This window comes from Neolamprologus brichardi, chromosome 3 (assembly GCF_056152115.1).
Source record: "Neolamprologus brichardi isolate AB-2024 chromosome 3, ASM5615211v1, whole genome shotgun sequence".
In the NCBI taxonomy this organism is placed as follows: Eukaryota; Metazoa; Chordata; class Actinopteri; order Cichliformes; family Cichlidae; genus Neolamprologus; species Neolamprologus brichardi.
Genome location: NC_142106.1, coordinates 50,196,770 through 50,480,893, shown reverse-complemented (window position 1 = coordinate 50,480,893; position 284,124 = coordinate 50,196,770). Strand labels below are relative to the sequence as shown.

The 284,124-nt window shown below is 42.1% G+C and overlaps 21 protein-coding genes, 2 long non-coding RNA genes and 1 other non-coding gene across 31 annotated transcripts in view; 14 read left to right on the top strand and 10 right to left on the bottom strand.

Annotated features, from left to right (window-relative positions):
• LOC148105752 (zonadhesin-like) overlaps positions 1-6,035 on the top strand; it is a 6,589-nt gene extending 554 nt beyond the window's left edge. The window contains exons 2-12 of the mRNA XM_087838390.1: positions 202-346; positions 613-806; positions 896-1,037; positions 1,199-1,443; positions 3,318-3,466; positions 3,751-3,879; positions 3,966-4,104; positions 4,294-4,435; positions 4,836-5,032; positions 5,221-5,359; positions 5,887-6,035. Of these exons, the coding sequence (XP_087694516.1) occupies positions 202-346; positions 613-806; positions 896-1,037; positions 1,199-1,443; positions 3,318-3,466; positions 3,751-3,879; positions 3,966-4,104; positions 4,294-4,435; positions 4,836-5,032; positions 5,221-5,359; positions 5,887-6,035 (1,770 nt within the window). The remainder of the gene's footprint in view (positions 1-201; positions 347-612; positions 807-895; positions 1,038-1,198; positions 1,444-3,317; positions 3,467-3,750; positions 3,880-3,965; positions 4,105-4,293; positions 4,436-4,835; positions 5,033-5,220; positions 5,360-5,886) is intronic.
• An 8,380-nt stretch (positions 6,036-14,415) lies between these two features.
• LOC148105751 (von Willebrand factor-like) lies at positions 14,416-15,951 on the top strand (the record flags this gene model as incomplete). The annotated part of the gene is made up of 5 exons (XM_087838389.1): positions 14,416-14,480; positions 14,765-14,893; positions 14,980-15,118; positions 15,318-15,459; positions 15,848-15,951. Coding segments are annotated over exons 1-5 (579 nt in total), but the record flags the coding sequence as incomplete, so codon positions are not given.
• A 500-nt stretch (positions 15,952-16,451) lies between these two features.
• On the top strand, positions 16,452-22,837 carry LOC148105750 (zonadhesin-like). The gene is made up of 10 exons (XM_087838388.1): positions 16,452-16,455; positions 16,899-17,015; positions 17,291-17,415; positions 17,852-17,997; positions 18,437-18,580; positions 18,710-18,817; positions 20,738-20,907; positions 21,479-21,681; positions 22,215-22,359; positions 22,626-22,837. Exons 1-10 carry the CDS (start codon positions 16,452-16,454, stop codon positions 22,835-22,837), a joined length of 1,374 nt encoding a protein of 457 aa, XP_087694514.1.
• Positions 22,838-23,418: 581 nt separating this feature from the next.
• LOC148105749 (zonadhesin-like) lies at positions 23,419-33,436 on the top strand. Its single transcript, XM_087838387.1, has 15 exons — positions 23,419-23,457; positions 25,359-25,507; positions 25,792-25,920; positions 26,007-26,145; positions 26,335-26,476; positions 26,877-27,073; positions 27,262-27,400; positions 27,931-28,047; positions 28,332-28,456; positions 28,893-29,038; positions 29,478-29,621; positions 29,751-29,858; positions 31,772-31,941; positions 32,513-32,715; positions 33,251-33,436. The coding sequence occupies exons 1-15, from the start codon at positions 23,419-23,421 to the stop codon at positions 33,434-33,436; spliced, it is 2,133 nt and encodes a 710-aa protein (XP_087694513.1).
• A 3,120-nt stretch (positions 33,437-36,556) lies between these two features.
• Positions 36,557-38,092, top strand: LOC148105748 (von Willebrand factor-like; the record flags this gene model as incomplete). Its single annotated transcript, XM_087838386.1, has 5 exons — positions 36,557-36,621; positions 36,906-37,034; positions 37,121-37,259; positions 37,459-37,600; positions 37,989-38,092. Coding segments are annotated over exons 1-5 (579 nt in total), but the record flags the coding sequence as incomplete, so codon positions are not given.
• A 496-nt stretch (positions 38,093-38,588) lies between these two features.
• On the top strand, positions 38,589-45,555 carry LOC148105747 (zonadhesin-like). Its single transcript, XM_087838385.1, has 13 exons — positions 38,589-38,592; positions 39,036-39,152; positions 39,428-39,552; positions 39,989-40,134; positions 40,574-40,717; positions 40,847-40,954; positions 42,875-43,044; positions 43,613-43,815; positions 44,348-44,492; positions 44,759-44,952; positions 45,042-45,183; positions 45,346-45,499; positions 45,552-45,555. The coding sequence occupies exons 1-13, from the start codon at positions 38,589-38,591 to the stop codon at positions 45,553-45,555; spliced, it is 1,656 nt and encodes a 551-aa protein (XP_087694511.1).
• Positions 45,556-47,653: 2,098 nt separating this feature from the next.
• LOC148105746 (von Willebrand factor-like) lies at positions 47,654-49,189 on the top strand (the record flags this gene model as incomplete). The annotated part of the gene is made up of 5 exons (XM_087838384.1): positions 47,654-47,718; positions 48,003-48,131; positions 48,218-48,356; positions 48,556-48,697; positions 49,086-49,189. Coding segments are annotated over exons 1-5 (579 nt in total), but the record flags the coding sequence as incomplete, so codon positions are not given.
• A 412-nt stretch (positions 49,190-49,601) lies between these two features.
• Positions 49,602-61,043, top strand: zanl (zonadhesin, like). The gene is made up of 20 exons (XM_087838383.1): positions 49,602-49,605; positions 50,133-50,249; positions 50,525-50,649; positions 51,081-51,226; positions 51,666-51,809; positions 51,939-52,046; positions 53,971-54,140; positions 54,710-54,912; positions 55,448-55,592; positions 55,859-56,052; positions 56,142-56,283; positions 56,445-56,689; positions 58,138-58,299; positions 58,691-58,839; positions 59,115-59,243; positions 59,330-59,468; positions 59,658-59,799; positions 60,200-60,396; positions 60,585-60,723; positions 61,033-61,043. The coding sequence occupies exons 1-20, from the start codon at positions 49,602-49,604 to the stop codon at positions 61,041-61,043; spliced, it is 2,811 nt and encodes a 936-aa protein (XP_087694509.1).
• A 1,268-nt stretch (positions 61,044-62,311) lies between these two features.
• LOC148105744 (uncharacterized) lies at positions 62,312-63,083 on the top strand. Its single transcript, XR_015718660.1, has 3 exons — positions 62,312-62,357; positions 62,795-62,938; positions 63,068-63,083. It is a non-coding gene; the product is annotated as an uncharacterized LOC148105744 (long non-coding RNA).
• A 2,070-nt stretch (positions 63,084-65,153) lies between these two features.
• On the top strand, positions 65,154-68,943 carry LOC148105743 (zonadhesin-like). Its single transcript, XM_087838382.1, has 8 exons — positions 65,154-65,268; positions 65,837-66,039; positions 66,576-66,720; positions 66,883-67,130; positions 67,637-67,814; positions 67,920-68,028; positions 68,309-68,403; positions 68,936-68,943. The coding sequence occupies exons 1-8, from the start codon at positions 65,154-65,156 to the stop codon at positions 68,941-68,943; spliced, it is 1,101 nt and encodes a 366-aa protein (XP_087694508.1).
• A 4,264-nt stretch (positions 68,944-73,207) lies between these two features.
• On the top strand, positions 73,208-75,176 carry LOC148105742 (zonadhesin-like). Its single transcript, XM_087838381.1, has 7 exons — positions 73,208-73,344; positions 73,400-73,671; positions 73,750-73,958; positions 74,142-74,286; positions 74,384-74,631; positions 74,722-74,851; positions 74,938-75,176. The coding sequence occupies exons 1-7, from the start codon at positions 73,208-73,210 to the stop codon at positions 75,174-75,176; spliced, it is 1,380 nt and encodes a 459-aa protein (XP_087694507.1).
• A 1,230-nt stretch (positions 75,177-76,406) lies between these two features.
• Positions 76,407-77,275, top strand: LOC148105741 (uncharacterized). The gene is made up of 3 exons (XR_015718661.1): positions 76,407-76,540; positions 76,623-76,758; positions 77,155-77,275. It is a non-coding gene; the product is annotated as an uncharacterized LOC148105741 (long non-coding RNA).
• Positions 77,276-81,824: 4,549 nt separating this feature from the next.
• Positions 81,825-102,548, bottom strand: trappc14 (trafficking protein particle complex subunit 14). Its single transcript, XM_006808477.3, has 12 exons — positions 102,037-102,548; positions 99,625-99,708; positions 95,967-96,096; positions 95,690-95,776; positions 94,708-94,828; positions 94,443-94,590; positions 91,303-91,364; positions 88,291-88,463; positions 86,511-86,644; positions 86,128-86,273; positions 85,013-85,180; positions 81,825-84,185 (listed from the first exon to the last, which is right to left on the bottom strand). Exons 1-11 carry the CDS (start codon positions 102,469-102,471, stop codon positions 85,033-85,035), a joined length of 1,668 nt encoding a protein of 555 aa, XP_006808540.2. The 5' UTR covers positions 102,472-102,548; the 3' UTR covers positions 81,825-84,185; positions 85,013-85,032.
• A 6,402-nt stretch (positions 102,549-108,950) lies between these two features.
• gal3st4 (galactose-3-O-sulfotransferase 4) lies at positions 108,951-133,288 on the bottom strand. 2 transcript variants are annotated; one of them, XM_006808476.3, is made up of 5 exons: positions 133,197-133,288; positions 130,286-130,529; positions 114,721-114,837; positions 111,104-111,404; positions 108,951-110,403 (listed from the first exon to the last, which is right to left on the bottom strand). In XM_006808476.3, exons 2-5 carry the CDS (start codon positions 130,300-130,302, stop codon positions 109,321-109,323), a joined length of 1,518 nt encoding a protein of 505 aa, XP_006808539.1. In that variant the 5' UTR covers positions 130,303-130,529; positions 133,197-133,288; the 3' UTR covers positions 108,951-109,320. The 2 variants fall into 2 exon arrangements, with proteins under 2 accessions (XP_006808539.1, XP_006808538.1); XM_006808475.3 differs by lacking the exons at positions 130,286-130,529; positions 133,197-133,288 and adding an exon at positions 118,066-118,349.
• A 7,336-nt stretch (positions 133,289-140,624) lies between these two features.
• si:dkey-3k24.8 (lysophosphatidic acid receptor 6) lies at positions 140,625-143,561 on the bottom strand. The gene is made up of 2 exons (XM_035915686.2): positions 143,460-143,561; positions 140,625-141,587 (listed from the first exon to the last, which is right to left on the bottom strand). The coding sequence occupies exons 1-2, from the start codon at positions 143,559-143,561 to the stop codon at positions 140,625-140,627; spliced, it is 1,065 nt and encodes a 354-aa protein (XP_035771579.2).
• A 4,106-nt stretch (positions 143,562-147,667) lies between these two features.
• Positions 147,668-150,112, bottom strand: mblac1 (metallo-beta-lactamase domain containing 1). The gene is made up of 2 exons (XM_006808474.3): positions 149,664-150,112; positions 147,668-148,270 (listed from the first exon to the last, which is right to left on the bottom strand). Exons 1-2 carry the CDS (start codon positions 150,081-150,083, stop codon positions 148,028-148,030), a joined length of 663 nt encoding a protein of 220 aa, XP_006808537.2. The 5' UTR covers positions 150,084-150,112; the 3' UTR covers positions 147,668-148,027.
• A 5,418-nt stretch (positions 150,113-155,530) lies between these two features.
• On the top strand, positions 155,531-161,526 carry mpdu1b (mannose-P-dolichol utilization defect 1b). Its single transcript, XM_006808473.3, has 7 exons — positions 155,531-155,672; positions 157,622-157,687; positions 159,207-159,339; positions 159,462-159,547; positions 160,251-160,369; positions 160,622-160,732; positions 160,914-161,526. The coding sequence occupies exons 1-7, from the start codon at positions 155,546-155,548 to the stop codon at positions 161,031-161,033; spliced, it is 762 nt and encodes a 253-aa protein (XP_006808536.2). The 5' UTR covers positions 155,531-155,545; the 3' UTR covers positions 161,034-161,526.
• Positions 161,527-164,948: 3,422 nt separating this feature from the next.
• On the bottom strand, positions 164,949-169,268 carry sox19b (SRY-box transcription factor 19b). Its single transcript, XM_006808472.3, has 2 exons — positions 168,168-169,268; positions 164,949-166,610 (listed from the first exon to the last, which is right to left on the bottom strand). Exons 1-2 carry the CDS (start codon positions 168,827-168,829, stop codon positions 166,349-166,351), a joined length of 924 nt encoding a protein of 307 aa, XP_006808535.1. The 5' UTR covers positions 168,830-169,268; the 3' UTR covers positions 164,949-166,348.
• Positions 169,269-173,477: 4,209 nt separating this feature from the next.
• eif4a1a (eukaryotic translation initiation factor 4A1A) lies at positions 173,478-178,386 on the bottom strand. The gene is made up of 11 exons (XM_087837828.1): positions 178,268-178,386; positions 177,051-177,093; positions 176,812-176,944; positions 176,570-176,709; positions 176,288-176,456; positions 175,754-175,863; positions 175,511-175,654; positions 175,288-175,425; positions 175,100-175,189; positions 174,402-174,481; positions 173,478-174,164 (listed from the first exon to the last, which is right to left on the bottom strand). Exons 1-11 carry the CDS (start codon positions 178,288-178,290, stop codon positions 174,020-174,022), a joined length of 1,215 nt encoding a protein of 404 aa, XP_087693954.1. The 5' UTR covers positions 178,291-178,386; the 3' UTR covers positions 173,478-174,019.
• LOC118455799 (small nucleolar RNA SNORD10) lies at positions 176,017-176,157 on the bottom strand. Its single transcript, XR_004844261.2, has one exon. It is a non-coding gene; the product is annotated as a small nucleolar RNA SNORD10 (small nucleolar RNA).
• Positions 178,387-180,653: 2,267 nt separating the features above from the next.
• Positions 180,654-200,891, bottom strand: senp3b (SUMO specific peptidase 3b). Of its 3 annotated transcripts, none has more exons than XM_087837825.1 (12): positions 200,704-200,891; positions 199,180-199,322; positions 196,974-197,657; positions 196,477-196,590; positions 194,311-194,422; positions 192,137-192,284; positions 190,996-191,043; positions 186,892-186,969; positions 183,542-183,679; positions 183,057-183,140; positions 182,885-182,935; positions 180,654-181,924 (listed from the first exon to the last, which is right to left on the bottom strand). In XM_087837825.1, exons 2-12 carry the CDS (start codon positions 199,265-199,267, stop codon positions 181,814-181,816), a joined length of 1,656 nt encoding a protein of 551 aa, XP_087693951.1. In that variant the 5' UTR covers positions 199,268-199,322; positions 200,704-200,891; the 3' UTR covers positions 180,654-181,813. The 3 variants fall into 3 exon arrangements, with proteins under 3 accessions (XP_087693951.1, XP_087693952.1, XP_087693953.1); XM_087837826.1 differs by lacking the exon at positions 200,704-200,891 and adding an exon at positions 199,606-199,856; XM_087837827.1 differs by lacking the exons at positions 199,180-199,322; positions 200,704-200,891 and adding an exon at positions 197,987-198,088.
• A 1,421-nt stretch (positions 200,892-202,312) lies between these two features.
• Positions 202,313-230,562, bottom strand: lrch4 (leucine-rich repeats and calponin homology (CH) domain containing 4). 2 transcript variants are annotated; one of them, XM_087837824.1, is made up of 18 exons: positions 230,189-230,562; positions 214,954-215,098; positions 214,021-214,150; positions 213,717-213,822; positions 213,238-213,484; positions 212,278-212,374; positions 212,044-212,137; positions 211,877-211,968; positions 211,732-211,784; positions 208,938-209,093; positions 208,689-208,757; positions 208,500-208,563; positions 208,354-208,417; positions 207,986-208,087; positions 207,812-207,909; positions 207,512-207,649; positions 207,041-207,118; positions 202,313-202,604 (listed from the first exon to the last, which is right to left on the bottom strand). In XM_087837824.1, exons 1-18 carry the CDS (start codon positions 230,358-230,360, stop codon positions 202,494-202,496), a joined length of 2,016 nt encoding a protein of 671 aa, XP_087693950.1. In that variant the 5' UTR covers positions 230,361-230,562; the 3' UTR covers positions 202,313-202,493. The 2 variants fall into 2 exon arrangements, with proteins under 2 accessions (XP_087693950.1, XP_006808533.2); XM_006808470.3 differs by lacking the exon at positions 202,313-202,604 and adding an exon at positions 203,263-206,846.
• An 11,019-nt stretch (positions 230,563-241,581) lies between these two features.
• On the top strand, positions 241,582-243,328 carry LOC102776849 (histone H2A.Z). Its single transcript, XM_087837823.1, has 5 exons — positions 241,582-241,692; positions 241,992-242,069; positions 242,213-242,326; positions 242,404-242,533; positions 242,766-243,328. The coding sequence occupies exons 1-5, from the start codon at positions 241,582-241,584 to the stop codon at positions 242,825-242,827; spliced, it is 495 nt and encodes a 164-aa protein (XP_087693949.1). The 3' UTR covers positions 242,828-243,328.
• Positions 243,329-248,800: 5,472 nt separating this feature from the next.
• On the bottom strand, positions 248,801-273,762 carry LOC148105740 (protein NLRC3-like). 4 transcript variants are annotated; one of them, XM_087837815.1, is made up of 9 exons: positions 273,587-273,762; positions 262,276-262,411; positions 260,207-260,283; positions 258,239-260,090; positions 256,551-256,727; positions 254,676-254,852; positions 252,346-252,522; positions 250,032-250,205; positions 248,801-249,346 (listed from the first exon to the last, which is right to left on the bottom strand). In XM_087837815.1, the coding sequence occupies exons 2-9, from the start codon at positions 262,383-262,385 to the stop codon at positions 249,337-249,339; spliced, it is 2,754 nt and encodes a 917-aa protein (XP_087693941.1). In that variant the 5' UTR covers positions 262,386-262,411; positions 273,587-273,762; the 3' UTR covers positions 248,801-249,336. The 4 variants fall into 4 exon arrangements, with proteins under 4 accessions (XP_087693941.1, XP_087693939.1, XP_087693942.1 ...); XM_087837813.1 differs by lacking the exon at positions 273,587-273,762 and having other exon boundaries at positions 262,276-267,982; XM_087837816.1 differs by lacking the exon at positions 273,587-273,762 and having other exon boundaries at positions 258,239-260,087; positions 262,276-267,982.
• Between the last annotated feature and the right edge of the window lie 10,362 nt (positions 273,763-284,124).

Here is a 284,124-nt window from a genome sequence, read left to right as displayed (position 1 = left end):
ACTGGTGCCACCACAATTAGCAAGCCCAAAATCAATAAATAAATGAGTATAGGTTGGCCTAATTTGTTAGTGGCATACAGAATCCCTGGTTTGCATCCAAATGTATATTTATCATTTAGATCTTTATATTCGTGTGATGTACGAGAGAGAATTACATGACAAAATTTTGATTGTTTTTTGCATTGTGTGTACATTTGTCAGGTGGGCGATGACTGGTACTTGGAGGGTTGTGAACAAAAGTGTATGTGTCAAAGTGGAGGTCTGCTACAGTGTCATAACACCAGCTGTAACCCAACTACTGAGAGCTGCCAACTACAAGATGGAGAATATGAATGCCACCCTCTGGGTATGTTAATCACACAGCTTCACATAGAAATAGCTGCATGAATGCATGGATGTGGATTATAGTGTCAAGTGCTTTATCCGACTGGTCCTAGAAATGCAGTAAATAAATGCAGTCGTTTTAGCAACAGGCGCTCCAAACCTCCACTGTCTCAACTGATGTTGTTAGTTTGGACTGAGTTTGTTAAGACTGCATAATAACTTCCTACCTTTTTTGTTCTTGAAAGAGTATCTGCTCATTTTCCAGTAATCCTTTTTCTTTCTATCCAGACCTGTGTCCTCCTAACGCAGAGTATATAGAGTGCGGTCCAGCTTGCATTCCTACATGTATGGAACCCTCTACCAACTGTTCTGGCTCCTGCATCACTGGGTGTTTCTGCAAACCAGGCTTTGTCTTCAAAGGACGGCACTGCGTGCCACTGGACAAGTGTGGCTGTTTAGATGACAACAATAACTATTATGAGGTCAGATGTCCTAGTTAGTACTGTGTACAGTGTACATTTAAAGACATACAGTATACTTTCTCAGTACTAATTGTTTTCATTTTATCCAGCCTGGTGAGATAGTATTTGGAGATGGCTGCACAAAGCTGTGTCGCTGTGTAGGGAACTACACTTTGGAATGTGTTGATAACTCCTGTGACCCCACTGAAGAGTGTCGAGAGGTTAATGGTGTTGCGGGCTGTTATCCTAAAGGTAATAATGTTTGTTGACTTTATTGTTGTTGACTTGATTTAATGCAGTGTAATAAATTACATCTGCACAAGGAGCACCTTGTGTTGTGCTTTACAGTCAGTCGGTATAACTTGATAGTTGACAGTGTGGAAATTACAATTTCTCATATATTATTCTTTTAGGTACATCCACATGCATAGCATCTGGCGATCCACACTACACCAGCTTTGACAAACGCAAATATGACTTCATGGGCAACTGCAGCTATCTGATGTCTAGTCCATGCAATGACACAACTGTGCCCTACTTTGAGGTCCATACTGACAATGAAAACCGGTATAACAGGCCGACCATCTCCTATGTGAATGCCGTACATGTATACGCACAGATGATAAAGATCTCCATTCTCAAAGGTGGCACTGTGCAGGTAAGACATGAGAGGAAGACACAGGATGTTTTGCATGTGAAAACCAATCACGCTTTCACGTTATCAGGCACTACTGCATTACAAACAAACATCATTCTGTGGTACAAATCACTGCACATGCTCAGGAACATTTCTGAAAACCACTGCAATTGACCATGGAAAGAAACTTGCACTTGCACTTACACTTAGCACTTAGTTCCTCCTACGCCGAGCGATGCATCGGGCAGCTAACAATCTCCATCGATGTCGGTCAGGGGCAAATGTTTCAGCTTCGTCCCAGGCGATGTCGACTGTTTTCAGATCATCCATAAACGTTCGACGCCATGTGATATTTGGTCGGCCTTGCTTTCGCTGGTTCTGCTGAAGGCTTCTTCCTGTTATAAGACGCCTCTGTCACCAAAGGGCTTGGTCAATGGGGTCATATGATTGTTGTTTTTTTTCTCTGTAGGTATTATTGTAGGGTCTACCTTAAAATATAAAGCACTTTGAGGTTACTGTTTTTGTGATTTGGGGCTATATAAAAAACATTGAATTTAAACGAATTGAATTGGAGACGTCGGAGGACACCGGCAGCCTTCCCTACTCTGAAGTTGACATCTTGATCAGAGATCCCGTCATTCGAGATGATGCTGCCCAGACATGTGAAATTTTCAAACTTTTCAGCACGTTATTTGTTGATTATGACGGGAATATGGGCAGTTGTGTAGCCAACTCGGAGTACCTTGGTTTTCTTGGCGCTGATTCGTGATCCGACTTTCCTCACCTCCCTCTACAAAGCTGCAGTCCACTCTTGGAGGTCTTCCGTAGTCGAGCCCAGTAGGGCCATGTCGTCCAGGAAGTCCAAGTTGATGAGATTGCTCGTGCCAGGGGACACCGATGCCAGCTTGGTCATCTGATTGTTGCATGGTTAAGTCAATTACCAACAGGAAGAGAAAAGGCAAACGCAGGTATTGATCTTGAAGAAATCCGTTGAGAAATCATCTGTCCGGACGCAGAAGCGGGAGTTGGAGCAGAGAAAAAAGCGCTATACAAATACAGGCCATTTACCATTTATCAGAGACCACAAAAGGCGTCTACAAACTGCTGGGGGACTCCATATTGATGTGGGATAGCCCATAGAGTCGGCCGGTGGACGTTGTCAAAAGCTTTCTTGAAGTCGTTGAAATTAATAGAAATCTTCCTTTGCTATTCCAATGTTCGTTCAATGAACATGCGGAGGGTGAAGATATGCTCGATGCATGACTAGCCACTCCGAAAGCCAGCAATCTCTTCTCACAATCGTTCGTCTACTGCGCGTCGTATCCAATTCAAAAGAATGAGGCACCCAAATCGCATTTCGGGAAGTTTGGTGATAACGCCTTTTGCCCATTCATAGGGTACAAGCAATGTTGACCAGCAGGCTTTTTCGTGCTTTGTAGACAGGAAGAAGATCCATGGAGGGTGCAAGTTCTTCGGCCTCGAACAAGTGGAGTGGCTCGGGCTGGTTTAAAGTATCGCAGAACTGTTTGGCTCAACGTTGGTCTTGCTCAGCTTCAGTGAGGAGGACTCGTCCATTTTGTCTCGGATTGGGACCAAGCGGCCACCGCGAGCCCCTGTTAGATCTCGAACAATGCGATTTAAGATTCGGGTATCGTTCTGGTCTACTGTTTTCTTGGGCAGCCATGCCTTTGGCTTCAATCCACTCTCGCTTGTCATGCCGGCAGCTGCGTTTGACATGTCGGGCAAGAGCTGAGTTGTTCAGACATCATTGGCATGATAAAGGAATGTTTCTTTTCAGTTACAGATAGTAATGTTGTGACATGGGTAATTCAAAAATGAAAATGTTGGCTAATAATTGACCAGATTTGATGTACTGTGCCTATTTTCCCATACAGGTTAATGGGACCAATGTCAATCTGCCACTGTCCACAGCCCCTGGTATTTCTGTGTTCAAGTCAGGAAAACACTACACTGTCTCCATGAACTTTGGTGTGACGGTTCGATATGATGGAAACGCCTTCATGGACATCAAAGTAATCAAAGAGTGAGTGAAGACCAAATGCATGGTTTCCTTATAAAATGGTGTTTTAATCAAAAATTCACCAGTTCAGAAATGTACACCCATACTGATACAACTAAAAATACTGTAAACAGTAATAAGGTGATAAAGGCAGAAATTAATGGCACAGCTAGGATACTTTATTTAAGCAATTTAGCAGGGGCAACACAAACAGCTCACTCAAAATTTCAAGATGAGATGTAGTTCTGACTAAGTTGCTTGTCTTTCTTGCATAAGACTCTAACACAATCATTTTCTGCAATCTGCAGCTATCAGAACAAGCTTTGTGGCCTGTGTGGCAACTATGATGGAGATACTAAAGATGACTTCCGCAAACCAGATGGAAGCTTAGCTGAAAATGCCAATGACTTTGGACACAGTTGGAACATGGATCCAGAGTGAGTATTGCAGAGATGCAAGTGTAAAGAAACATTTACCATTGACAAAAGACAAATGTTTTTAAGATAATGGTCTGTCTTGACAGATGTAATGGGAAACCCAACACTACCATCCCTGGGTGCAATGAAGAAGAACAGGAACTGTATGAAAGCTCTGGATATTGTGGCATTCTGCTGGACAAAAATGGACCTTTTGCTGTGTGCCATCCCAAAGTCAACCCCAATGTATGTTCATGTAGAGGATAGTGCACATATAATAAACAAATGTGGAACAGGTCCTTATTCTGAGCTTGTTGTATTTGTGTATGTGTGTGTGAATTCAGGGTGAAAATGTGATATTAGTAATAGTGGAATAATTTCAATATGTGGTCACACAATATAAAGCATTGTAACAAAGTGATTGTTTGTTCTCAGAACTACTTCAGGGACTGTGTCTTTGACTTGTGTGAGCTGGATGGTGCCAAGCCCATTTTGTGTGAAGCCATTGAAGCCTATGTCAATGAATGCCAAGATCGTGGGGTCAACCTTGGACCATGGAGGAATGAAACCTTCTGCCGTGAGTATTGGAAGGACAAATGATTTAATTTAGTAGTAAAATATCTTTAGGTACATCATTAGGTGAAAATCAGCTTGGCTGAGTAGTTGGGAGAAAATAACACAAAGAAGTTTATGTCAGTTTTGACTTGTGGAAGAGTACTTCATACGGGCTTCCTACTCACTAAAGTTAACTGAGGGAGTGCTGCTTTAGCATACCTAGTTGGGCAGACAACATATGCCAAGAGGCTGCAGGAGACTGGGTTACCACCAAACTCAAACAATCTACTTACACGGAAGACAACACAGCTGGAAGTGCCAAAGACGTATCTCTTTTCTTGTGAAAAGCTGTCATTTTATATTTTCACCAGCACATACTTTTGTTTCCTATCACTAACTTCAACCTCTTGTGGTCTGCTTAGCACTGAGCTGTCCCCCAAACAGCCACTACGAACCTTGTGCAGATCCTTGTCAGGAAACATGCTTTGGAAAACCCCCCTCCTGCTCTGGTCCCTGCTCTGAGTCCTGTGTGTGTGATCCCAGCTATGTCCTGAGTGCTGGCAAGTGCATTAAGGAGAACATGTGTGGCTGCAACCACACGAATGGCCAGTATTATGAGGTATGGTGAAGTGGGTCTGATAGGCCGGCAGTGAATCATTTGGTCCTTTGTATTTCAAGTCAGGTCACTTGCAGTCTCTTTATGTCCTCTCTAAAACAACATTTTCATACATACATGCATAAAATGATCTACAAAGAATCATATGTGCCTGCTATGCTTAATTGACAATTTTGTTGTCTGTTTGTCAGCCTGGAGAGGAGTTTTTTGAGGAAGACTGCAAGCGAAAATGTTGGTGTGGTGCAGCTGGAATTACCTGTGAAGCCTCTGAATGCCCCCCAATGCATGAATGTAAACTTCAGGATGGAGAGCTGGGCTGCTATCCTATGAGTATGTTTGTAATGTTCACACCTGAAAAAAAAACACAGCAAAGCTGTAGCCATTATATTCTAAGTAGGTTTCCAGATCTCATGGGTTGGACTGCCAACCTGAAAAGTTTTGCAACTGTGTTTGACGTGATGCTGTAGACTTTGTCAAAGTCCTCAAACTAGCATTTTCTATCCCTGCTCTAATATACATAATTAGACTGAGTAATGGAAGATAGAGAAGCACAACCCAGAGGTGTCTTTTACTTTCAATAACAGTGAAATATTTATGTGTGTGTTGCTGTTATGTTTCTTTTGCTCTCTTCTGTACAGTTTGTCTATATCAACACTTGTTACATGCATTTCTTTATAATACAAAATCACAGTTGCAGAAAATTTTTGTCTAGTCAGGAAATGATATATTCTTTGCATCTATTTTAATGCCAGTATAAGTCCAAAGCAACAGTGAACTGCACTGTTATTAGGTAATTGTTCTACAGTGGCTTCATCTGTGTTTCAGTCTGATGTTCCTGATGTTTTCCCCTCTCTCAGGCTTTCAGGATTGTGTAGTTTCTGGGGATCCACACTATAACACTTTTGACAAGAAGTTCTACAGCTTCATGGGAACCTGTACTTACACACTGGCCAGAACCTGTAGGAACAGCACAGGTACACACTATTTTGAGACATTTATTCATTAAGATGTTTGGGTTTCATTGCACCTGTTCTAGTCTTGCCACACCACACGCACAAATTAAAGTTTAAATTTACTCATTTATTATTTCAATCGCAAAGCATGACAGATGTTGTTTTCATTCACGTTTGCTGCAAAAAGAAGACACTGAATGTCAGTGGTGGTTTGTATGTTAATGCCAATATCTGCCAATATTCACCTTTAATATAAACACACAATATTCCTGATTGTCGTGGTCTTCCCTGTGCAGGCCCTTGGTTCTCTGTGGAGGCAAAGAATGAAGAGAGAGGAGTTGCAGGAGTGTCATACCTGAGGAAGCTATATGTGACAGTGGATGGAATTACTGTGACCCTGATGAAGAGCAGTAGAACACTGGTCAGTATATGAATGAATTACTATCTCTTGTATTTCCCATCTTTAAGTAAAATGTGTGCCAATAGACATCCCACACACTAGTTGTATCATCACCATGGATGTCTTATGTCTACACATAACTGACATTTTAGCAAAGAACTTTGCTAAAATGTCAAAAGTAACTCCTAAAGTAACTAAATTATATCTTTAGTTACTTTGTTGCTAACAGCATGTAAAAAAAACAAAACAGATTTTTCCCATTTTGTCAGTTGAATCTATGCCAAAGATAACACAGTGTGATAGGCATAAAGCAATATCTTTCTTGCTTGTTAAAACTATACAAAGTCTGTTTTTGCCTGATACACTGCACATTCCACATTCTTTGTAATTTTATACTCCCTGACCTGTCCACCAATTAGACGTTTACACAGTCTGTTTAACATCTTTATATTCTTATATTCTTAACATCTTTTTCTTCATCACTGAATCAGGTGAACGGAGTACGGGTGGCTCTGCCCCACTCCCCCTCTCCTCTCATGTCTATTAGTCTTGCTGGTCAGTTCATCACGCTTCAAACATCCTTTGGCCTGAGGGTGCGTTGGGATGGAAACCATTATGCCCAGATCTCAGTTCCCAGGTTAGTATAAATATTGGTTTGAACTATTTTGATATTGTAGGACTTCTTTTTATTTGCTTCACACATTCATACACTACACCTGACCACTGTCTCCAATGCTCCATCATTCTGTTTTTGATGACCACTTTCCTCCAATGCAACCATAACCTAACGATCTGAAGAAACTCTGATAGATAACGATCTAAACTGCTGAACGTCACCGGTTGTTTTATCTATGTTGAGAAAACGTTAAAAAAAACATAGCAGTCCATTTGTGTGTATATTGTGGATGTATGCAACTTTTAATATATACTATATACTTTATAATTACAATAAAAGGCCAAGCAACACCTTATTAAACATTGCAAATATTCTTAAGCTTGTCTTATTTTTATCCTACATATCCTGCCTTGACTTTGTCCTACCAGCTCCTACTATGACCAAATGTGTGGCCTTTGTGGTGACTATGATGGGAACCCAGACAATGACTTCACTAAACCAGATGGCACTGTGGCAGGAAATAGTAATGACTTTGGGAACAGCTGGCAGACCAAAGACGATGAAGATGACTCGTGAGTTCAAACATATCTATCTTTCTGTCTTTTGGATTTCTTCTGGTTGTCTTTTGTTACCTTACTGTTGGACTCTTTCTGACAAACTGAAGAGGATGTAACTGTGTTTTGTATTTGCATTGACCAGATGTACCCCAGGAACAAAGCCTGATCCAGACTGTGACCCCAACTTGGAAGCTGAAGTTGTAAAACCAGAGAAATGTGGTAAAATTACAGACCCTACTGGACCCTTCCGGTAAGAATTCACAACCCCTCCACTTTTGGTTATCTACTTGGTTAAACTGATGGGATTCCTGGGATTTTACAATTTTTTTTTTCTGACCTTATAAAATCATGAAATAGATGGCAGCATGCCTGGTAATCACCCAACTGACCTGTAAAATATGAATAAATCTTTTCAATACTATTACTGTAATGCTGTAATGAACCCTTCTGGCACTGGGATGCCAGTTTTGTTCTTTGTCCATCATTCTCAAACGCAGCAGCAAGTTTTTACCAATGACTTGACAGTTTATCTCCATCTATTGTTACAAAAAACCTGGGATACCAGGTTCTTTCTTCCAGTTCTCCCAGTTTCCCTTCCCCTCTTTAACTCCCTCGCACAATGCAGCAGCATGCTTCTTGGCACTAGGATGTCAGGCCTTCTTTCTATATCCCTCCTTCACAAATGCAGGAGCAAACTTTTAGCACCGGATTGCCAGTTCCTCTTCCGTCCCTCCCTTTTTCACAAAAATGCAGCAGCATGTTTTTTGGCACTGGAATGCCAGGTTCTCTTTCTCTGTCCCTCCTTTTCAAATGTACCAGCAAGCTTTTTGGCCCGGGATTCTGGGTTTCTTTCTCTGTTCCTCCTGTACAAATGCAGCAGCAGGCTTTTAGCACTGGGATGCCATGTTCTCTTTCTCTTTTCCTCCTTTACAAATCCAGCAGAATGCTTTTTGCAATGGTATTCCAGGTTCTATTTCTCTGTCCGTCATTTTAAAATTCGCCAGCATACATCTGGCACCGGGATGCCAGGTTCTTTTCCTTCATTTGCAGTAGCAAGCTTTTCTTCCCTCTATCTCTCCTGAGCAAAATGCAGCAGTGTTCTTTTTGGCACCTGGAAGCCAGTTTCTCTTCCCTCTTTCCCCAATAACTTGGATGCCAGGGTCCATGCATCTATCTATCTTTCACAAAATGTAACAATGCACATTCCTGACACCGTATTGCCAGTCTTTGTCTCCATATCGATCATTTTCAAACACAGCAGTAAAAGCTTTTACGCGCCGTCAAGCCATTGCCTGATGTCTCAAAATACAGACATGCATCCATCCAGCCTCCACACCAGTCAAGCCACGTTGCCACTCGATCAGGGGTTCTCCTCATTCATCTATTAAGATCTTTCGTTGTCTGAAATTTGCTTTGATGTCTTCTCCCACCATTCCTTTGTAATTTTCTGAACTCAACCACTCCACTCTCTGGAATCCTTGACCACCTTCTCTCTGCGCTTCTCTTTTGTCCTGCTTTCCTTCTTCCACCTCAACCGGTAGCGGCAGATGGCTGTCCTTCCATGGGAATGGTTTTGCCACAGGTTTCTTCCCGTTAAAAGGAGTTTTCCCTTCCCACTGTCGCCAAAGTGCTTGCTCATAGGGAGTCATATGATTGTTGTGTTTTCTCTGTAGGTATTATTGCAGGGTCTACCTTACATATAAAGCGCCTTGAGGCGATTGTTGTTGTGATTTGGGGCTGTATAAATAAATTGAATTGAAAAATTGAATTATTTCACCTTTCACCTTCACAATGCACAGTTATTGCTGCTTCTAGGGGATGCCTTCTTTGGGGATCTGCCAGGCCCGGGAGGCGCCAGTCCCCTCTGCGGCCTTCCCTAAAGCTCAGTTCAATTCATGTTTAAGCCATTCACCTTTATTCACTGGCCCCAGCTAGTGAATTGTTGCTAAACTTATGCAATAGTTGTTGACTGTTTCACCACCAAATGTAGCTTGTTTCTTTGTTCGAACTCGGATTTTCAGAATATATGAGCCTCTGCCTTTTCCTACCTAAGCTAAGTGAGTGTTTTTCTCTATTACAGGGAGTGCATCAGTGTAGTTAATCCCACTCCATTCTTCCAAAGCTGTGTGTATGACATGTGTCAGTTCAACGGCCAGCAGCACGTGCTGTGTGACCAGCTCCAGGCCTACACTGACGCATGTCATAGTGCTGGAGCCAAAGTCTACCAATGGAGAACTCCAGACTTCTGCCGTAAGTTTGAATCTGAGATATACCAAATATATCTAAATGATATATGATAGTTTAATAATAATATCAGCTGTTCTTTGTGAACATCATAAAGTATATATAAAACATAGTCACAGTGACATCACCCATTGGCTTGATAAGCCCCATTCTGAAGTATAAATGAATAAAGCCTTGAATAATACCTTTTCATGTTGGAAACATGAGCCTTCAGCATTTTCCCTTTTAAATGGGGTGCATGCCATAGCTTCTCCATTTGGAAGTTGTCTCCACCTGTAAATATAACTAAGATATATTACATCCTGCTCACCAACATTATAATTGAACTTATAATCATATTTATAATTGTATAGGGAGGAGAGTTTAAGATACAGTGCACAATGCTGAAACCAATGTAAAATATTCAATGCAGTTAATATTGTCCTTGCTTTCATTTATGGCACTGAGTTAAATCAATATGAGATACGTAGATGCCCTGTCTTTGAATCATCCTACTCCCCCCTCCCTTCTCTGTTGCCATTTGTCCACCATTGTTCCCTCTCATTATTGTTCATCCCTGTGTTTGTCCACACAGCTCTGACCTGTCCTCCCAATAGCTCCTACTCCCTTTGTGTGAGTTCATGTCCTGAGACATGTCTTGGTGTGGTGGGACCACCTGGCTGTGAGGAAGTGTGTGTGGAGGGTTGTGAGTGTAACCCTGGCTTCATTCTCAGTGATGACAAATGTGTGGAACTGAGAGACTGTGGTTGTGTGGACCCCAGTGGAACCTATCACCCTGTAAGTGGAAACACCCTCCAAACAATTAAAACCATATTCCATTTACCTTTAAAATGTGCTAAACTCGTGTTAACATCATTTTCAGTTCTCTTTATAACTTCAACAGGAGAGACACCAAAAGACACAAAGACCCTACAGTACAAAAGAAATTAAAACTCAACTAAATTAAGGGTGCATAGACTGCAGTGAACTGGCACACAAATATTGGTTTTACAACAAAGATTTTTACTTTCAACTCATCAAGCACAGATTATATTTATTATACTGTATTTTACCTGACTTTAAAAGATACTGGTGTTATAGCATTTGTATTTATGTCAGAGCATTTACATACTGGTGCCACCACAATTAGCAAGCCCAAAATCAATAAATAAATGAGTATAGGTTGGCCTAATTAGTTAGTGGCATACAGAATCCCTGGTTTGCATCCAAATGTATATTTATCATTAAGATCTTTATATTCGTGTGATGTACAAGAGAGAATTACATGACAAAATTTTGATTGTTTTTTGCATTGTGTGTACATTTGTCAGGTGGGCGATGACTGGTACTTGGAGGGTTGTGAACAAAAGTGTATGTGTCACAGTGGAGGTCTGCTACAGTGTCATAACACCAACTGTAACCCAACTACTGAGAGCTGCCAACTACAAGATGGAGAATATGAATGCCACCCTCTGGGTATGTTAATCACACAGCTTCACATAGAAATAGCTGCATGAATGCATGGATGTGGATTATAGTGTCAAGTGCTTTATCCGACTGGTCCTAGAAATGCAGTAAATAAATGCAGTCATTTTAGCAACAGGCGCTCCAAACCTCCACTCTCTCAACTGATGTTGTTAGTTTGGACTGAGTTTGTTAAGACTGCATAATAACTTCCTACCTTTTTTGTTCCTGAAAGAGTATCTGCTCATTTTCCAGTAATCCTTTTTCTTTCTATCCAGACCTGTGTCCTCCTAACGCAGAGTATATAGAGTGCGGTCCAGCTTGCATTCCTACATGTATGGAACCCTCTACCAACTGTTCTGGCTCCTGCATCACTGGGTGTTTCTGCAAACCAGGCTTTGTCTTCAAAGGACGGCACTGCGTGCCACTGGACAAGTGTGGTTGTTTAGATGACAACAATAACTATTATGAGGTCAGATGTCCTAGTTAGTACTGTGTACACTGTACATTTAAAGACATACAGTATACTTTCTCAGTACTAATTGTTTTCATTTTATCCAGCCTGGTGAGATAGTATTTGGAGATGGATGCACAAAGCTGTGTCACTGTGTAGGGAACTACACTTTGGAATGTGTTGATAACTCCTGTGACCCCACTGAAGAGTGTCGAGAGGTTAATGGTGTTGCGGGCTGTTATCCTAAAGGTAATAATGTTTGTTGACTTTATTGTTGTTGACTTGATTTAATGCAGTGTAATAAATTACATCTGCACAAGGAGCACCTTGTGTTGTGCTTTACAGTCAGTCGGTATAACTTGATAGTTGACAGTGTGGAAATTACAATTTTCTCATATATTATTCCTTTAGGTACATCCACATGCATAGCATCTGGCGATCCACACTACACCAGCTTTGACAAACGCAAATATGACTTCATGGGCAACTGCAGCTATCTGATGTCTAGTCCATGCAATGACACAACTGTGCCCTACTTTGAGGTCCATACTGACAATGAAAACCGGTATAACAGGCCGACCATCTCCTATGTGAATGCCGTACATGTATACGCACAGATGATAAAGATCTCCATTCTCAAAGGTGGCACTGTGCAGGTAAGACATGAGAGGAAGACACAGGATGTTTTGCATGTGAAAACCAATCACGCTTTCACGTTATCAGGCACTACTGCATTACAAACAAACATCATTCTGTGGTACAAATCACTGCACATGCTCAGGAACACTTCTGAAAACCACTGCAATTGACCATGGAAAGAAACTTGCACTTACACTCAGCACTTAGTTCCTCCTACGCCGAGCGACGCATCGGGCAGCTAACAATCTCCATCGATGTCGGTCAGGGGCAAATGTTTCAGCTTCGTCCCAGGCGATGTTGACTGTTTTCAGATCATCCATAAACGTTCGACGCCATGTGATATTTGGTCGGCCCTGCTTTCGCTGGTTCTGCCGAAGGCTTCTTCCTGTTATAAGACGCCTCTGTCACCAAAGGGCTTGGTCAATGGGGTCATATGATTGTTGTTTTTTTTCCTCTGTATGTATTATTGTAGGGTCTACCTTACAATATAAAGCACTTTGAGGTTACTGTTTTTGTGATTTGGGGCTTTATAAAAAAACATTGAATTTAAATTAATTGAATTGGAGACGTCGGAGGACACCGGCAGCCTTCCCTACTCTGAAGTTGACATCTTGATCAGAGAACCCGTCATTCGAGATGATGCTGCCCAGACATGTGAAATTTTCCAACTTTTCAGCACGTTATTTGTTGATTATGACGGGAATATGGGCAGTTGTGTAGCCAACTCGGAGTACCTTGGTTTTCTTGGTGCTGATTCGTAATCCGACTTACCTCACCTCCCTCTACAAAGCTGCAGTCCACTCTTGGAGGTCTTCCGTAGTCGAGCCCAGTAGGGCGATGTCGTCCAGGAAGTCCAAGTCAATGAATTTGCTCATGCCAGGGGACACCGATGCCAGCTTGGTCATCTGATTGTTGCATGGTTAAGTCAATTACCAACAGGAAGAGAAAAGGCAAACGCAGGTATTGATCTTGAAGAAATCCGTTGAGAAATCATCTGTCCGGACGCAGAAGCGGGAGTTGGAGCAGAGAAAAAAGTGCTATACAAATACAGGCCATTTACAATTTACCAGAGACCACAAAAGGCGTCTACAAACTGCTGGGGGACTCCATATTGACGTGGGATAGCCCATAGAGTCGGCCGGTGGACGTTGTCAAAAGCTTTCTTGAAGTCGTTGAAATTAATCTAAAAAATGTTCGTTCAATGATCATGCGGAGGGTGAAGATGTGCTCGATGCATGACTAGCCACTCCGAAAGCCAGCAAGCTCTTCTCACAATCGTTCGTCTACTGCGCGTCGTAGCCAATTCAAAGGAATGAGGCACCCAAATCGCCTTTCAGGAAGTTTGGTGATAACGCCTTTTGCCCATTCATAGGGTACACGCAATGTTGACCAGCAGGCGTTTAGGGCCTGGACGGCATCCAACTGGGTTTCGTCGTGCTTCAGCATTGTGGAGAGGAACTCGTCCAGGCCAGCAGCCTTTCCAGTCTTGAGGAGTCAGATCGCTGTCTTGACTTCGGTGTCGCTGATTTTTCCGATATCAACAGGAAGATGATCCATGGAGGGTGCAAGTTCTTCGGCCTCGAACAAGTGGAGTGGCTCGGGCTGGTTTAAAGTATCACAGAACTGTTTGGCTCAACGTTGGTCTTGCTCAGCTTCAGTGAGGAGGACTCGTCCATTTTGTCTCGGATTGGGACCAAGCGGCCACCGCGAGCCCCTGTTAGATCTCGAACAATGCGATTTAAGATTTGGGTATCGTTCTGGTCTACTGTTTTCTTGGGCATCCATGCCTTTGGCTTCAATCCACTCTCGCTTGTCATGCCGGCAGCTGCGTTTGACATGTCGGGCAAGAGCTGAGTTGTTCAGACATCATTGGCATGATAAAGGAACGTTTCTTTTCAGTTACAGATAGTAATGTTGTGACATGGGTAATTCAAAAATGAAAATGTTGGCTAATAATTGACCAGATTTGATGTACTGTGCCTATTTTCCCATACAGGTTAATGGGACCAATGTCAATCTGCCACTGTCTCCATCCCCTGGTATTTCTGTGTTCAAGTCAGGAAAACACTACACTGTCTCCATGAACTTTGGTGTGACGGTTCGATATGATGGAAACGCCTTCATGGACATCAAAGTAATCAAAGAGTGAGTGAAGACCAAATGCATGGTTTCCTTATAAAATGGTGTTTTAATCAAAAATTCACCAGTTCAGAAATGTACACCCATACTGATACAACTAAAAATACTGTAAACAGTAATAAGGTGATAAAGGCAGAAATTAATGGCACAGCTAGGATACTTTATTTAAGCAATTTAGCAGGGGCAACACAAACAGCTCACTCAAAATTTCAAGATGAGATGTAGTTCTGACTAAGTTGCTTGTCTTTCTTGCATAAGACTCTAACACAATCATTTTCTGCAATCTGCAGCTATCAGAACAAGCTTTGTGGCCTGTGTGGCAACTATGATGGAGATACTAAAGATGACTTCCGCAAACCAGATGGAAGCTTAGCTGAAAATGCCAATGACTTTGGACACAGTTGGAACATGGATCCAGAGTGAGTATTGCAGAGATGCAAGTGTAAAGAAACATTTACCATTGACAAAAGACAAATGTTCTTAAGGTGATGGTCTATCTTGACAGATGTAATGGGAAACCCAACACTACCATCCCTGGGTGCAATGAAGAAGAACAGGAACTGTATGAAAGCTCTGGATATTGTGGCATTCTGCTGGACAAAAATGGACCTTTTGCTGTGTGCCATCCCAAAGTCAACCCCAATGTATGTTCATGTAGAGGATAGTGCACATATAATAAACAAATGTGGAACAGGTCCTTATTCTGAGCTTGTTGTATTTGTGTATGTGTGTGTGCATTCAGGGTGAAAATGTGATATTAGTAATAGTGGAATAATTTGAATATGTGGTTTTAGATGGTCACACAATATAAAGCATTGTAACAAAGTGATTGTTTGTTCTCAGAACTACTTCAGGGACTGTGTCTTTGACTTGTGTGAGCTGGATGGTGCCAAGCCCATTTTGTGTGAAGCCATTGAAGCCTATGTCAATGAATGCCAAGATCGTGGGGTCAACCTTGGACCATGGAGGAATGAAACCTTCTGCCGTGAGTATTGGAAGGACAAATGATTTAATTTAGTAGTAAAATATCTTTAGATACATCATTAGGTGAAAATCAGCTTGGCTGAGTAGTTGGGAGAAAATAACACAAAGAAGTTTATGTCAGTTTTGACTTGTGGAAGAGTACTTCATACGGGCTTCCTACTCACTAAAGTTAACTGAGGGAGTGCTGCTTTAGCATACCTAATTAGGCAGACAACATATGCCAAGAGGCTGCAGGAGACCGGGTTACCACCAAACTCAAACAATCTCAAACACAGCTGGAAGTGCCAAAGACGTATCTCTTTTCTTGTGAAAAGCTGTCATTTTATATTTTCACCAGCACATACTTTTGTTTCCTATCACTAACTTCAACCCTTTTGTGGTCTGCTTAGCACTGAGCTGTCCCCCAAACAGCCACTACGAACCTTGTGCAGATCCTTGTCAGGAAACATGCTTTGGAAAACCCCCCTCCTGCTCTGGTCCCTGCTCTGAGTCCTGTGTGTGTGATCCCAGCTATGTCCTGAGTGCTGGCAAGTGCATTAAGGAGAACATGTGTGGCTGCAACCACACGAACGGCCAGTATTATGAGGTATGGTGAAGTGGGTCTGATAGGCCGGCAGTGAATCATTTGGTCTTTTGTATTTCAAGTCAGGTCACTTGCAGTCTCTTTATGTCCTCTCTAAAACAACATTTTCATACATACATGCATAAAATGATCTACAAAGAATCATATGTGCCTGCTATGCTTAATTGACAATTTTGTTGTCTGTTTGTCAGCCTGGAGAGGAGTTTTTTGAGGAAGACTGCAAGCGAAAATGTTGGTGTGGTGCAGCTGGAATTACCTGTGAAGCCTCTGAATGCCCCCCAATGCATGAATGTAAACTTCAGGATGGAGAGCTGGGCTGCTATCCTATGAGTATGTTTGTAATGTTCACACCTGAAAAAAAAACACAGCAAAGCTGTAGCCATTATATTCTAAGTAGGTTTCCAGATCTCATGGGTTGGACTGCCAACCTGAAAAGTTTTGCAACTGTGTTTGACGTGATGCTGTAGACTTTGTCAAAGTCCTCAAACTAGCATTTTCTATCCCTGCTCTAATATACATAATTAGACTGAGTAATGGAAGATAGAGAAGCACAACCCAGAGGTGTCTTTTACTTTCAATAACAGTGAAATATTTATGTGTGTGTTGCTGTTATGTTTCTTTTGCTCTCTTCTGTACAGTTTGTCTATATCAACACTTGTTACATGCATTTCTTTATAATACAAAATCACAGTTGCAGAAAATTTTTTTCTAGTCAGGAAATGATATATTCTTTGCATCTATTTTAATGCCAGTATAAGTCCAAAGCAACAGTGAACTGCACTGTTATTAGGTAATTGTTCTACAGTGGCTTCATCTGTGTTTCAGTCTGATGTTCCTGATGTTTTTCCCTCTCTCAGGCTTTCAGGATTGTGTAGTTTCTGGGGATCCACACTATAACACTTTTGACAAGAAGTTCTACAGCTTCATGGGAACCTGTACTTACACACTGGCCAGAACCTGTAGGAACAGCACAGGTACACACTATTTTGAGACATTTATTCATTAAGATGTTTGGGTTTCATTGCACCTGTTCTAGTCTTGCCACACCACACGCACAAATTAAAGTTTAAATTTACTCATTTATTATTTCAATCGCAAAGCATGACAGATGTTGTTTTCATTCACGTTTGCTGCAAAAAGAAGACACTGAATGTCAGTGGTGGTTTGTATGTTAATGCCAATATCTGCCAATATTCACCTTTAATATAAACACACAATATTCCTGATTGTCGTGGTCTTCCCTGTGCAGGCCCTTGGTTCTCTGTGGAGGCAAAGAATGAAGAGAGAGGAGTTGCAGGAGTGTCATACCTGAGGAAGCTATATGTGACAGTGGATGGAATTACTGTGACCCTGATGAAGAGCAGTAGAACACTGGTCAGTATATGAATGAATTACTATCTCTTGTATTTCCCATCTTTAAGTAAAATGTGTGCCAATAGACATCCCACACACTAGTTGTATCATCACCATGGATGTCTTATGTCTACACATAACTGACATTTTAGCAAAGAACTCAAATGATATCTTTAGTTACTTTGTTGCTAACAGCATGTAAAAAAAACAAAACAGATTTTTCCCTTTTTGTCAGTTGAATCTATGCCGAAGATAACACAGTGTTATAGGCATAAAGCAATATCTTTCTTGCTTGTTAAAACTATAAAAAGTCTGTTTTTGCCTGATATACTGCACATTCCACATTCTTTGTACTCTTATACTCCCTGACCTGTCCACCAATTAGACGTTTACACAGTCTGTTTAACATCTTTATATTCTTATATTCTTAACATCTTTTTCTTCATCACTGAATCAGGTGAACGGAGTACGGGTGGCTCTGCCCCACTCCCCCTCTCCTCTCATGTCTATTAGTCTTGCTGGTCAGTTCATCACGCTACAAACATCCTTTGGCCTGAGGGTGCGTTGGGATGGAAACCATTATGCCCAGATCTCAGTTCCCAGGTTAGTATAAATATTGGTTTGAACTATTTTGATATTGTAGAACTTCTTTTTATTTGCTTCACACATTCATACAATACACCTGACCACTGTCTCCAATGCTCCATCATTCTTTTTTTGATGACCACTTTCCTCCGATGCAACCATAACCTAACGATCTGAAGAAACTCTGATAGATAACGATCTAAACTGCTGAACGTCACCAGTTGTTTTATGTATGTTGTGAAAACAGCAGTCCATTTGTGTGCATATTGTGGACATATGCAACTTTTAATATATACTAATGATGCCCTGGTTTATTGTATCAGGGACTTTTGCATTCTCTTCATTTGTTTCTAGAATTACAACAAAATACCAAGCAACACCTTATTAAACATTGCAAATATTCTTAAGCTTGTCTTATTTTAATCCTACATATCCTGCCTTGACTTTGTCCTACCAGCTCCTACTATGACCAAATGTGTGGCCTTTGTGGTGACTATGATGGGAACCCAGACAATGACTTCACTAAACCAGATGGCACTGTGGCAGGAAATAGTAATGACTTTGGGAACAGCTGGCAGACCAAAGACGATGAAGATGACTCGTGAGTTCAAACATATCTGTCTTTCTGTCTTTTGGATTTCTTCTGGTTAAGTCTTTTGTTACCTTACTGTCGGACTCTTTCTGACAAACTGAAGAGGATGTAACTGTGTTTTGTATTTGTATTGACCAGATGTACCCCAGGAACAAAGCCTGATCCAGACTGTGACCCCAACTTGGAAGCTGAAGTTGTAAAACCAGAGAAATGTGGTAAAATTACAGACCCTACTGGACCCTTCCGGTAAGAATTCACAACCCCTCCACTTTTGGTTATCGACTTGGTTAAACTGATGGGATTCCTGGGATTTTACAACGTTTTTTCCTGACCTTATAAAATCATGAAATAGATGGCAGCATGCCTGGTAATCACCCAACTCACCTGTAAAATATGAATAAATCTTTTCAATACTATTACTGTAATGCTGTAATGAACCCTTCTGGAAATGAGATGCCAGTTTTGTTCTTTGTCCCTCATTCTCAAACGCAGCAGCAAGTTTTTACCAATGACTTGCCAGTTTATCTCCATCTATCGTTGCAAAAAACCTGAGGTTCTTTCTATATCCCTCCTTTGCAAATGCAACAGTGAGCTTTTGGCACCAGGATGCCAAGTTATTATTCCTCATTTGCAAATGCATCAACAAGGTTTTCTACCAAGGAGATTCCAGTTTCCCTTCCCCTCTGTCCCTCCCTCGCACAATGCAGCAGCATGCTTCTTGGCACTAGGATGTCAGGCCTTCTTTCTCTATCCCTCCTTCACAAATGCAGGAGCTAGCTTTTAGCACCGGGTTGCCAGTTCCTCTTCCCTCCCTCCCTTTTTCACAAAAATGCAGCAGCATGTTTTTTGGCACTGGAATGCCAGGTTCTCTTTCTCTGTCCCTCCTTTTCAAATGTACCAGCAAGCTCTTGGGCCCGGGATTCTGGGTTTCTTTCTCTGTTCCTCTTGTACAAATGCAGCAGCAGGCTTTTAGCACTGGGATGCCATGTTCTCTTTCTCTTTTCCTCCTTTACAAATCCAGTAGAATGCTTTTTGCAATGGTATTCCAGGTTCTATTTCTCTGTCCGTCTTTTTAAAATTCGCCAGCATACATCTGGCACCGGGATGCCAGGTTCTTTTCCTTCATTTGCAGTAGCAAGCTTTTCTTCCCTCTATCTCTCCTGATCAAAATGCAGCAGCGTGCTTTTTAGCACCCGGAAGCCAGTTTGTCTTCCCTCTTTCCCCAATAACTTGGATGCCAGGGTCCATGCATCTATCTATCTTTCACAAAATGTAACAATGCACATTCCTGACACCGTATTGCCAGTCTTTGTCTCCATACCGATCATTTTCAAACACAACATTAAAAGTTTTTACGCGCCGTCAAGCCATTGCCTGATGTCTCAAAATACAGACATGCATCCATCCAGCCTCCACACCAGTCAAGCCACGTTGCCACTCGATCAGGGGTTCTCCTCATTCATCTATTAAGGTCTTTCATTGTCTGAAATTTGCTTTGATGTCTTCTCCCACCATTCCTTCGTCATTTTCCGAACTCAACCACTCCACTCTCTGGAATCCTTGACCACCTTCTCTCTGCGCTTCTCTTTTGTCCTGCTTTCCTTCTTCCACCTCAACTGGTAGCGGCAGATGGCTGTCCTTCCATGGGAATGGTTTTGCCAGAGGTTTCTTCCCGTTAAAAGGAGTTTTTCCTTCCCACCGCCAAAGTGCTTGCTCATACGGAGTCATATGATTGTTGGGTTTTCTCTGTAGGTATTATTGCAGGGTCTACCTTACATATAAAGCGCCTTGAGGCGATTGTTGTTGTGATTTGGCGCTGTATAAATAAATTGAATTGAAAAATTGAATTATTACTGCAGAGGTCTTTCACCTTCACAATGCACAGTTATTGCTGCTTCTAGGGGATGCCTTCTTTGGGGATCTGCCAGGCCCAGAAGGCGCCAGTCCCCTCTGCGGCCTTCCCTAGAGCTCAGTTCAATTCATGTTTAAGCCATTCACCTTTATTCACTGGCCCCAGCTAGTGAATTGTTGCTAAACTTATGCAACAGTTTTTGACTGTTTCACCACCAAATGTAGCTTGTTTGTTTGTTCGAACTCGGATTTTCAGAATATATGAGCCTCTGCCTTTTCCTACCTATGCTAAGTGAGTGTTTTTCTCTGTTACAGGGAGTGCATCAGTGTAGTTAATCCCACTCCATTCTTCCAAAGCTGTGTGTATGACATGTGTCAGTTCAACGGCCAGCAGCACGTGCTGTGTGACCAGCTCCAGGCCTACACTGACGCATGTCATAGTGCTGGAGCCAAAGTCTACCAATGGAGAACTCCAGACTTCTGCCGTAAGTTTGAATCTGAGATATACCAAATATATCTAAATGATATATGATAGTTTAATAATAATAATGTCAGCTGTTCTTTGTGAACATCATAAGGTATATATAAAACATAGTCACAGTGACATCACCCATTGGCTTGATAAGCCCCATTCTGAAGTATAAATGAATAAAGCCTTGAATAATACCTTTTCATGTTGGAAACATGAGCCTTCAGCATTTTCCCTTTTAAATGGGTTGCATGCCATAGCTTCTCCATTTGGAAGTTGTCTCCACCTGTAAATATAACTAAGATATATTACATCCTGCTCACCAACATTATAATTGAACTTATAATCATATTTATAATTGTATAGGGAGGAGAGTTTAAGATACAGTGCACAATGCTGAAACCAATGTAAAATATTCAATGCAGTTAATATTGTCCTTGCTTTCATTTATGACACTGAGTTAAATCAATATGAGATACGTAGATGCCCTGTCTTTGAATCATCCTACTTCCCACTCCCTTCTCTGTTGCCATTTGTCCACCATTGTTCCCTCTCATTATTGTTCATCCCTGTGTTTGTCCACACAGCTCTGACCTGTCCTCCCAATAGCTCCTACTCCCTTTGTGTGAGTTCATGTCCTGAGACATGTCTTGGTGTGGTGGGACCACCTGGCTGTGAGGAAGTGTGTGTGGAGGGTTGTGAGTGTAACCCTGGCTTCATTCTCAGTGATGACAAATGTGTGGAACTGAGAGACTGTGGTTGTGTGGACCCCAGTGGAACCTATCACCCTGTAAGTGGAAACAGCCTGCAAACAATTAAAACCATATTCCATTTACCTTTAAAATGTGCTAAACTCGTGTTAACATCATTTTCAGTTCTCTTTATAACTTCAACAGGAGAGACACCAAAAGACACAAAGACCCTACAGTACAAAAGAAATTAAAACTCAACTAAATTAAGGGTGCATAGACTGCAGTGAACTGGCACACAAATATTGGTTTTACAACAAAGATTTTTACTTTCAACTCATCAAGCACAGATTATATTTATTATACAGTATTTTACCTGACTTTAAAAGACACTGGTGTTATAGCATTTGTATTTATGTCAGAGCATTTATATACTGGTGCCACCACAATTAGCAAGCCCAAAATCAATAAATAAATGAGTATAGGTTGGCCTAATTTGTTAGTGGCATACAGAATCCCTGGTTTGCATCCAAATGTATATTTATCATTTAGATCTTTATATTCGTGTGATGTACAAGAGAGAATTACATGACAAAATTTTGATTGTTTTTTGCATTGTGTGTACATTTGTCAGGTGGGCGATGACTGGTACTTGGAGGGTTGTGAACAAAAGTGTATGTGTCACAGTGGAGGTCTGCTACAGTGTCATAACACCAGCTGTAACCCAACTACTGAGAGCTGCCAACTACAAGATGGAGAATATGAATGCCACCCTCTGGGTATGTTAATCACACAGCTTCACATAGAAATAGCTGCATGAATGCATGGATGTGGATTATAGTGTCAAGTGCTATATCCGACTGGTCCTAGAAATGCAGTAAATAAATGCAGTCGTTTTAGCAACAGGCGCTCCAAACCTCCACTGTCTCAACTGATGTTGTTAGTTTGGACTGAGTTTGTTAAGACTGCATAATAAATTCCTACCTTTTTTGTTCCTGAAAGAGTATCTGCTCATTTTCCAGTAATCCTTTTTCTTTCTATCCAGACCTGTGTCCTCCTAACGCAGAGTATATAGAGTGCGGTCCAGCTTGCATTCCTACATGTATGGAACCCTCTACCAACTGTTCTGGCTCCTGCATCACTGGGTGTTTCTGCAAACCAGGCTTTGTCTTCAAAGGACGGCACTGCGTGCCACTGGACAAGTGTGGTTGTTTAGATGACAACAATAACTATTATGAGGTCAGATGTCCTAGTTAGTACTGTGTACAGTGTACATTTAAAGACATACAGTATACTTTCTCAGTACTGATTGTTTTCATTTTATCCAGCCTGGTGAGATAGTATTTGGAGATGGCTGCACAAAGCTGTGTCGCTGTGTAGGGAACTACACTTTGGAATGTGTTGATAACTCCTGTGACCCCACTGAAGAGTGTCGAGAGGTTAATGGTGTTGCGGGCTGTTATCCTAAAGGTAATAATGTTTGTTGACTTTATTGTTGTTGACTTGATTTAATGCAGTGTAATAAATTACATCTGCACAAGGAGCACCTTGTGTTGTGCTTTACAGTCAGTCGGTATAACTTGATAGTTGACAGTGTGGAAATTACAATTTTCTCATATATTATTCCTTTAGGTACATCCACATGCATAGCATCTGGCGATCCACACTACACCAGCTTTGACAAACGCAAATATGACTTCATGGGCAACTGCAGCTATCTGATGTCTAGTCCATGCAATGACACAACTGTGCCCTACTTTGAGGTCCATACTGACAATGAAAACCGGTATAACAGGCCGACCATCTCCTATGTGAATGCCGTACATGTATACGCACAGATGATAAAGATCTCCATTCTCAAAGGTGGCACTGTGCAGGTAAGACATGAGAGGAAGAAACGGGATGTTTTGCATGTGAAAACCAATCACTCTTTCACGTTATCAGGCACTACTGCATTACAAACAAACATCATTCTGTGGTACAAATCACTGCACATGCTCAGGAACACTTCTGAAAACCACTGCAATTGACCATGGAAAGAAACTTGCACTTACACTTAGCACTTAGTTCCTCGTACGCCGAGCGACGTATCGGGCAGCTAACAATCTCCATCGATGTCGGTCAGGGGCGAATGTTTCAGCTTCGTCCCAGGCGATGTCGACTGTTTTCAGATCATCCATAAACGTTCGACGCCATGTGATATTTGGTCGGCCTTGCTTTCGCTGGTTCTGCCGAAGGCTTCTTCCTGTTATAAGACGCCTCTGTCACCAAAGGGCTTGGTCAATGGGGTCATATGATTGTTGTTTTTCTTCCTCTGTATGTATTATTGTAGGGTCTACCTTACAATATAAAGCACTTTGACGTTACTGTTTTTGTGATTTGAGGCTATATAAAAAACATTGAATTTAAATGAATTGAATTGGAGACGTCGGCGGACACCGGCAGCCTTCCCTACTCTGAAGTTGACATCTTGATCAGAGAACCCGTCATTCGAGATGATGCTGCCCAGACATGTGAAATTTTCCAACTTTTCAGCACGTTATTTGTTGATTATGACAGGAATATGGGCAGTTGTGTAGCCAACTCGGAGTACCTTGGTTTTCTTGGCGCTGATTCGTAATCTGACTTTCCTCACCTCCCACAAAGCTGCAGTCCACTCTTGGAGGTCTTCCGTAGTCGAGCCCAGTAGGGCCATGTCGTCCAGGAAGTCCAAGTCGATGAGATTGCTCGTACCAGGGGACACCGATGCCAGCTTGGTCATCTGATTGTTGCATGGTTAAGTCAATTACCAACAGGAAGAGAAAAGGCAAATGCAGGTATTGATCTTGAAGAAATCTGTTGAGAAATCATCTGTCCGGATGCAGAAGCGGGAGTTGGTGCAGAGAAAAAAGTGCTATACAAATACAGGCCATTATCATTTACCAGAGACCACAAAAGGCATCTACAAACTGCTGGGGGACTCCATATTGACGTGGGATAGCCCATAGAGTCGGCCGGTGGACGTTGTCAAAAGCTTTCTTGAAGTCGTTAAAATGAATAGAAATCTTCCTTTGCTATTCCAATGTTCGTTCAATGATCATGCGGAGGGTGAAGATATGCTCGATGCATGACTAGCCACTCCGAAAGCCAGCAAGCTCTTCTCACAATCGTTCGTCTACTGCGCGTCGTAGCCAATTCAAAAGAATGAGGCACCAAAATCGCCTTTCGGGAAGTCTGGTGATAACGCCTTTTGCCCATTCATAGGGTACACGCAATGTTAACCAGCAGGCGTTTAGGGGTCTTCTAAGGGCGGCATCCAACTGGGCTTTTTCGTGCTTTGTAGACAGGAAGAAGATCCATGGAGGGTGCAAGTTCTTCGGCCTCGAACAAGTGGAGTGGCTCGGGCTGGTTTAAAGTATCGCAGAACTGTTTGGCTCAACGTTGGTCTTGCTCAGCTTCAGTGAGGAGGACTCGTCCATTTTGTCTCGGATTGGGACCAAGCGGCCACCGCGAGCCCCTGTTAGATCTCGAACAATGCGATTTAAGATTCGGGTATCGTTCTGGTCTACTGTTTTCTTGGGCAGCCATGCCTTTGGCTTCAATCCACTCTCGCTTGTCATGCCGGCAGCTGCGTTTGACATGTCGGGCAAGAGCTGAGTTGTTCAGACATCATTGGCATGATAAAGGAATGTTTCTTTTCAGTTACAGATAGTAATGTTGTGACATGGGTAATTCAAAAATTAAAATGTTGGCTAATAATTGACCAGATTTCATGTACTGTGCCTATTTTCCCATACAGGTTAATGGGACCAATGTCAATCTGCCACTGTCCCCAGCCCCTGGTATTTCTGTGTTCAAGTCAGGAAAACACTACACTGTCTCCATGAACTTTGGTGTGACGGTTCGATATGATGGAAACGCCTTCATGGACATCAAAGTAATCAAAGAGTGAGTGAAGACCAAATGCATGGTTTCCTTATAAAATGGTGTTTTAATCAAAAATTCACCAGTTCAGAAATGTACACCCATACTGATACAACTAAAAATACTGTAAACAGTAATAAGGTGATAAAGGCAGAAATTAATGGCACAGCTAGGATACTTTATTTAAGCAATTTAGCAGGGGCAACACAAACAGCTCACTCAAAATTTCACGATGAGATGTAGTTCTGACTAAGTTGCTTGTCTTTCTTGCATAAGACTCTAACACAATCATTTTCTGCAATCTGCAGCTATCAGAATAAGCTTTGTGGCCTGTGTGGCAACTATGATGGAGATATTAAAGATGACTTCCGCAAACCAGATGGAAGCTTAGCTGAAAATGCCAATGACTTTGGACACAGTTGGAACATGGATCCAGAGTGAGTATTGCAGAGATGCAAGTGTAAAGAAACATTTACCATTGACAAAAGACAAATGTTCTTAAGATGATGGTCTGTCTTGACAGATGTAATGGGAAACCCAACACTACCATCCCTGGGTGCAATGAAGAAGAACAGGAACTGTATGAAAGCTCTGGATATTGTGGCATTCTGCTGGACAAAAATGGACCTTTTGCTGTGTGCCATCCCAAAGTCAACCCCAATGTATGTTCATGTAGAGGATAGTGCACATATAATAAACAAATGTGGAACAGGTCCTTATTCTGAGCTTGTTGTATTTGTGTATGTGTGTGTGCATTCAGGGTGAAAATGTGATATTAGTAATAGTGGAATAATTTCAATATGTGGTCACACAATATAAAGCATTGTAACAAAGTGATTGTTTGTTCTCAGAACTACTTCAGGGACTGTGTCTTTGACTTGTGTGAGCTGGATGGTGCCAAGCCCATTTTGTGTGAAGCCATTGAAGCCTATGTCAATGAATGCCAAGATCGTGGGGTCAACCTTGGACCATGGAGGAATGAAACCTTCTGCCGTGAGTATTGGAAGGACAAATGATTTAATTTAGTAGTAAAATATCTTTAGGTACATCATTAGGTGAAAATCAGCTTGGCTGAGTAGTTGGGAGAAAATAACACAAAGAAGTTTATGTCAGTTTTGACTTGTGGAAGAGTACTTCATACGGGCTTCCTACTCACTAAAGTTAACTGAGGGAGTGCTGCTTTAGCATACCTAGTTGGGCAGACAACATATGCCAAGAGGCTGCAGGAGACTGGGTTACCACCAAACTCAAACAATCTAGTTACACGAAAGACAACACAGCTGGAAGTGCCAAAGACGTATCTCTTTTCTTTTGAAAAGCTGTCATTTTATATTTTAACCAGCACATACTTTTGTTTCCTATCACTAACTTCAACCTCTTGTGGTCTGCTTAGCACTGAGCTGTCCCCCAAACAGCCACTACGAACCTTGTGCAGATCCTTGTCAGGAAACATGCTTTGGAAAACCCCCCTCCTGCTCTGGTCCCTGCTCTGAGTCCTGTGTGTGTGATCCCAGCTATGTCCTGAGTGCTGGCAAGTGCATTAAGGAGAACATGTGTGGCTGCAACCACACGAACGGCCAGTATTATGAGGTATGGTGAAGTGGGTCTGATAGGCTGGCAGTGAATCATTTGGTCCTTTGTATTTCAAGTCAGGTCACTTGCAGTCTCTTTATGCCCTCACTAAAAGAACATTTTCATACATACATGCATAAAATGATCTACAAAGAATCATATGTGCCTGCTATGCTTAATTGTCAACTTTGTTGTCTGTTTGTCAGCCTGGAGAGGAGTTTTTTGAGGAAGACTGCAAGCGAAAATGTTGGTGTGGTGCAGCTGGAATTACCTGCGAAGCCTCTGAATGCCCCCCAATGCATGAATGTAAACTTCAGGATGGAGAGCTGGGCTGCTATCCTACGAGTATGTTTGTAATGTTCACACCTAAAAAAAAAAACACAGGAAAGCTGTAGCCATTATATTCTAAGTAGGTTTCCAGATCTCATGGGTTGGACTGCTAACCTGAAAAGTTTTGCAACTGAGTTTGACGCGATGGTGTAGACTTTGTCAAAGTTCTCAAACTAGCATTTTCTATCCCTGCTCTAATATACATAATTAGACTGAGTAATGGAAGATAGAGAAGCACAACCCAGAAGTGTCTTTTACTTTCAATAACAGTGAAATATTTATGTGTGTTTTGCTGTTATGTTTCTTTTGCTCTCTTCTGTACAGTTTGTCTATAACAACACTTGTTACATGCATTTCTTTATAATACAAAATCACAAAGTTGCAGAGAATTTTCGTCTAGTCAGGAAATGCTATATTCTTTGCATCTATTTTAATGCCAGTATAAGTCCAAAGCAACAGTGAACTGCACTGTTATTAGGTAATTGTTCTACAGTGGCTTCATCTGTGTTTCAGTCTGATGTTCCTGATGTTTTTCCCTCTCTCAGGCTTTCAGGATTGTGTAGTTTCTGGGGATCCACACTATAACACCTTTGACAAGAAGTACTACAGCTTCATGGGAACCTGTACTTACACACTGGCCAGAACCTGTAGTAACAGCACAGGTACACACTATTTTGAGACATTTATTCATTAAGATGTTTGGGTTTCATTGCACCTGTTCTAGTCTTGCCACACCACACGCACAAATTAAAGTTTAAATGAGCTAAATTTACTAATTTATTATTTTCATCGCAAAGCATGACAGATATTGTTTTCATTCATGTTTGCTGCAAAAAGAAGACACTGAATGTCAGTGGTGGTTTGTATGTTAATGCCAATATCTGCCAATATTCACCTTTAATATAAACACACAATATTCCTGATTGTCGTGGTCTTCCCTGTGCAGGCCCTTGGTTCTCTGTGGAGGCAAAGAATGAAGAGAGAGGAGTTGCAGGAGTGTCATACCTGAGGAAGCTATATGTGACAGTGGATGGAATTACTGTGACCCTGATGAAGAGCAGTAGAACACTGGTCAGTATATGAATGAATTACTATCTCTTGTATTTCCCATCTTTAAGTAAAATGTGTGCCAATAGACATCCCACACACTAGTTGTATCATCACCATGGATGTCTTATGTCTACACATAACTGACATTTTAGCAAAGAACTCAAATTATATCTTTAGTTACTTTGTTGCTAACAGCATGTAAAAAAAACAAAACAGATTTTTCCCATTTTGTCAGTTGAATCTATGCCGAAGATAACACAGTGTTATAGGCATAAAGCAATATCTTTCTTGCTTGTTAAAACTATAAAAAGTCTGTTTTTGCCTGATATACTGCACATTCCACATTCTTTGTACTCTTATACTCCCTGACCTGTCCACCAATTAGACGTTTACACAGTCTGTTTAACATCTTTATATTCTTATATTCTTAACATCTTTTTCTTCATCACTGAATCAGGTGAACGGAGTACGGGTGGCTCTGCCCCACTCCCCCTCTCCTCTCATGTCTATTAGTCTTGCTGGTCAGTTCATCACGCTACAAACATCCTTTGGCCTGAGGGTGCGTTGGGATGGAAACCATTATGCCCAGATCTCAGTTCCCAGGTTAGTATAAATATTGGTTTGAACTATTTTGATATTGTAGAACTTCTTTTTATTTGCTTCACACATTCATACAATACACCTGACCACTGTCTCCAATGCTCCATCATTCTTTTTTTGATGACCACTTTCCTCCGATGCAACCATAACCTAACGATCTGAAGAAACTCTGATAGATAACGATCTAAACTGCTGAACGTCACCAGTTGTTTTATGTATGTTGTGAAAACAGCAGTCCATTTGTGTGCATATTGTGGACATATGCAACTTTTAATATATACTAATGATGCCCTGGTTTATTGTATCAGGGACTTTTGCATTCTCTTCATTTGTTTCTAGAATTACAACAAAATACCAAGCAACACCTTATTAAACATTGCAAATATTCTTAAGCTTGTCTTATTTTAATCCTACATATCCTGCCTTGACTTTGTCCTACCAGCTCCTACTATGACCAAATGTGTGGCCTTTGTGGTGACTATGATGGGAACCCAGACAATGACTTCACTAAACCAGATGGCACTGTGGCAGGAAATAGTAATGACTTTGGGAACAGCTGGCAGACCAAAGACGATGAAGATGACTCGTGAGTTCAAACATATCTATCTTTCTGTCTTTTGGATTTCTTCTGGTTAAGTCTTTTGTTACCTTACTGTCGGACTCTTTCTGACAAACTGAAGAGGATGTAACTGTGTTTTGTATTTGTATTGACCAGATGTACCCCAGGAACAAAGCCTGATCCTGACTGTGACCCCAACTTGGAAGCTGAAGTTGTAAAACCAGAGAAATGTGGTAAAATTACAGACCCTACTGGACCCTTCCGGTAAGAATTCACAACCCCTCCACTTTTGGTTATCGACTTGGTTAAACTGATGGGATTCCTGGGATTTTACAACGTTTTTTCCTGACCTTATAAAATCATGAAATAGATGGCAGCATGCCTGGTAATCACCCAACTCACCTGTAAAATATGAATAAATCTTTTCAATACTATTACTGTAATGCTGTAATGAACCCTTCTGGAAATGAGATGCCAGTTTTGTTCTTTGTCCCTCATTCTCAAACGCAGCAGCAAGTTTTTACCAATGACTTGCCAGTTTATCTCCATCTATCGTTGCAAAAAACCTGAGGTTCTTTCTATATCCCTCCTTTGCAAATGCAACAGTGAGCTTTTGGCACCAGGATGCCAAGTTATTATTCCTCATTTGCAAATGCATCAACAAGGTTTTCTACCAAGGAGATTCCAGTTTCCCTTCCCCTCTGTCCCTCCCTCGCACAATGCAGCAGCATGCTTCTTGGCACTAGGATGTCAGGCCTTCTTTCTCTATCCCTCCTTCACAAATGCAGGAGCTAGCTTTTAGCACCGGGTTGCCAGTTCCTCTTCCCTCCCTCCCTTTTTCACAAAAATGCAGCAGCATGTTTTTTGGCACTGGAATGCCAGGTTCTCTTTCTCTGTCCCTCCTTTTCAAATGTACCAGCAAGCTCTTGGGCCCGGGATTCTGGGTTTCTTTCTCTGTTCCACTTGTACAAATGCAGCAGCAGGCTTTTAGCACTGGGATGCCATGTTCTCTTTCTCTTTTCCTCCTTTACAAATCCAGCAGAATGCTTTTTGCAATGGTATTCCAGGTTCTATTTCTCTGTCCGTCTTTTTAAAATTCGCCAGCATACATCTGGCACCGGGATGCCAGGTTCTTTTCCTTCATTTGCAGTAGCAAGCTTTTCTTCCCTCTATCTCTCCTGATCAAAATGCAGCAGCGTGCTTTTTGGCACCTGGAAGCCAGTTTGTCTTCCCTCTTTCCCCAATAACTTGGATGCCAGGGTCCATGCATCTATCTATCTTTCACAAAATGTAACAATGCACATTCCTGACACCGTATTGCCAGTCTTTGTCTCCATACCGATCATTTTCAAACACAACATTAAAAGTTTTTACGCGCCCTCAAGCCATTGCCTGATGTCTCAAAATACAGACATGCATCCATCCAGCCTCCACACCAGTCAAGCCACGTTTCCACTCGATCAGGGGTTCTCCTCATTCATCTATTAAGGTCTTTCATTGTCTGAAATTTGCTTTGATGTCTTCTCCCACCATTCCTTCGTCATTTTCCGAACTCAACCACTCCACTCTCTGGAATCCTTGACCACCTTCTCTCTGCGCTTCTCTTTTGTCCTGCTTTCCTTCTTCCACCTCAACCGGTAGCGGCAGATGGCTGTCCTTCCATGGGAATGGTTTTGCCAGAGGTTTCTTCCCGTTAAAAGGAGTTTTTCCTTCCCACCGCCAAAGTGCTTGCTCATACGGAGTCATATGATTGTTGGGTTTTCTCTGTAGGTATTATTGCAGGGTCTACCTTACATATAAAGCGCCTTGAGGCGATTGTTTTTGTGATTTGGGGCTGTATAAATAAATTGAATTGAAAAATTGAATTATTACTGCAGAGGTCTTTCACCTTCACAATGCACAGTTATTGCTGCTTCTTCCTTCTTTGGGGATCTGCCAGGCCCGGGAGGCGCCAGTCCCCTCTGCGGCCTTCCCTAGAGCTCAGTTCAATTCATGTTTAAGCCATTCACCTTTATTCACTGGCCCCAGCTAGTGAATTGTTGCTAAACTTATGCAACAGTTTTTGACTGTTTCACCACCAAATGTAGCTTGTTTGTTTGTTCGAACTCGGATTTTCAGAATATATGAGCCTCTGCCTTTTCCTACCTAAGCTAAGTGAGTGTTTTTCTCTGTTACAGGGAGTGCATCAGTGTAGTTAATCCCACTCCATTCTTCCAAAGCTGTGTGTATGACATGTGTCAGTTCAACGGCCAGCAGCACGTGCTGTGTGACCAGCTCCAGGCCTACACTGACGCATGTCATAGTGCTGGAGCCAAAGTCTACCAATGGAGAACTCCAGACTTCTGCCGTAAGTTTGAATCTGAGATATACCAAATATATCTAAATGATATATGATAGTTTAATAATAATAATGTCAGCTGTTCTTTGTGAACATGATAAAGTATATATAAAACATAGTCACAGTGACATCACCCATTGGCTTGATAAGCCCCATTCTGAAGCATAAATGAATAAAGCCTTGAATAATACCTTTTCATGTTGGAAACATGAGCCTTCAGCATTTTCCCTTTTAAATGGGGTGCATGCCATAGCTTCTCCATTTGGAAGTTGTCTCCACCTGTAAATATAACTAAGATATATTACATCCTGCTCACCAACATTATAATTGAACTTATAATCATATTTATAATTGTATAGGGAGGAGAGTTTAAGATACAGTGCACAATGCTGAAACCAATGTAAAATATTCAATGCAGTTAATATTGTCCTTGCTTTCATTTATGACACTGAGTTAAATCAATATGAGATACGTAGATGCCCTGTCTTTGAATCATCCTACTTCCCACTCCCTTCTCTGTTGCCATTTGTCCACCATTGTTCCCTCTCATTATTGTTCATCCCTGTGTTTGTCCACACAGCTCTGACCTGTCCTCCCAATAGCTCCTACTCCCTTTGTGTGAGTTCATGTCCTGAGACATGTCTTGGTGTGGTGGGACCACCTGGCTGTGAGGAAGTGTGTGTGGAGGGTTGTGAGTGTAACCCTGGCTTCATTCTCAGTGATGACAAATGTGTGGAACTGAGAGACTGTGGTTGTGTGGACCCCAGTGGAACCTATCACCCTGTAAGTGGAAACAGCCTGCAAACAATTAAAACCATATTCCATTTACCTTTAAAATGTGCTAAGCTCATGTTAACATCATTTTCAGTTCTCTTTATAACTTCAACAGGAGAGACACCAAAAGACACAAAGACCCTACAGTACAAAAGAAATTAAAACTCAACTAAATTAAGGGTGCATAGACTGCAGTGAACTGTTGGCACACAAATATTGGTTTTACAACAAAGATTTTTACTTTCAACTCATCAAGCACAGATTATATTTATTATACAGTATTTTACCTGACTTTAAAAGACACTGGTGTTATAGCATTTGTATTTATGTCAGAGCATTTATATACTGGTGCCACCACAATTAGCAAGCCCAAAATCAATAAATAAATGAGTATAGGTTGGCCTAATTATTTAGTGGCATACAGAATCCCTGGTTTGCATCCAAATGTATATTTATCATTTAGATCTTTATATTCGTGTGATGTACGAGAGAAAATTACATTACAAAATTTTGATTGTTTTTGCATTGTGTGTACATTTGTCAGGTGGGCGATGACTGGTACTTGGAGGGTTGTGAACAAAAGTGTATGTGTCACAGTGGAGGTCTGCTACAGTGTCATAACACCAGCTGTAACCCAACTACTGAGAGCTGCCAACTACAAGATGGAGAATATGAATGCCACCCTCTGGGTATGTTAATCACACAGCTTCACATAGAAATAGCTGCATGAATGCATGGATGTGGATTATAGTGTCAAGTGCTTTATCCGACTGGTCCTAGAAATGCAGTAAATAAATGCAGTCATTTTAGCAACAGGCGCTCCAAACCTCCACTCTCTCAACTGATGTTGTTAGTTTGGACTGAGTTTGTTAAGACTGCATAATAACTTCCTACCTTTTTTGTTCCTGAAAGAGTATCTGCTCATTTTCCAGTAATCCTTTTTCTTTCTATCCAGACCTGTGTCCTCCTAACGCAGAGTATATAGAGTGCGGTCCAGCTTGCATTCCTACATGTATGGAACCCTCTACCAACTGTTCTGGCTCCTGCATCACTGGGTGTTTCTGCAAACCAGGCTTTGTCTTCAAAGGACGGCACTGCGTGCCACTGGACAAGTGTGGTTGTTTAGATGACAACAATAACTATTATGAGGTCAGATGTCCTAGTTAGTACTGTGTACACTGTACATTTAAAGACATACAGTATACTTTCTCAGTACTAATTGTTTTCATTTTATCCAGCCTGGTGAGATAGTATTTGGAGATGGATGCACAAAGCTGTGTCACTGTGTAGGGAACTACACTTTGGAATGTGTTGATAACTCCTGTGACCCCACTGAAGAGTGTCGAGAGGTTAATGGTGTTGCGGGCTGTTATCCTAAAGGTAATAATGTTTGTTGACTTTATTGTTGTTGACTTGATTTAATGCAGTGTAATAAATTACATCTGCACAAGGAGCACCTTGTGTTGTGCTTTACAGTCAGTCGGTATAACTTGATAGTTGACAGTGTGGAAATTACAATTTTCTCATATATTATTCCTTTAGGTACATCCACATGCATAGCATCTGGCGATCCACACTACACCAGCTTTGACAAACGCAAATATGACTTCATGGGCAACTGCAGCTATCTGATGTCTAGTCCATGCAATGACACAACTGTGCCCTACTTTGAGGTCCATACTGACAATGAAAACCGGTATAACAGGCCGACCATCTCCTATGTGAATGCCGTACATGTATACGCACAGATGATAAAGATCTCCATTCTCAAAGGTGGCACTGTGCAGGTAAGACATGAGAGGAAGACACAGGATGTTTTGCATGTGAAAACCAATCACGCTTTCACGTTATCAGGCACTACTGCATTACAAACAAACATCATTCTGTGGTACAAATCACTGCACATGCTCAGGAACACTTCTGAAAACCACTGCAATTGACCATGGAAAGAAACTTGCACTTACACTCAGCACTTAGTTCCTCCTACGCCGAGCGACGCATCGGGCAGCTAACAATCTCCATCGATGTCGGTCAGGGGCAAATGTTTCAGCTTCGTCCCAGGCGATGTTGACTGTTTTCAGATCATCCATAAACGTTCGACGCCATGTGATATTTGGTCGGCCCTGCTTTCGCTGGTTCTGCCGAAGGCTTCTTCCTGTTATAAGACGCCTCTGTCACCAAAGGGCTTGGTCAATGGGGTCATATGATTGTTGTTTTTTTTCCTCTGTATGTATTATTGTAGGGTCTACCTTACAATATAAAGCACTTTGAGGTTACTGTTTTTGTGATTTGGGGCTTTATAAAAAAACATTGAATTTAAATTAATTGAATTGGAGACGTCGGAGGACACCGGCAGCCTTCCCTACTCTGAAGTTGACATCTTGATCAGAGAACCCGTCATTCGAGATGATGCTGCCCAGACATGTGAAATTTTCCAACTTTTCAGCACGTTATTTGTTGATTATGACGGGAATATGGGCAGTTGTGTAGCCAACTCGGAGTACCTTGGTTTTCTTGGTGCTGATTCGTAATCCGACTTACCTCACCTCCCTCTACAAAGCTGCAGTCCACTCTTGGAGGTCTTCCGTAGTCGAGCCCAGTAGGGCGATGTCGTCCAGGAAGTCCAAGTCAATGAATTTGCTCATGCCAGGGGACACCGATGCCAGCTTGGTCATCTGATTGTTGCATGGTTAAGTCAATTACCAACAGGAAGAGAAAAGGCAAACGCAGGTATTGATCTTGAAGAAATCCGTTGAGAAATCATCTGTCCGGACGCAGAAGCGGGAGTTGGAGCAGAGAAAAAAGTGCTATACAAATACAGGCCATTTACAATTTACCAGAGACCACAAAAGGCGTCTACAAACTGCTGGGGGACTCCATATTGACGTGGGATAGCCCATAGAGTCGGCCGGTGGACGTTGTCAAAAGCTTTCTTGAAGTCGTTGAAATTAATCTAAAAAATGTTCGTTCAATGATCATGCGGAGGGTGAAGATGTGCTCGATGCATGACTAGCCACTCCGAAAGCCAGCAAGCTCTTCTCACAATCGTTCGTCTACTGCGCGTCGTAGCCAATTCAAAGGAATGAGGCACCCAAATCGCCTTTCAGGAAGTTTGGTGATAACGCCTTTTGCCCATTCATAGGGTACACGCAATGTTGACCAGCAGGCGTTTAGGGCCTGGACGGCATCCAACTGGGTTTCGTCGTGCTTCAGCATTGTGGAGAGGAACTCGTCCAGGCCAGCAGCCTTTCCAGTCTTGAGGAGTCAGATCGCTGTCTTGACTTCGGTGTCGCTGATTTTTCCGATATCAACAGGAAGATGATCCATGGAGGGTGCAAGTTCTTCGGCCTCGAACAAGTGGAGTGGCTCGGGCTGGTTTAAAGTATCACAGAACTGTTTGGCTCAACGTTGGTCTTGCTCAGCTTCAGTGAGGAGGACTCGTCCATTTTGTCTCGGATTGGGACCAAGCGGCCACCGCGAGCCCCTGTTAGATCTCGAACAATGCGATTTAAGATTTGGGTATCGTTCTGGTCTACTGTTTTCTTGGGCATCCATGCCTTTGGCTTCAATCCACTCTCGCTTGTCATGCCGGCAGCTGCGTTTGACATGTCGGGCAAGAGCTGAGTTGTTCAGACATCATTGGCATGATAAAGGAACGTTTCTTTTCAGTTACAGATAGTAATGTTGTGACATGGGTAATTCAAAAATGAAAATGTTGGCTAATAATTGACCAGATTTGATGTACTGTGCCTATTTTCCCATACAGGTTAATGGGACCAATGTCAATCTGCCACTGTCTCCATCCCCTGGTATTTCTGTGTTCAAGTCAGGAAAACACTACACTGTCTCCATGAACTTTGGTGTGACGGTTCGATATGATGGAAACGCCTTCATGGACATCAAAGTAATCAAAGAGTGAGTGAAGACCAAATGCATGGTTTCCTTATAAAATGGTGTTTTAATCAAAAATTCACCAGTTCAGAAATGTACACCCATACTGATACAACTAAAAATACTGTAAACAGTAATAAGGTGATAAAGGCAGAAATTAATGGCACAGCTAGGATACTTTATTTAAGCAATTTAGCAGGGGCAACACAAACAGCTCACTCAAAATTTCAAGATGAGATGTAGTTCTGACTAAGTTGCTTGTCTTTCTTGCATAAGACTCTAACACAATCATTTTCTGCAATCTGCAGCTATCAGAACAAGCTTTGTGGCCTGTGTGGCAACTATGATGGAGATACTAAAGATGACTTCCGCAAACCAGATGGAAGCTTAGCTGAAAATGCCAATGACTTTGGACACAGTTGGAACATGGATCCAGAGTGAGTATTGCAGAGATGCAAGTGTAAAGAAACATTTACCATTGACAAAAGACAAATGTTCTTAAGGTGATGGTCTATCTTGACAGATGTAATGGGAAACCCAACACTACCATCCCTGGGTGCAATGAAGAAGAACAGGAACTGTATGAAAGCTCTGGATATTGTGGCATTCTGCTGGACAAAAATGGACCTTTTGCTGTGTGCCATCCCAAAGTCAACCCCAATGTATGTTCATGTAGAGGATAGTGCACATATAATAAACAAATGTGGAACAGGTCCTTATTCTGAGCTTGTTGTATTTGTGTATGTGTGTGTGCATTCAGGGTGAAAATGTGATATTAGTAATAGTGGAATAATTTGAATATGTGGTTTTAGATGGTCACACAATATAAAGCATTGTAACAAAGTGATTGTTTGTTCTCAGAACTACTTCAGGGACTGTGTCTTTGACTTGTGTGAGCTGGATGGTGCCAAGCCCATTTTGTGTGAAGCCATTGAAGCCTATGTCAATGAATGCCAAGATCGTGGGGTCAACCTTGGACCATGGAGGAATGAAACCTTCTGCCGTGAGTATTGGAAGGACAAATGATTTAATTTAGTAGTAAAATATCTTTAGATACATCATTAGGTGAAAATCAGCTTGGCTGAGTAGTTGGGAGAAAATAACACAAAGAAGTTTATGTCAGTTTTGACTTGTGGAAGAGTACTTCATACGGGCTTCCTACTCACTAAAGTTAACTGAGGGAGTGCTGCTTTAGCATACCTAATTAGGCAGACAACATATGCCAAGAGGCTGCAGGAGACCGGGTTACCACCAAACTCAAACAATCTCAAACACAGCTGGAAGTGCCAAAGACGTATCTCTTTTCTTGTGAAAAGCTGTCATTTTATATTTTCACCAGCACATACTTTTGTTTCCTATCACTAACTTCAACCCTTTTGTGGTCTGCTTAGCACTGAGCTGTCCCCCAAACAGCCACTACGAACCTTGTGCAGATCCTTGTCAGGAAACATGCTTTGGAAAACCCCCCTCCTGCTCTGGTCCCTGCTCTGAGTCCTGTGTGTGTGATCCCAGCTATGTCCTGAGTGCTGGCAAGTGCATTAAGGAGAACATGTGTGGCTGCAACCACACGAACGGCCAGTATTATGAGGTATGGTGAAGTGGGTCTGATAGGCAGTGAATCATTTGGTCTTTTGTATTTCAAGTCAGGTCACTTGCAGTCTCTTTATGTCCTCTCTAAAACAACATTTTCATACATACATGCATAAAATGATCTACAAAGAATCATATGTGCCTGCTATGCTTAATTGACAATTTTGTTGTCTGTTTGTCAGCCTGGAGAGGAGTTTTTTGAGGAAGACTGCAAGCGAAAATGTTGGTGTGGTGCAGCTGGAATTACCTGTGAAGCCTCTGAATGCCCCCCAATGCATGAATGTAAACTTCAGGATGGAGAGCTGGGCTGCTATCCTATGAGTATGTTTGTAATGTTCACACCTGAAAAAAAAACACAGCAAAGCTGTAGCCATTATATTCTAAGTAGGTTTCCAGATCTCATGGGTTGGACTGCCAACCTGAAAAGTTTTGCAACTGTGTTTGACGTGATGCTGTAGACTTTGTCAAAGTCCTCAAACTAGCATTTTCTATCCCTGCTCTAATATACATAATTAGACTGAGTAATGGAAGATAGAGAAGCACAACCCAGAGGTGTCTTTTACTTTCAATAACAGTGAAATATTTATGTGTGTGTTGATGTTATGTTTCTTTTGCTCTCTTCTGTACAGTTTGTCTATATCAACACTTGTTACATGCATTTCTTTATAATACAAAATCACAGTTGCAGAAAATTTTTTTCTAGTCAGGAAATGATATATTCTTTGCATCTATTTTAATGCCAGTATAAGTCCAAAGCAACAGTGAACTGCACTGTTATTAGGTAATTGTTCTACAGTGGCTTCATCTGTGTTTCAGTCTGATGTTCCTGATGTTTTCCCCTCTCTCAGGCTTTCAGGATTGTGTAGTTTCTGGGGATCCACACTATAACACTTTTGACAAGAAGTTCTACAGCTTCATGGGAACCTGTACTTACACACTGGCCAGAACCTGTAGGAACAGCACAGGTACACACTATTTTGAGACATTTATTCATTAAGATGTTTGGGTTTCATTGCACCTGTTCTAGTCTTGCCACACCACACGCACAAATTAAAGTTTAAATTTACTCATTTATTATTTCAATCGCAAAGCATGACAGATGTTGTTTTCATTCACGTTTGCTGCAAAAAGAAGACACTGAATGTCAGTGGTGGTTTGTATGTTAATGCCAATATCTGCCAATATTCACCTTTAATATAAACACACAATATTCCTGATTGTCGTGGTCTTCCCTGTGCAGGCCCTTGGTTCTCTGTGGAGGCAAAGAATGAAGAGAGAGGAGTTGCAGGAGTGTCATACCTGAGGAAGCTATATGTGACAGTGGATGGAATTACTGTGACCCTGATGAAGAGCAGTAGAACACTGGTCAGTATATGAATGAATTACTATCTCTTGTATTTCCCATCTTTAAGTAAAATGTGTGCCAATAGACATCCCACACACTAGTTGTATCATCACCATGGATGTCTTATGTCTACACATAACTGACATTTTAGCAAAGAACTCAAATGATATCTTTAGTTACTTTGTTGCTAACAGCATGTAAAAAAAACAAAACAGATTTTTCCCTTTTTGTCAGTTGAATCTATGCCGAAGATAACACAGTGTTATAGGCATAAAGCAATATCTTTCTTGCTTGTTAAAACTATAAAAAGTCTGTTTTTGCCTGATATACTGCACATTCCACATTCTTTGTACTCTTATACTCCCTGACCTGTCCACCAATTAGACGTTTACACAGTCTGTTTAACATCTTTATATTCTTATATTCTTAACATCTTTTTCTTCATCACTGAATCAGGTGAACGGAGTACGGGTGGCTCTGCCCCACTCCCCCTCTCCTCTCATGTCTATTAGTCTTGCTGGTCAGTTCATCACGCTACAAACATCCTTTGGCCTGAGGGTGCGTTGGGATGGAAACCATTATGCCCAGATCTCAGTTCCCAGGTTAGTATAAATATTGGTTTGAACTATTTTGATATTGTAGAACTTCTTTTTATTTGCTTCACACATTCATACAATACACCTGACCACTGTCTCCAATGCTCCATCATTCTTTTTTTGATGACCACTTTCCTCCGATGCAACCATAACCTAACGATCTGAAGAAACTCTGATAGATAACGATCTAAACTGCTGAACGTCACCAGTTGTTTTATGTATGTTGTGAAAACAGCAGTCCATTTGTGTGCATATTGTGGACATATGCAACTTTTAATATATACTAATGATGCCCTGGTTTATTGTATCAGGGACTTTTGCATTCTCTTCATTTGTTTCTAGAATTACAACAAAATACCAAGCAACACCTTATTAAACATTGCAAATATTCTTAAGCTTGTCTTATTTTAATCCTACATATCCTGCCTTGACTTTGTCCTACCAGCTCCTACTATGACCAAATGTGTGGCCTTTGTGGTGACTATGATGGGAACCCAGACAATGACTTCACTAAACCAGATGGCACTGTGGCAGGAAATAGTAATGACTTTGGGAACAGCTGGCAGACCAAAGACGATGAAGATGACTCGTGAGTTCAAACATATCTGTCTTTCTGTCTTTTGGATTTCTTCTGGTTAAGTCTTTTGTTACCTTACTGTCGGACTCTTTCTGACAAACTGAAGAGGATGTAACTGTGTTTTGTATTTGTATTGACCAGATGTACCCCAGGAACAAAGCCTGATCCTGACTGTGACCCCAACTTGGAAGCTGAAGTTGTAAAACCAGAGAAATGTGGTAAAATTACAGACCCTACTGGACCCTTCCGGTAAGAATTCACAACCCCTCCACTTTTGGTTATCGACTTGGTTAAACTGATGGGATTCCTGGGATTTTACAACGTTTTTTCCTGACCTTATAAAATCATGAAATAGATGGCAGCATGCCTGGTAATCACCCAACTCACCTGTAAAATATGAATAAATCTTTTCAATACTATTACTGTAATGCTGTAATGAACCCTTCTGGAAATGAGATGCCAGTTTTGTTCTTTGTCCCTCATTCTCAAACGCAGCAGCAAGTTTTTACCAATGACTTGCCAGTTTATCTCCATCTATCGTTGCAAAAAACCTGAGGTTCTTTCTATATCCCTCCTTTGCAAATGCAACAGTGAGCTTTTGGCACCAGGATGCCAAGTTATTATTCCTCATTTGCAAATGCATCAACAAGGTTTTCTACCAAGGAGATTCCAGTTTCCCTTCCCCTCTGTCCCTCCCTCGCACAATGCAGCAGCATGCTTCTTGGCACTAGGATGTCAGGCCTTCTTTCTCTATCCCTCCTTCACAAATGCAGGAGCTAGCTTTTAGCACCGGGTTGCCAGTTCCTCTTCCCTCCCTCCCTTTTTCACAAAAATGCAGCAGCATGTTTTTTGGCACTGGAATGCCAGGTTCTCTTTCTCTGTCCCTCCTTTTCAAATGTACCAGCAAGCTCTTGGGCCCGGGATTCTGGGTTTCTTTCTCTGTTCCTCTTGTACAAATGCAGCAGCAGGCTTTTAGCACTGGGATGCCATGTTCTCTTTCTCTTTTCCTCCTTTACAAATCCAGTAGAATGCTTTTTGCAATGGTATTCCAGGTTCTATTTCTCTGTCCGTCTTTTTAAAATTCGCCAGCATACATCTGGCACCGGGATGCCAGGTTCTTTTCCTTCATTTGCAGTAGCAAGCTTTTCTTCCCTCTATCTCTCCTGATCAAAATGCAGCAGCGTGCTTTTTAGCACCCGGAAGCCAGTTTGTCTTCCCTCTTTCCCCAATAACTTGGATGCCAGGGTCCATGCATCTATCTATCTTTCACAAAATGTAACAATGCACATTCCTGACACCGTATTGCCAGTCTTTGTCTCCATACCGATCATTTTCAAACACAACATTAAAAGTTTTTACGCGCCGTCAAGCCATTGCCTGATGTCTCAAAATACAGACATGCATCCATCCAGCCTCCACACCAGTCAAGCCACGTTGCCACTCGATCAGGGGTTCTCCTCATTCATCTATTAAGGTCTTTCATTGTCTGAAATTTGCTTTGATGTCTTCTCCCACCATTCCTTCGTCATTTTCCGAACTCAACCACTCCACTCTCTGGAATCCTTGACCACCTTCTCTCTGCGCTTCTCTTTTGTCCTGCTTTCCTTCTTCCACCTCAACCGGTAGCGGCAGATGGCTGTCCTTCCATGGGAATGGTTTTGCCAGAGGTTTCTTCCCGTTAAAAGGAGTTTTTCCTTCCCACCGCCAAAGTGCTTGCTCATACGGAGTCATATGATTGTTGGGTTTTCTCTGTAGGTATTATTGCAGGGTCTACCTTACATATAAAGCGCCTTGAGGCGATTGTTGTTGTGATTTGGCGCTGTATAAATAAATTGAATTGAAAAATTGAATTATTACTGCAGAGGTCTTTCACCTTCACAATGCACAGTTATTGCTGCTTCTAGGGGATGCCTTCTTTGGGGATCTGCCAGGCCCAGAAGGCGCCAGTCCCCTCTGCGGCCTTCCCTAGAGCTCAGTTCAATTCATGTTTAAGCCATTCACCTTTATTCACTGGCCCCAGCTAGTGAATTGTTGCTAAACTTATGCAACAGTTTTTGACTGTTTCACCACCAAATGTAGCTTGTTTGTTTGTTCGAACTCGGATTTTCAGAATATATGAGCCTCTGCCTTTTCCTACCTATGCTAAGTGAGTGTTTTTCTCTGTTACAGGGAGTGCATCAGTGTAGTTAATCCCACTCCATTCTTCCAAAGCTGTGTGTATGACATGTGTCAGTTCAACGGCCAGCAGCACGTGCTGTGTGACCAGCTCCAGGCCTACACTGACGCATGTCATAGTGCTGGAGCCAAAGTCTACCAATGGAGAACTCCAGACTTCTGCCGTAAGTTTGAATCTGAGATATACCAAATATATCTAAATGATATATGATAGTTTAATAATAATATCAGATGTTCTTTGTGAACATCATAAAGTATATATAAAACATAGTCACAGTGACATCACCCATTGGCTTGATAAGCCCCATTCTGAAGTATAAATGAATAAAGCCTTGAATAATACCTTTTCATGTTGGAAACATGAGCCTTCAGCATTTTCCCTTTTAAATGGGTTGCATGCCATAGCTTCTCCATTTGGAAGTTGTCTCCACCTGTAAATATAACTAAGATATATTACATCCTGCTCACCAACATTATAATTGAACTTATAATCATATTTATAATTGTATAGGGAGGAGAGTTTAAGATACAGTGCACAATGCTGAAACCAATGTAAAATATTCAATGCAGTTAATATTGTCCTTGCTTTCATTTATGACACTGAGTTAAATCAATATGAGATACGTAGATGCCCTGTCTTTGAATCATCCTACTTCCCACTCCCTTCTCTGTTGCCATTTGTCCACCATTGTTCCCTCTCATTATTGTTCATCCCTGTGTTTGTCCACACAGCTCTGACCTGTCCTCCCAATAGCTCCTACTCCCTTTGTGTGAGTTCATGTCCTGAGACATGTCTTGGTGTGGTGGGACCACCTGGCTGTGAGGAAGTGTGTGTGGAGGGTTGTGAGTGTAACCCTGGCTTCATTCTCAGTGATGACAAATGTGTGGAACTGAGAGACTGTGGTTGTGTGGACCCCAGTGGAACCTATCACCCTGTAAGTGGAAACAGCCTGCAAACAATTAAAACCATATTCCATTTACCTTTAAAATGTGCTAAACTCGTGTTAACATCATTTTCAGTTCTCTTTATAACTTCAACAGGAGAGACACCAAAAGACACAAAGACCCTACAGTACAAAAGAAATTAAAACTCAACTAAATTAAGGGTGCATAGACTGCAGTGAACTGGCACACAAATATTGGTTTTACAACAAAGATTTTTACTTTCAACTCATCAAGCACAGATTATATTTATTATACAGTATTTTACCTGACTTTAAAAGACACTGGTGTTATAGCATTTGTATTTATGTCAGAGCATTTATATACTGGTGCCACCACAATTAGCAAGCCCAAAATCAATAAATAAATGAGTATAGGTTGGCCTAATTTGTTAGTGGCATACAGAATCCCTGGTTTGCATCCAAATGTATATTTATCATTTAGATCTTTATATTCGTGTGATGTACGAGAGAGAATTACATTACAAAATTTTGATTGTTTTTGCATTGTGTGTACATTTGTCAGGTGGGCGATGACTGGTACTTGGAGGGTTGTGAACAAAAGTGTATGTGTCACAGTGGAGGTCTGCTACAGTGTCATAACACCAGCTGTAACCCAACTACTGAGAGCTGCCAACTACAAGATGGAGAATATGAATGCCACCCTCTGGGTATGTTAATCACACAGCTTCACATAGAAATAGCTGCATGAATGCATGGATGTGGATTATAGTGTCAAGTGCTTTATCCGACTGGTCCTAGAAATGCTGTAAATAAATGCAGTCGTTTTAGCAACAGGCGCTCCAAACCTCCACTGTCTCAACTGATGTTGTTAGTTTGGACTGAGTTTGTTAAGACTGCATAATAACTTCCTACCTTTTTTGTTCCTGAAAGAGTATCTGCTCATTTTCCAGTAATCCTTTTTCTTTCTATCCAGACCTGTGTCCTCCTAACGCAGAGTATATAGAGTGCGGTCCAGCTTGCATTCCTACATGTATGGAACCCTCTACCAACTGTTCTGGCTCCTGCATCACTGGGTGTTTCTGCAAACCAGGCTTTGTCTTCAAAGGACGGCACTGCGTGCCACTGGACAAGTGTGGTTGTTTAGATGACAACAATAACTATTATGAGGTCAGATGTCCTAGTTAGTACTGTGTACAGTGTACATTTAAAGACATACAGTATACTTTCTCAGTACTGATTGTTTTCATTTTATCCAGCCTGGTGAGATAGTATTTGGAGATGGCTGCACAAAGCTGTGTCGCTGTGTAGGGAACTACACTTTGGAATGTGTTGATAACTCCTGTGACCCCACTGAAGAGTGTCGAGAGGTTAATGGTGTTGCGGGCTGTTATCCTAAAGGTAATAATGTTTGTTGACTTTATTGTTGTTGACTTGATTTAATGCAGTGTAATAAATTACATCTGCACAAGGAGCACCTTGTGTTGTGCTTTACAGTCAGTCGGTATAACTTGATAGTTGACAGTGTGGAAATTACAATTTTCTCATATATTATTCCTTTAGGTACATCCACATGCATAGCATCTGGCGATCCACACTACACCAGCTTTGACAAACGCAAATATGACTTCATGGGCAACTGCAGCTATCTGATGTCTAGTCCATGCAATGACACAACTGTGCCCTACTTTGAGGTCCATACTGACAATGAAAACCGGTATAACAGGCCGACCATCTCCTATGTGAATGCCGTACATGTATACGCACAGATGATAAAGATCTCCATTCTCAAAGGTGGCACTGTGCAGGTAAGACATGAGAGGAAGACACAGGATGTTTTGCATGTGAAAACCAATCACGCTTTCACGTTATCAGGCACTACTGCATTACAAACAAACATCATTCTGTGGTACAAATCACTGCACATGCTCAGGAACACTTCTGAAAACCACTGCAATTGACCATGGAAAGAAACTTGCACTTACACTCAGCACTTAGTTCCTCCTACGCCGAGCGACGCATCGGGCAGCTAACAATCTCCATCGATGTCGGTCAGGGGCAAATGTTTCAGCTTCATCCCAGGCGATGTTGACTGTTTTCAGATCATCCATAAACGTTCGACGCCATGTGATATTTGGTCGGCCTTGCTTTCACTGGTTCTGCCGAAGGCTTCTTCCTGTTATAAGACGCCTCTGTCACCAAAGGGCTAGGTCAATGGGGTCATATGATTGTTGTTTTTTTTCCTCTGTATGTATTATTGTAGGGTCTACCTTACAATATAAAGCACTTTGAGGTTACTGTTTTTGTGATTTGGGGCTATATAAAAAAACATTGAATTTAAATTAATTGAATTGGAGACGTCGGAGGACACCGGCAGCCTTCCCTACTCTGAAGTTGACATCTTGATCAGAGAACCCGTCATTCGAGATGATGCTGCCCAGACATGTGAAATTTTCCAACTTTTCAGCACGTTATTTGTTGATTATGACGGGAATATGGGCAGTTGTGTAGCCAACTCGGAGTACCTTGGTTTTCTTGGTGCTGATTCGTAATCTGACTTTCCTCACCTCCCTCTACAAAGCTGCAGTCCACTCTTGGAGGTCTTCCGTAGTCGAGCCCAGTAGGGCGATGTCATCCAGGAAGTCCAAGTCAATGAATTTGCTCGTGCCAGGGGACACCGATGCCAGCTTGGTCATCTGATTGTTGCATGGTTAAGTCAATTACCAACAAGAAGAGAAAAGGCAAACGCAGGTATTGATCTTGAAGAAATCCGTTGAGAAATCATCTGTCCGGACGCAGAAGCGGGAGTTGGAGCAGAGAAAAAAGTGTTCTACAAATACAGGCCATTTACAATTTACCAGAGACCACAAAAGGCGTCTACAAACTGCTGGGGGACTCCATATTGACGTGGGATAGCCCATAGAGTCGGCCGGTGGACGCTGTCAAAAGCTTTCTTGAAGTCGTTGAAATTAATCTAAAAAATGTTCGTTCAATGATCATGCGGAGGGTGAAGATGTGCTCGATGCATGACTAGCCACTCCGAAAGCCAGCAAGCTCTTCTCACAATCGTTCGTCTACTGCGCGTCGTAGCCAATTCAAAGGAATGAGGCACCCAAATCGCCTTTCGGGAAGTTTGGTGATAACGCCTTTTTCCCATTCATAGGGTACACGCAATGTTGACCAGCAGGCGTTAAGGGCCTGGGCGGAATCCAACTGGGTTTCGTCGTGCTTCAGCATTGTGGAGAGGAACTCGTCCAGGCCAGCAGCCTTTCCAGTCTTGAGGAGTCAGATCGCTGTCTTGACTTCGGCGTCGCTGATTTTTCCGATATCAACAGGAAGATGATCCATGGAGGGTGCAAGTTCTTCAGCCTCGAACAAGTGGAGTGGCTCGGGCTGGTTTAAAGTATCGCAGAACTGTTTGGCTCAACGTTGGTCTTGCTCAGCTTCAGTGAGGAGGACTCGTCCATTTTGTCTCGGATTGGGACCAAGCGGCCACAGCGAGCCCCTGTTAGATCTCGAACAATGCGATTTAAGATTTGGGTATCGTTCTGGTCTACTGTTTTCTTGGGCATCCATGCCTTTGGCTTCAATCCACTCTCGCTTGTCATGCCGGCAGATGCGTTTGACATGTCGGGCAAGAGCTGAGTTGTTCAGACATCATTGGCATGATAAAGGAACGTTTCTTTTCAGTTACAGATAGTAATGTTGTGACATGGGTAATTCAAAAATGAAAATGTTGGCTAATAATTGACCAGATTTGATGTACTGTGCCTATTTTCCCATACAGGTTAATGGGACCAATGTCAATCTGCCACTGTCTCCATCCCCTGGTATTTCTGTGTTCAAGTCAGGAAAACACTACACTGTCTCCATGAACTTTGGTGTGACGGTTCGATATGATGGAAACGCCTTCATGGACATCAAAGTAATCAAAGAGTGAGTGAAGACCAAATGCATGGTTTCCTTATAAAATGGTGTTTTAATCAAAAATTCACCAGTTCAGAAATGTACACCCATACTGATACAACTAAAAATACTGTAAACAGTAATAAGGTGATAAAGGCAGAAATTAATGGCACAGCTAGGATACTTTATTTAAGCAATTTAGCAGGGGCAACACAAACAGCTCACTCAAAATTTCAAGATGAGATGTAGTTCTGACTAAGTTGCTTGTCTTTCTTGCATAAGACTCTAACACAATCATTTTCTGCAATCTGCAGCTATCAGAACAAGCTTTGTGGCCTGTGTGGCAACTATGATGGAGATACTAAAGATGACTTCCGCAAACCAGATGGAAGCTTAGCTGAAAATGCCAATGACTTTGGACACAGTTGGAACATGGATCCAGAGTGAGTATTGCAGAGATGCAAGTGTAAAGAAACATTTACCATTGACAAAAGACAAATGTTTTTAAGATAATGGTCTGTCTTGACAGATGTAATGGGAAACCCAACACTACCATCCCTGGGTGCAATGAAGAAGAACAGGAACTGTATGAAAGCTCTGGATATTGTGGCATTCTGCTGGACAAAAATGGACCTTTTGCTGTGTGCCATCCCAAAGTCAACCCCAATGTATGTTCATGTAGAGGATAGTGCACATATAATAAACAAATGTGGAACAGGTCCTTATTCTGAGCTTGTTGTATTTGTGTATGTGTATGTGCATTCAGGGTGAAAATGTGATATTAGTAATAGTGGAATAATTTGAATATGTGGTTTTAGATGGTCACACAATATAAAGCATTGTAACAAAGTGATTGTTTGTTCTCAGAACTACTTCAGGGACTGTGTCTTTGACTTGTGTGAGCTGGATGGTGCCAAGCCCATTTTGTGTGAAGCCATTGAAGCCTATGTCAATGAATGCCAAGATCGTGGGGTCAACCTTGGACCATGGAGGAATGAAACCTTCTGCCGTGAGTATTGGAAGGACAAATGATTTAATTTAGTAGTAAAATATCTTTAGATACATCATTAGGTGAAAATCAGCTTGGCTGAGTAGTTGGGAGAAAATAACACAAAGAAGTTTATGTCAGTTTTGACTTGTGGAAGAGTACTTCATACGGGCTTCCTACTCACTAAAGTTAACTGAGGGAGTGCTGCTTTAGCATACCTAGTTAGGCAGACAACATATGCCAAGAGGCTGCAGGAGACCGGGTTACCACCAAACTCAAACAATCTCAAACACAGCTGGAAGTGCCAAAGACGTATCTCTTTTCTTGTGAAAAGCTGTCATTTTATATTTTAACCAGCACATACTTTTGTTTCCTATCACTAACTTCAACCCTTTTGTGGTCTGCTTAGCACTGAGCTGTCCCCCAAACAGCCACTACGAACCTTGTGCAGATCCTTGTCAGGAAACATGCTTTGGAAAACCCCCCTCCTGCTCTGGTCCCTGCTCTGAGTCCTGTGTGTGTGATCCCAGCTATGTCCTGAGTGCTGGCAAGTGCATTAAGGAGAACATGTGTGGCTGCAACCACACGAACGGCCAGTATTATGAGGTATGGTGAAGTGGGTCTGATAGGCAGTGAATCATTTGGTCTTTTGTATTTCAAGTCAGGTCACTTGCAGTCTCTTTATGTCCTCTCTAAAACAACATTTTCATACATACATGCATAAAATGATCTACAAAGAATCATATGTGCCTGCTATGCTTAATTGACAATTTTGTTGTCTGTTTGTCAGCCTGGAGAGGAGTTTTTTGAGGAAGACTGCAAGCGAAAATGTTGGTGTGGTGCAGCTGGAATTACCTGTGAAGCCTCTGAATGCCCCCCAATGCATGAATGTAAACTTCAGGATGGAGAGCTGGGCTGCTATCCTATGAGTATGTTTGTAATGTTCACACCTGAAAAAAAAACACAGCAAAGCTGTAGCCATTATATTCTAAGTAGGTTTCCAGATCTCATGGGCTGGACTGCCAACCTGAAAAGTTTTGCAACTGTGTTTGACGTGATGCTGTAGACTTTGTCAAAGTCCTCAAACTAGCATTTTCTATCCCTGCTCTAATATACATAATTAGACTAAGTAATGGAAGATAGAGAAGCACAACCCAGAGGTGTCTTCTACTTTCAATAACAGTGAAATATTTATGTGTGTGTTGCTGTTATGTTTCTTTTGCTCTCTTCTGTACAGTTTGTCTATATCAACACTTGTTACATGCATTTCTTTATAATACAAAATCACAGTTGCAGAAAATTTTTTTCTAGTCAGGAAATGATATATTCTTTGCATCTATTTTAATGCCAGTATAAGTCCAAAGCAACAGTGAACTGCACTGTTATTAGGTAATTGTTCTACAGTGGCTTCATCTGTGTTTCAGTCTGATGTTCCTGATGTTTTCCCCTCTCTCAGGCTTTCAGGATTGTGTAGTTTCTGGGGATCCACACTATAACACTTTTGACAAGAAGTTCTACAGCTTCATGGGAACCTGTACTTACACACTGGCCAGAACCTGTAGGAACAGCACAGGTACACACTATTTTGAGACATTTATTCATTAAGATGTTTGGGTTTCATTGCACCTGTTCTAGTCTTGCCACACCACACGCACAAATTAAAGTTTAAATTTACTAATTTATTATTTCAATCGCAAAGCATGACAGATGTTGTTTTCATTCACGTTTGCTGCAAAAAGAAGACACTGAATGTCAGTGGTGGTTTGTATGTTAATGCCAATATCTGCCAATATTCACCTTTAATATAAACACACAATATTCCTGATTGTCGTGGTCTTCCCTGTGCAGGCCCTTGGTTCTCTGTGGAGGCAAAGAATGAAGAGAGAGGAGTTGCAGGAGTGTCATACCTGAGGAAGCTATATGTGACAGTGGATGGAATTACTGTGACCCTGATGAAGAGCAGTAGAACACTGGTCAGTATATGAATGAATTACTATCTCTTGTATTTCCCATCTTTAAGTAAAATGTGTGCCAATAGACATCCCACACACTAGTTGTATCATCACCATGGATGTCTTATGTCTACACATAACTGACATTTTAGCAAAGAACTCAAATTATATCTTTAGTTACTTTGTTGCTAACAGCATGTAAAAAAAACAGATTTTTCCCATTTTGTCAGTTGAATCTATGCCGAAGATAACACAGTGTTATAGGCATAAAGCAATATCTTTCTTGCTTGTTAAAATTATAAAAAGTCTGTTTTTGCCTGATATACTGCACATTCCACATTCTTTGTACTTTTATACTCCCTGACCTGTCCACCAATTAGACGTTTACACAGTCTGTTTAACATCTTTATATTCTTATATTCTTAACATCTTTTTCTTCATCACTGAATCAGGTGAACGGAGTACGGGTGGCTCTGCCCCACTCCCCCTCTCCTCTCATGTCTATTAGTCTTGCTGGTCAGTTCATCACGCTACAAACATCCTTTGGCCTGAGGGTGCGTTGGGATGGAAACCATTATGCCCAGATCTCAGTTCCCAGGTTAGTATAAATATTGGTTTGAACTATTTTGATATTGTAGAACTTCTTTTTATTTGCTTCACACATTCATACAATACACCTGACCACTGTCTCCAATGCTCCATCATTCTTTTTTTGATGACCACTTTCCTCCGATGCAACCATAACCTAACGATCTGAAGAAACTCTGATAGATAACGATCTAAACTGCTGAACGTCACCAGTTGTTTTATGTATGTTGTGAAAACAGCAGTCCATTTGTGTGCATATTGTGGACATATGCAACTTTTAATATATACTAATGATGCCCTGGTTTATTGTATCAGGGACTTTTGCATTCTCTTCATTTGTTTCTAGAATTACAACAAAATACCAAGCAACACCTTATTAAACATTGCAAATATTCTTAAGCTTGTCTTATTTTAATCCTACATATCCTGCCTTGACTTTGTCCTACCAGCTCCTACTATGACCAAATGTGTGGCCTTTGTGGTGACTATGATGGGAACCCAGACAATGACTTCACTAAACCAGATGGCACTGTGGCAGGAAATAGTAATGACTTTGGGAACAGCTGGCAGACCAAAGACGATGAAGATGACTCGTGAGTTCAAACATATCTATCTTTCTGTCTTTTGGATTTCTTCTGGTTATGTCTTTTGTTACCTTACTGTCGGACTCTTTCTGACAAACTGAAGAGGATGTAACTGTGTTTTGTATTTGTATTGACCAGATGTACCCCAGGAACAAAGCCTGATCCTGACTGTGACCCCAACTTGGAAGCTGAAGTTGTAAAACCAGAGAAATGTGGTAAAATTACAGACCCTACTGGACCCTTCCGGTAAGAATTCACAACCCCTCCACTTTTGGTTATCGACTTGGTTAAACTGATGGGATTCCTGGGATTTTACAACGTTTTTTCCTGACCTTATAAAATCATGAAATAGATGGCAGCATGCCTGGTAATCACCCAACTCACCTGTAAAATATGAATAAATCTTTTCAATACTATTACTGTAATGCTGTAATGAACCCTTCTGGAAATGAGATGCCAGTTTTGTTCTTTGTCCCTCATTCTCAAACGCAGCAGCAAGTTTTTACCAATGACTTGCCAGTTTATCTCCATCTATCGTTGCAAAAAACCTGAGGTTCTTTCTATATCCCTCCTTTGCAAATGCAACAGTGAGCTTTTGGCACCAGGATGCCAAGTTATTATTCCTCATTTGCAAATGCATCAACAAGGTTTTCTACCAAGGAGATTCCAGTTTCCCTTCCCCTCTGTCCCTCCCTCGCACAATGCAGCAGCATGCTTCTTGGCACTAGGATGTCAGGCCTTCTTTCTCTATCCCTCCTTCACAAATGCAGGAGCTAGCTTTTAGCACCGGGTTGCCAGTTCCTCTTCCCTCCCTCCCTTTTTCACAAAAATGCAGCAGCATGTTTTTTGGCACTGGAATGCCAGGTTCTCTTTCTCTGTCCCTCCTTTTCAAATGTACCAGCAAGCTCTTGGGCCCGGGATTCTGGGTTTCTTTCTCTGTTCCTCCTGTACAAATGCAGCAGCAGGCTTTTAGCAGTGGGATTCCATGTTCTCTTTCTCTTTTCCTCCTTTACAAATCCAGCAGAATGCTTTTTGCAATGGTATTCCAGGTTCTATTTCTCTGTCCGTCTTTTTAAAATTCGCCAGCATACATCTGGCACCGGGATGCCAGGTTCTTTTCCTTCATTTGCAGTAGCAAGCTTTTCTTCCCTCTATCTCTCCTGATCAAAATGCAGGAGCGTGCTTTTTAGCACCCGGAAGCCAGTTTGTCTTCCCTCTTTCCCCAATAACTTGGATGCCAGGGTCCATGCATCTATCTATCTTTCACAAAATGTAACAATGCACATTCCTGACACCGTATTGCCAGTCTTTGTCTCCATACCGATCATTTTCAAACACAGCATTAAAAGTTTTTACGAGCCGTCAAGCCATTGCCTGATGTCTCAAAATACAGACATGCATCCATCCAGCCTCCACACCAGTCAAGCCACGTTGCCACTCGATCAGGGATTCTCCTCATTCATCTATTAAGGTCTTTCGTTGTCTGAAATTTGCTTTGATGTCTTCTCCCACCATTCCTTCATAATTTTCCGAACTCAACCACTCCACTCTCTGGAATCCTTGACCACCTTCTCTCTGCGCTTCTCTTTTGTCCTGCTTTCCTTCTTCCACCTCAACCAGTAGCGGCAGATGGCTGTCCTTCCATGGGAATGGTTTTGCCAGAGGTTTCTTCCCGTTAAAAGGAGTTTTTCCTTCCCACTGTCGCCAAAGTGCTTGCTCATACGGAGTCATATGATTGTTGGGTTTTCTCTGTAGGTATTATTGCAGGGTCTACCTTACATATAAAGCGCCTTGAGGCGATTGTTTTTGTGATTTGGGGTTGTATAAATAAATTGAATTGAAAAATTGAATTATTACTGCAGAGGTCTTTCACCTTCACAATGCACAGTTGTTGCTGCTTCTAGGGGATGCCTTCTTTGGGGATCTGCCAGGCCCAGAAGGCGCCAGTCCCCTCTGCGGCCTTCCCCTTGAGCTCAGTTCAATTCATGTTTAAGCCATTCACCTTTATTCACTGGCCCCAGCTAGTGAATTGTTGCTAAACTTATGCAACAGTTTTTGACTGTTTCACCACCAAATGTAGCTTGTTTGTTTGTTCGAACTCGGATTTTCAGAATATATGAGCCTCTGCCTTTTCCTACCTAAGCTAAGTGAGTGTTTTTCTCTGTTACAGGGAGTGCATCAGTGTAGTTAATCCCACTCCATTCTTCCAAAGCTGTGTGTATGACATGTGTCAGTTCAACGGCCAGCAGCACGTGCTGTGTGACCAGCTCCAGGCCTACACTGACGCATGTCATAGTGCTGGAGCCAAAGTCTACCAATGGAGAACTCCAGACTTCTGCCGTAAGTTTGAATCTGAGATATACCAAATATATCTAAATGATATATGATAGTTTAATAATAATATCAGCTTTTCTTTGTGAACATCATAAAGTATATATAAAACATAGTCACAGTGACATCACCCATTGGCTTGATAAGCCCCATTCTGAAGCATAAATGAATAAAGCCTTGAATAATACCTTTTCATGTTGGAAACATGAGCCTTCAGCATTTTCCCTTTTAAATGGGTTGCATGCCATAGCTTCTCCATTTGGAAGTTGTCTCCACCTGTAAATATAACTAAGATATATTACATCCTGGTCACCAACATTATAATTGAACTTATAATCATATTTATAATTGTATAGGGAGGAGAGTTTAAGATACAGTGCACAATGCTGAAACCAATGTAAAATATGCAATGCAGTTACATTTGTCCTTGCTTTCATTTATGACACTGAGTTAAATCAATATGAGATACGTAGATGCCCTGTCTTTGAATCATCCTACTCCCCCCTTCCCTTCTCTGTTGCTATTTGTCCACCATTGTTCCCTCTCATTATTGTTCATCCCTGTGTTTGTCCACACAGCTCTGACCTGTCCTCCCAATAGCTCCTACTCCCTTTGTGTGAGTTCATGTCCTGAGACATGTCTTGGTGTGGTGGGACCACCTGGCTGTGAGGAAGTGTGTGTGGAGGGTTGTGAGTGTAACCCTGGCTTCATTCTCAGTGATGACAAATGTGTGGAACTGAGAGACTGTGGTTGTGTGGACCCCAGTGGAACCTATCACCCTGTAAGTGGAAACAGCCTCCAAACAATTAAAACCATATTCCATTTACCTTTAAAATGTGCTAAGCTCATGCTAACATCATTTTCAGTTCTCTTTATAACTTCAACAGGAAAGATGCCAAAAGACACAAAGACCCTACAGTACAAAATAAATTAAAACTCAACTAAATTAAGGGTGCATAGACTGCAGTGAACTGTTGGCACACAAATATTGGCTTTACAACAAAGATTGTTACTTTCAACTCATCAAGCACAGATTATATTTATTATACTGTATTTTACCTGACTTTAAAAGACACTGGTGTTGTCGCATTTGTATTTATGTCAGAGCATTTATATACTGGTGCCACCACAATTAGCAAGCCCAAAATCAATAAATAAATGAGTATAGGTTGGCCTAATTAGTTAGTGGCATACAGAATCCCTGGTTTGCATCCAAATGTATATTTATCATTTAGATCTTTTATTCGTGTGATGTACGAGAGAGAATTACATGACAAAATTTTGATTGTTTTTTGCATTGTGTGTACATTTGTCAGGTGGGCGATGACTGGTACTTGGAGGGTTGTGAACAAAAGTGTATGTGTCACAGTGGAGGTCTGCTACAGTGTCATAACACCAGCTGTAACCCAACTACTGAGAGCTGCCAACTACAAGATGGAGAATATGAATGCCACCCTCTGGGTATGTTAATCACACAGCTTCACATAGAAATAGCTGCATGAATGCATGGATGTGGATTATAGTGTCAAGTGCTTTATCCGACTGGTCCTAGAAATGCAGTAAATAAATGCAGTCGTTTTAGCAACAGGCGCTCCAAACCTCCACTGTCTCAACTGATGTTGTTAGTTTGGACTGAGTTTGTTAAGACTGCATAATAACTTCCTACCTTTTTTGTTCCTGAAAGAGTATCTGCTCATTTTCCAGTAATCCTTTTTCTTTCTATCCAGACCTGTGTCCTCCTAACGCAGAGTATATAGAGTGTGGTCCAGCTTGCATTCCTACATGTATGGAACCCTCTACCAACTGTTCTGGCTCCTGCATCACTGGGTGTTTCTGCAAACCAGGCTTTGTCTTCAAAGGACGGCACTGCGTACCACTGGACAAGTGTGGTTGTTTAGATGACAACAATAACTATTATGAGGTCAGATGTCCTAGTTAGTACTGTGTACAGTGTACATTTAAAGACATACAGTATACTTTCTCAGTACTAATTGTTTTCATTTTATCCAGCCTGGTGAGATAGTATTTGGAGATGGCTGCACAAAGCTGTGTCGCTGTGTAGGGAACTACACTTTGGAATGTGTTGATAACTCCTGTGACCCCACTGAAGAGTGTCGAGAGGTTAATGGTGTTGCGGGCTGTTATCCTAAAGGTAATAATGTTTGTTGACTTTATTGTTGTTGACTTGATTTAATGCAGTGTAATAAATTACATCTGCACAAGGAGCACCTTGTGTTGTGCTTTACAGTCAGTCGGTATAACTTGATAGTTGACAGTGTGGAAATTACAATTTCTCATATATTATTCTTTTAGGTACATCCACATGCATAGCATCTGGCGATCCACACTACACCAGCTTTGACAAACGCAAATATGATTTCATGGGCAACTGCAGCTATCTGATGTCTAGTCCATGCAATGACACAACTGTGCCCTACTTTGAGGTCCATACTGACAATGAAAACCGGTATAACAGGCCGACCATCTCCTATGTGAATGCCGTACATGTATACGCACAGATGATAAAGATCTCCATTCTCAAAGGTGGCACTGTGCAGGTAAGACATGAGAGGAAGACACAGGATGTTTTTGCATGTGAAAACCAATCACGCTTTCACGTTATCAGGCACTACTGCATTACAAACAAACATCATTCTGTGGTACAAATCACTGCACATGCTCAGGAACATTTTTGAAAACCACTGCAATTGACCATGGAAAGAAACTTGCACTTACACTCAGCACTTAGTTCCTCCTACGCCGAGCGACGTATCGGGCAGCTAACAATCTCCATCGATGTCGGTCAGGGGCGAATGTTTCAGCTCCGTCCCAGGCGATGTCGACTGTTTTCAGATCATCCATAAACGTACAACGCCATGTGATATTTGGTCGGCCCTGCTTTCGCTGGTTCTGCCGAAGGCTTCTTCCTGTTATAAGACGCCTCTGTCACCAAAGGGCTTGTTCAATGTGGTCATATGATTGTTGTTTTTCTTCCTCTGTATGTATTATTGTAGGGTCTACCTTACAATATAAAGCACTTTGAGGTTACTGTTTTTGTGATTTGGGTTAATATAAAAAACACTGAATTTAAATGAATTGAATTGGAGACGTCGGCGGACACCGGCAGCCTTCCCTACTCTGAAGTTGACATCTTGATCAGAGAACCCGTCATTCGAGATGATGCTGCCCAGACATGTGAAATTTTCCAACTTTTCAGCACGTTATTTGTTGATTATGACGGGAATATGGGCAGTTATGTAGCCAACTTGGAGTCCCTTGGTTTTCTTGGCGCTTATTCGTATTCCGACTTTCCTCACCTCCCTCTACAAAGCTGCAGTCCACTCTTGGAGGTCTTCCGTAGTCGAGCCCAGTAGGGCGATGTCGTCCAGGAAGTCCAAGTTGATGAGATTGCTCGTGCCAGGGGACACCGATGCCAGCTTGGTCATCTGATTGTTGCATGGTTAAGTCAATTACCAACAGGAAGAGAAAAGGCAAACGCAGGTATTGATCTTGAAGAATTCGGTCAAGAAATCATCTGTCCGGACGCAGAAGCGGGAGTTGGAGCAGAGAAAAAAGCCCTATACAAATACAGGCCATTTACCATTTACCAGAGACCACAAAAGGCATCTACAAACTACTGGGGGAGTCCATATTGATGTGGGATAGCCCATAGAGTCGGCCGGTGGACGTTGTCAAAAGCTTTCTTGAAGTCGTTGAAATTAATAGAAATCTTCCTTTGCTATTCCGATGTTCGTTCAATGATCATGCGGAGGGTGAAGATGTGCTCGATGCATGACTAGCCACTCCGAAAGCCAGCAAGTTCTTCTCACAATCGTTCGTCTACTGCATATCGTAGCCAATTCAAAAGAATGAGGCACCCAAATTGCCTTTCGGGAAGTTTGGTAATAACGCCTTTTGCCCATTCATAGGGTACATGCAATGTTGACCAGCAGGCGTTTAGTGGTCTTCTAAGGGCGGCATCCAACTGGGCTTCCTCGTGCTTCAGCATTGTGGGGAGGAACTCGTCCAGGCCAGCAGCCTTTCCAGTCTTGAGGAGTCAGATCGCTGTCCTGACTTCGGCGTCGCTGATTTTTCCGATATCGACAGGAAGAAGATCCATGGAGGGTGCAAGTTCTTCGGCCTCGAACAAGTGGAGTGGCTCGGGCTGGTTTAAAGTATCGCAGAACTGTTTGGCTCAACGTTGGTCTTAATCAGCTTAAGTGAGGAGGACTTGTCCATTTTGTCTCGGATTGGGACCAAGCGGCCACCGCGAGCCCCTGTTAGATCTCGAACAATGCAATTTGACATTCAGGTATCGTTCTGGTCTACTGTTCTCTTGGGCATCCATGCCTTTGGCTTCAATCCACTCTTGCTTGTCATGCCGGCAGATGCGTTTGACATGTCGGGCAAGAGCTGAGTTGTTCAGACATCATTGGCATGATAAAGGAACGTTTCTTTTCAGTTACAGATAGTAATGTTGTAACATGGGTAATTCAAAAATGAAAATGTTGGCTAATAATTGACCAGATTTGACGTACTGTGCCTATTTTCCCATACAGGTTAATGGGACCAATGTCAATCTGCCACTGTCCCCGGCCCCTAGTATTTCTGTGTTCAAGTCAGGAAAACACTACACTGTCTCCATGAACTTTGGTGTGACGGTTCGATATGATGGAAACGCCTTCATGGACATCAAAGTAATCAAAGAGTGAGTGAAGAACAAATTCATGGTTTCCTTATAAAATGGTGTTTTAATCAAAAATTCACCAGTTTAGAAATGTACACCCATACTGATACAACTAAAAATACTGTAAACAGTAATAAGGCAGAAATTAATGGCACAGCTAGGATACTTTATTTAAGCAATTTAGCAGGGGCAACACAAACAGCTCACTCAAAATTTCAAGATGAGATGTAGTTCTGACTAAGTTGCTTGTCTTTCTTGCATAAGACTCTAACACAATCATTTTCTGCAATCTGCAGCTATCAGAACAAGCTTTGTGGCCTGTGTGGCAACTATGATGGAGATACGAAAGATGACTTCCGCAAACCAGATGGAAGCTTAGCTGAAAATGCCAATGACTTTGGACACAGTTGGAACATGGATCCAGAGTGAGTATTGCAGAGATGCAAGTGTAAAGAAACATTTACCATTGACAAAAGACAAATGTTCTTAAGATGATGGTCTGTCTTGACAGATGTAATAAGAAACCCAACACTACCATCCCTGGGTGCAATGAAGAAGAACAGGAACTGTATGAAAGCTCTGGATATTGTGGCATTCTGCTGGACAAAAATGGACCTTTTGCTGTGTGCCATCCCAAAGTCAACCCCAATGTATGTTCATGTAGAGGATAGTGCACATATAATAAACAAATGTGGAACAGGTCCTTATTCTGAGCTTGTTGTATTTGTGTATGTGTGTGTGAATTCAGGGTGAAAATGTGATATTAGTAATAGTGGAATAATTTCAATATGTGGTCACACAATATAAAGCATTGTAACAAAGTGATTGTTTGTTCTCAGAACTACTTCAGGGACTGTGTCTTTGACTTGTGTGAGCTGGATGGTGCCAAGCCCATTTTGTGTGAAGCCATTGAAGCCTATGTCAATGAATGCCAAGATCGTGGGGTCAACCTTGGACCATGGAGGAATGAAACCTTCTGCCGTGAGTATTGGAAGGACAAATGATTTAATTTAGTAGTAAAATATCTTTAGGTACATCATTAGGTGAAAATCAGCTTGGCTGAGTAGTTGGGAGAAAATAACACAAAGAAGTTTATGTCAGTTTTGACTTGTGGAAGAGTACTTCATATGGGCTTCCTACTCACTAAAGTTAACTGAGGGAGTGCTGCTTTAGCATACCTAGTTGGGCAGACAACATATGCCAAGAGGCTGCAGGAGACTGGGTTACCACCAAACTCAAACAATCTAGTTACACGGAAGACAACACAGCTGGAAGTGCCAAAGACGTATCTCTTTTCTTGTGAAAAACTGTCATTTTATATTTTAACCAGCACATACTTTTGTTTCCTATCACTAACTTCAACCTCTTGTGGTCTGCTTAGCACTGAGCTGTCCCCCAAACAGCCACTACGAACCTTGTGCAGATCCTTGTCAGGAAACATGCTTTGGAAAACCCCCCTCCTGCTCTGGTCCCTGCTCTGAGTCCTGTGTGTGTGATCCCAGCTATGTCCTGAGTGCTGGCAAGTGCGTTAAGGAGAACATGTGTGGCTGCAACCACACGAACGGCCAGTATTATGAGGTATGGTGAAGTGGGTCTGATAGGCCGGCAGTGAATCATTTGGTCCTTTGTATTTCAAGTCAGGTCACTTGCATTCTCTTTATGTCCTCTCTAAAACAACATTTTCTTACATACATGCATAAAATGATCTACAAAGAATCATATGTGCCTGCTATGCTTAATTGTCAATTTTGTTGTCTGTTTGTCAGCCTGGAGAGGAGTTTTTTGAGGAAGACTGCAAGCGAAAATGTTGGTGTGGTGCAGCTGGAATTACCTGCGAAGCCTCTGAATGCCCCCCAATGCATGAATGTAAACTTCAGGATGGAGAGCTGGGCTGCTATCCTACGAGTATGTTTGTAATGTTCACACCTAAAAAAAAAAACACAGGAAAGCTGTAGCCATTATATTCTAAGTAGGTTTCCAGATCTCATGGGTTGGACTGCTAACCTGAAAAGTTTTGCAACTGAGTTTGACGCGATGGTGTAGACTTTGTCAAAGTTCTCAAACTAGCATTTTCTATCCCTGCTCTAACATACATAATTAGACTGAGTAATGGAAGATAGAGAAGCACAACCCAGAGGTGTCTTTTACTTTCAATAACAGTGAAATATTTATGTGTGTTTTGCTGTTATGTTTCTTTTGCTCTCTTCTGTACAGTTTGTCTATAACAACACTTGTTACATGCATTTCTTTATAATACAAAATCACAAAGTTGCAGAGAATTTTCGTCTAGTCAGGAAATGCTATATTCTTTGCATCTATTTTAATGCCAGTATAAGTCCAAAGCAACAGTGAACTGCACTGTTATTAGGTAATTGTTCTACAGTGGCTTCATCTGTGTTTCAGTCTGATGTTCCTGATGTTTTCCCCTCTCTCAGGCTTTCAGGATTGTGTAGTTTCTGGGGATCCACACTATAACACCTTTGACAAGAAGTACTACAGCTTCATGGGAACCTGTACTTACACACTGGCCAGAACCTGTAGTAACAGCACAGGTACACACTATTTTGAGACATTTATTCATTAAGATGTTTGGGTTTCATTGCACCTGTTCTAGTCTTGCCACACCACACGCACAAATTAAAGTTTAAATGAGCTAAATTTACTAATTTATTATTTTCATCGCAAAGCATGACAGATGTTGTTTTCATTCATGTTTGCTGCAAAAAGAAGACACTGAATGTCAGTGGTGGTTTGTATGTTAATGCCAATATCTGCCAATATTCACCTTTAATATAAACACACAATATTCCTGATTGTCGTGGTCTTCCCTGTGCAGGCCCTTGGTTCTCTGTGGAGGCAAAGAATGAAGAGAGAGGAGTTGCAGGAGTGTCATACCTGAGGAAGCTATATGTGACAGTGGATGGAATTACTGTGACCCTGATGAAGAGCAGTAGAACACTGGTCAGTATATGAATGAATTACTATCTCTTGTATTTCCCATCTTTAAGTAAAATGTGTGCCAATAGACATCCCACACACTAGTTGTATCATCACCATGGATGTCTTATGTCTACACATAACTGACATTTTAGCAAAGAACTCAAATTATATCTTTAGTTACTTTGTTGCTAACAGCATGTAAAAAAAAATAGATTTTTCCCATTTTGTCAGTTGAATCTATGCCAAAGATAACACAGTGTGATAGGCATAAAGCAATATCTGTCTTGCTTGTTAAAACTATACAAAGTCTGTTTTTGCCTGATATACTGCACATTCCACACTCTTTGTACTTTTATACTCCCTGACCTGTCCACCAATTAGACGTTTACACAGTCTGTTTAACATCTTTATATTCTTATATTCTTAACATCTTTTTCTTCATCACTGAATAAGGTGAACGGAGTACGGGTGGCTCTGCCCCACTCCCCCTCTCCTCTCATGTCTATTAGTCTTGCTGGTCAGTTCATCACGCTTCAAACATCCTTTGGCCTGAGGGTGCGTTGGGATGGAAACCATTATGCCCAGATCTCAGTTCCCAGGTTAGTATAAATATTGGTTTGAACAATTTTGATATTGTAGAACTTCTTTTTATTTGTTTCACACATTCATACAATACACCTGACCACTGTCTCCATTGCTCCATCATTCTTTTTTTGATGACCACTTTCCTCCGATGCAACCATAACCGATCTGAAGAAACTCTGATAGATAATGATCTAAACTGCTGAACGTCACCAGTTGTTTTATCTATATTGTGAAAACATAGCAGTCCATTTGTGTGCATATTGTGGGCATATGCAACTTTTAATATATACTAACGATGCCCTGGTTTATTGTAATAAGGTCTTTTGCATTCTCTTCATTTCTTTCTAGAATTACAACAAAAGGCCAAGCAACACCTTATTAAACATTGCAAATATTCTTAAGCTTGTCTTATTTTAATCCTACATATCCTGCCTTGACTTTGTCCTATCAGCTCCTACTATGACCAAATGTGTGGCCTTTGTGGTGACTATGATGGGAACCCAGACAATGACTTCACTAAACCAGATGGCACTGTGGCAGGAAATAGTAATGACTTTGGGAACAGCTGGCAGACCAAAGACGATGAAGATGACTCGTGAGTTCGAACATATCTATCTTTCTGTCTTTTGGATTTCTTCTGGTTATGTCTTTTGTTACCTTACTGTCGGACTCTTTCTGACAAACTGAAGAGGATGTAACTGTGTTTTGTATTTGTATTGACCAGATGTACCCCAGGAACAAAGCCTGATCCAGACTGTGACCCTAACTTGGAAGCTGAAGTTGTAAAACCAGAGAAATGTGGTAAAATTACAGACCCTACTGGACCCTTCCGGTAAGAATTCACAACCCCTCCACTTTTGGTTATCTACTTGGTTAAACTGATGGGATTCCTGGGATTTTACAACGTTTTTTCCTGACCTTATAAAATCATGAAATAGATGGCAGCATGCCTGGTAATCACCCAACTCACCTGTAAAATATGAATAAATCTTTTCAATACTATTACTGTAATGCTGTAATGAACCCTTCTGGCACTGCGATGCCAGTTTTGTTCTTTGTCCCTCATTCTCAAACGCAGCAGCAAGTTTTTACCAATGACTTGCCAGTTTATCTCCATCTATCGTTGCAAAAAACCTGAGGTTCTTTCTATATCCCTCCTTTGCAAATGCAACAGTGAGCTTTTGGCACCAGGATGCCAAGTTATTATTCCTCATTTGCAAATGCATCAACAAGGTTTTCTACCAAGGAGATTCCAGTTTCCCTTCCCCTCTGTCCCTCCCTCGCACAATGCAGCACCATGCTTCTTGGCACTAGGATGTCAGGCCTTCTTTCTCTATCCCTCCTTCACAAATGCAGGAGCAAGCTTTTAGCACCGGGTTGCCAGTTCCTCTTCCCTCCCTCCCTTTTTCACAAAAATGCAGCAGCATGTTTTGTGGCACTGGAATGCCAGGTTCTCTTTCTCTGTCCCTCCTTTTCAAATGTACCAGCAAGGTTTTGGGCCTGGGATTCTGGGTTTCTTTCTCTATTCCTCTTGTACAAATGCAGCAGCAGGCTTTTAGCACTGGGATGCCATGTTCTCTTTCTCTTTTCCTCCTTTACAAATCCAGCAGAATGCTTTTTGCAATGGTATTCCAGGTTCTATTTCTCTGTCCGTCATTTTCAAGTTCGCCAGCATACATCTGGCACCGGGATGCCAGGTTCTTTTCCTTCATTTGCAGTAGCAAGCTTTTCTTCCCTCTATCTCTCCTGAGCAAAATGCAGCAGCCTGCTTTTTGGCACCTGGAAGCCAGTTTGTCTTCCCTCTTTCCCCAATAACTTGGATGCCAGGGTCCATTCATCCATCTATCTTTCACAAAATGTAACAATGCACATTCCTGACACCGTATTGCCAGTCTTTGTCTCCATATCAATCATTTTCAAACACAGCATTAAAAGTTTTTACGCGCCGTCAAGCCATTGCCTGATGTCTCAAAATACAGACATGCATCCATCCAGCCTCCACACCAGTCAAGCCACGTTTCCACTCGATCAGGGGTTCTCCTCATTCATCTATTAATATCTTTCGTTGTCTGAAATTTGCTTTGATGTCTTCTCCCACCATTCCTTCATAATTTTCCGAACTCAACCACTCCACTCTCTGGAATCCTTGACCACCTTCTCTCTGCGCTTCTCTTTTGTCCTGCTTTCCTTCTTCCACCTCAACCAGTAGCGGCAGATGGCTGTCCTTCCATGGGAATGGTTTTGCCAGAGGTTTCTTCCCGTTAAAAGGAGTTTTTCCTTCCCACTGTCGCCAAAGTGCTTGCTCATACGGAGTCATATGATTGTTGGGTTTTCTCTGTAGGTATTATTGCAGGGTCTACCTTACATATAAAGCGCCTTGAGGCGATTGTTTTTGTGATTTGGGGTTGTATAAATAAATTGAATTGAAAAATTGAATTATTACTGCAGAGGTCTTTCACCTTCACAATGCAGAGTTATTGCTGCTTCTAGGGGATGCCTTCTTTGGGGATCTGCCAGGCCCGGGAGGCGCCAGTCCCCTCTGCGGCCTTCCCTAATGCTCAGTTCAATTCATGTTTAAGCCATTCACCTTTATTCACTGGCCCCAGCTAGTGAATTGTTGCTAAACTTATGCAACAGTTGTTGACTGTTTCACCACCAAATGTAGCTTGTTTGTTTGTTCGAACTCGGATTTTCAGAATATATGAGCCTCTGCCTTTTCCTACCTAAGCTAAGTGAGTGTTTTTCTCTGTTACAGGGAGTGCATCAGTGTAGTTAATCCCACTCCATTCTTCCAAAGCTGTGTGTATGACATGTGTCAGTTCAACGGCCAGCAGCACGTGCTGTGTGACCAGCTCCAGGCCTACACTGACGCATGTCATAGTGCTGGAGCCAAAGTCTACCAATGGAGAACTCCAGACTTCTGCCGTAAGTTTGAATCTGAGATATACCAAATATATCTAAATGATATATGATAGTTTAATAATAATATCAGATGTTATTTGTGAACATCATAAAGTATATATAAAACATAGTCACAGTGACATCACCCATTGGCTTGATAAGCCCCATTCTGAAGCATAAATGAATAAAGCCTTGAATAATACCTTTTCATGTTGGAAACATGAGCCTTCAGCATTTTCCCTTTTAAATGGGGTGCATGCCATAGCTTCTCCATTTGGAAGTTGTCTCCACCTGTAAATATAACTAAGATATATTACATCCTGCTCACCAACATTATAATTGAACTTATAATCATATTTATAATTGTATAGGGAGGAGAGTTTAAGATACAGTGCACAATGCTGAAACCAATGTAAAATATGCAATGCAGTTAATATTGTCCTTGCTTTCATTTATGACACTGAGTTAAATCAATATGAGATACGTAGATGCCCTGTCTTTGAATCATCCTACTTCCCACTCCCTTCTCTGTTGCTATTTGTCCACCATTGTTCCCTCTCATTATTGTTCATCCCTGTGTTTGTCCACACAGCTCTGACCTGTCCTCCCAATAGCTCCTACTCCCTTTGTGTGAGTTCATGTCCTGAGACATGTCTTGGTGTGGTGGGACCACCTGGCTGTGAGGAAGTGTGTGTGGAGGGTTGTGAGTGTAACCCTGGCTTCATTCTCAGTGATGACAAATGTGTGGAACTGAGAGACTGTGGTTGTGTGGACCCCAGTGGAACCTATCACCCTGTAAGTGGAAACAGCCTCCAAACAATTAAAACCATATTCCATTTACCTTTAAAATGTGCTAAGCTCATGTTAACATCATTTTCAGTTCTCTTTATAACTTCAACAGGAGAGACACCAAAAGACACAAAGACCCTACAGTACAAAAGAAATTAAAACTCAACTAAATTAAGGGTGCATAGACTGCAGTGAACTGTTGACACACAAATATTGGCTTTACAACAAAGATTTTTACTTTCAACTTATCAAGCACAGATTATATTTATTATGCTGTATTTTACCTGACTTTAAAAGACACTGGTGTTATAGCATTTGTATTTATGTCAGAGCATTTATATACTGGTGCCACCACAATTAGCAAGCCCAAAATCAATAAATAAATGAGTATAGGTTGGCCTAATTAGTTAGTGGCATAAAGAATCCCTGGTTTACATCCAAATGTATATTTATCATTTAGATCTTTATATTCGTGTGATGTACGAGAGAGAATTACATGACAAAATTTTGATTGTTTTTTGCATTGTGTGTACATTTGTCAGGTGGGCGATGACTGGTACTTGGAGGGTTGTGAACAAAAGTGTATGTGTCAAAGTGGAGGTCTGCTACAGTGTCATAACACCAGCTGTAACCCAACTACTGAGAGCTGCCAACTACAAGATGGAGAATATGAATGCCACCCTATTGGTATATTAATCACACAGCTTCACATACATCTAAAGATTATTATTTCATTTAACACATCTGACATCTCAGCGCATTTTCCATCTTATATAGTTCCACTGAAATCTGCATTTGTTTTGCTCATCATGGTAAATGATAAAGTAACTCCCTGCCTTCTTTGTTCAGGAAATGGTATCTGCTCAGTTTCTGGTGATCCTCACTACATAACCTTTGACAAACGTACTCACCATTACATGGGTTCATGCTCCTACACCTTGACCAAACCCTGCAATGTCTCCTCTGACTTGTCACATTTCACGGTCCATACCCAGAATGAGCACAGAGGAAGTAATAAGAAGGTTTCCTATGTGAGGGCTGTGGTGATCAATGTGAATGGTATCACTGTCATCCTTGGCAAGGGACGCACGGTCCAGGTAGGCAGAGGGTTCTTCCAGTCACTCATACAATAAACAGTATCTCTGTTTGCTATCTTAGTGATTTTACCCATTTTATTTACTACCAACTGAATAATTTTAAGGCCAATATGTACAGCCTAGGCCTATTGAAACAAGAACCACTTGTAAGATTTTCTTTAAATCTCTTCATAATCAGATTTGAGATTTTTATAATCTGCAGCAGTCAAAATAAAACACAATTTTTAAAAAATTAAACTAGTTCTCCACCAAATTTAATGCAACAGAAGGCAAGTATAACAAAGCTATATTTATAGGAGCCTCTTTACTGAATGTGTTTTCCTAACATGTGTTTTAATAACAGATTCAGCCTCGTCTCAGTAGAAGGTGGAAACTGTCCCCTGCTGCATTTGTATATAAAGATGGTTGATTTAAAGGAAAAGTCTTCTGTAGAGGAACAAAGAACAAGTACACATAATAAGCTGTGTTTTTCTGGCAATAATATTGTGATCTCTGGCTGTTGTCAGGTCAATGGCACTGCGGTTGTTCTACCTGTTACCTCCATCAGGGGAGTTAAGATCTACTTGAGTGGAAAGTTTGTTGTCTTAGAAACATCTTTTAATCTGAGGGTGCGTTTTGATGGAAACCATCATGCTGATGTCACTTTGCCAACTTCCTACAATGGCCTACTCTGTGGGATGTGTGGTAAGAGCCAGTGCAATTATTTGCTGTTGTTCCTTACTAAATGAATAAAACACAGGATTTGACTAATTAAAATAGAGTGATTTTGAATATCTGTTGTCCCCACAGGAAATTTCAATGGGAACCCTAACGATGACAACTTGAAACCAGATAACACACCAGCTGCTAACACCAATGAGCTAGGAGACAGCTGGCAGGTTGCTGACTCAGATCCCGAGTGAGTCACATTACAGAAAACAGAATATAAGACCTTTAATTTGATCTATTTGTAGATTTTCATTTCTTCATCATTATGTTAATACAAGAATTGTTGATCCCACTTTATTCCCAAGTTCCTTTTATTTCATTGTCATTCAGCTTTGACTGCTACGTCTGCATTAAATATCGCTATTAAACTTTTCAAGTTCTTCTCAAAAATTGTCCTATACATGTCACCAGTCTCCTGCTAATCTTAGCATGTTGACTCCATTGCAATGAATTCTCCCATTTCCTTTCAGCTGTACTGATGGTACAGAAGAAGAAGATTGTGATGCAAAGGTGGAGGAAGAGGCCACGAAGCCTACCAGCTGTGGAATGATCACTGATCCCAACGGTATGAAAAACACTCTCTCTCGCTCTCTCACTAAGATACACACATACACACATAAAAGAATGTTATCATGACAACTAATAGTCTAATATCATCTATCTATCTATCTATCTATCTATCTATCTATCTATCTATCTATCTATCTATCTATCTATCTATCTATCTATCTATCTATCTATCTATCTATCTATCTATCTATCTTCCTTCCTGAGGGCAGTAGTTTAAGGAGACAATCCCAGACTTTCCTCATCCTAGTCAGCTCTTCTGACATTAATAAGTTATATTTCCAGCGATCTCTCACTCCAACAAGTCCTGGAACTGACCCGCCTCCTTCAATCACAGAATACCTTAACTCAAATGTGTCCAGATGGCATCCTAGTCAATGCCCGAACCACCTAATTGGCTCCTTTGAATGTGGAGGAGCTGCCACTCTACTCCGAGCTCTTCACCCTATCTGGGAGCCCAGCCACCCTTCGAAGGAAGCTCATTTCCGCCGCTTATGTACATGACCTCATTTTTTTTGGTTGCTACCCAGAGCTCTGAACCGTAGGTCAGGGAAGGATCATAGATTACCAAGATGCTATCCCAATCCGTCTGTCAAATCTGACATGCCACTCTTCCCTTACTCAATTCAATTAAATTTTATTTGTACAGCCACAAATCACAATAACAGTTGCCTCACGGCACTTTATATTGAAAGGTAGACCCTACAATAATACATATGCACAAGATCCCAAGACCCCTGAACTCATCCCTGACCTGGAGTGAGTGCTCCACCTTTGGTCTTGGACTTGGAGTTTCTCGCTTCACACTCAGCTGCGAAACGTTCCAGTGGAAGCTGGAGCTCACCATGTGATGAACAACAAAATCTGCAAAAGGCAAAGATGGAATCCTGATGCCACCAAATGGACAGCCTTCACTACTTGGCTGTGCCGAGATATTCTTTACATAAAAACTATGAACAGAATCAGTGAGAAAGGGCGCCCCTGGCAGCCTACCACTGATTTTCCCAGGGAGGGTGAGAAATGTGATCCCTTATAGTTTGTGCACAGACTCTGCTTCCATTACAAAGGACCTGACTGTAGGATTGAGGATTGTTTGCCATTTTAATGGACTCACCAAACTCCTCCTTTTTTATCTACTGCTTTTCACTCCATTTGGCCCGCAGGTACCTGTTGGATGCCTGTAAATATTAAATAGACTGATTCTTATATGATGCTTCGTATTGTCACAAGCACGTGACTAGAACACACAAACTCCACTGAAACAATATGCTGGTTTACAGAGTGTGCTTAATCTTATTAAGCACTGACATTTGATGACTTCAGCACCCTTGTAGACAAAACATGGCGCTCAGCACAAGCCAGGAACTGTGGAAGTGATGCTTGGGAAATTGATATGACGTATATATGCAGTAAAACAACCAATTGGTTTGGTGATGTGAAATATAGATATGTGCTGTTAGCTGAAGTAAGCCCTTCATGCCTTTTTCCCACTGTGTATATGTGTCACATATATTAAACAATCTTTACATTTACCTTAAACTTTTTGGCTGGCCTCTCTGATATATATCACTGTTAGGTTAGACAATGTGGTGAAAATCATCCCCAAGCAGTCGCTTCAACTACACTTTGTTCTATCTTTGATCTTAACCTCAGGAATCTTTAAGCCCTGCCACTCTGTTGTATCCCCTGAGCCATACTTTGAGAGTTGTGTATTCGACATGTGTGCCACTGGAGGTGAGACCGTGGCTCTGTGCCAGGCCATAGAGACCTACGCCGACATGTGTGCTGCTGCAGGAGTCCCCATCGAATGGAGGACGAACACCTTCTGTCGTGAGTCCAGTTTTTCTTTGTGTGTGTAGAGAAAAAAAGGATCTTAAGTAATACTTTTTCCATTGCTACCAAACGTATTACTAAAGTAATAATAACTGTATTAGATGTTTCCCTGAGAAATCAGTGCCTTCATTTTGAGCGTGACAAAATGATCCCTTTAAATATAAAAAGTTAAAGTAAGAAAAATCCCCATGATTTGTCCAATACACCCAGGTCATCTTCCACTTTCTTTACTACTAGTGACATTATAGTACGTAGTTTATATTTCCATTTAAAACTGCAGTGTCTGCTGTCTGACAAAGGTTACAAGTGCTAAGGAATAATGCTTATATGCTGCTTTATGGGGAACACAAAGGTTTATTGGTCCACAGAAACATATAGTGAACATTCCAGACCCTCCCAGATTTCAAGAAAATTTACCAATATTTGTTTGTTTTTCTAGAAAAATATCCCAGTTTAAACTATATACTCTCATTCGTTTCACTTTCACTAGGTTACATCTCTCACAACGTTTAGATAATTCCACTGCGAGCACCAAAACTGTCCCTCTTCTGAGTTAGGGGCCAACAAGGGTTCAAAAAGAAATGACGTACACAAACTTTATATGAGTTTTGCTGTAACATGTTTCCTGTAGACAAATACAACCTTCTTTTTGTTTATAGATATGTAACAAGTGTTGTGCATTTTTACAAACAACCCTAAAAATTGCTTGACTCCCTCCAGCTCTGAAGTGCCCCCCAGGCAGTCATTACACCTCATGCGGCCCTGCATGTCCTCAGCCGAGCTGTCAGAACCCTGCAGGACACGGCGGCTCTTGCGATCTTCCCTGTGTGGAGGGCTGCATCTGTGACACTGGCCTCATCCTCAGCGGAGACAAATGTGTCCCAATCAGCCAGTGTGGATGCACTGATGGTGATGGGAAATACAGGCCGGTGGGTGTGCAGTGGGAGATTTTCCTTTTGGCAAGAAAATGTGTTTTATGTAAGGGTGCATTAAACTTTTTTGGTATATGTTTAGGCTGGAGACACTTGGTTCACAAAGGCTGACTGCTCAGAGCAATGCAAGTGTGCTGGAAACAACAACATCAGCTGTGAGTCTTGGCAGTGCAGCCCTGCACAGGAGTGCAAAGTGGTGGAAGGAGTACTAGGCTGTCATTCTACAGGTAAACTGAACGAAGGGCTGGATAATTACATGTTCACTTCACCTAAAGCTGTGTCAGTGTATGTTTTTGCCCTTTTACCGAGTCTCATATCCAACCTCAGGTAAAGGAGTGTGTCATGTAGCTGGAGATCCGCACTACTACACTTTTGATGGTGTGATGCATACGTTCATGGGAACTTGCACATATACTCTGGTGGAGGTATGGGAAGAGTTTAACTTACTTTGTACACAACAGATATTCCTGTGGTGCTGTTTTGTCTTTGAAAACGAAATATACACTATTTTAAAGGTGTGCAACGCCACCCAAGTCATTCCCTTCAACATAGTGGCTAAGAATGAGGAACGTGGTCAACCAGAGGCATCATATGTTCGCTCTGTGAAAGTCACCCTGTACCCTGGCACTGTTATTGAACTGCAAAAGAGCCGCAGAGTTCTGGTATGTGACATAGTTTATGATTTTACAGACATTCAATTATAGAGGAACTACGGCATACTGAAACAATCAGCAGCTGACATGATTTCACTTTTCTGTGCTCAGGTGAACGGACAGCGGGTGAAAAGCCCAGTTTCCATTGACTTGGCTGGAGCTAAAGTGATAACCAGTGGAGCCTATAGTCTGCTGGACACAAACTTTGGTCTACAGGTGAAATTTGACGGAGTCCATCACGTTGAGATCACTGTTCCAGGAGAATATTTTGATAAGGTATCAGAAATTAAGACCATGTTTTCTAGTGTCTGCATCACAACTCTTTCAATGTCAAGTCACATGAGGAAATTAAAAATGACAAATTGTGTATGCTAGTTATGGCTGCTTGTAGTAGCTGCTCTGCTGTATATTACAGAAACATTGCAATAACCTTGTTCCACTGGCCTCTTCTCCAGGTGTGTGGCATGTGTGGAAACTACAACCAGAACCCCTCTGATGACAACCTAATGCCCAACAAGAAACCAGCCAAGGATGACATTGAACTGGGAAACAGCTGGAAATCAAATGGAGACAGTGATCCTGGGTCAGTGGGTAACAACCAATGAACAACTTTTAGTGTTGTTATGTGGATATTAGTTGTGACTCTATCCGGTCTTTAAGTGATGACATGTTGAATCCTGCTTCCAGGTCCAAACTACTCTGCGTTTAATAAGGCTGTTGTGTTTTTAACATGTTTTAATGCTTTGGATCCTGTTCTATTTAATCTGAACAAGCCCCTAAAAACAGTCGGCGATCACTGTCGGCTTCTCTCATTTTTTTTTTTTTTCGTTTTTTTTAACCACTGTTCATTTTAAAGCTCAGTTTTTAAAACCTTACATGTAACTACAGCCCAGCCCATGCAGCAGTACATTAATGAAAAACCTCGTATTATGGATGGATTTTCTCAGTTGTTCTCCTGACTGAAGTTTGGTCCGCTTACAGCATCCTGCCATGTGATTGCATTTTTCTCTAACCATCAGGAACCCTCCCGTTAACTTTTATCGAGTGGAAAAAGCGATATATAAACATGTAGCACATGATTATATACCAGCTAGCCTACAAACGTCACTGCTGTTTTGTTTTCTGTTTTCATTTATGCTGGAAATGATAGCAGAGCTGTACGTTTTGGAAATCCCCCATTCAAACATGCTATATTACATATAGATGGAAACTAGCGAGCTAACTTCTAGCTCCATTAAATTTCATAAATTCGGTTTCCATGGATTCCTGGACATTAAACTTAATTGTTCCACCTGGTAAAGCAGCAACGCTGATCATTTTATTAGAGATGAAAGAATTTAGACAGTTTTTAACTCTCAGTGACGCTGCAGTGATCGTGTGACTTATGGACCTGCAGCGGAGTTTGGACCCGGGCATGGCTAATGACAACGGACTTAAAGATCAGATAGTAGTGGTCTACAGATTCACCAAACACGCAAAACACCCCTGGTTCCAGATAGTGGTTACTCTAATGAATCAAATGTATGCTGTCCATGTTGGGGAAATTACACCCTGATCCAAATGTTCTTCTGTTCAGTTGTCAGCCAGACACCCGTCCAGACATCCACCCAAAGTGTAGCAAAGAAGAAGAGATGCTGTATGAGGCTCAGTGTGGTGGGGTCATTCAAGCCAGTAACTTCAAGCCGTGCCACGCTCTAGTGCCCCCTGAGGCTTTCCTGGCTAACTGCGTCTATGACATGTGCGAGTATGACGGCATGCAGACGACGCTCTGTGACAACGTGGAGGCATATGCTCAGGCCTGTCAGAGTGCCGGTGTCACCATCAGCTGGAGAAACAGCAGCTTTTGCCGTGAGTTACAGTAACAAATATTCACATAAAGATTTGAATCTATTGTTTGTCTTACCTCATTCTCGTCCCTCTCTGCAGCCCTGCCCTGTCCTCCTAACAGCCACTACTCAGACTGCACAGCCCCCTGCCCTCCCACGTGCTCTGACCTCTTCCCTATCTTCTGCCATCTTCCTCCAACTACTTGTCTCGAGGGCTGCCAGTGCAATGCTGGTTACGTCCTCAGTGACAGCAAGTGTGTTACTCTGGACCAGTGTGGCTGTCTGGACTCAAACAGAGAGTACCATGATGTGAGTACAGTACTGCCCGTACTGTTGCTAGATGATGGACTCAGTGGGATGTTCCATAATAGAAAATCCTGAGCTCAAAAGCACATGGAGGCTATGAGGATTTAATATTAGCATATTGAAAACCCTTTATTGTAAGTCCAGGTATAATCAGTCCCATGCATGTCTGTGTGTGTGCACCCACAGGTAGGAGATTCGTGGCTAACAGACAAATGCACTGAGTCGTGTACCTGTAACCCTGGTGGTGAAGTCAGATGTGAGGACCACAGCTGTAATTCGAATTCACTGTGTGACCTGGACAAGAATGGAAACCGCTACTGCAGACCCACCGGTGAGTTTGAGAGACTTCAAACCTTAATAAACAAGCAGAGTAACAAAAATGACAGTGGTTTTTGACCACGAATCCTCCCATTTTCCACCATCGTTAGAGTTCAATCAGTGCAGCATCTGTGGGGATCCTCACTACCTAACATTCGATGGCTTCAAGCATCACTTCCAAGGTGTCGACACCTATGAACTTGCTCTGGGTCACAACCTGTCGAGCTCCCTGACGCCCCTGGTGGTGAGAGGAAAGAACGTTAGACGTGGAGTGAACAAGAGGGTGTCGTTCCTGGAGGAGATGTACATCAATGTTTACGGTGTCAATGTTAAATTCCTGCAGAAGAAGACTGTCCTGGTCAGTTGACACTTTTTTAAAAAAGAGCAGGTTTTCAGTCATTTCTAATGGTAAAAATGATGTAACGCAATCCTACCTGATCTCCTGTAGGTCAACGGGGAGTATGTAACACCTCCTCTCACACCAGTTGATGGTTTGACCATCACAAGGAACTCCAGGCAGATCCAGCTCACCACTGACTTTGGACTCACTGTACGCTTTGATGGCAACAGTCGAGGAGGTAAAAGAAGAAGACAGTTCTGTCTGAGAACGTCTTAGGCTTACAAATCTGTTCACGTTCCTCTTATGTCTCTGTTTGTGTATCAGAAATCACACTTCCTGGTACCTATAAGAATTCTGTTAGAGGACTGTGTGGGAACTATGATGGCATCACCAGAAATGAATACATGAAGCCAGATGGGACAGTAGTCAGGAATCTTACGGAATTTGGAGATAGTTGGAAGGTCAATGACCGACCAGCCAACAGGCTTAGGATCTTGGACCGTCCTATCCGTGCACTGAGGTACGATTACAACCAGGATCACTGCTTCTACAGATTTCTGTGACTATTTAACAGAGAATATTGTTGTTAAAGAAAACTGCCTTATGTTATAAAATAAAGATAATTATTGCTGCCCGACAATAATTAACAGAGCTTGGCCCAAGTCCGTCTGCCTGTTAAGTGCTTGATAAAAGAAATTCTTCAAACAGAATAGACTCGTTTCATGTTACGGTTTTTGTGGAAACTAAACTTCATGTTACACACGGCTGTTACACAACAGTTTCTCTGTCTCCAGACAAGAAGCCGAGACTGATCCAGACTCAGGGTTCGAGGTGTCAGACTGCTCTCAGTCACAGCTCAGCGACTACAACAGCCCGACGAAGTGTGGGGCGCTGTCTGATTCCAGTGGGCCATTTGCTGCCTGCCACGCCACCGTGTCACCCCAAATCTACCAGGAGTAAGTAGTCTGCACGTCAGTGGGGATATGTATGAAGCTGTCTTCTGGAAACATTAGAGTACAATGTTGACTTGAGCATAATCGTTATAATTCATCTAAAAAACGCAACGTCTAGATGAACAGAATCAGCCTTTTGGGATTTACGTACCTGGATGATTGAGCGTGCATCAAGACATATTCAATATAACACATGACAGCAGCTGTATGAACCAACGTGCATGTGTGAGCTTTTTGCTTGTGCTCATGTTTGTCCTTTCAGAGACTGTCTGTTTGACCTGTGTGCTGAGGGAGGCAGTGAAGCTATGCGCTGTGCCAGTTATGAAGCATATGCAGCAGCTTGTCAACAGGCTGGAGTTACATTAGGATTGTGGAGGCAGCAGCTGGACTGCGGTAAGAAATGCTGCACTTCATTCACATGATATGGGAAGACAAACAGTTCAGAGTCCATCTCCTCACACCACCTGTTGTGTGTTTTTGTTTGTATTCATAATTTGAAGTAAATAAAAAACAAACTGCATTTCAAAACTGTCAGAAAACGCAGATTGTAACGTGCTGTCCTCACTGAGACAGATATGTGGTAATGCAGGTTGTATTCATCTTATATAGTTTACAGTTTCTTATATTCTTCTTTATAGTTTCTTATATAGATACACATTATCAAATCTCCTGTAAACGTGAGGCATTGAACTAAGACACATTTGTAAAACAAAGAGTTACATTCTGTCGAACGGTTTGCTGTAAATGACACATCACGTTTCTCTTTCCCAGTCCTCTCCTGCACCGCCAACAGCACTTACTCCCCCTGCATGTCATCTTGCCCCGCCTCCTGCGCCAACCTGGCAGCACCCGCGGAGTGTGACGTCACTTCGTGTGTCGAAGGCTGCCAGTGTGCCGCCGGCTTTGTTATGAGTGAGGGGATTTGTGTGCCATATGCGCAGTGTGGCTGCACCTTCCTAAACAGATACTACCCTGTAAGTGGCCTTCAGTTACACGAGTGACTGTGTATCTATGTGACCACGTGACGATGTGCGCTCATATCTCTCCATCCTGCAGCTCAAAGAGAAGTTTGTGACCGAGGACTGCTCTCAGTCTTGTGAGTGTAGCAGTACCGGTGCTGTGTGTGAGCCGAAGACCTGCCAGGACTCTTACGTGTGCACCATCTACAACTTCAAACGTGACTGCTACAAAGGTACGCGTTCATTCAAGTGTTTGAGCACCGTGTATTTTGAATTATACAATCATACAGCAGGGCTGTGTGGGAGAGTCTGGGTGCTGAACTGGTCTGTGTGCAGTCCAGACCGATAACATAAAAGCAAAAATACAACAAAGAAAATCCAGGACCATGGAGCATCTCTAATCCCACATTAAACAGGAATGGGACAACATTCACTCCACTAACTGGTCCCAGCTGTTAAAAAACTGATGTTTTTTCATAATTACCTCGTTTTTTCCTAAAACTTTATAGATTCTCAGTTTAATGATGTGATTATGTGTTTCCTGTTGTGAATAAAATATCTTACAAATTAACTGAGAAATGAACTAAATGAAACTGTCAACAACAACACCTATTTTTGTCTTCTTGCAGCAAGTCCCTGCCTCGATTACCCCTGTTTGAATGAAGGCACATGTCAGGACTCAGGCAACAACACGTACACCTGTCTGTGTGCAGAAGGCTTTGAAGGCACAAACTGTGAGATAAAAGTGACACCACCCACCGATGGAGGACTTGGTACGTCTCAAACATGACTTCATTCTTTAAAGCTGTCACATTTCCTTGAACCTTCCTGTTTCTATACTACTCTTTGTGTCTGCGATGTCTTTGTGTGTCTTTGTGGATACAAGACTAAACATAGAAACATTTTAGTATCTAACACTGAAAAACTAACGTTCAGCTAGATATCCCATACTTCACTGTTTATCATGATAAGATCTATTTGCACTAGGATCAACTGATATCAGAGGTATTAGCCAACACGGCATTCTGGACTAAAGTAGAATTATAATGTCCGTGGTTGATATAACCCAGAAAAGTGACAATATAATGTCGAGATAAGAGGTATCATATAAGTCGAGATAAGGACTTCAAATCTCCTCCAAGCTCAGTTTCAAATTCATGTAAGGACACTGCACTCAGTGGAGGACATGTGGTTAAGAGTTAAAGACTTTGTTTCTCATTTTTGTGTGTTTCAGAAACCAAGTGGATTATCCTGATTGCGGTTCTGGTCCCAGTTGCTGTCATTATCATCACCGTGACTACCGTTGTTCTTGTTTGCAAAAAGAAAACCATGTGAGTGATCATCTTAACAGAAATATGTATTTGAATAAGTATGTCTGTGTGCACTGTATGAAATTTAAACACAAATACAAGTTTTAAAAATATATCTGGGCCAATATTTTTTGTTTTTTCCAAATACCATTATAAAACTTGAAATAAATAAATAAATAACTGTATGCATGCACACATTAAAGTCTCTAACCTCATGTTTTCTCTTTTTAGGAAAAAGAAGAAGAAGGAGACAAATATCAGCATTAAATCAACAAGTAAGGATCAGGAAAAAGATTAAATGAGCTTAAAAAAAATCCCCAAAAACGTAATAAAGCTGCTCTGCCACAATAAACATTTAGTTAGTGTAACACTTACTACTGTTAGTAGTTGTTGTTTCCATAATGTCACTATAAGCATCAAATTGAAAGGGTGTGTAGCAGTCAAGCTCCTGCTCATCAAATCCACATGACCGTCAGAGTGACCAGTTTGCTGGGCTGGAACATTCAGGTGTATATTAACACTACACCACCAGACGAGGATGTCCCAGCAAATTCACTCAAAGGTCTGACAGTAAAAAGCACAACGAAAGAGCAAAATATAAAAATCTCAGACTCTGTGTGCCTCGCTTAACATGTTATGTGTAAAAATTCCCGACAGTGTCCTTCGAATAAGAATAAGTGTCGATTGTTCAGAAGCTTTTTCTCTCTTAAAAAAAGAGCATGGCAGCCCACCTTAGGTCTGCAAAGACTCCTCTTACTGTCAAACTGTCAACAATAGTAAAGGAGGGATGTGGTGGTCGCAAGTGTGAGTAAAGGTCTACGCCAGCTGTTAAACAGAGAAGCTCAGCAAAACAGAAGGAAAGGCAAAGCTCCCCTAGGGTGTTCGCTGTTAGCGCATGCAGGTTGGGACCAACCCCAACGGACAGACAGCAGGAAAAAGCCCAGAGGACTTTCCCAGATCCCCTTTTACAGGAACCCACCTCCCTGCTGTGGAGTAACTTTCCCACGCGACCATAAACAGCAGGTGCAGGGTCAAGTACGGGCCAGGACTCTGGCTGAGGGCCCAGCACAAAGTGGCACCCTAAAATTAACCCTTTGCTTTACCTTCTGACAATAGGTCACAACATGGTCAAAGGTCACACATTACTACAGCAAACAGCATACTTTTTGTGATAATCTTATGATATACATGTGAATAATACTTGACCTAACTACATTAAATCTATGGGTTAAATACTTTACATAATAATAAACACTCCATTGTAGGTTAATAGTGTGTTTCAGTATCTCTGTTACCATGTTACTATTTTCTAAGAGAGCTGCATGAAAAATGTTTATTGTGTGTGTGTGTGCGTGTGTGTGTGTACGTGCGTGTGCATAAGGGCAAAATACCTCGTGCCTAATATTCTATGTGAAAGTTACCTCGTACATATGTTCAGTGCAGATAGATATATGGTGTATAGAGTTATATACAGTGTTGGGAAGGTTACTTTTAAAATGTATTCCATTACAGATTACAGAATACATGCCCCAAAATGTATTCTGTAACGTATTCCGTTACGTTACTCAATGAGAGTAACGTATTCTGAATACTTTGGATTACTTAATATATTATCATGCTGTTTACAACTATGTGAATGTACTATTGCTGTGATTTGGGACCTCTGGCTAATACGGTGGGTTCTGCGTCGGGCTCATAGCCGAAAACTAGCTTTACTTTGTTGTCTGGGTCACTTTGCTAGCGAGAGACAGAGAGAGGCGTTGAAAGGCTGCTCCAACAGAACTTATTGTTTCAGAGGAAAACACGAACACGGTGTACAGTCGAGTCTTAATAGCTTACTTACAACTGGGCTCGTCAGGCTCTCTTCTTGGCTGCAGTGGTTATTATTATATTTACATGCTTCCAGCTCCCGTTTTTGCTCAAACCCAAACAGTCCTGACCCACCACAATATGAAACAGGAAAGTACCGCCGTGTAATCCATTTATTTCAACAAAGTAACTGTATTCTAAATACCACCTTTTTAAACGGTAACGGAATACAGTTACTCATATTTTGTATTTTAAATACGTAACGGCGGTACATGTATTCCGTTACTCCCCAACACTGGTTATATAGGTATACATGTCATACAAAAATCCACCACAGGGGGTGATGAAGGGGCAACATGAACCTCTCTGTATACCAGAGTCAAATGTGATGTCATCTCTCTGACAACTAAAGCTTGGTGTATAAATACTGGTATGTATATAATGTGTGTGTATTTTACTTATTTTTCTAATATGTCTCCCATGTCTTCTGTTTTAGGTGTTCCATATACAAACATTGATAACCAGAAAAAGGAGAAAGTCACTGCTTTTTGATGACAAACTTCAATGAAACTATTTTTTCTCTATGTAACCACTTGTTATTTCAAAGAGTAAAAATGAAGATAAGACTTGCTTATTTGTTTATTTGTTGCTTTTTTAAGTTATACTTGAACATGTCATTTGAAGTGAATGTTTAATTAAATAAATAGTTATATGTGTATGTGCTTTTTGTAGTGTTTGCCCACAGTTTTTCAGAGTAATAAGTTCCACCCTGTCTTTACTTCAGAGCGTGCCCATTACTGACCTGCTGTCTAATAACCAGACAGTAGATGTATTTTAATTATTGGTCTTTACTGGTTGGAAACAGCGTAGAGAGAGACAGCAAAGCGAAACACCACTGTCCCCTCTGCACCAAATCTCATGGAAAAAACGACTGAAAGTAGAAAACCATTCTGTATTCAGGCAAATCAAACATGTTTTATTCTTTTTGGAAAACATGAACTCCAGACAATCTGATGGAGTCACTAAAATCATATATTAAAACAAGAACAGGACAACATTCCTCTCAAAGAAACCTCAGTGCTGAAATATTTGCAGACTGTTGAACGAACAGGAAACACTGCTGCCATATCTCCTCTTTTTTGATAAATGTTGCTGTTATCAAATTTAAAATTATTTTTCCCAAAAACTGTACTTTTAAAAATCCATTTTAAATACTGGAAGTTCTGTTGTGGATAATACATGTTTTTACAAAACTGGCCCGCTCTGTTTTTATTTACCTTTTACATGGAGTCCAAACATTTTCAGAGCATTTGTAAGAGGGGTGGCACATTTCTGGAAAAGGTCTTTGGACAGATACAATAAAGTTTAACTTGTATCTAAATGATGGGAAGATAAAAATATAGAGAAGGAAAGGAACACCTCGTGATACAAAGCACATCATCATCTGTGAAACACCGTGGAATGTGAAGTGTGCCGGGCTTTAATCACTGTGGAGAGTCAGCAAAGTGCTATAACACACTGAAAATGGGGGAAAATGTATACTATTACCGCGGAAGCAGTAGCTGGTAGTCGGGCCATATGCATGTCCTTGTGCAGTTGAACATAATCAACAAAGTCCGCTTGTAGTTGAAAACAAACAGGCAAACATTTATTTCCACAGTCTTGAAATACAGTGATCCGTTTGAATGTTCCTGTACACGGTAAGAAAACTGTTTGACTCCACAGCTAGTTAAAGCCCCGTTACTCCACACTCGCGAACGCTCCCCCCGTCCACGGTTACCATGTATTAAAGGAACAGTACGTCAAAATTAAATAAGGAAAGAAAATACTATTTAATTGTAAATATTACACTAAACAAAATTATAAAGTAAAAACTGAAATTCCCTATTATCTTACACTTACACTTATCATTATCCAAACTAATTCAAATTATTAACAAATATACACTCTGTGCAATCTGAGTAAAGTAAGAGATGATTAGACCTTTATCTTATACAGTATACTGTAAATGCAAGCTAAATGTTTTTAAAGGCGAAACACAGGAAATTGTTCACGAGCCCAGCGAGTCAACTGTCCTCTTATCAAAGAACAATGCAGAAAAACCCAGGAACTGAAGGCAAGGCAATAAAAGCCTGCCAGAGCATGTCACGGGCATCTGATGATGTAAATGAGCTCTAGATTTTAGGGTCACTGACTGCAAAGGATTTTATTCATATATTTAAAAAACAAACTCCTATATTTACAAGTTTAGCCTCTAAAACGTGGGAGACCATCTAACTAATGACCAGCTGGTCAACTCTACTAAAAATACATGTCTGAAAGTATGAACAGAGTATATTTTGCAGAAGTTTTATACATATTTTTATTCACAGCTTTATACAGTGTAGAACAACTGATGACACTATGAAAATCATCCCAAATTTATTAAGAAAGCTCAAACTTACAGTCAGTCATAAAAAAGAAGAATCTAGATCGATCTATGCACGCACACACAAACGCACAGAGCAGACTTCATAGTCTCTCACACGGTACAAAATACTAAATAATCAGGAAGTACTGTGTAGCACTCACAGTGTGGTTGATGACACTTGCTGCACTAGAGAACCAGAGAGAACATAGAGAACGTATATTTCCAAACTGGGTTACGTTGTTAGAAAGGTCGCTCAATACTTTTAACAAAAACAAAAAACCAGCAGCTGTGCACAGACTCACTAAGATTACAGTCTCAGCTGCACATATTCAGAATGTTGTTTCCTATGTACACTGTGCTGAACACAACTGTTCTTATGAGAATGAGAACTTTTGATGCCCCATGATACCCTAATACATTCACAAAGTATTACATCATCTGACCCTGACAGTCACTGCACATACCTGTAACTGTTATGTCAGTTTTTTAATTGTAAGCCTATGATTGCATTTATCTCTACTAAACTGTGCACAATGTTTAGGCACTGCAGATGCTCAGATTCTAATCCATAACAATGCCATGAGCGAAGACATTGGTACCACCAGTGCAATGACTCCAAATATGCACTCGCACATGCAATCATCTTCAGTCTCAATAAAAATGAGTTACAGTGGGATTATTTTCCTGTATAAACTGTTGGTTGTTACAATAAAAAATGTCAGTTAAATATATCCTATAGGAGACACACACAGTGATATTTGAGAAGTGAGATGAAGTTTATTGGATTTACAGAAAGTGTGCAATAATTATTGTAACAACCAACGATTTATACAGGAAAATAATGACTATTAACAAGGTTGCACAAACTTTTGCATCCCACTGTACGTCCTCTTTAAACTGTCAGCCTCCTACAGTATCGCTCGTTTTCTACTGCACTGAAAAAGCAGTTTTATGATAGTGCAATAAAATCAGTGTTAGCAAAAATTGTATTCACAACTAAAGTGCAGATTTTATAATTGTTAATGTTTTTTATGTAAAAAAAATAATCAAGCAGCTGTTTCTAAGCCGCATTGGACCCATTTTTGGTCCACGTTCACAAAGTTGAGTGTCTGCGCTGCCCGCCAGCTCAGCTGCTGGGATATTTACTCTGGTTATCCTCGTCTTTTTTATGATCTGGAACATGCAAGTCTAATAAAATCAAGAACAAGAAGGAAATGAAGGAGGGGGCAAATATCACAGCAGGAAGGTCTGAAATATTAGACAGTGCTGCTAGAAGTTAAATCAAAAGATAATATAAACTGAAAGTAAATAAGTAACTACTGCAAGGGCTTGACACACTCTGACTGGATCCTACTATAAAACAAAACTTTTAGCCCATCAGTGTCAGTGTCTGTCATAGAGGCTGACATAAGAATAGTTTAAGACATAAATCCTTTAAGTTTGAGGCAAGAAGCCACAAACCAGCTGTAAACCTTTGACATGTTAAATAGAGTAATTACATATTTATTGTTACACATAAAGGCCACATGGATACTGTAATAAGATTAAGTTAAATTAATTGAAATGTGATGACACTATGGTCTGTTGACAACACAGTATGCAAAACAAAACAAAAACAAAAAACATTTCTTTACAAAAACGTAAAAAGTTCTGTTATCACGTCCACATTTTGAGACATGAAACATACTGGAGCTTACTTTATGCTATTGAGCCTGACTCAATGATGCTAAAAGGAAACTCGAGTGAAACCAACAGATTCAAGCATAAACAGAGACGTGTATGAACAGTTATACACCGTTAAACACTTTTAGCAAAACCAAACATTTTTAAAAGGTGTGAAGAAAATGTTTAAAGTAAATAAAAATGTTGATGTGATGGAGGGAATTTGTCATCAGGGAGAAGCGTAACAAACAGAAGTATCCCTCCACTGACCTGAGCTCACATCAGAATCTCATCAGCACCAGTCCTCTGACTCATGTTTCATTCCATTCACTGACTCCATCTTTACCATTTATTATAGAATGACTGTTGCTTCTTCTTCATGAAGACAAAGATCAGACAGCTGCTCTGTGTTGAAGCACAGCCACAGAACAGTGATGCTTTTGTCATAAGCTCCCACAGTCCAGATCACCTGAACGGAGAAACAGAGTGAGAAGAAGTTTAAAATGCTTCTAGGAAATGTACCAACCTTAGATCAGTTTGCAGTAGATTTACATTTGTCTACATTTTGATAGATGGACATTTTTCACCACTATCCATTTGATGGCAAATAATCAAAATACAAATTTCATTCCAATTAATTTTAGGGGTCTAAAGTTACTTAGAAACAAACCGCTCCTTCCAGTCAGCTTGGACAAAGGTTACTAACACTTCTTTAGGCTGTCGTGTTGCTTTATGGTAAATGGTCTGTATTTGTATAGCGCTTTTCTAGTCCCTAAGGACCCCAAAGTGCAAGACACAACCTGTCATCCACCCATCCACACACACATTCACACACTGGTGATGGCAGCTACATTGTAGCCACAGCCACCCTGGGGCGCGCTGACAGAGACGAGGCTGCCATATCGCGCCATCGGCCCTTCTGGCCCAAACCAGTAGGCGGTAGGTGAAGTGTCTTGCCCAAGGACACAACAACCGAGACTGTCCAAGCCGGGGGTCAAACCAGCAACCTTCCGATTACAAGGCAAACTCCCAACTCTTGAGCCACGATTGCCCCTTTTGTCCCGTGATAGCTTGTTGTATTGTTTTTCTACAGCCAGAAGGTGAATGTTAACCATGAATATTAAGTAACATGAAACGTATTTCACTCCAGCTTCCTAAGTTTTGTCTTATTTTTACAACATTAAGAGCCAGTCCATTTTGATTGTGCAATGCAGTATTTAAACTACAGAAGGCGGTTAATGTTTCACCTAAATAAAACAGGTAATGTTAAACAGTACATGCACCAAAGTTTCCTACCTTTTGTGTACATCTTTGATTCATTCCAGCACTAGCACCTTACACTCTCTCTTGGCTATTTTTACCAGTGAAACAAAGCTGGGATCGGGGGACAGGTGAGAGGCTCGATTAACAGTTCCTGCAGGAGAGGTTGTTGTCTGGAGCTCTGCCATAGCGCCTGACCTGGACCTAGAACAAAGATATCACAGACATCATTGTGGACTGCAATATGAAAGATTGTCTTAAATGCGTCTCCAATCTTGCATAACTACTACAATGTCTCTAAAAAGTGTATCATCTTTTATACAAACATATTTGGCTTAAATCTGACATAACTCAAAGGAATTTCCATCCATCCATCTTCTTCTGGAAACAACCTAAGCAGAGAAGTCTCCAGCCACCTCCCACAGCTTTTTCAGGGGAACGCCAAGTCGTTTCCATGGCAGCAGAGAGATATAGTCTTACCAGTTTGTCTTGGGTCAGCCACAGGGTTTCCTCCAGGTGGGACACCTTGGAACACCTGACCTGAGAGGAGCCATTGAGGCAACCTATAGATGCCCGAAACAATGACCCGGCTCATTTCCAATTGGAGAAGCAATAGCTCGACTCTTCACTTCTTGAATGACTGAACTTCTCACCATCTCTAAGGGAAAGGGCAACCACCCTTTGGAGAAAGCTCATTTCTGCTGCTTGTATCTTTGATCTTGGTCACAACCCAAAGCTCATGACCACAAGCCAACAGAACACCATCATCTTCCAAAATCAGAGATGAAATTTTGAGGCCACCAAACTGGAAGCCTTCCAGTCCAACGCCCCCCAGAAATGAGCCTGACGAAGTTCAATCGCTGCAGACCAAACTGTAGAAACGGTTGTACAAGGACTGGATGGCCTGTTTCTATGTGCCAGACAACCCACACCCCCCAGCACAGGACACTCCGAGGGACATGACTGAATGGCTGCACCGAGCCCACCCAAGTTGATAAAAGGTAATTTCTTCCCTTTTTACAGTTTTCAATTAATTCAACTTAACTTTACTCATTTAATAAAAACTTTTTTTCCCTGTCGCCCACACCCCAGTGGAAGTATCTCAATGCCCCACAGTTTGAGACGCAGTCTTGTACAATGACCCTCCATACCTGAGATTTACTGACCAAAATGGCTGGTGGTGGGGGAAGCTCTTTGATCGGCTCAGGCTTTGTCCTTCGAAGGTGTTTTTCAAAGGTGACTGAGGCTCCGTGGGCGGTGCGGGCACAGAAGCTGTAAACTTCATATGCTGGCTCAGCTACCGCGTTATCATAGACATGTGGAAGATGGAAAGCCATTACTTACATTTTTTGTCAAGCAAAACTGTCCCAAATAAAAACAATACAGCAGTATGAGCGGTGTAGTAATTCCTGGTTTAAAGTTCTTCAAGGATCAAACATTAAACTGAGCATAAACAGGATTTACTGGGCTGGGTTTGTGTACTGTTAATATTACGACAATGTCAATACATTTAACAACTTATTTCCTTTGGTACCTCAAAAATCCCAGTTTTGAGAATCTGGAAGGCCACAGTGAAGGACAGTATGGAACCTTTCTTACACTGGCCCAGGTTGTTGAGCGGAGACTGGCACACAACCGCTCCCACACTGGGATCCTGCTCACTTCCTCCTAGATGGATGCATGGACAGTGAGGAGCAGGTAACAAACATAAGCAGGGGGAAGAATGAGAATTTAGAATGGATTAGATATCCGATATAGGATTGAAGCAGAGAATATTTATCCAATTCAAGAATCTAAGACTACGTTCACACTGCAGGTCTTAATGCTCAAATCTGATTTTTTTTTTATCAAATCCGATTGTTTTGTCTGCTCGTTCACACTACAAATAAAATGTGACAGCAAACGCGCTCTAGTGTGAACCCTCAATGTGGCCCGCATGTGCAAAAGAAGACGTCACACACAACGCGCTCTGTTTACGGAAGTAAAAATGGTGGCTATGAAGCTAGTAGGTGTTGTTGCAGCAGTCTATCAATTTCTCTCCATATTCTAATCAAGTCCAAAACCTCAGTTTCTGTCCATTGACTCGCTCCGTCTCCAGTTTCTGCCGCCATGCTTTCTCATTTGTCTTCTCCGGCGCTGATAATTGGTGTCTGTCTCATGTCAGGGACATAAAAGACGGATTTAATATGACATGACCGTTCAAACAGCAGTCGCTTTCTAAAACATTCAGTACCACATACGAAAGTGACCCAGATCGGATTTGAAAATTTCGGATTTGTGCCGTTCACACTGTCATACCATAGAATAGAATAGAATAGAATAGAATAGAATTCAACTTTATTGTCATTGCACATGCACAGGTACAGGGCAACAAAATGCAGTTTGCATCCATCCAGAAGTGCTTTAGCCATGATATATATATATATATATATATATATATATATATATATATATATATATATATGGGTCACATAGGGTCAAAAACGTCGGATTTGATGCGCAGTGTGAACGTAGCCTATGTATGAAGCATTTGAATAGAAGAGCAGCAGTTCAGTGATTCTGACCATTAAAAACAGGAACCATGCCATAGAAATATTGATAAGAGCTATAATAAGAGCTTGGTGCCTGCAGTACTTAGGCAATGTGTTTAATTTGTCTCAAAAGTTGGATGTTGGAACTGGAATGTGTGATGTCCCGTGAGCTGTGCGCGTTCCAGTAACTTGGAAAATCAAGAAAAACACAGAATTGGCTTTGGTTCTTAGCAAGGTGCAGCCATTTATGCTTCACTAGCAATAGAGCACAATGCTCAGGTGGGGGGGGGGGGGGGGGGGGGTGCCCTTCAAACCACCACTGCAGCACATTCATAGACAGAACCTAGCCCGTGTTCTGCATATGGCTTATTTAGCCAGACACAAATACACAGCAGTGGCAACATTACACATTTACAGTTTTGCTCCCATTTTGAAAATGGGGGTTGGATCGGCTAAAGAAGGAGGTGAAACTTTGAAATGCAAAGCAGCAGCCAGGAGATCTGAACCAGAGCATGCCAAAATCCCTGCTGAGATTGTGGAAACCTGGTGATAAGAAAAGTCTTACCACTGCGCTCGCAGTGACAAGGGTTTCTCCACCAAGTATTTGCTTGGTGTAAATCAATTTACAATGTGTTTTTATTTCTGGATTTTTGGTTGATATTCTGTCTCTCCATTAAAATGAAAGACTCAATTCTTTGTAAGTGAGCAAACTTCCAGATTCAGGAGAGGGAGCACATAATTATTCCCACACACTAGGAAGTGTCTGTAGGATTTGATACTCACCCTCTGAATTCCATATCAGACGAACAGCAAGGAAATCTTGCAAATTGTTGAGCAGCGTATATTTCACCCAGAAGTGCTGTTGAGGCCTGACGGTCCTTGGGCAGGACGCCATCATCACCATCTCTGGACGATTTAAGTGAACACTGGGTATCGAGTAACAAGTAGAGATGCATCTGGAGAGAGCATGATAAGTATTATATTTCTACTATTAGAACATATAGCAGGAATTCTTCTTATAAGAGAAAACAAATGGCACAACAAGACTACAATTTCAATTCTATACAATTATAAACAGAAAAAGGTCATTTAATGTTCTTATACGGAGATTGTTTTGGTTTCTTTTTAATACATTTTGTATTTCACACATAAAGGCACACAAAATGATACAAAGTGCTTATCCCTGTCAGGGTCACGGGGGGCAGGAGCCTAGCTCGGCTACCACAGGGCGAGAGACAGGGTACACCCCGGACAGGTCGACCAGTCTATCGCAAGGCTAACACATAGAGACAGACAACAATTCCCACTCACAGTCGTACTTATGGGCAATTTAGAATTATAAGTTAACTTAATCCCACTAAACTTTGGTCTTTGGACTGTGGGAGGAAGAGAACCCACGCAAACTCCACACAGGAAGGCCCCAGGCGCTGGAACTGAACTCTTGCAGTGCTAATCGCAGTGTTACTCCTGCTAGCGTTCGTTGAGCAATCGCTGTCCTTCTACAGCAATGCATAGTGGTCAAAGGTCTAATGTAGTGCAGCCACATACATGATCCATGTACAGTGGGGCAAAAAAGTATTTAGTCAGCCACCGATTGTGCAAGTTCCCCCACTTAAAATGATGACAGAGGTCAGTAATTTGCACCAGAGGTACACTTCAACTGTGAGAGACAGAATGTGAAAAAAAAATCCATGAATTCACATGGTAGGATTTGTAAAGAATTTATTCGTAAATCAGGGTGGAAAATAAGTATTTGGTCAATAACAAAAATACAACTCAATACTTGTAACATAACCTTTGTTGGCAATAACAGAGGTCAAACGTTTACTATAGGTCTTTACCAGGTTTGCACACACAGTAGCTGGTATTTTGGCCCATTCCTCCATGCAGATCTTCTCAAGAGCAGTGATGTTTTGGGGCTGTCGCCGAGCAACACGGACTTTCAACTCCCGCCACAGATTTTCTATGGGGTTGAGGTCTGGAGACTGGCTAGGCCACTCCAGGACTTTCAAATGCTTCTTACGGAGCCACTCCTTTGTTGCCCGGGCGGTGTGTTTTGGATCATTGTCATGTTGGAAGACCCAGCCTCGTTTCATCTTCAAAGTTCTCACTGATGGAAGGAGGTTTTGGCTCAAAATCTCACGATACTTGGCCCCATTCATTCTGTCCTTAACACGGATCAGTCGTCCTGTCCCCTTGGCAGAAAAACAGCCCCATAGCATGATGTTTCCACCCCCATGCTTCACAGTAGGTATGGTGTTCTTGGGATGCAACTCAGTATTCTTCTTCCTCCAAACACGACGAGTTGAGTTTATACCAAAAAGTTCTACTTTGGTTTCATCTGACCACATGACATTCTCCCAATCCTCTGCTGTATCATCCATGTGCTCTCTGGCAAACTTCAGACGGGCCTGGACATGCACTGGCTTCAGCAGCGGAACACGTCTGGCACTGCGGGATTTGATTCCCTGCCGTTGTAGTGTGTTACTGATGGTGACCTTTGTTACTTTGGTCCCAGCTCTCTGCAGGTCATTCACCAGGTCCCCCCGTGTGGTTCTGGGATCTTTGCTCACCGTTCTCATGATCATTTTGACCCCACGGGATGAGATCTTGCGTGGAGCCCCAGATCAAGGGAGATTATCAGTGGTCTTGTATGTCTTCCATTTTCTGATGATTGCTCCCACAGTTGATTTTTTCACACCAAGCTGCTTGCCTATTGTAGATTCACTCTTCCCAGTCTGGTGCAGGTCTACAATTCTTTTCCTGGTGTCCTTCGAAAGCTCTTTGGTCTTGGCCATGGCGGAGTTTGGAGTCTGACTGGTTGAGGCTGTGGACAGGTGTCTTTTATACAGATGATGAGGTCAAACAGGTGCCATTCATACAGGTAACGAGTGGGGGACAGAAAAGCTTCTTACAGAAGACGTTACAGGTCTGTGAGAGCCAGGGATTTTCCTTGTTTGAGGTGACCAAATACTTATTTTCCACCCTGATTTACGAATAAATTCTTTACAAATCCTACCATGTGAATTCATGGATTTTTTTTTCACATTCTGTCTCTCACAGTTGAAGTGTACCTCTGGTGCAAATTACTGACCTCTGTCATCATTTTAAGTGGGGGAACTTGCACAATCGGTGGCTGACTAAATACTTTTTTGCCCCACTGTATGTACAGTCTGCGCTAAGGGTGCAAACACGCACTCAGTTGTTATTTAAAATAGATGTTAAACAACAAATTCTGTAAGTCATATAAATATCATCTCTTAAATTGTTTAAAAAATTTATTTTGCCACAGTTGGTGAAATTAATCAATTTATTTTTATATTAATTTTCTCTAAATCCTGTTATATGTTTGTGTTCAGTCAAATAACATAATAGAGTGCCGTAGATCCAAAAATAAAGGATTATAGATCTCTCTCTCTATATATATATATATATATATATATGTATATATTAAAGGTTATTTGTATTTAGAAGCCTGCAGCCTTTTGATGATCCTTTGGTGCCCTCTAGTGACTCATGTGAAATAGTGATCAACTGGGAAATTCATGTTATTTCTGTTAAATAAACTCGTATGATCTTTATTTGTAGACCACACTAAGCAAAAAGATAAATAAAAACTCAAAGGGAAATTTAAGTCTGTTTGACATCCTTTACTGGATGCAAGCAGCGGCTGTAATTACTTTAAAATATACAGCAGTCGTTTCATATACACAGTACATGCAGACAGTACTGCTCCAGGATTGTTATGTACTGCTACTGCTACAGAAATACCTCATCAAGAAGACAAATAGTTACCTCATGGCAGGATGTACTGGACTGTGCCACTGTAGGACAGCCAACAATGGGACTTCCAAACCCTATGAAAAGACAACAACATTATTTAATAATTAAAACCTCTTTGACCCCTCTACCTCTCACATTGGACTCTCCAGGAGGCTTCAGACTGAAAGCCCCATAGAGGGCAGAGAAGTGACAAGGTGATGAGAGGCATTATGAGGTATGGTGTTTCCATGTGATTTCCATGCATCCTCATTAAATTTTCAGTTTTTACAGGTGGGATAAGGTCCCTAGGCTAGATGCCCCATGCTAACCAAGCTTACCTCGGATATGGGCAAGAGAAAAGTGAAACCATACCATACCATCGCCAGGATTAACAAGGTCCCTGTCAGGTGTTGAGGAGCCAGGATACTGATGAAAAGTGTACTGAAACAAGAAGGCTCAAGTCGGCAAGAGATGAGAAGTAACCCCAGGAGAAGAGGTTACATGAACAGGATGTTGGACCTCTGGTATCTCCAGCATCCAGATTGTCAGCAAAACAACTACTAACTCAGCGTTCCAACATTTGGAGGAAGGAACTGCTGTCACAGCTAGAGACTGACGAGGTACAACACACAAGCTACGGCAAGGGGGAGCCAGGAAGACAAGTTGGGGGGAGATATCATCATCACCCCCACCCGAGCTTGGGTACCAAGCCCAGGTACGATGGAAGAAGGAGCGTTGAGTGTGAGAGAAACTGACCTGAAAGGTAGGATCCTGGTGAAGCTTTAAATTTGGACCCTCCGTATTCGGTTACCAAGATTACGTGAAGTACTCTCTGAAGGTCTACTAGATGATGTGAATGCAGCACTACGGACAGTTCCTACTGTAACCATCACTGAGACTAATCAATACCCTTCAGTACCCTGGAGAAGGAGACTAGAGGTCAAGATCAAGGTAGCGTGGAGGGAAGTTATCGGTATTGAAGTAGAAAGAAATACAGCAAGCATGATAACCTGCCTCAGCACCACATGTAAGCTCCTGTCAGGCATCATATCGGAGGCTGAACAGGCATATGGTTCAATACATGAGCAGCGCACAGAAAGGAATCAGCAGGAATACTAGAGGAGTGAATCCCCAGCTACTGGTGGACAGAGCAGGCGCCTGAGACTGCAAGAGTTTGAATAACACAGGCTAAGGGAAGCATGTATAAAGTAAACAGAAAAGGCACAATACCTTTAATTCCTATGGCATGTTCTAACCTCTGTAATATAAACGGTGGTGACCAGATTTCTTTTCTGATGTATTAATCATACATTTTTATCGTATCCCATTAGTAATAGTAATATAATTTTCTCCCTTTAGTATAGCAAGAGCACTCCTGTCACTTAGTTGTATGCATGTGCACTACAAATGGGCCTTATGCTCTACACACACACACTTGACGCAGTGAGGCCAGTGTTATGGGAGAGGTTAAACAGATAGTGAGACTCCTGTTTATCAGGGATGTAAATCCTTAGGTGATGGCCAAGCAGAAAACAAAGTCATAATTCTGTCTGTGAGGGAGAATTATGACTCTATGATCCCACCTACCTATGTCATGTTTGGTGACAGGGTGTGTACCACACTCAACATGGACCAGAGGAAGCAAAGGAAAGAGTTGTCTCAGCAGATTAGAAAGAAAATCATAGACAAGCATGTTAAAGGTAAAGGCTATAAGACCATCTCCAAGCAGCTAGATGTTCCTGTGACTACAGCTGCACATATTATTCAGAAATTTAAGATCCATGGGACTGTAGCCAACCTCCCTGGACGTGGCCGTAGGAAGAAAATTGATGACAGAGAGAGACGGATAATCTGAATGGTAACAAAAGAGCCAGAAAGACTTCTAAAGAGATCCAAGGTGAACTTCATGCTCAGTGAACATCAGTGTCAGATCGCACCATCCGTCGCCAAAGTGGGCTACATGGGAGATGACCAAGGAGGACACCATTGTTGAAAACAAATCATAAAAAAGCCGGACTGGAATTTGCCAAACTACATGTTGACAAGCCACAAAGCTTCTGGGAAGATGTCCTGTGGACAGATGAGACCAAAATTTTACTTTTTGCCAAGACACATGAGCTCTATGTTCACTGACAGAAAAATGAAGCAATTCTAGAAAAGAAACATGGAGGAGGCTCGGTTATGTTCTGGGGCGTCCTCTGGGGTTGAATCTGTGCAGGGTACATTGAAATCTCAAGATTGTCAAGGTATTCTAGAGAGAAATGTGCTGGCCAGTGTCAGAAAGCTTGGTCTCAGGGGTGTTGCAACAGGACAATGACCCAAAAACACACAGAAACACCCAAGAATGGCTAAGAGGAAAACACTGGACTATTCTAAAGTGGCCTTCTATGAGCCCGGACCTCAATCCTGTTGAGCATCTTTGGATGAAACATGCCGTCTGGAAAAGACGCCCTTCAAACTGGAAACAACTGGAGCAGTTTGATCAGGAGAAGTGGGCCAAAATACCTACTGAGAGGTTCAGAAGTCTCATTGACAGTTACAGGAATCGCTTGATTGCAGTGTTTGCCTCAAAAGGTTGTGCAACAAAATATTAAGTTGTGGGTACCATCGTTTTTGTCCAGGTCTGTTTCATGCATTTTTTTTTTTAAATAATTCTGTTCAAGTATGGTTAAAAAGCAATGTGTGACTTTCAATGGTTAACATTCATAGAATTTGGATTTACTTATACTTTTGTCAGATTACAGTTATTTCTGTGAGTTTTTCGTTCATTGACTGAAGGGTACCAAGAATTTTGTCCACGTCTGTAAATTATATATAAATCACGGTTTATGCAAAATAATTTAGTGCAAGCAAATTGTTGGAACAATCACTTCCTTTATTTCTACTATGTCTGGACTCAGTGGAGACCTTCAAAAAGCAGCTAAAGACGTGTTTATTTCCAAAAGCTTTTAATTGGAACAGAGTTTTTATGATGTATTTATGACTGGATTGTGTTTTTACCTTGTAAAGCACTTTGTGACACGTGTCTGTGAAAGGTAATATATAAATAAACTTTACTTCCTTACTATTTATTGTAATCATTTGGCAGCTTTAACTTTGCACTAAAACTTGTTTTCACAAAATTGCACTGGTTTTAAAAAAGTAACGACACACTCGCCATTGAGCCTTCTCACCTTGCTGGATTGCTGTTCTTCTTTCTCTTGTAGCTGCAGCTGAAAAATGAAGGTCTGCTCCTCCAGGGCATTAAGCATACAAGGTAAATGTGATGATTTGTTGTCTATCCGACAGAATGAAGCCATGGTGATCTCCGCTGACTGGTGGCTTTAATAGAAAGTATAAACCGTTATGCTCATTAGGAGGCTAAAGAACACAGAAAACAACTTGCCAATTTCTTCCCTGCTTACAAAGCATTTGCACACCGAGTGCTTATGTACTTACCAGACATTGTCGACTACGAGAACTGAGCCATCAGGCATCATGGGAAGGTAAGACGAGTTATAGTTTGGAAGAATCTTCACATCTTTGACACACATTCTGTCCTGTGAGCTGCAGTTCATCACTGAGGAAAAAGTAACCCACTAATCATTAGCTGTTTATTGTACTTCTAGGTACAATTGCATCATTTTGATGTTTTGCTAACTTGATGCAGTTTTCTGGACCATTCAAATTCCCAATTTTTGCTATGTTTAACAGAATAATATTGTATATTGTGTATATTCATTCTGTTTCCCTTGTTCATTTTGAACAAGTTTAAAATGCAGTAAAAATCAGATGAAGGAAGCGTGACAGACGTTTACTTTGATTACACAAAAATGAGGCAGGACTATGTGATGGATGATTCTAAGGAGCTCGGAAAGCAACCAGCTGGGCTTCTTTAAGTTTCTTGAAGACGTTTCACATCCAAGAGGCTACTTAAGCTCTAAAATCAAATAGTGGCAAGTCACAAGTAATTACACCCTATTTAAACCCCAGTGGGCTGCCCCCTACTGGGGCATTTAAACCGTATTTAAACCCGTTTGGGTTTATGTTAGGACTACTCCTGGCAACGAATTTCTTACTTGACTAACTATGCGGGGAAAAATGAGACACTTGCCTAAAACTAAGAAACACTCAAATATTCATTTGAGAAGTGTATGATGAAAAAATGGCAATTCAATAATAACAAAAGGGATTTGAAACCACGTATCACATTGTTTAGTAATGAATCATGGCGCTTAACTGTGTGGCGTCTGACATGGTTAATGATCAACATTACACGTAGCTGCTTTAGTTTAAGGGTCATGATATAGCGGCTGCTGTTTCACTTAATACTGAGACAGGTAGCTGTCGTTTAGGAGAGATCCAGATTTGGGAAAATACAATTAAAAAAATAATAAAAGTCCAAGTTTTGTGTCTGTGTGTGCATGAGCTGCTGTTCTACCCTTGAGGACGGTCAGATGTTTTCCAGAAACAGTCATCTGTCGACACTGGACACTGGGAGGTGGAAGAACATCCAGGGTAGTGCTGACTAGGAAAGAGGAAACCATGGTGTTTGTTTACTATCAGACTGGACAATGGAATTATAATTTATATGTAATCCAATGGGACAGATACTGGTTTCCTAGTCTTATAACCTCATTAGTTGTAGGTTTTACAATCCTTTTTAACTCTTGTGACACACAGAGCTCATTCAGTATGTTGAGAGATGGCGTGTTTACCTTGTGTCTTGAAGGTGCTAAGATCTTGTCTGAAGGTGCATGTTGGACTCCTAAACTGCAGCAGAGTCAGGTAGCCAAGCTCCCTTAATTCTGCATTTTCCTCCATCTGCTTCCACACAGTGACTACAATCTGTCATCACAGAGAGGCATTCAACTACAGGTTCCACCTCTAGAGTTCATCATACAGGGTACTATGCAAAAGTCTTAAGCCACCGTTAATTTCTTACACTTTGTTAGGAAAATTGGAAATAATAATAATAATGCATTGCATTTATACAGCGCTTTTCGGGGCCCTCAAAGCACTTTACAATTCCACTATTCATTCACTCTCACATTCACACACTGGTGGAGGCAGCTACAGTTGTACCCACAGCTGCCCTGGGGCAGACTGACAGAAGTGAAGCTGCCATATCGCGCCATCGGCCCCTCTGACCAACACCAGTAGGCGGCAGGTGAAGTGTCTTGCCCAAGGACACAACGACCAAGACTGTCTGAGCCGGGGCTCGAACTGGCAACCTTCCGGTTACAAGACGAACTGCCAACTCTTTGAGCCCCGATCGACCTTATACATAAATACATAAAGTTTTACTGAAACTCAAGTTGTCTGCAGCTTTTCCTGACTGCCAGTGCCAGCCTTGTCCCTGAGACGCTGCAAAGGGCGAACTGAACCTCCAGCCTCCCGGGGATCCGGCAGCTTATGCGCCACAGCAGACGCAGCTGCAGCAGGAGGCAGAGGGCCAGCAGCTGCTGGAGCGTCGTCATCCTCGGCTCCTAACATGTTCGAGTCAGGGGTCACCAATGTGGAGGTAAACACAGACGAGAGCTCTCACACGCCAACGTTTCTCACTCCAACGTTATTCTTGAACTAACAACAACTGCAAACATCGTACCACAAAACTCAGCAACACACTTCCTGCGTGTGAGTGGAGTCCACCACAGTGGAAATAAGGCAAAAACAAGAGTTTGTAGATAAGATAAGCTTTCTTGTCATTTCTGTCTTCACAAAGATTTTTCCGGGCTTCTTGAAGGGCTTTCCAGAGGTCTTCCAGGGTTGTTGGCTGCTGCTGTTCTCTGTAAAGACGATGCGGGCTCCGAGGAGGCTGATCCATGATGTACTCCATTGTGTGTTTTTCTCTTCAGGTATGCTTTTACTCCCCTTTTTACTTTAGTTTGGTTTTAAAAAATTTGTCATCTAGTTTTTGTTTTTAGTTTAGTTTTGGTTGATTATAATAACATTGCTACTCAGTAGTGTGCAAGCCTGACAATATCAGGCAGAACTGATCCAGGGTATCACTGAGCTGGATCGTCTCAGGTGCATAGTCTCAGATTGACCGAAACAATGTCTAGATTTAGGTCAGGCATGTGTGGGGGCTGGTCAATAGTATCAGTTCCTTCATCATACTCTTGTCACATGAGACCATGTGACCATTCTGGTGCAACACAAGAAACCCAGGACCTGCTACACCAGCGTATCATCTGACAGTGGCTCCAAAGATTTCACTCTGACACCAAACGGCCATCAAGCTGCCGTTGCCTAGCTTGTAGAGGGATGTGCATCCCTCCATGGATGAGGTTGCCCATTCCTTAACCTACAAACAAACCAGTCATGCTGAGCATTAATACAGGCAGCATAACATTCCCCATGGCTTCTCCATAACTTTCACATTTGCCACATCCACTCAGGGTGAACCTGTTAAGAGGTAAATGAATTGGTTTTTATCAGCACCTCCAAGTCTGAGGCCATGTACCTCAGCTGGCAAAGGGCGGAGAGCCCATTCCAGGTCAGTGACAAGTTCCTGCCCAAGTGGTGGAGTTTAAGTATCTGAGGGTCTTGTTCACAAGTCAGAGGAGAGGGGAGCAGAAGATCGTTAGATTGATTGGTGCTGCGGCTGCACTGATGCAGACGATGTACCGGTCTCTTGTGGTGGCAAGAAAGCTGAGTGTAAAAACAAAGCTCTCGATTTATCAGTCAGTCTACGTCCCTACCCTCACCTATGGTCACAAGCTGTAGGTAGTGACCAAATAACGTGATCTGGGACACAAGCAGCGGAAACGAGCTTAATCTGAAGGGCTGCTAGACACAGTGTGACGAGCTCGGCCATTCGAGAGGTAGAGCCATCATTCCTCGATATCAAAAGGAGTTGAGGTTGTTCAGGAGTTGGGTGCCTCCTGGGTGAGGTGTTCCAGACATGTCCTACCAGGTGGAGGCCTCGAGGGCAGACACAGGACATGTTGGAGAGATTATATGTTTCTACAGGTCTGCGAACGCTTTAGTGTTCCACGGGATAGGCTAGAGGAGGTGGCAGGAGGTCTGGGCTTCTCTGCTTAGGCTGTTGCCCCCGTGACCCGGTCACAGATTTGTGGAAGAAAATTAAAGGATAGATGGATGGAGTGGTCTCGTTATTGGCCCTCTAGTAGGCCTGTAGTTAATGTAATTAACACCAAAGCAACTGAAACCGATTAAAAATCCCCTCTGCGACTTAACTGACCAGATACCAAGGGTTGAATTTATTTAATTACTTTGATTAAAAAGTGTTCCTGTAATTTGTTTGAGTGTATAAAGAAATCAGGGATGGGTCAAGACTTTTGAACAGTTTTGTACCATTTAGGAATAATAAGCACAGTTCAAACAAACACTAACAAATATATAACCTATACAATACATGTTTACGTTTTTTTACACCATTTAAATTCCCTTTACTGAAGGCATCAGAGCTATGAATGAACACATGTGAAATTCTGTAGTAAACAAAAAAGTGTGAAATAACTCAGAACATGTTTGATGTTTCAGCTTCTTCCAAACAGCCTTTGCTTTGATTCCTGCTTTGCTCACTCTTGGCGTTCTCTCCATGAGCTTCATGAGGTCGTCTCCTGAAATGGTTTCCAACAGTCTTGAAGGAGTTCCCAGAGATGCTGAGCACTTGTTGGTCCTTTGCCTTCACTCTGAGCTCCATCTCATCCCAAACCATCCACACTGGGTTTAGGTCAGGTGACTGTGGAGGCCAGGACCCATCAGACCAAAGCACAGATGTCCTCTGGTCTAATGTCCACTCCTTGTGTTTCTCAGCAGCTGTTTGACCATAAAGGCCTGATTCACACAGTCTCCTCTGAACATGTAGAGATGTGTCTGCTACTGGAGCTCTGTGTGGCATCTATCTGAGCTGCTGTGATTTCTGAGGCTGGTGACTCGGATGAATGTATCCTCAGCAGCAGAGGGGACTCCTGCTCTTCCTTTCCTGGGGCGTCCTCATGTGAGACAGTTTCATCGTGGTCTTGATGGTTTTTGTGACTGCACTTGGGGACACATTCAAAGTTTTAGCAGTTTTACAGCCTGACTGACCTTCAGTAATGATGGGCTGTTGTTTCTCTCAGCTGATTGGTTCTTGCCATAATATGAATTCTAACAGTTGTCAAATATGGCTGTCAGCTGTGCACCAACCTGACTGCTGCACAACACACCTGATGGTCCCAACCTCATTAAGAAGGCAATTCAACAAATGAACCCTGACAGGCACACCTGTGAGGGGAAACATGTCAGGTGACGACAGCATGAAGCTCACTGAGAGAAGGCCGAGGGTTTGCAGCGCTGTCAATCTATCTACATCTATACACACACACACACACAAACTACGTGTACATGCATACAGGTGTGTCCAACCTTGGCTTTACGTGTACTGACTGGCAGCTTGTCCAAAGAGACAGTGAGACAGAAGATAAGCTGGTCTTCCAACACCCAAGCAGACTGCAGGAGATCAACATAAGACAATTTTTTTGTTTAAATAAATAAAATAATATGGACTGAGTTAAACAATCAGTCACAACAGTACGATATCTAACAGCTGCCATCACAGGTAATTCTGGAAAAAACAAAACTCGCTTAATGCTAGTTTAGCTTTAATTGTGGTGGAAAATAATGTATGTGTTTCAGTTTTCTGTTTGCAGATATTTATGTATAGACATTTACAACAGCTGATAAATTAAAATTTAAAGAATAGTTTTACAATCATTTGTTGTATGTGTTTGTGTTTTTTCTTGAACAGTTTGTTGTAGCAGCTCTTTTAACTCTGCATGTTATGGTAATTCAACTGTGCAGGTGCCCTGCTGCGACTGGTGCATGGATGTACGGCTCCTGAATGACTGGTTCCAGCCTTATATATAAAGCCTGGAGCGCTTCACACGCTTCCCCTAACAGCTGATCACCTGAGGAAGTGGAGTGGGTGAGCTGCCGTTACGTTGAACACATCGTTTTCTCCTGTTTTTGGACAGGAGGTCAGACTCTGTCTTTATTTTGGTTCCTTTCCTCTGTGCGGTCATGTATGTTGGCATCCATCAGACCTTAGCTTTGTTTTATGTACTATTTTGGCCTCGGCTCACCCTGAAGTGTTGACACTCCTGTTCTGTTGTTTTTGCCTCATTACTTTGTAAATAAATGCCATGTAATGACCAGTGATTGTTTCCTGTGCCTGCGTGGGTGTTGGTGGGGAGCAAGTGCCTCGTCCATGCCATCTCCTGACCCGCAGACGGGTTGTGACAATAGGGACTAGACAGGAGAGTGCTGAGAGTGTTTTTGTACTACTTTCTAAAAGTAACCTTTTACTTTTACTCCTCACATTTTCAAAAACAGGCTCATTACTTTGCATTCAAGAGGAGTTATTATTTGTTACTGCGAGCCTCCAAACATCATCATCATGATTTAAGTCTAAACAGTAACACGTGCATGGCAGTCCTGTTGTGTAATCGTCACCAGATGATGCATAAAAGAGCTGAAGTGTGTCAAAGTCAGGGGTTAAAACTGGGCTTCACAAGCTGCAGGGCTTCAGCATCTAGTCAGCCCCACAGAAGATGAGTGAACATAAAGGGAGTAATGTGTTACTGAAGGTCATTCCAAATGCAGCATTTCTGCAAACACACAAATTGTTTTTGCACAGTTTGTGTAGCAGTGTGTTGCGGCTAAAGGTCCAGCTGCTTATTTGACAGGGAGAGAAAAGAAAGAGCTAACTTCACTCAGACAGACAGGACATGGCAGGAAGAAGAGAGCTTACATTTAAAGGTGAGGATGCTCGGCGGGATTTTTTAAAACGAGATACTTTGTTTGTACATGTGACTTTTTTTTAAATTTTGAAACATGCTGCAAATCAAACTAAGGCAGACTAACTGTTATATGCATGAAAACCCTCTGCAGGTTAGTTTGCTGCACTGTGAGGACTTAAAGTAAAGAACAGTGTGTGCCTGGTGCACAGTGGCTGTGGGTTCATGACCACAGTTAGCTTACATCACATGTCGCAGAGAGTCACATGAATTTGATGAGCTTAGATCCACTGATGAACTCCTTGATACCAGTTTTATAGCATCTAGTATAAAGACAGTATAAACTGTGGAGGATGAAACATCTGCTCACATCTGGTTGAATCCAGGTGTGTCCATCCACAGAGAGCAGCAGGTCAGCTGATCACAGCCTGCACACTAAGACTGGAGCTCTCAGGAGAGATGAGTGTGAGTTTGATTCAGTTCCCCACACTGAGCCATGACAACCAGTTTTAGGTTCCCCACCTGCTGAACCCACTTTAACCTCTGACTTCCTGTTTACAGGCAAAGTCCCCTCTACAATGGAGGCAACAGCAAATAGATTTGATTTTCCTTTTTCTTCAGACTCAAGCTGAGTATAATTAGAATCAGAAATAGACTAAAGTTTGTGTTCCCCTCTACTGATATTATTCTATCGTTATGTTCATATAGCACAGGGTTCAGCGTCCTCCTTTACTTCCTTACTTTGAGCACATTTAGAGCCTTTACTTTTTTTTATTCAAGTAAATAAGTTGAATCAGTACTGTAACTTTTACTGGAGTATTTTTTTACTAGTAGTATCTGCACTTCTACTCGAGTACAGACAATCTAAACCACCCTCTGTTTTTTTTTTTTTTATCTAATTAGGACATATGTGTAGGTTACTTAAAAACTACATAGTTCCTGTCTCGTTGTAGGTAACATAATGAGTGATGACAGTTCTGCAGAAACATTAGATATGTGTAAATCTATGGACTTCCTCTTCTTCAGTACTGGCTTATTTTACCTTGGCTTGCTCTGTGTCGTTGTGCATCGCTGCACTACTGGGTGAGCATTTATGACTGAGGAGTCGGTGACACTGTGTGAAGGTCTGCTTGTCCCCCCGTCTTCTTCCGCTCTGTTCTGCGGTCCTACACTCTACATCCTCGCTGTCTTCACTGCAGCTGCTCATGCGGTCACACTGCTCAGCCGGTGTCTGCCGCCAGCTCTCCGCGGCGCACACGCTCGCCAGAGCGCACAAAGAACCCCCCAGGTCCTTCCAAGACAGAGCACCAGCGTCTCTGTCCGTTAAGCCCCGAAACCGCAACACCAGCAGAAACTGGAGAGTCTCCCCGAGGTAGACGTTCTTTCGCTGAGGAAGCGTTGTGTAGTTTGCTGCGTCTGATAAACTCGATATTTGGGCGACAGGAAAATACATAAAAAACTTGTATTGCGACTCCATCGTGGCGTCGGCTAACTCTGCCTCTGCATTTCACTGCGCCTGAACGGGAGCTTACTGAAAGCGCCCACCGATGTGTGCATCCTGCTTCCTTTCACTAATAGCGACAAAACAACAGGACGATTAATCGATGTAGAGAAGACGAATCAGACCAATGCAATCAAAAGTCAGTGACGAAAACCAGAAAAACGAAGCCATGCTGTACCAGGATGCAGTTTACATAAATAACATTTATAATTAGATCATTTTACAAGTCACCTTCCAGTGACTTCCTACTAAAGCTTAACTCTAAGCCTATGCAGCTAAACTGACAGCTGCCACACTATTGCTGTGTCCCAATTCGGGGTATGCACGCTTGAAGTACGCGCACTACGCGTACTACGGACGGTGCGTACTATAAGTACGGGAAGTGCGGAAGTGAGAGGCTTGTGAAATGGGACGGTATATGCTTCGTCGCGCTGTTCAGGTTGCCTAGCAACCATGATACTAACCGCGAGACACGTTACATACAGCTTTGTTTGACAGAAATGAAGGAGAAAAATGTTTTGTTGGTCAATCATTTTTGTCATGACATCACTTTGATTAGTTGAGTATCTGAGGCTGAGACCACAGGACTGTAAAACATGATTGTTGGGCTTCATTTCTGTACTGAACAGTCATTTAAGATTAGCTAGTAAATAATAATTAGTTAATGTTGTTCATGAGACTAAAGTGATCTCACTATGGTAATGTAAATATAATATGGCCAATATTATAGTATTGTCAGATTATATATATATCACTGACTTTCAGCTTGTTGTGTTTGTGGATATATGACTGACTTTAATTATCCATAAAATCATCAGATTCTCTGTAAGATTAAGGTCGACTATATGTATATTTACAAGTAGAAGCTTTAAAACCAAGTTAATGCTGAAAGTACAAACATCACTAGTGTCACACAACTTTGCCGACATGTGGCCAACAGCAATGTTTTAATGTTCTTCGTTATTAAACATTCGCACATGAATAAGTGACGTCATATTCAGTACTTACTTTTGACAGTTCACTTTTCGGCTGCTCCCTTCTGCCGTATTTTGCGGCAAAATTATCCACACCCACCGCCGCGCTATGAATTGTGGGATATATGGGACCACGAAGCGTGCACCGGACCACGCTTGATATTTGGGGAAATCGACGGCGCATTTGGAGTATGCATTTCAAGTACACTTCGTCGCGTGGCGGTGACGTAACCGCACTTAAAATGCGTACTTCAAGCGTGCAGACCCCGAATTGGGACACAGCATGAATTTGCTCATCTGCAAACACACACATGAACCTGAGTGAGATCCCATTCTTAATCAGCTCACCTGGGAACCTTGCTTTCCACAAGGTGCAGGTATGTGTTTATGGGAAATTTGACCATTCTGACCATTTGTGAGGTCAGAAACTGATGTTGAACCAGACGCCCGAATCACAATCTCTGCTCTAATTAATTCCTGAGGTGTTTGTTCATTCAAGTTCTTCCACACCAAACTGTCTGATCCATGAACAGGGAGGGGTCGTACCCATCACTGGGAGCATGAAGCTGAAATCCATGAAGCTCTCTTCACACTGTTCTTAAGGTAATATTACGGCCACAGTTTTGGAGGTTTGTTGGCAGCCTCTTTCATTCCTAATCACGTCCACTTCATTATAACTGTGTCAGTTGGTGATATCCTCCTAAGACCCAGCAATTAATTTTTGTCCTCCTTTGGGGACACGAGTCTGACACTACTACATCATGCACCATATATATGACTCCTGCTGTACTGTCAGGGGGCATCCTGGCTTTTGTGTGGGCAAACAGAACACATCAGCTTCCATATTTTATGGCCATGAGAGATTAAGTGATACTTACTTAAACTCAAATTGTTTCTTCTTTAATTTGAGCGTCTTAACTTAGATCTAGATTTCAGAAATGCGTAGTAATGACAGGCTTTCCAAACCAAAACTTTTATTCTGTGTTCTTTTAAGTCGACAGAACTTACTACCTCATAACCGATTCGAACAGTGTCTATACTTCAGGAAGTGGAGGGCAGAATGAGGCAGAAAGGATTTTATTCAGAGCTCTCGAAAAGGAATCAGTCAAACGATGAAGGGGAGGAAGGCCAGACATCAGAGAGGGAAGGTGAAAGCTAAAAGGAGGTGATGCACCTACCATCCAAAATAAGAACTGTTAAATGTAGGACTCTGAAGTTTTTAGGCACAACAGTATCAAACAAGCCAACGTGGCCCACAACCACCAAACACGTGATTCTCTGACTACATCAAACAGAAAATAGGCAACACTTTGAAATAAATTCTTCAATATTAGCAAGTCCATTAAGGTAACAAATGAGAACAAATGTCCTCAACAAGGCTACCAAGGAAAGATGGTTCCCTTCACAGGCGATCTCCTGTCTGGAAGTTGAGAAACCAAACCTCGTAACTTCAGAGCTCATACATCTTGTCCCTAATAGACTGTGGGTGTCATCATTTTGCCTGTTCTCAGGCTCCTCAAAAGCAGGCACGTTCAACTTCCACAGTTCTGAATAAAATATTTTTCAGCTTCACTCAGCTTCATATTCTGTGGTCAAACAAGCTGATGTCCACTTCAAGGAACAGAATATTACAAAAAAAAATGTTTCTTTGAAATACAACAATTAAATTATCTAAAAAAATCTAAATATCAAAACATGTTGGGGGTGTCTCGGGAGGAGTGTTATGAACTGCTTGGCCTGCTGTGATCTGATTCGAGGCAGTTTATACCTCAGTATATTTCTGAGTGCTAACTATAATGTACAAAGCAGCCTGCTAACTAAACTCACTAGCTTTAGCTGATAACTGAGCAGTCCAACCTGTCAATCAAATATGGTTGTTTCAGAGAATAGTTTTAAAATGGACATGGTTTCATGTATCTACTAATTCTACGTCATTTAAATCTGCAGTATTTCTAATGGCTAGCAGGGCATCCTCGGGTTGCATGAATACTGCATAGAAGTCTGATTGTGTAGGTCTGTGAGCTCAGTAAAAAGATTTTTAAAGACATTTTTCATGAAATAAAATGTGGAGTCTATGAAGATGTTCAATATGTTCAACTTGAAGAATATGATCTAACGATGTACACAAGCTTGTATAACAAGCTTTAATTCTTAAATTTAAAGATGAAACAATTGTTTTGTATTAAGTAAGAATAGTCACAAATATGGAGGCTGATATTTGCACAGATGCAACGGCAGCTGTAAACTTACAGTTAGCTTTGCACTCACTGCATTTTCTGTTTCATTATTATAAATGTAACAATTTACACATAAAGTTCTTTGATCTTTTTACTCAGGACATTTTAATGCAGCACAGAACAACCAGCTGCTGTAAAATGTTACAAACAAGGAGGCAAAAAGACGTAGGAGAGTTAAAGATTTTTTTAATTATTTAGTACAAGAAAACAAACACAACAGATGCACACAAAGAGCGTGATCTACTACAAATTTCCGACAGAATACAGTTTCAAGTAAGATCGTAGCCACATATACTGCAGCTGCTCTGCCTGCTCAGTAACATCTGGAGCAACATGAGGAATTCTCTGTGAAATGTCCTGTCAGGGCTGTGAGAGTGGCTGAATAGAGATCGCTGGCGACGTGGGCATGACAGAAGGTAAATCACACCACCTACCACTGCTTCTTACTCTGACCTGTACCGCTCTTGTCCACTATGTACAACATGGAACTTCAATACTGAAAACGAGCTACAAAATGAGTCACATTACAGTATTTGCGAAAATTCAAATAAAGCTTTATCCTAGATCGGGAAGCAAAGTTTGACTTTCTGGTACCTTTTAGTACCAGAAGCTGTTTTTAATGGAGTGTAATTAAAAGGAATAAAACACACACACACGTCTTTAAACACCAATAAAAAGTATGAGCAGACAGAGGTGACAACATAGTTACTGTCCTGAATTTAAGAAACAGGTTAAACTTTGTTATTTATTTATGTGAAAATGTTTCACCTCATTTTATTTTTACTTGTTTACATTTTTCAACTTATTTGCCATCTTCCATATTTATATTGGAATTAAGTGTGTAATAAAGAAATTTCCTCAGCATTAATAAAGTAATTTTATTTTTTTATTACACTGTGCTGATTACATGACACGACTGTGGTATCATATAGACCAGCGGTCCCCAACCCCTAGGCGAGAGTTGAGGCTCAGGTGTGAAATGTGTAGTTTTCAGGGTTTTTATCGGTTTTCAGCGTTATTTTGTCATCGTTTTTATCGTTAACTCGGTTTTCCTGGGTCTTTTCACGTGTGTTATGAATAAATCTTCTTTTTTTCGGTACCGGTACTAGTTTTATTTTGTTGTATTTATCCACGACACCTTAAAGGCTGGTCCATGAAAATATTGTCGGGCATAAACCGGCCCGTGGCGCAAAAAAGGTTGGGGACCGCTGATATAGAAGGGCGCTCGAAAAGTACAAAAACATTGTGACGGGGTTTTCAGTGTATTAATTGTTTGTAGTCCATTTTGGCAAGAATTGATCGGCATTTGTCAGCGATTGAGTACCGACGTGTATGCTGTGTGTAAATATGACTCATCACCACTAACCTTCAGAGAGTGACAAATGTACCTGGATATAATAGTCACAGTTATCTAATAACCAAAATATAAGGGACACTTATGTTACAGTATGTAGTAGCACTCTATGATAAAAAAAAATCCATATTGTGTAATTTTTTGAATGTTCAGCTGTTACTGGTGTAAAACATGAACAAGCAGAATAAGGAAGCGATATTCTTCGAAATCTAAACGAAAGCCGGCAGGTGCAAAAGAAAGGTCTCTTTCAGTGAAGTCAACACCACGTGACTTGGAAACCAGGAAAACCACGGGAAAGGAAACCATTTACTTCAGTTACGCTGCTGTAACATAGAAGCAGCCGTGCACACGCTGCTGCTGTAACAAAGTAGCAGCTTCCGTCATTCCAAACGTCTGCGCAGGCTTGAACTCCAGAGACCTTTCTGGATGTAACATCGAGCACATTTTAATTAGCGCGACTGAAATAATGTTGTTGAGACCCCAGACAGGACTATGACACTCCTGAAGCAGTCAAGAGTTTCACTGTTAATGATGGCTTATTTATGAATGAAGAGAAAGTCAGAGTTTTAGAGTAAACTAAAAGAAATCACTGGTTTCCTGAGTGAAGGGAAATAAACACCTTATGTCCCTTTGATTTTAAGACGTTGTTCAGAATTAGTCGTCCCTTTGACTCTCTTTAAACAGACTGACTGTAAAAGATGAATAATATCCATTCATCAGAGGAGGTAGCCACTCAAACACAGTATGCCTGAATCTCCCTTGAAGGCCACTGCTGAGGTGACCAGATGTACACTGTGTAGGGTGGCCGACTCTGGACGGAGAACAAGACGATCGAATGTTTGACACTGGGCAATAAATTCAATACTTTCAACAATGAACGAACATGTACGATCTAGGAAACAACCTGTTGTAAGGAGGTTCATTTAAAAACAAAGTGGCGCATGCATATTTCATGTATATGCATGCAGTCACGTCTGACGCTGTCACCTGTGCTACCTCGCATGCTGGGATGACCCTCACTGAGGCAGGGTCAACACTGTCAGTGACCCCACTCTGTGACACTTCTTATGCAATCAAAGAAACGTTGTTTTCAGTCTGTGTTAGATTGTACGGACAGCAGTTAGTGACACAACTGAAACAGTCGCCTAGCTTTAGCACTTTACCTGCTAACAAACTCCTAATATGGTCTGTGACTCTACTTTCCTTCCACAGGTACGTCCTCAGAAAGGAGGGAAAGGTAAGCATGCTGGCCCTGCACTTGCCCGATGTAACTTTGGACCTCAGTATGGAGGTCAATGACAAAATGAAACTGGGACTGCTGCGAGTCACTGGAAGCTATAAGCCTTCTGCCCGACAGGTTCCTAAGACGTGGTTAATGTTGCTGAAAGTGTGGATCTGAAACAATATAGCAATCTTAGTCTAAAGCTAAAAGATGTATTTTCCTAAATGTAAACAAACTGTGGCAGAAAACTGAAACTCATAATCCAGAAATAGCTTTTAGAGTCCAGACTCACCACTCAACAGCACAAACAAGCCTGTGGTGTTTCAGGAGACACGCCCACAGGCACTTATTTTGAAGCACTACCTTAATTTCACTGGGGAAAAAAAAAATCATTACACAAACCTGATGTAAATCAAAACATTTAAAATCCTGCCTAAAAGTGAATTTTTTAAAATTCACCTGGAAGATGTACCTGTACCACCACAGCTGCTATCTGCGGACTTCTCCTATAGATGAGATTTACTGTCTCTGAGCCGTGTTTAAAGGCAAGCTTATGTAAAAAAAACAGTCTGTATGTTAAAATACAAAAAAAGAGTTGAGCAAGGAAGCGATCATTTGTCTGATGAAGTCAATAACAGCTGTTAATGCAACAACAAACCTAAAATGTCTTGGTTTTCTGCAGTGCTCTGTCCAGCGAGACTGTCATATTGTTTTTATTTTCACAAACTCCCGCCTCTGTCGGATCAGCCACAAGACCTGAGCGGTGTACCCCTCCTCTGTAACCTTGGGACAGCTTGTACCTTTTATTTAATTTAAGCATTAACACAATAAGAAAATGCAGTTCCAATAATAAAATAGACGGGAGTAATTGCCAAAGATGAAAACATACCAAACCGGAGAGTGTGTTCAGGAAAAGAAAGAAAACTGGAAGTGCTGCAGAGAAGCTTGTTTCCTTCTCACATGTAAACTAAATTTGGCTCAGGCGTCTCTGGTCGGTTTCCCCTCACAAATCAAAGGTAACATGTAACTCACCTTAAACTATCTCAATCTTTCTTTTTCTCGCACTCCTTTTAAAGTCTGGTTACTCTTCATTATACGGCTTCCATCCCAGTCTCTTTCTCTTTCCATCTCAGCTTCTCCCATCATCATTTTCTCTCCTGTCCTAGATGAATCATGTCTTACAAAAGCACCACCAGCTGCTAGCAGTCCCTGTCCCTGCTGTCCCAGCTGGGGTTGGACAGCCCGTGGGAACTGTTTACTATCCAGCAAATCTTTGTATTGGATCTCGGGCCTAATCATCCTCAGACAGGCCGTCCTGGTAGCATTGTCGAGACCCGGCTGAAGCTCGTATCCAAGAATCTTTACTACTCCGCTCTGAAAGGGTCGGATATTTTTGTCTCGTATCCGGTACGCTTCTACGGGCTTTCCACCATCCTTCAGACAAACCTGGCCCAGGATTTCCCGCCGCACCCTGAGAAGAGCTACTTCTTGCTCCATCTGGGCACGACCAAACTTGTCGATATCCTCCCAGAACGTGCGGTTGAAGGCTTTGTATAGGTACCAATCTAAGGCGTTCCACTGGCGTAGCTTCTCCCGCTGATGATCCGTTAGTGATAGATTGGGCAACATCTTGCCTTGTGAGCGTCCAGCTCTAGCACCGACGCCAGCCGCTACAGCAGCTTTGCCGACCCAGCTTCCGCTCATTACGCTGTTGCTGCTGGGCTTTTGCTGCCGAGCGTTAAGGCTAAATGAGACTACAGCATCCAGTGGCCAGCAGAGGGCATGTCTCAGCAGGATCATAGACTGGTCAAAGTACTCGGACACAAGAATCAGTCTGAATGTCTGGCGGATCATGGCCTCACCATGCTGAGCTAATTCCACTGAGAAATTAGCATTATTGTCCATGCCAAAATCAAACCACAGCAGGTTGCGGGCATAGTGGTTGTTGCGAAGACGAGGGTCATAGTATTTATTTGGGTCGTCGACAAAGTCGCCCAGGCCTTTTGCCTTCCGAAAGGCAGGAGCTACTTCTTTGTAATAAGCAAAAGAGGACTCAGCCAGCGCGACAGGATCCCTGATGATAGAAAAGTAGAATGTGTCTGCAGGCATCACTTTCTCCACCTGAAAGACAAAAATTGAAACAGTTACAAATAACGATACTACTGCAGTAGTATCACGTATTGTCTCTGACATCAGTAACGCTTCAACTATCCATTGTTTTAATTATGAAACCAACAGAAGCTCCTCGGATGTCATTCTACCGCTGAGCATGCTCAATCTGGACAGAGGGTTTGGCTTGCTGACACGGGTATTTACAGGTATTTACACTAGCAGTCTGGTGATTAGCCGGAATGACAAATAGTGCTAATGCACGGCCCGGCAGAGTTAGGCTAACCAATCCCACTGGGACCTTCTAGTGCTGGGTGAAGGGTTCAGTTTGCTAAGAGTCTGAAGGTTTGGATGGGCTGGCAGTCCTCCTACAGTCATACAGGCGGTTAGGTTAAGTCAGACTAAGCATGGAGATAAGTGTCTGTAATTTCTAAATGAACATCACTTTAGCCCACAAAACGACCTCTGTGTATTATTTTTGTGTATTTTGTTCATTAGTTGATACTGATTATCTTCTGCCAATTTTTATTATATGGCTGAGGCTACTGATGTCACATCTGTATATGAGTTTGTACACTTTCATTTTCTATATATAAACTATAAAATGAGTCTCTTTAAAATGTCCAGCCATGTTGGAAATTTGAACAGTGGAGGATTATACAGATCGCTGTATGATTATCAAACCATTTTCAGTCATTACTCTCAGCCTTACCTCTGGCCTATTAAACCTCATGTGATTGCCCATGATGTGAAACTCCGTGGCTCGGGGACCTCGATAACCTTTGACTCTGTGAGCATTGAAAGGTAGCGGGTACCCCAGCTGGTAGCCCAGTGGAAGGGCAAAGCGAAGGTTGCGTTCCTCTCCAAAGCGGTACAGCATGTTGAGCACTGTGCTGCTTGCTGTCTTGTGTGTCTTAAGGAACATGATGTGAGTGTGGGGCTGACAGGAGCCCAGAGACGGCCCCTGGGCATCAGGGGACGAAAAGATGGAGTGAGCAGCTGGTTGGGCACTGCTGTTGGACGAGTGGGAAGAGAGGAGCAAACTGTAAATAATTATTATTCAGAACATCTCTGGGATTTCACCACAACTCAAATCTACTCACCATATGATAGTATTGACATTTCTACAATCAATGCAAATCAATTCTTAGTCTTACTTCACCCCACATCAGAATTAATGTTTAAACCAAACAGCTTAGCAGCATCACACTGTCTCAACCGATAGAACTGATGTGGCTGTTCACAGGAAATGTAAAAGAAAGGACAACAAACAGAGACAGTTCAGTTGCTGAGTACACTTTGAACCTAACTCCTTACTTCATGCAAAGTTAAAATGTCTTAAAGTATAAACGTATGAGCTTTGAATTTATTAGTTGCTTTGAACTGATTTCATAACTGAGTTTTATTCCTGTCTGGATGGTTTCCTTCTAAGCAGATGTTACATAAACACAGACACATCACAGCCAAAATGTTCAAAGCTATACTGTGGTAGCACGGGGATTTCATTTCATACAGGCACAAATACTCCAAGAAAGCAGCAGCAATCATTTCTTCATCATTAATAGCAAACTGAATGAGAAGCATGTGATTGGGTAGCATTTGTCCTGCAGCTGTGGCTTAATAGTTGGGTAATAGTGGGACAACAGTATTTCGCAACATTCAGGTCCCTGTTCTGTGCAACCAGGGTTCAGGAGACAGACATTATCTCTACTTTTAAGACTAGGCTTACAGATACAGCCACTTTAAAAACGGCTGTCTCATCCCTGACAGGACCGTGGGTGGGCGCGTGACGGATTTCTGACCAATTGCCAGCTGATGGGTGGCTGCAATGATACCCTCACCTGGACGATGCAACCATGGGTGGTAACGTCCCAAAAGCAGCATTTAGGAAAACCGGTGGTAATATCTTGTGTCTCCACCAGGGGGCGCACTGTGGAGGCTTGTTATACCATGTACATGTGAAACTCGAAATATTAGAATATGGTGCAAAAAACGTATTTCAGTAATTCTATTTAAAAGGTGAAACTAATGTAGACTCATTACATGCAGAGCGAGATATTTCAAGACTTTACTTTATAATTATGATGATCATGGCTTACACTTATGAAAACCCTGGATAGTATAATCATACATATGTACTCAGTACTTGTCTTGGGCCCCTTTTGCATGAATTACTGCCTCAGTGCGGCATGGCACGTCAGCAGTGACGTGTTATGGAAGACCAGGATGCTTCAATAGCAGCCTTCGGCTCTTCTGCATTGTTCGGTCTCATGTGTCTCATCTTTCTCTTGGCAAAGCCCGTTCAGGTCACGTGAATGTGGGAGCAACAGATGTTTGCAGATCAACAATGGAGAGAGTACGTCCATGCAGCGTTTAAAGCGTGGAAGTAATCACATTACTTTGAGTTTGATTCTGTAAAAAGTGACAAAAACATCAGCGTTTGCTGTTCACTCTGCGTGGGAAGAAAACTTCTTTCTACACCGAAACATTAAACTTCCACTCTGAGCGAGCAGCGAGCACGCTGCCACGGGAATGTGACATTCACAGAGAAACCCCCGGATCCTCCCACTGACAGGACCGCTGTGGGCAAACCTCCACCCGCCCCACTCCTGCTAAACAGGTGACAATAGATTTAAGAGCTGCTGAGTCTTTGGTTTTATTTATTTTCTGCTGTGTTTTACTTGCATCTATTTGAAAGAGTGAAAACACAAAACATTATTTTATTTTATGTGCTAGAATGTGCAGAAAATAGATTTAAATGTTAAACATTCTTCCAGTCAGAGAATGTCGCATATTATTTAATTTTTGCTTGATGCATAAAGTTAAAAGATTAAAACTAACAAAACAAGTTTTTCATTTGATTACATTTTATGTGATGGATTATGCAGAAGAAGTAGAATTGAGCTGAAAGGTCTGTTGCTCTGTTACATATTCAGGTTGTTTATCACGGTTTTAAAATGTAACTTTGCAACTAATTACTTTTGAAAATAAGTAATCAGTAAAGTAACATGATTGCTTTCTTGGAAAAGTAATCAGTAATTAGTAACTAATTACTTTTTCAACTGACTTGACCGACACTGCTCTCCATTCTTCCTCCAGACTCTAGGACCTCGGTTTCCAAATGAGATGCAAAATTTGCTCCCACCAGAAACTGGACTTTGTGCCACAGATTAACAGAGCAGCTCTTTTATTCTTTAGCCAAGTGATTCCGTTTGTTGTTCAGGATCGGCTTGACATGAGGAATAGAGCATTTGAAGCTCATGTCCAGGATCCGTCTGTGTGTTGCACTAACTCCAGCCTCAGTCACTCCTTGTGAAGGTCCCTCACACTTTTGAACGGCCTTTTCCTAACAATCCTGTCCAGGCTGAGGTCATCCCTGCTGCTTGTGCGCCTTTTTCTTCCACAGAACTTTCTATTAATGTGCTTTGATGCAGCACTTTGAGAGCATCCAACCTCTTTTGCAATTACCTTTTGAGGCGTTCCCTCCTTATGGAGGCTGTAGTGATGGTTTTCTGGACAACTGTCAGTTGTTCCCCATGAACCAGACTGAGAGACCATTTAAAGGCTCTTTGCAGGTGTTTTGGATTAATTAGCTGATGAGAGCGTGACACTTTGAACCTACGATATTGAACCTTTTCACAATATTCTAATTTGCTGAGCTTTTGAATTTGAAGTTTTCATAAGCTGTAAGCCATAATCATCAAAATTATAACAAATAAAGAACCCAGAGCAGCATCTAGCGATATGGCTGTTATTTTACTATTACTGTATTATAGTATATATATTGCTATATGCAATACTGTTGAGCATGTATTTGCCTATGTAGAGCTTACAGAGAGGGGGTTTTCAACCACTGCAAACGTACTCCCATGCTGTAGTCCTCCACAATATCAACTGCATGTTGCTCGACATGGATGATGCTGTTTGTCAGTTAATGCCAACTGGCTGACAAGTCAACAGGGACTAGCGCGATAATAGTTGACCAGGAATGAGACAAGGACAAAAACATTACACACTAGTTTATGCTAAGTTAGTATGAAACGTAGAGAGAGCTGTTTCAGCGGAAACTCTGTTTCACTTTAGGTCTGTACAACTTCACTTTTCTTCACAGACGGACAAAAAAAGAACATCCAATGGTTGTACCAGCTCTACCACATATTTGTGACACTGTTACCATGTGACAAAAACCCACTCTATAGGAACACGGGCAGCCCACAGTTGTCCATGAACTGCCAACATAATTTCCTCATAATAGAGAGAAATGAAACTAACTCTGAAGCAAAAATGTAAAAATCCAATGCAGTTCAAATTGAAAAAGCAAAACCATACCTCTTGTTGAAGATGATTCCCAGCAGCTGGGTGGCAAAAGCAATGGCCACAATGAATAGCAGCGCTTTCCACATCCAAACTGGACCCAGCCGACCACAAACCAGCGATCGCAACATCCTGTGAGGAGGAGAGAAGGATGGATGAATGATGCACATAGTTGTGAGCCCAAAGCAGTCAGTGGAAGAGGAAGATACAGAAAAAGAAGGGGAAAAGTGTGTGGAAAGAGTAATACGGATGGATGGATGGATGGATGGGTGGATGGATGGATGGGTGGACGGATTTTACATAGCACCATGGACTTTTCCTTGGCTAGCGGACAAGGAAAGGCTGCCACTCGCTTTTGATAAGAGTTTTTTATAATGTGGCACAAACAAGGCATGAATGTGATTGGTTTGAAAAAGTTGGGGAGGGGTCACAGTTTAAACCTGGCCTCCCTACTGGTCTTTGGTCTGGTGTCTGGCTCATGTTTCCCCTTACACTTTGTGCAGGGGGCTTGTCTCTGTAATGAGAAGAAAGACGACTCCTCTCTACTTTACCATGGCAACCGCCTCTCTTCTCGAGTCAGCCCACTGGAGAGTGAAACTCTTGACACCTTGAAATTTTTGTACCGTGATGCACCATCTCCAATAAATTCATTCCCCAAAAATTCCTAAGGGGGGACGGGGGAGGGTTCATCCCTGTTTATGCTGTGTTTTAGTTAGTATCAGTGTACCAGTCTGCCTCTGATACCAGTGTCTCGTATTTTTCCTGTGGGTTTATATGTATGGGTGTCGCATTTTCTTACAACACTCTATTCTGCGATACATATTTGTGTAGTAAAACATGTTAGATCAAATTATGAGGTAATTGTGAAACCTAAAATAATGGGGTGTATATGTAATAAAGATTCTTTTAAAAAGTGTTCAAATGTGTATCTGTTCATAGTAAACATGTATGTATTGATGTCTGTAACTGTAACTTTAACCCCAGCCAAACGTCTCAGAAAACGTCGGAGCACTTCTGCAAATATGTGGTGTCTTGATAAACCGAGCAGATATTTGAGGTTTACACAGCTACATTCTCGCCTGAAAATGTGTTAAAAGTTTATTTTGTGACCCAGAAAGAATAATAAGAGTAATATTAAAACTAAGTAGCTGCCGCCATTGTTGGAAACTGGAATTGGCTGAGTTGTGCTATGAATTCTGGGAAAGGTTGGTCCACGAAGGATACACCCATCCTTCAAATCTGGGGAGAAGGAGGCCGCATTTGTCGGAGTCTTCGAATTTAGACATTTGTCACGTCGCTGTAACGTAATCGGCCAACAAATGTGGCCTGCGAAGGATGCGGCCCCTGAATTTGTACACAGCTACGATACCGGACACAGGTTCTTCTTCTTCTGGGTTTAACGGCAGCTGGCATCCTTCTACATGCAGTGCTGCCATCTTCTGTTTCAGTCCGTTATTACACTCTTAAATCCTACTACTTATTCCTGTGTTTTGGGATCTTACAAAGCTTCAAACGACGCGTTGAATATTAAATCAGTCGTCGACGATTTCGATAGTCGACGCAATCGTGACTAGTCGACTAATCGTGGCAGCCCTAATGTCTATTGATGTCTATGGTGTTTCCATAGTTGGCACTACTAATTATTAAAAGGGTTTGCCCATCATAAACAGTAAGTGTGACAATACTTTCCATTATCAAGCATTTAAATAAAAACCCAACACCACTAGAAAAGGGATAAAAATATACATCAATAGAAAAGTCTTTTTTTTTACATATTAGTGCATATGTAACAAGTTCTATGTAAAAGACCCTGTAGTGAGCTGTAAAATGAAATAGTACTTTCAGACAGTCTGTTTTTCAGTGACATCGATTGCTGTCACACAATCACACTGGAACAGATCAATGTAACAGGATTTGTAATAGATGTGTGTTCATTGGTTTGGAATCACACACAGGTGTCATCACAGCGTGAACACAACTGGCATGGTCTTTTTGTGTTTGATAACAAAGGAACACTCACAGGAAGTGGCTAAGTAGTAAAATGCTTATTTGTAATAAGCTGCTACATATTGCCAAAACAACCTTGCAACTCTGTTGAAAGGAAGCGTATTTCCTCACTTTTGTTTTTTATTATACTGATAAAGAGCTGATACACGTATCAAAGCTTCCCATGGGTCTTTAAAGCTGAGAGGGGCTCTGTGTAAAGACCATAACATACGATTCACATCAATTCAATTTTATTTTTACAGCACCAAATCACAACAACTGTCCCCTCAAGGCGCTTTATATTGTAAGGTAGACACTAAAAAAATCATATGACACCTATGAGCAGCACTTTGGCGACAGTGGGAAGGAAAAACTCCCTTTAACAGGAACAAACCTCCGGCAGAACCAGGCTCATATTCATATCTATCCAACTTAAGAGTGATGCCTTGTTCCATCTAGCTGGGCGAACAGAAAAAGAAAGAGACCATTCGCACTATTACAGCAATATTGTTTTCAGAGGATAAAGGCAACTTTGTCGACTTTGCCACATTAGCTTTGTACTGTTAATACGTGCATAGAATTTATGATTCTATTAAGATTTTGTAAAGACATCTTTATTAACTTTATTTTTTTTATTTAACCCTAAATAATTAATTTAAAAAAAACTCTACAGTTAAAAATGTCCAATAATTAATTTTAGTCTTATGCATACTGATGTATATTACTATTTCAAGTGACCCAGTTACGTTACTGGCTAATGGGACACTGGAAAAGTTTGGCAGAAAACTTCTTGAGTGGACTTGGAGACGTTGATGACTAGAATAATCTTCTGACACTCTCCTAATATGTGATGGACTTGTTCTCTATGATAATTTGACATTCAAACCCAGACGGATTCATAACATTGCAGTCAGGCACGTTATAGTGTGGTGTGTCATATGACAGCTGAAATAGAATGAATCACACTTCCTCTAAATAGATTTGTGCATTTCACTGTTCACTTTGATCAGATCTGATCACACTGCCTCTCCGTCTGATTATCACTTCTGCAGACCAATGTGAGATTAATATTAGGGCAGCAGCCACCACCCTGTTCACCACATATTACAAGTCTGAAATGCCCACGCAGAGTTGGAGGGAGAGGCTGTATATATGTATATGGTTCCCGAACTTGGGACCATGTTAAGACTTGGCGTGTGAAGAATCCCTACACCCACACCTTCCCCTATGTCTCTGCGAAATCGCAGCCTAGCGCCGCCCATTGCACATCACAGTCTCTCCATCCTAATAAACCCGTTATGGTTTTGCTATCAGCATCTTGTTCTGTGCCCACTTGTTCCATTCTCACATCTATTGATAGCTATTTCAAGTTACCTGGCTCTCCGTCTGAAAATCATAGCTGTGTCCCCAGGCCGGTATCGGTGACGCTGTTATTGTGCAGCTGCAGAGAGCTCGGAGCATCTCGGAGGCTTCAGCTGCAGCAGATCCACTGATCGGGCCGTGGACCCGGATCAGCCCCGCGGAGGGACACGGGCCGGAATACGTCCCTGTTGGGCTGAAAGCCCGTTTAGTTCCGAGGACGTAAAACGAAATTTTCTTTCTTCCAGCTGTAAACCTTCCTGCCTATTGTGCTGATAATGAGAATACAGTAGAGTCAAGAAAAGAACAGAGGATGTGGCGTACTTCCGGGAAACATCAAAATAAAAGCATTCATGTGTCTGGACCGTGAACAAGCCGTGAAGGGTATTAGCGTTAGTCGACGTGGGTGCCGAGCAGTGGGTCGGGGGGTCTGGGTCCGTTCATAAAAATCACTGTACCCCGTCCGATGAACTATACACATACTCAGACTACAGGTTTGAATTTGTCATGGCGCCTGTAAAAGTGGCTCCGCGTTGTATCCGGCTGCTCTTGCTGTCACACACCGTGCTTTTATTAAGTGCGTTATTCCGCTTCGCTTTGTTTTGTTGACATTAGCTTGGTGAAGGGGGTTCGCCATATCTGACGTCACAGGGTGACGCTGTTAGAAAGGCATCCGCAGAAAAAGAAAGATTCGTTCCCATCGCTTTTCCTTGACCTCGAGGGAAACAAATCCAAGTCCAGGAAAGGTGGTAAGAGAACTGATAAGGAGTTAGGAAAAATGCTCTGACAATCCGAAAGACCCTGCGCTTGTCTCATTAACAGTGTGATGCCGGATATCCGCCATATTTAAACTACAAAGTGCACGTTCTACTCCTTTAATCTAATCTCGGCCGGTCATTTGGACCTTTATTACAAAGGTTGGAAATTTTAAAGAAAACGGAAAAATTAGGCCAGATTTACTAACGCAAGAGGGAGTACAAATACATGGCCTTATGACATGTATTTATAAAGAGGAGAATATTTAAATGAGTCACTACAAAATCTGTGCCACACAGTTTATTGCAAATTGCATAATATCTAAAGCCCAAAAAATCATGTCTTATGCCTGCTGCTGTTGTTGTGGTAGCTACATCTTTTTTTGTTTGTTTGTTGCTTAAAGACAGGAGATAGATGATGATGTGGATGTTGCAAAGCTGTGCCAAAACCGTGTCTCAGTAAAACTTTGCACTCAAGCTTATAGGCGAGCCCCACATATTGCTCTTCAATAATTCTGGGATTTTCATGTAAAAAAAAAAAAAACACAACTCTGATTCTTTTTCTTAGCAGTGTGCACACAATACATCTTATTTTCTCGTATTAACCTGCTGTGATCTAGTGGAACTCCTTTCCTCCGCGGTTAGGATTTGTGTGACTGCAGTAACATCAAAAGTTTATCAAAAGAAGTAAAAGTTTATGATGTCCATAAAAGGACCCATCTCATCTTCAAGAACTCATTGTACTGTATCGCCTCTTTAGTGTACTTTGCTCTAAGACTGCTGGCTTACTTGTGGTTCCCAGGTAGACGTAGTAATGGGAGGCAGAGCCTTCCGCTTGCTCTTCTGTAGAAGCCCGTTTCTGCTGGCACTTAACCGTACAATCGAATGTGCCTTAATGCAACTGTTTATGTGGTTTGGTGATTGAACTGAATTGAATAAAGTCTGCAATGTGGCGAAGAGCATTACTAATAATGCAAACTAACTGTACAGAACCTCAGACAGACTGTTATCAGTAAATCAGAATTTTTATCTTCTAAATCTGCCTTCTTAATAGGAGACCGCAACTCAACTAAAAGTTGTTTTTATTCCTGTTGTGTAATGTTCAGAGTGCAGCTGTGCATTTAACAGGCTGTTGCTAAAACTAAAAATATAGCAGAGGGTTGAAGAAACATTGGGACGAATGTGTAAAATGTATCAGTCTGATCAATGCTCCGGTAAGAAAATCCCAGAAAGCTGATTCAGTGTTTTCAGAGGGAGAAACGTTTCATCACAACAGTCCTCAAATGTCTGGGATATACCTCATCATAACTTCTTGGAGGTTTCCCTGAGAGAATAAGCAATATAGCTGGTGGCTGCCCACTACACCTAATCTTAAGGTCAGCATAAAGTTTTTTTCCCTGTAGGAATCAGTACAAGCTACCTTAGTCTACAATTTGGGGCTTAATGTTGAAAAAGATCGAAAACCTTTTGACACAAAATTCCACTAATCACTGTCACACTTTCCTGATTTGGTCTCACTGCCGCTTAGCACCAAGAATAGAGAGACCACAAGTTTATTTGATTTATTTGATTTGACAAGTTTAGCGGTACAATAGAGAGAAAAAAAAAAAAGTCTCTCTTAACAGAGAGTCTGTTTACTTTGTGGACAGGCTGCAACTGCACAGGTTTATTGAATATGAATAAGTTGTGTTGATTTAACTCAGTTGTTTAAGTTTCTGCCAAAGCAAAACAATTGTTTGCAACCATTGTTCGCTATTGAATTAAGTAAATCCATCGGTAAAATGGGATTCGGCAGGTGATGCCGACAGATGTGGACCGACTGTGATCAGGTGACCTGTGCCTCTGCTGCCTTTGAGGTTACTGTTATGATCCATCACTGCTTCATGTGTTTAAGCCTCTCTCTTAGCCTAGGATGAGTCCCAGGGCTGGACGGGGACAAAAAAAATCAGCCCAGGCATTTTGAGTAAAACAAACGCCACTGTGACAGTGATGTATACTGTCTTGTTTGTATACATTTATCAATTTAATAAACTTAAACCTACACCATCCTCCCTGTTCTGGTATTCTAAACAGTACTTAGCCAAAACCCAAAGACTGCTTGGTCGAGTTAACCTCCTGAACTATCTACAACACGTGGTGGAAACCTGACAGTAAGACAGAGAAGACTAGAGGTGAGACATGACCATTACTGAATATTAAAAATAATAAATGACAGGTTTGGTGATATTTTCATAAACTATTCATTTACCACATTAATAAACAGCATGGCAGCGCAAAATATTTTTTCTAACATGGCAACCTTCAAAAAGTGAAAGGAGACAGAAAGACAGGTGAGAAAGAAAAAAACTTAATGGACTTTTTGATGCCATCTCACACACAATACTGGTACAGAATCTAGAAAATGTGGGGAAATACTGGCATCATATACAGTACTTACTTTGAAGAAATTATGATGGGACCCTGAAAAATAATTACTATGTACAATAATGGATTTCTATACATTTTAGATCAGATGAAAACTTTGTTGTAAGATTCAGCCAATTATTTAATAATTGTATTAAATAATTATTTAATAAAAGTATAAATAATTATTTAATAATAATTAATATTTAATTAATAATATTTAATAAAAGTGAGACATTTTAAATGAGAATAAGAAAGAAAAGTATTTCTTTGTGCCCCCCTCTCCCTGTTAATGCCCCACCTGCCCCCCTGGCAAAACTTTGCTAGACCCGCCCCTGCACAGTTACCAGCTGTCAGCTACTTAGAAAAGGATCCTGGTGTTATTTTTCAGAAACAGTTCATAACTTCCCTTCAGCTCATTCATGTCACCTAAAAGGTAAACCTGTTTCTCCATCACCTGTTCAGCTCTGATGATTCAGTAAGGACATCTCCTGGTTTCATCTTCACGTTTCCCTCTCACTAGCAGAGATGGGCAGTAACGCGTTACAAGGACCACTGAGACTTTATTTATTTTCTGCTGTGTTTTACTTGCATCTATTTTAAAGAGTGAGTGTTTATGCTTGATGCAGGAATGTCTTAAAGACATAAAGACCTGGATGGCCACTAACTTTCTGCTTCTTAACTCAGATAAAACTGAGGTTATTGTACTCGGCCATGAAAATCTTAGAAATATGGTATCTAACCAGATTCTTACTCTGGATGGCATTACCTTGGCCTCCAGTAACACTGTGAGGAACATTGGAGTCATTTTTGACCAGGACATCTCCTTCAACGCACATATTAAACAAATATGTAAGACTGCGTTCTTCCATTTGTGCAACATCTCTAAAATTAGAAATATCCTGTGTCAGAGTGACGCTGAAAAACTAGTTCATGCATTTATTACTTCCAGGCTGGACTACTGCAATTCATTATTATCAGGATGTCCAAAAAACTCACTGAAAAGCCTTCAGTTAATCCAAAATGCTGCAGCAAGAGTACTGACAGGGACTAGAAAGAGAGAGCAGATTTCTCCTGTTTTGGCTTCCCTTCATTGGCTTCCTGTTAAATCCAGAATTCAAAATCCTGCTCCTCACATACAAGGTCTTAAATAATCAGGCCCATCTTATCTTAATGACCTTGTAGTACCATATCACCCTATTAGAGCACTTCGCTCTCGCTCTGCAGGCCTACTTGTTGTTCCTAGAGTATTTAAAAGTAGAATGGGAGGGAGAGCCTTCAGTTTTCAGGCCCCTCTTCTGTGGAACCAGCTTCCAGTTTGGATTCGGGAGACAGACACTATCTCTACTTTTAAGATTAGGCTTAAAACTTTCCTTTTTGCTAAAGCATATAGTTAGAGCTGGACCAGGTGACCCTGAATCCTCCCTTAGTTATGCTGCAATAGATGTAGGCTGCCGGGGGATTCCCATGATGCATTGAGTTTTTCCTTTCCAGTCACCTTTCTCACTCACTATGTGTTAATAGACCTCTCTGCATTGAATCATATCTGTTATTAACCTCTGTCTCTCTTCCACAGCATGTCTTTTATCCTGTCTTCCTTCTCTCACCCCAACCAATCACAGCAGATGGCCGCCCCTCCCTGAGCCTGGTTCTGCCGGAGGTTTCTTCCTGTTAAAATGGAGTTTTTCCTTCCCACTGTCGCCAAAGTGCTGCTCATAGGGGGTCATATGATTGTTGGGTTTTTCTCTGTATCTATGAAGCGCCTTGAGGCGACTTTTGTTGTGATTTGGCGCTATATAAATAAAATTGAATTGAATTGAATTGAATTGATGTATAAAGTTAAAACATTTTCAACAAAACAAAACTTTTTTCTTTGATTACATTTTATATGATGAATTATGCAGACAAAGTAGAATTGAGCTGAAAAATCTATTGCTTTATTACCTATCCAGGTTAAATCATGTTTTTAAAAGTAACTAAGTAACTAATTAATTTTGAAAATAAGTAATCAGTAAAGTAAAAGGATTACTTTTTGGGGGGAAGTAATTAGTAAAATGGTAAATGGCCTGTATTTGTATAGCGCTTTCCTAGTCCCTAAGGACCCCAAACTGCTTTACACATCCAGTCATCCACACATTCACACACTGGTGATGGCAGCCACATTGTAGCCTGGGGCGCATTGACAGAGGCGAGGCTGCCGGACACTGGCGCCTCCGGGCCCTCTGACCACCACCAGTAGGCAACGGGTGAAGTGTCATGCCCAAGGACACAACGACCAAGACTGTCCAAGCTGGGGCTCAAACCGGCAACCTTCCGATTACAAGGCGTAATTAGTTACTGATTTTTTTTCAAGTAACTTGACCAACACTGCTCACCACATATACAAACCGACATCATGACCAGCAGCTTTTACAGCTGTGGCTCCAGCAAACATCAGTTGATACTAGAAATTAATATTAAATAAATTCTAACAACAGCTGATCAAGCTTAAACGTGCTGCTGTTGTTTAGCGCGACATCTGGTGGTTTCTTCTTTCTGGCGTAAAGTGGGCGATAAACAAACAGGAGAGAAAAGCCGATCAGCTGATCATTGATCAGTTTCATGATTGAAGTACCAACAGAGGGAGGGGAGAGAATGAGAGAAGAAGAAACAGCTGTGCAGCGTAACGACAGAATAAATCCACCTTTGTGTCTTTTTCCATTCTAGCTGAAGTCCGGGACAAACTGTGCTCCTTTTCAGCTCAATACGAAACACGTAATATTTTAAGATAAGATAAGATAAAACTTTAGTAATCCCTCGGGTGGGTTCCTCTGGGAAATTCGATTTTCTCTGAATGCGGGACGATTCCGTCTTTTTACAGGACGGTTGGCAACTCTACTAACTAACCTTATGAATGAAATAAAGTTCACTATCAGTAACATCATAGCACTCACCCAGCTGTATAGAAACTCTGTCATGCTAGCTAGTACGCAGTACAAGTTATTGTAACTGACGGTAAAAACTCAGTACAAGGAAAATAAACTCCACCTAAACTTGGTTTATATCTGACCCAGATAGACTGCAGGTCATAACTTCTTACCTGAAGTTCAGTTCACCTGACACTCGGACCGGCGGCCGCCTCGGGTCTCTCCTCCTCCTGCCTCCCCTTTCCCTCATCCACCTGCTGCCTCTGTGGAAGATCCGCCATAGCCACCACCAAACAACTGACTTATTTTTACACATCTGCCAGCATCTGGCCAATCCACCACCTCTCATTGTTTATACCGTTAAGGGAAGAAAGGCAACAAAAAAGCATCGACACCAGGTGGTGGGCCGATGGCCAGTCCAGCTATGGAGAGTCCCTTTAATCAGCCTTAATCAGCCAAACCACCTGTGTCTTGTTATCTTCAGTAGTCACAAAATGCAAGGACCAGCTCCACCAGTCTTCAGTAGAATATCTGCCAACTTAGTTCAGTAACAGACTCAGCCCTGGTTGCTTCTTTGGTAATTCTTCCTTCAACATCTTCTCGTCCCCAGTGCTTAGCTGCTGATTGTAGGAGCAACTTCATTCCTTCGTAAAAGACTCACCAGCTTCCTTTAGACTAGTTGGTTTTCATTGGAGCTGAGCTGGATACTCACCTCTGATTTCTGATGAACAGAGTTTGCATTGCACGTTTAGATATGGCCCCTCCCTTTCTTCTTTAAATGTGAGGTGGTGTCGGAATTTTCAAGTAAGAAAAACATTCCTGCCCATGCCCGTGCTGGCTCTGTTTGTGCTGGCTCCGGGTTCATTGTGTAACTGAAGCCATCAACATTAGCAGGACGCTTACATTAGAGCCTCTTATTGTGTGTTTTGTTTGGGTTTCCACCGGTGTGGAATTACCAAAAGTAGGGAGGGGATAGCCTAACATATAAAATGGGAAAAGACCACCGTGTAATCCATTTTTGCCAGCAAAGTAATTGTATTCTGATTATCACTTATTTAACACTAACTGTAACGGAATACAGTTACTCATATTTTGTATTTTAAATGCGTAACGCTGGTATGCTTTAGTCTGTTACTCCCCAACACTGTATATCTGTTCATCTGCTACAGCAGGTAAAGACCAGCTCCACCTACCTGGTGGCTAAAGGAGTGGCTTTATTTCTTGATAAAAGATAGAACTAGTTTGTTTCCTTTGGAGTTGAACTGAATACTCTGAATTCTCGTTTCACCTGTTTACCTGCCTGCTCATCCTCCAGCTGACCCCTTATACTTGGAAGACAAACTAGTGAATGTCACCCTCCACTCTTGACAGCTCTGCCAACCTTTCAAGTCAGCTTTTCCTCCATTCTCCATACTTTCTGTGGACATTGCATGAAATAACTCACCTGGACTATCAGCTGTTTCCTCCTTTGGATTCATGTCTTTTATCAGTCAGTTTGCTTCTTGTGTTTATAACCCTCTTCAAAGAACATTACACACTGTGTAGATTGACATTCCCTGGCTTATCTGTATCCAAAAGTGGAATCAAAGGACTTAACATCCAGCTGTGGCAGGGGTGTAGTCTTTGGGCACCGCTGCAGGGGAGGGGTGGTGCAACGGGCTCAAGGAGGCTGAGGCCAGGGAGGCTGAGGGGGCAGGGGGAAGTCATTTGCCTGATGAAGTCTCATCCTTTCTTCAGTGATGCCGGGAAGCAGAAGAAAGAGGAGTGGAACGTGAGGTCGACTGGAAAGCTGGCGTAACTGAGAACGGGTGCAGAACCAAAGAGTCTTGTGTTCAATAAAGCAAAAGTAAACAGTCACCTGAGCATCGTGTGGACTCTGGATCATTCAGAGTGGTGCTGAAACCCACACTATCATGTCCGACCTTAGCCTGCACTGCCTGCGCAGCCAATTCAGCTGCTGGCCCAGATGCTGGCGGAGATGGCGGCCATGCGTAGCAAGCAAGTGACTGCCTGAGGGATCAGCTGGACACCTGCGGGACCTGGCTGAGCAACAGATGCGGGTGGTTGGAAGGGGTCCATTTTCACTGTGGGTAACATGTACGTGTAACATGGTAGTGACAAATAAAAGCAAATCATCATCATCATCATCAGGTGCTGGAGCGGCTGGTTGGGGTCACCACATTGCTGCTGCCCCTCAACTGCCGGTGACTATGCACCAGATCAGAGAGACCAGGACACGCAGGTTTTCCTGGAGGCTTTCCAGGCCACGACAGAGGGGGCTCTGATGATCCGATGGGTGCGCTGCCATCGGCCAACGAGCCTGGAGGCTGAGGTCACCCTGGTGGAGGATCACCTGGCTGTAGGGCAGAGGGAGTGGAGAAAGCCAGCTACCCGTGCCGGGGGGACGTGTGAGGAGGAGGCCCCCTGGCTCGCTCCAGCCTTTTTATGGTTTGAGTTTTTTATGGTTTGAGTTTTTTATGGTTTGAGTACTACTTAAACAGAGTTTAAGTAGTACATACAAACAAGAAAACACCCACAACTATTTCCTGAAATGTTTTGCTTGTTTTTTAAAATTTCCAATATTGTATAACAAGACAAAACTGCAAATATAAACACAGATTTTTATCTAACTGAAGCCTTTCATTGAGCTACCAAATAAACACATTGGTCCTCTCTGTCTGTGCACACATGGCAGCACGTCTGCTGTCATTGTGTTCATATTTAGCAGACATAAGTGACAAATTAGTTTTTGACTCTCTCACTAAACTAAACCAGCCTCAGCATGTGATCTTTTTTACAATGTTGCATTTTCATGTTCTTTAGAGATATTTATCACCATTTGATAACATTTCTAGAGTAGGTGGCATTTAAAATACGAAACATGATTAACTGTATTCGTTTAAATAGGTAATATTCAGAATACAATCACTTCGCTGAAATAAATTTCGTCTTCTCGCTAGTCTGGACTTGATAAGTTTACACAGGTGTCCGGACTTCCCAAGAACACAGTGCGATCCCTTTACAAGAATGGAAGTGTACTTGATGACATCACAGCTCCGGAGCTTTTACCGCCATCCCCTCTTAACTTAACTGTGATTAATGTTTGCAATGGAAATTACACATGACATAAAACAATGACACATGATGTAGTAGATTTTTTTTAAGAAAAAAAAGATCATTTTAAGCACTTCACGTGTCTGTTTCAGGACGTCTCATCTCAGATCTCTGACACTTTTATTCTGTTTTAGCTATTCTGGTTATTATCTCATTGGATGATGTTTGCATGTGTGTACGTATACATGTATTTTATGTTCACCTATGTGTGCTTTTGTGTAAATGTTTAGACTTTTGTATATGTATGTGCATATTTGCATGTACACACATATTTTTACATACATATATGGATGTCTCACAATGTTTTCTAAAATGTTTTCATCTTATCTATTTTAACCGCGACCGTGGCTCAGGGGGTTCTGTAACCGGAAGGTTGCCGGTTCGATCCCCAGCCTCTCTGTCCTGGTCGTTGTGTCCTTGGGCAAGACACTTCACCTGCCGCCTACTGGTGATGGCCAGAGGTGCCGATGGCGCAATATGGCAGCCTCGCCTCTGTCAGTCTGTCTCAGGGCAGCTGTGGCTACAACTGTAGCTGCCTCCACGAGTGTGTGAATGTGAGAGTGAATGAATAGTGGAATTGTAAAGCGCTATATAAATGCAATCTATTATTATTATTATTACTAATTCTTTTTATTTTATTATACTATCCTTCTGTTCAGCACTTTGGCCGACACTTGATGTCCTTTAAATGTGCTATATAAATAAAGGTGACTTGACTAATGAGCTTCCTACAGTTAGGCACAATATATGACAGAAATACAAGCTCAATCTCTCTTAATAAACATTTTATAGAACGCTTTTTATTGTAGTAAACACTCAAAACTTACTGTAGAAAGCTGGGGTTTGGAAGAGAATTGAACAAATATTTAAAATATAATCTTATCATTTTTGATCAGATTATCTCCACGTATTAACCTGCTGTTTTTAGATTTGATGTGTAGCATTAGCAACCTGCTATCTGCTAATAATCATGTTCAGATCCACATGATTATTAGCAGACAAAAAGAAAACATATTACTGATACAGAAATAGTTTTCTATATGAGATCACTGCAAAAGTGCAGCCTTACCTAATGTCCATCCTGCTGTTACTCATTTTATATTAAGATTTAAAAGTCTAGTTGGTATTGCTGTGGCGAGTAACCTTCAGTAATAGTAACAAATCACACGGCAATAGTACATTCATGTAGCTGTAAAAAGCATGACAATATATTAAGTAATATATTAAGAGTAACTTAACAGGATACGTTACAAAATAAGGGGCATGTATTCTGTAATCCCCAATCAGACCAGGAGTGACATGTTTAGCTGCATGTTCTCCTTAAATTGCTGGCTGGCTGAGTGGGGTCCCAGAAACGATGTGGGCTTCATAGATAATTGGCAAACTAACCCAGACCGTGGTTCAGGGGGTTGGGACGCTCGTCTTGGCATGGAGTCTGGGGAAACCAAGGATCGAACCACCAACCTTCCAATCAGCAGTTGATCTGCTCTAGCACCTGAGCCACAGCCACCCCTAGTGGCCAAGCATGTCACTCATGGTCTGATTGGTCAGGGAACCAGAGAAAACGACAGTTTGATATTGATTTGGAAAAGTGAATCCAGGTGTCAATTATAGTTCTATGGAATTCCCGTTTATCTTGTCTCTGGCCTGAATAGTTACAGGTTTTTCAAGAGTGTGAGGCTGGGTTTCCAATTCAGTCGTCCTGGCCTCCAGAGCAGTAAACAGGCTACATTTATTAAACATATCACTATTGCTGTCATGGCGAGTGCTGTGTTGCAGGCAGGATGAAGGACCCAAACAGTAGTATTTAGCTGAAGTGTATTTTATTTATGTTAGTTCTTTTTTAACTTGTAGTTCTAAATTGGAAGATTATTGTGATCTTGAAATATCTTGAAAAAAATAAAATCCCCACATCCCCACGGCTTGCCCTGGCAAACCGTGACAATGCCTAATTTGTGGATTGTCGATCTTCGGATCCACATACGTATTTGAGCAGCTATTCTCCACCATGAACTATGTTAAAAACAAAAACCGCTCACGCCTCACAGACGACAGCTTACAGTCCTGCGTAAAGATCAAAGTGACTTCGTACAGCCTCGGTCTGCAGACGCTGTGTGCAGAGGTTCAGGAGCAAAAGTCCCATGTTAAACATATCACGGCAGACCCGACGATGTTTGCATGAATATGCTTTTCTGCTTCTCTTTATTGACCACTTTTCACACACAGTTGCTGTACACATGCAGCTGGCTTTAGCTTTCCAGCACAGAGCCCGACACATAACACAACAGCAGAGAGAGCGCAGCCTTTAAGGTGGCGAGGCGCGATTGCGGATGACGCTCAGGTGCATCCACCTCTCATGCAGAGAAACTGCAGACCACACCCCACCATACACATGAAACATTTTTTAGCAGCATAGTGCTTTTTTCCAAATTATTTTTAAAATTCAGGGCAAGCCCAAAGGTGATATAAGAATAACGGCTCACTTTTTGTTTACTACATGGACAATTTCAGTTCAGCTTTGTAATTCATTTAAAAGAGACCTAGAGCTGGATGTCTTTCTTTTCTGTAATTTTTTAAGAGTTCAAAATGTGTTCATTGAATAAATAAAATCTCATTTTCTTTGTAGCACTTCATGGATTTCATAAGCAACACTTTATAGCTGTTTATACAAAGCATAAAGGTAAAAAACAATGTATGCAGTGTTATCTTCATTTTAGATGTCAAAAAGTATTTGCGGCTCCCAGTGTTTTCTTTTCCGTGGAAACTGGGTCCAAATTGCTCTTTGGGTCTTAAAGGTTGCTGACCCCTGAACTAAACCATAAAATAATGCCTATCTGCACCACAGAATGGCTGTCGCCGTCCTCCATCTTTAAAATGTATTACCCTTCCAGGACCTGAAGCTCAGTAAAGCGCCACGGTTCTTATCAGTGTTTTCAGTATTGGACCTTATCACTGTTTAGTTTTCACATTTCCTGTTTTATTGTGTTAGCCTCGGACTGTGTGTATGTTCCACTTCCTGTGTCATTAGTTAGATTTAGTCCAGCTGTGTGTACGCACCTGTTTCTTGCCATCATTAGCCGGTGTATTTAACCCCTCAGTTTCTCTCTGTTCCTCGTCTTGTCATCGTCTAATCCGCGGGTGTGTTTCCAGTCTTTCAGTTTCAGATGGGCTTACAGTATGACCGTCCAGCCTCACTAATAAATACCATCCACACCTTCAATCTGCCTGCGAGTCCTGCATTTGGGTCCACTCGCTCTCTCTCTACAGTGGGACGCCTGACAACTTGACATCGACCAATCAGCTGAAAGGAAGAAAAATCTTGTCAAAATTCGTACTTGCAAGTTGAAACTCACACGCATGCGAGGGAACTTGAACACGGAGCTTCACACATATTTTTTTGCTTTCTATCCGTAAACAGACATTAACCAAACAACTTGTAACTTCTTTAATTATCTTTTACAAATACAAATCTTTTTTACACACACATTTTTAGATATTTTGGTTTACAAGTGTAACAGGGTCATAAATCACATTGTTATAATTACCCAAAATGTGTTCTAAACCCCCAAACCATTCCTTTTATACCTGACTTTTAGGACCTCCAAGCCTGTAGTTATGTTCATTATCAGTTAGAGCCCCTCCTCATTCTTTTCTTCTTCTTCTTTGGTGCAATCCTATAAATACAGTGTACCCCTTTTGCCTCTCCCCTTTTCTACAATTCCCCTGTGGGAGAGGTGGGTGTCATTTCTTTCCAACACTTTAAAACACACATATAATTCATATTTAGCAACCTGGATGTTTCTGATTGCGATTTTAGTTCAATTATTGTCATTATTAAGCCTGTTTTTGTTAGATGTTACAAGTGTGTAGTATGTATGTATCATAAATGTGTTTTAAGCGCCATAAATGCTAGCATGGATATATACTTCTTGCTAGCTTGGAAGTTGTGGTGGGTTGAGCTAACCCTCTTCCCCACTGTTTGTATTTGGTCGTAGGAGCTGGAGTGGGCAAATTATTTACTTGGAGGTCTTTCTTTCTTTTACCTTTTTTATCAGGTATGTCGGATTTCATGTTGATATTTTTGTTTTTATCTTATGTCAAATATGTTACGTGTAAATGCATACTTTATGTTTAATGTAAAAATAAATGCCACCCCTTTTCTACAATTCCCCTGTGGGAGAGGAGCTGGAGTGGGCAAATTATTTACTTGGAGGTCTTTCTTTCTTTTACCTTTTTTATCAGACACAACGCAGAATCACACCGGTTACACAAGGTTACAAAACTCACTTCACAACTAGACAGTCTGATTTACAAGTACAAAATATTTATGTCCATAATTTGAGCCCACGATCCACGGTTCGTAATAATGCAGCTGTCCTCTGAATCAATCTGCAGTCCTAATCCCGAGATCCCTTTGCACAGTGTTCAGAAGAGTTGTTTCTTATATTTCTTAAAATGTTTCTTAAAGGCACATATATCTTCCTTCAGCGTCCTCTCATTTAGCATATAAAATGAAATACATCTAATTTTCTTTTATGTACTTGCTAATATAGCGTTCCATGTTCTTCCTCCAGCAACAACTGTGTTATTAACAAAATGCAGTTACAATGAAGATTCACACAATCTGCTCAACTGTGTTTATGCTGCTCTCTGTAAAACAGGAAGTGATGTGTGACCTAACAGACTTGACACAAGAGGGAGAAACGCTGAGGAAGAATTTGGAACAAATAACTGGACTAAGTTCACTAAAAGAATCAATACAGGAAAAAACCTAAACATTATAAAAAAAACATCTCTTGATAAATAACCAAAACTGGAATGTCCAAAACACTGAAAACAACTGACCGAGGACCATGACAGTGTGTGATTTGGGGATTTGTTTGTATTCATTTACACACACTCCATTTTCCCAAGACTTCAGGATGGACACATAGCTGAAAAACTAGATGAAGTTCCCGTCAATCCAACCATTCTCTTCCGCTTATCCTTTTTCGGGGTCATGGGTGCTGGAGCCTATCCCAGCTGTCTTAGGGTGAGAGGCAGGAAACACCCTGGACAGGTCGCCAGTCTGTCGCAGGGCGGTGAAATTCCCCAAATCCGAAAAGCAAATCCAGAATCTAAAATTGTGTATTTATTTAGGAGTTTAAATGTAATTAATTCCCAATTAAAAAACAAGTTAACTTTGCAGAAACTCACCACTGCTCACACCGTGTGTGGACAGGAAGCCGTCCTGGTTCTAAATTTAGAAGCAAAGCCTCTTATCAGTTCACTGGTGCCTTTGTTAAGGAGCACAACACCTGCTGCTCCTGACCAGGGTCTACTCCACTTTAATCTACATGGCCCAATTCAGAGAGTCGTAACTGCAATATCTGCTTTTGTTCTATTAAACACAAAAACAGCTGCAAAGAGGAACTGATGAAGTCACTGCTGTGTTTAGAATAAGTAACAGTGTGCTTAGTGGTTGTGTTAATGTTTTGTCCCAACATGGTTTTCTAATAATGATGACAAGTACAGTAATACTCATTATTACATTATCAGAAAAAAGAGAAAAAAACTGTCAGCTTTATAAAGCCTTATGAAAGGAATCGTTTTACAACATCAGTGTTACATCCCTGAATTAATGTGACATCATGTGCACCAAACTGCACAGTTTATTCTTTTGTAAAATGACTTTTCCACACAACTACAGTCCTGTGAAAAACTAAGAAGGCTCCATGATTCAGTGCCACCTTTAACACTTTAACACCTTTAGTAAGAAAGTACAGGCGTGAGGCAGGTTAATGCTTCACTGTAATGAACCCTGTCACAAATCTTTCTCTCTAATAATTTTGTCTTAACTTCAGATTCAAGTTTTATGTTTTATTAAAGGGAAATCAGAATGTCTCGTTTTATTGCTACCTCCAACACCCTGATGTTGCGCACTTTACAGCGTCGCTGTTTGGATGTTTTAAAAGTAAAATACACTCACGGTGCGGTTCAGCAGGTCTTCCTCGTATAGCGGTGTCCGGTTAGTGAAGAAAACAAAGGGCGTCCTTGTTGCACTGCTCCTGTTGGCTCAGCGGACGGCTGAGAAAGACCTCTGAAGTTTACCGTGTCATGTGGTTCCTCTGCGCCACACAAACACCATCACGGACACGTCACTTACCCACTTTCCCGTTTTTAACTTTAGCTCCTGAATAAAAAAGTTTTAAATTCGGTATTGGAGAAAACAGTAATGAATATGAGCTGGAAAATGTCATGTTTACTATAATATACAACCCTGAATTATACTGATTCAATTCAAGTCTATTTTATTTATATAGCGCCAAATCACAACAACAGTCGCCTGAAGGCGCTTTATTACTGATGACCCAAAGACAATTCAGTCCTCTGATGAGCAGAATGCGCGTCAGGCAGCTACGTGAAGTTCACTACAATTAAAAAATGAAGCTTGGAGAAAAAATAGATCCTGGGGTCAAATACGTGATAAAACAGGCTTTTGTGTAGCTACCATTCACTACGCGTTGTTAGTTTGTTAATGTCACACTGGCTACAAACTATACTGCAGCTAAAGTACGTTGATAGTCATGTTTCACCTTTAACAACAGCATCTCTGTTCTCGCACTTTGTTCCAGACGCATTTGTCTGTCCTGCTTTGTGTTTCTTTGCTTTTTGCGCTGTCCACGGCACGTGCTGCAGAGACATCTTGTGGTCATCTTGTGAACGTTTAATGGGTTGTGATTGTGATTTTAGAAATTCAGAGCTTTGAATTAGTTTTAGAATAGTCGGAAACTGCACTATTTCAAATTGCTGACTGAATCCTCCACATTGCTGCTGTCTTTCCAATTTGAATAAAGCATTTGTTTTTCGTACATGGCTTAATTTTTAGCTAGATCAAATCGTTGACTATTTCAGAATCAGAATCAATGAAACGTTTTTCATCTCAGAGGGGAACTGAACTGTCATAGCAGCAGACATACGACAGACACCAAGCAATCATATAAAGTGTAGAAATAGAGATATAAATATAAACATAAAGTATTAACACTAATGTTTCTGGGATATTACAAGTGTGAGTGCACAGGTGCACAAATATATTTTGTGGCGTACAAAAAGTGACAGAGTGTCTGGTTCAGTGTGTGTGGGTCTGACCCAAGTAAATGCATTAGTTTGATAGAGGGAGGTGGTGCATAGTGTTATAGTTTGCATACCATTGGGCACCCATTAGCAAGTGTCATTCCCTCAGACTGCAAAGTTGAAGAAATTGCTCTTCAGTGTGTTATGGAGAGGGTGGGAGTCATTGTCCATGACCAGCAGCTGTCATGAAACGGCCCAAATGCAGGCTCGTAGGTGGGGTGAGCCTGCATTTGTGAGACAGACACGCAGAATTAAAAAGGAAACCATGAGAACAGACATGAAAACTTGACTAGATGTGACACATGGAGCACAAAGGAGGCACAATAACAAAACCTAAGATCTAAAACTCATTAAAGAAAACAAGAAACTAAATTCAAGATCCAAAATTATTTATTTGTCACATGCATCGTTATACGAGTACAACATGGGCTCCATAGGCTGCAGCGCCCCTGAGAAGGATAAATGGATGGATGGGTTTTTAAATAAATCTAACACCAGAAGTTTTGTTCTGACTGATAGATCCACCTCCCATTTCCCAACAGGAAGGGATCTAAGCAGCTTAGAAAGAAAAATGTGTGGACTTCTTGAAGTTTTTCAAGAAATGACCTGGATGACTGAGAACCTTCACAGACATAATATGAAGGGATATTGATTCATCTATTTTCGGGAGCTGTTACGGTTCAGCGTGGGGGACTCAAGCGCAGGAAGCCAGAATCAGCTGTACACAAGAATTTATTTACAGAATCCACCAGGTGTACATACAGGAAGTGCAGGGCAGTGGTATATACAACAAAGTGAGGGACGGCGCTCCAGGGAAATCCAAAGGGGTAGTCACTCGTTCTCCAATTCTCCACACACACATGACCACAGTTCCACTCTCCACACTCGACACACTGATTCACACAGGGAAGGTATCCAGGAGGTTTGTAGACGAGGAAACGAGAATTACTTACAACGTTCACAATAGACTCTTGACTTAACTGAGCTGTAGCTTTGACTCTCACTGACGGGTGGCAGACAACGATCAAGCGAAGACAAGCAGACTCCTCCTTAAATGCTGATCGCCTTGATGGGCATCAGGTGTGTTCCCCTTCCGTGGGCGTGGGCCGAGGGCATGACAGAGAGGAGGAGAGAGAGAGAGAGGGAAAGGTAGAAATGGCCGATCAACGTCCTGCTGACCCCCCAGGCCGTGACAAGAGTGTCCCATATATAACTTGGGAGTTCTGAGAAACTGTACCACACTTGGTGTTTTTCATTTTGACTTGATTAGGTTTAAATTTCTTTTTTATTCTAAATTTCATTTGTTGATATTCTAAAAATCCTTTCTTGTTGAACCCATACTGTAGAACTAATCTGTCGAACAGAATAAAGTCTGTTTCTTCTAATATATGTTCCAAGTATTTGATTGCTTTATGACTTCAATCTGTGAAGTTTATCATATTATTGTTTTGTAATATGTCCGGACTGTTCCAGATAGGTGTGCGTTTGCATGGGATTCATGAAAACTCCGTTATTTTTAGAAACTCCCACCATGCTGTCAGAGAGGAGCTGAGGTTGATGCTTTTAAAGCATTCATGTCATTGGATGTTTGAGCTGATAAATGGTCTGAAATCTCCAGATTATTGCATAGTCCCTGTTCTACATCTCGTCAAGGCTCATCTAAGAGGGCGTGTTTTAACCATCCGGAGATGAACTGAAGCCTGTTGGTTAAAAAGTAGTGTTGAAAGTTAGGCAGCTCTAGTCCTCCTTTATCCTTGGTCCTTTGCAGCATTTTTCAGCTGATACGTGCGGGTTTATCTTTCCAAAGGAATTTAGAAATGTACGAATCCAGAGATCTGAACCAGGCAGCTGATGGTTCACTCGGGATCACATAAAGTAATCAATTAATTCTTCTTGGCAAAACCACCATTTTTCTTGAAGCAATCCTTCCCATGAGTGATATGGACAGAGACTTCCCTCGAGTCAGATTGTCTATACTTTCATTAAAAGTGGCATGTTGGTTAGTTCAGTTAAATCTGCAAGCCTAGGAGAGTTAGCTCTTCTGTGTTGTGCCACTGGCTCAGCAAGAGGTTGTTGAGTTTCCCTGGGGTATAAATCTTTGCAATCTTCCTGGCACTTCACAACGGTCCTGGTGATATGTTAAATAAGGAATTCTTGTGGAATTTGGTGATATAAAGGTGATATAAATTAGACTTGTTTTGCGATAAATCTTTTAGAACCTACCATTATATTAAACACTACAGCCAAAGAAACAAAAAAGTGCTCACAGATTATCCTAACAAAGGAAAATTAACTCAAAAAAGCCTTTAAAACAATCTTGTGTTTTTGGATTACAAATGAATTAATTTACGAGATGCACTATAGACACTGTCAATTGCCCAAGAATGTAAGTGTGCACATTGTTTTCAAGTGTAGATTGCATGATCAGTTAAATAAATTATTGATCATTTTGAAGTAGATGTTCTTGCTGATGTTCAGTTTTACATGAATGTCTGCAAGAACATTTCCCATCCTTTTGTTCAACCACTGGGAGTCACCAAAAGCTTATATTTTACACTGCATGACTTACACTGAGATGTACGCTTCATTGCCCAAAAAATCCACAAAATCCTTCTATTAACTAATATGTAAACCTTTCCACCATAACATAGGAATACTACTGTGTTTAGTAACGACTGTGTCATCCACGTGGCCTCTGTCTCCACATCAACCAGCAAATTATCCTGATTGATTGACTGAGTATTTGCAGATATGTCCTTACAGCCTTTATTATAAAGAAGATGTGATTGTGAGCTTCTGATAAAGCTTCAAAGCCAGAAAATACAATCCTAGAAAAAGTGGAAAAATGCTGCTCTTCTTTTTATTTTTAATGCATTTTGTTATTAATAGCTGTCATACATTGTTACTGTAATACATCAAAATGACAAACACCTCTCTCACCATAGCTACAAAAATAAAAGCACTTATTGGTCAGGAATCGTCGCGTATCCACCACTAACTAAAGTAGTGACTTAGCAAACGCCTTCTTGCCTGAGACCCTCTGAGTATTTATACTTTTTCATTTGAAGGCTTGTGAAGTACTCTGCTCTCTGCTCTACCGATGTGTTATTATAGGGCTGATCCACCTCTGTGTGTCTTTAAATATTACACGATTACACTACTTTAAAACATAAGGAAAATGATCTGATGCCAATTTAAATCTGTACAGTAGCATGATGAAAAATAAAATGTGTAGCCTTCCAATAAAGACATGGTTGATATTCCAGGAAAATGCTGGATGAAGTATTCAGATTTTAAAGTAGCATTCTCGGCTGAACCTTCTGATTGCTTTGATTCTAAATGTTGATTTTAAACTTAATTTGGTCCTCGCAGAGAAACACACTCCTTACAGCCACAGAGGCATGCTTTTCACAAGTAAAAATACAGTTTCTTTACACATTCAAGCATTTCAGTTTGAACAAGAGGAAGTTACAGCAAAACTAGAGCCTTTGTGTCTAAGTTCTGTTGTTTTTAGAGATCACACACATAGACAACCACACCACAGGAAGCCACAGACACGAACACAATTTCTCTTCTCATAAAGATCTGTCTGTTAAGATTGTGCAGTCAAAGCAAAAGCAGAAGGAAACACCAAAGCTGTTTCCGCCCTTCAATTACAAAGCTCACTGTTTTACTCACTTCAGCAAACAATTGTAATTACAAGAAAAAGGATGCATAAATTCTTAAGTTGAATACTTTGTGTGATGCTGAGGTATAATGACCTTTGAAGACACCGTCTGTATGAAGAAACATGCTGCAGGCACTGCTCAGGTGTGGCTTTGGCCCATTCTCCCACACAAACAGGACTCAAATCCTGTGGGCCCGTGCTATAACTCCCCATAGATTTGTTTCAGGGCAGCTGATTGGCTGGAACCAGTTTAGAGTTTCCTTGGCAGTGTGTTTGGCATCATTGTCTTGCTGAAACATGCACTCTTTGTTCATCATCCTGGTAGATTTTTATCAAGAATGTCTCAGTACATTTTTCCATTCATGTAAATTCAACTCCCAGAGTCCTCAGTGGAAGCTTCGGTAGTTTAGACATTCTTCTGTAACCAATGTCATTGTCATGTTTCACAGCAATAGGATTGCAACAGTCCTTAGAACGCTCACTGGTTTTATATATCATGAAATGTCCATTGTGTGGCACATTGGGAATGACACAACTTTTTATTGGCCATCAATTAGGCCTGAACCAGCTGATAATAATCAGTACTAAGTGACAGGATTGCTTTCTAATTACTGACAGATTTCAGCTGATGTCATGACTTTCCATGTGATTTCCCTTTCTTCATGTGTTCGGCACTTTTTCCCTGCATCTTTTCTTATTGTTACACATTACACATCGATGGTTTGATTTCTTTAGGTATATCGCATAACTGCTGCATCTATTTCATGCATCATGCATTCATACATTTAGTTAAAATGTGTTTATAGAAAGATTATTTGACTTTGAATTCACTTTATCACAATTCCAAGGCTGCTCAGCACCTAAGAAGCCACTGCTTTACAATTAAAAGCCAGGATAAAGTTTCCAACTTCCCCAATAATCTTACTTTAGTGAGAACTCCCCAGTAAACTGATGGAACAAAAATGTTTGGCCATAAAGGCTGAAATAAGCAAACTTGAAGCCTAAGAGGTCCAATTTTGATATTCCTTTGAAACTCCTACGATGAGGAACCTAATGAGGAGGTTCAAAGGAACTGAAAGCTGTTATCATCATGGCCTCATCCAATCAGAATGCAAAATAACAGACAGACAACAATAAAGAGACAGGAGATAACAGCAGGGGACTTTTCATTTAGCGACTTGACACAGAGAATACAAGAATATAATTTCATTTATTCATTTTCCATCTTTTGGAGCTGCAATATGCTGGTGTACAGACAAGCTCTGTTTCCAACAGCATTGCTTTCTGGTAAAAGAGTCCAGGTGCTGAACTTGCAAGATAAAGCTACAACATTTGATTTGTTGTGTCCAGTGTCCCGACTTTTTTGGAAACAGGTCTAGAAATGATGAAAGAATACAATCAAGTCTTGGCCTCTGTGCAATCCAACATAACAGAACATAGTAATAACATGGTCTTCAGCAAGTCTTCAGATGATGTACATAGAATTTCAGGTGAACAACAAAATCGGACATATTACATCGTATAATTATTTATTTAACAAAATGAAGCCAACACACAGAAGCAGTGTGTGAAAAATTAAATACAATATTACTGCTTCAGTAGGAGTCACGTAGCCGCTAGCTGCTAATAATCAGATAATCTGTTTATGTGCTTCTTATATAAATTTTTTTAGTGCTGTCAGCGTTAATCTCTTTAAAATTATGTTAACACCATAACCGCATTAATGCGGCAAATCTCAGTTAGTGAGTTAAGGTGGATCGCCCAGTGTGTGGGGCTGCACGGGGCGATGGTTAGTGTGGTTAGCTCGTCAACTTGTTGACGAGCTAACCACACTAACGCGTTGATGCCATGCAGCTCTATGCACGGGGCGATCCACTTTAACCACGCTGAGATTTGCCGCATTAATGCGGACAGCACTAAAAAAAATTGGAACAGAATAAATGGACCCTTGCAGAGCAATAGCAATTCATGTTTACATAGTTCAAACGTATATAATAGAAGATATTATCTTCTACTTTTTTATAATAGAATATTATTTTATTGCATCTCCATGAGCTTTGTGCATTACATTGTTTGTTTTTAGAATCTGTTATTAAAAAAAAAAAAAAAAAACCTTTATGACCATTGTGAAGACATAGTATATACAAGATTATGCAAGATGTGTTGTTGTGTACACTTCCCTGTGGTGGCTTAGTATTGTGCAAGCATAATACTTGCCTTGGTGGTTGATGAAACAGTGTCTCTGGCTGCACTGTGCTGTGCTGCAGGTTTGATATTAAACTAAAATAATGCCAGTGAGTTAAGAACCTTTTGGAAGGACACTCATTTAAAGAACACCTCATAAATAAGACGTTAAAGGTTGAGTAGCAATATAGAGAAAAGCAAAAGTAATTTCACAGTCTGCTTGTATTTCATCAAATGTGATGGAAAGAGCACAAAGGAGAAAAACAGAACTCGTGCTGGTAATGATGTTGGTGAGAACATAAACCAAAGACAGATACAGACAACTGAGGAAAACATGCCCAGAATGCACCTTTCAGGATAACAGTGACCCATGGAGCTAAGTGGGACTAAGAGATCCTCCAACATTTTTCAGCTATAGTGAGCACTCAGCTATCTCTGCCCTGAACTCAGATTGTACAGGGGGAACATCTTTTGAACAGTGCCTATCACCATGTTCTTCCTGAAGGTATCTGTGGTGAAATAATACGCAATGGGGTTAAGCACTGTGTTTAGACAAGCCACCACCAGGCTGTAGCGGTATGCAGCCAACATGGGGTGCATACCGCTACAAGTTCTAGAGGTTATAGGCTCTCTGTGCAGGGAGAGGACAGCTAGGGTAGCATGATATGGAGAGAAACTGAATAGGAAAATAAGCAGACTTGTAGCGATCATCCTCCGGATCTTTCCGCTATCCAGCAGATTTGTCTGAGCCACAGTGCTTTTTTGAACAGTATGAACCAATATCCAGGAGCATATTAGCATAATTGCTAAAGGGAGCCCAAACCCCAGAAATAAAGTGGAAAAAACTACTGCTGGTTGTGTGGCATAAACCGGTGGGTTATCAAAGCAATATTTAGTAACATTTAAAGAAACATTTTCACGCTTGAGGATGTAGATTGGCACACTTGGACCAAAAGACAGTATCCAGACTCCAAGACAAATCAACCGTGACTTCTGTCTTGCTCTCTGAATTCTTGTAGACATAGGAAAGCTGACAGCGACACAGCGGTCAAAGCAAATACAAGCGAGGAATAAGATGCTCCCATACATGTTGGCCTTCAGGATCAAGCCAAGGCAATCACACAACACCGGAGGAATGCCTTCTAATCCAAGGTGGTAGTAGATTCTCACTGGCAATGTGAGGATGAGTAAAAAGTCCGCCATGGTCAGGTTGGTCATGTAGACAACTGTTGGGGATCTGGATTTGATTTGACAAAAAAAAAATACCAGAGCTATAACATTCAAAGTAAGACCCACGATGAAGATGAAGGAGTACAAGCACACGTGGATGATGTCGAAGTGGCTCGTACTGTCGTTGGTGCAGGTAGTGGTGTTGCTGATGGACATCGTGACCTGTGAGAAAGCAGAAAAAATAATGCATGAAAAAAAACAGGTTTAAGTATCAAAGAACAATTCATGTTCAGCTCAGCTGTTATCAATCAAATAACTGTAACTTATGTCATGTCAACATAAAGCTTCTTTGATTACTACGGCAGCAGTGTCATGTGTGTTTACAAACTAATATCTCAGCTGGGAAACAGTCAAAGAAGCACACGCTGATCAGAACCATAAGTGAAGCAGCATCACATCACATCACATCCAACTCTAGTGGACACGGAGAGAGGAAGACGAGGGTTGTGTGAGGTAATAGAGTTGGAGAGCTTATTTGTCACGAGTTTGGTAGAAGGCTCGGGCAGTGGTAGTGAGGAGCTGGGGGCCGAGGCGAGAAGAATGCGTGCTGGTGGCGGCACAGGCAGATGGCGTGGCCAGTTCCCCTTCTCCAGCACAGCAGCAGAAGGTAAGACAGCTATTGAGGGAGGAGATTAACATGTTTGCACCCAATGGTTTTTCTTACAGCACCTCCTTCTCAAAACTCCACCTCTCCTCTCCTGCCTGCTCATCCTCTCTGCATGACTCCGAGGAATTCAGACTCAGTGTATCCCTCTCATTTGAGTGAATTATGGTTGTGGAGAGATTACCCGAAAATGATGCATGGACTAATTCTCCTGTCTTCCGTCCCCCAGACCATATCTGTTCCTCGAGTCACAGTCCACTGGCTTCACTTAAACCCTCACCACCATATGGCCCAAGTGTGTGCATGTGTTTAACGAGAACATGCAACTCAGTTCTGCTCTCTTGCCTGTTCTCGTATAGGCCTTGCACTTGCACTGAGTCTGCATGCCTCCAGTTTAACCATTCATAACAGAACAGCACATCATGCTACATGTATGAACAGGAAATAAAAATCTGGAGTCTGTCAAAGCTGTTTCCACAGGGTGCAATAGTGGAAAAATAATCCCCCTCTGTGGAGTTTTTGCTACATAATCTGTAAGAGCTGTAATCAAAAGGCATTGTAGCTCCAACAGTGCATACACAGTATAAACTTATTGCTTCACTAATACGCTGTAGCCTTTGTCAGAGTTATCAGGAAAGATAGCACTTTAAACGGCATACGTCTTTAAGTAGTTTGGAAGGACGAATGTAAAACAGTCTATCACATGTGTTGCCATGCATATCCCCCAACCTACTCAAATATGTATGCGAGAAAAGAAATTAATGGACATGATGAAAACTTAGTCGTCCTATGTGTTCTTTTGTTACAGGATCCCAAATTCACCATAAGAGCCTATTGCAGAGTACTTAAAAGTACTTCTAATGTTACCTTTTATAATTACACATCATACAAGTACTCTTGGTTTACAGCTCAGTCATTGTAAAATTTCCATTTGGTTATAACAAATAGCTGAAAAGTCATTGGCTACCTGGAAGATTTTAGCTGAGAGCTTGTAAATGAAAATCCACGTTTGGCCAAATGTTGTGTGGCGTTGAGAAAAGATACAAAGACTGCGCTTTACTTTAGTTTACTGGGTTTTTGTTTGTTTTTTTGACAATTTGTAAAACATTTCACACAATGAACGCGTCTCTGCAGAGACTGCAAAGGTACAACAGTATCTCTGTTTCTAAACATTATTTGTGTCTGTTTGAAGTAACATAAAATAGTCAATGCATTTTCAAACCAGAACATTTCTTTCAGTTTCACGTCGTTCACACGGACTAAGGTAAGGACAGGAAGATACACAAATAACATTCCCCACAATTTTCTGGTTTGGTTTTACCCTCTGTAGAGCTGAGTGACTAGTACTAAAATAGTGTTAAATAGTATAAAATAGTGTTTAAAGGTCATTTGTAAATGAGCTGATAGGGTTAGGTTAGTGTGAGTTTTACCTGTTTGATGATTAAATTTATAAAAATCCAGTGGAAGCAGAAGAAGAGCACTTCTGTGGTGAGCTGATATCTTTGCCACAAGGCAGCTTCCTGTGCTGACATCGGTCAGCTTCTCTCTGCTTAGTTTTCACACGTGTGTGTGGTAGCAATAGTTTTTTTATATTTTCTGTACGTGTTATGGAAATGTATCCACACACAGTCTTTGTAGTTTGTTCTCATATCGTTATTGTTTGTGCAAACATAAACAAAATGAATTATGTTACAAATGTTAGTGGGTCATCTCCAAGCAGATCTAAAAACCATGGTATTAAAATAAAAATGACTATTTTCTGAATTTCAAAGTCCTGTGACAAACCAGAGGAGGCTCGTTGTCTTTTTTTAAGTTTTAGTTATTATTGACTTACATGAATAATGCTGAACTTGATTTACTTCTAGCTTGATGTTAAATTTACATCATATTTATATCTTAGAAGAGAGATCCCTCTAGAGGCGAGCAAATCACCCAGGTTCTGTTCATCTGGATGTTGGAGGAAACATCAGTGGAACAAACCTTTCTTCAGTCACGGCTGACAGGATGTTACCCAAACCTTCCCCAAACCCCAAATCAAGACATTACACTGATCTGTACAGTGACCCTGAGAGGTCAAGTGGACTGCAACTTAAGAAAACAACAGCAAATAGAAAAAAGCTGCAAAAGAACACAAAACACAACGGAAATAGGAAAAAACATAAAACAAGCCCCAAAACTAAAGGAAAACAATCACAAAAGAAAACAGAAGTGTTTCTGGGGAAAACAAAATGTGACAGAAGTGACAGAAGTGACGAGCTAATAGTGAACAGCTTATAGCAAACATGTATGTTGTGATGGCATCAGCCACACATGGGTAAATTAGTCCATTTGTAAACTTTATTAGTTTGTTTTGCGGTTTTCTTCATTAATATAATTCATTAATCATTTGGTTAAACCTAACACTGATATTATGAGGCGCGCACATAGTAGCATTGTGTGGTTTTTCTAAAATGTTTTGTTATATTAATTATGTTTCTCTTTCTTTGAGTTACCTGGTGTGCAAAGAAAGATTCAAATAGACATATCTTCTTTAAATTTAACAAGTCTGACTTTTGAGCTTTTTTCCTCTAATAAAGGAGGTCAGAGGAATTTCCTTATAGTGCTAAAGTACTAAAGAGAAAAGACAAAGCTTTTCTTATTTGCCCAGGCAGGTGGCTGTTTCCTGCCTGGGCAGAAGGTGTGGCTGAGGACTCTGGGAACAAAACACCTGCTCAGCAGGACCAACCATGTGCTTACCAGGAGTAGGGGTGTTTTAGGTTTACTTAGGTTATTCTGTGCTTAGTTAATATTAGTGTGTTTTTGTTTCCACATATTGTGCTTAATTGGTTTGGCCAAAACATTATAAAAGCTACCCTCATGTGTCTTGGTAATTAGGTCAGTTTGTGAGTTAAGTTGTGTCTCACTTTGTTTTGTTTGGTTGTTTCTGGAAATTGCTTTTTTTTAGAGTTATAGTTGACCTCTTTTATGGGCCTGATAATTATGTTTTGAATTTTGTCATTTTTGAACCTTTGAGGGTTAAAATAAAGAAAACCCTTTTTGAAGATCTTTTTTTTTGCCTGTGTCCTCTATGCTTGGCTGCTTGGTCCCTCACATATGTACACGATCATATGAATCATGCTCATTGTCCCTCACAGCACTAATGAACCCTCTGCTACTTCAGAATGTGTCTCACTGCATGTTTCATCATGTAATATTATAACTGCCTTCATTCATATCGAACAGGTATCAACGCCTGTTTTTGATAAATGGGTCTAATGACACAAATACAGAACATCCTTATAAGGTATGATGTAATGCTGTAGATCCACTTATAAATGTATAAAGCGTATAAACTTCTATAGAAATATATGCAACAAACACAACAGAACTATTAAGTAAAAGGACACAATGTTTCATCCAACTAAAGAAAAAGATGGATTTTGAACACATAACTTGTTATTTTAAACTATTTTAAATTCCTTTACAAAGAGACAACAGCCTGTCGACTCTCCACCTGTTCTCCTCTCCATCTCTCAGCTGGCTCGTCTTCGTCCTCTTCCTCACACGCTGCTGCAGGGGACGGTCGCCTCCGTGTGGATACTTCTTTAAGACACTCCTGCTGGCGTGGCGACACCCCACAGCTTACATATGAAACAGCAGTGCAGACGTGGAAGCGATTAGATCTCCACTTGTGTGTGAGCAGGTGTGATTTAGCAGTCACATGGAGTTAATCAGACATTGGTGCTGCAGAGCTGGGACATTTGTATTCTTACACAGAGCTCAGCTGGGGTCTACTGTAGCCTGCAGTGCGACAAAAGCAATGAAACAGCAACATTTCATTTAGCCAGCTACACTGACTGTAAGCAGTTACCCCGCAGCATTTTCTGGACTGGTCAGGTGTACGTGGATTTAGGACCTGTGAGCAGAAACAGAGAGAACCAGACGCACAAAAGAAAGACAAAAAAATAAAGACACGGAGTGATGTGTTACTTATCAAAGGGAGTTCAACAGCGAGGCTGGATATGTCAACCATCAGCAGTGGCAGAACTATGTAGATGTAAATATGGCTGAAGCAACAGAACATGTGGAGCAGAACAAGTTAAAGAGGTCCTAAAACTGTGTTTCAGTATTAGACACGCTGTGGCATATTAACATATTAATCTGTAGAGTTTAATTCAGCTCTCTCATGTTTGTCAAATATTTTCACTAAATGGTAAATGGCCTGTATTTGTATAGCGCTTTTACTAGTCCCCCCTAGGGACCCCAAAGCACTTTACACACCCAGTCATTCACCCATTCACACACTGGTGGAGGCAGCTACAGTTGTAGCCACAGCTGCCCTGGGGCAGACTGACAGAAGCGAGGCTGCCATATCGCGCTATCGGCCCCTCTGGCCAACACCAGTAGGCGGTAGGTGAAGTGTCTTGCCCAAGGACACAACGACTGAGACTGTCCGAGCCGGGGCTCGAACCGGCAACCTTCCGATTACAAGGCGAACTCCCAACTCTTGAGCCACGATCGCCATGGTTCACTATGTAAAAATACATTTTTAATTCAAGTTTCTTTTGTGTTTTCTCTTTTTCTGCTGTTTTTTTAAATCATCAAACACGTGACCTTTCATCAGAGTCGGATATCAACCACACACAAAACTGCATGTCAGGATCCAGACTGGCTGGTCCTCCTCCTATCAACCCTCCCACATATCTGACTTCCTGAGTGAGCCGTAGTTCTTCCCATAGTTCTTCAAATCAGTGAGGAAGAGCGTGATGGTGCGAACGACTCAGTCTGCAGACAGTTTATGTAGGAGGCTCGTCGCACACCCTCCTGTACACACTGAGTCTGCAGAGTTCTGCTTTTCACCAAGTGACCGGTCCGTGAGTTGTTTGGTACCGGGCCGTGAGAGTTGAGGCTCAGGTGTGAAATGTATGGTTTTCAGGGTTTTTATCGGTTTTCAGCGTTATTTTGTTATCATTTTTATCGTTTACTCGGTTTTCCTTGGTCTTTTCACGTGTGTTAGGAATAAATCTTCTTTTTTTCGGTACCGGTACTAGTTTTAATTTTGTTGTATTTATCCACGACACCTTAAAGGCCGGTCCGTGAAAATATTGTTGGGCATAAACCGGTCCGTGGCGCAAAAAAGGTTGGAGACCGCTGCTCTAAAGGTCAACAGCACTAAATTTTTAAAAAAGAAAATGTATTTTCTCATCACGAGCCCTAAATCAGCTGAGTCACATGTCACAGATGCACCTCCATGCATTTGTGTTGATAACACACTGATAACAAGCTGTGCGTCTGTGTGAGGGTATGTCTATGATTTTGATCTTTTCAGTGAAGAAATTGTCTTTGGGCTGTGGAAATAACAGCGAGTAGATACATGTAGCTTCAGGCTCACCTGTTTGTTTAGCTGTATGTCCAAGACAAACTTTACATACAGAAAAAGTTTACAGAAAAGTAAAAGTTTATGTTTCTTCTTTAATCCATTACATCGTTTCAAAAAAGCTCATTTTGAATAGTCTTTATTAAATGAGGCATTAATGATTACAGACAACAGAGTTTGGATTTCTTTGGAAGTTCAGGATTGGTTATAAACTTGCTCACCAACAGTAATAAAGAAATAATGGAAATGAAGCTTTGTGAACAAATGTTCTGTAGACACCAGTTTGATATTTGAGGCTTTAATAGTGGAACAATAAACATCTTCTGTCACTGACCTCATTTGTGTCGTGTGCTGATGTCAGTGGTTCCACCACAACTTTGCAACTACATGTTGAAAAGTCCATACAAGTTTTATTATGAGTTCATTTAACATTAACCAGAGAATGTGAAGTTTTTTCCTCAGTCCACTGTGAAAGGTAACACGAATTAAGGCAAAAATGTAGAATTCACAGAAAACTACATTCAATGTCACAGTGGTGTATGTGGAAGTTTGTCTTCCTGCCAGAAGTTCTTAACTTTTGCTTGAATGATCCAAGTCAAGCTCCTAGTATTCAGTAAAGTCTCTTCGATTCACAAGTTGGAGTCACTTGTTCCTGAGAACTCTGAATGGAAGTCCGTGTCCTGGTATGATCACGTCGGCAGTACGTAAGGCCTCCTGGCGGCTGACCTCGTGTACTGCAGGGTTCATACTTAGATCCCGCCAGCTGTTCTCGTCTGAGCAGCACTCAAACAGATCTCCTGCGATCAGCACAGTGCCTGCTGAGGTCCCCTTCACCTGCACGCTGACATCTTGTCCTGTGTGGCCTGGAGTGGGAACTATAGACACCTGTGGATAAAAAAAGTAAGTATTTAAAAACACTACATAAATTTAGAAAAACCAACGAGATTACCAACTGTGTCACAGGATTCAAATTTTGAGATTATCGTTGAAATTATTTAATGGTTTTCTACACTGTAGATACAAACTGAAGACATCACCTATATGAAACAAGATATATGATATTATGTAGTAAAGACAAAAGTGATAAATATGTTTTATATTTTAGGTTCCACCCTTTGCTTTGTTGGCAGCGCTGCAAACCCTCGGCCTTCTCTCAGAGCTTCATGCTGTCGTCACCTGACGTGTTTCCCCTCACAGGTGTGCCTGTCAGGGTTCATTTGTGGAATTTCTTGCCTTCTTAATGAGGTTGGGACCATCAGGTGTGTTGTGCAGCAGTCAGGTTGGTGCACAGCTGACAGCCATATTTGACAACTGTTAGAATTCATATTATGGCGAGAACCAATCAGCTGAGAGAAACAACAGCCCGTCATTACTTTAAGAACTGAAGGTCAGTCAGTCTGTAAAACTGCTAAAACTTTGAATGTGTCCCCAAGTGCAGTCACAAAAACCATCAAGACCACGATGAAACTCTCACATGAGGACGCTCCAGGAAAGGAAGAGCAGGAGTCCCCTCTGCTGCTGAGGATACATTCATCCGAGTCACCAGCCTCAGAAATCACAAGTTAACAGCAGCTCAGATCAGAGCCCAGATAGATGCCACACAGAGCTCCAGTAGCAGACACATCTCTACATGTTGAGAGGAGACTGTGTGAATCAGGCCTTTATGGTCAAACAGCTGCTGAGAAACACAAGGAGTGGACATTAGACCAGAGGACATCTGTGCTTTGGTCTGATGGGTCCTGGCCTCCACAGTCACCTGACCTAAACCCAGTGTGGATGGTTTGGGATGAGATGGAGCTCAGAGTGAAGGCAAAGGACCAACAAGTGCTCAGCATCTCTGAACTCCTTCAAGACTGTTGGAAACCATTTCAGGAGACGACCTCATGAAGCTCATGGAGAGAACGCCAAGAGTGAGCGAAGCAGGAATCAAAGCAAAGGCTGTTTGGAAGAATCTGAAATATCCAACATGTTTTGAGTTGTTTATTACATAATGTCATGTGTTCATTCATAGTTCTGATGCCTTCAGTGAGAATTAATCTCATCAGAATGAGAATACTTTATTAATCCCTAAGGTAATTATGTAAATGTAAATAGTGTAATAGTTCATTACTGCGTAAATAGTAATGACAACTGGTACACACACACACACAGTCCGTGTTTTCATCGCAGTGGTTTCAGTGTGTTGTATTCCAGCTACATGAAGATCAAAATAATAAATAAATCTCTCGATTCGACCTTTAAATTTCAGTGTGTGTTGTGACAAAAATGAAAAACTCACATGTTCATCCACGGTGTAAGTCTTTCCCTCTGCCAGCTCGCTGGGACTGTATCTGTCCCCTTCACTTACGTCATATCCAACAATCATCTTTGCAGTTGGGAAAAGACTCAGATTTCCAATGTGGTCTGAGTGTCCGTGGGTGCCCACGACCAACTCAATGTTTTCTGGGTCCAAACCTCTCTTTTTTAAGGTCGTCAGAAGAAAGTCCCGGTCCCACGGTCCCCCGGTGTCGACCAGGATATTCTTCAGTCCCATTATCAGAGTGATGGTCCCGTCGGCTCTGAAGTTCCCGTCAGTCTCCGGACAACAATATCCGGGTTTCAGGACGGACACGGAATACGCCTGACCACAGAAATCCAACTCCGTCTCTGACAGAGGGACTTTCTTAAAGGGACAACATCCATCAGAGGCTACCTCCATCACTGCAGTTAAGGAAGTGGTGTGGAGCGTTTCTTCTTCTTCTTGAAAAGCGGAATAAACAGAGAAGTCTGCTGCCCTCTAATGGTTGTTATCTGTTACTTACGACTGAAGCATCTTTTATATAGTCATTGGGTTGGAGCAAAGCACGAAGGAGTATTAGGGCTTTATTCAGAAAAATATATTATTGATCAGTTTGAGAATTAAGCTGAAATAATACTCTGGACTTTACTCTCTTTATTATTAAAATAAAAGTCTGTGGTGGTTATAGGCCTCTGCAAAATGCAGATGAGTTAATGAGATCATACTTCAGAGTCAGTTTTATTCATAGGAAATGATTTCTCTTTCAGCACAAACACAGTGTGGTGATAAGAATAAGGACAATGAAGAACAGGAAGCACGAAATGAAATGGCTGGAAATAAGACAGATGCCAGCATACAGATAGTTACACCCTCGTGAAAAAAGACGATGTATGTTGTTTCACAAGACACAGTAAGACAGCTGGTCACCATCTGTGTAGGTTCACCATCATCTAGGTCATGGGAATCTAGGGAGTTTAGAAATAAGAGCAACTGGACTTCTTAAGTTTCCTGAAGACGTGTCACTTCATATCCGAGAAGCCTGGAACTGAAGAAGCTTCTGGATGAGACACTGGGAATGTCTGAGGCCCCAGTCTGCCAGTTCTTCAGCTTCCACCTCAAGCAGCGCTTCAGTTGCATTACAAGGGAGGCTGAGAACATTGAGCCTGAGTGGACCATCTTTCACTCATCCATTACTGAGACTGATGCAAGGAGGTGTGGCTGCAAGGTAGTTTGTGCCCATGTTGGCGGAACTAGAGGAAAGGCCCTGAAGGACTAAAGGGAGCTGTCAGGCTAACCAAGGGGTATTATCGGGCTTAGTCTGTGGGACTCCAGAAGCAGCTGACAATTACCTGCAGGACAAGCAGAGTTGCTGATGCATAAACTCAGGTGTGGGAGGAGTTCAGTGAGACCATGGAACAATACTTCCAGACAGCCTCAAAGTGGTTCGGGCAAACCGTCAGATGACTCAGGAGGCGAGGCTGTGTTCTACACACATTGTTTGCAGTGGTGATGGGACATGCACTGAGTGACTTGCCTATCACTGGATTACCAGTGACCTTCTGATGGCGGCTGATTCTGGTCTCCCATCCATCCTCATCCTTCTTGATCTTAGTGCGGCGTTTGATACCATTTCTCACAATATTCTCCTGAACCGGTTAGCATCCATTGGTATTAGTCACACCCCCCTTGCCTGGTTCACCTCGTATTCAATTCAATTCAATTCAATTTTATTTATATAGCGCCAAATCACAACAAAAGTCGCCTCAAGGCACTTCATAGATACAGAGAAAAACCCAACAATCATATGACCCCCTATGAGCAAGCACTTTGGCGACAGTGGGAAGGAAAAACTCCCTTTTAACAGGAAGAAACCTCCGGCAGAACCAGGCTCAGGGAGGGGCGGCCATCTGCTGCGACCGGTTGGGGTGAGAGAAGGAAGACAGGATAAAGACATGCTGTGGAAGAGAGACAGAGGTTAATAACAGATATGATTCAATGCAGAGAGGTCTATTAACACATAGTGAGTGAGAAAGGTGACTGGAAAGGAAAAACTCAATGCATCATGGGAATCCCCCGGCAGCCTACATCTATTGCAGCATAACTAAGGGAGGATTCAGGGTCACCTGGTCCAGCCCTAACTATATGCTTTAGCAAAAAGGAAAGTTTTAAGCCTAATCTTAAAAGTAGAGATAGTGTCTGTCTCCCGAATCCAAACTGGAAGCTGGTTCCACAGAAGAGGGGCCTGAAAACTGAAGGCTCTCCCTCCCATTCTACTTTTAAATACTCTAGGAACAACAAGTAAGCCTGCAGAGCAAGAGCGAAATGCTCTAATAGGGTGATATGGTACTACAAGGTTAAGATACTCTCAGACTGCTCTCAGTTTATCCAATTTAAATCCCATTCTTCAAGTCTCCATCCTGTGTCTGCTGGTGTGCCCCAGGGTTCAGTATTAGGGCCTCTTTTATTCATTATTTACATGCTCCCTCTTGGTCATATATTCCAAAAATATAATATAAATTTTCACTGTTATGCCGATGACACCCAGCTCTACATTTCTTCTAAACCCAATTCATCCCTCCCACCCACCTCCCTCTCAAGCTGTCTTATTGAGATTAGATCCTGGTTCTCCTCCAATTTTCTCAAACTTAACAGTAATAAAACTGAAGTTTTATTACGTCCTGCATTGATTACTGCAATTCCCTCCTATTTGGTCTCCCTGAAAGGTCCCTTCATAAACTCCACCTTCTTCAAAACTCTGCAGTTCGGGTCATAACTCATACTCCGTTAAGAGCTCATATTATCCCAGTTCTTCAGCAGCTTCACTGGTCGCCCATAGAAGCCAGGATAAACTTTAAAATCTTACTTCTTACATACAAATGTATCTATAAACCTGCTCCTTCATATTTGTGTGAGCTGCTCCATAACACCACTGTTTCCCGCCCTCTCAGATCCTCATCTGCTGTTCATCTTACTGTTCCGTCCGCGGGTCTCATCACTGTGGGGAATCAGTCGCTCTGCTCTGGAACTCTCTTCCTCCAGCCATAAGAAATATTGACTCCCTTTCCGTGTTTAAGTCACAGCTCAAAACACATCTGTTCAAACTGGTTTATTCACTTTAGTGCTGATTATATCTGTTGTCAAGCTCTGTTTTGCGATTTTAACTTATTTTATGTATTTTATGACTATTGTTCCTTTTATTAATTCTGTTCTTTGTAAGGTGACCTTGGGTTTCTGAAAGGCGCCCTCAAATAAAATGTATTATTATTATTACTGGGGGTGAAGTAACTGATGTAGTTAAACAACTACACAGTATCTGGACCCCTGGGGTGGATAAGATTCACCCTGTAATCCTGAAGGCTTTAGATCTCTTAGGACTGTCCTGGCTGACATGTGTCTGCAACGTCGAGGTTGGGGTGGCCTCTAGATGAGCAAACTGAAGTGATGGTTCCCCTGATTAAGAAGGGGCCCATAGGATGTGGCTCCAACTATAGAGGGATTATACTCCTCAGCCTCCCCAATAAAGTCTATCCCAGGGTAATGAAGAAGAGAGTTTATCTGTTAGTTGAACCTTGGATTCAGGAGGACACATGTGGTTTTCATCCTGGTCATTGAAACACTGGACCAGCTCGTTATCCTCTCAAGGATATTTGAGAGGATAACGATACCAGGTATCTCAGGGTATCCTCTGGGTCCTCTGGGTGCTTTTGGAGTATGAGGTGTCTGGCCTGTTGTTAGGGCCATTCAATCCCTGTACAAGTAGGTGTTGGACTGTGCCTTTGTTACCCTTTATCAGCAGTTTTAGTCATAGCTTTTATGGACAGAATAGCTAAGTGTAGACAGATGATGGAGCAAACTAACCGAAAAACAAGTTAAACATAAAGGAAATCGCACAGAAAGAACAATATAGTGTCCACAGCTCCACCACAGAGTAACACAGTGAAACATTAGGTCCCTGTTAGTATACGAATTAATAATGAATTAATATATTGATTGACTCTGTCTTACAGAAACCTGTTAACATAAACATAAAGGTTATGATTATGTTAGTTTAAGCACCACCCCGACCCATACTAACTATCTGAATACTTGCCGCACAGGCTGAAGCGAGGAAATGGCAGCAATCATCCCCTGTAGCATATTAATCAGCCAAAGACACAGACAGTGTTTTAATTCATTTCAAAGCCTGACACTTGTCTACCCTGGAAAACTCAAACACGGTTTTATTTGTGTTCACTTGGCCCTTACTCTGAGCTTCTATCTGATCTCTCTGACTTTTTGTCTTATTTCATGTTTTCTAAAAGGAAACTCATCTGTTACTATGCTAAATAAGTGAAGCTCATCTATTTGTTAATTCTAGCTTCCTTTTCATATGAACACTAAAAGCCCTCAGAGAGAAAGACGACTACACTTTGTAATGAGACTAAATACAGCTTTCAGCAACAATAGCCAACTGCAGCCACAAGATGGTAGTAATGGAAAGGCTGGATGCACATATTAACTGACAGGAGAGGAGCTTTATGATCAAACCTGCAGCCTGTTTCAGCTGCTCCTCACTTTTTCTCCTCACTTTTTTCTTTGACTTTCACTCAGTATTTTAGAGTATTCATTTGTTTCAATAGCTTTCTTTTCAAAAATCAAGACATAATTTTCATAAGGCTTAATAAAGTTTTCTGATTCTGAAAGGACAGAGATTGGTCTAAATTTGGTATATGTTAAATTATGTTTTAGATTTGACAAAGCAAGCACTGCTTCCCTTGCTTGTCCTAATGGAATCCCACTGGTAGGACTGCTTTCTTCCATTTGTGCAACATCTCTAAAATTAGAAATATCCTGTCTCAGAGTGACGCTGAAAAACTAGTTCATGCATGTATTACTTCCAGGCTGGACGACTGCAATTCATTATTATCAGGATGTCCAAAAAACTCCCTGAAAAGCCTTCAGTTAATCCAAAATGCTGCAGCAAGAGTCCTGACAGGGACTAGAAAGAGTGTGTGTATTTTGCCCATATTGGCTTCTCTTCATTGGCTCCCTGTTAGGTCCAGAATCAAATGTATAATCATTCTCATCACATACAATGTCTTCAGGCCCCATCTTATCTTAACGACCTATTAGTATCACTCCAATAGAGCAGTTACTCTCAGACTGCTGCTTTACTTGTGGTTTAACTACATAGAGTATTTAAAAGTAGAATGGGAGGCAGAGCCTTCAGCTCAGACACAAACACCGTCTCTACTATTAAAATTGCACTTAAAAATTTCCTTATTAAAAAATTCATAGTTAGGGCTGGATAAGATTACCCTGAATCCTGTCTTGGTTATACTACAAATGTTTATTATTTCTTCTTCACTTACTTTTTTCACTCACTACGTGTTTATACACCACTCTGCATTTATTTAATCTCTGGCTTTCTCTCCTCATCCCCAAACGATCGTGCCAGATGGCCAACCTGATGTCTCAGCCTGATTCTGTCAGAGATTTCTTCCTGTTCTTCCCACTGTCACCAAGTGTCAGGCGATTGTTCTTGTGAACTAAGGCTATAGAATTTGAATTGCAATAGTAATCGACCTAAAACCATAATAAGTGTGATTTACTTTAATTCCACTGTAATCATGTGGTGAATTTGATTGATATCCGATCTCTTACAGTTAGTTACAGCTCCATTGTTTGTAAAAGACACTTTTTCAGCTTCTAGAAATGTTGTTTTTTATCTTTTAGGTTATACCTGTGTTACTGAAGATATTAACTAAATACTTACTGTAACGTTACATGATGGAGTCGAGCATTTTATGACAGCACACTGTAAGCGGAACACTTGTGATGTCATTTGAACCGGTGGGATCTTGTTTCTGTTACACATTAAACGGCGACGTCACATCTTGACAATGGCGGAAGAAGCCGTTGTTGTTGAGGGTTTGTCTTTTATGGATCCTTTCAAAGGGCTTCTGTTGACATATTTTATGCCAGAATCATGCTACGATGAGTTCTTCCTCAAGTTCAACTTTCTAGACGGTAAGAGGCTCGTCGTAGTTTGACAAGCGCGGTTTATTACCGAAAAGTGTAACTCTGAGGGTCTGATGACAGGACACGAGCGACGTTTCCACGTTAGGTGTAAATAAAGTGAGAGTCATGTGGTGTCGGAACGCTTAGTTAAAATGTTAAAATGTAACGATATTTGAGCTGCATGCAAACAATGAGGGAGCTCGTTTGAACAAGCAGTCTGCTACAAAGTAACGACACGAATGTACCTGAGTTCGACACGACTGGCAACACTGTGTCAGTTCCACTCTGTTACTCCAAGTACGAACTACAAATTCAGAAAAACAGCAAACAGGAAAAAGTTATTGGAGGAATATTTGTGTTTTTATTCTCTCAATTTATTTTCAAAAAGTTCATTTTAAATAATCAGGTGAAGGAAATGTCTTTAAAGTTGATTCACAGATTTAAGTCATGATGTTATTTACTGAAGAAACGTCGTATTTGTTAGCTCTGATTATTCTAGCTACCTTTTCTCTTATTAATCAAATGCTGATTTTTGCCAAGTTCATTATTCACAAATGTAGGTTTACAAGCGGAAGGCTTCATTTTTGTGAGATTATAAAAGAATTGTAGCAAATGTCTCCGTGATTTCTTTTTCACAAAATCGAAACGCTGGCATTTCCAATCTCTGTAATGTTGAGCTAAACTTACTGTAATCCTGTTTGCCGTGGCCGTGTGTGTTCTGTTTCTTTTACTGGAGTTAGAAGTAAATTTTATTCAGAGAGGAAAATGTATTTATGACACAGACTGTGGTACAGAGTTATTATAATTTTATATTTAAATTCGTTTTTGTTCTTGTTTTTATTTTGTTTTGACCATTTTGGTGGCCTCAGGATCTGATCTTTGGTTTTTGCGGGCGATGCGGTTCTTTTAGCTTCTTGGGATCACGACCTCCAGCTTGCACTGGAGCTGTCTGTGGAGAAGAGAATTAGCGCCTCCATGTCAAAGACCATGGTTCCCAGACAGAAAAGGGTGGCGTGCCCACTCTGAATCTGGGATAGGTTACTGCCTGAAATAGAGAAGTTCTTGGGGTCGTGTTCCTGAGTGAGGGGAACGCCGGATTGACAGGCAGATTGGGGCGGTATCTGGAGCGATGCGGATGCAGTTTGTTGTGGTGAAGAGAGAGCTGAGTATGAGAGCAAGGCTGTCGATTTAGTGGTCTATATACCTACCCTCACCTGTGGTCACAAGCTCTGAGTAGTGACTAAAGAGGTTACAGCTACAAGTGCCAAGAGATGAGTTTCCTTCGTAGAGTGGCTGGGCTCTCCCTTACAGAAATGGTGAGGAGCTTGGTCATTGAAGAGGGACAGAGTAGAGCCATAGCTCCTCCACATTGAAAGGAGCCAGCTGAGGCATCCACTAGGATGAATCCTGGACATGGTGAGGTGTTCCAGCCATGTCCTACCTCATGCCTGGCCTCAGTCAGACTCAGGTCTCACCGGGCTGCTCAGACAGCTGCCCTTGCAACCGGAGCCCAGATACACCGCAGAAAAGTTACTCTATAATTTCCTTCAGGATTAATAAAGTATTTCTGATTGTGATGGATGCTTTGAACCGAGTTGAGTTGTTTCCTTTTCGGTTAGTTTCCAAAATGGTTTTTCTGGTTTTAGTTTAGGCTTTATTACTAAATAAACACAGAATGAAATTAAAGATGCCTAAATGTTTGTTCACTAATAGGTTCAGTTAACTTTAATATCCTTGCTGTAGAAACAAAGGCCTGTTTGTTTGGTTTGTTTTGCAACTTTATGACTTTTATTCAAAATCAGTTTAACAGTGCAGTGATTTTTTTTTCTTCACTTAACTGTTTTCCTTTACTGCAAATAAAATAATAATAAATAAAATAATAATAAATAATTAATGTGTTGCTGCAGACATTACATGCCAAAGGTCCTGATAATCATTCAGCCTGTGTTTTCTTCCAGTGCCATGTCTGAAGATTGTACTGAGCAAAGGCCTGGGGATCGGCATCATACTGGGATCAGTGATGGGTAAAATGCTTCCTCCGCCTCTCTTTGTAACTGCCGTTATCTGAATTGCTGCCTTAGTCAATCAAAAGTTAGAATATATTATTTGGCTTATTTGTTTTTAATTATAAATAAACATCAATTTCATTTAATTTTAGTGAAATAATTAATTATAGTCATATATCCTATGTAGTATAGGCCCACATTTGCCTCAAGGTGCTTTATGTCATGAGGTAAAGACCCTGCAGATGCAGAGAAAACAGAAAATCACATGACTTCCCCATCTCTGAAACCTGACTGAAACTCTTCAAATAAACCATTCCTCTGCAGATGATCTGTTAGCTGTTTGACAACTACTCTTTCAAGGATGTTTGATATGAAAGGAAGGTTGGAGATTGGCCTATAATTAGCTAAGACTGCTGGGTCTAGAGATGCTTTTTGAGTAAAGGTTTAACTACAGCCAGCTTGAAGGCCTGTGGTACATAGCCGATTATTAGAGATAGGTTGATCATATTTAAGATCGAAGAATTAATTAATGGCAGGACTTCTTTGAGCAGTTTTGTAGGAATGGGGTCTAAAAGACACGTTGATGGTTTGGAGGAAGTAATTATTAAAGTTAACTCAGATCTCTCTCAGTCAATCTCAGACTTGATCTTATGTTTTGGGTCATTATCCTGCTGTAGGATGAAGCCCTGAACCCAGCAGAGGGTGCTGCATGGTGCTGCAGAACGCTGTGGTAGCTGTTTTGGTTCAGTCAGCACCCGTGGATCCAGCAAACAGCCCCAGACCATCACACTTCCTCCTCCATGTTGATGCCACACACTGTGGAGCTTTGTCTTATTCTGACGTCTGGCTTTTTTTCTGCAGCTCAGCTTTCTTTCGCCATCACACAGCTGTTAACTCTCAGAAACGTGTCCTCTGATTCAGTCGTGTCTTTGGGTCTGCAGACCTCTTCCTGTCACACTTGTTTCTGAGTGCAGAAGGAAACTGGACTCACTGACACCTCGACTTTGTTTGCAGTCTCTCTGTAGCACAGACCTGCATTTATAAGTGTTATAATGGTCTGTCCCTCTTCCATTGTTAATCACCTTTTTCTCACATCGCTCTACTTTCTGCAGTACAACAATGTTCAGCTGATGCTGACGAGGGTTTGGTACCACAGTGTGTCCACCACTGCTTTATGCAGACAGAGGGGGCTGGAAGTAACAGCTGTAGGAGTTAGTAGCAGCTTTAAACTGTTAACCCATGTTGTTCCTCAAAAAGGCCTTTTTGTATCATTGTGAATGTGCATTATGTTGTTTAACCTCTGACAGTTCAACACTTTGTACCATTTCAAGCTGTTCATTGGACTTCAATTCGGTGTTCTGTAACTCTTGACACTGCATACAAATCCAAAACCGATTGTTTGCTTCAGTAAATCGCTGCACCCATCTTCCACCTATTTTCCTTGAAAATATAAAGAGGCGAGGGGTGGTGCAAGACTTCTGTACGGTACTGTATGTTAAATTATTTTATAACTTTTTCCCCAATTGTTTTTTAACAGTGAAGCTTCCTCAGATCTTAAAGCTTCTTGGAGCGAAGAGCGCTGAGGGGCTGAGCTTCAAGTCCGTGCTGCTGGAACTGTTGGCTATCACAGGGACAATGGCTTACAGTGTTGCCAACAACTTCCCTTTCAGGTTGGACCATGTTTGGTTCTGTAAAGTAGAAATGGACACAAGGCGCTCTGAATTCTGCATCTGTTATTGTAATCACTGTTTATTAAGGGTCCAGGTTTTCTTTATGCCGTATGTCACTGCAGCTCCTGGGGTGAGGCTCTTTTCCTCATGTTGCAAACAGTCACCATTGGCTTCCTCATTCAGCATTATGGAAAAAGAACCAGCACAGGTAAGACTTTGTGCAAACTGAAGTGTTACCAGAATTGCCTCGGTAACAGTTGTGAAGCTTATAGTCGCCTCAAGCATGTATTCATGTAGCGTATAACTGTGAAATGACCAATGGTTTGACTTCTCCCCTTGATGTTATTAAATACCAAAATATACACGAAAAAGACATTTTACATCTCATAGCTAGTCTTAACTGAATGTTAGCGACAACAACAAAAAAGTATCCATAACTCGAAATTTTGAGTTAGCGCTGCCAATCAGTAATCTACATGAATGACGTCATTTCCTTGTTACCCGGAAACTGAAGCCCTCAGCTACAAATGCTACAGCTAAGCTAACAGTATCACAGCCCGTCATGAATGCACAAATTGCTGATTATTTACAGCGTGGCTTCACAAATGATGAAATCCTTCAGTTATTAGCTGAATCACACGATGTTACTGTCAGCACCCGTTCTCTAGAAAGCCCCAATTTGTACCATATTCTCCTGGGTAACAAGAAAATGACGTCATTCACGTAGATTACTGATTGGCAGAGCTAACTCGAAGTTTCGAGTTAGCTTATGTGTTTGGCAAACAACTTGAAATTTTGAGTTATGGATACCTTTTTGTTTGTTTGTTTGTTTTTGTGGCGGAAACGGGCTTCCACATGAAACGAATAATTCAGTTTAACATTGTTACATTGATATGTTACTTCCCTTGCAGGTCTCCTATTCATGGTTATATACTTTAGCCTGCTGGTCCTGCTCCTGTCTCCAGTGACTCCTATGTCAGTGGTTACCTCCATGCAGGCCTTCAACATGCCGGCGATCATCACTGGGAGGGTAGGCCTGCACACGTCACACACGTGTTTTTTAAATCATCTGTAGCTTTTTTCAGATGTTGCCTTTTCAGGCTTCCTGTAACACAGGGCCACAGTACAGTGCATCCAGACAGTATTGACAGTACTCGGAGTGATTAGCTTGTAATACATTTTCAGTGTCCACTAACAACATGCAGATAGAAGAACGTGTCAGCCTCCGTCAAACAAACGCTCGTGCTTCAGTAACACGTGATAATCTGTCCCGTTCTCTCAGCTCATCCAGGCATCCACCAACTACTCTAACGGTCACACCGGCCAGCTCTCTGCCGTGTCTGTTTTCCTGCTGTTCGCTGGGTCCCTCGCACGCATCTTTACCTCAGTACAGGTGAGACAATTAAAATACAATGCACACCTCCGTGTCTTTGCCCTGGTTTGAGCACCAGTTTTTACGGGGACCATTCCTCATCAGAGGGTTACCTCTTTATTGAACTAAGATCTCATTATAGAGGACATGGTTCACATTCCGCAAAAAGTAAATTATTTAGCTTTATGCTGTCTTTTTACAGGAAACTGGAGACTCACTGATGGCACTCACCTACGTCATATCCTCAACCTGTAACGGCATTATTACTCTGCAGGTTCTTTACTACTGGAACAGTTCACCTCAGAAGAAAAAAGAGGATTAGACAAATAACGGTCACTAAACTTGAATAACAGAGAGCCATCTACATGTTCGTTAGACACTATGTGTGTCTTTAAACTTGGAAGACCAAACTTACACATGAAATGTTTGTACAAAGCCTTTGGGACACATGGTATTTCAGATATGCACCTGACTGACGTACAGGTGAAATTGTAACAAGCCAGGCTGATCATTCAGCTTTTATGATTAACAGTAGGGCAGCTTTGGTGGTGGGGTTAAATTATGGATCGAGCTGCTCTCCCTCCCTGCACTGTCCTTACATTCCTTTTGATGCAGTTTTCCTGATTGTGGTTCACACTGGTTTTAATCATCACAGGGTTAAATCTGTAGGCTCTGTGGAGGAAACAGTGTCAGACAACACCACGACGAGGAACCATTGCACATTTGTTTATCATATCTATTCCACTGATTTGTATTGTAACAGCAGTGAGCGACACAACATATCCCTGTATTGAATTTCTCTATAGCTGAAATAAAAGATTGTGATTCTAAGTTGGAGGTTTACAGTTTTTCTTTTCTGCATCATCACATAAAGTGTGTGTGTGTGTGCGTGTGTGTGTGTTCCTGTCTAGCTATCTTTGTGAGGACCGAAATCTGCATTCTACTATACTTGTGAGAACCAACAGTCACTTGTGAGGACACACTCACTGGTCCTCACAAGTTTGAAGCCTTTTTGAGGCTCAAAATGTGGTTTTAGTGTCAGGGTTACAATTAGGTTATGGTTCGGTTTAGAGTAAGGGTGAGGCATTCATTTTTGATGGTTATGGTTAGGGTAAGGGGCTAGGGAAACTATTATGTAAATGAAGGTCCTCACTAAGATAGCTGAACGGGCATGTGTGTGTGTGTGTATGTACAAATTATTTTTCCTGTTTTCTTATAAGTTCAATGGAGTAATGCAGAAACCAGAGACTGAGAGCTGAACGTGTGCATATTTACTCGCAGGTTAACTTTGAAGAACATTCCCGTCCACGTTCTGCAAAGAGGATCTCAGGTTTTTGGGTGTTTACCTTACAAAATAAAGAGTTGTTGTTGTGATTTGTTGTCATTTAAATAAAACTAAATTGAATCTTGAATGTAAACACCGAATCACACTTTAAAACTCTGTTGGTAACCACCACCTGATGCTCACACACAACACTCACACAAACAGAGAATGACTGCAGCTCTTTGTAAAGACTTTTAAGTCACTCTTGGCATATCCATGGCAACCACTTTTTGAAGCCTCATTGCTTGTTGCTAGGTGAGGAGATGTACTGGACCAGAAAATCCTTCCATTGACACTCCCTCCACCTCCTCCTCCTCCCACACTACTCTTTCTCCCCCTTCTATCCAATTCCTATCCTCGCATGGTCCCATGGACCTCAGCGAAAACACAAACGTGTGCGCTTCAACGTCTCCCACTTAGAACAAATGGTCAACGATTGTTCCCATGCTACTTCTGTTGTCATGTCACATGGTTTGCTGTTCTTGGTTTTTATAGTTACTTCCTAAAAGATCCCTGTTTTACATTTTAAGAATCAAGAGTGCTGTGGGAAAGTTGTAAAGGTCCACATCCTAGGAGAGTCCATATCGCCTCCCAAGAGATGGATGGATATAGAGATGTGTGTCACCCTAAAATGTGTCATGTTGAAGGGCTGAGAAGCTACAGGTTTTTGCAGAGTCTCTTATATGTGCTCTATGTTGTTATGCCCCTCCTGTTGTTGGTCTCGGTGCGCTCATCTTTTCTCCCTTTCCTCAGGATCCTATCCCCTCCCCTCAGTGACCGATTAGCCAGTGCGTGATTCCCTCCCATTTCCATGAGAAAGGCGCTGCTCGGTGAAAGGGTTAAGCCTGTGGACTAAGTCCTAAAAAGCAACCCTAATTTTCTGCTCGGTGGGGGAGTGAGGAAAGCGGGGAGTGGGAACAAAGACGCCCAGGGGAGGAGCGGGGACTCTGGGTTTACTATATGCACCTGCGACTTGAAAAGCCACGGACAATGTGCTTCTGAAACGGCCAATTACGAACGGGCCATCCACTCGCTTTTTCTGTGGAAAGACGTGGGGGAGGAGGAAAGACGAGTCTAAAGGAAGGAAGAGACTAAGGAAAGTGAATTTTTAAAGAGGGTAAAGATAAGAAAGTAAATAATCGAGCTCTAAATAATTCTGGGGACAATAGAGGACACCCTGTCCTGCCTTCCCAGCCCCCAAAATTCATCCTCCCATATCACATGATCTCCTGTGTTCTCCCGCTTTAAGTTCATTTTTGTCCCAAGTGTTATCCTGCCTCGGGCAGAGCTAATAGCTCCACCCGTTAGGAGGAAAAGTGTCTCTGGAATGCTGAGAAACATAATTTAAACTTTTTCAATTCAGCTGTAAAGTCAAAGATTCTCTTTTTTTTAATGCGAAAGCAAAAATTTACGACTGATAAACTCAGAACATTGTGACAAAAGGAAAAAAAGGTTTTCCTGTTTTTCTTTTTTTGCATATTTGTAACAGTTTTCAGATCTTTAAACAAATTTTCATATTAGGCAACAATAACCCAAGTAAAACAAAAGTCCTGTCCTTCTTTTAAAGGACAATTTCATTTATTAAGAGGAACAAAGTTACCAAACCTGCGGTCCAAAGTGAAAAAGGAATTGTCCATTTTTAAATCATAAATTAACACGCAGGCCTGATTACTGCCAGAACTGATGAATCAACAAATCACTTAAACCGGTCTAAGTGAAGTTAGGTTACGTGAAGGTTAAGAGATCTCAAAGCAACACTTTATGTTGTGATCTAAAGAAACTCACAAACGGATCAGAAACAAAATCATCGATATCATGTCCAAGTCTCCAGCGGACCACGGTGACAACTATTATCAACAAACTTAGCAGAGCGGCTGTCTTCCCGGGAGTGACCGGCCTACAAAATGACTCCAAGCCTGTGTCGCTGACGTGTCCAGGAGGTGATAAAAGAACCAGAACTACATGAAAAGAACCTCAGGCCTCACTTACCTCAGCTAAGTGTTCATGATTCAACAGGAAGAAATAGATTGGGACAAAATGGCATTCATAGATTTCAGAGTGAAAAAGAGCTAAAAAGTCTCGGGGAAAATCACACGAGTCTGATACAGAAATGTAACTCTGTCCCATCCATCAGGGATGTGTTAGTGTTTGTTAGTGTCAACTTTGGGAGCCGAAACCTTACCAACAGGCAAACATGGCTGCAGCGTGACGGTCTGGTGCTGCTTTGGTACTTCAGGATCGATGACTTGCTGGAACCACGAATTTGCAAATTGATGGAACAATGAGTTCTGCTCACTACCAGAAAATCCCAAAAGAGGATGTCGGATGTCAGTTTGTGCCCTGAAGCATGAAATGATGTTCGGTCTTCAGGGTTTCAGGTTATGGAGCAGAATGATGATCTAAAACACACCAGTTCACTTTAAAAAGGGGAAAAGTGAACAAAACGATGGTTTTGGAGCGGCCTGGACAAAGTGCTGACTTAAATCCTGACCTCCGTTCGTACTCAAAACCCTCCATTAAGGCTCATAGTGGGGTATACTCATACTGCATTCATAATGCAAATATTATAATTCAGTGTCAAAACAGGTAAATACTAGGCCGACATTAAAATGGTGAAAAATCAAATCGTATTAAAACAATGTCAGAATCATCAGTCGGTGTAAATGTGGCTCGTGATTGTTCTCTTGAGTAGTTTTAAGGGGAAACCATTTACAGAATTACTTGTATTCACTATATAATTGTAGTATTCTCACCCACAACCTACCAAACGTATCCAGCCCAGCTCAGCACTGTGTAAATGGATGAATGATTACAATATAAACTAAGAAGCCGGCGAGAGCATAAAGGCTGGATTAGTGAGTTATTGGATTGGAGACAAAGTGAGCTGCTGTTATTTCACTTTCATGAAACATGTTGGCATATACCTAATTTATTAATGTTGTTATGAAAGCCACAAATCTTTTCCATCAAAAAGGAATCAGGACTCTTAGTCTAAGAGCTTCATATACATACTGTTTGCACAAATGCTGCCTACGGTAACTTACACATGACACTGGGCAGGTTAAACCCCGAATGCTGGACATAGTTCAGTTATGATGACTAGAACAGAATTATATCACATGTCCCGCTTGTGTTTGAAGATCACACTTTGAATCCAACCAGGACTAAACTTCAAAAAGAAATTAGCATTATCTCAACGTTTGTTACTGCAAAAAGTTTAGAAACAAGAATAAAGGTTTTCTGAGGTTTAATCAGGAACACGTATCCATTCTCTTTAAAAGTTATAAAAATACAACTGACAGTTCATTTAAAAACAACTCTGGTCTTTTTCCAATCCGGCGTCCTCGTATGGAGACCGTTGAAAGACCAACTGAAAATCTAGCAGTTCACATAAAAATCCTTTCAATTATTTAAAAGCATAGAAAAAGAAATACTACACCTGCCTAGCGCAAGAGGACATGAATATAAATTCAGCATGCTCAGTTCAGATGGATGCATCGAAACATGAAAATGTCCTAAAACTAAATTATAGCAAATAAAACACCTGCACACAGTAAACACAGTCAGATCTTAGAGCCGAAAGTGTGATTCTGACCGAGGCCGCTGCTTCTACTGCATGTAGGAGGTACTACTGCACAAAGCCAGTCCTTTTCCTTGTAGACACGGTGGTGATTGTCCAACAGAAGTTTGTTTCGTTTCATTCAAATGTAACTGAAGAGTAGAAGTCCAGATCTAACACAAGGCTACTAAACCAAAGCCACATCGCAAAAAGTTAGATTTTAAAAAGCTCTGTTATTCAAGTCGTGCATTTCATTCTCGAGTTTCCTGCTGACGCATCACAGCAGCACTAACGAATGGCCAGCAGCTCAGGTGATGTGGCTATCACATGATTTCAGATGGCAGAAAGTGACAGTCACCATTCGAAGATGTGGCCACGGGAACCAGTCCAACCAGCACTGACTGTGCTGGAACCGTAATGAAAGCCAGTATCGCAAGTATTTAGGGTGGTTCTAAAACACAAGTTCTATAACACACAAAACACTAGAAAATATTACATGTTATGTACAACAGACACCCCGGCTTCACTCAAGACATTCAGGGAGAGACGTCTGTGGCAGGGTGGTGGGTGGAGTCTCAGCGCTGCGTGTGTGGCCTGGATGCGTCGTCCGTGTGGCACCAAAGAGTACATTCGGATACTTGTCGTACTGCAGACACATCATCAAAAACTTCACAACTTCTTTATGCTGACATTCTGAAGTACTCCACACCCGATTCCATCTCCTCTCTAGCTGCTCGTGAGCCGTTCGTCAGTCCTAGATGTGTGTGAGAGGAACAGTTCCAGTGAGGTAGTGCTGCTGGACACTGGTGTAGCCCCTCTGTGCCGTCGAAGGGTCGCTGGCATCTCCTCCCGGTCCAGGAATGTACATGCTGATCATGTCTCTGAGGTCACCCTGCAAAGCCCCCCGATGGTGGTTTGGTGTTCCCGTGGGAGGAGAGTGGGACACCGGTTCTGATTTCACCATGGACATAGTGACAGGGCTGGGCTGCTGTGGACTGCTGCTGTATGACATGGGGCTGCGGGGTGAAGACGGCATTACGAGTTAAACAACATCAAAACAACGTAATTATTTTGGAATAAAAACGTCAGGATGTACTGCTGAACTACAAATCTGTCCTGTCTTTTTCCACCATAAAAACAAGTGTGCACCGAGCTAGTTACAGCACTTTATCATCAAACACAAACACACTCCTGCATTACTGGAAACTCTGCAATAGTTATTTGAATCCGGTGCCATCTGTAGTAATTATATCCAGATAACTTTTAAGCACCAGATATTTTCAGTTCTGTGTAACATAGTTAATAATGCAGAATTACTTCTTTTACACTGGGAATTTATACATACATATTTTTATCTTTCACTGGGGATTTTGTTGCTATCATCATGGATAAAAATTCCTAATATGCTAACAAACCACAGTGTGAACTCTACAACAAACATGAGTGAGCACACAGCAGACTATGTTTGATTTTGTAGGAAAACTACGGGATGACTGGTCTATGTGTCACAGCTGTTTGAATCCTTTGAGTTTTCAGTACATCTACTTTTCTATCTGAATCCTCTATCATAGTTAAATACGTATTAATGGACACTGATGCAAACTTGTCTTTAGCAAACACACTCTTCATGATTTTCGACACTAAAATGCATTCATTAAATACATATAGAAAGATATTTTCAATGTTGGAAGAGACTGGGTGGATTATAAAGTTGATAAGTGTTCCAGATAAATCTTCAAAATACTTCTGAGAAAATTTGTAAAATTTGGATTCGACTTGTGTTTAAAAGCTTCAATGATTCCACTGCTGTATTAAAAATGCAGTGACAGATACAGCTGCAGACGAGTCAGCAGAACCAATCAAACTGGGAACTACTGCAATAAATTGCAGCATCGTCCATCCTTACACCAGAAAATTTATCAAGTGTTCGGACTTTGTTTAGGGTCATGAGATCTGTGCTAGGAGGCAAAATCTCCCCTAACACAGGACAATGGTTTGGACGGGGGTCTGTGGGCAGGGGACCACACACAGAGCAAGCCTGCTTGCCAACAAGTTATACTGATAAAGACTGCAAGCAGAGGAATGCAGACAAACCTCGTTGCTCAATCATATGTAGACTTCTTTGTGATTCGGTGGGAATGGATGCAACATATGTGCCTCATTTGAATAAACTCAGCGTGATGAGTCCTGTGGCAGTTTGAGAACATCCAGCATTACTTATTTCTGGTATCTTAATTTTCATTCAGTAAAAAAAGACATTTCTCAGACTCGTTTTTTTTTTTTATCAGAATCAGGATACTTTATAAATCCCCAAGGGAATTATGTAAAATAATATAACAGTGAGGGGATTTTCAGCACAGAGAAATAAATTATTTACTAACTGAAGGATTGCACACTCCGTTTTCACCAGATTTTAACACCTTCGACCTGAGTTTGGAGAAGCCCAATGAAGAAGTAACCTACAGTTTAAACGCTGCTGCTCAGTATCGTATCTGCGCGTGTTTTGCCATCTTTAACGTGCGCTGGGAACATGCGCGGTTGTTGTTTTTGCAGAAACGCAGACACACACTCACCTGTATGAGTTTGCCCCGTTCATGTACGTCTGCGGTGCCGTCATTGCAGGTGGGTACTGGAGAGCTGACAGCTCATACCGGTGGAGCTGCTGTGTGTAGCCCAGTGCCTCGCCCTGCATGCCGGCGTATCCTCCGGTGGGGCCCCAGCCATAGCTCTCCATCCTGGGGCTCCCACCTTGGCTCTGTGCCGCTGCCACCAGCAGGTTTCCCGCTGTCAGTGGGTACTTGCCTACCTGAGTGTCTTTTTTGAGTAAAGGCTTTGTCTTGCGTCGTGGCTTGTACTTGTAGTCAGGGTACTCCTTCATATGGACCGCACGGAGCCGCTTGGCCTCGTCAATGAAAGGCCGCTTCTCAGCATCGTTCAGAAGTTTCCACTCGGCCCCCAGCCGCTTGCTGATTTCAGAGTTGTGCATTTTCGGGTTTTCTTGTGCCATCTTGCGCCTCTGCCCCCTGGACCAGACCATGAAAGCGTTCATGGGCCGCTTGACTTTATCCATGGGGTCGGCTCCAGGTGCGCATGCCGTTTTAGAGCTCGGGTGAGAGTTTCCATTGCTGCCCATGCTCCCGGTCATGGTGCCGGTGACCGGTGACATTCCCTGGGAGGTCTGATGAGAAGGGGGCTGGCCAGTCGGCTTCAGCTCGTGTTCCATCATGCTGTACATGCTGGGAAAAGTAGGAAAGTTGAGTTACAAATAAACGATCGAGCACTCAGGAGCCTTCGTCGCCGTCAATCTGGCGACTTTTGGCCAGGTTTAGTTACACGTTTCCCCGGGGCTTACGCACGACACACCCGTGAGACTGCAGCGGACAACCTGCCCCCCCTTTCTTAAATTAAAAGTCTCTCGAGGCAGTCATTAAACTAGCACTGAGATACACTTTCACAGTAAAGTTGTGCGGTTTCAGTGCAGTGAAAGAGTTTACGGAAAACCACTTGTTGTCAGACAGCCAGCTCACACACTGAACTCATCTGTCTGTTCACTCCCAAAGTTCTCCTATTCTCGTGCAGTCAGGCATGAACCAATGGGAATGGCAAAAAGCTTCATTCTGTGCGTGTGCATTTGCAAATGAAAGGGCTCCGGGGGTGCGTGAGACACTTGTTGATGACGGAGTTGGTGAGAGGAAGCATTCCAGTAAGACAAGACGATCTTAATAATCCCCGGGCAACTGTAAACTATATACTGAAAACGAGGTTTTAGCAAAGTTGTCTGTGGAGACAGCCACGCAGACTGTCACGCGTCTCCGGGCTTAAAATATGGTTCGAAAGATCCGAAAATATAAATGTATCTATAATCATAAAAGTTGAAATACTACAAACAACAAAAACTAAAAGAGTAAACAGTGTTTTGTGTTTATAACCAGTTCGATTTCCTTTATAAAGCACAACAACAACAACAACAACAACAGTGTTTGATACTGCGGGGTAACCGTCCGACAATAACACAAAGAAACCCCCAACGATGAAAGCTCCTCTGTGGGCAACACGGGGGACACAACTCCCTCTAACTGTTAGCCAGGGCCAGGCTGAGAGAGGAGCGCATGCTGCCGCTGGTTGGTTAGGGAGGTGCAAGAGAAAAACCATCAAAGATCCAATAATTTCATTTCAACAGAGACATATTGTGTCGCACAGCCTGTCGGGACTGTTTCACACACGCAGCTCTGCTTCCAGAGTTTTTAAAAGAGCAAGAGAGTTTCAACTTAGCATTTCAAACCTAAAAGTTTTCTCTAGAAAGCAGAAATTATTTGCACACAATAACAGAATTATTTAAAAAAAAAAATAGCTCCTGAAAACTAACCATGTTATTGAGTAATAGCACAAACCATGGGTGTGCAATGGCTTTGTAAAACTTGTAGCTGGTAAAATGTGACTGAGGCTTATCTTCCAGTTTACATCCAATAGAAGTTTGAGCTGCAGCTTTAGAAAGCTTCATGCCAAAAACGAAAGAAATCAGTTTAGCTTGAGGAAAAGATATGTTGGTGTTCATGACTCAGGAGGTGGATATGAAAAGTTACTGCAGCATTTCCAACTGTCAAGAACTGGAGTGGAAGTATCATCGAGAAACTCAAAGAGAGCCAGAACAAGCCTTACAGAGGTAGGAAGTAAAAGACTAGTGAGAGATGCATCCAAAGATCCCAGAACAACTGCCGACACACAAGTGAAGCCAGTAGAACAGTCGCAATTGTCGTTTCAAAGAAGACAGTTACTTGGACCCTGCACAGGAAGCAGAGCAATGGAAACCTTTAAGTCAGACTGAGATACGCTAAAGACAACCTGGAGAAAGACTATGCACACTGGAAGCCCGTCCTTTGGTCAGAGAGAACTAGCCATAGAACGCTGCTTATGTTTGGAGAAAGAACACAATCCCCACAGTGACACACAATGACGAGAGTACTAATCTGCAGGGATGCTTCGGAGCGTCTGGAACTGTGAATGTCGTCAAAGTGGAAGGAATCGGGAAAATTTGGAAACCCGGAGCAGTCGGCAGCAAAACTGGGTCTGGGTCGTTGCTTTATCTTCCAACATGACAACAACACCAAACATACATCCCTCATGGTGAACCACCTTCAGAACAACAAGTAAAAAAGCTCTGACTTGAATTCCATTGAAAGTCCTTGACAGTTTAATTTGGAGGAGCTTGAAAGTCGCCAAGAATGTAGTGGGATTACTTTGGAGATGTGCGAGTCTTGTTGAACCACAGCAAACGACTGCAGCAATGTCGATACAACCCTGGTAGTTTTGTAAAATAATTTTATCACCGTGAAGTGAAGTTGGGATGTTTGAAAAAGCTGAATTAAAAGTGTTTGTTCTGTTGGTACGTAACCAAAATCAGTTATCAGAGCGTCTTTAAAGCCAACACTGATGAGACAATCATAACAAGAAGCTTCAGATGAGAGTTTGGGTCGAATTTAGTTCCAATAACTTCAACGTTATTTATACCAAATCACAACATGTGTTTTATATTGGAAGGTAAAGACCTCTACAATGTAGCCAGCTCTGAGTAGTACTCACAATCAGAGCTTTAAAGAATGATAATAGAGTACTATGTGGCTGTTTCGATTAGTTTAATTATGCCGTACTATCTCCTGCTGACTTTGTGAACATGTCAGAGAATCAGAGACTCTTTTAATGTTAAAAAGCTTGGACCGTGACATTTCCATTATATCTCCTCATTCAGCAGACCCACGAAATAATGATGAGATTCAAATGTTTTGGAACGCATCAAAGTCCAAACAGCTTGATGGAAAGGAGGGGAAATCTGAATGAACAGAAATAAAGTTGGATAAAATAAGCTGGGGTTTGGAGGTCAGAGAAGTGGGTAAAGGCTATAGATTTATAGGGGGAGAAATAACCAATGAAAACAGGGAAGGCCAGAAAATGAAGGTGAAAAGAAAGGAGGAGGGATGCAATGATGAAGGGATGGATGATGAAGGGGTGGGTGATGGGTTGGTGCAGGAGGGTGGATTTGGATGACAGGGCTTGAATAGACCTCTATTCTTCCCTACGCTGGCTTCTCTTATCATGCAAAACAGGCCCGTTCAGCCTCCCAGCCATCCGTCACACAAAGAAAGACCATGGCAGCCTTTTTACAAGCCTCACACTCACATAATCCACCCACCCCATCCCACCATCTCTCAACCCTGCGATCCAACACCCAACAGGGAGCGAGTTGGTACCCACAGTGTGCATGTGGCATTTGGGGGATGGGCACAGGGTACATTCACCACAAACAGCGCCTTTGGAAAAGGGACCACCTAACCTGAGAAGCAGGCCTCAAAGTAGAGATGTGCACCATGTTTTTAGGCTGTGCAGACACGATTATGGAACTACAGGAAGCTGGAATAAGGCTGCCCGTCCATCCCAGGGCTAACATTTCTCTATCTTACGTCTGTGCCTGTGAGCTGGAAATTAGTCTGTGGATAAACTGTCAGTGTCGCTCCACCAACAGGCTGGGAGAGAAAGAAAGTGCAAATCCACAAGAGTGTGCATGTGTGCTAGAGAGAGTACAGGGCTGATTATGTCAGTAAGGCTGAATCGATGGCTCCCTCTAGTGGACGGAGACGTTATAGTTCATACATTTGTTGGCCTCCTGCAGGACATGCTGATGGTGCTACTTCTCAGACAGCTTCTATTTGCTTAGCAGGAAAAACACTGTATGCTTCTCCATTTCATTATTTTATATTCCAGCTTTATTACAAATGCACACATGTATCTTTACCTTATTGTAGACATGCCTTATGCCGTTACATGTTTAGTACTTTATTATGAAGAATTGCACTCTATGCAAGAGTCCGTCAACCAGCCGTGGCCTCAGTAAACTGGTACGGTCTGTAGCTGCTGCACCCACGGTGGTGTGGGTCAGGCCTCGACACCGTTTCACACAAACATCAAATATTTGAATAGAAGCAAATTAATTGAGTCCTATAACGCTTCTGTTGTCTCAGGGCTGTGACTCTTTTTAATGAAGATTCAGATCTTAATGAGCTCTTTAATTGGGAGAAAAAAAAAAGACAACGGGAAAATAAATGATGGGAAATGCAAGAGACACCGACACACGTTCTCCTTTGATGTGACACAAACGTGTCTGAAGATGTGAATATTATAAGAGTTCCAGCTCTAACATTGACTGCTCCACTCCATCGCCCACGTCACTGAGTGAGCTTTGCCACAAAAGTAGACACCACACAGGATTTGGCCAACAGAGGGCTGCTTTACAGCTTTAAAAAAAGGAAAAGAAAAGAATGTTTTTATTGTTTTTCTTTTAAAGACCAATAAAATAAATACTATACAGTATCCAATGTAGAAAACCTGATACACTGTCTCAAAAAAAAGGAAAAAAAAAAAAAAAAAGGAGGGGGGGAACAATCCATACATTTGGGGAAAAAAAAAAAAAAAAAAAATTAGCACTGATAGCACACACCTCATAATACGAGAGCTCAGAAACTTTTGGTGGAGTGGAAAGTAAGATAAAAATCTCTATATACTTTTATATTTGTAGTTTGGTCCAGATGACACTCCCCATTCACCTATAAGATTTGGATGAGGTAGGTTACAAAACATGACCACAACCATTTGAAATCTTATATTCCCTGTAAAAATTAAAAAAAACTCCAATCTCAACAAACTGGAGACGGGGAAAAAAATAAAAACCAAAAAAAGCCGCTTGGATCTGGGTCAGGAGGCCAAATCGCTACAACTCACCGTTTCCGCCTGCAAGCACTCCTCCTCTGAACTCTACTGTACAAATGGCTGAACAGGGTTACGGCCGCAGTGGGAAAGGAGGAAAAGCAGAAAAAGCACAGCAGTAAAGAGGATCAAATTTGTCAGCCACTGTACAGCTCATTTTATTGATCATGTCCTGTTTACTTCCAGAACCCAAAACCTGCTGTAAACATGACCGTGGGCGTGCGATGAACGTTGTGCAAATACACTGAAGATTGTTTAAATACTGAGCTAGTCAATCACACCGCTGTTCATTCAGAACACCGTCGAGTCCAGACTGCTCGGGTCAGCCGACCGACGCTGCAACAGTCAAACCTCACACAAGCTTCAAATCAACAGTGTCTCTTTGCCAACAATCAGCAAGTATAATGTCATCACTGGACTTTAAATGTGCTTTTGGAAACAGTTCTGGCGTGAAGCAGAGTATTTAACCGCTGGGAGAATTTCAGGGTCGATAAAAGACAATGGCAGATGGAGCGGGTCAGCAAGTTATTCTTCCAAAATCATGTCAAATGCTGAGTAAATTCAGGGTGGAATTTAGAAAAAGGAAGTTTTTAGTATTCGTATTGTAGGAAACAAGCTTTTACTTCTAAAACAATCGGATATGGGTGGACAAACAGAAGCGGGGAGTCTTCTAGATAAGATCGGCCACGTTCATGGGCATCTCCTCCACGGTGGTGTTGTAGAATGTCTCAATGTCCCTCAGTGTTCGCTTGTCATCCTCGGTTATCATGTTAATGGCTACTCCCTTTCTGCCGAAACGACCTCCTCGACCGATCCTGTCGAAAACAAAAAGGATCACCGTCACTGCAGATATCATCTCTTTGGGTTTGCTGCTCATGCTCACGTTGGACAAAGACTTTGCTTCATTTTACACCAATAAATGCAACTTCAGGGTCATGCCATTAACATGTCACGTAACAACTTTCCCAAATTGGTCTGAAAATTACAACTAATGTGGACGTGAACATTGTGAATAGCTGCCAATCATGTCTGCAAACAGTTTCTATCCTCACCTGTGGATGTAGTTTTCCCTGTTGGTTGGCAGGTCGTAGTTGATGACAAGGGAAACCTGCTGAACATCAATACCTCTGGCCTGAGAAGAAACAAACACCTTTACTTACATGGCACAACTCAATTTTGGATCTAATAGCGAGCCAATGCAGGAGAAAGATGGTCTCGGAAAATTTACTGCTTCCCCCCTTTTTTCTTCTTCCCCTGGAGTTTCTCAGCGTCACTCTGAGACAGGATATTTTAGAGATGTTAAGCAGCCTTACATATTTGTTTAATATGTGCATTGAAGGACATGTCCTGGTCAAACAGGAGGCCGAGGTCATGCCATCCAGAGGAGGAATCTGGTTGTCAGGGCTGAGCACAATAACCCCAGTTTGATCTGAATTAGGTCTTTATGGCCATCTATCAATTAAAATTGGGCCGTAAACTGGACGTTTCTTTGCACTCAGCTAACCCCACACACAAACTGGTGGTGGGTCCAGTTTCTATGACCCACCACAGCTTTACTCAGAACTCTCACAGGTGTGCTACAGGAATAATGTAATCTGCCAATTAGTTGTGAGTCAGGGATTTCAACCCAGCTACAGTGGAGGGCAGATTTCTGCTCTACCAAGGAACTTTCAGTCCTTTACCAACACTGCAGCTGGCAGGAGAGGGAACCTTGGCCTGCAAACAGCACTAATAAGAAGCCATTACATACCAACAGGTCAGTGGTAATAAGGACTCGACTGGAGCCCGAGCGGAACTCCCTCATGATCAGGTCTCTCTCTTTCTGGTCCATGTCACCGTGCTGAAAAGACAGAATCAAGTCTTACAACATGCACTGAAAGTTTCCACACTTGTACCAAATGTTTCAGTCGCACAAAGAAAAGACAAAGAGGTTCGTACCAGAGCAGAAACTGTGAAGTCTCTGGCGTGCATCTTCTCAGTAAGCCAGTCCACTTTTCTCCTTGTGTTGATGAAGATCACAGCTTGTGTGATGGTCAAGGTTTCGTACAAGTCACACAAGGTATCCAGCTTCCATTCCTGAGGACCACCAGGTCAGACTGTTAGCACAGCAAGCTCAGCATAAACACCCTGATTACAGGGAAAGTAAGTGCACGTTTTTCACCTCTTTTTCCACATTTATGTAAAACTGGCGGATGCCCTCGAGTGTCAGCTCCTCCTTCTTCACGAGGATTCTGATAGGCTCACGCATAAACTTCTTTGTGACCTCCAAAACGTCGGCTGGCATGGTGGCAGACAGTAGGACAACCTTAAAGATTTACAGAGATATGTCAGCTACAAGCAAAGTTCATATTTCAAGCAAGGATCTATGACTCGGCCGTTACGGCGCTGACGCCAAAGTTCTAACCTGGATGTTGCTCGACAGCTTCTGGAAGATCTCGTAGATCTGATCCTTGAATCCTCGACTAAGCATCTCATCAGCCTCGTCCAACACAAACATTTTGATGTATTTAGAAGCTGCAAAAGGGGAACAACCATGTTACACATATGGGCACATAACACAGCCATACGTTTGCACACTGATGCAATCGATTCATGTTGGAATAAAGATTTAGGAATCATGCGCCACTAATGAGGTTTCGGTAAAGCGTCTTCAGGTGTAAAGGTGCCGTATTCAGAAGTAGTGAATGTATGATCATGCCTCTGGACCTCTGTTGTCATGAACGCTCGAGCCAGCAGAACGCCGACCAAAGCAACACCACAGCAGGGGCTTACAGTGTCAGCTGACACGCATGGGTTTCATCATTATACAGCCCTTCTCATACGCAAGCAGGAATAGACGGGAAGGAAGACTACAATGTGGAGTGAGAGCAATAACTGACTCGTGTTCATTTCTTTCTACAAACGAAGCCTGATTTGACTCCTTCTCAGGAAGACTTACAAAGGTTTTTGCGAGTTAGCATGTCAAAGACACGTCCGGGAGTTCCCACCACAATGTGTGGGGCTTCAGCCTGCAGTTTCTGGACCTCACTGCGGATGTTGGTCCCTCCAATGCAGGCATAGCAGCTGGCTCCCATGTAATCACCAAGGGCAAGGACCACTTTCTGAATCTGAAAGAAAGTCAAAGACCAGACATTAAGCCATGCAAAGGCTACATGAGAGATTCTTAAGAAACAATAGCACAATATGTCACTAGTGTAAGAGGGTGGGTGTGGAAGCCTACCTGCTGAGCCAGCTCCCTAGTGGGAGCCAAGACCAGCGCCTGAGTGCCTTTCAGCTCCACATCAATCTGCTGAAGGATGGAAATGGCAAAGGTGGCAGTCTTCCCAGTGCCAGATTGGGCCTGAGCAATCACATCGTAACCTGAAATTAAAACATGTGCCATTTAGTATCCAGGGAATTCTTGGAGTTGTTAACTGCTAAGTAGTGTTAGAAACACATTATTACACATTGAAGCACGCTTACCCTTGATACAAGGCATAATGGCCCTTTGCTGGATAGCTGAAGGTTTCTCAAAACCATAGGCATAAATTCCCCTGAGCAGGGTCTCGCGTAGATTCATCTCATCAAAACTATCCACAATCTGGTTCCAATTGCTCTGGAAAGGTTAGAAAGAGCACAGGTTTAGAGTCAGTTCGTTACATGCTGTACCTATGGCTGTGAAGAACGTCACAGTGTTGGTGGGAGTTTCATAGGAGACTTACCTCAATGATCCCATCTGGCTCCATGCCTTCAGGGCCATTGTCTCTGTGAACGACAGAAACTCACGGTTATCTTTCCTTTCAAGCTGCACTTGTAAATGACCTTAATGAACTAAATCCTCTCTGCCCACGAATAATGAGAATAAAAAGAATCTTCTGTGGCACAAAAATATCCCCTTTAAGTAAACGTGCTGATATAATCGTCACCAGGCTCCACGTTATATCATTCTTCCCAAACTTGGCATGAAAAAAGGAAGCCTTCGCCCCTTGTGCTGTGACGCGCGGCCTTGTGGAGAGGCCGCCATTTTTGCTACATACAATCAAGATGGTCGTTTCTCCATTCAGGGGAGGAAAGACAGGGGCGGGTGGACGCTTTACGGAGGAAACAGAGCCACAGCCACGTCGAATGTGGCCAAGTAGTCGACAAACGCCGACATCTTTGTGTTCGAAGCGCTCGGATCATTTAGAGTTACCCGCGATGCTAAGAAGAAAGCGGCAGAAGCAGCTTCGCGGCTTTCCGCCGCGGCCTGCTCCGCATTAGCTGCTAGCAACAGGGCCTGCTAGTCTGTAACTGTCGGCGAAAGTCGGCGAAAGCTATTGTTCATTTAGATACGTAAGGCACAGCGCTTTATGGAGGCAGCACACAGCTCCACCACATGCAGCGTGTGTAAGCGGAAAAAAGACCATTTTCAGCGGCCTTAAAGCGGCCTTTGTTTAAAACGCCGACCATCCGTACTAAGACCATGTGACTCCATCGACACCACGAAACAGCATTAATTCACCTTTACAGACAAAATAAGGCTCGTCGCGTGTATTACACCCGAAAGTATCGTAGTTCCGATGTTTTGGCTTCAATATCAAGTTACTACAAATGAAAAGAGGAAGAATTTTTAAAGGCCTACATGAGGCTTTTTCACGTGCTGTCGCCGGATGCCGATAACGACCGCAGTCCGTATTCACATCTGAAGCATTAAGACTCATATAACTTCTGACTAGCATGACTTTAACGATCTAAAACATTCAATCTTATTTCACACTCGTCTCCTGAAACGCGAAGAGTCCTAATGTTCAAAAAGACAAAAAGTCCCCGAATGTTACTCGACTACAAAACCCGGTTAAAAATCTGCATTCTTGAGAACATCAAGTAAAATATGACGGATTGAAAAAGAAAATAAGCCCTAGAACTCACACTTAGTGTGACCAAAAGTAGTCTTCCTTACCTGTTATCATATTCAGCCGACATTATTTCAAAGAAAGAATCCGCAGCAGAAATCTCTTATATAGGTTATGCGCACAAAGAGGCTTTCTCATTGTAAAAGCTCACCGTCACTTAGCTGTGGTCCCGCCCACAGGCACTTGCGATTGGACGAGCTCTACGTCACGTAAAAGTAAGCAGACCCACGGGGCGGACCGTTTCATTTACAGTATGCTCGTAATTCACGCTCGTGCCCGAGTTCTTTAGCCAAAGAGGCGGAGTTTCAGTTTTTACGGAATCCGTTGGTGACGCAACCGGGTTTCTTCAGTCCGCCTGCCCAGGTGTGTCCCCGCTGCTTTGTTCAGACATTAAAAAACGCCGAATTAAAAATAAAAGCAATTTTTAATTCGGGTCATGTGACGTGTTAATGTTCCAGCATTACGTTGAGTATTTACAGCCTATCAGAAATGAGGCTCATGTGTAATATGCATCAACACACTGCTCTTTACATTTACTCATACTCTATCACGGGAAAGAGTTTTTAAAGAAAAAACTATTTCTGTTGATTATCTCAATTTCTTGCTGAATCTGGATAATGGAAAAATCTAATGACAGTGCAGTAGGTTAGCTCCATAAATGTAAATAAATAAATAAAGCTTGAAAAACTAATGTCTATAATGGCACATTTTAATGCTTTAAAAAAACTTGAAAGAAACCATAACCACAAAATGACACCATGAAATTAAACTGAACATTGTCCCAGTGACAATAGTTAGAACTTCTTTCTTTTTAAGTGTCTTATCATGTGTATGAAGAACCCATCGTGTCTTTCTAGTCACTACATGTGCTGAGAATCATTCAGATATTTGTTCTGAAATGGGGTTTTATTACTTTCATGTAATGTGTTTTTTATTTCTTGATCTAATATTCTGTCTCCATTAAAATTAAACTACCATAAACAACTAGGCTGCTCATTTCTTTGTGAGCAAACTTACAAATTCAGCAGGAGATCAGATAATGATTTCACCCACTGTACTAAAATTCACTTTCTACACAGATTTATGCTTTTTCTTTATCGATTCCCTCATCAGATATTGCTTTTTTGCATGGGGCCGATTTTGACTTCACACCATGTGGGCTGCAAAAACAAAAAAGCACTTGGGTTTTGGTTATGATTTGTTCTCTCAGTGCTTATGTATCGTCTGAGTGTCGACACCTATCACAAAAAATACTGCAGTGGTTTTCCTCACTTTAACAGCCGTTAGAAAGGGACTGTGAAAAGGTGTTGTGGCAGTGATCGAAGCGCCCATTACAGCAGGTATCAGTGTGAAAAGGTCTGCAACCATCCCCTCTGCAAACAAAGAGCTGGCTGAATACCTGATACTGCAGGTTAATGAGGGACGCATTCACACCCCTCACCCACCACATCCTGGTAGTAGTCACTGTAAGGCCCCCTTTGTACTTTGTGGATGATGCAATCAATATGGGACTGAATGATATCCTATAATATCTAGATGCAGTTAGTTTAGCGACATGTTCAAGGCTGTCAGCTGTGCACCCCCAGCTTCCCCAGAGAAAGGAGAGTCTGGTTTGGTGCAGCCACAGAGCAAGGAAGCTCAAAGCAGACAGTAAGAACCTTGTTCAGAACTGGGATCACCATTACGAGGAACAAACCATAATGTGATGAGCTGAAGAAATGACCCAAGAAGACCTCTTAACAAAAACAAAAGAGATCCTCTTTTTACTTTAACTTTTCATGAAATCCAAACATATCACCACAATCACTGACAGAGACACAGGAAAAAATTAAATATAGTTCTTTGAGCCAACAGGTCATTTCAGTTCAATCTCCCACAAGCTGTTTGTGACTAGAAAGTTTGACTAGGACTAAATTACATCTGCAGAGCTTATGGGGTGTTCCCTGTTTGCAGGAAGAAACAGTGGTTCTGATGGAGACTGCATAGCGGTCTATATCTGCGTGCCTGTTAAACACACTCTTTCAAAATGCTAATGTCCACATTTTGGACAAAGGTTTGAGAGAGGAGTGAACGACCCTCTTTGAACAGACGTGGCGTCTTACACCGACGGCGTCTGCCATCTACAATCCAGCTTTGAGATCCTTCCCAGACTCCTTAATACACATCCTGGGCCTTTTGACTTCAGTAAGTCACATGATTGGGGGGGCAAGGTCTCACAATGGGTTCACCTGAAACCTTGGCTGAGTGTGACCCACCCCATTTTCACACCTTGGCTCATGTGATTATGCAGAGAATCAATAGGGGGTCAACGGCCTTCTTAGGGACAATAGGGCTCAAAATCTGGGACTGATTCACAGACGAAACGTCTTCAAGAAACTGAACGTAGTCCTTCCATTACTATGATGTGGACGAGTGAAAACCTTCACACACACACACGTTTGCCACATATTTTTATTTTTAGCAGTCATAACGTATTGTAGAAGATATATAAAACAGCTCTCTTGCATCAGCTCCTTCTTGGAAAAAAAAAAAGCAAAGCCAAAAACAACTATTCACAAGTTTTCTTTTGTTATAAAAAGAATAAGAGAGCACTGTATCTCCACTGTGGACATATGCTTGGTGTGTATTTGTGGTCCTCAACAAAATGGCTTTTATACTAACCAGAAGATCTAAACAAAAAAAAAAATAACAAGAAAAAAACAAATTGTCTTTTTTCTTGATCTTTTATGAAACCCAAACATGTTACCACAATTACTGACAGAGATTGAAACACATTAAAAATTAAATGCATTGTAAATATACTTCTTTGAGCCATTTCAGTTCAATCGCTTTCAAGGTTTATGACTTGAAAGCGGTCGAGGGGGAAAGTTTCTACTGTGTGGGCCAGCACGAGGCGGGACTCATGGATGCTGCAGAAATCCAACTTTCCCTGAGATTCACCAGAAAAAAGTTTTACCTGCCAACATAACCATGGATTCCCACTAAACTCCAGCTGAGCAGACCGCAGGAAACGATTAAAAATATTGTACATGGAAGTTTCACACTGTAATACACGGGCAAACATTTTGTGCTGAACAGCTCGTCCACAATGGTGGCCATTGCATGGGGTACGTTTCATTTGCAAAGATGTCAAGTAATGACTGGCTGGATGGAAAAGTCACTGCAGCCCTCTAAACACAAACTCCACTGCGGGACTTCCTTTCATACTTCCTGGACGCAGGCTTTTCCGTACCTCAGTGCTCCCTCTCCAACCAGAAAACTAGTGGACTATCTTTACACGGATAACTAGCACATCCCCAAAATAAGACAGCTAGTCTTGGCCTCTCACAACCACAAAGAACTATGACATGATATTTAAATCAGTGTTTTTCAAACAAACCGAGGGAAGCAGAACCTGAAAAAATAAAGTCAAACAATGTTCGCATCTAGAAGAATTTCTCTGCATGGTGGAAGAGAAAAAGTTAGGTTTGTAATGTTTATTTTCCCCCAGTCACTTGCTCCCATTTTCCTCTTGTTTTAACACTGTCCCCCCATCCTGTTAGATTTCAGGGACGGAGCAGGTGTAGCTGGCCACAAACGATGGAAATGAAGGGTCACACCATAAGCTTGCAGTGACACAGTTCTTTGTACATCTGTCTTCTGAGGCGGGGCATGTCTTGCTGCCCAAAGTTGAACTGCTGCCCGAGTGCCAGACACTTGCAGTACTGCAGGATAGCAGACAAGGAAAGGTCAGGGTCAGATACTGAAACACATTTAAAACAATCTGATGTGTGGTAATTACCATCTATGCAGCAGGTACATATGTTTCCCTCATAAATGCTATAAAGAAGCGGAACTGAGACTAATCCAAATTGTCCATGGCTAGCTCTCAACAACAAGAGTTCGTGTTTATATCAGGGCTGGGCGATATATCGAGTATATTTGATACGTACGATGGTTAAAATGGTTTTATTGTAACCATTGAGTGTAGGTTCCCACGCGCTGCAAAGGCATCATCAATCCCCCCTCCTAGCTGGAAAATGTTCTACCTGCACACTGCGCTGAGCATGCGTGTTTATATGCTAGCAGATGGGAGAAATATGGTGAAAGCGGGAGTTTCAGACTCGCTGTCGTTGGGATTTCACGAGGAGGATGTCGAACAACAAGAATGAACTCGGCATGTCAACATCTCCCCACACACCAAAGGAAACGTTAAATACACCAGCTGTGATTCGAGCTACGACGGCCTCTGTTGAAGGAAACAGTTCATGTTATTGTTTATCGTTCTTGAAGCATATTTGTGGCCTTCTTTTGCTGCTGGTTCAGTTCATTTTGGTTGGAGAGTGACGAAACCTTCGATGTTAGACCATGTGACGTTTGCTCGGTTACATGAAGCTGAGTGTGGCTTTGTTGTTTGTGTTTAGGCACATAACTGCCTTTTTAATTGTTGTGTTGGCTGTTGTGTGTTTGCACAAATGGTTTCTATGAGCTTGTGGCTGAGACTTGAAAGTTTCTGTGGATACCACACATGTTGATATTTACATAAAAAACCCGACCTCACTGAGGCTCAAACTGCAGCCCAACCCCTTTGCTGCTCAAGACATATCGCGATATAGCCAAAAAATATGGCAATATTAGAGTTTCCTCATATCACCCAGCCCTTATGCACACTGTAGAAAACTCACCTGTAACACAAAAGCCCCACAGTCGCTGTCATTGTTCTGGCGGCCCACATTCTGCAACATTACAAATACATTAGCATTAGCAATGGTACCATTTCAACTAAAGTCTACTTCTCATTTTTACTCAAAGTCTCACCAGAGCTTTGTTAAGCGTTATAAAGAAAAGTCGTGTTACCATTTTGAAAAAGCCGGTCCATCCTGTCAGGAAGTCTTGCTGGTCTTTTTTGATGGCTTCAGCTTGCAGGTATTTGTAAATGTGCTGGAATCAAAATGAACACATTCAAAGAGACTGAGCAGTTTCCAAAAACAGAGATTCTGACTTTGAGCAGCAGATTCATGGATACACTGTAGGTGTGACAGCCCATCCTCTCCTATCAGCAACTGAATCACTGGCAGGACATTTGGGTTTAACAAAAAAAAACAACAAACAAACAAACAAAAAAAACTTTGGCCTTTTACAACAAATTTGAAGTGTTAAAAAATACTAAGTTTTATTTAAAAAGCAACAATATTAGCTAACAGAAATATCATGCAGCTGCTTATTTGCTACTATCAATCATTTTGACAGAAGCGTTAATAAGCATCTATACCCACTGACCTTTCTTCAAAAACTGTTCAATCATCCACTCATTCCTTTTCCAAAAGCTGCCTGATCCCTACCTTTGGGCAACGCCTGTTCAAAGTCCTCTGAGAGTCAAAGTAGGTGATGGCTCGACGAGGAATGTCAACGCTGACCAGCGACCAGTGGACCTCAAGATGGATGGGGATCAACAACAGATCCTTCTGAAAGATGTCGACCTGATAAATGAATAGAAATAAATGGATTACACAAGAGTTTGAGAGACGTAACAAAAATCTTGGTTAAGCTGTCCGTTTTCAATTATACGATGCCCCCCACCCTGTAACACTAAGCCAGCAGTGCTCCTAATGTGGTCTAAAGCAATGTAAGCAACACACAGATGGAAAAGCTTGTAAAGTGGTGTATGCAGCTGCTAGCCAAGAGCTAATTCAATTATGAACCAAACAAAGCCAGACGCTAACAATGTGGGAAGTATGTTCTTCCTATTAAGACAAGCAGATGAGTAAGGCTGTCATTACATCGTCGCTTTCAGTTCTATAAAAACATGTCACAACATTTTTCCATGGGATTTTACAGGTACTGCAAATAAACCACATGCAAGTATTTCATTGTTTTGGTGTATATTTGTTACACGTTTCAGATCAAACTAATTTTACTCACATTTATCCAAAAACACCTGGATGATCAAAGATAGTTTTACACAGAATATTCTCCAAAAACTAACAGCACTGAATATGATAATATATGGTAACATGTGATATTAAACAATGACGAGGACGGAGCAATGTCCATAGCTGCTCTGCTGCTTCAGGTCCTGGACGACTGTAATTGATTCAACCATGAACTCTGACCATGTCCAGCCATCAGGTCACTCAGTAAGCTTAACCACAGGTGGGCAATGCAGCAGGACTGAATATTGTCTAATATTTCATTATGTTTGATTATCTTAAAATGTGTGAACAAGACAAACATGCAAGAAACTAAGAAATGAGGAACGGGGCATATCCTTGTTCAACAATGCTGCCTGTCATGTTTCAGCTGGATGATCAGGGTTGAACAGACACGGAGGCACACACGTTATCTCGATAAAAAACTTTAAAGTAAAACTTTAATCTCCAGACAGTCGTGGGATCCTTTTAGTCATCTGATAGTAAGGTTGCATGATGATGATGTGTTCTATGTGTATAATATTAGGATGAGATTTAGAAACCAAAACTATTTTATATTTACAAATGAGCTGGAACTGTGGATATACAATTACAATTTAAATGTTAAAAAATATTCTGTTTAAACCTTTGAAAAAATACATTGTAATTATGTTGTTTATATTATTCCTCTCATGAAAACTGGGACGGGCTTTCAAATCTTAATTTGGAGCAGCAGCAAACTAAACGTATAAAGTTGACTGTTTTTTATTCAAGCACTAAAAAGTGCGCGTCAGGACGGTTCCTTTCAGGAGTTTGTAACAAGCTGTAACAGTATTCATGTAAAGACAACATGCGTATCTGAAACTATACAGGAAACAGTTTATTTTGTAACAAAGAACCTTTGAAGTTTGAAAGAACTGGACAACTCAGTTTCAGATGAACTCTCCTTGCTCTGCTTGCTGCAGAGCTCTTATGTTTGAAATACAAACAAGACTTTTGTCTTAACCAAAGTTAGTCTGACGCCTTGTTTTTGACTAAAGATCCCAGAGAAGATCAAAATGTTCCATTGGTAGTGTCAGTAGATACCAAATAAAAAAGCTGAACCACATTGGTGTTTGGACAAACAGCTGATTTCCATCTAAAGCCAAAGCACAGAGCAGACAACTGTGCGTACAGCTCAGGCTTTGTTACATGTGTGCGTTATTTAAACGACATGTTTGAATGAAAAGAGCACATAAACAGTCTGATCTAAAATACAAAAACTAAGACATAAAAATATATGTTCATTTTCATTTTGATGTCACAACGTTCTTTGAAAGTTAAAACTGAAGCAAACTGACATTTACAGCACTGAGCCATCAGAAAATGGTCAAAGGTCAGAAATGTACTGAAACATGCAAACACACACATGGAAATCTAAGCAAAAATACATTTGGTGAGACCAGCCTGAACTCTCCTAGGTCAGGTTCAGTAACAACCTTCTAGCTTGAATAAAGATCAGTCCAACGTTCTTCTTTGTTCCCTTTGTTCCCTTCTCAAGGGAACAAAGGGAACAAATGGAGGAATCTTGATGATTCCAGTTTCAACATCTCTGAGGTCCAAACCCTGAGTGGGTCATTCTACGACTGACCATGTTTCATTGTTTTTCTATCCAGGTCTTTGCTGCATTACCTGTGTGTTTGACATTGTTGCTGTAAAATAAAGCAGTCAGATGCTTTCCAGCTTTCACAGTTTGTTCTGCCTTCAGAATTACTTCAGGTTTAAGAAGATCCTGAGCTGCCTGACATGCAGTCTCTGTTGTACAGACGAGACCGTTACTGCACCTCTCTCCTGTTCATCTACAATCTGAAGCTAAAATCTCACACTTGGACGCATCACTCTATAAGACTGGTTGCCACCAATTTTTAGTGTAGTAGTTGAGTTGTCTGGCACTCCTCAGCGTGTTGTCAGTTTACCTTGCTTCTTTATTTATTTACTATAGATAGATATTTAAGACAGCTACTACTACTTTTGTCCTCCACTTGTCCAGTTTCTTGACTGCATACAATGCCAACATCTGCAGGAGTTTACAGGAAAAAGCTCTTTTTGTCACCGTGTTGGTGACAGAACTACACGGCAAAAATCTGAACCAATTATGTGTTTCGAAACTGTGACAATGTTTCATCCTATAAGTCCCCCAGAAAAAAACTACTGCTCAACAACACTCAGGTCTTTCTCCTTGGAAGCAAAGACTTCAAGAAATGGGCAGCTGGCTCAAGACCTTTGTGGAGTTAGTAAAGTGAGAAGACTAATCTGTGTAGTTTTGAAAGCAAAGGGTTTTTCCCCATTCTTACTCCACATGTGTAAGACAGAGATTCAGTGTCACCCCCCCAAAAAACCCCACAGACAGTGAGGCTTTAAACTAGACCAGTGCAGATCATACAATCATGCATCACACACAGAGTCGTATAGAGATTCTTTGACTCTGATATTATGTACTGACTTAATGAAAAACTCAAACTCTTCTAAGCAGATGAAACACATTTTCCACTCGTATGCAGCCTGTCATGACGTTTGAAATGTGCTACTGATGTTCAGAAAGTTCTTAGTTGCAAGTGTCTGCATGAGCTGTCTGAATTATTTAGACCACCTTCATAAATTTGTGTTACATTGAATTTAAAGACAAGACTGAATGTCTTTTATCATCCAGCTCTAACGACACTCATTGTTTTATTCCTGCATATTAATATAAAGTGTTAATACGCTGCTAAACTACTCCGAGCACGTTGGCAGCATTCACTTACATTTTTTGTCCACCGTTTGACTCCTTCGTAGCCTTTTGTCCTTAGCTTATCGTAAAAGAAGCTGTTGAAAAAATGGACCTGAAAAAGAAAAAAAAAGATTTTGATTAATGACAGTAAACATGTAGTAATGGGATTACACAGACCATTACTACGTGAGCAGCAAGGCTCCAGTCATCGCAGCCAGAGACAGGACTCGGCACAGTCCAACGTTTTAATTTTTTTACCATCATAACATGACAGCAAAAGGAAAAAAGCTCCTTAATTCATAATTGGCAGCTTGTTATACCCGTCTGCTGATAGCCACACATCCTGCCAGGCGTGTTTCCACACTTCATAAAAAGAACATCAATTAGCATTCAGACAAACTCTGTGTGAGGCCCAGGTGGACGAGAACAACAGATAAGACTGGTTTTGGTTTTTCCAGCTGGGGTGGACAAGGCTGAGCATCAGGCCTTCAAATGAATTCAAACTCTGGGTCTTTGGTTGATTAACAAGCTGAGGTGGAAAATTGCTGCCACACCGCCGCCTCGGCCTGTGCTTCGAGGTTTCTGATGGTTAGAATGACTCGGGGGTGTTGAAATTATTACAAATTATCTTCACTACATAAAAACATACTTGAGCATAACTACAATTTTTTTGTTATTCATTAAATCTTTGTTGTTTAAAACTATTTTGGAACCGTGGGAGCAGCCATGTTTTTTCGCACACAATGCATGCTGGGACGATGACGTGTATTGGTTGTCAGTAGTATAGGTGCTTTCGTTCAGCTAACCTGTTTTGTTTTTTAAAGTGTAGCAACCGTATTAATTAACTTGCCTATTACCTGGTTACGACTTTGTAGACCAGCACTATCCGGTCTTTGAGTCTGATGTTATTAGCCGTGTCTGGGCCCAAACTCTGCTGCAAAAGTCAAATGATCACTGCGGCATTACTGAGAGTTGAAAAACTGTCTAAATTTGTTCATCTGTAATAAAATGATCAGTGTGGCTGCTCTGCCAGGTGTAACAATTAAATTTAATATCCAGGCATCCATGAAAATGGAATTTATGACATTTAACTTAGTTAGAAGTTAGCAGGGAGTTAGCTCTAAATATAATATACAGTGGAACCCCAAATTATGAAATTAATTTGTTCCAGAGGGTCTTTCGTAAGTCAAAATTTTCATAAGTCGAAGCACCTTTTTCCATCGCCTTTTGAGTGAGGCGATGCTGGCTGAAGGCGAAGTTCTTGGAGGAGGAGGTTGAAGAAAGCATATGCATGCATACATGCATGCATACATATGTACGTGTACGTGTACATGTACATAACATTATGGAATTGAATTTAATTTTTTAAAACTTTCTATATTATCTATTTCGTTACGCGGGCATTTTTCCGTACCACGGGCAGAAATATTGCCGTTAAGTGCCTTCGTAACTTGAATTTTTCGTTAAATGGGGTCTTCGTAAGCCGGGGTTCCACTGTACCATGTTCTGACTGAGAGATTTATTATCAAATTCAAATGTACAGCTCTGCTATCACTTCCAACATAAATGAAGACAGAAAACTAAACAGCAGTGACATTTGTAGGGTTACTGAAGTTGGACTAGCTGGTATATAATGATGTGCTACGTGATCGCTATGTTAGCATAACATAAAGCTGGAGGACGAACGCTAACAAACGGAGGACTTTTTTCCACTCGATTAAAGTTCATATGAGAGTTCCCGATGGTTAGGGACGAATGCAATCGCATGGCAGGATGCTGTAAATGGACCAATCTTCAGTCAGGAGAACAACTGAGATAATCCATCCACAATACCAGGTTAGTCATTAATGTACTGCTGCTGCGTGGGCTGGGCTGCAGTTACATCGTAAGGGTTTAAAATCTGAGCTTTAAAATGATTGGCGGTAATAAAAACCGTGAGAAGCCGACAGTGATCACTGACTCTTTTTAGGGGCTTGTTGAGATTAAATCGAACAAGATACAAAACATTAAAACATGTTAAAAACACAACAGTCTTATTAAATGCAGACTACTTTGGGCCCGGAAGCAGGATTCATCACGTTATCACTTAAAGACCAGATACCGGTCATAGATGCTAACAAGGGCTGCCCAAAGAACATCTGGATTAAGACAAACAACAAACGCTCTGAGTGGCCGTTGCTATAGACACCAGTAGTTTTCTCTCACTCTCTCGTCATCGTGTGACAGATTGTTTTCATCTTCATCTAAACTAAGTGCTGGTTAACTGTTTTCATCCTCTCTCTCGTTTTGCTCTGGTTCAAACTGGAAAGGCTGAACAGAAGCCATTTCCAGTGCGCTGCTAACTGTGAACTGGATGCGGTGCAACCGTGTGACGTCACTACCCAGAGTGCATTGAGAAGTAAATAACTATGGCGACCTACTGGTAAATCGGTTTTATATAAAATGTGCTTAGAAGGAAAACATTTAGTATATTTTAATACCACATATGTGTTATTGAAAGCACAGTACATATTTTAATGTTCCCTTTAAACTAACATAATCATCCTGCTGTAACCAGGTAAATCTATTTGTTTATTAATTAATGTACTAACAGGGACTTAGAAGAGAGAGACGCAATGTTTAAAGTTTAACATTTCACTGTTTTACTCTTTGGTGCTGTTGAGGACGCAATATTGTTCTTTCTTGGTTATTTGTATTTAAATCATTTGCTCAAGTTTGGTTTGTTTTTGTCTGGCAGCAGAACGATTAGACACAAGAAGGTGTTGGTGGTGTACCGAGGGTTTCTGTTTAGAACTATGCTTCCTCATCACCGTCACCCAGCCATCTTTTTATTTTCAGGTCAATCTGCCAGGGGAGAGCTAACGGAGCCTACGCTACCTTTGACTGCACCGGCTACAGCGGCCTGGCTAGTTACGGGTTTTTCCCAATCAGGAAAAGGAAAAAAAAAAGAAAAAAAAAGAAAAAAAAAAAAACAGGCTCCACAAACAGGCTACATTTAATACATGTATTTCTTATTCATTATTACCAAAGTAGGTCTAAACATCCGACCCAATGAGCAGGAAAGTGCAGGAGGAACAGGTCAAGAGGCCCCACTGCTAACAAGTCGACTATGAGCTAAGCTAGTGAATCGCTGAAGACACAGTGAGTGAAAACTGTGTGAATCAGAGAGTGCTCTGGACAAATCACGTGAAGATTAGACTCTGAAATAAAACGTTATCTGTAAGTTTCTAATTAAATCGACTACACAGATAAGCTACACAAAAACAACAGTGTATGTTTGAAAAGGAACAGAGAGTGATACAGCAGAGAGAGCAAACACCAAGTGATGAGTAATAATCAGGTCAATAATCAATAATCAGTAGGTGTAGGCTGCCGGGGGATTCCCATGATGCACTGGGTGTTTCTTCTTCACTAACTGTGTTAGTAGACCTCTCTGCACTGAATCGTTAGTTATTGTTAATCTCTTCCACAGTGTGTCTTTGTCCCGTCTTCCTCTCTCACCCCCAACAGATCCCGTTAGATGGGCCCGCCCTCCCTGAGCCTGGTTCTGCTGGAGGTTTCTTCCTGTTAAAAGGGAGTTTTTCCTTCCCACTGTCACCACAGCGCTTACTCATAGGGGGTCATATGATTGTTGGCTTTTCTCTGTTTTCTTTGCACTATTGTAGGATCTCCAACCTGATAATATAAAGCGGTTTGAGGCAACTGTGTTGATTTGGCGCTCTATAAATAACACTGAATTGAACTGAACTACACCAATTCAAATAATCAATAGTTTCTGCCCTAAATATATTATTATTATTCACTTATTAGACCCTCCACAAAAATATTTACCATAATAACAATAAAAAAGAAGGAACATATCACAGCTGTAAGATCTTTGTATACTCAGTTTATATATTCTGAGTGGCTGTTTTCATTATGATACATCAAGTATTTGATGCAGTTGATATTGTGCACTGATGTATCGAGTGAAATATGGTTTCAGTGTGTTCAGCAGAGAAGGTTCAAACAAGGCTGAAGAATCTCAGAAGATGTTACATATGGCCTTTGCAACGACACAATAATAACTGCAGGTAGGTAAACCATCCACATTCATTTCACAAGGATACTGTTTCAGTTTAGTTTGCAGCTTCCTCACCTTCTTTGGCACAGAGTCCATGACCAGCTCACCGTACATGTTCATCACCTGAATAACACAAAAACAATGTAAGAATTAAAGTGCAAAGAGAAATGTTCTCAGGCAGCAACACCTTTGATACAATTCTCTTTACTTTTAAGGCCCAAGTGTGAAAACAAGCAGCTGTTTTTATAAATACAGTCTGATTTTAAAGCCTCGCTAAGGGCCTAAACTTTGCACGTGCATCTGCTCTGGTGAAAACGTACATATTTTATGGGTCTGGCATGTGGACAGTACAAAATGGTTCTACATACATGGCAAGCATGAAACACATGACACATTTTTGTTTGTGTGTGAGTGAATTTTAGTTTTGTACACAAACATACCAAAGGAAACAATCAGAATCATTTTTGAAATTTCACCCACATAGGTGAAACTATGTGGGTGAAATTTGGTACACGTGTGCAATATTCCAAGATGAATCAGTTCAGAGAACCCAACAGGAAGTCTGCCGTTTGTCATTTCCAGATATTACACTTTGTGGTTGACAAGGAATGTCGAAAATTTGGTTTGGAAAGTCTTCAGTAGTTTGTTTTACAGTTTGCCTCAAAGTTACGACAGGAAGCACAAGCGTGCATATTTGACGTGATCGTTGAGGAGTTTGATTTAAATATGATTACAGATATGATTAGAACTGCACCACTCCCACCTCCAGCAAACTGAAATTTTCAATTCAGTTCAGTTTAACTTCTATAGCCCCAAATCGCAACAGCAGTCGCTTCATGGCACTTTATTCTGGAAGGCAAAGACTCTACAATAAACCAAAGAGTGAGTGTCCCGTCGTCATTGCTCGCAGCTTTAATTTGTTTTGCTTTTCTTGATGATGAAACATTGGATGTTGTAACATCTGGACTTTGGAGAACAAGAACATATACTGACGTACCTAATACAGCCGATGCCATGCACCTGCATCATTTACAGCACGTACAAGTTACAAAGTATTAACAGCAGTATCTCTAATATGTGCCACAGCAGGAACAACACAGGTGTACTGAATCACATTTAAATGACTCCCTTTGGATTTAGGTGCACTAATGCCTAAGATTAAGTCAAAATTCCCCCCAAAAAGCCTAAAGTGTACAGTTAGAGTGTACTAGCATACCTGGTCATTGAGCCAGTTCTGTCCATACAGAGTGCCCAGGTCGTCCATGGTCAGAACATGCCGTTTGTAGTTGACTCTGAAGGTTTTAGCTACAACAGATCCTGATGAGCGCTGGAAGGACTGTATTAGATGTTGGACCACTGCTTTTCTAAGGAAGAACGAATCAAAACCAGATGTACAGTTAGCTCCATGTATTCAGACATCGCTAATGAAAGCTTTCCATTACACAGCCCAAATCAAAGGATCGCTACGGCAAGTGAAAGAGGACACCTTTGCTGCAAAAACAAAACAACTGCAGTTACATAGTGATTCTATGAACATTAAGAGTCACCAAAAACACATCTGAGTTGTGAAAACAAAGCTTAATGTCTCATTCACCCAAACAATCATGCAAGCATGTTTCTGTACATCTAAGAGCTTTTATCCATCCCCACCCGCCGCTGAATGCCTCACGAGCAACTCAAGATTCAGCAGCTTCCCCAAGGATACTGAAGCATGCAGCCTGGAAAAGCTAATGGATAAAGAAAACACAGATTTTCCAATAAGTGAAGGCCCAACTTCACAGCCACACTAACGCCGGTTCTCTGAAAACCAAGTGAGCTATGAAGTATGCCATCCTGGTGTGACCAATCACGGGAGCTCCACTTCCACCACATCAAGAAGATGGTTCAAGAACACAGGGTCCCCAGACCCCTCTATAGGAGCCCCTGGCTCCACACAAGGCATTCACAAAGTGTTTCTTTGATGTGACCATGAAGTCCAGCAGCATGGTGCGATACCGGCTTTGGTTTTCAGAGAACTGGGGTTGCCCGTGTAACCAAACAGTGTGTATCTCACTACAGGAGACTGCATGCTCCAGAGACTATAACAGCTCGACCGAAGACACGCCAGAGCTCAGTACAGAGCTAACAGCCCATGCTAAGCACCAAGTGTCCAGTGAGTGCACAGTAACATCAAGGCCAAAAACAAAACCCTAACACGTGTGGGGATGCAACACCCCTTAAAAAGAGAGCCCCTAAAGAGTCCACCTTCCTCTGGTGGACTTAGCAGGTCCACAGCAGAACTACCTCACTGTGGTTGGAGGGAAAGCTTCCACAGGAAGTATGGCTACATAAAATTCAGTCATCCCCACACACTCCACAGGCTCAAAACTCAGCTCTGAAACTCTGACACTGCAGCTAAACCCCAGGAGGGAACAACCTGTTAAACACCAGGCGTCGAAATGCAACATGGCTGAAATTGGAGCTAAACACACTTCAATAGTGGAAAATGCTCCTAAGTTATCCAGAAAATCCTGAAGGAGCAAATCACATTTGATTACGAGCTGCACAAACGTCTCAAATATGCATCAGTAAGTGATGGTGTTGAAGCTCTACGTGGTCTCAACCGCCCTCAGAGGGAGACCAGACTCATTCAAACTCAGCGTTTCTCATGACTGGGCAGACAGCTAACCTCTGTGGATTCAGATGACAACTCTGTGATACCCTGATGAGTGTAAAGCAGACAGCTCCATGGGCTGCTTGGTCAGGAAAAGAAAAATCCAAAGATAATCACTGCTCCATCGGGCCTGTGCCGATGATCCAAGACCAGGGAGGAGAAATGCATACATTAGGTACGCCCTCGTTTGTTAAAAAGGTAAGAACAGAGGATGCTTACACGTGAAGTGAACAGATGCCTGACCAAACCTGAGCCACATACGGTACAATGGATTCAAAAACACAGGGACTGTGTGTTCATAGGGAATGACAGGATGTGCTTGTGTCAGCCGGCCTGTGTAATGTCACACTGCGAGTGCCTCCCTTACAGTTTATATAAGGTAACGGATGTGAGGTGCACCACAGACGCTCTGGGAGCATCTGACATTTGCATAAATGTGTAAAGTTACAGATAGCAGCTCACTGCCCAGTTTTTGTTTTCACAATGTAATAACAGTAATAATAACAAACCAGGAAATCTCATATTCAGGGATAACATGATGGTAGAGATTCCCAGCAGTCCAGTTCCTCAGAATCGTTCTCAATCTCAGGAATCACTGCACTATCAGAGGGGGAGAGTAGTGCTGCAGATTACAGCGTAGATATGGACACCAGCTTAACTTTTACTGCACAAAAGGATGAGAGAAGGATGGTACCAACACAGAACACTGTTAACACAACAGTATCACTACATCTCACCTGTGTGGGTGTGAGAAGTTTTCATTGAAGATGTCCTGAAGTTTCTCCACAACATCATCCACGTGGATGGGGATCAAACTGCCGTACTGCCGTAGCGACTCTTCCAGGATACCTCGAGACAGATGACAACCACATGAATGAGGGCTGTGCCACACACAGGTATAATACAGGTAACATCATACGACATGTCCAGCTGAAACACATGCATTTACATTTGCGAGCACCAACAATGAGCAAACCCGAGCAGCGAGTTTCATACTGGCGCCTTTTAAATGGGATGATGTTCAACAACAGACGACGTCCAGCACAAACTGAAACACTCTGTGCTCCTCCATGAAGAGCATAAGGCTGCGACGCAGCAGGGTTACAGACCTGTAAGACTGTACAAGCTCTGGCTCACGTTCTGCTAACGTTCACATGCTCCGCCTCCATCAAACATGATGTTAACCATACAAACTGTCTTCCTGCTACCCTCTGAATAAATAACAGTGTGCAGCTGCAGCACTGTGGAAACGCCACATTATTCATGTTCAGTGTTCAGTGCAGTCGAGCTATAGTCTATATTCAACTCATATTCTTTGTGTCAATACTTCACTTTAACTCTTAGCCGTCACCATGTAAATGCCAGCGTTTCACCCACATTTCAAACTCAAAATAGAAAAATATCTGGGAGCAGTGTGTGACAACGTTAAGCCCCACAGCTCCCAGTTTTTAAACAAAAAGCACCAGTGAAGATGATGCTGCCATAGTTTAATCTTCCACAAAAGCACAGTAACTCGTTAGTTTTGTACTTCATTTAGATTTCATATAAACCACATTCATGGAAACGATACCGCTAAACTGAAAACTGTTTATTTGAGAACATGAACACAAAGGTTTCATTTGTTTTTTGACAGATGTCAAACTTTAAATGAAAAACATTTGTAAGATGAAACCAATGAGCAGCTCATGTTGAGACGTTTTTCCTCTTATCACGGCTCATTAATGACATCCAAATATTTCTTGGCCAATGATGGAAATCAGTGGAATACTCGATTACTAGGATACTCTAACCCACCTGCCACAGAGGCAACAACAGGGAACGAGTGGGTACAAAGACACAGCTCTGCTTTACACAGGTCCAGAAAGACTTTACAGAACCAGGTTGGACCGACACGGCACAGCCAGCACTGCTGACAGTTACACACATGAGACATACAAGGCCACAGACACAGTATGAACTGTTACTGATGCATCACACATGTTTGAGCATGTGTTACAGTACACTCTCTAACATGAACACTGTAGGACGTCACATTGATGCTGACATGAGAAGCAGCGCACACTGAAACACAACAGGGAGGTACACAGGGACAGACATGAACCGGGACGTGACCCAGTCACAATGAAGAGACGCACTGCAGGAAACACGTGTCAGTCTAAAAACAGTTTAGAGACTCACAGCTAAAGACAAACTCTAGACCCATCAAAGACAGTGGACACCTCAGACCCTGGACGTAAAGTCCGGATCGCTGCAGTCAAAGCAGCTGTCACGTGAGGTTTACAGCTGAGGATAACAGGACATTATGGAGGAGCAACAAGTGTGTGTGGACTGATTGGTGCCTCCATATATATATGTAGATAAAAGCAATGACAGCTGCATGAATCTCGAGTTATGGGGTCCCGGGCTGCCGTGTAGACGGGACAGCACAAAGTGTCCCCCCGACTCAGACATGCATGTGACGTAAGGAACATGAAAACTGTTATGTGGAAACTTCCTCACTATCAGTACGACACATTCAGCATCTGCAGCTCATAGACTGTTCAGTAAAGATACGTGTTTAACTCCAAGACTGATTAAAGTCTTTGGGTATTAAGACAGAGCAGACGTCATGTTTGATGCGAGCTGGCAATCGCCGCTGCTGCCCGTCAGCCTCCTGCTAGACACACCGATGTTTTTCATTTTCAAAGCCTACGTCGCCTCATTTACAAGCTCTCACATTCAGAAAACCTGACCTCTTCAGCTCGCTGATATTCAAACTCGTCCAAGACTTGATGCCCATACTGTATCAGTTTGAAGCGCCTACGTCGCCTCGTTCTCACATTCACGACCTTGAGCATCCGTGCTGCCCACGCTGGTACTGCACAAACATTTAAGGCAAGGCTAGAAGCATTTGTGATACATACCATTCACACAACTTGTGTGTTCTTCAGTAAGAGCCAGCTCTGCCGGCCTGACCTCTGCCTCCAGGGTCACTCTGTCCTCCTGCTTTCCTGAGGAGGAGCCGTTTATTTGCTGATCTGCCAAAGGAAAGAAATAAGATTTGTTATGGAATCTGCAGACTCAGGCGTTTTTATCAAACAGTTTTTAAGTCAATTTGGGTCAAAGGTAACTTAACTGCAACTTTAAACAGTAACAGGGAGGCTAAACTAAACTTTACTAAGCATGACGCTGCAGTGTATCACAGCTGGTGTCACTGCAGGTTATGGAAATTTATTATTATTCCCACTTATTCAAATGCCTCGTGGGAATTTTTTCACAAAAGCAGTAAAACTGGCGACTGAAGCAGACTGAAAACATCTGTTACTTTTGTTATGGTACTCTGATTGTTGCCACTGACAAAAAATATCATTTAAATGCCTGCTATTCCCATTACTTAGCATTCCCACACATGAATAAGTACCTATGTCAGACTCTGTGTGCCCGTCATCACTGCCGTCATACTCCTCGTGCCTGTACGGGGGGCCCTCATACCGTTTCAGTCTCCTCTGTTCTCTTTGAGTGTTCCTTTGCCCTTTGTGGCTCCACCTGTGTCTTACGGAGCACATCCACCGGGCCCGCTGGCGCCAGCTCTTCCAGTGCTGAGAGAGCCGAAATCCAAGACCTCCACGGCACCGCAAACGCTGCAAGCGCCCGAGTCTTCTCAGAGCCCTGTACTTGCTTAGGTGGGACCTAAACAAGTCTCCCGCTTCACCCTGGCTTAGTGCGTGAGCTACGGGGGCCTCGCCGATCTCTTCAGCCTTCTGTTCTGGTCTCTGATGATCGTGCTGTTGTGAATGAAGGTGCTCGGAAGACTGGGAAGAAAAATCTGAGATTCCCCACTCCTCCACCTCCTGGTCTCCATCCTCTTCAACATCTTCATCCTCATTGTTTTCCAAACTCTTGCTGTCAAACTTACCCATGTCTTCACCATCAAAGTTGTTAACTTCATCGTCACCTACAGCTTCAGTCCCACCTATGCCATCTTCCTCATCCACTACATATTCACCCGTCCACACCTTTTCTTTATGTTCCAGTCTCAGGTGCATGGGGGTGGATACACTGTGATCTGACACTGGGACTATGAGGCGGTCCGCTGGAATCCCACCTATGAAACAAACAGCAGTGATTATCGTCCAATCAGGCATCACGACAGCCCAAAAGTACTGCTGCAGCTCATTACAACGGGTAACAATGTATCTATGAGCTCTTCCTACATAATATAAACAAGGCACACAGTTGCGTCTTTTGCCCCTGAAGGTACTTATCTGTATCACATTACTTAGCAACCACCTACCAACATGCCAAACTATCCCATTTGCAGTGAGCATGGACCTCTGACACATTAAAAAAGCATCGTATCGTCTTCATTTCACTAAAAATAACATCTAACCCACAGTGCTGTCCAAAGGTCTTGAGTCACCCCCTCAGGCTTACTTTGAATATTTGAACACAGCCTTAAGTAACAGCTCTAGCTGCTTCTTCAGTTTTCCTTGGGACGTCATTCATTTTTTATTTTTGGAGGTTTGGTTTTTGGCCTCATTTCACTCGGTGATGTTGGGGATCTTGTCAAAATCGAAATCTGGAAAAGTACGCCCAAATTTGGGTCGACCCTGCAAAACCACGAGGAAACGTTCTGCCTGGGAACACATTCAATCATTCGTCTTTGTGTTTAGTATCGGTTAATCCGACATCCTTTTTATCCTGGCAAAGAGAGACTAGCAGAGTCTGATTAGTGTTTGTTGTATGATCACCAACAAGAGCTTAAAGACACTATAGAAAAGCAGCAGTTATAATAAGATGAGAGCATGTGTGCATACATTCAGTCCGTGTTTATTAAGGTCAGCTATCGATGTGTGCTGTGATCGCTCCGTCCTCGATAACGAACGATTCAATGAAATATCCTGGTGGGAAACCTAAGCTGCATGCTGGTTTCACACACCACTCACATCCACGTTTTAGATACTAAGTAGATCAGGGGTGGGGAACTCGAGGCCTCAGGTGTCCTGCAGGTTTTAGATCTCACACTGGGTCAACACACCTGAATCAAATGTTCATTACCAGGCCTCTGGAGAACTTCAAGACATGTTGATTTAAATCAGCTGACACATCTAAAACCTGCAGGACACCGGCCCTCTTTGAAATCAAAGACTTCCTGGGGCCCCTGAGGGCCACAGCTCACACCTGGACTTCACTGGTTACTAGATCGATTTTTTTAAAAATGGCATAAAAAGCAAGTTCTTAAAACATACATGAGACAATAAAGAAAAAGGAAAACAAATTTAGGCAAGTTTTATAAACCTACGCCACACTGTTGTTGAATATTCACTCATTTATCACTGACATTTAACTTCAGGTGCACGGAGAGGATGAGAAAGTCACAATGCGGCACTCCAGCAACACGTCATCAGGGTGATGATGACCCTGATGAAGGCCACAAGCCAAAACGCGTTGGTCAGTCAGTAAAGTTGTTCCTCTTTACTTTTAAGTGTTGTGACGTTTCGTTTCAAAAATGAAAGTGACCTCGTGTCCATCAAACTCTTAGGGTTTCCACTGATGCCTGACCCGGTGGTCTGAACGTCCATCCTACTGGGGGGTAAATATTTTCCACACAAACAGTGAGTGCTAACCTCCTCCTGTGTCGTTCTGCCCCACAGCGGTCAGACCCAGGTCTCTCTGCCAGCGGTTCTGGGCTAGGCTACCACCACTGTCTCGCATTATCCAAGAAAAACCCACAACCTGCGCCAGCTCGTCACCTACAAACAAACACAGTCTGCAACGGTGGGAGAGAATACAGTCAGTTCACGAAGTCCACAGTGGACATCAGAATAACACAGTAGCTGCTTCTGTCTGTTTGGATTTTTAAGTGACAAAAAGAAAACTCTATGAATCACTTTGCTTCATAGAGCTGTAGTGCTATATACCAAAATGTAAAGATGAAAGTACACATTTCCATGCAGATTATTCTAGTTTGTAAATTACAATGATATGCAGTTGAGTGTTTTCACAGCATTTATACATGAGTTGATCTGATTCAGCATAGATCCAGCACTGACCGTGCTGAGACAGCGCTCCATAGGCAGTACAGGACACTCAGGATCCTGGGATAGCCTGTCACAGTCTCAAAGCATAACCTCCATTATATTGTATTTTTTAGGGGAGTCTTTAACACTTTAGGTCTACCGTGGACCCGCCATGTCTTACAATAAAATAAGAACTGGGTGGTTACAAAACATATTCATAATTAGCCTATAAAAGACAACTTCACACGAATGAAAGCCTATAGTACAATAAAAAGTAGAAGTATTAGTAAATTTCATTAATTTGACATGGCAGCACTTTTCTAATCTTACTGAACACTTGTAATGTAAACAAGCCGTTACATAGTCTTGACTTGTTGTTACAAAGTACTGAAGCTAATTTTGGCACAATTATTACAAAACAACTACTAGGAATATAAAGGCAGTAATAATGACCTAAAAAAAAACCCACGCCGTAATTTTACAACTAACGCGTGGGACTGTTTCAGTGGGCAGCCACAGGCTTTGCTACCCTCTCCACAGACACAGAAAACACGTCCCGGTGCCTTCACGCTGCTTCACTTATCCTGCTCACTGATGTTAGTCCTGCAGTTTGTCTTGCTAGCTTCACTCCGACCACTGTGTGATGACAGCGGCATTGACAAAAAGCGACAGGAACTACACGTAGCTATGAACTTAACTGTTTACGTGCAGGATTAAAAAAATAAATTACTAAATAAATCCTGTTCTCAATAAAACTCTTCCATTATGAACACTTCTGCAGGAAATAGTCTACACCAATGCTATCTCGTGAATGCTAATAGCTAGCTTACCGTTGCCGTGGTTTCATCAAATTAGACTGAATAAAGCTCACACCAACTGCAAACTCCTTTTTATTACAATATATCATGACTATTGACAGCCAAAGCATCAACAAAAACATAAGCAATAAGCTGAAGTTATTCAAATTTGCAGAGTTCTTTAATTATCTGTTGAGTGTGCGGGCTAACCTTTGAGCTATAACCATGTTGTCCTCAGCTAGCTAAGCGAACTGTAGGCAGATACCATGCTAGCAGAAAAATAAACCGCCCAGTGTGTTTGTTTCCTAGCTAAATGTTGCCACTGCATGCTTACCCTTGATCTGTAGAGGTGTAAAAATTTCTATCCGCGTTCCTCTAACAGAATGTGAGCGTATTCTGTATGCAGAACACTGAACCAAAACAAACGCTAATTGATGTTGAATCTCATTCAATGAAGTCAAGTGTGGGGTAGCTGTTTCCACCCTCTCCCTCCGCTTCCTCTCTTCTTCTTGTGTTTGAAGACGATTGGCCATTAGCTGTTAGGCACTATACCGCCCCCACGTGGTATGGGTGTGGTATAGCGGTTGGAAAGACAAACTCTGACTTCAACGTTTACCGGTTTCCTGCTTGTTTTGGCACTTTTGGCCCACTTTTGGGGATGAACCATTATTATGTCTACACATTACAGACAGCCTTTGTAATAGCAAAAAAAAGCCAGGCTGTATAATTTATCTTTAGAATCTTTATTAGCAGCTTACTGCAAAAATTCATACTTTTGCTTCCTTTTCTTTAGTAAAATTATTCTTTTCAAATAAATTTGATAACATAGTTTGACATGCTTAACAGCATTTCTGCACAAACAAGGTGATTCCCAAAGAGTTATTAGCTGAAAACTATGTTTTCACGTGGTCTGCAGAGGAAAATAGAACAGGTGGCTTGGAAACGAAAGTCGTGTCCTGCAGTCAGCGTGGGAAATCCACCCTGCGCATTAAGTTGATCCGTATACTCATCATAAATGGTGTCAGTGGAAGGGTGGCTGCTAACAAGCTATTCCTAAGGAACGTAAATGAAAGGAGAAAAGGCGAGCCATGAAGAAGAATTGGGCTGAAAATCACTGGCAACAGACTTAAGGACAACAATATCTCGAGAGAGAATGAATCAAAGGCAACACATTAAGAAGAGCTCTGAAATGTCCTTTAACAGGACTGGATGGCTGAAAGAACTGACAGGAAACTTGCCAAAGAACTAATGCTAAATAAAAGTTGTCACACCAAATAGTCACTCGCAAGCTCATTAGACGTGTACAGACTTGTTTTTTCCATATGTACTGTCCATTTATCTTTGCACATTGCAATAAATTACTTCAAAATAAAGAAATAAGGGATGGCACAAGACTTTTGTCCTAGAGCTGCTGTGCAAACAGAACCATTGGAAATTATTCAGGTGATTCTTTCATTGTTGGTCGGCTCCAGACCTGTCAGAGTCCAGACCATCATGGAACTAAAGGAAACCAGATTCACACGCAACAGGTTCTGTCCATGTCTACGGTTAGAAGAAGAACGTGTCGAGTGACCCGCATTCATTCAAACTGAACTCTGAGGCAAAAGCAGTGACATTAAGTTACTGTTTACTGTGCTGTCAGGACTGAACATTGAGCTGCAGAGAACAGCAACTCACTGATAATGTTCAGCTGAACTTACCATCCCAGCGTGCTTGGCAGTGAGAGCAGCTTGCTGGCTCCTGTTGAACTGATGACTTGCATCCTTTGCAGTTTATATTTCAAGTCATAGAAACCGTTTTCCATCGCTCACATCAACAAATCGTAGCTTTGATATATTTTTTATTGTTCATTAACCACTTGTTTGTTTTTAACTCACTGCAGTACGACTACAGGTACACAAAAAAACAGACTCTCTAAAATGATACGGATACAACGAGCGCTTGAGTGATTTACAGATTTATTTGAACCGTTACCTTTTTTATGATATTTGAAAGCTGTTCTTAATACAAACTCTGTAAAGTTGATCAAATAGGAAGCATATAAAAATAAAACACTGGCCCTGAGATACTGCTGGCGTGGCACTGGGGTGCCGAGACTGCATTGAGCTAGCAGCCACAAAGGCTTCATGTTTTTGGGGCTCGCTGGTCTGCCAGATCGGACAACGTCTGGACAGTCTGGGCCAAGCGACTCAGGCCTTCGTCCTCCATGATGAGTTGAGGGGAACATAAAGAATCCTGGAAGGGGACGGAAAGAGCAGGAAGTAGATCCAAGTAAGAAACATACACTTCTACACATTCACCAGTAAGCAGTCACTTATTAATATAAAGGTAACAGGGTATAGCCAGTTTTATAACTTTGATAATGCTGCATATTTCTAAGTGTGGTTTGATCAGATTTGAAAAACTTTGCTAATGAGACCAAACTAAGGAGGTCGACAATCCCGTCACTTAATGAGAGGATGCAGCTACATCACAGTGCAAATGTTTCCCTGAATATCAGAGCATGACTTTTACTGACGTATTCATTCTTTACTGAAGATGATGCATTTTGACTGTGTGTACTTACCTGTGTGAGCACGAGCTGCCTCAGGACTAATGCAGGTGTTTAAATGGGTTTGAAATACAGATGCTGCTGTCACTGTATTATAGAAACTCTGAAAGGTTTTTGTTTTTCTAACAGAAAAAGCTGAACCGAGAGGTTTCAGACTCATTAGCAGTTTTCATATTAGTTTGATGGTTTGTCACAACTCACACATGACGGGTCGAAAATGAAGACAGATGAGACAATTTCAGGAGGCGAGGTGGACGCATGTAAGCTTCACAAAATGAGACACTGAAGCTGCAGGAAGACACAACAGCAGCAAAGCAAACACAGCAGAGAAGCACCAAAAAGTTCTTTTGAAATCATTTAATTACAACAGATAAAGAGTCAAAAATCATCCTCGTTAGTAAAAGGTGTAGAAATATACAATACAAATGTATTTGGACTAACATTAAAGAATATGTCTGCATCATTGTGTATTTTATCAGTTAGCGTTCGTCCAGTTTGACCTACAAAAATATACATCTGAGCTGAAACAACAGCAGAGTGTTCATAAAACTGTCAGATATAAGAAGCAGTTATTTTGGTTTTACAATGGACAAAAATCTAAATCAGTATAAAACAGCGTCCTCACACCAGAGCCAATCAATCCCACTGCACTCACACTGAGGGGGCGGAGCAGAGCCAACATCGTCACCGTGAACGGAGCTCAGCTTCTACAACTATCACTTGCACCTACTTCATATATCACGTCTAAACTGAAATAAAGCAACGCTTGTGTCCTTTATTTTGCTCGGTCATTGGTCTGTAACCGCTAAAAAAATAGAAATTTAAACACCATAAAACAATAAATACAATAAAATTTCCTTCAGAAGCTCTTGTTGAAACAGGAACTTCAGTAAGTGAGAATTGTTAAATAAACGTTAAACAGAAAGTAAGGAAACGCTGTTTGTTTGTTGTAACGAGGCGTCTGATGTCACACAGCGTGTCCTTCACCATGAAAACCTGCCACAGCTTCTCTGTCAGCACCAAGCAGACTATTCTGACACTCTCACGCTGACCATGTGGTGCTGACAGTCAGGTGCAGACTGGAGCCTGAACGGGTCAAAGTGTGGAGGTGACATAACGTGACACCTTTGGTGGGAGATGCACCAAAGGTCCTCTGTTCAGAGTTTGGGGACGGTGAGGTTGGAATAGCCTGGCCACAGTGCTGACCTGAGTCCCATCGAACACTCCTAGGATCAGCCTGTTTGTCCCAGACTAACCAACACAATCACACCAGTTAACTTGTGACACATGCTGGTCAGAGGCCATCCAACAGCAGTGTGTGACCTGCATGAACCCAGGCTGCTGTACCTGCGTACTGTTCTTCCACAGGCCGATAAGCAGAATAAGCTGTTTGGCATCAGCAGAGAAGGTCTGGCAAGTTTTTCCTGTCATTTCCTCACAAATGTGGCACATTTAAGGGGAAACAGCCATTCCTGCCAAGCAGCACAGTTACAGCACAGAAGTGCTCACACACAAATGTGCAGACTTACTGTTTGTTTAGACGTTTGTTACAGAACTAAATTTACTTACTTTGCTTCTGATTCAGGTACCGAGTGCTTCACATTAAATAATAATGATGAACGCAGTGTGTTACATGTAAATGAGCCCATAATCTATTTACATAGAGAATTACAAGTGGACCCATGTAAGTCTGGGATAACCAAAGTTCATATGAAACAAAAGACACGTGTAACAGGAAGGCGCTGCTCGCCGCTCTGAGCTGTGCTGCTCTCTCATCTCATCAGCTTAAAGTCTCGAGGCAGCTACTGTCGCTTCATATTTGGTGCCATTTATATAAACTGATCCAATCAGCTGGCCCACAACATACAGCTGATAGACTGAAGCAGCCTTTAGGTAAAGTGGCCCCGAAGCCAAAAGCCAGACTGCAGCGTCTAGTTTTAGTCCCACAACAACAACAGTGATGGAAATGAATAGTTTGTAAAAAAGAGCCATCATCTTTAAATCAATGGTTTTTACATGAATAATGTCACATTTTAGTTAGCGGGCTGATTCAGTTGCTGTTATGTCTAACAGCAGTGCGAAACTCATCATGAATAAACGACAAACTTTGTCTCAGCAGAGTGACATCACAGGAAGTTTACACCACGCTGACGGGCTAAACCGGCTCCTAGAGTTCCTTAACGTGGAAGATGAGAAGGTCTGAGGTGAGATCAACACCAGTCTGTGGTGATGTACACACTCACTCACTTAGCAAGGAAACTGCTGTGAAGCCAAACAGAAAGTTATAGAAATAATAAAGTCAGCACATAAAGAAAGCCCAGAGTTACACAGAGGGACTTTTAATCAGGGCTCATCACATGAAAGGAAGCACAGCAACTTTTTTAAGGAAGTTGAAGTGACGACGTGTATGAAGCTAAAAAGGAAACCATTTTCATTTCCTATTTCTCCCAGTGAAATACTATCGCTTACACTCAGAGTTTCAGATGTTTGAATATTTGCTCAAACACTGAATGTAGCCTGAATCTCCCAAATGTCTCGTCCTGCGCGGGTTAAACAGCTGCAGTAACGAATGTCTGTCACACACTGGCCCCAAGTAGAAACAGCAAAGGTTTCCACGCTGAGCCAATCACATCTGTGAATCTCCAAAGGAAACTTTGTCACAGGGTTATTTTACCTGGATACATCTAATTGACCTGTTAGAGTGACTTAAAGTGCACACACTAATCTCACAAAGGTTTAAAACTACTAAGATGTTGGACTTGTTTCACCGAGACAACCAAACATAGAGCAAAATAAATAAAGCAATAATTTAATGACCTGTTTACATTTATACAGACAAAAGGTTAGAGTCAGGGTTAACCGTGATTGGTCAAACAGACCATTGACAGTAATGGAGCTGACACAGCGAGCATGGAGGGGTTTGAACCTCAGGTCTGAGGCAGTAACGGCGCCCCCTGCTGAAGCGCAGGCATGTTTCACTTGCTCACATCAGGAAACATCACAACATGAACTCTTAAAACAAAAACATTATCCTTTATTTTGTGTATTCTTGTATTAAATAATGAGGTGCAGATGCTCTCTATGAGCTCCTCATAAGGTCAGCGAAAGCAGAGATCCCTTAGACGGGTGTGTCAGACATAGAGGCCCCGCCCACCTGTCAGGTACAGCTAATCAGACAGACTGACTAACAGCAAGGATTATCTGGAGGGGAGAGGGCCAGTGTAGGAACCATCAGGAACTGTGAATCATGCAAAGCATCGAGCCCAACAACAAATACACACAGTGAGACTTTGCTCATGGTCACAGCTTCTCTCTGTGAGCTGGAACATCCTCCTGCATGTCTAATAAGCCACTTGGTTAACCTGAGATTTCAAATACACAGAACAGCTGGGCTCTGTTTCCCTCACACTTTCACCAGTATAACCAGTGTCATCAGGACAGATAGCAGTTACCTTTCATTTGTCACTAATGGAGCGACCCAGGGTTAAATGAACTTCCAGGAGATGGTTGGTGACGGTGCAGGAAGCTGTGACACAGACAATCATCACGGAGCGCTTCTGTTCAGTCACCAGTACAAAGCAGCACACTTACAGGTCTTACAACATGAGCACAAACAGCTGTGACTCTTCTGTGTGTTTGTTTTCTATGCTAACAGCCCGTTGCTATGGCGAACGTACTCCGTGTCACATGTCGTTGCTTTAAGGGAGCAGGTAGCAGTAGAGGACGTAGAGCAGCGCCATGACTGCACAGTAGAAGAGCAAGAAGTCTGCGGACAGCAGCGAGGTGGAGGATGACGAAGCCTCAGGCGAGGAGTGGAGGCGGGACCGGTCCTTCTCCTCCCCCTCCACGGCCAGCAGGGCTGTCACACAGCGCAGCACATTGGGCAGCTTACACAGAAGCACATCAGAGCACACACACACTTCAGTCTGGACAGGAGAGGACACACACACGCACGCAAACGCACAGAAAGACAATATGAGTAGTTATATTGTTAAAGCTAGGACATCAGAGACGACAGGACAAAGGGCAGAACAGCAAAAAGCAGATTTAGACTTGATTCAAAGCGCTGTCATCACGGCAGACTACACCAGGACACAGCGTCAGGACATTCACACGTTACCTCGGGGACTCCCAGCCGGCGACAGGCGGCGACAAAGTTTTCCACGTTGAGTCGACACTTTGCCAGGCTCAGTTTGGGCTGCGAACAAAACACACACACACAGGCGAGTTATTCTCCATCACAGCAGGAAGCTGCTGCTGTACTTTTACACTCTCTTTGCTGTTTCACATTCAACATCTTCTGGAAGCTTTTAATGTGAAATCTGAGAAGGAAGTAGGAAGAAGCTACAAATATGTAATAGCAGTATTAGTTGTGACATGAATCTCTCTGCTTGTATGAGAACTGTGTTTTTGATCATAGCGAGCCGATTTTATTTGCACAGATGCGCTACAGTTCTCACAAACTGCTTGTTTTAAAAAGAAAGGTGACATGACCGACAGGTGAGTGGACAATGACCAGGTGAGTCATGCAGCTACCCGCTCTACTGCTAACAGCAGCGTCATATTTCCGTTTCAAGGCTTCCAGACTCACCACCGCTGGGGAAGGAATGTGGATGATGGACACGGAGCGTGGGCGGACGTGATTCACCAGCTGGCAGAGGATGGTGCCATTGGCCAGAGCTTCACCCATATCCTCTGGTAGAGTGATCTTCAGGCGGGACTCTAGAGTCTGATTAAGGACACAGAGCGTCATGGTTTAAAGTAGACCCCACTCAGGTGCCATGACACTAACACAACTCTTATTAGTTCATCCTATCAGGAGCCTGTCTGTGACACCAAGCGTCCAGTTTCCCGTTTAGATCACGAGGAAGTGTTGGTCTGTGGGGCGTACCTTGCGTAGCTGAGTGATGTCCGGTCTTTCCTCTTTAGGCAAGCGCAGCGTCGTGCGAGACTCGCTTCTGCCAGACTCCCCAAGAGAAAAGATGGCCCCTGAAAGCAGACGGGTAAATAAAGGTGTAAAGGTGTGTGGATTGTGGAGTGACGCTGTGGCGTGTTCTTTGGGTACCTGTGGGTTTGACGCCGCTGTGAGAGGACGTCCGAAACAGGAAGCTGCTGGGTTTCTGGGCCTGACCAGGAGGAGGGGACGTCTTGGGGGAGGACTGGGAATCTGATGCAAACGTCAACAATGCAAAGTGTTAAAGACGCACTCTCACTCACATCACAACACAAAATTACACACACATACAAACTGAATTGAACATATTTCATAATTACAACATGGCTCCTCTTCATCAAAGCATGACTGTAACCACTTCTGAGGAACTACACTCTCATGTGTTACAGCAAATGTTGCACATTGGGATTTAAAAGGCGAGAGTGTGTAATTGTGAAACATTCCACCCACACACACCCACACTCTCTCTCCTGTGTTACCTGTCTTGCTGCTCGATCGCTGCAGAGAGACTGAAGGAGCGCCTGTGCTCATTTGGTCAGCGCTCTGAGGGAGAAACAAGTGATTTAAAACAGCAGACACACAAACCCGTTTACCTCGGTGAACTGAAGATAAGGACAGTACTCACTGCACATCTGTGTCGCAGGCCAGATGTGCCATTCTCTGCTTTGCTGTTTTCTGGTGATGTACCACTAGAGAGAGACACATGCCACTTTGTATCAGCAGCAGAACTTCAGCCCTTTGTTACCACTTTAACATAGATTTTTAAACAGGCGTTTGTCTCTATGGCGTGTGTTTATCGGCACGCCATCCTTACCATGAACTACTTCCCATTTGCTGTGCAGTGGCCACATGACTTCCTGTTTTGGTGGAGAACTTCAGCGAACTACAAAATAACAGGTTAAGACAGGCAACAGCGTATAATTAGACATGAGAGCACAGTTACAGTGTTGACTCGAGGGACACGTAAGGTAAGCAGAAACGCCGAGTCATCATCTTCAAAATAAAGAAATGTGCAGACGCTAAAAGCAGAATATCTCCGTCATTACTGAGGGTCAGTATCAACCTTGCTTTCTCCTTCTGCTGCTGCTGAAGCCGTTCTCTCTCCTGCCAGATAAACAAGGTACCAGGTCTCCTTCGCTCCTCTAGGGAGGGGCTGGAGGGGGACAGAGGAGACGAGGAGGCTGAAGATGAAGAGCCCAGCTCGATGTGGAGGCTAGATCTGGGAGTGACAAACACAAAATGGATACAATCAGATTTTTTTTTATCCGATTGTTTCCAAGCTCGTGAGCTAACTTCCAGGACTTCTTATTACTGCAATCACTGGCAGCTTGTCTGTCAGAGAAGCTGCTGACATACAAACTAAACTAGGACTCTCTGAGAAGAAGCTTCCAACATTTAAACTCTGATTTCTCTTCAACAACATAAACTTTCATATCCAAATGTTTCCCATTGCTGATGTTTACATACGATTTACATTCACAGACGTTTGAACCTTTTACTTTATCCAAAGGAAGGGCTAATACGGAGGGCTAAACGTGCACAACTAAACAAAAGAAAAACACATACGCTGTTCCAAATATCGTTTTAATCAGAGAATGGCATCAAGTCGGTTCAACATGTGAGATACTGATCTGATCATCTAAGGAGCAGAGGTGGTTGGTAATCAGTTTCAGCTGCACTGGTATTAGTTAAACTAACAGGAGCAACAATGAGACAAAGTCCAAAATAAATAAAATGGTTTTATAGGTGAAAGCTGCTGAGTTTCCAGGTGACACCTGGATCATACAGAGGCTGCACAGGTAGTCCGACTCCTCTAGGACGGCACATCAATACGTGCCACTGACACAAGGTTTGCTGCCTCCCAGCACAGTCTCAGAAGCAGGAAGGAGACAGTTCACTCTAGCTTGACATTGCCAGAGAAGGTGCTTAACCCAACAGCATTACCAGGATCTGCTCCTTTGTGCAAGTAGCTACAAAATGACCTTCAGAGTGTGACCGTCTGTGACCAACAATCAGACTTGGGCCCTGTGCCTGACAGGTCCAGGAGTGGTGCTCCGTCCTTTCCACAGATAAGAGCAGGTTCACCCTGAGCACAAGTGACAGGCATGAAAGGGTCTGATACCTCCAGACCCGGACTTTCATCAAGCATCTCAAACTTGGGATGGACTGGTCCTATGGTGATTGACTGAAATTGGACATACCACCACAGACAGACCCTTCAACCACAACTCAAAAGCTTTGCAGAGGTCTTTGGACTGAACTTCCCAAACATCATGCTGATCCAATGAAATCTGTAGGAAAAGTCCAAGATCAGAAAACGGCAAAACCCCGTCAATGTCATATATTTGATCTTAACAAGTCCCACATGGCACTATGGCTCCAGTTTTCCTCACCCACCAGCATAAAATACAAAAAGGACATCAATGGGCTTACCCAGCGCAACACTGAGCGCATCACCTCCTGCACCGACTCTATTGTCCCTCCATTGTTACCCAGATAACAAGCCGACACCAAAGTTCATCTCAATGACAAGAAGATGGCCTTCATAGCGGGCAATAGAGAGGAGGCTCAGACATTATTGAAGGACGAGATCAGAGAGGCTAAGGACAATTACAGCAAGCTGCAGTGGAAACTCCAGCAGGACAGCATGAGAGAGGTGTGGAGTGGCATGAAGACCAGACGCTGGGGACGGACAGAGCCAACGAGCTGAATGTGTTCTTCAACAGAGTCGACGCTGCAGTGAATGCTCGCCCGCCTACTGACTTACCTGTCAGTAGGCGGGCTCTCCACATGACAGCAGTCAAAGGCCTGAACCCCTCCCCCACCTGTCACTTTCACTCATGACGAGGTTCAGAGACAAATGAGACGACTCCACTCAGACAAGTCCCCCCATGTCCTCGACGCCCCCCAAGCTTGTGGAGTCTTTCATAAACTCTTCATGATGAGTCTGACGTCATGAAGACTCTCTGACCTAATGTCAGCCCACATCAGTTCATTTACCAGCCGGCGGAGCTGGTAAATGAACTGAAGGGGGTCCAGATGTGGGCTGACATTAGACTGACACCAGAGCTGAGGACACCAGCATCTACCTACTCAATCGTGTCTACGCCCTGGACCAGCCGGAGAGGACAGTGAGCGTCATGTTGTTTCAGTTTCCTGGTGCATTCAGCAGCATCAGACATTATCACCTCCTGGGTGATAATCTGACAGCGATGCAGGTGGATGCCTCGCTCGTCCTGGATTGTTGATTACCTGACAGGAAGACTAGAATATGTGCGTCTTCAACACTGCGTGTCTGACCAGGTGATCAGCAACACAGGAAACCACAGGGGGCCTCTTCACTCTCTACACCACAGACATCAGCCACTGCACGGAGACCTTAATACCACTTTCCACCACCGACATCTATCTACCAAAAGCTTTAGCTTTTAGCTAACTAAATGCAAACAGTCTTAATATATTTGCCAAGTCTTGTTTTGTTTAGTGTACTGTGTGCAGAATATAAAGTTATGCACCCCCAGCAGCATTGCTCAATCATACTAAAGGCCTAAAGTTTCTTCTAATAACATGTATCACTCTGGGTTCCAGTGTTATAATACAGTATAAAGTGGATTCATGTTGTGTGAACCTGCACTACACATGTTTAACCTGTAGAACTTTTGTGCTGCACAAAGAAAGTATTGCAGCTACACTTTGGGAGGTGAGATTTGTGCAGATAATCAATATTCCTCTTTTAATTTTGAGCTTGAATTTAGATTTCTGTTTGTGGCGTTACAGAGCAGACCCTCCGCTCTGAGGTTTGAACCTACTGCTGGTGATACAACCATGCAAAGCTCTGACTGCTTCACACCACTGACCTGGATGTTGTTGACTCCTGGGATTGCAACGGTGACGATCTGTCCTTCTGATCCTGAAAAATCAATACGCGGTCAACATAATCAACACATACACAGGACACAACACTGCGTGACAGCTGCTGATCGGCGTGAGGATAACTGGTACCGAAGGAGGCGTGGATGTATTGGTCCTGATGTCGTCCTCTTCCTCTGTCACACTGCTGTCAATGAAGTCAACCTGCTCCGCATTTCCATTCACTGTGAAGAGTACGATGGTGTTCAATACGTCTCACAACACAAACAATGATTTATGGCACGTGTCTCTTTCCTCACCTCTGTTAGATTCCTCTTCTTCCTCCGCCAGGTTACTTTGGTCTCTGTTGACCTCAGCCATGCGGAGGGAGCGCTCTGAGAAGTCATCAGCAGACTGAACACACAGCACATGTCAGTGAAACACTGATCTGTTCATCTAATATTACACAATGCATTTTTATATCCACTATTATAGATATTAATAGAAGAATATATAAACAGTCACATGTGACAGTGTGTATCCTGTAACATTACCTCGTTCCCAGACCATCGTTTGCTGCCGCTGTCAACGCTGTTGAAGCCAGAGTCGAGCCCTCCTAACTGACCTGGAAACAGTTCCTGGTCTGACAGACTGCAGGGAAAACACCATAAGCACTCATTAAAATAAAGAAGAGCAAACATTTTGTTAGTCGGGGCAAACTGTGAAAGAGAGTCGCTCTAAAGGGCAGTGACTCATGTTTTTAGGCTCTGGTGCAGTGTTAGAGTGGATTTCCCACAGCAGAGTTACTTCTCTTATCTCTGTCCTTGGTTCAAGTACTACAATGTTACTGGGCGGCTAAATGGAAAGCATTGAATTACAATGATACTATTTTCATTTGAGTGTAGATGGATACTGAGCAGTCCCCAACCCCTGGGCCACGGACCGGTACGGGGCCGCGAGAGTTGAGGTTTGGATGTGAAATTGACAATTTTCAGGGTTTTTATCCTTTAACTCGGCTTCCCTCGGTCTTTTCCCGTGTTGCAGTTGTGTGTCTTATTTTGAAATAAATATTTATGCGTTACCATAGCGACCAGAGAACTCTGGGTTTGGGGTTTAAAGCGTTAAGAGGCACAGAGGAGGATGTTACGCTAAATGTTGTTGGCGCATTTCAGGAGGACGCTGCTAATAAAGTTACTCAGTGAATCTGCATTTATTATATTTACCAAATCCCACAGTTTTTGTCTTGGTCGTATCATTTTATTTTGTTGTCTCGCTGAGCAAATCAACTTGCCAGCTTCTTCCAAAGTATGTGTTACTCACAGAGGTAAATTTACAGGATTATAATATCCAGACAATCCAAACACGCTGGCGTAGCACCTCCACATAGAAATATGTATCATCACACATGTTCTTAGGATCTGACTGTTACAGCAGGAAATTGCACACAGCGTCTTCACTGACTTAACCCAACCAGTTAAAGAAGTCTTGACTATCTCTTAGACCTTTGTCCTTACCAGCTGTTAAATCCAGTGGGTCTCAGGTGTTTCTCCAGCTCTTCTTGGCTCCTCTTACAGGCCTCCATGTTGAGGTACTTAAAGATGTGGTATTTGCCCTTGGAGCAGATCTGCGCTGGTGGCATCTGCAGTGGATTGCTATCCAGTGAGATGCTTTGCAGATGCCTGAGGTGACGGTAGCACAAAGGCAGATGGGAAACTCGGTTGCAGGAGACATCGAGCCTAACGAGGGGCAGCTCGGATATTTCTGTGTGGGGAACAGAGAGGGTAAGAGTCAGTCGCTCCGGGCTTGGAGCTTCGTAAACATTAAAATCCAAACTGACTTCATACAGTTGAAACCTCAACTCCTTCACCACTGGACGTCGATCCAATAAGAATTCACTTCTATAATATATTATCTACATTCCCTCTTTGATTGGCCTGTTCAGCACTCTCTATTCCTACTGTGGATTTTCAAGTAAGCATGAGTTTATTTGTACCTTCAGGCAACGTGGTGAGCCGGTTCCTTCTTAGGTTCAAGTCTCTCAAACACTCCAACTGCCCGAGCTCTGCTGGCAGACGCTGAAGTTCATTACAGCTTACATCCTGAGAGAGAAAAAACTATAATAAACCAAGAGGAAAACTGCAACACAGAAATGTGACTGAGTGATTAAACTGTAAGAGTGGACGTCTGACCATGAATCACAGGAAGGTGAAAAGGATGCTGTGAGGGGTACCACTGTACCCTCCACAGTACAAACAGAACATTTCAAGGAGAAACGACGGTGTGAGTGTGTGTCGTACCAGCTGTCTGAGTTGTGTGAGGGAGTATATGGAGGCGGGCAGTGAAGACAGCTTGTTGTTACTGATGATGAGCACTCGAAGGAGGGGGAGCTGAAAGACCGAAGGCTGTAAACTGGACAGGAGATTACGACTGTGGAGTCACAGAGAGAGTGATGCAGTTTAGGAGGTGTGACCTGGGACTGCACACAAACACAGTTAGATGCTTTACTACATTACACAGTGTGTTTGCTGTGAGCTGCACTTTTCCTGCTCGAACTAACAACAACCTGGAGGGTTCGCCTTGTCTCCTAGCAACAGCAAAATTAAAGTGTCCAGGCCCAGATTAACAAACACTAAGACACAGAGGCTCGCCTCAGAGGTGAACCTGATTACCGACTGCTGCCTTTGCACTAACCAGCACCTGGTTCTACTGAGAGCATTTGTGTGCTCTCTGATTATTATCAACAGTTGGATTAGTGATCAGCCCATGATTGTTTTATATAGACTGGATGAACAGTGTACAGATGGAATGATCAGTATTTGTGTCACTGATACCAAACTATAACTGCTGACTACTCAGTAAGTTTGTTTTTAAAATGCATCATTTTATATGAACAAAAACAGCATTTTTATTGGACTGAACGTGGCCCAACAGTCCACCTAAAATAGTTCTGACCCTTGCAGGACCAAAGCTAAACCTGTTTCCATTTTGCCAGAAATGTTGCTGCAGAACAGCTGCAGTAACAGTGTTTCTCACTGTTTTTGAAGTAGGACTGGCCTCAATCTGATGTTACGACAGAAGCGCGTTACCTCTGCTCTTCCATTACCACGGCTCTAAGAACTGTTTGAGGTCTACATTTGTCACAACATTACTGACTACAACAGAATACAACGCTACTGCTAAACAATGCAGTGCAGTAATCAGAGTCATGTGTTGCAGTGTGTAGGAGTTACCTGAGGTTGAGGTAGGTGAGAGCCTGCAGGTTGCTGAGGCTGGAGGACAGGGACCGCATCCCATTGTGGTACAGGCTCAGTGTCTCCAGGGAGATGAACTGACACAGCTCCTCTGGCAGCTCACACAGGCGGTTCTTTGACAGATCTAGAAAACATCAAACGGCCCAAACTTCAACAGTTGTAGATACATTGATACAAATGTTAAAACGGACCAAATGTTTATTAAATGTTTTTATGAATGAGATCTTTGTTTTATGCCACATACAGCAGCTTCCATCTGACACCATCCACACTGTAAACCCTGCAGCATAGAGTTAACCACCACCGCCTCCTGCTTTTCACATTACTGTACGACACTGTCAGTCACCATGAAGACAGCATGGCGCAGCAGTCACGTCTGAGCTCAAATTAGACATTTAAATGAACAAATGCAGTCACAGGATCAACTTGATACATTTTTTTGTTTTATTTACTTTACAAATTGTTTTTATTTGTTTATATTTTGTATGTGTTGGTAAACTTAAAGGTCAAAGGTCAAGTTTCCTGATAATCTCATGAATGCAATAACCCTGAAAGAAGTCACCTATCACTTTGCGTTTGATACCACGAGTGTATCCACTAATAATCTCAAACAAGGTTGAATCTCAGGTCAGAGGTCAGAGGTTGAGATGTTCATGCTTCAACAGGACATCTGTGCTGTAGCTGTGTCTATGTAATCGCACACTGTGACCGGAGGTATATCCTGATGTGCACGCCCCTGCATTGATTTCAAAATCCTACATTGCATTGTTATCTGGAGTTATTGCACCTCTGACTTTGAGGTCAAGGTCACTGAGATTCATCAAACTCCAAGTTTTTTTAAGAGATACACCAATGGGATCAGTGTAAAACTCCTACTTTGCTTCGTTCTTGAGTTGAGCATTCATAACTTTGGGTATTCCAGTCGCCCACCTTCCTGCCTGGCATAATGACGACGATATCACATCAGCCTTTCATGGCCGAGGGCTAAAAATGTAACTTAACGTTGGGTCAGTGCAGGTCCCAACTATTGTCATTGGGTTCGTTCAATACCATTAGATCCTCCTGGGCATTCATGGCTAATTTTTAGATGCAAGTTTCTTCATTTATGAGTGAGACGATAACAATCACCAATAAAAAAAGAAATGTCAGCAAATTCCCAGAGAAAGGTTGCTGATATCATCTGAAAGGACATGAAGGAACATAAGAAGTGGAGGGACAAATATGTCTGACCTCACGAAAGAGTAGAGACTAAGGAGGGAAAAGGTTACCACATGTAATTTTTTTCTATCATGGGCAGAAACACATAAAAAACAAATAGATAATTAACTGGGACACAAACACACGGTACAGTAATTAACACCAAACACACCAGCACAAGCAGGTCGTAGGTCTACAAATATTTCCTGCTGAAGCCTAAATCAAAGATCTGTCCTACTAACACCGAGAACAACACGTGTCCAGTACAGCTTCAGAGACACAGATGAGCCACAGCTGGTGAGAACAGGACACCGTCACTGTGTGGGTGTGGAGTTTTTGTAAAATCTCTTTCAGTTTAGTTAAGAACTAGATTAAATGACTAGTAAGCCTGGTACCAGGTAGTGACAACACCGATGATTAGTCGATTAGTTGTTCCCTAACCTTACCCAAGAAAACCTCACCAGCCCAAACTCTGCTGCCCTTTCTGTCCAAACAACTGCTGACCTTGTTAGCAGCGTCAGACTGATTTAACATTAGAAAGTGTCCTGCTGTGTTTCAGCCTGGCATTAAGCAGAAACGCTCCACACTGAGGAGCAGGAGGAGGCCCAGCACGTCACCATGATAAGAACTGAAACCTTTTGTCAGAGCTGACTCAGACCAGCTCTCTTCAAACACTGTTGTTTTCTCTGTCCTCTCTGGGGAATCAGCTCACATTCAGCTGAGCTCAAATGTGATTGGATTTCCTCGTCAGGACACACGGTGCAGCTTCTTACTTCCTTCGGTGTCTACAGTAGAGGTGAAGAGAACAAATCCACGATACTCTATAAAATCTAATATATGGTTAAAAAACCTGAATGTTCTTTTTATTTACATTTATTTTATTCTCTATTTCTTCAATTATATTTAGTCCTCGCTCCCACTCTGGGACTCAAAGCAGTTCAGCTGCACACAACCCAAAAGACAAAATATTAAGAACTGAAAAAAGTAAAACGTGTTAAAGAAGCAGAACAGAAACTCAAATATATGACAAAAACTTTGTCCACATAGTGTGTAGGGCTGTAATAATCTATCAATTAGATTAGTTAATCGAGTGATTATACAAAAGCAAAAAGACAAAATGAACAATGTTTTAATGTTTACCTACGACATTTGTATTTACGTGCCACATTAAAATGTCATTATCTAAAGAAAAAAAATCTTGAAAAAAATCTATAATTTCAAGTACAGTCAAATACAGAGTAAATAAGATAAATATGCAATCCACACTAAGGCTTAAAAAATGTTCTGTGTTGTTTCTGACATTAATAGGAGCCAACGAGACGTTATGAAGGTGTACATGTTAATATCCACCCAACACCCTCACGGGCTCAGTTTTACTGGTCCATGTACTTTTTTATGGGCCTGTGAAAAACTTTACAATTTCATATTTTTAGATATTAAGACAATATTTTATATTATTTCACTTTAAAAATGTTATGAAAGCCTTGAAATAAATGTGGTCTAGTACACCCCGGGCCCCCCTTTAGACTCACCCCTGTTTGCTTCCATATAAACTATGACGGCTGCCGTCAGCCTTCAGCGAGCTGTATCATTTAAAGATGGCACCAAGCTAAGGCTACGTCCACACTAATGCGTTTTCTCTCCGTTTTGGCCTCCCGTCCACACTGAGACGGCGTTTTCCTCAAGGAAAAATGCAGCGTTTTGAAAACACTCTCGAAAACGCATACATTTCAAAACGGAGCTGTCCCGTCGCAGTGTGGACACTCGAAAACACAGACTTTCGAAAATGATGACACATTTTAGTCATGTGATGCAGTCATGTGACCAACTAAACAAAGATAGCAGAGGGCATTATACAGCAGTTTTGTTTGACAGCCCTATTAAAGATTAATATCAGTCTGTACATGCTCCAGAGAGCTTTTCTTTAAATTCTTTAATTTTTACTCGCTTTTGCAACTTTGTACTTTTGTGTTACTCGCAGCAACAACTCCACCTCATTGTTAGTCTGTTTAAAAAACTTTTCCTCAACATTTTGTAGCGACGTTTCAAAGAGCCAGAAAGTAAATAAGCAGCAGACAGAAATGAGGCAGGTCGAATCTTTTTACTTTTGCGCATGCGCAGGACTGCAACGTAAGCGTTTTCGGCCGTTTCAATGTGGACGCACAACTCTGTGAAAACGACTGAAAACACTAGTGTGGACGTGGAGCGTTTTCAAATCTATCCGGGCTGCTGTGGACGTTGTCTGAGTTAACAGTTCATCTGCATATCTGAAACCCTTGTGGAGGCTTACAGCAGACTTGTCTGTGTGAAACAAACAGCGGTGGATGGAGGCGCTACAAAGTTTGTTTTTCATCACGGTTTGTTGGTCCGCTGATGGACGACTGCTGCTAGCTTTGTTAGGTTTGAATGCTGCGCTGCCATTTTGGATGCTACAAACACATTTTCTTTTCCCTGACTCACTTTACCTGTCATTGTTCGATCACTTAGATATAAAAATGCTTTGTTAATATAAACATATATCATGTTTATGGTTATTAAATGACTCCTTTTTGTTGGATGTATTTCAATCAAAGAAAATTCAGACCAGCCACACCCTTTCATTGCTAAGCATTGCACATGCTGCTGCACACTCTGGAAAAAGTTCAAATCTAACCAAGCAGGAACAAATGTTGGATCGCTGTTAAGCTAACACATCATCAGAGCTACTTTCTGCATCTTGAATATCAAGGGTAAGTAATGCATGTGTACAAATATAGACCTGAATATATTCATTTCTGTAGGAGTGACGAGTAACCCTCTACCTTCATGTCACAGGTCGTTCAGTGTTACCCTGTCTCACAGGATTATCGGCCACTTCAGGATATCTGCTGACCTGGATCGAGTCCCGTTAAATTACCACAGTGGGTGTGGAGATGTTTCACCAGGCTTAAGAACAGGGTCAGAGATTATTAGCTCGGAGAAACTGGATCAAAAATTACAAACAAGGAAAAGCACACAACAAGAAAAAACAGTATGCAGGTTATAGCAAGCTCTCACTTGCCCTGTGCCACTGTCACACTCTGTGGGTATTTTCCAGTAAAAGTCACAGGCCTAACCAGTTTGAGCCCTGGTCCATATGCAGACACTCTGACAGTGAGCAGAGAGCCGTCAACAGCTGCTGTGGATCAATGATTGTGCTGTGGCCAGAGGGCACAGTAAAACACAGGGTAATGAACCCTGTTAGCAGTGAACCCTGAAGCTCCACGTCTGCTATAAGGGACCTAAATATATATAAACACTGTCAGATTAACCATAACGTCTCACTGTCAATGCCATTAACTACAGACATCATGGTGAAGCTAACTGGAACGTGACATTTCACAGCATTTGTGCATCCATCAGGTTCATTGATGCTTTTTGTTCTCAACCGTGTCAGCAATGGATGGAGTTTGTTTACTGCCACAAATGATATGGCAGACAGTGAGCTGGCATATCAACATGTCCATCACATACAGCAGGTACACGTCACCAAGTTCCCCAGTAAATATATTTCTAAAGGTGCTCCTGACGCAAAGAAATCCAACCATAGATGTCCATAAATTATGTGTAATAATAAGAAATGACAAAGGGAACAGGTATTGAAAAAGCATGAAGAAAGGGAGGTGCAAAACCACATAGAAAGTCATGAGACCAGCTGAAATCTACCAGTAACCAGTCCTCCCACTTAGTACAGATGAATATCAGCTGGTTGAGACCCAACTAATGGGCCATAAAAAGGTGTGTCATTACCGAGGTGCCCCACAAGAAACATCTGATCAGGGTTAAAACCAATGAGCGCTCTCTCTTCACAAACCTGTTGTTGGAAAACATACTGACGGCTCCAAAAGCACAAAGACGGCGAGCAGGTGCTCGCCACGAGATGCCAGACAGACGAGTGAGAAGACTGATCAGAAGAGCTCTCCAAGATCCAAGAGAGCCATCGCCTACGCTCACCCTCACCACACACTCCAGTGCTAAAGAAGAAAGCATGTTGAGGCGTGTTTAAAGTTTGGTGACAAACATTCAGACGAGCCTGTGAATAACTGGTCAGATGAGACGGTGAAACACGTCTGGAGGAAGGACCATCACGCTCTGGGCACGCTTCATGTAACTGAAGGAAGGATGAATGGAAGACGTACCGAGACCTTCTGCTGCCAGGATGATGAAGATGAAATGAAGACAATGATCCCAAACACACGGCCAAGGACACTCTGAATTGGTTAAGAAAATAAAGCTGGCGCAGCCAATCGCCTGACTCTAATCTGACATCTGTGGAAAGAGCTAAAGGTCAGAGTTCAAAGTAGGGGCTTATGGAGCAGGTCATAAGGATCTAAAGACTGGCCCATTCTTCCACATAAACAAAGTCATGTGACTATTTTCTCTATACAGGACGTGTCCTCATCAATAGGCTTCTGTACAAAGTATTAAATACATTTTTGTTCAATACTTTCCTGTTTCACTGTGTCATTACACACAAGTCAACATCTATAGTTTCATTTCTTTGCATGTGTGGATTGCATGGCTTATTACTGACACTCGGTCACAATGCCAGCATGTTTACTTTTAAATACTTAATTCACCCTCTGCACCTGACTGGTCAGAATAAATTCATTTTTAATAATAAATATCTGTTATTATGCTGCCTTACCTTTTCCAAAATTTAAAAGTAGGGAAGGTGTATTTACTGGAACAACGAAAGCAGATCATGAGGCTTAAAAAGGGGCTGAAGGTTTTAAACAGATCAGTAGAAAGAGGAGGATTCTCCTGTCAGAGCAAAGCTCTGCATCTAATTACAGGCTCTGCAGGAGGCTTTATCCTGGACACTTACGTCACCTCTCACACATTGATCAGACAGAACTCGGTGGAAGGCCGAGGGCTTCCAAACACCTACAGCATGATAACACAGGACACGAGCTCGAGACATCAAACAGGTTTAAACTCATTGTTTAAACAAGAAAAAAGTCAAATGAAGTCATCGGCCCTCTTATGTTCCACCCTGCATTGCATAACAGCGGGCCTGAGGAGCTGCTCAGCACACGTTTGTTTGTGTTATGAGCTTCATTTGATCACAGCTGACACACTGAAACATTACAGCCTTAAAAGTCTGAATATTTATCCAGGTAAGATGGACAGATGGACATAACCTGGACTTCATCTGCACAAAACGCATCTACGTTTCATGAGAAAGTCACCACTACTACAAAATACAGCAGTGTCTCCCACGAGTACTTGGGCGAGTACTTGGGCGAGTACTTGGGCGAGTACTTGGGCGAGTACTTGGGCGAGTACTTGGTGAGCCCCGACGTGTATTATTTAAACACCTCTCATTGTTTCTGAACGATCTCTGGCCTCTTATTTCACCTTCAGTTTGCTTGTTTGTCAGCAGCTGATTGGAACAAATGAGCTGAGTCATTTTTATTGTTAGAAATATCAGTAGTGTAAATTATGTAAATGTAAATATCTTTATATAAGCCACTGGCTATGCTGTCCACCCCTGCTGTACATTTACCAGCTGCAGTCGTTTCTATGATGTGAATGATGCTCTGCATGAAACTGACCAGGTGAAGACCACATTGTGAATGACATATTATAGAAATAGCATTTCATTGTTGTTCACTTTAACTGTGGTGGCTAATATCATAGAAACAAGATATGCACATTTGACAAACAAAATAAAATAACATTTCTTTAGTTTAATTTATGAAACATAGACCAAAACATTACAGTTTGACATCAGAAAAATAGTATTTCTGCACCAATGAGGTGATTCCCAAAAAGCTATTAGCCAAAATGTTGGCACCTTTAGCATGCTGTGCTTAAAACAATTAGAGGGAATTGGATAACTCAAAGACGTGACGGGGCTAAAAATGACATTTAAAATGAAATCTGATCCTTTGTTTGCAGATGCTTCATCACAAACTCTCACTGGAAGATGTGTTGTCAAGAAGCCATCTCTAAGGAAGGGAAATGAGATAAACACTGAGGTGGATCCAGTTACACAAACACTGCACTGAAAATCAGTAGCAACACGGCTCAGAGTGATGAATCCAGATTTGAAACTGTCATTGCATGATCTGTTTAGCAGATCTTATGAAAAACTGGCTCCATTACCGATTGTCCCATATCACGATTTCCTGCACATTCTCCACCTGCCTGTGCTGAGGTGTGTTCACGTTAACAACATGAGCCTGAGTTAGTGGGCAGGCACCACTGCCAACAAAAGAACTGAGAAGACACAAATAAATGAGTCACAAGGAGAGTGCTGTAGGCAAACGTGTGCGTCACTTTTTTGTAATAACATGAAACAACTTAGCAACAAGTGCTCGACATATGAGACAACCTTACATTTGTATTGACTGTTCGTGTGTGTCAGAACGTCTAATACTGACTGACAGTTATAGACTAAAGTTACTTTACTAGAGTTCGACCAACCACGCGTCTTGGAAATGACCTCGTTCGACTACTTTACAGCATTAAATATGCACTGAACACAAGCATTCCTGCTGCCGTGAGCGACTACAGCGACATCAAGCTTTATTATACATTCGGTTTAGCGCCATGTAGCAACCAGCTACCTCTCCCCCTCACCCTGGCTCTTTTTCATAAGACAGCATCAGACCGCAACGTCTGTTCTGATGCTGTTTGTTTCGCAATGTTGCCAGTGACAACACAACTCTGTGTCTGCTGTAAGACAGGATGTGGCTGTGTGGATTCCTGTTACAGTGTTAGTGATAGCAAGCCGATGAGCAGCACTACAGACAGAAGCTAAAGGCATTCGGTGTGGCAGCGTGTGTGAGAGTAGACCGAAACTGCACTATTTCATTAGGTGGGAATCTAAATGTTTCTGTGAGTGATGGAGACGTGCAGCAAGCTACCATTGAAATCATAGCGAGATGTTTGGATATGACCCGATCTTAACCAGCAGCGTGTTTCCTACCAGCAGTATAACTAGCAGCTCTGACTCATGTGAAACAGACTGAGAATGTTGCCTCATTATTTGGAGCCCTTATTATTTTATTCATTATCTTTTATCCTGTCACACCTCCCGTCTTCTTTCTGTTAAAGCCATACAGACTGCAGGTTTTGCTTTAGCTCCATATGCAAAGCTCAGTGTGTCCATGCAAAAGGCAGAACATGCTGCTCAGCACACTGACAAACAAATAATACGACACAATGCATGATGGGCATGAAAAACTAAATCTAACTAAATAAATGTTCCATGGTGGTTGGAGGTAAAAACATATAAATAACATTGTTTAAAGACTTCTTTTTAGTTTTAGTTTGTTTTCCACTGAGTTATCAGCTTTGTCACTGGTTAGCCAACAGAAACTATTGTAAGTCTACTAACTGCTACCAACCAACCAAACCCAGTGACGTAAAGGTTTGTACTGGCACCAAACGTGTTCTAGAAACTCTGAGCACTTATTTCTTAAATGCAGTTGCACACTTTGAGGACAGGGAGGCTCCATAACTGACCTAAACTACAGTTTGTATAAATCTGTTAAACTACTTTCCTTTCATTTAAACTCGCCTGAACCTACCTCTTGATTAAAGACACTAACAATCTACAGCCACATTATTAAGAAGCACATATTTCATCTATCAAACTGTAAAAACTTTGACATTTGCTACAATAATAATAATAATAATAATAAATGGGTATATGTGCACATACAGTATTTACTTCATCCCCTCGAGGCCCTGTCTTCTACCCACTTGCACAGTAAATCTGCTGTTACATAAGAGAGGCACGGCCTCAACTTTCATTATAGAGGAGGCAGTCCTCTCCACACAATTAGATTATTTACACACCAACAGTGGTAGATTGTGTTTCAGGGAAAAACACAGGACTACGTGACCTGGGTTTATGGATCATGTGGTCTCTAGCTTATGTGTGTTGTCATGGCCCCGTAAGACAGAACGTGTTATTTTTTCTCCTATACCGGACTATTTAAGATAAGATAACTCTCTTTATTGTCATTGCACAGTCATACATAGTACAATGAGATTGGAAAACTGTCCTACGTCGGCACTACATATAACACAACACAACACGATATGACACATCACAACGCAACACAAACAACACAACACAGTATATTAACTTAGTAATAAAAAAAGAAGAATAAGCATATGTGTATTGCACACTGTTATTATTGCACATTAATTATAATTGCACCTTGTTATAAATATAAATATTATTATTGTTATTGTTTTAAACATTGTAACCTCCCCCCCCAAAAAAGTCCAGGGAGGTAGCCAGTCAGGTCAGCTATTTGCATTGATTAGGGCTATTGCCCTGTTGTAAAAGCTGTCCTATTTGGGAATTTGACAAACATTAAATTAGTTTCAAGAATGAAGATGGTCGATTACTTCATATTTTTTAATGAAACAGGTTAACATTAAACTTTTAACTGGAAAAATGGTAACTTATTATTGGAATTTACATCCAGTTTGTAGTGGTTAGCAGGCTACGACTTCCTGAATAATAAAGTAGCCTGGAACGCCGGACCTGTTGGAATTTAATGTATTTAAAACAATGTGGTTAAACAACAACAAACAGCTTTAACAAGGAAAGAAAAACATATCAGCAGGAGGAAACTCTACACTCACATACAGTGAAACTTATGCAAGTTCCAAACAGAACGTTCAGTTCAGTTCAGCTCTATTTAAACTAGCACCAAATCACAACAACAGTCACCTCACGTCACTTATTAGTGTAAGAAAAGGACCCCACAATAACACAGAAAACTCCAATAATCAGACGACCACCTATAAGCAAGCACTTTGGCGACAGTAGGAAGGAAGAATTCCTTTTAAACAGGAAGAAACCTTTGGAAGATCCAGGCTCAGGGAGGGGCGGGGCTTAGAAAGACGGGACAAACCATAAACTATTGTCAGTCCTTACAAACAGATCAAAATAACAGTAACATGTCTCACAACTTCCTACACACTGAAGACCAACAGCTATGGAAACATTGGAGTTCTGACTACACACAGACACACACACAGACACACACAGGCCACAGACCCAAACTAGTTATTGTCCTTAAGGCTGAAGACAGACTCTGGATCAGAGAGAAAAAACAGCAGCAACCTTTAAAGCAAACAGATGTTTGTTACTAAAAGCACCACCATGAAAAGATGTCATACTGAAAACTCACTCTGAAGTAAAATGAAAGACTCTGATTAACAGAGCCATCCATGAAGACCACCAGGCTGCCCTGTTAGCCAAAAAAAAGAAAACCCCTTTTCCTCATAATGAGATGTCCCATCTAGTCTTATCAGTTCATGAGATGCTCCTTCAGCATTCCCATGGATATGTTTGAGGAAACTGGTGGTTGGTTCATTGACTCACTGCGATGTTTTTAGTCTTTTACACTGACATGACAGCTGGATGGAAACATGGTGCCTGTCGGGGAGCAGGGAGGCTCACAGAAAAAGCAGAACTAAAGACTGAGTGAACATGCCGCCCACATCCGCAGAGTAAAGGAAATAAGACCTCTCTCTCACAGAGCAGACGCCAGCTACTGACGAACAAGGCTCGAATCCATACAGAATCCATACAGAAGCCACACAGCAGGTAAAATAAGTATTGAACACATCACCAATTTTCTTAGTACATATATTTGTAGTAGCACGAATTGCTCAGGTGTGATTTTGGCCCAGATCTCATTATTACACACAACTTATGGACCTCTGTGATTGATGTCTTTAGCATCTGTGGGCTGAATGGGTCGCTACAGACATCTGGTGAGAATTTCATCTCATTAGCATCTTTAGAAATATATTTAATTTGTTCAATACTTATTTTACCCACTGTGTGTTAAAGTGTCACCGAGTTCACAAAGTACAGGATAGCTTTGTAGCTTCTAGCAACACTTCCCAAACATGTTCCCTTGGATCCCCTGTGGAGGCACCGTGGGCAGACACACACTGCACTGTGGGCCCCTGCAGGGGTTGGTGCTAGCATATCTATATTATGCTCACACACAACTGCTCAAGTGTGGACAAGAACCCCCAAGGGATTTATGTCTCTACCCAGACTCAACAAGATATACTATGGAGCTGCTTACAGAAAAAAAGAGAATCACATATGGTGTCACATATTGACTTCTTTAGTTGGTCAGCAGTACATCAATAACATAACATAACATAACATAATAACTGATAATTGAATGTAGTGGTGTATAAACATATAGTGAGTGAAGAAGAAACACCCAGTGCATCATGGGAATCCCCCGGCAGCCTACGTCTATTGCAGCATAACTAAGGGAGGATTCAGGGTCACCTGGTCCAGCCCTAACTATATGCTTTAGCAAAAAGGAAAGTTTGAAGCCTAATCTTGAAAGTAGAGATAGTGTCTGTCTCCTGAATCCAAACTGGAAGCTGGTTCCACAGAAGAGGGGCCTGAAAACTGAAGGCTCTGCCTCCCATTCTACTTTTAAATACTCTAGAAACAACAAGTAGGCTTGCAGTGTGAGAGCGAAGTGCTCTAATAGGGTGATATGGTACTACAAGGTCATTAAGATAAGATGGGGCCTGATTATTTAAGACCTTGTATGTGAGGAGCAGGATTTTGAATTGTGGATTTAACAGGAAGCCAATGAAGGGAAGCCAAAACAGGAGAAATCTGCTCTTTCTAGTCCCTGTCAGGACTCTTGCTGCAGCTGTATCATACATGTAAGCATGTATAATGTAAACAGAATTGGTCCTAGCACTGAACCCTGTGGAACTCCATAATTAACCTCAGTGTGTGAAGAGGACTCTCCATTTACATGCACAAATTGGAGTCTATTAGATAGATATGATACAAACCACCACAGCGCAGCATGCTCTAATCGCTCTAATAGGATATTATGGTCGACAGTATCGAACGCTGCACTGAGGTCTAGCAGGACAAGCACAGAGATGAGTCCACTGTCAGAGGCCATAAGAAGATCATTTGTAACATTCACTAAAGCTGTTGGTGGTTATGAACGGTGTCCGTCAATTGAATGGGTGGTGGTGGTGGTGTGGACATGAGGCAGCCAGTCATCACAGAATGCATTTCAAACAGGATCACCAGGAGCAATGGTGAAGGAAAGTGTCCCAAAAAGTACCTTCTAACATACTTTTGTTTATGTATCACCAAATATGCAATACATGAGATTTTTTTAAAGCGAGAATGTTGTTGTGGTCGATTTGCCAAGATAAGATAATTACTCCAACATTATCTGAGATGTCAGGTCTAGAATCAGCTCTGATGTTGATGTGTGAGCCTCACAAACAGAAGCTCTCAATAACCAGAAGGGACAGGACTGAGGAGGATTTATTAGAATACATAACAGTGTGGGACAGAGGTGGTAATACCACTACTCTAGCGTATTGTTTTTGCCTTATACGCTTCATTTCCAAATATGAAGACATGATGGGTGGCTCTAGACTTTGGCACATAACTGTATCTATATGAAAAATGTAAAACATAAATAAATGCGCACACACACACACACCAAGTGAGCAGCTGGGGTCCTGAGTGCCGGCTGTCCAAATCCCCTCGTGCTCTCAGCATAGCTGTACGACCAACAGGACCCCAGCAGCCTTTATTAGGAATTTGGAGACGTGGCGAACGACACTACAGGACAACTTCAATTCTTCAACGATTTTGCTTTTTAAAATGCTTAAGAAAAAGTTACATAAGTTTCTCAGCAGTCCATTTAATCTGCTTGATGCATTGAAGCATACTTGGGGATTAGCCGAAACCTAACCTCACAGCACTACAGCCCCAGAACAGCTTGGTGAATCAGCACTGAGTACGTCCCTTACAATCACAGAATCAGTGGGTGCAGAGTTTTCTGCTGATATAACATCTGTGTCAGGAGGCACAACTACCAAGTATTTCTGTGAAACTCAAAGCATCTCATTAGGCAAGACACTCGAATACAGGCTAGATGCTACAAAAACACGTATGCAGCACAGTGTCTGCAACCTTCCACACACAAGAGACTGACTCTCTGTCTCCTGCTAAACAACGACTGAGTCACTGTGAGCCAGTGTGAATGACAGATGTCAGCAGCTGCCTTGTTAATGAGGACAACTGAAATGCTGATTTCAAGATTCTGCCACATGCCTCGCAAATGTATTAAACTTTAAATAAAAAAATGCTTTATTAAGTAACTAACACATTTGTTAAAGGGCTGTGTGTCACTGCTTCTCCAATCAAGCCACAAACGCGTACTATATGAAAGTCTGTGCACCGCTGCATCTGCAAATTTAATTCTCTGCTAAGACTTTAGTCTCCAAATGTTCTATCCATGCACTTAACCTTATAGTGTGAAGAGTATGTAAACAGAATTATCATTAACAGTCTCAGCGGCATTCACTTTGATGATATAGTGATGAAAGCCTGAAATACTTCCTCATCCTTTATTATCAGAAAGCACCGACTGAGTGACACACAGGAAAAATGATGTGTCAAGTAGGCATTTAAGTGAGGCCTTGGGACATAAACACCCAATAAGAATCCAAGAATTGTAGCCTCTTTCATATCACAGTCACCACTCAGTGAGAGAAATCAGAGCTTAAGCTGATGGATAAACTCAAACACCCAGCTAAATGATAAAGATTAGGACAGCAATACTGTAATTAAAAGATGTCCAGGTATATTTTGCAGCTTATTTTAGCTTTTATTTTTTAACCTCCCACCCTGTCACAGCACATGTCTGACCTCCCTGAGCCTGGTTCTGCCAGAGGTTTCTTCCTGTTAAAAGGGAGTTTTCCTTCCCACTGTTGCCAACAATCAGGAGGAATCTGGTTGTTTGGGTTTATCCGTATTAGCGTTAAGTCTTTACCTAAAGTGCCGAGGTGACTGTTGTTGTGATTTGGGCCTCTATACACTGAACTGAATCAGCCCCAAAAAATGTTACAAAAGATTTTTACTGTTGGGGATTACTGGATCCCACCTCTTATTTTGAAAGATCAGATGCTGCTAACCAGCTAGCCCAGTTTCAAGTCCAGTTTCTCTGCTGCAAGCTGATCAAGTCACTGTTGCAGGGGATGTCATTCAGATGCCTCTCCTTCAGGCCACGAGGACCCATTTCACAACAGAGTAGTGGCTTTAAATGCTGTGCTTGAATCTTTCATCCAACACAGGTTCACACTTCTTCCACTACTGATCTTTAATGTAAAACCACGACATCCCAACATTAATGCTGTACACAACTATCCCCCACAGTCATGAGTGCCCCACTCACGCCCGTAAAGACACAGATGGTTACAATATGCAAAGCAGCAGCAGCAGCACTGCGATCAGACTAATTTCACCCGCTTGGATGAGGTAATCCTCTTTCAGCATCGCTAGGCTAATCCACACCTACTTCACTGTTTTTACTACTTTTACTCTGTTACCAACAGCACTCTGCTTTCAGCGATAATGATAACTAGCATGAATCACCGGTAAACACAAAGTCTAAACCCCGTTGAGGGTTTCACATGATAAGTTGAGGAAGAGGAACTCGTCTGGCGTTTTTTCCTTTTCTCGTTGGAAGTTAGCTTCCTGAGAATAGCAGCTTTCTTAAAAGCGATAATTATGACTGTGCTCAACTAGAAACGGAATTACAACCTCATATGTTTGAAGCTCTTAAGCAGAAACGTTATATTGGACGCTAACGGCGCCGCTCAGGCCGGTGGGAGACGGGCCAGCTGTACGAGGCTGAATCCCTGTTAGAGATACTTGACGTTCATACGGTTAGTCACGTTAACCTGCCGAGGCAAGAAGTCGCTATTAAACACATAAAACAAGTTAAAACGTAGAGTGGCTGGTCGCGTAGCTATGACAGGATCGAGGAAACTTGTTTCTTTGAAAACAGTGTTGTGCAACGCGGCGGGGAGGGGAAGGATGAGTGTTCGCCCTGAGCAGAAAGAAGCAGGTGGCGATACAACAAAAGGCGTCTCTCATAATTAAAGCTAGCATGATGGCAGGCTTTCTCAACTTACTTAGAAAAGTGAAAAACAAGCTAACCTGCGTGTGTTATGTCGGACAGGTCATAGTTCTTGGCGCTCCGAGGAAACTCCTTCAGTTTACGGTTTGACAAGTTGAGAGCCCCGCTCGTGGCAGCCTCCTCGAGCGCTTTTTCCACGCTACGACTGGCCGCTACTGTGGCAGGCAGCTGGGCTCCATCCCCAGCAGCCATCAAACGTACAGGTCTACCTCCTCTTACACTTTGTTTGAAGCGTCCACTCCACGTTCATACCCTGTAGGTCCGTGTAAAATCCAGAGTGGGCGTTCTTCGTGGACACTTTCAAAGCAGGGAATTATTTCTTTTTTTAACGCAGGCTTCGCTCAACAACGGAAGCTCTCGATTCCGTTACTGAACGAGGGGCTGTCAATCTTCCAGGAAGTCGCGCCAAGCTACAAAATGTCGCGACTGTTTTACGGGAAGCCCGGGTTTCTCCTTCAAAATAAAATACCAGAACCAAAATAAAATAGTGTAGTAAACCTCCGACGGTTATGAGTGCTGCTCTGTATGTGGCAGGCTTTTAGCAGAGCAAACAGAAAAATAACATTGCACCAATAAAAGAGCTCACAATACTGACAACTGTGCATATTTTAAGTAACTAACTAAACTCATTTTTAGCGATAGATGATATGGTTTGGACATTTTATCGTCAGTCGTGATAATTTTAGATTCAGATTTTGACTTCTAGGCTCCTCGTTACATGAAGAAGAATTGCAAAATGTTGGGAACTGTAACACTGGTGCTATCACAAGGGTTCCGTTTAGAATAAACTGGCTTTACAGCACATATCTATTAGCTTTACATGGCCCATCACAAAGAAATATATAGAGAAATAAATGTTGATAGGTTACATGAAAAGTAGAATAGCCTTTTATTGCCATTGTACATGTACGGTGAAATTGTGGATGCTCCACACTAACTGTGCATGAAATGGTAAATGGTAAATGGTCTGTATTTGTATAGCGCTTTACACATCCAGTCATCCACCCATTCACACACACATTCACACACTGGTGAATGTGTGTGTGGAATAAAATACAAACAGTTGTATAGCTAGAATTAATAACAGCCAAGAGGAGTACATACAAACAAGAGAACCATATACAAAACAGGAGGAGGGCGCACATTACAGGTTGCAAACTGATGAAGGTTAATCAGACCATGGCTCAGATTGGTAAGGGTAGGGGTGGGGTGTGGGAGGGATAGTGTTTGTTAACAGTCTAAATGGCCAGAGGGATGTAAGGGATGCAGTAGAAGGCCAGTATCAGCTTCTGGTCCAGGTTATTCTTCCTCAGGACACGGAGGAAGTGTAGCTGCTGCTGAACAAGGCTTGGTTTGGGCCAGGAGTACAGGAGGAGGCCCTAATCTATACTCAGTACAGAATATTTAAGTGTCCTTCCTGAATGTGGCTTAAACTCTACAATAATCAGGACTGAGTTAAGTAAGGTTAAATTAGAACACGTGGGTTAAACCTCATAAGGATAAGTAATCATACATAGTGCTGAAAGTATTCATGGGTTCAAAATACACATATTTAATGAAAACTGTGCAAAAATGATTTCTGTTGAATATTTGCTGCTCATTGTGGAACTGAGGTATAGAATTAGTAAAAAGGTTACTGTGACCATTTAATCCTCTCTGAAACCGAGCGTAGAATTTAAAAAGAAATATTGAATCACAAGTTCCACCTTTCCAACTAGAATGATGTTTGTAGAAATTACGACTACATACGCTCACCGTGATGACTGAAATCCAGTTGTATGGTTGCATTACCCTCAGCACCAGGTGCTGATGGGCAGCTGATGGAAACATGACAACCACCTACACAAATACTCATTCTTGGCGACCTCCCACACTGTGGTCGACTTGGTCAGCAGCACTGGGAAATTTGATGTAGACACTGCTCAGTTCACAATTATACGCCTTCGATGCTTGTTTCCTGCTGGGGAACACGGCGGGTCTGTGTGCCGCGCTGGAATGGTAGCGCTGTGCAGGGCGGCTGCTGTGTTCGCTTCGGATTACTTCTCACCCCCGACCCAATCCTGTGGCTTGTCATGTCTTTCACAAAGTTGTACTGTGGATATTTATGTGCTTTTTGTGCAGAGGAGTTTTTTGTTTCCTGTTCTCATGCTGTCCTACCATGGAAGCACAGCATGAGTAGAGGTCTCTGTTTTTCCTCTTGTACTTTCCCACTGTAGTGTATATTTCAGTGTTTTTCTGTAACGCTACCGATCTCCGACTTGTATCCCCAAGTAATGTCTGTGTTGTGGACTGAGTTAAGTAAGGTTAAGTAAGGTTAAGTAGGGTCCCATTTCACTGCAGGGCAACCTGCATGTGGCGAATAAAGCTTTGATTGATTGATTGATTGATTGATTGAAATATCCCTGCAGACTTTATCTGCCAGTTGACCCCTATTAATGAGTACAGAAATCCCGTGCCTGTTGGTGTTCATTTAGACCCTCACTAATATTGCCAAACAAAAGTTAAATCAGTCTCCATGAAGGATTAATTTAAAGCCTCTGTGCAGTCACAGCACTCCTGGTTAAATCTGTAATTATTCAAAAGTCTTGAAAAACTAACTGCTTTGAGCTAAGACAGATGAAATGGCCATTTGAATTAGCTTTGTCTATTAAGCCTTAGAACGCAGTCTGTTGCCTATTCTGGGTTTTATTTTGTTAGGATTAACCGGAAGTGAAGCAACGCTGTGTTTCTCGACGTAGCTTTCACGGGGGTTATAAGGGGTGCGGCCAACGCGAGGGTAGAGGGAAGCATGGGCGTCGCCTCAATGAAAGTATTTTTGAGGCAGACTCGAGGAGGCGGAGACTGTGTGAAGCCTGTTAATATAATAAATGTATTTATATCTACATTAAAGTTTCAGGGTGTAAACTTTTTACAACACAATCATAATCACACACAAGCTTTTTCCAAATGAAGGCAGAGCCAGGTGAGCCAATAACAGTTCCACTTATCTCACTGAAGTTAATGAAATTTTCTTTAATCTTTCATTTTCATTATAGTACCGACGGGATTAAATTCAATATTACTGTGTCCAGTATTTTCATGTTTTAAACATCCATATGAGACATACTATAACTATAGTTACAGAGTGATTTCACTGTGTGTTTGTGATTCGGATGCATTCTGGTTTGCAGTGTGTGGCTATTGTTGGAGGGTTGTTTGGGTTTATAAATAGTTGATATGGAGGATTCATCATCCCGCAGGAATCATAGGTTTGTCCTTCTTTAATCTACATTCAATGTCCCCATTTTAAAGTGTGATGGTTGTAAAATAGTTTACATTATTAAAGAAATTCAGTTTCTTATTCCTTTATTTCTTCTGGCAATGTGTTGTTTCGGTTCTCTGACTGATCGTTGATAATTACAGTGTAAATAATGTTTGTTTATTCTCCACCATAACTTTGTCATGGTCCTGGATTCTGAGCGTAGCAGAAAGTTTTAGTTCTGTTTAATATTATGTTTTCCACATAGTCTGTTCTTCATTTACATCCTTTGAAGTTTGTATTTAAGTTTAAATCTGAGTTTATTTTTCATGAGTCTACTCTCTGATTTCCCTACTTTTATCCACAGTAATAGTCATTCCCTACTCTTCAATCTTCTTACCCTGTTCCCTGTTCTTAAGTCAGCTTTGGTGTCAGATGTTCACATGTTTCGTTATTTCCTGTTTTATTATAGCTTCTTACCTCCTGTGCACTGGATTTAGCTTACGATTTCGAGCTGACATTCCATGTGATGCGACGAAAGATGCCCTGACCGATGTGTCACGTCATGTGTCGCCAGGGACCCACACCATTGGCCAAGGACCAAGGATCCTTGTTTCCAGCTGGCACCATGAGGAGGTGGTGTTGGGGTTTCACCAGACCCTCTGGATGTAGTCTCACGAGTCAATGCAGCATGGCCTAAATGGTGTGAATCCACTGGCATCCAGTGCATTAAGAGGATGCCCGAACACCTCAAAGCTGAGATCAACAAGAGAGTCATACGGCCGGTGGCCCTATAGGAGCGGAAGATGGAGATGAAGATGCTCAGGTGGGTGGTGGGCGTAACCCGCCTGGATCATGTGACAAATGAAGTTGCCCCAATCGAAAAGAAGATGAGGCAAGCGCACCTACAGTGGTATGGACACGTCATGTGCAGTGAGGAGAATTTGGTGTCAAGAACAGCCCTCTGACTTGACCCTGGATCTGCCTACTGCAAGGAAGACCGAAGAAGCGGTGGATGGGCGCAATCACCAATCTCGCCGTAGAGGACACCAAAAACTCATCCAAATCGAGGAGACAGCCATGCAGCGGACCCCGTGCTGGGAAGACACTGAGCATGTGTCTGCCGTTGAGTGTTCCCTCTTTGAGCAGCTGTTTGGGGTTGTGGACTTTGTTTTCCACCTGTTGGTCTTTGTAAAACATAAAAAAACGTTCTTTCTTGTTCATTTACCCTGTCCGACAAGTAATAGGTGATAACAAGGTTTTTGAAACACAGAAACAAGATAGTGAATAAAGATTTGTTATATGTCACGTTTCATTTAATTATTACAAAATTAGTAATATCCAACCATAACCAAAGGTGTATACAATTACCCATACAAGTTTCAGCCCCAGCATCCAACATCAGCATGGAGGAGAGGCACTCACATCACTTAGTAATGACAACAATATTATCATCCTTCCGGCAGACAAGGGTAGGTGCACAGCTCTGCTAAACCAGAAAGACTATCATGAGAAATAGACAAAAATACTTATGAGGCCTTAAAACCAGACCCAGGTTGTGGTTACAGGAAGAAGGTGATAGATTTTCTGGCTTCGATCCTCAACCCGCTGGTGGGCAGCTCTGAACACCACATCCAGAACACCCTGGATTGTGTTGAGAAGGTGAGAGATGTCATTATGGAGGCAGATGAAACCATGGTCTCGTACGATGTTACATCTCTGTTCACTTGCATCCCAGTCACAGAAGCGTTGGAGGTAGTCCATAAGAGATTACAGGATGACACCAACCTCAGCAACAGGACCACTCTCAGCATCGACCAACTGTGTCTTCATTCCACCTACTTCACATACAAGGGTCAGTTCTACAGGCATAAACATGGGCTCCCCAGTTTCACCCACCATGGCCAATTTGTACATGGAAGAAGTGGAAAAGAGGGCTTTGCTATCCTACCCTGGAACATCACCAAGCCATTGGTTCAGATATGTCCAGGTATCAAATCTCAGGACGTTCCACAATTCACGGATCACACTAACTCTGTGGACCGACACATCAAATATGAAAAGTGGCAGGTTAGCCTTCTTAGACTGTGAGATTTCCACCAGTAATGGGGGACATCTAAAGCTGATGTGTACCGTAAACCTACACATACGGATCAGTATTTAAGGACACCCACAAACTGGGTGTCATCAGGACGCTAAAACACAGAGCGAACACCATCCCCACTGACACAGCAGCCAGGGAGGCAGAAGAACATCAAGAAGGCCCTGAGTAAATGTGGTTATCCCAGCTGGACTTTTGTCAAAGCTGGAAAACCTCCTAAAGAAAGCTCCATCTGATCCAGGAGAGAAAGACAACCGCTGCCCAAGCAAAAACCTGTAGTGATCCGTACGTGTCAGGAGTATCAGAGCAGCTGAGACGCAGTTTTTCTAAACACCATGTCTCTGTGGCTTTTAAACCCCAAAACACGCTGCGCCAAAAACTGGTCCACCCCAAGGATCGGGTCCCCGACACAACATCTCTGAATCGAGGAGGGGTACATCTTTCACAATCATGCTGTGTTGCTGTGCGTAACTGTGGTCATAAAAATTAATACAGTTAAAAAAAATTGTTTTAAATTGTATAGTAGAAAATAAAAAAGAGACATTTTTCTGTCGTTTACCCGTTTATAGCTTAATGACTTTGTGTAGTATGAAGGCCAATAAGGGAGGTTTTTATCAGCAGGAAAAGCTGTTAAAGTCCATTCTACTTGTACTTGTTTGTGGTGCACAGCAGCTCAAACAAGTTGGGAATTATAATATAATAATAGACTAATTTAAACACTCAGACAATGAACCATGGCTACATGCACAAAGACACTTTGTATATAGTTTATTTTATGTAATATTTAATACTGAATTGTAAACTAAGTCTTTTTAAGGAAGAAAGTTTTTATTCAGTGTTATCATAACAGCTTTATTTTTATGCATTTACTACTGCCAGGGAGAGCACACATGAGGCTAAAGTCCTGGACAAGTTTGAAACATTTCATTGACTAACATGGAAAATGCCTGAAAATAAAAATGAGCATCACTTTATCCTAATTTCACTACTTTACCGCTAATTTTACAGATAGACTCTAGGCATTGGCATCCTTCATGCAGTGGAGCCAATGCATCCGAACAGAGGGCGGCCCAGGAGGTATTAATAAAGAGAGTTGATGTGTATCTGGCCTCCTGCTCTGATAGCTTCCTGCTCATGTAAATGTTCGGGCAGCTGATCCCCTTTACTTGGAGTGTAGAGCAGGGGTTCCCCACAGAGTAATGTAATGACCGACCCGACACCCTGTCATGCTTGTCACATTGGGAGTGTTCTTTCAGTACCCAGTACAGTGGTCTCCAGCTTCACTATAAAAAGGAGAGAAACCTCATTAGTTTTATCATGCACACCTGTCCCTCCAACACCCCTGGCACTGCCCCTTGAGCTCACTGCACCACCCCTCCCTTGCAGCTGAGGCAGGGACCACGCCTCCGCCACAGCCTTCTCTTTACCTGTACGAACGCTGCCTGACTCTGCTCTGTCCACTGGACCAGACCTGGGGCGAGATCAGTCAACGGGCTGATCAGTTCTGTGAAGCCTGGCATGAACTGACTGTAGTACCCAGCCAGCCCGTGGTTAAATCCAGTGTTGTGAAAAAACAAGCGGTGCATACCTGGTCCAGGAGCTCAGCTCCCCTTGCTTTCACTCTGTCTTTCCCCAAATGAAGGAACACTGCAGACTCCTATGGGCAAACTTATGCTTACAGCTAGATAGCGCAATGAAAAAACACCTCTAGGTACTGGGTGAATCCTACAGAACTAGACATGCATTATAGAATGAAAATATACATTAGGCACTATTCTCAGGAACCAAGAATGCCTGCGGTGAAAATACTGGCTTTAAGGTAAACCAGTACGAAACAAACATTTAAAGACTACATTTTTTGAACATCAAAGATAAAGTTACCCAAGAGAAAGAAAAATACACTCCTCAAAACGTGAAGTATAAACCGGAAACATCAACAGTTCCCCTAGATGTATTTTTCTTACTTGGTTATCGTCTTAATGTAAGTCCCATGTGACCCCATCATGAGTAATCCACAGCTGGGCTGGGTGGAGCAGGTCGAATCGGACCCCTTTGACTCCTCAGAGCTAGCGGAAGCTATCTGCAAAGGCTGCATTTGCTCACGCCGTCTTGGCGGTATAATCGGGAAAACCAAGATGGTCATATTGTTCACCTTGATCCGCTGAAGCTCCCTTGCCCTCGAAAGGATTTTAACACAATCAGTGTAGTAATGTAGTTAGCTACTATGGCACGGGGCCGCTCATGTGTCTTAGTCTTGGGAGCCAGAGTACGGTGAGCGCGATCTAGCGGCGACTCCTCTGGGAGGTCAAAGGCCTCCTTTAGCAACTGCGAATCGGCATCCGTGGATGCTGACAATTGGTCGTCTTCCAGAACACCAATGATGCGGATGTTTTGACACCAGGACCGGGACTCCAAATCGTCACATTTATCCTCCAACTTGGCCACCGCCTTAGTTAGATGGTCCACTTTTCTCTGGAGGCTGATGATGTCGTCAGTACAGGTGGACAGGGATCGCTGCATCTCGGTAACCGTTACCTTTAGTTAGGTGAAACTTTCCTACTCTACTTTGAGAGCGCTGACACAGCTACTATCGGTGGCCTGGGCCCCAGTCCCCGACTCAGGACAGGTCAAGGGCTCATCAGGAGAAGCTGAAGGCGAGGCTGGATCAGGATTCCTCATTTAGTCGGCTTTGGTGGCATTTTAGTGACCGAAATATAAAAGTTTACAATTGTAAAAGGACTTAGATATTGCTTGGGGTCGAGTCAGAGAAAAAGTGCTCAGTAATAATTGAAAAAAACAGCCAACTCTGCAGGAGCTCACTGAAACGCTACTCAGACCAAACCGCCATTAGCTGGAGTCCAGCTCTGTTTAGGGACTGGGACAATACAAGATATTTTCCATTGAGTGGGCCCTCTTGTTGGAACGGCTCCACCAGCTCAGCTGTCGGTCTGAGTAGGGACTAAAAAGGAAAAGGGAAAAGGGACACAAGCTACGTCTAATGCGTTTTTGTTTGAAAAAACGAAAGAAAAAAATGGAGAGAAAACGATGCGTTTTCAAACAAAAACGCATCGTTTTCTCTCCGTTTTGGCCTCCCGTCCTGAGACGGCACTTTCCCCAAGAAAAACGCAGCATTTTGAAAACGCTATGGAAAAATAATACTCTTGAAGATGGTGCGTTTGCGTCGCAGTGTGGACAGTGAAAACGGAGACTTTCTAAAGCGATGACGCATTTTAGTCATGTGGTGCAGTCATTTGACCAATTAAACTAAGATAGCGGAGGGCATTATACAGCAGTTGTTTTGTTTGCTCTGAATATTGACAGCCGTATTAAAGATTAATATCACTCTGCACAAATTCTTTAATTCTCACTCGCTGCAACTTTGTACTTTTGTGTTACTCGCAGCAACAACTCCACCTCATTGTTAGTCCATTTGAAAAACTCGGTGCTTTTCCTCGACATTCTGCCGCGACGTTTCAAAGAGCCAGAAAGTAAATGAACGGCAGACAGAAATGAGGTAGGCCGAATCTTCTTGCGCTTCACGCATGCGCAGTACTGGAACCTAAGTATTTTCGGCCGTTTCAATGTGGACGCACAACTCTGTGAAAATGACTGAAAACGCTAGTGTGGACACGGAGCGTTTTCAGACGTAAACGCTGTTTTCAAATCTATCCGGGCTGGTGTGGATGTAGTCCTTAGGCGTCCTTGGCCACCCTCAGGCACTGCTTCACCTCCTGCTGTGCTGACTTGATAACTGTCCTGTCCTTGGTTCTGAAGGCCTCCTTCTTCCTGCTGAGGACAGCTTTGACCTCCTGTGTTATCCACAGTTTGATGTTAGATTTGGACTCGTATTGAAAAGGCGAAAAAATTCAGTTTAAAATATTGCATTGAATTTCCCGTGTTGGCTGGTAATAACTAGCGCAATGGATTAGTTCACTCAACATATTGAGCTATTTTTGTCTTTCATTTTTGTCTTTCATCAGTGACCCAGTCAGCTACTCTCCAGCTGCACTATTTTCCCACCAAAGATTTTGTTTATTTATTTTCTATTTTTGTTTCCGCTCAAGTCCCAGCAGGAAAAATGACATCAACGCTTCTCATGCTCTTTATGCCTTTTTCTTCTGAGCTGTCCCTCTCTTTCTCTCCTACACTCAGTATTTCCCTCAAGTGGATGTGATCTCTCCATATCCAGGACATGATGGCTCACACTACAATATTACTGATTTTACAGTATTGTGATGCATGTACAACAAAGAGCCAATAAGACAGCTCTTCTTATGACTTTACAAAAAGTTTTGATGATTTATTTATTTATTCAAAGTCCATCTGCTGTGTTAGTCAGCCTCCCCTGACACCACACGGCCCCCAGCAGACCCATGGCTGATTTCCTCTCCTGCTTAGGGGGGTGGGGGTGGGGGTGGGGTCAGGGGAGGCTGACCAACACAGCAGATCTCCATCAGCTAATCATCCCTCCTCTCTTTTAGCCGGCTGTTGCGAGCAGTGCCGGACTGAGCTGGAGTGTGACAGCTGGAAAGCTGCACAAACAGGCTGACAGGTCCTTCTGTTACAAGCATAGAGCATATTATTGGTCCCCGGTCCTTTGAATGTTAAATCAGTCTAAAGAAGTGGGCATCGTACTGGATTCACTTTATCTGGCCAGGATCGCTCTGATTTTGAAACAGAACTGTGACCCTACTTTCATCTCATAGTACAGACCTGTATCTCTCCTCTCAGTCTAAGCAAAATGACTAACCAAGATCTAATCATCTGAAAACTTATACTGCCAAAATCATACTTCTGGATCAGACAAAGTTCATACCCAGTGGGCATATTTATTTCAACGTGCAGAGACTTTTTGATACCATCTATATCCCTGCTCACAGCAGGGAGGATTTAGTTGTATCTCTTTTTGTGCCGAGAAGGCTTTTGCTCAAGTTGAACGGCCTTTTGGTCGACGACTTTTCCCCTCTTCCTGTATCATCTGGGGTGGTTGGAACAAGTGGTGTTAAAGATCATTATGATGCTTGAGCCATTTCCTTATCAAGGCTGAGTGGAACAGAGTCTACACCCAGTCTTTGGCTAAAATCTTGCATATCTGAGCCACAGCTGTAGGAAGTGATAGATTTCTGGCTGATCTTTATGAGTGGCCGTTGCTCTGTCTCTCTTTCTGCCTGGGAATTTTTACAGGTAGCTTGTGAAATCGATGCAACACACAGAGATTCATTCAACATTCATTTAGGATGGATGGATTGATGCAGGCTGTAATTAAATTACTTCAAACACGGAGCACCAACTTTTTCTTCAGTTTGCCTTCTTTGTCTGCTTTTGGCTGGTTGCTTTAGCCTGTTGATGGTGTGGCCAGTTGTCCCAGTCAGCACAGGAAATCCCATTATTTCAAACATTTGATCATGCTGCTACAGCAAAGTTCTTCCAGTTATACAAGAATAGCAGCAATTTCCCAACCTTAGAGTTAAATGATACTCAGAGCAATTAGATTTCCAGGCTATTGCACTGACCTCTGCTCGAGTACATATGTGTTTTTAGAAAAGAGGTAACGTGCAAGACCCTGATAATTGGTATGTGGGGGAGGCGGGGGTGAGCACTCTGCTGTGCTTCATATACAAAGCTAAATGGTAAATGGCCTGTATTTGTATTACTTAGTCCCTATGGACCCCAAAGCGCTTTACACTACATTCAGTCATCCACCCATTCACACACAGGTGATGGCAAGCTACATTGTAGCCACGGCTGCCCTGGGGCGCACTGAGGCGAGGCTTGACCAAATGGGGCTATTTAATTTTACCATAAACATTGATAGCTTTCTGCCTGCTAAACCCTAAACTGGATAAGCAGATAAGAAGATGAATGTATGTGGGGACTTTTATCTATACTAAATTAAAAGTTAATGCCATGTGAAAGAAAAACTAATGCCAGCTCATTTCGATGTAAAATGGGAAATAGATACGCCACATAAACTACATTACCCATAAGCTCTTAGAACGGAACAGCACAGAGAGCTCATTTATTGGCTGAAAAGCTTCAGCGGTAATCACGTGACTGCCGTCATCCGGGTAGCCATGGCTGTATATAAAGACCCGCTGTGGGGGGGAGGGGGTCTAGTTCAAACAACAGTCGATATTCAGTGTAGACGGAGGATATTATTTTGGCTGCCGAGTCAGAGTTTCTTTGTAAGTTTTTAAATATGGTACGTATTACATGTCGTATTAACAAAATATTATAACGACACACTCTGTTTAGGTAGTTTATTTGAAATAAATCTTTATTTGGTAGCGTTGCATTTTCTTTATTAGTTAACAGTTGGCCGCTAGCATTGGCTGGTGTAGTGGATTAGCATGCTAAATACCCACTGGCTTCACTGGGGAAGCGCTAGCATGGCTAGCGAATATTAAGCGGACCTTAAGTTAATGTTAGGCTACAATAAGGCGCGTTTCGGCGGACGCACACTAACAGTACTGGTGTTTTACAGGCTGGTGGTAAAGCTGGGAAAGACTCTGGAAAGACCAAGACCAAAGCGATTTCGCGCTCTCAGAGAGCAGGACTGCAGGTTTGTCCCCAAATTTCATTCATTTCTCGGTTGCGCAAGCACGCGCTATTAGCCAAAAGTCAGTGGTTCTTTGTCGGTGGCGAGCTCTTATCGAGCGGCCAGCACGGCTTTGCTTCTGTTCACTCGTGTCATTATCCCCGCAGTTCCCGGTAGGCCGTATCCACAGACACCTCAAGTCCAGAACAACGAGCCACGGCAGAGTAGGAGCCACCGCGGCGGTGTACAGCGCGGCTATTCTCGAATACCTTACTGCTGAGGTGACACTAAGCTCTGTTTATCTTGCACTTCAATGCTTGAAGTGTTGATCTTTTTGTAAAGGCTGTGTCTCTTTCAGGTTCTAGAGTTGGCAGGAAATGCATCAAAGGACCTTAAAGTAAAGCGTATAACCCCACGCCACTTGCAGCTGGCTATTAGAGGAGACGAAGAGCTGGATTCACTTATCAAGGCCACTATTGCAGGCGGAGGTACGAACATTACAGAGAACTGTGTTACGGTCTTATACTCCCGTACTATAGTGGTTTACACATTTTGTTGAGGCACAAATCCCTTTTGTGTTGCATCTGGTGTAAAACTGTAACACCAACACTGTTGTGGCAACTCTTTGTTACAAGGGAGCAGCTGAAAGTGGTTACTGAAATGAAAACTTAACTGTTCAAGTATATAAACTGTATATACTTATAACATTTATTTTTTCAGGCGTGATCCCGCACATCCACAAGTCTCTGATCGGGAAGAAGGGCCAGCAGAAGACTGTATAACCTGGAGGGTTCAGCAAGTTGTGCCATCTCAGGATGAAGTCTGCATCAAGTGGTTAAATGTCTTAGATTAGTAATCTTACATTATTTTATGGTAGTGTGCATTTACTACTCTGGGTGGGGTTTGTTTTGGGTTTTTTTGTTTTGTTTTTTTTAATAGTGGGCCCCTCCCCTCTCCTGCAGGTTTTTGGGGGTGGGGGGCGGCTCCAGCCGGCTTGTCTTGGATGTATACGTGTATTTGGCCTTTCTGTTTTTAATCTTCACAGCTTTGAAAGGAGCTCACAGCCACCAAACCTAGTCGATACAGAGTACAGGATGTGCATAGCTTTTGTGAAAACTCAAGATGTGCTTATGTGCTTTGTATGTACCTTTAATGCAGACCATCCATTTCAGGCTTGTATTTCAAAGCATGTTCATTCTCTTTACCACTGAACTGTCATGGACCGGTTCATAACCTTGTTGGTATTTTTGGATTCCTGAATAAAGACTGGATTTGGCACAGTCTGAGTGTTTCCCATAGTCTTTGTCTTATTCTTTGAACAGAGTGCTGTGACTTTCCTCTTAATCATGCAGTGATGTATGACTACAGGTGGCGTAATGTGAAGCTTTGACTTTCATTCCACTTTTGTTCAGTTTTACACAAAATTGGAGGAATGCTAATGGGCCAGTAAGGTGAGGTGGCTTCACGCAGTGTTTTAGATTTAATTTATTTTTAATACTTCAGGTCTATTGAATATTCAAACTTATTTGCTAATATGCACTGAAATTCTCATGGGTGCAAATGACTGAAAAGTCAGAACTACAACCTCTGTGATGATTGAAGTTGGTTCAAATTTTCAAAGCCAGACAGACCTTTATTTGTTTACATGACCTGAGTGCTAATGAATCCATGTGCTACATCTGATGGCAGATCTTATATTTCTAAGTATGTCTAGCTCTGTTTCCTCACAACAAGGTGCTGGGTTTAAGTCCATGATCTGGCTGGGACTTCCTTTATGGTTTGCATTGCTTCTTTGTGTACTTGGGCAGCTGCCTGCAGTCCAAAGACATGCTTTTAGTGGGGTTGGGTTCATTCATTCTGGATTACCTATAGGTGTGACAGGTGACCTCTGACTCTGGCTGCTGGGATAGACTCCAGCAACCCCTGTAACCCTGAACTGGATAAGAGGATGAATGACTTTCTACATTTTTAGTGTGTTTTAGTCTTAACTTTAGGGTGGGTGGCACTATAACCCTAGTGGACTCCCGTTATGTGAAGTGCTAATTCATATATGAACCTCATATAAAAAAACCAAACAGCATTCAGAAGTGCTTATTGAGCATATATGAGACAAAACAGACTTATGGGACAAACCAGTCAGGTATTTCCTTCTGTTTCCTTTTCATTACACATGGTTGTTTCAAAAAGGGTTTGACCAACAACTTTGGATGGGGTGATTTTTCTGTAGCTTAGTGATAAGTGGAAGAAAATCAAACACACAACTGTGTTTCCTGCACTTGTTTCAGTTTATGGGAGGAGTGAAACGCTGCAGTGTCTGCAGCTTTTGACGAGATGAGATATGGAGGAGACATTATCTTTATTTTCATTGCATAAACGGCCAAGAGTGTCATGGTGAAATGCAAACGTCCAAGTTTTAAACTGTCAGGGTTCATCCCCCTTACGTCCCTACTGCAGTGACCTAAACATTTGAAGTCTGTGGTCTAGTGCACTCGGTGGTTTTTCAAAGTGCTGCAGTGCCAACACGCAAGAGTTTTCTGTCTTTGCCTGTGTTCAGAGTTACAGGAGTGTTGTACATGTGAGTTTTTAAAATGATATACTGCAGGCGTAACATCGTAAATCCAATTATAGTATATGATCCACTTCATAGAAACAACTGGGAGACCACGTTTTTATTTCATTTCACTGAAACTGTAAGAATTCTGATTGTTTTTAAAACTAAAGGTGCCTCAAGTTTACTTTTAGAAACCAAAGAAGCGTTTGGACATTTCCCATTATTGCAAATTAGACTGGTCTCTGCTGCATTTAAAAGGTTCTTCAATGCAGCACCCATACCTGATATTGAATACATGCTTTTGAATGCATTAAAGTTTACTGAGTAAAATGTTCATAGAAATAAAAACAGAAAGCTAACAGCAGGATATCATTTAATTGTAATTGAACTGTCCACTGTTGCCCACTCACATCCTGGGCCTTCTGACCTCAGTAAGTCACATGATAGGGTGGGGCTACGTTTCACAGTGGGTTCACCTGAAACCTTAGCTGTATCCCAATTCAGGGTCTGCAACCTTAAAGTACTGTCTAACCTTCGTTGTGCTGCCCAGGTTGCCTAGCAACCATGATAGTAACAGCTGGAAACGTTTTATACAGCTTTGTTTGACAGAAATGAAGGAGAACATATTTTGTACATTTGTTTCTACAAGAGCTTTGTGTGATTTAATAAGTATCTGAGGCTGAGACCACAGGACTGTAAAACATGATTGTTGGGCTTCATTTCTGTACTGAACAATCATTTAAGATTAGTTAGTAAATAACAATTATTTAATGTTGTTCATGAGACTAAAATCATGTCACTTTGGTAATGTAAATATAATATGGCCAATATTAAAGTTATTATATTAATCATTATTAGTTATTACAGCAGTGAGTTTGAACTCTGTGTCATTCACTGAGCTTCAGTAAAGATTCAAGTTGCATTTATTTATATTTCCTATCACCTTAAATCTTCACTCAAAGACAAGTATCTTTGACAGTGTATATATAGATGTATCATACATTAGAGACAAATATTGTTCGTTTAATATGTTGGCATTACTAAATTTGGCTCAATGCTTACATATATGTGTAAAAAGAAAATGTACGAGCTGTGATAACTGTGTCTGATAGAATGAAGAGTAGACTGATATATTGAATATTCCTTTATTGGGTGAGAAAATCAGAGCATGTCATAACTGCTTTAAGTCATACAGAATAGATATCAGAGCCTTAAACAGGCTGACTTCTGCTAAATGGGTCAAACTGGGCAGAAAGTCTACAAACACATAACATCCTTATAGAATATGATGTAACACTATAGATCAACTTACCTCAGAATATATAAAGCATATAAACAATTACAGCAATATGATGCAACAAACACAGCACTGCTACTAATCCAAAATACTCAAAGCTTCATAAAACTGAAACAAACATTTATTTTTAGGTCCATTCTGCTGCTGATACATACTTTAGGTTTCTGAACATTAAACTTGTTGCTGCCTTTCATAGTGTGTAACTTGAAGGCCCTGAGTACTTTCTCCCACACTGAAAACACTGGAATGATCAAATTATTTGAACATTACCTAATAAGACTGATTCAGGACAGACAATTAGTTATGTTAAACTTTCCTAGCAGTCCTTCACAAACAGGGAACAGTCTGTCTATTCTCTCCATCTGTCAGCTGCTGCTGGCTCTTCCTCCTCCTCTTCCTCACACACTGCTGAGTTTATCCTGGTGGATCATCGGGGTGCAAAGCCTCACAGATGATGTGCAGCAGTGGGTCCCTCAGTCTGTCCTCACTCTGGACATTTGCAGTTGTCACACATGGAAATCAAATGTGTGATAAGCTGCAGGATTCAAACACAAGTGTAACTTATAAATACATGTTCATACTTTTATTCCACAATCAGAGAGAAAGAAACAGAGAGAGAGTGCAGGACAGACAGACAGGTGACAGTCTCAGGTGTATACACTGCTACAAAACAGCACAAAAGAAGGAGGATTTAGTGTTTGTGTTATTACGAGTGCTGAACAAGAAGAGTTCCCAGATGGTTCAGTGGACACATGTGTGACTCCTGTGATTAAAGCATCTTTCTTTCAGCTTAACGAGTGAACCGTCAGCTCGTTCAAACCATCGTTGAAGTCCGTTTGGCTCAACACCACCGAACAGAGGCAGCAATATAACATAGCTAACATTAACAGTGCAGTGAATCCTGCTTGTGCCGTGATATTCAGGACTGCAAACCGAGCAGCATCACTGACTTTCAGCTTGTTGTGTTTGTGGATATATGACTGAGTTTAATTATCCATAAAATCATCACATTCTCTTTAAGATTAAGGTCGACTATTGAACGGCGTATATTTAAAAGTAAAGGCTTTAAAACCAAGTAAACGCTGAAAGTACAAACATCACTAATATCACATAACTTTGCCGACATGTGGCCAACAGTAATGTTTTAATGTTCTTCATTATTAAACATCTGCACATAAATAAGTGACATAATATTCAGTACTTACTTTAAAAGTTTACTCTTCGGCCCCCCCTCTTCTGCCGTATTTGCGGCAAAATTATCCACACCCACCGCCGCACTATGGAGTCTGGGATATGTTGGGTCATGAAGTCTACACCGCCACATCCTTAAAATTCAGGGAAATGAAGGACGCATTTGAAGGCCGCATTTCGAGCAGCCTTTGGATTGGGACAGCCTTTGTCGCGACGCTGTGACGTAATCGGCCTTAAAATGCGGCCTTTGAGGCTGCAGACCCTGAATTGGGATACAGCCCTTAGCTCGTGTGATTAGGCAGAGGATCAATAGGGAGTCCATGACCCTCTTAGGGGGACACTCACATGGGACCTAAACCTGGGATTCTCCACCAGTCGCTCTCAGAACTGAAGAAACTTCTTGGATAAAACGTCTTTAAGAAATTTAAAGCAGTTCAGATGCTTTTCTTTCCCAGCTCCTCAGACTGTCCACCCTGTTAGCTTGGTTAAGTAGCCATGAAGAGTAGAAGGCCAAGTATGAGTTTCAAACAGTAAACACATTTATTTTTAAACCCTGCAAATAAACAACATTAACATCAAAAGTTTTACATTTCCTAAATTTATTCCACAATCTGAATATAACACCCACTTCCCTACATTTAATTCACTGTGTTAAATATGATTAAGAACAGAATGCAATCATTTGCAAATCCTATAAACCAGTATTTTAAATAAAGTGAGAAAATGAAACATTTAAAGAAAAATATTAGCCCATTTTGAATTTGATGGCAGCATCCTCTCTCCAAAAACTAAAGGCTTTACGATGTTTAGTGCTGGACCATGTTGGTTAATGTGTAAACTTCTGAAACGTTCAACAGTTTCCATTTTGATTAACCTGACGAACATATAACATAGAACACCTTTGAAGTGGGCCTTGCACCACTAGTTTGGCACAACACCGGCGGCCGCCTCGGGTCTCTGCTCCTCCTGCCTCACCTTCTCTCATCCACCTGCTGCCTCTGTGGAAGCTCCGCCATAGCCACCACCAAACAACTGACTTATTTTTACACATCGACCAGCATCCGGCCAATCCACCACTTTCCATTGTTTATACCGTTACAAAAAAAAAAATTACAAAACATCATCGGCTCATAAAAACAAAAAATCACCATCGGTATGCCCGATGGCCAGTCCAGCTATGGTCGTGCCATCAGTTAACCCTTCACGTGCCAGCTGTGACACGCGTGCCCAGGGTTGGCGACCCCTGCTCTAAAGCATCTGATTTGGATTCCTGAGATCAAATATATTTTCCTTTGGCTTTGTTTTCTTCCCGTTTGTGGCTTTAATGTAGTGTTACATCCTGTTTGTTTGCTTCCATCTGTATACATGTCCAGATTCACTGTTATGTTTCTATTCTTACATTGCTGTGTGATCACTGTTCCCTCTGCTAACTGATGTGACCTTTTGTATCTTACACTGATACTTGTCATATTTGTATCTGCGCCTAAAAGATCAAATTTTTTCCATGCTAAAACACAGCTCCACCTCCTGCAGTTCTCCCTCTGAACCACTAGATGTCTCTGTTATCTAAATGAAGACGTGCAGCACAACAACCACAGCAGCGCTCAGATCACATGTGTCCTGTTATTATGTATAAAAGCATGAAACAGGTGAGACAGGTGGGATCAATATTAATGTTGTGGAAATATATGAAAAAGCAACAGAAGAGTGAAAACATTTCGTGTTTCTAGAAAGATCTTTCAGCTCATAGCTGCTCACAGACTGTATTTACAAGCGACAAACTGCAACTCTACAGTACATCTACAGTATATATCAAATATATTCTGTATTCAAATCTATTGAGTGATGTTTGAAAGTCTTTCCAGGTGAGTTTGATCCAGGAGGGTCTGAAGCCAGAGTCAGACAGAGACTGTGCAGAGACTGTAGAAGGACAGAGCAGCAGCAGAGCAGTCCAGATACACTGATGATCCTCTGTAACATCCAGAGGGACACACAGGGATGATGCTGGACTCTACATTGTGTCTGACAGTGGAGCTGTTCTCAGAGCAGTTCACTCTGCAGCACTGACAGTCATCTGCACTTCTTCTCATTCCTCTGTCAGTCACTGCTGGATGAAGCTCTCCTCTCCACCTCCCAGTAACATGGCCCAGTCAGAGCGTCTCTACACACAAGCTGCTGCTGCTTCAACCTCTCTGGATCATCAGGACACAGCTCCTCCTCTCTCAGCACACACACCGTCCTGTTTACCATCATCAGCTCCACCTGCAGAGAGAAGAAGGAAGAGCAGAGGAGATAAACGAGTGTTTCCAGAGACTCTTCATCAGCTGTCAGTCAGTGATGCAGCAAATCCAGTATAAAGAGCAGCAGGGACTTCAGTGCTGGGACTGTACTAGGACTCATTGTTGCTTCACTTTTTCTAATCTTTGGATTTTTATTGAAGTTGATCCAGATGTTTTTCACTCCTAGTTTGAGTTTGGACTTTCATTCATTAGAAGAACCTTGGTGTGTCCACTCTGAGCTCTGTAGGAACCCCAACAACAAGCCCAACAATCCAGATGGACGGTTCCAGCTGTTAACTGGAGGAATTCCATCCAAACATCTGCTCTCATTAAATTCTTCCTCACCTACAGACTGTTTTCTTCACTGCTTTAAACTTGGAAATGAATGCAGTCATTGGTCTGCGTGCTGCTTTGTTCAGAGAGCTGATTGGCTGTTGACACTGTTTGATCAGAGCATGTCAGCGGTTACTATGGTGACCATAAAGGTGAAAAAAAGGCAGAAACAGGAAGTGTTTGTGTCCAATCCTGAAGCCTGTCACCATTCTCCTCTCACAGCTTCACTGAGAAGCTGCAGCTTTACAGGAAACACTGGATCTTTGTTTCATACTGACTGTGTTTAGTACAATACTGCTGACAGCACCACCCACCCACTCCATCACTCTACTTACTCCAGAGTCTCCAGTCTGTAGTCTGGACTCTGCTGAAGATCAGACAGCTGCTTCACATCCGGATGCTTCAGTTTGATTCCTCTCAGGTCCAGCTGTCTCAGATGGGAGGGGTTGGACTTCAGCGCTGCTGCCAGATAATCACAGCTGATCTCTGACAAATCACAGTCCCACAATCTGTATAAAGAATGAAAGACGTAAGTTTATTAGACAAAGTGCTTGAAATCATTCAGTGTTTCATCATCTGTTCAGAGCTGAAGAAGGTTCAGAATGTAGAAGTTTAGAAAATGTAAACTCCAAACAGCTGAAGCAAACAGGAGGCAGCTTCAAACAAACACAACAAGAGAAAAAACTCTGAATGCTTCACATTAAAGTCTTACATTTCTCATAAAAACAGGACAAAGACTTGAAAAAGTCGCATTTTTCCTTCCAGGAACCACAAGGCTTCACTTTTAAAGGTGAAGTGTGAAAGAAATGGACATATTTGAAGTCCAACACCTTTTTCCAGTCACATTATTAAAGCAGACAAACTGCAAGCTCATTTTCATTCCAACAAGTCATCTTCTGACCTGGACTAACAACACTGGTCTCTATGTGCAGCTGGCTGTGAGACCAGTGCTCAGGGACCGTCTACAAAGTGCAACACTGAAAGAACATCACACACTAATTTGCTTCCAGCACTTTCACACAAACATCTACTGTCATTATTGTCACCAAAATCTGTGGATCCTTTATTGCAAATTCAAATGGGATTCAAATGGTCAGACAAAAGAGGGTTATGAGGAAATATGATGAAGTGTTGTGTATTAGCAGCAAGTTATTGAATCGTTTTCCTCAGAAACCAAACAAAATGATTGACAAACATGTTTTTACAAACTCAGTGTTGGACTTGGATCAGCAGGATAAGCTGATGTTTAAAGGCATTTGAGTCTCGCTGTACGAGAGTCCAGTTATTACTCAATATTTATGGATGATGTTCTTTCAGTGTTGCACTTTGTAGACGCTCCCTGAGCCTCACAGCACATGGACCAGTTGACATTACCCACTATTAGAAGCAGGTGTAAAAAAATGGATTTTCCTATTTAAATGGTTTTAATTTGAATAAAGCGATGTTGATTCATTCAATCCTGAATCGATTTGTAATATAAATGTATTTTGCCAGAATCTCAGGTTAAAGCTCCCAAAAGTATTTCAACAACAACCAAACAGATAAAACAGTAAATGAGAGCAGCTAAACACACAAAGATGGAAACAGAGAGCGTGGATCGTTCACTCGACGGCACGGACACGCCGTCGGGGCTGAAAGTGGACAGCTCACAGATCCTGAAGCTGCAGGTTTCATCTGTCTCCAACCAAAACTGACTGAACCAGCAGCAAAAGAAGATCCAAACTACGCTTTACGTTTGATGAACATCGTCATGAATTCTCTCTGACTTTGACGTTTACTTCCTGCACAGCTCTCTCTCTCTCAGTGTACTTCAAGAACAGTTTACCTTCAAAAATCTGTTTTCTGCATTATTCACTGCTTATTACGCACCAGTCTGCTGTTGTGTTCACTGCTGTCGGCCTCCGAAAACAAAGCCTCATTTCTGCTGTTCAATACTGAAGAAATTTAAACCTTTTAAAATTATGACAGATTACAAACTCTCAGCTGTGTCTGTAATCAAACCTCTGTAACTTTGCTTCACTTCAGCAGCATCAGGTCATGTTCACATGTTGATTCATGGTTTGCTTCAGTTTTTGATCGACTGCAGAATATTTTGAAGTTTATCTGATATAAAAAGCCAGAACAGGAAAATCTGCTTCATGTGTTTCTGTTTGATCCTCAGTGACTTTGACACAAAGGCCTCTGCTGTGATGATCACACCTCTGATCAAGTCTCACAGTGTCAGCTTTGTTTTTATACATATGGATATGTGCTGATAAATGATCAGAATTAGAATAATTCCCACTGTCTGTTGTGTGCCGTGACCTTTGACCTGCTAAAGACAGTCAGCTGTGGATTATTCATTGTTGTGTCTGATACTTAGAACTGTGAGGAAGAACACTACACAGTTAATCAGGGTCCCCTCTCTCTGAATCAGGAAAGGTGGGCAGGCCGCGTGTGGGCCGCGGGCCATACGTTGAGTCTCATTGGTTGAAATGTGAACATTGTTCTGCAGCAGTCAATGGATTAAACCAGAGAAGAAGAAAACAGACTTTACCATGAAGATCCTCAGTGTGGATCAGTATAATATCAGCCTGATGTCTGCAGTTTAGTGTCAGCACAACTTTCACATCATATTCATCTCAGCACAACTAAAACATGCTGACTGACCTCAGAGTTTCAAGTCCACATCCTGGACTCTCCAGAAAACCACACAGATGCTTCACTCCTGAATCCTGCAGCTTGTTGTTCCAGCTCAGCTCCAGCTCTCTCAGATGGGAGGGGTTGGACTTCAGTGCTGCTGCCAGATAATCACAGCTGATCTCTGACAAACCACAGCTCCTCAATCTGTATAAAGAATGAAAGACGTAAGTTTATTAGACAAAGTGTGAGCTTGAAATCATTCAGTGTTTCATCATCTGTTCAGAGCTGAAGAAGGTTCAGAATGTAGAAGTTTAGAAAATGGAAACTCCAAACAGCTGAAGCCAACAGGAAGCAGCTTCAAACAAACACAACAAGAGACGAAACTCTGAATGCTTCACATTAAAGTCTTACATTTATCATAAAAACAGGACAAAGACTTGAAAAAGTCGTGTTTTTCCTTCCAGGAACCACAAGGCTTCACTTTTAAAGGTGAAGTGTGAAAGAAATGGACATATTTGAAGTCCAACACCTTTTTCCAGTCACATTATTAAAGCAGACAAACTACAAGCTCATTTTCATTCCAACAAGTCATCTTCTGAGCTGGACTAACAACACTGGTCTCTATGTGCAGCTGGCTGTGAGACCAGTGCTCAGGGACCGTCTACAAAGTGCAACACTGAAAGAACATCACACACTAATTTGCTTCCAGCACTTTCACACAAACATCTACTGTCATTGTCACCAAACTCTGTGGATCCTTTATTGCAAATTCAAATGGGATCAAATGGTCAGACAAAAGAAGGTTATGAGGAAATATGATGAAATGTTGTGTATTAGCAGCAAGTTATTGAATCATTTTCCTCAGAAACCAAACAAAATGATTGACAAACATGTTTTTACAAACTCAGTGTTGGACTTGGATCAGCAGGATAAGCTGATGTTTAAAGGCATTTGAGTGTCGCTGTATGAGAGTCCAGTTATTACTCAATATTTATGGATGATGTTCTTTCAGTGTTGCACTTTGTAGACGCTCCCTGAGCCTCACAGCCAGCTGCACATGGACAAGCTGACATTACCCAGCATTAGAGGCGGGTGTAAAAAAATGGATTTTCCTATTTAAATGGTTTTAATTTGAATAAAGCGATGTTGATTCATTCAATCCTGAATCGATTTGTAATATAAATGTATTTTGCCAGAATCTCAGGTTAAAGCTCCCAAAAGTATTTCAACAACAACCAAACAGATAAAACAGTAAATGAGAGCAGCTAAACACACAAAGATGGAAACAGAGAGCGTAGATCGTTCACTCAACGGCACGTACACGGAAACGCTGTGGGGGCTGAAAGTGGACAGCTCACAGATCCTGAAGCTGCAGGTTTCATCTGTCTCCAACCAAAACTGACTGAACCAGCAGCAAAAGAAGATCCAAACTACGCTTTACGTTTGATGAACATCGTCATGAATTCTCTCTGACTTTGACGTTTACTTCCTGCACAGCTCTCTCTCTCTCAGTGTACTTCAAGAACAGTTTACCTTCAAAAATCTGTTTTCTGCATTATTCACTGCTTATTACGCACCAGTCTGCTGTTGTGTTCACTGCTGTCGGCCTCCGAAAACAAAGCCTCATTTCTGCTGTTCAATACTGAAGAAATTTAAACCTTTTAAAATGATGACAGATTACAAACTCTCAGCTGTGTCTGTAATCAAACCTCTGTAACTTTGCTTCACTTCAGCAGCATCAGGTCATGTTCACATGTTGATTCATGGTTTGCTTCAGTTTTTGATCGACTGGAGAATATTTTGAAGTTTATCTGATATAAAAAGCCAGAACAGGAAAATCTGCTTCATGTGTTTCTTTTTGATCCTCAGTGACTTTGACACAAAGGCCTCTGCTGTGATGATCACACCTCTGATCAAGTCTCACAGTGTCAGCTTTGTTTTTATACATATGGATATGTGCTGATAAATGATCAGAATTATAATATTTCCCACTGTCTGCTGTGTGCCGTGACCTTTGACCTGCTGAAGACAGTCGGTTGTGGATCATTCATTGTTGTGTCTGATACTTAGAACTGTGAGGAAGAACACTACACAGTTAATCAGGGTCCCCTCTCTCTGAATCAGGAAAGGTGGGCAGGCCGCGTGTGGGCCGCGGGCCATACGTTGAGTCTCACTGTTTGAAATGTGAACATTGTTCTGCTGCAGTCAATGGACTAAACCAGAGAAGAAGAAAACAGACTTTACCATGAAGATCCTCAGTGTGGATCAGTATAATATCAGCCTGATGTCTGCAGTTTAGTGTCAGCACAACTTTCACATCATATTCATCTCAGCACAACTAAAACATGCTGACTGACCCCAGAGCTTCAAGTCCACATCCTGGACTCTCCAGAAAACCACACAGATGCTTCACTCCTGAATCCTGCAGGTCGTAGTTGTTGCTCAGCACCAGCTCTCTCAGATGGGAGGGGTTGGACTTCAGTGCTGCTGCCAGATAATCACAGCTGATCTCTGACAAACCACAGCTCCTCAATCTGTATAAAGAATGAAAGATGTAAGTTTATTAGACAAAGTGTGAGCTTGAAATCATTCAGTGTTTCATCATCTGTTCAGAGCTGAAGAAGGTTCAGAATGTAGAAGTTTAGAAAATGGAAACATTTTGCAAAACTCTGAACGTTTCACATTAAAGTCGTACATTTATCATAAAAACAGGACAAAGACTTGAAAAAGTCGTGTTTTTCCTTCCAGGAACCACAAGGCTTCACTTTTAAAGGTGAAGTGTGAAAGAAATGCACATATTTGAAGTCCAACACCTTTTTCCAGTCACATTATTAAAGCAGAAAAACTACAAGCTCATTTTCATTCCAACAAGTTATCTTCTGAGCTGGACTAACAACACTGGTCTCTATGTGCAGCTGGCTGTGAGACCAGTGCTCAGGGACCGTCTACAAAGTGCAACACTGAAAGAACATCACACACTAATATTCTTCCATCATCCAACCTGAAGAGGAAACAGAGACGCCTCCCCTTCAAAGTAAAAGCTGCTCCTTTTGGACACAGTATCAAAGAAAGTCTACAGTATAACATAGAAAAGACAGAAAAAAGTTTTGGTTGTTTTTAAATTGTGCAGAAATGAAACTACACTAAGCTCAATTATGTGACAGACATTTCATCCCATGTCAGTTTTGCCTCATCCTGGGCCGGATTATCCAGCACACACTCTGACCACAGGCCCAGGGGCCACACACAGCTGGGCTCCATCCAAGAGACAGGAAACAAACCAACACAATAATAAAAAGCACCATGTGATCTTCTTACATCTTCAAGACAAACATAGTAAAAACATGATCATATTTGTTTCCTGATAAAATGATGTGACAGGTAGAACAGAGTAAAGTGGTGGTGTTACAGCCTTTCTCCCCTCTGCTGCCGAGGCTGTTAGTCTCTCCAAAACTCAGCTACAGGACTTCCAAATGAATGAAAGCAGCAGAAGTGGCTTTACAAATGAAAGAGGAAGAGGAGAAGAAGAGGAGAGGGAGGCCACCCTGATCATCACTCCAGCTGAAAACATCACACTTCCATTAAAGTTGGTGAGAAAATGTTGAGCAGGATGAGCTGCTGCCTAATCTGGAGGCTGTAGCAGCAGCTTACAGTCACAGTGGATTTCCACTCATGAAAAAGCTCTGGCTGCTTCATTTCTCATCTCATATCAGAGACTTTAAAGCTTCACTGAAGCTGTACTGTGATGCTTCCATATTCCAGTGAGGCCTCCATAATGATTTCAGCTGTTCTGTACACACACTGTGTGCCCTGTATGGCTCAAAGTCTCTGCAGCCTGTTTTTATCTGCTATCATCAGATCTTCATCATCCTCATTCACATCCCTCACACACTCTACAGCCTCATCAGCACTGACTTCATCTTCACTGACTGATGGAGCACAACATGAACCTGTGGAGGCTGAAACACTGTCCTGTCAAACATCTCCCCGTCACCACTCCACTTCTGTCAGCCTTTAAATGAACCCTGCTCAAGTCTGTCACTTCTGTTTGGAGCCAAAAGGAAAAACTGTTGTTCAGTCGTTTGGAAAGACAACATTTCTGAAAACACTCAAACTTCTTCACATTTGTCTTCAGAAACATCCTGAACATTTAGAAACTAAAGAAAGTTTCAAACATCAATCAAAGACCTGAAATATAGAAAAACTACACCAGCTGCAGTCAGTGAACTCACCTCAGAGTCTCCAGTCGACAGTTTGGACTCTCCAGTCCAGCACACAGAAGCTTCACACCTAAATCCTGCAGGTTGTAGTTTCCACTCATGTCCAGCTCTGTCAGATGGGAGGGGTTGGACTTCAGAGCTGAGGCCACAACTTCACAGTGAGACTCTGAGAGTCCACAGTGAGTCAGTCTGTGATGATAGAAAATATAAAATGTGTTATTATAAAAGCAGAAAATCTGCATTATAAACACAGACTGAATGTATATGAAGACAAAACAGAGTGAGGTCATAATCTGATGAATCTGCTCTTCACATCTGTGCTTCAGCTCCTCTTACTGTGTTTGACATGACACAACGATTGAGTCTCTCTCAGACCTGCAGACTTTTAATGAGAATCTTTGTTTGGCTTTAATCTGCAGATGAAGGAGGAAGAGGGTGTCACATTTAGACTTCCATAATGTCCACAGTCTGTCACTGAGATCTGATCCAGAGTCAGAGTGAAGACACACATTTGGACTGTTTCCTGTTTTGAATCTGACTCCAGAACATTTTGAATGAGTTCAGCTCAGTGAAGAGTTCCAGCTGGAAAGATGATCTCTGTTTGCTTCCTGCTGTCAGGTACGACTGTTCACGTCCACACGCAGGAAAAACCTGCTGACTGTTACCAAACGGAGCAGAAATCTCATCACTGGACAATAATGATGAATGAACTCAGAGCTGCTGATATCAGATCTGATTTCAGGGGAACTGAACACAGAAATGATTGGCTCATTTGAGCTTTCTGAGCCATTATCTGCTGGTGTGTCGCTAGTTGGCAGAAAATGATTTGTATTCCTGTTCAGGGCTTCAGTGTTTATGAGTCCAGATCCAGGTGACAGCAAGTCAAAAATGATGTTACCTGTCTTTGTCCAGCAGCAGCCTGTATTCACTTTGAATATTGTTATAACCTGACATGGATCAGTTTGTCTTTGATTGGTTTGTAAATGTCACTGTTTCCATTGGACCTGAGTGACGGTACAAAGACAGAGAGGGAGAGAAAGGAGAGAGAGGATGGAGACAGCAAAGAGAGAGCAAACACAAACAGGTGAGAGTGGACAGGTGACCAAGGTCAGCAACCCATCAGAGAGCTTCTGTTTGACCCACAGTCACTGATGATGACTGCACATAACCAAGCAGTGTGTTACTCTGATATCAAATATGGATCCTGCTCTTATAATAATGATCATCAGATGATATTATTGTGTTATTTTGTAGCTGAATACGATGTTTGTGTGATTATCAGTGAAAGAAACAGTGAGGAGGATGGAGAGAGAGAGGACAGAGGGTGAAGTTAGAAACACTAAAAGGATTTTTCATGGATTTCATGGATGATTTGAGTGATTTCCAGCAGGACACTTAAACATGTCAGTGGACGTCCTAAAGAACATATTCACTGATATGAAACGTGTCATTGAACAGGATTAATATCAGTGGAAACATGGTGGAAACAGCTGGGACTGCATGGATGTGACACACTTCAAATCTGCACTCTTGGATTTGGGATCCATGGAGCTGCTGCTGAGTCTGTACAATAAAGGAATGGTGTGGAAGGTTGCAGCGTATGGACACAAACACTTTGTGGTTACAATCTGATTTTATTTTCAAAATTAAACTACTAACCTACACTGATCAATGATGTTAATGATCACATCTGGACTCACCCAGCCTTTCTGCAGTTCCTCACAGCTGGAATCAGTCTCTGTTGTCCCTGCCTTGATGTTTTGTACTTCAGCAGGTCCAACTCATCCAGAACCTCCTCTGACATCTGCAGCATGAAGGCCAGAGCTGAGCACTGGATATCAGAGAGGTCCTTGTCTGATCTGTTCTCTGACTTCAGGAACTCTTGGATCTCCTGAAATAATGAGAGGTCGTTCATCTCCATCAGACAGTGGAAGATGTTGATGCTTCTGTCAGGAGAGATTTCATCACTGTTCATCTTCTTCAGGTTGTTGATGGCTCTCTGGATGGTTCCTGGACTCATCTCTGTCTGACCCAGCAGACCTACTAAGAGTCTCTGGTTGGACTCCAAACAGAGGCCATGAAGGAAGCGAACAAACAGGTCCAGGTGGCCATTTTTACTCTCGAGGGATTTCTCCGTGGCTCTGTTCAGGAAATCATCCAGAGCTGGCTCATTCCAAGGATTGCCTGCATCATCATCATACTCCTCCCCATTCCAGTCTATCATCAAGAAGTTGTATTTTTTTACCAAAAAGTCCTCCAGCACCTTTGTCTTCCTGTTGGTGTGACAGTGGAACAGGTAGACTGCAGCCAGAAATTCCTGAATGCTCAGATGAACAAAGCAGTAGACTGGTTTCTGGAAGATCACACACTCTCTTTTGAAGATCTCTGTACAAACTCCTGAGTACACCGAGGCCTCTGTCACATCCAGACCACACTGCTCCAGGTCTTCTTGGTAGAACATGATGTTTCCTTTCTCCAGATGTTCAAACGCCAGCTGCCCCAGCTTCAGAAAAACTTCCCTATCAGCCTCCGTCAGCTCCTGTGGACTCGTCTCATGTCCCTCATGGTACTTGTTCTTCTTCCTCTTTGTCTGAACCAGCAGGAAGTGTGAGTACATGTCAGTCAGGGTCTTGGGCAGATCTCCTCTCTGCTCTGTAGTCAACATGTGCTCCAGAACTGTAGCAGTGATCCAGCAGAAGACTGGGATACTACACATGATGTGGAGGCTCCTGGATGTCTTCATGTGGGAGATGATTCTGCTGGACAGCTCTTCATCACTGAATCTCCTCCTGAAGTACTCCTCCTTCTGGGCATCAGTGAAGCCTCGTACTTCTGTTAGCCTGTCAACACATGTAGGAGGGATCTGATTGGCTGCTGCAGGTCGGGAAGTTATCCAGACGAGAGCCGAGGGAAGCAGATTCCCCTGGATGAGGTTTGTCAGCAGCTGGCTGACTGATGACTTCTGTGTGACATCAGACAGCAGCTTCCTGTTGGTGAAATCCAATGAAAGTCTGCTTTCATCCAGGCCGTCAAAGATGAACAAAAGCTGAGAGACAGCCAGCTTCTCTGCTGTGACCTTCTGTAATGTTGGATGGAAAACATGGAGCAGCTCCAGAAGACTGTACTGCTCATCTCTGATCAGGTTCAGCTCCCTGAATGAAAGCAGAACCACCACACTGACATGTTGGTTCTCCAAGCCCTCTGCCCAGTCCAGAGTGAACTTCTGCACTGAGAAGGTTTTTCCAACACCAGCCACGCCGTTGGTCAGAACCACTCTGATGGGTCTCTGTTGGTCAGGTAAGGCTTTAAAGATGTCCTGGCACCTGATTGGAGCGTCATGGAGGGCGTCCATCTTGGAAGCTGTCTCCAGCTGCCTCACCTCATGTTGGGTATGAACCTCTTCACTCTGTCCCTCGGTGATGTAGAGCTCTGTGTAGATCCTGTTGAGGAGGGTTCTACTTCCTGTTTCATCACTTCCTTCAGTCACACGTTCACATCTCCTCCTCAGACTGATCTTATGTTCATCTAAAACGTCCTGCAGACCAACATCTGCTGAAAGAAAGAAAAACAATGAGACTAAAGAGAAAGAAAACTCTTCAACGTCTGAACAACACAAGAAGTCCAGTTTTCAGAAATGAGTCCATCAGCAGACAGATGTTCAGTCTTACTTTGTACACAGCTGCTCTGACTGGCTCTCTGCAGTCCAGCTCTGCTTCTGGATCTTTCTCCACACTGTGCAGAAGCTCTGATGGTGACACAGAAAAGTCAAAGTGGAGATACTTCTGTACACCTTTGATTAGACTCATTATAAAAAGGAAACAAAAGTTTGAACACAGTCATGTTTCCAGTTCACTGACTTACATTTATTCCATGGACACTCACTCTAACCTGAACCACAGCTACAACCCAACATTGTTGAGGCCTCATCTCCTCCTTTCCTGACTGTAGAGGTTAAATATGCAACAACCAACAAATAAAAGAATTTGGTTCATTTCAGAGAAATTCACACGGTGACCAAGTAAAGTAACCGTAGTAAAGGAGACAACATCCCGTTGATGGTGGGATTATTTGAAAGATTTGCTTTAGTCATGTCACCAAATGCAGTTGAACCACCCGTGGATCCATGTTTGACCATTCTACCACTCTGAGCTCTGCTTTTTAATCATTTTATTATATCATCATACATTTATTCATTCTTTGGAGGGGGGCTATTTCCTAATGCTGCCCTAATAAGGTGATGTTCAAGGGGAAATATAACAGAAACTCTTTCAGTGTTATTCATTAATAAATTAACAGATAAACTGTGAAGAAGAAAAAAACTGAGATTTAAAGGAGAGAGTGAGAAACTTGATCATCCATCCTCATAATACATGTTTATCAGTATCTGCTGTGACCATACTGCAGTAATAACTACAAGTCTACATTTCTGTGACTGTTGATCAATCACAGCTGGAATCTGAGCTAATCTCTGCACACAGAGCAGCTTCAGCTCTGGGATAAACTGCTCGCTTCACATCCTTCTCAGCTCACAGACACTCATCTTGATATTTTCCTTTAACATTTGATGGTATAATTCATCTGAGTTTACACTTTATCTGCATAAATACAGAAAAACAGACCCAAATACCATAAACCATCAGTTTCACCATGTAGAATATATTGTTGTTTCCTTGCTTTTAATTCAGAGGAAAAACTCTGACTTTGATTTTCTCTGTTCTCTTTGCCACAGCCCATCCCAGCAGCAGCTGAAGCAGCTGAATGTCACAACACTGAAAAACACTTTAGGAGGAATTTCAGAGGTCAGTAAAGCTCCAGTTTCAACATCAGTTAATTAATCATAATTCATCATAAATGTTAACCTGGCTGGCACACATGTTAATGTTAGCCATTTAAATATTAGCAGTTAGCTGAGGCCACGAGAAGAAGAGGCCCTAGAAGAACAATGGATGATAAGATTAGATTTTCACGACTAGGCAGAGATGTGTTTTCCTTTACTGTCTCTTACAGAGGAGGGAGCAGATACCAGACGAGGTCACGGAGGTACGGGGAGGATTCGCAGCTGTCTGCTGCGAATCCTCCCAAAAGCAAACCCAAAGCAAACCCAAACTCAGATAACTAGAAGGGTTGCATCAGGAAGCATCAAACACATGGATCCATCTACTGCTGCAACCCCTGTGGAAATAAGGGAGCCTCCCAAAGTACCTTTAGCCCATAGCCACATTAGCAGTCTGCTAAGCTAGAATCAAGGTAGCTGTTAGCTACTATGGCTAATAAAACAGCGAAGCAACAAACGTTATGGTTGTCCTGTTAGTCTGTAACATTATCATAGATGGAGTTAATTTAACAGGAAAACAGTTCTTTATGTTTCTCTCACAGAACTTGATTGAACAGCATCAATGACACAGAAACAGGATCAGCCTACATCACCAACTGAATTTGATCAGTTATGGAACGATTTTTTACTCCCTGACCTTCGACCCAATATGACATGTTGACTCACTACCTCAGACAGCTTAAAAATAGTCTTTTTGTTTTTTGGTGCTGCCTAAAAGAACCGTAAAATATCTGTCCCATATACAGTTATGTTCATATATTTCTGTACTACATCAGGAAACTCAAAAATATAGTTTTTTAATATTTTAATCCTTATTTTTAAAACTGTTTTTGCCATTTTTCTTCTCCCATTGCATCAAAAATCATTATTTACACGGAATAAATGAGTCAGCAGCTCTCTTACATTGTTGCTGCAGGTTCATTACTGAACACTAGAGGTATGTCTTTGGACCGGTCACTCCTCACAGACACACAGCTGGATGCTGCAGATTCTGCTCCATCGTCTTCCTCCATCTTCTTGATGTCAGGGTGGAGTTAGTCTGAGAGGTAAACACACACACACACTCAGAGGTGCTGTCCTTTTTTGATGCTGTCATGTAATTAATATATTCTTAGTGCTTATTTTCTGATTATATTGTTTTATGTACTTTAATAATGAAGGTTTGTAAAGCAAGGCCACTTTTGACTCACAAACTAAGTGCTCGGCCAGACTGAAAAACAGGAAGTTAGTGTAGAGCTATACAAGCATATTAATAAATACAGGAAGCCAGACAGAAAAGAGGAACTTGTACCATATTAGGAGTTGTTGAAACTGTGTGACGTATAAAGTACCAAAATAACACCTATATGAGACACATTTTTAGATTCTAATGTTAGAGATCCTGCAACTGGCTTTGGGCTGTGCAGGGCTCTCTCTTCCGGAAGATGATTGAATAAAGAATTATAAATGTTTTGACCACCCTGAGTCGGGTTTTCTCTGTTCTATCATGGAGATCAAAGAATCGGGTTTAATATTTGGTGTTTCCGCCCTGTTCCTTTTGCAACAGAGAGAACAAATGTGGCCGAAGGTTGGATCTGATATGAGGCGAACAGGAGACTGGTCTAAAAACCTGTTCAAAGAAAAAGCAAATTTGTGCATATTGGATGAATTCTAAATTATCTGTTCGCTGAGTTGACGATCTTAACTATTAAATTGTCTCAGTAGTGGTAGTAATGATAATGAAACGTTGAGAATGACAGTACTGAGTTAAAAGTAATATGGTATTTCATGGTAAAAGAGAAAAAGAAGTAATGTGTGTTTAGGATATTAGGTAATTGGTCATTTTCTATGGGTTTGAGTCCCTATTGATCATAAGGTTGGACCTGCATTGGTCAAATAGTTCTGGTGGACTTTTGGTTGTTGTTTCAAATTATTATAAAGTATTCTAGGACGGAAGTTTGACTTCTAAGAAGTGCAAAAGTTCAGGAGTGGGAACTCCCTACCTTTTACAGAAGTGTAAAAGGACCCTCCACGTGAGGATTATCCCAGGTAGCACCTGCCAATGACTTGGGACCTTGGTTTAAAATAGCTAGTGATTGGATCACTTTGCCGTTTGGAACGGTATCTGCACTTTATTGGGCAGCAAAGGTTGGACCTTGGGCGTTGGACGCTTTTAAAATTCAAATAGGGCGTTTAGAAATCAGGCCAGGCACAGTTTGGAACTGATACTGGTTAATTGATAAGAAAAAGGTTGGACCTTGGCGTTGGACATTTATTAAATTAGTCAAAATTGTGTAGGTTTTGTGTTAAATGTGTCTGGAATCCGACTGTTTATTGTTATGATTATAAGACGTCTTTGTAATATAAAATAAACATTTTTACATTTAAAGACTTTGCAATTTAACAGTGACTTAAAGGCTGAAAGGATGCTGAGAGTGTGTGTTGAAATGAAAGTATGCATGTTGTGAAATCCTTTTAATGATTGGTGATTCTATGAATATATTTTTGTGAACATCACTGAATTTGTGGGTATTTAGACGCTGGCTTATGTATATTAGAACATAATAAATAAAGTTTTGATTTGTATTAGTGAGTTTTGATGAACTGATTTATTTTTTGGTCTATAGTGGATGAATTGTGCATACTGCAGATTGTCTGTGAAGGTTCTCAGTCATCCAGGTCATCGTAAGGTTACATCAGAACATCAGAACTGAAGAAGCTTCTCGGATGAGAGGTGAAACGTCTTCAAGCAACTTAAAGAAGTCCAGACGCTTTTCTTTACAAGCTCCTTTGACCATACTGCAGCTATTGTGTCGGGCCTAAACCCTGAGGCATTGAAGACAAATATCTCTGTTGAAATAGCAAGTTTAACTAGGCAAGAATTTCAGTAATAAATGCTGGTGTGATGTATTTTTTGATTTTGGTGTGCAATATGAGAATTGATTGGATGATTTAATTGTTTTTTCTTGATTTTGAGGTCGTATACGCACTTAACAGGGTGCGGTCTACTTCCTCTTTCTGATTCTAAACAGCATGTTTGATGAAAATAGTTTATCACAAGCATGTTTTGGGTAATTCTAAGTGTGTGAACGTTGTGGGTACTGCATCTGAGTGATTCTGTGTGATTTGTACAAAATAATAAATAAGTAATAATAACACTACTGGGGTGAAGATTGTGGGTTCATAGCAGAGTGCGTGAAAAGAGGAAGTCTGAGAGAAGAGAGTGTGTGTGTGTCTGGCAGGAAGTGAACAACTTTGCATGCCCATAAAAGGAACTGGCTGATGTGTGGAGTGTGCAACCAGAGCGAGAGAGAGACGTGTTAAAATATAGGTAGAGGAAGAGAACGAATGTCTTAAGAAATAGTAATGAAAATGATATTAAATAAGTGTTTTAGTGTGTTAATACAGGTGCCCATGGACTTGCTCAACCTCAAAACATGAGTACAGCGGCAAAATGATAGATTAACAGAATTGGGATGAAAACAGGCCAGCCTTTGGCTTAAAAAATTTACAGCTTGACCTTTGGTTCTGTCCTTATATGGAGAAGAAGCCTAAAGGACAGTCAATCTCCTGATGAAGACAGAAGACAGACAGAACACCATGGACTTGAAGAATTAACAGCAGGCAAAAAATAGTGCAACTGACCTAAAACACTGAAGGGTCCAGCAGCATGTATGAATATCACTGATGGAACATGCGCTTTGAATTACAAGCTGGGAACTTAACCAGTGACATGACTGTGTGAAGGCACTGGACGTGATATTTGCCATGCTGGGAGTTAACCGACAAGAAAAGACTGAAGAGATCAAGAGAGAAGAAACAGAGAAGAAGAAACAGCTGAGTTGGGCCTGTGTTTGCTGGAGATTTGAAGGCCACACATGAAACTGTGAGAAGAGGGACAGGCACCAGTGAGAGGTCAAGCCGGACGAGTTCGAGTGAGAACGTGTGGGGAATTGGATTGAAAATTGAGGCTGAACTGGTGGAGGTTTAGAAATGTCCAGAGCATCATAACAGAAAGGTAAATTTAAAAAAAAGGAGAGAGAGAAAGAAATACATAAACTAATAATTACATGAATGAATAGAAAACACACAGACACAAATTGTTACATGTGAAATTATTTTTGGAGAGAATCAGAAGTGAGACAGTTTGAGTCCACAGCTCAGTGCAAAGATACATGAATTAAACCTGATTATAAAAACACATCGAGGCAACGAAGATCAGCTTACACTCAATATTAATATGAATACAAATACATAGAAGACACGCTTACATTCATGAATGTGAATACATGACATAAATTGGTGTTTCTGGCCAGAGAGAGAGAGATGTGTGTTGTTTAAGCAGTGATGATAATAATGAAAATGTCTTAGTTTTGTCCCTTTTAGGTGCAAAGCAGACCTGGATCAATTTCCCACATGCAGCAGTCGGAAGAAAGTTCAGGCCAAGTTTATGGCTGAATTGTTTACAGCGCCATGTGTCACTAAACCTGACAAGCGAGCTCTCACTCCTGGCTGAAGACAAGGAATGCAGTTCCAAAGAGCAATAACATGGCAGTTAAAGAGAGACAGTGGAGAATACAGGACAAAGCGGAAAGAGAACTTCCTGTTATTGGACTGTTGAAGTGGGAGAGGACAACGGAGTGAGAGGAGTAGGTGAGAACACATAGGAATGCTGTTATTTAATGTGGGAAATCTAAATTTGGGTTAGCAAACCTGGGAAAAATAAAACTGACTGATTAAGTGGGAAAATTGTGAAGGAGTCTGAAACACTGCAACAAGAAACATATACAAAATCACACACACAAACAGAAAATGTATTAACCTTACAAATACAAGAGAGCTCATGAAGATTAGACAGCATCTTCAGCATGTGAGTCTGTTTATCATATTGTCCAAGTCGCTTAGTGTGATGAAAAAGTGATACAAAGATCATTGGACTAATAGCAAAGAAGTTAAAAAATGATCCAATTATAGCAGAGAAATGTGTAGGAAAGGCAGCTTTGGGAACATGCCCTGGTGGATCTGCAGCTCCACTGCACAGACATCGATTAAACCTGACTAATAACACACATGCAATGAAAATCAGCTTGCTATCTTTCATCAGTGTTAAAATAGTGTGAATTTAACACACTTAAACCCTGAAGTTGAGGAATAACTCAGGGAAGTTCCATGACAGTAGAGTGATTTTTGTGAAAAGGAAAAAGTGATTAAAGCTTAAAGTAGTTTTTAGAATAGTGAATTAGAAGTGCTCCTGTACAGATTGATCAAAACAAGTGATTACTGTAGAAAGAAAATAAAAATAATTCAATAATGTGGTAATGTTTAAATATGCATTTCTCTTGTCACGGCAACTTCTTGAGATATGACTCAGTATGCAAATTAGTTGAATGACTGGGGACAGGAAAAGAAAAAGAAGAACTTGAGTTTCCTGTCTGACTGGATGAGTGAAGCTTGCACTGAAAGAGACACTGTGACTGTGTGAGAAGAAAAGCTTGGTAACAGACAGGATAATTAAATAAAGTGGTCAGGTCTGTGACTAAGTGCAGTAGTAGTAGAAATTTAGAATTTAGTGATGATAGATTGTTATAACATCTTTAGAAAGGGCTTAATGAGAATATCAATGGTGTGCAAAACTGTGTGGCTTTTAACAAGATTTTCTGTGTATTTAGCAGGTGAGACTATGTCAGTTGACCTCAGACTGTCAGGAAGCTGAAGAACCTGAGGCAAAACTTTTCTGTGATTAAGATTTTTGGGGTTGTTGTTTTAGTGATGGGTTGATTCTGACAGTTAGGTTTGGCTTGTTTTCTTATTTTAATAGAGGGAGTTTTATTAAACATGGACATGTCTACAATGGGCCTTTAAAGTTGTAACAGTGCACTTAGAGAAAACCTGTCAGGTGATGATGTTTTGTGCTCTGATGAGCTAATAATCAGCTCTCCTTTTTCTCATTTTTTGTTCTAAGCAGGCCTGCACGATTGAATTAACAGCGCTTTAAAAAATTTTCGGGAGAGCAAATATAAGGTGAGCTTTACCAGATTATAATGGGCTGAGGAAAAGACGACCTGTGGGAACTGATGAGCGTTTGAGTTCCTGTTTAAAAGGATTGCTGCGAATCAATCCAGTCCAAGATCATAAAGAACTCTTTTTCTAAAAAATAAAACAAATGAATGAGCTCACGTTGCTGAGGGCGGAGAATCTGATTATTTGCGCGGGAGTCTCCACTATCAGCAATATCTGGTGTGAATGCGTATGAGTGAATGTGTGTGACTGGACTGTGACTGGACTGACGATGTGGACTAAAGGTTTGACTGACTGGACACTGAGACATAGACTGGACCACGGTTAGGATGAATAAATGTTGACAAACAATTTACCATGCCGGCAAGAGAAAGGCCACTATGAGCACTTTCTCTAACACACTGATTCAGTTCCACTGACACAAGGACACACACAGGAAGGCACACACACACAAGCCTTTATAAGAAACAACACAATCATCTGTGCTTGACTTGTCAATCCAAGTCCTTAGCCCATGAGCCAGCGGTATCAGACCACAGATATTCCCTTACTTTGAAAAAATAAAGCCAGTTTTCAGAACAGACCTGATGTTTATGCTACAGCCTGTTTACCAATATAATCAATATCAGATATCAGAGCAACAGAAACCTCGGTGATCAGGACGCTGGGACTGAGAACAGGAAGTGGCTCAAACGTCACAGTTTCATAACGTCACCCTGAACTCCACTCACGGAGTTTCTGTCGCCATTGTAGTTTTTAAAAGTCCCGTGATAAAGGCGGGTCTTTCTGTGAATCTGCACGCTCATTGGCCAATAGCTCGAGATTGACACATCGTTATCCAATGAGCGTGCGGGAACTTCCGACATAAAGTTGTTTCCTTTGAAAAACCAAAGTCTGATTATTTTTGCCTCCACTGACGGAGCCTGTTGTTCCCGCCACAGAGACACAGTAATGTCAGAGCGGTGTTAACACTCACCCTGCCTCAGCACAGCTCTCACTCTCCTCCTGCTCTCACACTAAACGGAGGCTCAGCTAAACTCACTTCCTCTCTACTTACTGGAAACCAGCTCAGAGGAGCCGACCGGCCTCACATTTCACCCACAGACACGAACAGCGTGGAATTATTTTATGTCATAAGAAGAAACATATTCATGTTAACACTCACCTGCCTCAGCTCCACCTTCCTCCTCCTGCTGCTCTGAACGGAGGCTCAATACTTTCACTTTCACTACTGCTCCCTAAACACAGAGGATGCTGGGACTTGTAGTTTTTTCCTTCCGGCACGGTCTTCCTCTTTGTTTGTTTGTGTTTCAAGTTATATAACACTTGAAGCCACACAGAGTTTGTATGTCGAGGTGGGTAGGAGGGTTTGAGGGTTTGGGGAGGGGTCAGAGGGAAGAGGCCTCTCAGTCTAGACCAGGGGTCTGCAACCTGCGGCTCCGGAGCCGCAGCTCTTTAGTCCTTATTTTGCGGCTCCAGGTGGTTTGGGAAAATAAATTAGAAGTATGTCTGTGAAGGTTCTCAGTCATCCAGGTCATCGTAGTCAAAGGAGCTTGCAAAGACAAGCGTCTGGACTTCTTTAAGTTACTTGAAGACATTTCACCTCTCATCCGAGAGGCTTCTTCAGTTCTAAGGTCAAATGGTGGAGAGTCCCAGATATAAACCTAGTGGGAGTGTCCCCCCACAGAGGGAAAAAAAGGACCCCCTGATGATCCTCTAATCGCCTGCGCCAAGGTGTGGAACTGGGTGTGGGTCCCAATCAGCCAGAGTTTCGGGTGAGTTCATTGTGAAACCTGGCCCCAGATATTTGTGTTTCGTTCTTTTTTTAAACTTGTAGTTCTAAATTGGAAGATTATTGTGATTTTGAAATATAAAAATAAAATTATATCTTATTATTTTTTTCATCGCTCAAAATAAGCGCCACACTCGCGGAAGCCGGTATACCCGCTGAAACGCCGTGCATTTATCGAGATTTTCAACCCCAGGTAGGCCAATTATGGATCTTCGAATCCACATTATGTCGGCAGCTGAACTATGTTAAAAACAAACACCGCTCACGTCTCACAGATGACAGCTTACAGTCCTGCATAAAGATGAAAGTGACTTTGTACCACGGCAGACCCGCTGATTTTCAGCATCTCTTTACTGACCACTTTTCACACACGGTTGCTGTATGCATACAGCCGGCTGTAGCTTTTCAGCTCACAGCCCGACAACACAACAGCATAGAGAGCACAGACGTTAAGGCGGCGAGGCGTGATTGCAGTCCCGCTCAGGTGCATCCGACTCCCCTGCAGCGGCACTGCAGACCACGCCCGCCACACACATTAACCAGGTAAAATACATATTTAGGCAGAATTTTGCAAATATCTATTTTTCATTTTTTAGCAGCATAGAGCTTTTTTTCCAATTATTTTTTAAAAGTCAGCTCAAGGCTCCAAAAGCCCAAAGGCGATATAAGGGTGGCGGCTCACAACAGTTTTTGTTTGCTACATGGATCATTTTAGTTCAGCTGGGTGTCTTTCCTTTTGTTATATTTCTTTAAGAGTTCAAAATGTGTTAATTACATAAATAAAATGTAATTTTCTCTGTAGCACTTCATGGATTTCATAAGCAACACACCTTAGTTACTCCGTGGATTCTTTTAAAAAGCAGTTAAAAACTTTTCTTTTCACACAAGCCTTTTGTTGATCTACATATTTTATATTCTTTACATTATTTACATTTGATCTTTTACATTGTGTATAATGTCTATTGATTGTATTGTTTAATTTAATACTTGTGTACAGCGCTTTGTGACTGCCTGTCTGTGAAAAGCGCTTAATAAATAAACTTTACTTACTTACTTTAGTTGTTCACACAAAGCATAAAGGTAAAAAAACAATATATAAAGTGTCATCTTTATTTTAGATGTCAAAAAGCATTTGCGGCTCCCAATGTTTTCTTTTGCGTGAAAACCGGGTCCAAGTGGCTCTTTGGGTGTTAAAGGTTGCTGACCCCTGGTCTAGACAATCCACATTGATGGCATTGCATCTTTCAACGTGTTTGTGGGTCGATTTGGATGCTCCAGGTGTAAGAGCAGCCACTCAGCCTCTACTGCAGATGTGTGTCACAAGTTCATCTAGTAGTAGGCTATGGCACTTGGCCACAGGTGGCAGCAGTGGACTGGCCTCCATTTGAGACTGCTCCAGCTGCTATGTGATAGTTCAGCTGCAAACTGAAGATCATATGCAAGTTTTGGAAATTAAACTGTACAATATAAAGCACCTTGAGGCGACTGTTGTTGTGATTTGGTGCTATATAAATAAAATTGAATTGAAATTCAGAATATTCTTAATTTATCTTTAAAACCAACCCAATCTAACTCTCCTCCACACTCAAAAACAAAGACAAACCAACTGACACGTCTGAGTCCCTCACTTTCTTCAATCCACAAGCTTCACTTAGTCACACTGGCTCTGTTTATTACTAATTACTATTGTCTCCCCAGAAACACTTCCGTTTTGTTTTTTCCTATTTCCGCTGTCGGTTTTCCTATTTCAGTTGTGTTTTTTGTGCTTTCGCAGCGTTTTTTTTTATTGCTGCTGCTTCAACCTCTCTGGATCATCAGGACACAGCTCCTCCTTTCTCAGCACACACACCATCCTGTTTACCATCATCAGCTCCACCTGCAGAGAGAAGAAGGAAGAGCAAAGGAGATAAACGAGTGTTTCCAGAGACTCTTCATCAGCTGTCAGTCAGTGATGCAGCACATCCAGTATAAAGAGCAGCAGGGACTTCAGTGCTGGGACTGTACTAGGACTCATTGTTGCTTCACTTTTTCTAATCTTTGGATTTTTATCGAAGTTGATGAAAATGTTTTTCCCTCCTAGTTTGAGTTTGGACTTTCATTCATTAGAAGAACCTTGGTGTGTCCACTCTGAGCTCTGTAGGAACCCCAAAAACAAGCCCAACAATCCAGATGGACGGTTCCAGCTGTTAACTGGAGGAATTCCATCCAAACATCTGCTCTCACTAAATTCTTCCTCACCTACAGACTGTGTTCTTCACTGCTTTAAACTTGGAAATGAATGCAGTCATTGGCAGTGTTGGGACTAACGCGTTATTAAGTAACGCGTTACAGTAACTACGTTATTATTGTGGTAACGAGCACAGTAAGTAGTTATTATGCCAAAACCAGGAACGCGTTACTCATTACTGGGATTTAAATAGGCTCGTTATTCGTTACTTCGTGTAGTGGCTATCGCGGAGCTTCCACAGATTCAATGACATTAGCAAGTGGTGGAAGCCAGCAGGTGGATGAAGGAAAAGGGAGGCAGGAGGAGCAGAGACCCGAAGCGGCCGCCGATCCGAGTATCAGGTGAACTGAACTTCAGGTAAGAAGTTATGACCTGCAGTGTATCTGAGTCAGATATAAACCAAGTTTAGGTGGAGTTTATTTTCGTTATGCTGACATTTTCGTACTGCGTACTAGCTAGCATGACGGAGTTACAGTGTATACAGCTGGGTGAGTGCTATGTTACTGATGTTGAACTTTATTTTGTTCATACGGTTAATTATAAGAGTTGCCAACCGTCCCGTAAAAAACAGAATCGTCTGGTATTCAGAGAAAATATTACGCGTTTCGTATTGAGTTGAAAAGGAACATTTTTCATTTAACAGCTACAATGAAAAAGACACAAAGCTGGAGTTATTCTGTGTCTTTACACTGTCAGCAGCCTTTTCTTCTCTCATTCTCTCCTCTCCTGTTTCTACTTGAATCATAAAACTGATCAGTGATCAGCTGATCGGCTTTTCTCTCTTGTTTATTTATCGCCCACTTTGCGCAAGAGGAAACCAGCCGATGTCGCGTTAAACAACAGCAGCACGTTTAAGCTTGATCAGCTGTTGTTAGAATTTATTTAATATTAATTTCTAGTATCAGCTGATGTTTGCTGGAGCCACAGCTGTAAAGCTGCTGGTCATGATGTCGGTTTGGATATGTGGTGAGAGGGAAACATGAAGATGAAACCAGGAGATGTCCTTACTGAATCATCAGAGCTGAACTGGTGATGGAGAAACAGGTTTATCTTTTAGGTGACATGAATGAGTTGAAGGTAAGTTATGAACTGTTTCTGAAAGACAACTTACACCAAGATCATTTTCTAAGTAGCTGACAGCTGGTAACTGTGCAGGCGCGGGTCTAGCAAAGTTTTGCCAGGGGGCCAGGTAGGGCATTAACAGGGAGAGGGGGGCACAAAGAAATACTTTTCTTTCTTATTCTCATTTAAAATGTCTTGCTTTTAAAAAAATAATTATCTGAATATTACAACAAACAATTGATAGATTGATACATATATACCATCAGAACAGTGGACATCACTGTCACAACAGCGTTTGTTTTCATTCAAAGGCTTTATGATTTTTCCTATAATGGTGGGCCGGTCTCTAGTCAAATTCCCCAGGACGATTTTTTTTGTCCCAGTCCAGCCCTGTAAGCAGCTCATCTGCAGTCTGGTGTTACCTACATCTTCCTATTCAGAAGGCATAATTTCCGAGTTCTGAGTACAATCGAAAGCACCACGACTGCAGTTTTTGTGTTGGATGTAAAAAGCACACATGACGCTGTGACGTAGGCTAGAATCATGCGGCGGTCACCGACGGTCCAGGCGTGGGATTTCTCTCGTGGAAATGTGCACATTATTTTTTTCCTTTCTATTGGTAGGTGGCACAGTGCACTTGTGGCAAGTAAGCAAGCTAGAAGACTGGCAAACTTGCTGGGTATCCAGCTACGGAAGCAACACATTAACAAGAGAATTCTGAGTAAAACCAAAGTTACTTTCCCTAGTAACTAGTTACTTTGAAAGTAACGAGTAACTTGAAGTAACTGAGTTACTTTTGATAGAAGTAACTAGTAATGTAACTAAGTTACTAATTTAAAGTAACTTACCCAACACTGGTCATTGGTCTGCGTGCTGCTTTGTTCAGAGAGCTGATTGGCTGTTGACAGCGTTTGATCAGAGCGCGTCAGCCGTTATTATGGTGACCATAAAGGTGACAAAAAGGCCAGAAACAGGAAGTGTTTGTGTCCAATCCTGAAGCCTGTCACCATTCTCCTCTCACAGCTTCACTGAGAAGCTGCAGCTTTACAGGAAACACTGGATTTTTGTTTCAAACTGACTGTGTTTAGTACAATACTGCTGACAGCACCACCCACTCACTCCATCACTCTACTGACCTCAGAGTCTCCAGTCTGTAGTCTGGACTCTGCTGAAGATCAGACAGCTGCTTCACATCTGGATCCTTCAGGTTGTTTCTGTACAGCTCCAGCTCTCTCAGATGGGAGGGGTTGGACTTCAGTGCTGCTGCCAGATAATCACAGCTGATCTTTGACAAACCACAGGTCCCCAATCTGTATAAAGAATGAAAGATGTAAGTTTATTAGACAAAGTGTGAGCTTGAAATCATTCAGTGTTTCATCATCTGTTCAGAGCTGAAGAAGGTTCAGAATGTAGACGTTTAGAAAATGGAAACTCCAAACAGCTGAAGCCAACAGGAAGCAGCTTCAAACAATTCAATTCAATTCAATTCAATTCAATTTTATTTATATAGCGCCAAATCACAACAAAAGTCACCTCAAGGCGCTTCATAGATACAGAGAAAAACCCAACAATCATATGACCCCCTATGAGCAAGCACTTTGGCGACAGTGGGAAGGAAAAACTCCCTTTTAACAGGAAGAAACCTCCGGCAGAACCAGGCTCAGGGAGGGGCGGCCATCTGCTGCGACCGGTTGGGGTGAGAGAAGGAAGACAGGATAAAAGACATGCTGTGGAAGAGAGACAGAGGTTAATAACAGATATGATTCAATACAGAGAGGTCTGTTAATACATAGTGAGCGAGAAAGGTGACTGGAAAGGAAAACCTCAATGCATCATGGGAATCCCCCGGCAGCCTACATCTATTGCAGCATAACTAAGGGAGGATTCAGGGTCACCTGGTCCAGCCCTAACTATATGCTTTAGCAAAAAGGAAAGTTTTAAGCCTAATCTTAAAAGTAGAGATAGTGTCTGTCTCCCGAATCCAAACTGGAAGCTGGTTCCACAGAAGAGGGGCCTGAAAACTGAAGGCTCTCCCTCCCATTCTACTTTTAAATACTCTAGGAACAACAAGTAGGCCTGCAGAGTGGGAGCGAAGTGCTCTAATATTAAGAGATTAAGATAAGATGGGTCCTGATTATTTAAGACCTTGTATGTGAGGAGCAGGATTTTGAATTCAATTCTGGATTTAACAGGAAGCCAATGAAGGGAAGCCAAAACAGGAGAAATATGCTCTCTCTTTCTAGTCCCTGTCAGTACTCTTGCTGCAGCATTTTGGATTAGCTGAAGGCTTTTCAGTGAGTTTTTTGGACATCCTGATAATAATGAATTGCAGTAGTCCAGCCTGGAAGTAATAAATGCATGAACTAGTTTTTCAGCGTCACTCTGAGACAGGATATTTCTAATTTTAGAGATGTTGCGCAAATGGAAGAACGCAGTCTTACATATTTGTTTAATATGTGCGTTGAAGGACATATCCTGGTCAAAAATGACTCCAAGTGTCACGAACGGGCGGACTACGCACGGTAATTCGGCGTGCCTGTGTGGCGTGCTGGTTAGACCCAAACGCGGGGAAGGCTAGCGATGGGTAGGAACAGACACGCAGTTAATCTAGTAACGGTCAGTGCACGAAGCGTGGCTTCGGACTGGCGTTACAGAAAAAGAATCGAGAGGAAAAACACTCACGGTTGCTGAATCAGAAGGACACTGACGTCGGCAAAGAGTTGGAGCTTCTGACATGAGGAGAACGATGTCTGAGCGGCGAACAGGTGGGTGGCGTCTCCCTTTTAAACCCGGCCCCGTGATCAGCTGGCGATCAGCTGATCACTGGCTGACAGGACCCCCCCCCTGACGACCGGCACCCGACGGTCCAGGACGGCGGCGATGGAAATCGGAGATGAGGGAGGGATCCAAGATGAAGCGGGACGGCACCCAGGAGCGCTCCTCAGGACCTTAGCCAGCCCAGTCCACCAGATACTGGACCCCCCGACCCCGGGGACGGGAATCCAAGATCCGCCGGACAGCGTAGACAGGACCCCCATCGACGAACCTGGGCGGGGGCGGGGCCGGGGAGGGGGGCGCCAGCGAGGAAGTAACGCGCCGCTTAAGCTGCGAGACGTGGAACACCGGATGGACCTTCATGGCGGGCGGAAGCCGGAGACGGTAAGTCACGGGGTTGAGCCGGGCAGAGATCTCGTATGGACCAACGAACCTGGGAGTGAGCTTCTTGGACTCGGTGTGGAGCCTCAGGTGCCTCGTGGAGAGCCAGACGCGATCCCCAGGCTGAAAAGGATGACCCGGGCGATGGCGGCGACGATGCTGCCTGGCGTACAGAGCGTTGGCTCGGGTAATGGCCGCCCGCGCCTTGATCCAGGCCTGACGACAGCGGCGGACCATCTGTTCAGCAGCAGGAACGTCGACCTCCACCTCCTGATGGCCGAAGATAGGAGGATGGAAACCATAACAGGTTTCAAAGGGCGAGAGACCGGTGGCAGAAGAGACGTGGAGGTTATGTGACAGCTCAGCCCACAGCAGGTAACGAGGCCAAAGCGACGGTTGGGCAGAGACGAAGCACCTCAAGAAGCGCCCCAGCTGTTGGTTGGTCCGTTCAACCTGCCCATTGGTCTGCGGGTGATAGCCGGACGAGAGGCTGGGAGAGGCTCCAATCAGGCGGCAAAAGGCTTTCCAGAACCTGGCGGTGAACTGGGGCCCCCGGTCGGAGACGATGTCCTTGGGGAACCCGTGAAGCCGGACGACATGGTCCAAGAAGAGCTCGGCCGTCCGTTTGGCAGAAGGGAGACCAGCCAGGGCGACCAGGTGCACTGCCTTCGAAAACCGGTCTACAAAGGTGAGGATGGTGTCAAGACCGCCCACGGATGGGAGGCCGGTGACAAAGTCAAGGCCGACATGGGACCAGGGACGTCTCGGCACAGGGAGAGGGTGAAGGTCGCCAGTGGGAGGCTGAGTGGAGGACTTGGCCCGAGCACAGGTGTCACAGGCGGAAACGAATTCACGGACGTCCCGGGCCATGGAGGACCACCAGAAGGCACGACGGAGGAGTTGCAGGGTCCTGTCCGGCCCCGGGTGGCCAGAGAGCGGGGAGGAGTGAGCCCAGAGCAAGGCCTCCTGACGGCACCGGGAAGGTACGTAGAGCCTCCCAGCAGGGGTGTCAGGCGGAGGCGGTTCGGCGGTCAGGGCATCCCGGATGGAGTCCTCCAGGGGCCACCGAAGGGGGGCAGCGAAGCACTGAGAAGGTAGGATAGGTCCAGGGTCTGACGTGAGGCCGTCCTGGGCGAACTGTCTGGAGAGAGCGTCTGCCTTAGCGTTCTTGGAACCAGGGCGGTAGGCGAGGTGGAAATTGTAAGGCTCAAAGAACAGGGCCCAACGGGCCTGCCTTGGGTTGAGCTGCTTGGCAGACCGAATATGGATTAGGTTCTGGTGATCAGTCCAGATCAGAAACGGGTCTTTCGTTCCCAGGAGCCAATGCCGCCACTCTTCTAAGGCCCACTTGATGGCCAGGAGTTCTCGGTCCCCGACTCCGTACCGTTGCTGCGTGGGCGAGAACTTCCTCGAGAAATAGCAGCATGGGTGAAGTTTTCCATCCGGACCATGTTGAGAGAGGACGGCGCCAGCGCCGACATCGGAGGCGTCCACCTCCACCACAAAGTCTCTGGCAGGATCAGGGTGGAGCAGGACGGGGGCCGTGGTGAACCGGTGGATGAGGTCGCGGAATGCCCGTTCTGCGCCTGGGGGGAGGCAGAAGGGCTTAGGCAGGTTAGCTGGTTTGGTGAGGGATGTCAGTGGGGCGACAACGGTGCTGAAATTCCGTATAAAACGCCGATAGAAATTGGCAAAGCCCAGGAAGCTCTGTAGCTGCTTAAGGCTGGAGGGCTGAGGCCACTGGGTCACAGCTTGGAGTTTTTGCGGGTCCATGGTCAGGCCATCAGAGGAGATGGTGAAGCCCAGGAAGGAGGTGGACCGCTGATGAAAAGCACACTTCTCCAGTTTGCAGAACAGCTGGTACTCGAGCAGCCTGCTCAGCACGGCCCTCACATGGCGAACATGGTCCACTTCGGTGCGGGAGTAGATCAAGATGTCATCCAGATAAGCAAACACCCACCGGCCTAGCATATCCCGCAAGACGTCGTTGATTAGATGTTGGAAGACAGCAGGGCTATTGCAGAGGCCGAAGGGCATCACCAGGTACTCCCAGTGCCCGTGAGGGGTGATGAAGGCCGTCTTCCATTCATCCCCTTCCCTGATGCGCACCAAATTGTAGGCGCTGCGTAGGTCCAGTTTGGTGAAGACGCAGGCCTGGGAGAGGGAATCGAGGGCGGTGGATAGCAGAGGAAGGGGATGGCGGTTCTTGACGGTGACTTTATTCAAGCCCCGATAGTCTATACAGGGGCGGAGCCCGCCATCTTTCTTTTTGACGAAGAAGAATCCAGCAGCAGCAGGAGAAGTAGAAGGGCGAATAAACCCCTGTTGGAGAGCCTCAGCGACGTACTCCTCCATGGCCTTATTCTCTGCGGGAGACAGAGAGAACAGGCGACCACGAGGAGGGACCGCTCCCGGGAGGAGCTCAATGGTCATGTCGTAGGAGCGATGAGGCGGTAGAGTAGAGGCTCGCCTCTTACTGAAGACCTCAGACAGGTCATGGTAAGCCGGAGGGACCTTATCCAGATCAGTGGGCTCCGGGGGTGAGGCCTCTTCTGACTCCGGGTCCTTATTGGTCCGAGAGAGAAGGCAGCGGCGCGGACACTGGGGACCCCAATCCAGGACCTGGCAGGAAGACCAGGAGATGTGGGGGTCGTGTTGACGGAACCAGGGGTATCCAAGGATGAGAGGAGAGGTAGTGGCCGAGACTACAAGGAACCGGATCTCCTCCTGATGATCCCCAATAGACATGTGAACCGGCTGGGTCTGGAACTGGATCGGGTAGGGTTGGAGGGGTCGCCCATCGACTGAGGTCACCGGGAGAAATCGATCGACAGGAGTTAACGGAATGCGTAGTCGGGAGGCTAGTGTTTGGTCGATGAAGTTCTCAGCGGCTCCGGTGTCCAGGAGGGCTTCAGAGGAGAACTGGCGGTGTTTCAGGTGGAATGTTACTGGTAACAGAAAACGAGAGGGGCCAGAGGAGTGTGAAGGGCCAGGTGGGGCTCCCCTGCAGCCTACCTGGCGTCGTCGTTTCCCGGACGTAGCGGGCACTGGGGACGGCGGTGTCGAGCTGATCCACAGTAGGCGCAGAGGCCCTCTCGCCAGCGTCTCTCTCTCTCTCCCTTAGGGAGTCCACCCAGCTGCATGGGCTCCTCGCTGGATGCGCTGCGTGAGCTAGCAGCAGCTCCTTCAGAGGGGGGAGGAGTCTGCGAAGACGTGGCCCTCTGAGGCTGGAAGGGGTTGAAGGCCCGGGGGGTGTGGCGAGGCCGCGACATCACTCGTTGGTCGATCTTCAGAGCGAGGTCCACGGCCTCATCCAAAGTTTTGGGGGCCTCACGGCCGGTCATCTCGTCTCGGATGTAACCAGCCAGTCCCTCCAGAAAAATGGAGCGTAGAGAGGCGTCACCCCACTTCAGCTTAGCGGCCAGGGTACGGAATTGGGAAGCAAAGTGACAGACAGGTCGACTGCCTTGGCGTAAATGAAGCAGCTGTGACTCCACTTCCACTTCACTGCTAGGGGGGACGAATGTCTTTTTTAATTCCTCCACGAACAGGGCATAATCATTGCAAGCTGCAGATTTGTTGTTGTAGAGGGCCGCGGCCCATTCCTGAGCCTGACCAGACAAGAGAGAAGTCAGCATTGCCACTTTTGCACGGGCGGTGGCATATTTAGTGGGCTGACACTCAAACAGCATGTCTAAAGTGGCAAGCAACCCATCAGGCCGGCCATCGACTCCATTCCACTTATCTGGTAGTCCGATCCGGGGCTCCGCGCTCACCGGCGCTGGCTGGCGTTGCAGCTTGGTGACGGAAGTGGACAGCTGGAGGAGATTCTCGGTGAGGGACTCCATCTTCGTGCTCATCCGATCTACCACACCGCGAAGATATATCACTTCGGCTTTCAGCCGTTCGAATTCCGCTGGGTCTATTCGGGGCTCAGACATCCTGTCACGAACGGGCGGACTACGCACGGTAATTCGGCGTGCCTGTGTGGCGTGCTGGTTAGACCCAAACGCGGGGAAGGCTAGCGATGGGTAGGAACAGACACGCAGTTAATCTAGTAACGGTCAGTGCACGAAGCGTGGCTTCGGACTGGCGTTACAGAAAAAGAATCGAGAGGAAAAACACTCACGGTTGCTGAATCAGAAGGACACTGACGTCGGCAAAGAGTTGGAGCTTCTGACATGAGGAGAACGATGTCTGAGCGGCGAACAGGTGGGTGGCGTCTCCCTTTTAAACCCGGCCCCGTGATCAGCTGGCGATCAGCTGATCACCGGCTGACACCAAGGTTCCTCACAGTGTTACTGGAGGCCAAGGTAATGCCATCCAGAGTAAGAATCTGGTTAGACACCATATTTCTAAGATTTTCAGCGCCGAGTACAATGACCTCAGTTTTATCTGAGTTAAGAAGCAGAAAGTTAGTTGCCATCCAAGTCTTTATGTCTTTAAGACATTCCTGCAATTTAACTAATTGGTGTGTGTTATCTGGCTTCATGGACAGATAGAGCTGGGTGTCATCTGCATAGCAGTGAAAATGTATGCTATGTCTTCTAATGGTGCTGCCTAGGGGAAGCATGTATAATGTAAACAGAATTGGTCCTAGCACTGAACCCTGTGGAACTCCATAATTAACCTCAGTGTGTGAAGAGGACTCTCCATTTACATGCACAAATTGGAGTCTATTAGATAGATATGATACAAACCACTGCAGTGCAATACCTGTAATACCTACAGCATGTTCTAATCGCTCTAATAGGATATTATGGTCAACAGTATCGAATGCTGCACTAAGGTCAAGAAGGACAAGCACAGAGATGAGTCCACTGTCAGAGGCCATAAGAAGATCATTTGTAACCTTCACTAAAGCTGTTTCTGTGCTGTGATGAACTCTGAAACCTGACTGAAACTCTTCAAATAAACCATTCCTCTGCAGATGATCTGTTAGCTGTTTGACAACTACTCTTTCAAGGATTTTTGATATGAAAGGAAGGTTGGAGATTGGCCTATAATTAGCTAAGACTGCTGGGTCTAGAGATGGCTTTTTGAGTAGAGGTTTAACTGCAGCCACCTTGAAGGCCTGTGGTACATAGCCGATTATTAGAGATAGGTTGATCATATATAAGATCGAAGAATTAATCAATGGCAGGACTTCTTTGAGCAGTTTTGTAGGAATGGGGTCTAAAAGACACGTTGATGGTTTGGAGGAAGTAATTATTGAAGTTAACTCAGAAAGATCGATTGGAGAAAAAGAGTCTAACTTAACATCAATGGAACTAAGAGTAGCTGTAGATAATATTACATCTGTGGGATGATTATTGGTAATTTTTTCTCTAATGATAAAAATTTTATTCGTGAAGAAGTTCATGAAGTCATCACTAGTTAACGTTAAAGGGATGGTTGGCTCAAAAGAGCTCTGACTTTTTGTCAGCCTGGCTACAGTGCTGAAGAGAAACCTGGGGTTGTTCTTATTTTCTTCAATCAGTGATGAGTAGTAAGCTGTTCTGGCTTTGCGGAGGGCTTTCTTATAAAGCAACAAACTATTTCTCCAGGCTAAATGATGATCCTCTAAATTTGTGACACGCCATTTCCTCTCCAGATTACGAGTCATCTGCTTTAGGGTACGTGTTTGAGAATTATACCACGGGGTCAGGTACTTCTAATTAGAGACCTTAGTTTTCACTGGAGCTACAGAATCCAGAGTCGTACGTAGTGAGGAGGTGAAATTATTAACAAGATAATCGACCTCTGTTGGGGTAGCGTTCAGATAGCTGCTCTGCTCTGTGTTGGTACAGGGCATTGACGATGATAACAGTGGCTGGATTATATTCTTAAACTTAGTTACAGACATCTACTTTGATAAAGTCCACTCTCCACTGCTGCGTAATCAATTATTGTAAATGTAAATGTTATCAAGAAATGATCAGACAGGAGAGGGTTTTCAGGAAACACTGTTAAATGTTCAGTTTCTATGCCATATGTTAAAACAAGATCTAGAGTGTGATTAAAGTGGTGGGTGGGTTTGTTTACATTCTGAGAGAAACCAATTGAGTCTAACAACAGATTAAATGCCATGTTGAGGCTGTCATTTTTAGCATCAACATGGATGTTAAAATCACCCACAATAATTATTTTATCTAAGCTCAGAACTAAATTAGATATAAAGTCTGAGAAATCAGACAGAAACTCTGTGTAAGGCCCAGGTGGACGATAGATGATAACAAGTAAGACTGGTTTCTGAGTTTCACAGCTGGGGTGGACAATGTTAAGCATCAGGCTTTCAAATGAATTAAAAGTCTGTCTTGGTCTTTCATTAATTAATAGACTGGTGTGAAAAATTGCTGCCACACCGCCCCCTCGACCTGTGCTTCGAGATTTCTGGTAGTTAGAATGACTCGGGGGTGTTGATTCATTTAAACTAACATAATCATCCTGCTGCAACCAGGTTTCTGTAAGGCAGAGTAAATCAATTTGTTGATCAATTATTAAGTCATGTACTAACAGAGACTTGGAGGAGAGAGACCTAATATTTAATAATCCACATTTCACTGTTTTACTCTTTGGTTCAGGTGTGGATACTGTATTGTTCTTTCTTTGTAAATGTTTAAGTTGTTTGTTGCTGGTTTTTTGTTTGTTTTTTGTCTTTTTGGAAGCAGACACAGTCTCTATGGAGATGGGTTTTTTTGGGGGGGGGGGGGGGGTAGCAGGAGGAGAGAAGCTGCAGAGAGGCGTGTAAGACTGCAACTCTGCTTCCTGGTCCCAACTCTGGATAGTCATATTTTGAGGGGTTTAATAAATTTGTCGATATTTCTAGAAATGAGAGCTGCTCCATCCAAAGTGGGATGGATGCCATCTCTCCTAACAAGACCAGGTTTCCTCCAGAAGGTTTGCCAATTATCTATGAAGCCCACATCATTTCTGGGACACCACTCAGACAGCCAGCAATTTAAGGAGAACATGCGGCTAAACATGTCACTCCTGGTCTGATTGGGGAGGGGACCAGAGAAAACTACAGAGTCCGACATTGTTTTGGCAAAGTTGCACACCGATTCAATATTGATTTTAGTGACCTCCGATTGGCGTAACCGGGTGTCATTACTGCTGACGTGAATTATGATTATGAAACTGTGCAGAGTTTCAGACTATATGTCCTGATGCAGCCAGTTGGATTTTGGAGATTTGAATCTCTGTTCTGTGACTAAGTCCTTGAATCATTTCTTCCAGTTGGTCCAACAAGACAGACTAAGTGTTGGACATGTGTTGTGGCTCCATTAGGGGAGCTTCTAAATGTGATGTGATGGCCCCTCTAGGTCTGTCAGGTCACAGGACTGAAGAGAGCTCAAACTTGGCACACAGTTGTTCCAGTCTGGACCAAAGACTCTATACTGGGACTGAGGGACTGCTTTGACTGCACCCACTGGGACTTTTTAAAGGCTCATGTTCTCACTTAGATCATCGATTTCTACTTACATTTCTTTCTGGGAAAAATGGGGATTACTTTGAAAACAGGAAGTATTTTCCCCAATAAGCAGCCCTGGATTAGTAAATCACTCCAACATGTTCTCAGGCAGAAGAAGCTGTCTTGTTATGAGGGAGAGAAGAAAAAGATTGAGGCACAGAAACTTGTTGAAAGAGAGATGAAGCAGCTAAAATCAGGTCTAAAAGTAAAGCAGAGGATGAGCTGAATAAAGGACACTCAAGGCTGGCTTGGAAAGGAATGAAGTCCATGGTGGGGATGCAGAACAAGGAGCAAAGATGAATGTGATGCTGAATCAGCAGAAGACTTGGACTCATTTGATTCCAGCTTTGATATCATTGATTTCAATGAAGAGCTTTGTGATTGTAACAAAGGGCTGGTAGCTCTGAGAGTCCCACTGATGAGGTGTTTGTGTGGAAATCTCTTAGTGGGATCAAAGAGAGAAAAAGCCCTGGTCCTGATGCTGTGGGAGGGAAATGATTGAAGTGTGCTGTGAAGAACTGACTGGGAGATTTTCACACATTTTCCAGTCCTCGGAAAAAACAGGAAGTTCCCAGCATATGGAAACAAAGGTTAAGTGTCCTATGGCACTCAGTAGATATGGGTACCGGTATCCGGTGCCATTATGGCACCAGTTCTGACTTAAACGGTAGTAATGTTGGGATTTAAATATATATTCTTAGTGCTTATTTGCTGATTATATTGTTGTATGTATTTTAATAAGAGAGAGCCAGCTCTGAGTAGAGTCTGAGCCAAAAGTACTGACAGGAAACTGCATGCTTTTGCAGAGCACTGGAGGTGCAGACAGAAAGTGAAACTAAGCAGAGTGTTCTGATCAAAACTTAGAGTGTGTGACGTGCTGCGGAAATATATAAATAACCATGCTGCTGCTTTCAGACCTGAGCGTGTGTGTTCAGGTCTCCGTTCCCAGGAATGTAAAATAAACATAATTTTTTGAGCTTTGACCACCCTGGGTCCAGTCTTTCTTTGCCGCCAAAAGAATTCAAAGAACGAAATTTAATAGTAAGTAGAGATGGCACAATACCA

Excerpts from the sequence above, each read along its gene's own strand:
- LOC148105750 (XM_087838388.1), top strand. Across the intron at positions 20,908-21,478 it reads GAGAACTCCAGACTTCTGCC|CTCTGACCTGTCCTCCCAAT; the intron begins GTAAGTTTGAAT and ends TTGTCCACACAG. Across the intron at positions 22,360-22,625 it reads ATATGAATGCCACCCTCTGG|ACCTGTGTCCTCCTAACGCA; the intron begins GTATGTTAATCA and ends CTTTCTATCCAG.
- LOC148105749 (XM_087838387.1), top strand. The coding sequence starts at position 23,419 with ATGATAAAGATCTCCATTCTCAAAGGTGGCACTGTGCAG. Across the intron at positions 26,477-26,876 it reads GAGGAATGAAACCTTCTGCC|CACTGAGCTGTCCCCCAAAC; the intron begins GTGAGTATTGGA and ends TGGTCTGCTTAG. Across the intron at positions 31,942-32,512 it reads GAGAACTCCAGACTTCTGCC|CTCTGACCTGTCCTCCCAAT; the intron begins GTAAGTTTGAAT and ends TTGTCCACACAG.
- LOC148105747 (XM_087838385.1), top strand. Across the intron at positions 40,135-40,573 it reads GCCCAGATCTCAGTTCCCAG|CTCCTACTATGACCAAATGT; the intron begins GTTAGTATAAAT and ends TTGTCCTACCAG. Across the intron at positions 45,184-45,345 it reads TGCGGGCTGTTATCCTAAAG|GTACATCCACATGCATAGCA; the intron begins GTAATAATGTTT and ends TTATTCCTTTAG.
- zanl (XM_087838383.1), top strand. Across the intron at positions 56,284-56,444 it reads TGCGGGCTGTTATCCTAAAG|GTACATCCACATGCATAGCA; the intron begins GTAATAATGTTT and ends TTATTCTTTTAG. Across the intron at positions 59,469-59,657 it reads ATCCCAAAGTCAACCCCAAT|AACTACTTCAGGGACTGTGT; the intron begins GTATGTTCATGT and ends GTTTGTTCTCAG.
- LOC148105743 (XM_087838382.1), top strand. The coding sequence starts at position 65,154 with ATGTGTCAGTTCAACGGCCAGCAGCACGTGCTGTGTGACCAGCTCCAG. Across the intron at positions 67,131-67,636 it reads GCAAGGGACGCACGGTCCAG|GTCAATGGCACTGCGGTTGT; the intron begins GTAGGCAGAGGG and ends GGCTGTTGTCAG. Across the intron at positions 67,815-67,919 it reads CCTACTCTGTGGGATGTGTG|GAAATTTCAATGGGAACCCT; the intron begins GTAAGAGCCAGT and ends TTGTCCCCACAG.
- LOC148105742 (XM_087838381.1), top strand. The coding sequence starts at position 73,208 with ATGGACCTGCAGCGGAGTTTGGACCCGGGCATGGCTAATGACAACGGA. Across the intron at positions 73,959-74,141 it reads CAAACAGAGAGTACCATGAT|GTAGGAGATTCGTGGCTAAC; the intron begins GTGAGTACAGTA and ends GTGCACCCACAG. Across the intron at positions 74,632-74,721 it reads TGCAGAAGAAGACTGTCCTG|GTCAACGGGGAGTATGTAAC; the intron begins GTCAGTTGACAC and ends GATCTCCTGTAG.
- trappc14 (XM_006808477.3), bottom strand. The coding sequence starts at position 102,471 with ATGGAGTCGCAATACAAGTTTTTTATGTATTTTCCTGTCGCCCAAATA. Across the intron at positions 94,829-95,689 it reads ACATCTGACCGTCCTCAAGG|TGATGAACTGCAGCTCACAG; the intron begins GTAGAACAGCAG and ends CTTTTTCCTCAG. Across the intron at positions 86,645-88,290 it reads TCTGATATGGAATTCAGAGG|GAGGAAGTGAGCAGGATCCC; the intron begins GTGAGTATCAAA and ends GCATCCATCTAG.
- gal3st4 (XM_006808475.3), bottom strand. The coding sequence starts at position 118,088 with ATGATTTTCAGACGGAGAGCCAG. Across the intron at positions 111,405-114,720 it reads GGAATCATCTTCAACAAGAG|CAGTGCCCAACCAGCTGCTC; the intron begins GTATGGTTTTGC and ends CTCGTCCAACAG. Across the intron at positions 110,404-111,103 it reads TGAGGTTTAATAGGCCAGAG|GTGGAGAAAGTGATGCCTGC; the intron begins GTAAGGCTGAGA and ends TTTGTCTTTCAG.
- si:dkey-3k24.8 (XM_035915686.2), bottom strand. The coding sequence starts at position 143,561 with ATGTCAGCACAGGAAGCTGCCTTGTGGCAAAGATATCAGCTCACCACA. Across the intron at positions 141,588-143,459 it reads TAAATTTAATCATCAAACAG|GTCACGATGTCCATCAGCAA; the intron begins GTAAAACTCACA and ends GCTTTCTCACAG.
- mblac1 (XM_006808474.3), bottom strand. The coding sequence starts at position 150,083 with ATGGAGGTAGCCTCTGATGGATGTTGTCCCTTTAAGAAAGTCCCTCTG. Across the intron at positions 148,271-149,663 it reads CTTACACCGTGGATGAACAT|GTGTCTATAGTTCCCACTCC; the intron begins GTGAGTTTTTCA and ends TTTTATCCACAG.
- mpdu1b (XM_006808473.3), top strand. The coding sequence starts at position 155,546 with ATGGCGGAAGAAGCCGTTGTTGTTGAGGGTTTGTCTTTTATGGATCCT. Across the intron at positions 155,673-157,621 it reads CAAGTTCAACTTTCTAGACG|TGCCATGTCTGAAGATTGTA; the intron begins GTAAGAGGCTCG and ends GTTTTCTTCCAG. Across the intron at positions 157,688-159,206 it reads CATACTGGGATCAGTGATGG|TGAAGCTTCCTCAGATCTTA; the intron begins GTAAAATGCTTC and ends GTTTTTTAACAG.
- sox19b (XM_006808472.3), bottom strand. The coding sequence starts at position 168,829 with ATGTACAGCATGATGGAACACGAGCTGAAGCCGACTGGCCAGCCCCCT. Across the intron at positions 166,611-168,167 it reads AACGGGGCAAACTCATACAG|CCCCATGTCATACAGCAGCA; the intron begins GTGAGTGTGTGT and ends TTCACCCCGCAG.
- eif4a1a (XM_087837828.1), bottom strand. The coding sequence starts at position 178,290 with ATGTCGGCTGAATATGATAACAG. Across the intron at positions 175,864-176,287 it reads GCTAACTCGCAAAAACCTTT|CTTCTAAATACATCAAAATG; the intron begins GTAAGTCTTCCT and ends CCCCTTTTGCAG. Across the intron at positions 174,165-174,401 it reads AGGGAAAACTACATCCACAG|GATCGGTCGAGGAGGTCGTT; the intron begins GTGAGGATAGAA and ends TGTTTTCGACAG.
- senp3b (XM_087837825.1), bottom strand. The coding sequence starts at position 199,267 with ATGCGAGACAGTGGTGGTAGCCTAGCCCAGAACCGCTGGCAGAGAGAC. Across the intron at positions 186,970-190,995 it reads TGGACTCTGTGCCAAAGAAG|GTCCATTTTTTCAACAGCTT; the intron begins GTGAGGAAGCTG and ends TTTCTTTTTCAG. Across the intron at positions 183,141-183,541 it reads TGAACAGGCGTTGCCCAAAG|CACATTTACAAATACCTGCA; the intron begins GTAGGGATCAGG and ends TTTTGATTCCAG.
- lrch4 (XM_006808470.3), bottom strand. The coding sequence starts at position 230,360 with ATGGCTGCTGGGGATGGAGCCCAGCTGCCTGCCACAGTAGCGGCCAGT. Across the intron at positions 208,418-208,499 it reads GCCTGCGACACAGATGTGCA|AGCGCTGACCAAATGAGCAC; the intron begins GTGAGTACTGTC and ends TTTCTCCCTCAG. Across the intron at positions 207,910-207,985 it reads CAGCGGCGTCAAACCCACAG|GGGCCATCTTTTCTCTTGGG; the intron begins GTACCCAAAGAA and ends GTCTGCTTTCAG.
- LOC102776849 (XM_087837823.1), top strand. The coding sequence starts at position 241,582 with ATGGCTGTATATAAAGACCCGCTGTGGGGGGGAGGGGGTCTAGTTCAA. Across the intron at positions 242,070-242,212 it reads CTCAGAGAGCAGGACTGCAG|TTCCCGGTAGGCCGTATCCA; the intron begins GTTTGTCCCCAA and ends TTATCCCCGCAG. Across the intron at positions 242,327-242,403 it reads TCGAATACCTTACTGCTGAG|GTTCTAGAGTTGGCAGGAAA; the intron begins GTGACACTAAGC and ends TGTCTCTTTCAG.
- LOC148105740 (XM_087837815.1), bottom strand. The coding sequence starts at position 262,385 with ATGGAGGAAGACGATGGAGCAGAATCTGCAGCATCCAGCTGTGTGTCT. Across the intron at positions 260,284-262,275 it reads AATGAACCTGCAGCAACAAT|AGCTTCTGCACAGTGTGGAG; the intron begins GTAAGAGAGCTG and ends TGTCACCATCAG. Across the intron at positions 260,091-260,206 it reads TCAGAGCAGCTGTGTACAAA|CAGATGTTGGTCTGCAGGAC; the intron begins GTAAGACTGAAC and ends TCTTTCTTTCAG.